Source organism: Notechis scutatus, chromosome 1 (assembly GCF_049901735.1).
Source record: "Notechis scutatus isolate UNSWTSFEM ecotype Mainland chromosome 1, rNotScu1.2, whole genome shotgun sequence".
Taxonomy (NCBI): Eukaryota; Metazoa; Chordata; class Lepidosauria; order Squamata; family Elapidae; genus Notechis; species Notechis scutatus.
In genome coordinates, this window is record NC_142009.1 from 179,079,261 (window position 1) to 179,367,618 (window position 288,358).

At 38.1% G+C, this 288,358-nt stretch overlaps 4 protein-coding genes across 5 annotated transcripts in view; 2 read left to right on the forward strand and 2 right to left on the reverse strand.

The window, feature by feature from the left end:
- Window positions 1-9,326: 9,326 nt before the first annotated feature.
- Window positions 9,327-143,650, reverse strand: MYO1B (myosin IB). Its single transcript, XM_087949548.1, is given in 31 exon segments — window positions 9,327-10,332; window positions 14,761-14,888; window positions 15,035-15,187; window positions 15,655-15,787; window positions 18,478-18,584; window positions 21,680-21,814; window positions 22,906-22,980; window positions 24,947-25,033; window positions 28,289-28,375; window positions 28,658-28,744; window positions 31,344-31,412; window positions 32,069-32,218; window positions 32,922-33,015; window positions 34,559-34,759; window positions 37,054-37,280; window positions 38,456-38,656; window positions 42,145-42,207; window positions 44,147-44,272; window positions 45,601-45,666; window positions 46,183-46,269; window positions 46,492-46,610; window positions 47,743-47,890; window positions 49,704-49,807; window positions 50,007-50,105; window positions 64,502-64,565; window positions 66,250-66,296; window positions 70,644-70,748; window positions 74,748-74,842; window positions 93,915-94,030; window positions 119,346-119,489; window positions 143,395-143,650. Coding segments are annotated over 30 exon segments (3,432 nt in total). The 5' UTR covers window positions 119,481-119,489; window positions 143,395-143,650; the 3' UTR covers window positions 9,327-10,208.
- A 36,584-nt stretch (window positions 143,651-180,234) lies between these two features.
- On the forward strand, window positions 180,235-232,840 carry STAT4 (signal transducer and activator of transcription 4). The gene is made up of 24 exons (XM_087949549.1): window positions 180,235-180,551; window positions 189,215-189,343; window positions 190,841-190,985; window positions 193,489-193,587; window positions 194,695-194,787; window positions 195,941-196,019; window positions 197,356-197,441; window positions 204,320-204,471; window positions 209,645-209,803; window positions 210,033-210,125; window positions 211,182-211,241; window positions 213,209-213,226; window positions 213,324-213,417; window positions 215,929-215,973; window positions 216,848-216,931; window positions 218,593-218,691; window positions 220,415-220,550; window positions 220,776-220,828; window positions 223,169-223,263; window positions 225,426-225,562; window positions 225,861-226,052; window positions 226,187-226,253; window positions 226,523-226,631; window positions 232,172-232,840. The coding sequence occupies exons 2-24, from the start codon at window positions 189,216-189,218 to the stop codon at window positions 232,196-232,198; spliced, it is 2,250 nt and encodes a 749-aa protein (XP_087805675.1). The 5' UTR covers window positions 180,235-180,551; window position 189,215; the 3' UTR covers window positions 232,199-232,840.
- A 13,513-nt stretch (window positions 232,841-246,353) lies between these two features.
- Window positions 246,354-285,610, forward strand: STAT1 (signal transducer and activator of transcription 1). Of its 2 annotated transcripts, XM_026667992.2 has the most exons (24): window positions 246,356-246,465; window positions 249,415-249,543; window positions 250,870-251,014; window positions 251,823-251,921; window positions 252,173-252,262; window positions 252,954-253,032; window positions 256,204-256,295; window positions 258,517-258,668; window positions 259,284-259,442; window positions 260,377-260,469; window positions 261,668-261,727; window positions 266,169-266,198; window positions 266,290-266,380; window positions 269,553-269,591; window positions 270,714-270,797; window positions 273,173-273,271; window positions 274,826-274,961; window positions 275,923-275,972; window positions 277,020-277,114; window positions 278,495-278,634; window positions 280,612-280,797; window positions 281,524-281,596; window positions 283,869-283,965; window positions 284,335-285,610. In XM_026667992.2, the coding sequence occupies exons 2-24, from the start codon at window positions 249,416-249,418 to the stop codon at window positions 284,356-284,358; spliced, it is 2,241 nt and encodes a 746-aa protein (XP_026523777.1). In that variant the 5' UTR covers window positions 246,356-246,465; window position 249,415; the 3' UTR covers window positions 284,359-285,610. The 2 variants fall into 2 exon arrangements, with proteins under 2 accessions (XP_087805676.1, XP_026523777.1); XM_087949550.1 differs by lacking the exon at window positions 249,415-249,543 and having other exon boundaries at window positions 246,354-246,465.
- A 241-nt stretch (window positions 285,611-285,851) lies between these two features.
- Window positions 285,852-288,358, reverse strand: part of GLS (glutaminase) — an 85,084-nt gene continuing 82,577 nt past the window's right edge. The window contains exon 18 of the mRNA XM_026667993.2: window positions 285,852-287,877. Coding sequence (XP_026523778.1) covers window positions 287,721-287,877 — 157 coding nt within the window. The 3' untranslated portion in view covers window positions 285,852-287,720. The remainder of the gene's footprint in view (window positions 287,878-288,358) is intronic.

Below are 288,358 nucleotides of genomic sequence, written 5' to 3' on the forward strand. Positions count from 1 at the left end.
GCACGGAAGGTCTACGTGGAGGTGAGCATCGAGGCGAGCCATGCCAGATGGAGGTAGACTCCGGATCCTACCTCTCCATGGTCGCCTGGAAAGAACTCAAGCGACTGGTGCCAAACATCCAGAAAAGAGGACTGGAGAACCAGAAGCTGATCATCAAGGACTATCAGGGGAACCGCATCCCCGTCATTGGGACCGGACAGTTCGAGGTGACTTTCAAAAACCGCACCGCGAAACTCCCCCTGACTATCGTGGACCGGAACCGACCCAGCCTCTTGGGACTCCAATGGTTCGCGCCACTCGGGATCGAGGTCACGGGAATAAACCACACCACAGAGGCCGACTGGGAGCAGCAACTGGCGAGGGATTTCCAAGAAGTATTCGACGGCACTCTAGGCAAGTACAAAGGGCCCCCTATCTCTTTCAAGCTAGACCCAAATATCGCCCCCATACGCCTAAAACCCAGGCGGGTGCCTTTTGCACTCGAAAGAAAATAGACGAGCAGATTGACAAGCTCGTCAAACAGGGGGTTTTGCAGCCAATCGATCACGCCCGGTGGGAGACCCTATAGTCACCCCAGTCAAGCCAGATGGGTCAGTAAGGATCTGCGGGGACTATAAGGCCACCCTCAATTGCGCACTGCAACAAAGCGCCTACCCCGTCCCAGTAGTGCAACACCTATTACACTCGCTGGGGGGCAAGGTCTTTGCATGGCTCGACCTGGCGCAAGCCTATCAGCAACTGCCGGTCGATGAAGAAACCGCCGAAGCGCAAACTATAGTCACCACCGGGAGCATTTCGCTGTAACCGACTCCAGTTTGGAGTCAGCGTGGCCCCAGGAATTTTCCAGAACCTCATGGAGAGTGCTGCGAGGAATCAAGGGGTGGTCCCTTATTTTGACGATGTATTAGTGTCGGCAGCCAACCAGGAGGAATTAGAGGGTCGCCTAAGGGAGGTGCTAGAAAAATTCAAAGGGGCCGGGCTGAAGGTGAAGAAAGAGAAATGCCAGCTATGCACAGAGCAAGTCGAGTTCCTGGGGTACCTCCTAGACCGACATGGCATCCACCCAACCGGAAGCAAAGTCAAAGCCATAAAGGAAGCCCCCACACCCAAGAACAAAACAGAGCTGCAGGCATTTCTGGGACTGCTAAATTTTTACAATGTGTTCTTGCCCCAAAAGCGCATCGCGCGGAGCCCTTGCATAGGCTCCTGGACAGGACGGCCAAATGGACCTGGGGGAAACGGGAGGACACCGCATTCAAGAATACCAAAGACCTGCTCACCTCGGATGCCGTTCTCATTCAGTATAATGAGACCCTACCCATCGCCGTCACATGCGACGCCTCACCATTTGGCGTCGGCGCCGTCCTCAGCCATACACTTCCAGATGGAAAAGAAGCACCCATCGCTTTCTTTTCAAGAACACTCAGCAAACCCGAAAGAAACTACAGCCAATTAGATAAGGAGGCACTGGCCATCGTCGCAGCGGTAAAGAAGTTCCACGAGTACCTCTACGGCCGCCGATTCACCCTCATCACGGACCACAAGCCACTGCTGGGCATCCTGGCGGGGAACAAGGCCACCCGAACATCCTATCCCCCAGGATGACAAGGTGGTCTGAGTTCCTCGCCGCCTACGACTACCGGCTCACACACAGACCCGGTAAGACGATCTCCCATGCAGACGCGTTGAGCCGCTCGCGCTTCCCGACCTAGACGACGATCCAGCTCCCACGGCACCACCCTCAGCATAGAGACATTGCCCGACCTACCCATAACCGCGTCAGACATTGCCCGAGAAACTAATAAAGACAAGCGTCTGGCGCTGGTATTACATTGGGTAGAAAAGGGATGGCCAGAGAAAGACAACGATGAAGCATTCAGGACATTCCAAACCGGCAAACAGAACTGTCACTACAGAAAGGTTGTTTGCTATGGGGGGACAGGGTGGTCATACCGGAAAAACTGCAAGGGAAAGTATTAAAATTATTACACGAAGGGCACCCGGGATTGTGAGGACTAAAGCTTTGGCCAGAAGCTATGCTTGGTGGCCAGGTATGGACAAGGAGATCGAGGCCTGGGTAGCCAAGTGCTCGCTGCCAAGAAACCAGACCAAATCCCCCGCAGCACCAATATTAGAATGGGAAACGCCAGGGGCCATGGTCGAGACTCCATATAGATTTTGCCGGGCCCACAAAAGGGAACACATTCCTCATCACGGTGGATGCTTACTCCAACTGGCTGGAGGTAAGCAACATGAAGACCACCACAACAGATGCGGTAACCAAGGTCTTAAACAAACTTTTCGCAACCCACGGTCTCCCGGATGTCATCGTGTCAGACAACGGACCCCAGTTCACCTCGCTGAATTCGAAAAATTCCTAGCGGAACGAGGCATACGACACGCACTGACAGCGATGGCGCATCCGGCGGCCAATGGTAGGGCAGAACGGATGGTTCAATTTACAAAAAGAACCCTCCAAAAGATCGAACACGGGACATACAAGAAAAAATAAATAAAATGCTCCTAATACAACATATCACCCCAAACACAACGACAAACAAAAGCCCGGCAGAATTACTAATGGGGAGAAAACTAAGGTCACCACTCGACAGACTACACCCCACATACAACCCGGAAAAACCCCGGACTCATCAAGCAAGCACCGGTTTTTGCACCAGGCGACGCAGTCTATGCAAAAACCTTACCGGAGACCCACTATGGGTACCGCAACTATAACCCAACTGACAGGACCCCACTCCTACCGGCTACAGACAACCGACGGACAAACATGGAAACGCCACATCGATCAAATAAGATCAAGAACAAAAAACACAACCGACACGCAACCAAACACAGACGACCCGTTAACACAAACCAAGAGGGGAGGGAAGATACAGGGGATCAAATAGGAAATAACCAGCAATACTCACCAGTCAACAGCCAGCCCGAAGTCTCACCAGGAAGGAACAGCCAGGCCAGCTCAACCAGCCCGGAAAGACCAGGCAGGAGCGGTAAACTCGCAGTTTCGACCAACCCGGGTAGACCGGGAGGGAGCTGCAACAAGAGGCCCAGCGACACCTTCCAGGGGGTTCCATCGACAGGGCCAAGAGAAACAGAAGTCCCGACCGAACCGGCCGAGAGCCAAACAACAACTGATCTGCGCAGGTCAAGTAGGCAAGTGCGAAGCCCGCCTACCCACGGGACTACGTTACGTAGGACCGAACCAAGAGGGAGGGGTGTTCTGTACAGTCAATTTACATACTCGTAGCCCCGTCGCGATTGGCTAAAGCGCGCGGCGACCGGATTGGTCGAGCGAGCCGCACTGATTGGCCCGTTGCGAATCCCCGCGATTGGTGGAAACTAATCGCGGAGATTCAAGCGGTGCCATTAACCGCGCCGACGCGGCTCGGAAATAAAAGCCGCCGTTTTTCCTCTCCAAGTTTAAGCTGTATCCAGAGCCAATAAAGAGCTGAAACCAAGTCACTGACTCTGAGCTTCCTTCCCGCGACGGACACGACATCATGAAAGCTTCAGGACTGTCACAATCCAACTTCCAGTGGCAAGTTTCCAAGTTGTGGCTATGACGGTTGGGAATGAGTTGGGATCGAGAGAAAACAGGTAACATCTAAAGCAGGGGTGTCAAACTCACAGCATCACAGCTGTGTCCCGTGATGTATCAGGACTTTCCCCCCTTCGCTAAACCAGGCGGGGGCGGGGCCAGCACATGACACATCCGGCCCGCGGGCCAGGCGTTTGACAGCCCTCATGTAAAAGGAGACATCTATGAATCTAATTCTTGGAGGATTTCCTTCCAAAGTGTGTAATTACAATAGAGACTGCTCCTTTGACCCTCTGCTTAAGGGAACAATAATAGCAATGTCCCAGGCTTCCTTTTCAGTTTGAGAAATTCCACTTGAATGTTATCATGGCAATTATCTCCCCCCTCACCCAGTTTTCTTAGAAGAGAGGGTGACTAATTTTATTTCTGACTTAGTTCTTTCTTCCAACAGGATATTCTGTTTAAAAATTGTCTGCTCAGGATAATTATGACTTTTGGGGAGCCCCGGCCTATTTTCTGAGCTCACAAATTTAGACTGCCATGTGGATATATTCAGAATCTGAGCCACGGATGGAGCTGCTGAGCTGCACCACTCAGCATACTTCACTAATGCTTCATCATAAGTCAGCACAATTCCCCAAAACAAAAATAAGACAGACTTTTAGGTCCTACAGGAAACTTTTGGCAGCTGTCATTTCTGCAAAAGCTGGTGTTACAGAAAACATCCAAACATTGGTTGTCTGCCATATTCACTGCACATACAGTAAACCATAAGTCTTCATCCAAATTTGTAGAACAATGCCATTTTGTTTTGTATCATATCAAGGTTGTAGGCTTGTTTCCCTTTATATTTTTTCCCATCCAGAGCAGAAGCAACCTGGCAAATGTGCTGGGTAGCCATGACCTGTGGTGTTGCATTCTTTCACCCATAAATGGGAACTATAGCACTTCAAAACTGTATTATCTGAATGCCTCAACAGAAGCAGTAGGAGTTTATAGATTCTCCATCCCAACATACCCATCAGGCCAGCTCTTAGAAACGGAAATGGAAAATTAAAAAGAGTGAGCCAAATGGCATGTCCTATAATGAAAGTCAGATGGCTAAAGCATAAAGCAGCATTTTAGAATTACATGTCAGAATTTATTGCAGGATTTATAATCCATAGAAAACACACTGGACTTCCCACCACAATTGATGAGGAGCTGTGGGAAAAGAGAGAGGGCCAGTCCTTCCTGCAGGAATGTGCAAAATCTCCCTTCCTCTTTTTCTTTTGGCCAAACCTCACTGGGCTACCCCCAAGCCACCTACTGAAATGGATCAAGCAAATTGTAGCTGATTTGCACTGTTCGCCTTGGCAGCTGCTAGAAACAAACTTACTCACTTCTCCCTCAGAGGCTAGCTGAGGTCAGCAAAAAAAAGAAGAAGATGGAGGTACTAGTCTCTTGCGGCACATTAACTAAGAAGGAGAGGATGTGTGGGTTCCCATGGATCCCCAAAATCCATTCTTTTCCCTTCTTTAAGCATTCCATGGATGGGACAAGCAGAAAGACTGAGCCACCATGGATTATCAGCTTCTCTGCATGAATCCTGTAGAGCAGGGGTCCCCAACCACCGGTCCACGGACCGGTACCGGTCCGTGGAACAAGTCCTACCGGGCCGCTGGCTTGCGGGTGCCGCCATCTTGTTTTGATGAAAAGTGCTTCCGGTGAGCTTTTCCGGGTAGAAAGCTCACCGGAAGCACTTTTTCATCAAAACAAGATGGCGGTGCCCAGTGCTTTGGTGAGCTTTTCCGGGTGAAAGCCATTTCTACCCGGAAAAGCTCACGCAAAGGCGCCATCTTGTTTTGATGAAAAGTGCTTCCGGTGAGCTCACCGGAAAAGCTCACCGGAAGCACTTTTCATCAAAACAAGATGGCGGCGCCCAGCTGATGTCGGTACCGGGCCGCGCCATAGAAAACGTTGGGGATACCGGGCCGCGGCATAAAAAAGGTTGGGGATCACTGCTGTAGAGAGACCCAGTGGAATGTCGCTCGAGTAAACCTACTAGTTATATGGGCCAGGCCCTTTGGCACTCACAGGAATTCCACTAAGGACAGCCAGATTGTTTAGGAGTTGGTCAAGTGGGTGGAACCTGAAGGAAGTATGCTTGCTTTCCCTACTTCAGTAGTTTCTTTATGGCAAATGGTGCTGCTGAGTAAGAAGGATTGAGGCGCAAGACCGTTCTATTATCCTACTTCATCCCATAAGCCAAAGAGCCTTTGCATGTATTGTGAGCAGGTTTGATTTGTGAATACGATTTAAATCTTTTAAACCCTTCCTACATACATGCACACACCAGTTCAGAAATTATTGCTACTTGTACATTCTCACAGTAACACTGATATGTTCGTGTAGTTTGAAAACGCGATTGGAAATTTCATTGAAAAACTAGGATATGGATGTGTCAGTGTGCCTTGCATAATGCAATGTGTTTTTTTTCTAAAAAAATCCTGTATCCTGCTCATATTTTGTCTTTCAAGCCTTGAAAAGATGGCCTTTGCATAGTCCAACCAGGCAAGATAAATTTAGCAGTTTAAGTTGTAGTAATTAATTCACTTCGTATTATTTTTTGTCCTGGCCGTTACAAGGCTGACTTAGGAAAAAGTGCAGCCATAGGGCAGGTGTGTCAAAGTTCACGGCCCATGGGCTGGATGCATCACGTGCTGTCCCTGTCCCTGCCTGGTTTAGTAAAGGGGGAGAAAGTCCCGATTCATCACATGCCACCATGATGACATGAGTTTGACACCCCTGCCATAGGGTGATAAATCCCATGAATCTGGCAATTCATTAACAATATGCTTACAAGATGGTTTCCTTTCCCAACCTTCCTTCTATGGAGCCCAGCAGGGGTGGGATTCTACCGGTTTGCATCTATTCACTAGAACCAGTTGTTAACATTCTCAGCAGTTCGGAGAACCGGTTGTTAGAAGAAATTACTGGTCTAATCCTGTAAGGAAGGCAGGAAGGAAACATTCTGGTGTTGTTTACAGAAACTGCCTCTCCATTAACCCTTATTATCTTCTTGGCAGAACTAGACTTTCTGTCTCAGGAACTTCTCTGCAGTTTTTTCCTCCTCCTTTGCTGGTACTTTGCTTGTGTGGAGTGACCATTCAAAGTTACAATGGCACTGAAAAAAGTGACATGACCATTTTTCACACTTATGACTGTTGCAGCATCCCCAAAGTCATGAGAGGCCAGGCGAGGAGATGCGTGCCTCGATGTGGGTGATTTGAGTTGGCCACACTCAGCCAGTCACATGACCACCAAGCCACGCCCACCAACTAAGCCACACCCACAGAACCAGTTGTTAAAAAATTTGAATCCCATCCCTGGAGCCCAGGCCTTTGCTGCCTTCTCCTCTTGTCCTGAGGAGGAGGACACTGTAGCTCTTCTATAAGCCTTACTAGGATTAACAAGATCTGGAGGACCTATGGCAAGTCTGGGACTTCTGACCACCATCTCACCCTGCGCTGCTCCTGGGAATCCATCCAACCTAGCTAGGAGCTGGTACTGCTACCTGGCATCATGGGTCTTGGTATACTACACCTTCTCTGCACCAGCTGCCAGCACACCCCAGCCAATGTGCTGCTTGCCGCAACTGTACTTGCTATCCCATTAGGCGTTACATACTGTGTCAACTGCTACAGCTTCAGGCACATTAAGCTAATTGTTCTTTCCCCCCCCTTTGGCTTTTCATCTGATTAACTGCCAATGCTGTAGTTAAAGGAAAAAAGCTTTTCCAGCTCCCCTCGCGAAGAACATTTATTTTACTTTCTCACCACAGCAAGCATTGATCTAGGGAGGGGGGTGGATTATCTTACCTCTCTATATCTCTCTCTGCTGGCCTATAAATGTCTTCTTTTATCTTTTTCAAAGCCACCAATAAGTAGATGGGACACGTGGGGAACAGGCAACATATTTCAAGAGATGCAGGCACTATCCTCCCCTCGCCCCAAGCTGAAACTTACAAACTGCCCTTTATCGCATAATTGTATGATTGTGCAACAAAAGCTAAAATTTTCAGATGATATTTTTTGAACTATCTACCTGGTGCATGGAATTTGACAACCAGGGGATGTGCTCTTAATACAGCTAAATGACTGATATTGCAGCATTGGAAAGATAAATGCTTCCTTTATATTATACAAATCTCTTTCTCTCTCTCTCTCCCTCTCTCTTCAGAGAGATAAAATTTGAATAGTACCGTATTGGTGAGCAAACAGATCCCAGAGAAAGTCTGGATAATTATCACAATAGCAATGAAACAAATCATTTTTGCTTCAAAAATCATTTCCATGTGCTTTTGAGTAAATTTGTGTACATTGCATCTGTAAATGTATAAGTTCAGTTCTAACTCTAATTCAGAATATAGGTTTTTATTTTTCAGATGGTGAGCTGTAACACCTATCATTTGGCCATAGTTCACTCTAGAGAGGCCAGGTGGCATTTAGTAACACCTAAACAGAGTAACAGAATAAGAGTTAGAAGAGACGTTGGAGGTCTTCTAGTCCAACCCCCTGCTCAGGCAGGAAATTTATACCATTTCAGGCATATGGTTGTCCAATTTCTTCTTAAAAACTTCCAGGTTTAGAGGATTCACAACTTTTGGAAGCATGTCGTTCCACTGATGGTTCTTGTCAAGAAATTTCTTCTTAGTTCTAGGTTGGTTCTCTCCTTGATTAGTTTCCATCCATTGTTTCTTGTCCTGCCTTCAGGTGATTTTGAGACTAGATTGACTCCCTCTTCTTTCCGGCAACTCCTGAGATATTGGAACACTGCTATCATGTCTCTCCTAGTCCCCTTTTCATTAACCTAGACCAGGGCTGTCAAACTCCCAGCCCACGGGGCGGATGCATCACATGCTGGCCACGCCCACTCCCGGTTTAGCAAAGGGGGAAAAAGTCCCAATATGTCACGTGATGTCATGAATTTGACACCCCTGGCCTAGACATAAGGCCAGCAACCATTCTTTATATGTTTTAGCCTACAGTCCCCTAAACTAAGATCCCTCTCACAGTCTTGTCCAATCTCATTCCATCAGTAAAAGTCATTTTCACATAAGGAGGAACTTACCCCTGTACTGATAGCTATATATCTGATATTTGATAAATATCTTAAGTGAAAGCCACAAATAATATTTGCTTCAAAGCTTCTTTTTATTTAAACTTGGGCTGTTTAGCATCACACTTCTTGGTAGTAATCTCTCCTTGAAGGCAAATTCTTAACCAGACTGAGAATACAACAGATCTAAAATCATTCTTACATGAACAATACAAAACACATTCAGCCATCTCCTTTAGCTAATGTCTACTGAAACACTTGAAAACAACATTCCAAAAACCAATGCTTTTGGCTAATTCTCCTGGCTCATACAATTCTTTTAAGATGCAACCGGTCCTTGGAAAGTTTAGAATGCAGTTCTTTATTGTAAAGTGCTTCTGTGCACACTTTACGCATCAGGCACACCAACTTATATAAAACCAGTTGAGATATAAAAATATGACAAGAGTACCAAATAGCACATTACAATTGTTTATCATTTAACATTAAATGTATATTTGTCCCCCCCAAGGATTATTTTCTTCAAAGTGATAACTGTAGTGTAGATCCAGGGAACAAACTTAGCGTACTGTGAAGCTAATGTCAGCCCTTTATAACAAGGCATACTCAGCATGTCCCAACCATTTTTATTACCTACAGATATTATTATAAATAATTTTCACAAGTTGTATGAATGTTTTATTGCACATGGTACAACATGTATTCGCACCCTTCATTCAACAAGTTTAAATTACTTACCCTCTGTTTTCCCATGCAGACAATGGCATGTTTTGGAATTATAGTTAAAAGTTATATTAAAAGTGGGAATAGGAGGAAGCACACAAAGCAAAAACCCTGTCTTGAGCTACATGGTTATTGTTACTCCTTCCTCTTGTAAAGTCATTAAAAGTTCTCAATTAGAAAATGCAGTACCACTGACTTTTTTCCACTGCAAAAAAAAAGATGTATTGCATATATGATCACACACATGTTCTGCTTTGCAGAATTAGAGTTTCCTGGCCTATGTTCCTTTAAAGATCATTTTACATATGGCTTAATGCTGTTTGCAATTAACAATATAGCTTTCAGTCTCAGAATCTGCCAGTTGCTCCTATGTTTCTTTTTGATTAATGCTTTGGACTGAATTTTACCATGGAAGAAATCCCAAGAAGAAGAAAAACGAGGGATCACCATCCAGCTATTCTGACAACCTAAACAGCTGGTAGGGCAGGGTTCTAATTTAAGATCAAGAATGGCCATAAAAGCCTGAGGGTTTGTAACATGCAGCATTAAGAAATTTAAAAAACAACAAAGGAATTAGAAAAAAAATTGCCTGTTCATATTATACTGTCGGAAACCAAAAAGTGTATATATCAACCAAAAGTTATCATATGAAAATTAAAAACGTGTGCCTTGAAAAGATTAGTTGCACCTTTTAGCAACAGCTTTCCAAAAAGCTCTTTGCCACTGCCAGAATAGAATGCTCTTCGCCATTCCACAAAATTCCCTCCCATGGATAAAATTGCACCATTGTAGGAACTGAGTCCATGTAAGGTATGGATGTGGATCATTATGGTACTGCAACTTCAAGAAGTCTGTTATTTTTTCGCTTGCAAGTGGGGATGCTGCCATTTTTCTGGATGCTTCGTACAAATTTTACACACACTTTGTCCTGCCTGAACTGAACCAGGAACCTGGAGAAAGCAAAAACACAGGGAGTAGTTAAGGAAGGTACCCACCACATTTAGGTGTAACAGCAAAGAAAAAAGGTGTTGTTGGCTCACAAATTCTCTTATATTAGTAATAAAATAGGAACTAATAGCACCTTGTGCCACAAGACAGGTAGCTTTTGACTTTACAACAAAAATTGGGACTGGGATTTTCACCACTAAGTGATTCAGTCATAAAGCAAACCCGAATTGATAAGTAACAGAAATTCCTGCAGGCTGCCATTAATTGAATTCCATGAACATTAGACAAGGCAAGTTCCTGTTGACTTCTTACAACTAAGTCTTCTGGGAGGTCAGTAGGAAGTTGCAAGTCCCTGGCTTTCAGGCAGGTAAGTGATTGTTGCTGGGAAGGGAGCAAAGAGGTGCAAGAGGTATGACTACAGGTGTAGAAGGGAGAGTGTACATGAAAGACACAGCATGAGTCAGAGAGGGTTAGGGAAGATATATGAGAGGCACCATGTGGGTCAGGGACTGTGCACAAGTGGCTGGTGAGAGCACAAAGAGGTTGGAAGTAGAGGAATGGGCAGGGGGAGACTTAGCCCAGTGATTTGCGATCTTCCCTGCTGGTTCCTCATTGACTTTCTAATGAAGCCAGCAGACAGGGTTGCAAATGGCGATTATGTGATTACAATCTGGTGTAAGAATGAATGGGTTGCCAAGCAACCGTGACCACAGGGGTGTTGGGATGGCTGGAACTCGGAGGACCAGCTGTAACCACTATTAATTCAGTGTGATCATAACTTGGGACAGTATCTGGTAGAGAATTACCTGTAGTTTTCTTTTTGCACACTTTGTTTTCAATTATTTTCCATAACCCCAAATTTGCCTGCACTAGAACCAATGCCATTGGGCAAAGTGAGATAGACAGAAGATCAGGATTAAAAGAATGAAAGCCAACATTTCCAAAAGTAGTAGAGAAAGGGAGTCAGGGAACATGTAAATGTTCTAATACACCTATCTAAGAAGCTGTGGAGTATGTAATCCACAAATTCTATGCCTAACCTGAAAAACATAAATCCTTAAGAACAAAAAAGAAATAAGAAGAGACATTTTCTCCTGTGATACTATGTAAGAGTATATATCTTATGTCTCTTCTAAGCTGATGTCTTTAAAAAATAGTTTTTCACTAACTGTAAACTTTCCTTAAAAAGAAATTCATATCCTCATGTAACCAGAGGCTCCTTCTAATGAATATTTGTTTTTACAAAAATTTCCTACATAAGCTCCCTCCATCCTCATTCCATTCAGAATGTTTGTTTTTAACAAAACAAGATAGGGCTGTAGCAAAAATCATAGCACACTCAGAGTGCACATGTTTCCACTTTAGCTCTGTCACGTCAGAGAAGTCCTCCACCCCACCGACTCTGTTCAAGACTGTTGCATTGCCCATATTCCCACTAGCAGAAGAGGAGCAGAGATTTTGAACAGGGTTGCCAGGAGAAAGCCTCATTACTCCCACCCACCCCTCACCAGCGCCCAGTGTATCCTGCTCTGGAGTGCTGCCTCCCATCACCATTAGATCATTGGTTTCCCTTCACCTCAAGTGACCCGCCATAAGATGGCTGGCCACACATAATCTAGCTTCTGATTTCCCACAATGACTAACTAAATGTCTCTTGGGAAGGCTAGCATCTGAGCAAATGATATCCAGAACATGCTGCTTTAGCTCTGGCAATGATACAGAAACATCTGTATTCGTAAGTTAATCATACAATTATGCTCCTTGGACTTGTCTAATCTCCACATCTTGCAATTAGGAATTTCACTGGTTAATTATGCTTATGTGGGAAAATACTTTGTTCTGCCAATCATTTTGCTGCTTTGGGGGAAAGTCCTAGCCATTTATTTTTGGCTTCTTACTGCAAGGGCTAAAAAGGCAACATTTTGTAGTGTTGCGATAAAGGTAAATTATGTTGTGGCGCCACATATGACTGATATTATAGTATTTTTTCTCATGTCCCACCTATCTATGGTAAGAAGAAAGAATGGATATGCACTTGGGGTGATGAACCTATTGAGTTGTTTCACAGGATTTAAGTTAAAACTAAAGCAAGAAAAAAGACAGATGCCATATTCTGTTTTCACTTTTGTGATTGGATCAAAAGCCTGGTGTATAGGAAATTCTACCATTGGTCAAAAACATCAACAAATCTGGTTTTTTTCTACATGCAGCAGAACAGTATTTTTCCTAACTTTGAAATGCAATTTTAAACTACTACTTTGAGATTTTAAATATTATCTCTTCCAAATGCATTATCTCCCCAAAATCTACTGGCTTACATATTCTCCTCTATAGAAAATAATACGAGATAATGTTTACATATCAGAGACAAATGTAAATTGCTGTTCCTCAGTTTCTTTTACTTCCCTCTGCAAAGATGTAGCCTGATGGTTCATAAGATTAGACTTAAATGCATGATCTGAAGGGAATACATAAAAGTGGAGCTATCATTTAACTTAAAAGATTGACTCCTACAGTTATCTATGTTTTTTTTTCTTTGTGAGTGCATTGTATTTATGTATAGCCTTTTCCACTGCACCGCAGCTGAAAACTAAATTCTAGGTCAGGGAACATGTTAATTATTTCTGTTTTGTTGTTTTTTATCTGTATCATGCTAAAAAGTGAAGCATGGGTAAAATTCTGCTGTATTTCATTTTTTGTCCATTATTTGAAGTATAATATTTCAGGTCTTTGAATACATAAGTCATTGGGAAGTTTAATCAATTAATTTCTCCCTTATTATGACATTAAAAACTAGCTGCCCCTCTGAATACCCATTGAGTATTTCAGCTCATGCCAAAGCAAGCTACATTTGTAGATCTCAGTATACTACAGCAATTTCCCCAAGAAAGTAATTATAACAATAAATTAAGGGAAAAGTGACACAATGCATTAGATTTTGTCATGATTACTTGGAGGGTTTGACTTTATCTTCCCTTATTGAAGACAAATTATTCATACAATAGAATCAACTACAAGTAATCCTTGAGTTACGACCACAATTGAGCCCCAAATTTATGTTGTTAAATGAAACATTTGTTAAGTGTGTTTTGCCCTATTTATGACCTTTTTTGCCACAGTTAAGTGAACACCCCAATTGGTTAATTAGTAACCCAGTTGAAGTGAATTTGGCTTCCCCATTGACTTTTCTTGTCAGAAGGTTGCAAAAGGGAATCCCATGACCCTGGGACAGAGCAACGGTCGTAAGCATGAACCAGTTGCCAGGCATTTGATCACATGACCATGGGGATGCTGCAAAGGTCGTAAGTCACATTTTTCAGTGAAAACTGGTGAAAAACGGTCCTAAGTCATATTTTTCAGTGCCACTATAACTTTGAAAGGTCACTAAATGAACTGTTGTAAGTCGGGGACTACCTGTATTTTTTTTTATACAGGTAATGAAGTACTGGGCAAAGCATGCTGGTGTGACTAAAGCATTTCTTAATAAAACATTTAAGCAGCTTTCTGCTTTGGGAAACTCACACAGCAGGCACAGATAGCCAAGGACAGCTTTCAAAGCATCACGAATGGATGCAACAACTTAACACTTCAAGGAGAGGGGCTTTGCTTGCACTAATACAAAAGGACCTCTTTTGAATGTTGGTAAGATGAAATTGGAGTTAAGGATTTCTAAAGGCTGTGTTAGGAAACATAAATGCACAAATAGCATGCATATTCTTATAGTACAAACTGTTAATGCAAATTACACAACTAAACCACAAGAGCACCATGTAGAGTAGGCCACAATATACTTAGTACTGAAGGTGGAGGTTTATTCTCCAAGCTTGTAGGTTGGTTTCTGAACATTTCATTACCTGGCTAGGTAACTTCTTCAGCGGAGTTTAGGGGATTCCCCTAAAGATGTTCGCCTGGTAACAAAACCAACCCACAAGTTTGGGGAACGAAACTTCACCCTCAGTCCTACACCCGAGCTACAGATATTTGCCACTATTGCATACTTAGTATTGCCAGAAAAGGGAATAAAAGGATAAAAAAGTTCCTTTGTTAAAACAATAGCTTTCAGTAAAGGGTAACACAATTGGCTATTGAATTTTCTACAGAGATAGACAACCTTTAACTCCCCTCTAAACTCCCATGCTGACTGGGAGATGCTGATGATGACAAAATCCAAAGTATTTGGAAAGCACAAGATTGCCCATCATGGTTTTCAATGCTAAGGAGACTAAACAGGAGAAATGGATGTATAGAAGAGGCTTTCCTTATATGATATCTATAATACTCCTACTTCTTTAGCTGTGTTTCCCTGACTTTTTAACAGCACTATGTTTTCACATTAAAGATGTTAATTTATTTTCAGATGGAATGCTCTTGTTACATGATTGGCTTTTTTTAAAATAGAAGCTATTTAAATGAGACGAATCCAAACATACTCATCAGATATGTCAATGCTGAGCTTCTGCTTGGTTTGGCTAAGCATTGTGCGGTAGAGCTTTGTGGCCATTTCAATCAGATGATCACTGCTGAACAGGAAATCACCCTTTCCAGCTGCTTCAGATCCCTAGAAAAGGCAATTAATCAAGGTATTAAAAAAAATCTATGGATCAAGTCTCTTGGATGCATAAAAGGTACCCTGTCCTCTTACTCTGTAAGATTAAAATTGCCAGTTCTTTATTACTATTGTCACTGATGTTATTTTATTCCTACCTCTTTGAGATGCACAGCAAAGAAACCATCACTTTGAGAGCTCATGGACACTTTAGTGACATCCCCCAAAGGAACCTCTGTCTTGATTTGGCCTGATTTCTGATCAGCAAGTAGGACATTATTTTTTGTAAGCAAGAAAATCCTAGCTGTGCACTGAAAAAGAATGAGAGTGATTACTTTCATGCAAATTCAAAAATATTAACTACCAATGTAATAATGCCTCTGTGCAAATATTTTAAAGATAACTAAAGAGGAAGATGATATAGTTCAGCAAATAAAGCTGGACTCTTATGTTTCCTGTCAAATAGGAATAAATTAGCTGGGTTATAGATTATTTTAAGGAAATAGCTATCCAGGAACAAGATGAATTATTAGGTGTGATTGCTGTTTACATGTTAACTATAGCACTCATGAAATCACCATACTAAGAAGAAAGAGAATTGCATATAACATTAAAAATATAAACTATTAAATGAAATAATTATTGCTATTCCTTCATTCTGGCAATCAAAACTCAAAGAATACAAGGTAACTATGAAGAACAAACCTCTATTGGATGTCTAAGTTTGGATAAAGTATTTTACATGTACCAATCTTTCCCTATGGAGAAATGATTTTACCTTTCCATTTGCTCTATTGACTTTGTTTACTACTTCAGCAATAATAATTTTTTCTTCAGCGGCATCTTTCAGTTTCTTGTACTTGGGGTTCTTACTGATTTCAAGATAAGCCCCCTGGAAAGGCTGTCCAACGCTTTAAGTAAAAGAAACATAAATATAATCAAAACTCAAATACACATGCAATACTGTAGATCTTCTTAACAAATCTTTGGCCTGCAGATCACAATTGCATGGCTGGATGGTTGGTAAGTTATTTTTGACTGTTTTCAAAAACCTAAACAGGGTTAGATGGCAGGTCACAAAGAAATATGGCTACAGTTAACTAGAGAAGCGGGGTAAATTCAATCAATTCCAAGTATGGAGTCCTTGGTGCTTCCTGAGCTTGGTTGTCTGCTTGTTGATACTTCATTACCCAACTAGATAACATTATCAATGCTGGAAATGTGCTCCCTGTTTATATGCAGTAGCTTGACCTATCATTGTTGATGGGGGTGTGGTTCCCCTCTCCTGGGAACTACTGTACCTCAGAGAAACAATAAAGGAACTACCAAGGAGAAAACCATATTTCCATCAACACTGGCAGGACAAGCTACTGTATATAAACAGAGAGAAAACTCCACACTCACCAGCACCGATGTTGCATAGTTGGATAATGAAACATCTGCAAACAAACAACCAAGCTTAGGACCAACCAAGGACTCCACAGCTCAATCCTGAGATACATATATTCTATTGGAATAAATTCCAAGCTCAACAGACTCTGGTTTTAAATTTTGAACCTGAACTGCAATAAACTGCAATGCTATGTTGTTAGATAAAGAAATTAAATGGTATTTTTTTTAGTAAAGGTAAATAAGTAATGGTATTTATTTTCTTAGCATGTAGTCCTTCTTCTATGGCAACCTTTCCTCAACCTTGACTGAAAATATAAGCTCTTGAGGTCCAGGTACTTTGGCTTAATTTCCATCAGCCTCAGCCAGTATGGCTAACGTCAAGCAATAATGGGAGTTATACTCCAAAACTCTGGAAGAACCTATAGAAAGTACCTATCCTAGAATACTAACAGACACTGGTTCATTTACCATCTCAAGCACTAAATTAACCTTAACTTGCAAAATATCATATTTCACATAACAATCATTTCTTATAAATTGCAAAACTCTTTCTCGTTATCTTTATCAATTAGATAATTTTGTTTCCAAATGAGGTAAAAGAATGTCAACAATGCACCAATTCCTTAAACAAAATCCACTGTCTGAATCAAAGAATGTTATCTTGGATTGATCCAAAAAACTGGAGACACGTTTTTGCCTGTTTTAAGAAACTGATAAGATAAAAACTGCCAGGCACTGTACAAAAACAAGTTTAAGACTGGGAAAGACCTGGTAGGAATGGGGAGGGCAGGCAATATATGGACAAGTCTTGCATTTCATATATATATAAAAAGAGGTTTAATATTTGATTTTCTTCACCATAATGCTGCACTGTTTGTTGCATCCTTATGAAAACTAGTGAAAGTAATGGATAAAGATTGGACAGTGGATGGTATCTGCATTGCTCAGGGCTGAGGTTGGAACTGTGATGGTCCAAGAGTTGAAATGGCTCATCTAGAGTTCCTGAAAGGCAACTGGTGGAAGGCGGGTGGAAGCTACAGACAATAGTCCTAGGAAGATTTGTCAGGCTACAGATCCAATAAAAAGAGATAGACTTTAACATCTTTATTCCCTGATTGAAATGCAATGAATAAAGAAGACGGCTCACCCATTGTGGCATGTTTCTTTGTGGATACAGCTGATCGTATTTGTGTATAACTGGAATCCAAATGGGCAGGGTTGGGGGTGAGGCAGATCGCTGCCTTGCAATGTTAACCTGAGGTTCTTATAGGAGTTGATGACATGGATACATGCTCTGCTACCTGTAGATCAGACTCATGCTCTACGTGCTACCTTTGGGCAGCCAGGTGGGATATGTATTACTAAGAGATGATTAATGCCCCTCTAAAGGAGAGCGAGAGGCTACCTGCCTTGAAAAAAGTGGTTCTGCAACATCTCTCGAAGAGGGTATCCTTCAATCTCACTGCACTGAAAAATTTCTAACCAGTCTCCAATTTTCCCTTTCTGGGGAATATTGTTGAGAAGATGGATACTACAAAGAAATTGTTTTTCTCTTCCCTTTCAGGCCTAGATATGGATGAAAACAACATTGGTCATCCTGGAGAAGGTCCTTAGAACATAAATGGGAAGTCTGTACCCATCTTAGGTCTTTGTGGTAGACCTTTCAGTGAATCCAATATCATCAACCACGGTATTTTTATGGACCTCATGAAAGATCAGGGGATCGGAGGCACTGTTTGGTGGTAGGATTCTGCTCCTACCTGAGTGGGCAGCTTAACATTTTTAAAATGTTAAAATGATAAGGCAGTCTATCAGCATCTTTACTCTCCAAACTGAAACTTGCTATCTTACCCACCGACATGAATTTAACCAAGCAAGAACATTAGATTAATTTTTATAGCATTTTTAACCTACAAAGCACCCACACTTATTAATTTAGTTCGCAGGCTTTTGTGGGCGCCTAACCACGTTAAATAGCAATGTTCCAACTATCAAAACATGGAAGAATTAGGTTATTAGAGTACTAATTAATTAATTTACTGTATATTCTCAAGGAAGGATGAGGATGATCTTTAAACTGGTAATTGCTTGAAAGTGGCAGTCTTTGCCAAAAAAAAAAAGAAGATGGATAGGAATTTCTGGCGAATTTCTTCCCAATGTGGGTGTACTTTGTTGCAACCTCAGCAAAGTTATCAGACTGGTTCATTACCTGGCTGGATATAAAGCTTTTCTGTCCTTGAAAAGTTCACTAGCTTCCAGTTTTTCTTCATAAATGAGCTTCTTCTGATCTGTAAACTGGTCCCTGTACTTTTTACACTGCAAATAAATTGCAAATGAATCACAACATGGAAATTGGCTTGCTTTTTTCCTATGCTTAAGATATATGTACCTCAGATGCTACCTATAAACATAGCATTCAACATAAACATCCGTTCTCAATTTACATTTACTGTTTCTCTTCTGTAATCCTTGTTTAGCGACTGCCCCGTTTAGCAGGCACTCACAAATATGACAGTGATGAAAAAGTCATTTTACAACCAATCCTTGCATTTACAACTTTCATAGGTCTTTAAAGTAAGGAAAAGTTGAGGTAAGATCATAGGCCCAGTCATTGTTTCTCTTAATGACTACTTTGCTTAACAACTGAGTTGCCTGCCCCAACGGTGGTTGCTAAATGAAGGCTACCTATACGTTTATCACAAAATTCACTAAAACATTATTTTTATGAATTTGCTGTTTTAAAACTAATGACTTTAATAACTTTCTTGATGTTGTGATAAGCCGGCAGCAGGTGCAGATGCTTGAGGAGAGCGATGACTCTGATGAGGGGCCAGGACCATCAGGGAGTGGACTGCTGCCTTCAGAGATTGTGTGGGTTGGCAGCAGTGACGAGGATGTTCCCGAGGAGCCTGTGCCAAGTGCACGTGCACGAAGAACTACTTGGAGGAAAGAACAATTACAGCAGCACAGGCGACTTGGGAGTAAGGCTGCAAGGTAATGGCCCCTCCCTGAAGAGGATAAAAGCCAGGTTTGGAAAAGCGTTCTTTGCAGACAGCAAAGAAGCTCTGAAACTCAACTGGTGGACATCTTAGTTCATGTTTGGAAAATTTTGTAAATTATTTCTTATCTCTGGGTTTTTGACAGCCTTGACAAACAACTTGGCAAGGCTCTTTCTTGTCGGAGCTAATTAGTGGAAAGCAGCCTTCAGAACAGAATTCGTTATTAAACCTTAAAAGGTAGGGGCTGCTGCCTTTGTCTGTGTTTGTTCTTTGGGAACCCAGTTGGGTCAGAACACTTGAATGGAATTTGTCTCCTTAAATACATACATGTTTGTGTGCTCACACAATCTCTCTCACTTCTTTCTTATATATAATTTTATTAAGAATATTGATTGCAACAGTAAAGTCTAAACCAGGGCTGTCAAACTTGTGGTGCACAGGCCGGATGTGTCACATGCTGGCCATGCCCCTACCTGGTTTAGCGAAGGGGAAGAAAGTTAAGATACGTCATGTGATGTCGCAATGATAACACAAGTATGACACCCCTGGTCTAAACCAAACTAATCTTCAAGAAAGAGAAGGTAATAGAAAACATAAAAGCTGCAAGGGGAAAGAAAACAATAAAGAGAAGGAATATAACATAAAAGAGAAAAGAAATACATAAAGAAGTAACTTCCAACTTTTACCATTTGTATAAACAAATTTAATAATTCTTCACTTCCCACCCCTGGTTCTGTGATTGAAAACAATTTTATCTTCATCCCATATCCCATCCTTTATCAATAACCAAATCCATAAAGCGTCATCTTTTCAGTCCTGGTGTAAGCAGAAATTCCATAAGGAATTGTCAAAACTAAAAACATATTTTGTTTGAACCTTGATCAAATAAACCAACTTTATATTCATCCCTTTGTCTTCTAATAGTCTTAATCTATATTTCATTCAAATATTCTCATAGAGTTTGATTATTCTTTATTTCATCTTTGCCCTATTGCACAGATAGGATTACATTTTTAATTTTTAGTCCCCTCTAGTGTCTAGTTTTTAAATCCTTAAATTACTTATCTCTGTTATGTCTTCCCCAAACCAAACAGATCTATTTCCCACCAGAAGCTATTTGCTCTGTAAAATTAATTCCAAAATTTGATTGTAAAAGTTTCAATATTCCAAATTTATCTGGAACATTAGTCTATTTATCACTTTCTAAATCAAAATCATATTTAACATTTTGCTGTTATTTCAAATTTTTAAAGCTCTTAGCCTTGTAATTAACTTTTCTTTTGTTCAGAGTTGATGATAAACTTAACCAAATGAAGACTTTTCAATCTTGTCATGCCAAGGATAAAAATAATTTTAAAATGAATTTTCCCAAAGTAATCAGAATGTAAGATTTGCAAACGTACTGTCCTTTAAAAGGTTCTGCTGCAGTTGCTAACAAGTTGGCTAACCACTCAGCATTCCTACCTGCAGAAAACTGTTGCTCTGTGGTGTCCTCACAAGAAGCAGTAGCCATCCAGAGCATATGTGGGTGATCTCTCATACTCTGCTTATCCATAGATTTTTCAAGGAACCGGTCTACTCACCAGTTCCTTGGTCTCTGATGCAATTGACAGATCTGCTTTCACGGAGCTGTTTTCAGTCCATTATAATTCCACTAGAAATCTATATATACACACACTTTTCTTGCCGACAGTATATAAATGTCATATTGCCTTCTGAGATTTATCAGTTTCGATCTTAACCTTTTTGAGGTCAGCCAAGATTGGCTAGGTGTCACCACTTGCTGTGACTTGGTAACATACATTAATATACAAATACATATGAAATATGCTTTGATAAAATGTATCTTAACAGGAAAATATGAGACTTGACAAATGAATTGGTTAATGTTTGATCAGGTACACTTTTCATTTTGGTTCCACTACATGTACCAATTAAACTTTATAATGTGTACCTTCTTCAGTAAAGGTGTGGGGGACAGACACTTCATTTCTAGTTTCAACTGATTTGTCTGGGGAATTCCACTTTTAACACATTGCATATGCCATATCACAGGTTGGACTTTGCTTGAATTATAGCAAGTAGCTCCAGATTTTTGTAAACAGGATTTAACAGTGACTTTGACTTACAACATTGATGGATATTCACATATTAAGATAAATGCCCCTTTCATAGAAACTGAGTAACAACAAGGCTGCATTTAATTATAGAATTGTGCCATTGAAAGAACTTTCTTTGTAGCCATTGAATTTTGTCCAATTTGGTAAAGAATTTTAATAGAAACAGAATACATGAACAAGATGAGAAACGTAACTTCTTGCATATTTTATTAGTGATTTTCGGCTTTTATGCTTAGGTTATTAATAAAAGTACAACCAAAATAAATAATTAATTCCAGAATTATATTATTACCCTCCACAAGTGGAATATCCTCTTCAGTTCCTTATGAGTTAAATCCAAAAACAGGTAAGGCCTTGCTGGCCAGTTTTTGTCTATTGGTGATAAAGAAGGCATCTTATTCTTCATTTCCAAAAAGTATTTTTGAATCTAGGTTAAAAAAAAATAGAAAAAGCATTTTATTTTCTCAAAAAGTCTTCATTGTAATCATTGCAAATTTATTTATTTGTAAGGCACCAAACCTCTCTTAATGGAGTTGTATCTTTAAAGCCCTACATAGCCCGGATCAGATTACCTATGGAAACCATTCTCATCCCATAACTCAACCTATTCTCCCTGGTCAGGTAAGGAAGGTATGTTGCAGATCCTGTTAGCCAAGGAATTCTGATTGGTGGGGTTTGGGGAAGGGAATCCTCGCGCATGGAACATTCCCCCCCCCGCCCAGAGATGAGATGGGCCCCCACTCTCCTGGCCTTCCAGAAAGGCATGAAAGCATGGCTCTGCAATCTTGGCTAGGGCTGACATATGGGGCTGATTAGCTCCCTGAAAGCCCTCCCTCTGCCTTTTGATTAATTTTTAACATTGCCTGCCTCTTAAATTTTATATACTGTTTTTTTATGTCCTGTGAGAAAGATAGGCGGTTTAAAAATTTGATAAAATAAAAAAAAAAAACTTCAAGCGGTTGCAGAAGCTGGAACAAAGATATGGCAGAAAAGTCTTTTGCTAATACAGATGGGAAGTCTAAAACAATCCTAAATTTCCAGTTATATCAGTTTCCTGGTATAAATATTCTGCTCAAAGAATAGAAATAATTATTTATACCGGGGAGAAAAAGTACTCATTTTTGGCAATACTATCTCTCCTTTTCATTTGCAGGCCTTACAGAAAATTAAGTGAATTGGAGACTATTTGCTGGGTTTCAATTAGAAAGCTCCAGGGGATTTGATTTCCTTCTAAACCAAGGGATGTCACTTTAAGCAGCAGATGCAAAAATAAAAGCAGGACAATCGTATTAAAAAAACCCTTAGAGGTAGAGATGTTAAAAATGAAAGTCATGATAATTCTTTGGTTTTACAAAAGAGTACCTTTTTCCTGTGGCAAAAACAATTCTGGTATTTCACTCTGGTTTTTTATGTATTATAAAAACAGTGGCATTTCAAACTTTCTTTCAGCTTTTTGCTCATACTGTAAAGTAAAATCTTGATACAACTGTAATAGTGTTACACAAGCAAAATACTTACAATTTTTTGAAGGATAAATTCATAAATTTTCCTTCCAGCGTTGGCTCGGAAAAATTTCCTGTACTCTCTACGAACCTGGTTAAGTTAAAATCTCAGAATAAACAGATAGCTTTTTTGCAGGGGTAGGGGTGAGGGTGAGACTATTCTAACACATAGACATTACAGGTAGTCTTCAATTTATGACTAGTTGTTTAATGACAACTTTTTCTAGCAGTAGAGCTACAAAACGAAAAAGAAATAATATCATACAACAGTTTCTCCCACAACATGATTCTGAATCAATTTGTGAATTCTTTCATAAGAATTTAGGCAATATACAATTTGATTTTAAATTTATCTGTCTGGAAAACACAACTTTTAGGATATAGTACTGTATAAATATATTAGCTATTCATGTAAATTAGAAACTTTTTTCAAAATTAAGAAAACCGGACTCTAGTGTCACTTTAAATCAGGACTGGTTCTAATTTTGAGAGTCTTGTATTATGGGATACAATTTCTCCCCCAAGTACAGCCACTTAGAGATTCAGCAGCTATGCTCTTATTGATTTGGGAGTGCAACTGCACGTCTGACATTTCCCACAACTACAACTTTGGTTTTTCAGTATGAAAACAACGCATTTACACTATGGACTAATGGTTTTTTTTAAAAGAAAGTATTAAGTGTTCAAAAAAGAGTCCCTTATATTATCTTGACTTTTCTTTTTCTTTAAAAAAGAGCAGAGATGCTAGAAAGGAGAAGGATTTTGTTATTTTCCATACCTTGTAATGGGGAAGTTGCTAGCAACAGAATATTATTATTCTTGACACTTGTCAGTTCAAATTCCCCATTCATTTCAATATGGTATATCAGTTTAATGTAATTGCAAACAAACCCATATTAGAAGGAAATAAAATGCCAAAAGAGAATATGCTGTGTGATTGTTAAGGGTTATGTTATGTATAATTTTCAAAAATTATTTTGAAAAGTTTCTGAATATTTGAAAATTGCTTGGATCTATACTGAATCCACTATGGCTGGGCAGAGTTTATAAATTCAATTATCATAAAGAAAAAAGAAACAGCAATTGAGAGCACCACACAACAACACAATGAAAGGGAGGAACCTGAAGTGAAATAATGGCCAATTCCTGAAGAGGCACAATAGAAGTTAAGTTAAATCATTATTAACCTTTCCAAAAATTCAATGACAGAACACTGGAAAAGTCTTGGAAAGCAATGGTGCTCCTATTATCAAGTACATAAAAGGATTTGTACTACATGTATGTTTCACTGACAAGAAGTGTTGAGTAGGGGTCCACACTTTTCATGGCATCAGAAACTTAACGGAATGGATAGTGCAGCAGCAGTGCTTTTAAATATACAACTGATTTCTAGGAAAGTTTGAATTAGGCTGCAGCAGGAGGTTATTTCGGTTCAATTGGGTTTCGAACAAACAATATCTCATCTGAGTTTCAAAAAGCTTCCATAAAAAGACTGATGCATTTGTAGGTCCTAGTCATCTTTTGACAGGTTGCATATGTGGAGAATCAGACAAATCCAACCAATAAGCATAGAAATGGGTGCTTTAATCTAGTAACCTCTAACTTGGACTAACGTATTTACCTTCTATGTTTTCTTCAAATACACCCCCTTCCCCTCCTTTAAATGCTACTGGTGGAAAGACAGCCTCCTGCAGAAATCACTACTGTTCACCACAGATTAGTTTGAAGTAGATCCATTTGAAGACATCTTTCAGGATTTATGTGATTTAACACAACTAAGAACTCTGAAAGTCATTTCGATATACAATCCAAACTTCTGTAGAGCAAGACTCCACCCCGAATTTGTGGTAATAATGTAGAGACATATACATACAACTTATAAATGTCTGGTTAAAAACATACAAGACTGTTTTTGAAGGTCACAGAAGAAAAACAGTTCCCTTAGAGATCATGCTTGTTACAGCCCATAGCCCCAGAAGTTTATTACGTGTTAGTAGATAGATAGATGCCACGCTTTATTATTATTACTAACGTAAGGGAGTTGTTTAAGAGAGTACCTTTAGTCCAAGCCAGTAAGCCCATATGACTGCCACAGCATGCTTACGCCTAGCCTCCTCCTTCAAGCGTTTCAACTCCCTTCGAGCCTAAAATGTTTAGATAGTGAATCACAGAGACAGCCTGATGCAGAAAGAACCATGATGAGAAAGAGAATGCTCCCCCTGACAGAACAGCTGATTTCGGAAGATGAAAGAGCAATAGGCAACCCATGGAACCCAGCGTGCCAGTGTGAAGATTGGGTGGAAAGCTGCTTCCCCAAGGCATACCTGAAGAATAAGTGGCAGACATTCCCTGTAGTAGCATTCTCATAGGGCATTTGCAAAAGGGTGAATAGTGGAAAACCTTTTCCCAACAGGAAATTAATTCAGACTAAAATATTAGAAACCAGCTTATTTATTCCATGGCAAGTATCTGAAGGAAACCATCTTAGAGCACACACATTAACCTTCTTTCATTTCATTTTATTCGATATCAATGCATTTTTCTCAAAGGAGGAGGTGGTGTAGTCACAAAAGATATTCAGTGAATACCACATCTCAGCTATAATATTTTCGGTGTATAACAGCAATGGAATAAACCTTTAAAAAAAAGTATCTGTTTTCTCTTTAGGGTTTTCTGTTACTCTTGTTATTTTATTTATTTATAAACATTTATTTATTTGTCATATTTATACTTCAGTAAAAATGTGGAGAACAGATGTCTGCCGTTACCAGCAACAACAGACGTAGCCAGGCACCTACAACTTTGAAATGTTGGTTTGTCTATAAGAGATTTGCCTTGCAAATTTTGCTGTTTGAAAGATCTCAGTGTAAAGCATAACCTATTGTTTAAATCTACCGTGTCATTCCAGTGTATTTTGAATAGAAAAAAATACAGCATTTCCAAATTCTATCATCATTCTGTATTTATCTTACAGAGTAACCTTTTAAAAGTTTACTGTTTTCTTTCATGAGCTTTTAAAACAGTCAGATGGTACAATAAAAGAGTGCAGTTGATCATTAATAGGTTTAAGTTAGGGGTTCTTCCTATTCAAGATATTTTATAAAAAGGATAAAAGCATTGCTAATTGTTATGATGTAGGGGATACAATCCCCAAATAATATAATATCTGCATTTTCTCATAATAAAGGATTGGTTGTTACCAACTTCATTTGCTTTAGATAACAAATGCTCAAATATTTCAGTCAAATCATCAAATCAGCACAACCATATGTGTGAAATTCCCATTATCATTAAATGTACCAGCTCCGTCCAAAGAAAAGCTCTCTTATTTCTTAATATCAATGCTAATTATTTTAACAATACTTCAACTATCTGTACGATTTGTAATAAATCTCTGCAATTCTCTAACTCAAATGTGAAAGCTATATATATATTTGCTATATGTCACCACTGAAGCCTCAAATAAAATGAAGTATTACACTAAATAATATCTGCAGCAAATTATCAGAACGCAGATAGCTTTAACTTCCATTAATATTGCTTCTTTAGTTTAATAGAAATAGCATTTTACATCAAACATCACTTTCTATAAGTTCTATGTGAAGAAAGGTGAATATACTTTGATGCAGCCAGTACTTTGGGCTCTGGGAGTAATGTGATTTGTTCACTAAAAAGGAAGCTACTCGCTGTGGTAGCCGAATTTTTCATGGTTGAATGAATAGCACACATTTCTGCTTTCATACCAATCACTAAAAAGTCAACTTGCAAAGGAGGTGCTGCTCACCTTTTTTACAGTACTGGCCAGAGCTTTTGAAGAGTGCAAGGGCCATTGACCCAGAGGAGGCATTAAGCTAGGTGGCTTAGGCATGGACTGCAGCATTGCCTGTGATGCTCAGTGTAGACATCTAACTCAAAGAAACTTTCAGCAGATGCTGAGAGGGCTCCAAGCTAGCCATTCTGATGTACAACATAGGCAACTGAACAGCATTTATTGAGGCCATCCATTCAGCAAGGCTTTCAATACATGCCATAGACAATTCATGCTAGCCACTTCAGTGCACATCATGTGGAATCTCACAGCTTTTGTGGAAGCTGCCTAGCCTGGTAGCCCTTGGTAGTACTGGAGTACTGCAGGAGAAGGCTTCATCAAAGCAAAATATCCCTTTGAAGCTTCATAGAGCCTGTGGTTAATACTAAACCACACCTATATAAGTTGTCCTCAACTTATGGCCACAACTGAGCCTGGAATTTGGGTTGTAATTCATAACATTCATTAAGCAAGGCACCTATGTGATTGCCTCACTTAATGATTACAGTTTGAGCTCTCTCAATTGTGGTTGTTAAGCAACTATGTGAGGTCTAACATGTTGAATGAAATGATAGCATCTAAAGTTCTCCATTCTCCAATACCAACATGTAATATTTCCATGGTATTCTTGCTAAAAGCAACAATTTAGCTCTGCCATCATTTCCTATGTACTTCCCCCAAATATGAGCACAAATCTTGCAAACTCTCCAAAGGTAAGAACACTTTCCATGTTACATTGCTTGACTTCCAGTGGTTATCACATGGAGTGGGGGGTGAGAAACCTTCCTGTGTGGAATATGTGATGTTTACAGGAATATTAACAGACTGCATTTTGTCACTAATTCTACATTTTGGCTGCAACTTGATAAATGGATAATCCTTAAGATACGAGCTGATGTGTATGACATTTGGAAAAAGCTAAATACTGTGGCAATCAGTACCAGAAAATTGTTATCTACACTGGGAATGATTTTAATCATAATATCCCAACCCTTAATATGACACATAGCTTCATATACTAAGTTACAAAGTCCTGAACTGGGTCTTTAATTAGGACTGGTAGATTTCCTGGCTCACATGCCACATAGCTGTTGATCATATTCTCCAATAAAAATATACATGTAATAAAAAATTATACCACAGTATTTTGTGTGGATTGAAAAAAACCCCATTTCTTAGATATTAAGATGCAATTAGAATATAGGGACATTATGAAATTAATTAATGCAGTTACATTTCATCATAGCGCCTTAGTTTTGGAACCTATACAAATATTATTGCATGGGCATTCTGCTAAACATTATTGGAAACATTTCAGTTTAGTAAAATACATTTTAGAGCCACTAGTCTAATCATTTTCTGGCTTAATAAACAAGCAATTAGTGCTATCTATAAATTGGCATGCTTGGAATTTTTTTTTAGTAGGGATGGTTTTCAAGTTAAGCTGGGAGGAGGTTAGAGTAGGGGTTACCAGCAATCAGGTGCTCAAGTGTGATAGCTTAGTAAAAATGATTATGAATCCTTTTTACTAATTAATGGGTAGGCAATTTGGGTAAGGAAGGGAGGGGCACATGACACTTGCATGTAGTACCTTTAATCCAAGCCAGTAAGCCCAAATAACTGCAATAGCAAGTTTATTCCTAGCCTCCTCCTTCAGTCGCCTCAGTTCCCTTCGCGCCTGTGATGCATTTGAAAATGAATTACAGAACATTCTGAGAGAGAAAAGGCTTGCTTCAATTTCCCAATAGAATGAAGAAGTGAAAGAGAAAGACGAAAGACGGTATCAATGTAGAACCTTCATTAGCTAGATTGAAATTTGTTAAAAAGTACAATTCAAAAGAGGTCAAATCCAAATGAGGTAACTTAAGCAGCTGGAAAAAAAAAATTTCTCTGGTCTATCTAGAACAACTTTTGTACCATGAGGTTAATAGGAAACAAACGCCTTTCTGCTTATTCTTACCTGAGCTCCGTGCCAATAGGCTGCAATGGTTGTAACAGCTTCTTCACAGCGTTTCTGGTGCTTCAGTTCACGAAGCAGCTTTCGAGCCTGTGAAGCAAAACCCCATGACCTCAAGTTAGCATTTAAAAATCCAGTTGCACAAACAATATGGAGTAAGGATGTGTTCACACATTCACCCCATATCTCTAAAGCAGGGTTGTCAAACTTGATTTCACTGAGGGCCGCATCAGGGTTGTTTTTTACCTCGGACGCATCAGGGTTGTTTTTTACCTCGGATGGACAGCTGGATGTCACTCATGTTGGAGGGACACTTTTGGTAGCCAAATGCTAAGGCAGCACTTCCCTGAGACCCTCATCACCCTCATTATAATCTCTTTCCTTCCTTCCTTCCTTCCTTCCTTCCTTCCTTCCTTCCTTCCTTCCTTCCTTCCTTCCTTCCTTCCTTCCTTCCTTCCTTCCTTCCTTCCTTCCCTCCCTCTTCTTTTTCCTTCCCTCTTCATTCTCCTTCCTTTTTGTGCCCCCTTTCCTTATTTTTCCTTCCTTGCTCTCTTCCCATCTTCCCTTCTTTTTCTTTGTCTTTCCTCTTTCCCTTTCTCCGTTCCTGTCCCTTCTTGAATGCTCAAATGCAAAAGGGGAAACATTTCTCCTTTTATTTTGTTTTTAGTTTGTTTTGCTAGCCCTCTGCCAGCAAAAATGAAGCTCGGAGGGGCGTGTTTTCAGCCACAACGGCCTCCCGCAGCCCTGTGGCAGTGAAAATGGAGCACACGCCTCCCGAGTTCCATTTTCACTGGCAGAGGGCTGCAGGAGGTTATCACGGCCAAAAATGCAGGACCCAAGCTCCATTTTCACTGGCAGAGGCACTGCAGGCGGATCCTTTGTTGTTTCCAGGCTGGCCTCACGGGCTAGATCTAAGCACCCCATGAGCCTTGAGTCTGACACCCCTGCTCTAAAGAGTTATAAAGGCTTCATCACTATTTTATCTAAACCCAACAATTCTATGCCATTCTGTTTAGTGTCCCAACATGCAAGGTTAAAAAATATTAAAATTGTTCAAAACTTTTAAAACTAGAGCTGGGGGGCGAGGGGAGATATAATTTTTGTTTCCTAAGAGTTATTACCAGTACTTAAGTAGGACTGGTGCCTAAACTAGCTTTTCTAGACTCATCAAATTCTGCTGCTGACATGGAATTTTAACCCACAACCACTCATGTTTTAAAAACAATAAGTAGATGCAAGCAACGCAGATTATACCAAGACTTTAAATGAGAATGAAAAAAAGGGGGGGGAGAAGCAGGTTATTTTAAGCATAATAATTCCAACCACAGTCCATAAACTACATTTTATTTAATTAGTTTTGCACTTAGATTCTTTTGGCACATAAACGTGGACAGGCTATTTAACCACTGAGGCTAGAATTAAAATTGGCATGGCATAGTCGGCATTTCTATAACCCTACCACTGATTGCCTAGTGCCAAATCAGCCATTTAACCCAAGAAGCTGCTTTGACAATTGAGGTGCACTAAGAGGAAATTGTGTCTAGTGGGAAACATTAATTATACTTTTGTGGGGTAGGTGCTGCTGCCTTCAAGTCAGGCTTGACACCTAGCAACTGCCTGGACATGTTCATGGAGTTTTCTTGGCACATTTTCACAGGTGGCTTGTCCGTTCCATCTTCCTAGGGCTGACACAAAGGGACTTGCTTAAAGTTTCCCATTTTGTTTCTGTATCTAAGGCAGGACTAGAACCCAGATTTTTCTGTTCCAAATCCAGCACTTTAACTGCTAGATGAAACTAGCATTCATATTTATTTAACTAAGGATAAGGGAGGTGGTGGCAGAGTATCTTATAGAAAAATAAATATTTCTGTTTCCGATAAAATATAACTGGTTGATATTATGCCTCCATGCTCCCCAGTAACATAATTTTAAGATTTTAAAGAAAAGGGGAAAAACAAGAAAGTCCAGTTGCCTTTTGAAAAAGCACCTCTGGGACCAGCATGATCTGGATGACTGAGAATCTCCTTAGACATGATACTATCAGGATAATCTTTTTGTAGCCAGGAGATGTATTTTTCTCTTTTAAGGACAAAATAGCCATGGAAAACATGGAATACAGTTAGGAAGTGGATCTCCAGGAGGTAGGGGTGCATTCCAGAGGAGCAAGAGGCAAGTCATGTGAGAGAAAGAGGGTGAAGACAGCCCCTTCCTAATAGTTCACAGAGTATAGGGTAAATTCATACAGTAGAATCCTCAGTCTGGCAAGATTTTGTTTATAGGTGTGAAACAATGAATTCAGCTTGGAAGAATCACCACGTTTCATTCTTGGTTTGGGGCCTGATGCATTCACTTAGGAGCAAATAAAAACGATTTGGCAAGTTTTGGGAGTGGCTAGTAGACATTTTAAAACTCAGTTCTACCTGCACTTAACACACTAAGTTTAGCACTTTTTCTTGTAAGCGAAAGTTCATGCTACAAAAAAAAAATTAATCCAGATTTTTTTTTACGCCAAATTTCTCTGGGGTTAATTTGAAGAATGCACTATGGTAAGAAATATGGCCGGGAGCTACCTCAGCCCAAGAATGGTCTACTCCTTGATATTGGGGTATCTCACTCAAATGCCTATATTGAACTCATACAGTGAAAAAAAAGAAAAGAAAAATCTACTGAAGCAAATCTCTAAACTCACTTTCCATCCTCTGATGTAAGACTGTACAATGATGGCAGAGCGCTTGATCTGCTGGTACTTCTTTTGTTGCTGTATTAAAAAAAAAAAGTATGTGCATATAGAAACATGTGTTGAGTTTTAAAATACTGTGTTACTAAATAAACCACACACTTTTTCATTTGGTCTTTATGCTATCTAAGAAAGTATACAGAGCACATTACAACAAACAATGCCTTCAATGGTTTTATTGTGACATATATTTTATGGGACTAGAAACATGAAAATAATTATATGGTCATTAATTAGCATGATTAATAACTAAATAAGAGGCATATAAATCATATTTTAATTAACAATGGTTTTGTTGTAGCTGCAGTGAGAAACAGTTTTTTCCATTACTTCAGACTTTCTATTTACAAGCTTAAAAGCTGCTGCTTCCCAAACATATTTCCTAGCAATAACACATACGCAACTAATTTGTTTACTTTTCAAATTAAAATCAAAGTGTTATTTTTAAGCAAGAGAAAAGATCTACAGTGAGCTATTACTTAAGCAACTGTCTTATAATTATTAAATTATAACAGTGCCTTAATCTATCAAACTCCAAATCAGAGTATCCAAGCTGATGTGCATTTTGACTGTCAATTACTCTTCTATTTTGTTGGACATGTTAGCATTTTTTTAAATTGCTGTGATCCACACTGAAGGTGCAGAAATAAAACCTAACAAATAAAATCCCATCTTACCGCATATTTTCTATACCAGGCGGAAATCACAATCTGACTTTTTTTCATGAGAAGGAAATATGTGCGGCACTTCCAGCCCCTGTAAATTTTTTGGATTAATGTAGCCAAACCTTCAAGACGTTGCTTTCTTAGGTCTTCTAATTTGAAGAGCTACACAGATTTGGGAAAGACAAAAGGAACATAAAAATAAAAATCAATACATATTTACAATAAAAATACTATGTTTTCTAAAGAAAGCTAGATTGGTGTGGTGTCTAAAATATCAGGTCTCAATGTACTAATTCCTTTGGTTCAATAATGGTACTCAGTAGATGACTTTAGAATTTATACGTTTTTTAGTCTGATCTATTTTAGACCTGGTTTATGGAAGGAACAGAGAGAATTTCATAATTTCAGACTGTAGATGGAGTGAATCACATTTAATTTTAATTTTTATTACTGTTGTTGTAGACAATTGTCCTTATAGAACAAGCTAGGATGCAATTCACTTTCTAATATGCTAGTTTTTAATCTGATATGATTTTCAAGGAGTCTGCAGAAAATACTAAAATGGTTGCCTCTCTCTCTCTCTCGGGGTGAGGGAGACAGAGACAGACATAAGCAATATCTGTCTCTTTATGCTGGCCTGAAGTTCAAGTCCTAGCAAATCAAGTTTTGAGGAACATGAAACTATATTTTTATGCTACGATAAAAATAATACTGCTCCATTAACCACCATCTTGTTTTTACCCCAAACTAATTTCCCTTTCATTGCTTAAATCAAATTAAAACTCTAGCCTCCGAAATGAAATAAAAAAGAGGGCAACTTTTATTCAAATAATTTGTCTAAATTGAGAAATTTTGCTTCACGTACGGTTCTTGGATTGCGGATGAATATTTTTGATCTACCCAAGGAGTACTCTTCTTCAGGGACTTCCAGCTCATTAAAAAGGACCTCAACCCCAATTCTAAAAGGCAAACAAACAAAATGCAACATCTTCGTCAAAAAATAGTCTCTCATATGCTAAGCTTGCATATTATCCAGCACTTTATGAAAAGATAGCTTTACAATATAAACACTTTTTAAAAATTAGCCAAGAATGTTTATATGTTAGGTTTTTTAAAAAAATGTCTAACTATGAAAATGGGAACCACTGAATAGACATTATGGTGATAATGATTGAGACTTAGATTTTTTTAGACATATGGTTTTCTTGGCAGTCCAGGATTTTTTTTTATTTCCCAGTTAGTCTCTTACCCAAGCACTAACCAGACCCAACTTTGTGATTAACAAAGGTAGGCTAGGTGCTACCACTTGTGTTTGTTTATATTCTATTGAAATATATATTTTAGAGCAAGCTAATATAGGTATAAAGTACTGTTGAGCATAGGTATAAAGTAACACTGGAAGGATACTTAAAATTACACAAAACATTAGTAAAGGTGAGGAAAACCCTCCCCAAATAATAGAAAACATAATATAAAAATGAAAAAATAATTGTGCTAGAGCATTTTTAGATGTCCTTCTTGCCATACTTTCTACACCCATATGCAAATAAAGGTAAATGTTTCCACTGTCCTGTCATGTCCGGCTCTATAGGGTGGAGTTCATCTCTCTTTCTTAGCCAAGAAATGTTGTCCGAAAATATTTATCTGTTCCTTTGACCAGCATGACTATACATCAAGATGCACATAACACTGTTACCTTCCCACTGAAGTGGTACCTATTTATCTACTCGCTTTTGTATGCTTTTGAACTGCTAGGTTTGCAAATGCAAATAGATTGCCTCAAAAAAATGAGAAGCTAAGTTCAATTTTGCATAACCCTTCAACTTGTATTAGGAACTTGCATGCAATATGCAAAGCTGTCCCCTGAAACAGTGATGTCATAGCCTTTACTCCAGATGAATTTGGCAATCTATGATAGGGAAGAAACATGCATGAGACATGTGGTGCAGTGGTTAGAGTGCAGTACTGCAGACTACTTCTGCTGACTGCCGGCTGCCTGCAATTTGGCAGTTCAAATCTGACCAGGCTCAAGGTTGACTCAGCCTTCCATCATTCCGAGGTGGGTAAAATGAGGATCCGAATTGTTGGGAGCAATAGGCTGACTCTGTAAACCACTTAGAGAGAGCTGTAAAGCACTGTGAAGCGGTATATCAGTCTATTGCTATTGCTATCAATAATGAGTAACACAGAGGCACTCCTTTGTTTTCACTAAGTCAATGGAGAAGGAAAATGCTGCAAGATCCTCAACTACGGTTGTGGATTATAGCTTGAAATGTGTTATTTTGCTTTCTTTGCTTACACAGATTTACTGTCTGCTAAACATCACCTTGATTGAATGGTTTTCTATATCATTAAGCCAGCAGTACTCAAATCAGTTTCAGATATTTTCTGAACACCAGAAGGAATATGCAGTGCTGCAGCTCAATCTGAACTGTTTAACCAGAGCCAAGCAATCAATGTTATGTCTATACCAAGGATGCATATATTTCTAGTAATTCTTACCTCGCAGGGCCTCTCCATTGTGGCCATGTCTGCTTGCAAAGCATTTTGTATCTTTCAAGGCAAGGCTCATAAGTTTGACGGAATGCATATCCTGCCCTTCTAACTCGGACATTTTCCAGCAGTCCCAAATATCGAACTTGATGGCACACAAGAGCATCGCTAAAGATATGTGCTGCTTTTTGGTCATTAGGTTTAATACATCTACAAATCAAAGAATTTGTTTTAAAAAAAGTGCAGTACATAGAACAGAAATCTATTACTCTCATCAATTTTTTTAGACATTTTTATTTATTTTATTTCTTAATTCATTCAAAATATTGAGTTGAATTTGGTTTCCCACCATCCAGATTCTATAGCCTCCAAGCACACAGTCGACGTTGTGATTGTATCAGTTGCCTGACTGGAGTAAAGATGTGTATAACTAGGTAACTTCATCATATTGATGATATTGTACCACATATTGACAAATGATCTAACCCAGCAGTTTTATGTAAATGTTAAAGAGGAGAGGACAGAGACCTGAACCTTGAGGGATCTCACACTGTAGGGGCCCAACTGAAACTAATTACAGAAAAAGGAGGAAAACCACCATAAAACAGTGCCTTCCGCTCCCAGCTCCTGAACCTGACCATGGCAGATGGTATCAAAAGCTGCTAAGAGACCAAGGAGGGACAGGAACTCAGCCCTCATGTGTTCTCCAGAGTTCATCTACAAGTGTAACCAATGCCATCTTGGAAACTGTACCCCAGCCTGAATACTGATCAAAAAGTGTTTAGATGATCTGTTTCATCCAGGGCTGTCTGCAGCTAAGTACCAACCATCTCGCAACAACCTTCCCCAGAAATGGAAAGATTGGGAGACTTGGATAAAAGTTATCTAAAGCTGTTAGATCCAGCCGTCTGGTTTTACAACTAAAGAAACACTATTTACGGTTTATTCTTCTATTTTAGCTTTAGAAGCTTAATAGAGTTTGTCTCTTGATGCAGGGGGCAATGAAAAATGTATGCATTCTACTTCCTCTTTGTCACCTGGAAAGTCTAACCCCCTAAGGAGCCAGAGAGGCCTGAAAGAAAAAAAAAAACCTGACATATACTGTAGATTCTCTCTAAAATGTATTCCATAAGTATAATTTCCTAAATTTATAATATTCTGATTTTTCATATCCAGGGAAAGACTATAGTGGCTGAGGAAGCTTTTTTTTTTTACTGAGCAGATTCACCATTTTAAGTTCAGTACATTTTTCCAAGATTACAATGTTCCATGTTTTTGAAAGAACAGTGGTATTTAGTTGGTGGTTTCCGTTTTTTTCCAAGGAACTACAAGCTCTTTTAACAAGATGATGTTATAAACTCCTAATAAAATTGCTTAATCTGAAGAAATTGAAGTCTATGGACACTCACATTCAGAGCACATAGGCAGTTACAGAATGTTAATTGAGTTTAACCAAACATGAACTCCTAATAGGCAAATCTTCAACATTCATGATGAGTATGTATGTACTTCCATGGTGTAAATATTTTTTTATTTTTATATATACCACACTTAAGACTCAGCAGCAATACTACACAAAAGGTTTTATGTCTCACGCAGGCAATTTTTCTTTGGCAAGGATACACTTCTGTGATAACATAGTTTTCAGCAGCCTTAGAGACATGTTAATGACATGACACTCCAGTTTGGACAGGGCTAACTTTAAAAAAAACCAGTTGCACTTAATTTTTTTGGCAAATTGCTCTTGAATTTCAGCTGCACAGTCCTGAGACATTCAGGAAACTATAATGTAAGTGTTTTTGAAGACACACATATAGCCCTTGGTTGGCCCAGCCTGATTTCTGGTTAAATGTGATGTATGAACTTAGCAAATTTTGGGTTATTCAACAAATCACAATTAGGAAAGCTTGGTTCAATGTGATGGGAGACCCAATCTGATATATTATGTAACAGATATGTTCAATATTCAAAAGTATCCATGGTTGTTCTATTTAGTTCAGGTCAGTGTTAATAAATGTCAGATTTTTAGATGGATAAGTACTATTGTTTTATTAGCTGAATTAGGACTATTGTGGAAATAGTTCCATAATAAAAGATACTGATGCTATAGATGGCCAGAAAGTAAAAACTTCAGCACAATTACAGCACAACAACAAAAAATCTGATTATAGAAAACTATCAGTCATGGTTGCAGTAATTTTGTAAGTATAGAGCAATTAGAACCATTAATCTATGGTGAGTTTTCCCCTTCATCTTTGAGGAAAAAAAGATCAGATAAAATAAACTGCATATTTAGATCATATCCATTCAGTTGAGATACTATGAATATTCACACCAAGTCTTTCAGTAATTTGAAACTTTAAAATTTAAAAAAATACTTTTTTCCCCAAATAAATTGTATTCAACTGATATAAATAATTCACTCTCTTTCATGCTCTCATTTATAGTATGAATTAAAGATTACCATTGTTGTAAATGCAATTTCTTCATTTCCTGAACTTTACCTGATGTAATTGGGATTTTTTGTTTGCAAGTTCCTCATCAATGTTGCCACAGAAACTTTGAACTGGGAACCTGCTGTTGGTGGCCTCTTCAAATTAATCTTGACAGGGTTTCCTTCTGGAAATAGTGCTTTAATGAGGGAGTGGTTGGCCTTCCACATAGCTTGGGACAGATCACGGTAAAGCAGGTCATTATTCTTATCAACAAACCCTTCTACCTGATACATCACCTAAAACAGCAAACCAAGAATCTAAATAAGCAAAGGTGATCAATTCTGGGAGGGGAAAACACACCAAAAACAAATTGATCACATTATTTGAATGACTATCTTTGTATATCCAACATTAACTATATTAAAATTCCATCACTTTGAGGCCTTATTGGAGTTCAGAAGTTTCTAACATAAGCCAAGAGAAAGGATGTTAAATTCTACATCTCTCTTCAGGTCTGAAATTGCTATAATGTTTGGGGAATTATTGGAATGAAAACCACCAAAGGCAACTCATCAATGCATGTTGTTTCTCTCAGGTCTACCCTACCTTTATTTATTAAATTTATATGCCACTCATCTCATGATCAAGTGACTCTGGGAGGCTTACAGTATCATAAAACAGGAATATAAAGCATTCAAATGTTAAAGCATTAAATATAGTAAAAGTTAACAAAAACCAGGAACCCAAACAAAAATGGGATGGAGATGAGATCTTCATCTTATTCCACCAACCACCTTCAGAGTGGAAAGTGGAAATTAGCAGAACCTGGTTTTGTGGCCCCTTCAGAAGTTCAAGTGGATCTCATCTTGAGGTGCAACATGTTCCAGAGGGTAGGAGCCACAGGAGAAAAGGGTGGACCCCACCAGCTATAATTCCTTGACCAATGGAGTCCACAGCATATCCTTCTGCTGAAGCAAATAGTGCAGATTAATCCCATTGGGGTGATATTTCATGGGATTTGAGCCTTTTGTCAACTAAAAAGATACTCCTTTGGTCTTTTTAGCTGCCAGAAAAAGGGAGTGGGGGAAAACAAGGCATTCTTGAAATGCCTAGATGATCACCTCGGCAGCCCAAAGTTGTAGGAATATAAGAAGGTTATTGCAGAGCATGATGGATGACTCTTGGAGACGGATGTGTCCCATTGCAGAAGTCACATCCAGGGGGTTGAGGAAAGACCAGGGTCAAGGGGGAATGTATGATGTAATTTAGTATCAGCTCCATCCAGCCACACGCCAACATGGCAACCTCTAATAAATCAATTTACTTTTCTCTGAGATGTGGCTAGAGACTTTTGATTTGAATTAGGGTGGATTTGTTGAAGCCCTGACACCTTTATCTTTTTGATGGGGAGGAAGGGGAATGTCAAAAGCAAACAGGTTTTCAAATATTCAAGGCTATTGGAAAACCTTACCTTGCCAGCATAATGTTGAATTCTGAAGCAACAGTGTGGGAGGGAAGTATCATTCAAGAAACGTGAACATTTGCTCATCCTGCTTTCAAAGTGTTGGTGAGTAGCACAGACCTGGTTCAATTTGTCTAAGAAGGTTTCATCAGTAACAGCCCCTGGCCGCAGACATTCTTCATCTAGCATAGCTAGGATTCCATTCTGATGCTGTTGGGTAATGTAACAGTTCATTTTATTATTTGGGCATAAATATTCTATCATGCGCTTTAAGAAGTACTTATACTTGACTGTACTACGATGAAAAAAAATGAATCAGATTTCAATAAGCCCAATTTTTTGTCTACTGATTTAGACCATGTAAACAAGCATCAAGCAAACTATGAATAGAATGTAAAAAGCAGAAATAACATTTCTAAATATCATTCACCTGGAAATGAGTTAATAACAGCTGTAAAAAAAACATATAGCATACATGAAACTGAAATATTAAGAGTTGGAGCTTCCTGTTCAAGTCTTCTAAGAGGTTTCTAGTCTACTTTCCCAGGTTGTGAATATCTATATTTCCCCATTCCCCTGAAGATAGATGTACTACCATAAAGATGGGTCATAACTTAATTTTTTAAAAAGCCATACATTCCCATCACATAGAGTTTTAAATAGAGGAAATGCAATGATAACAGCAACACTGATTCCAATATGAATCATTCTATCCAATTGTCAAGACAAAAAACTTTCCATAGATTGAAGCTAACTTTAAGTCTGATTCATACTTAATGGATTGGCTGAGGACCTGTGTTCTGCAAATTCTCAAGAGATTCTCAGGACATGTACAAGAAACAAGCACATGGATAAGACAACTTCAGATTCAGTTGTTTCCTGGGTGGAGAGATGGGGCTCCCTTGCATATCTTTCACGAACAATTACCGACAATAGTTTTAGGAAAACATAGGAACACAATGCAAGTAAGAAATTTAGATGGTATGAAAATGATCACAATTTATCATAGCTCTTGAAAAATGAAGACATGCAAACCACAGAAGACTCACTGAAGAAAATGGCATAGCATGAAACAGACAGCATTTGAATTGCCCCCTTATTCATGCAATCTTAGAGCCTTTTTTTTTTTAAAAAAAGAAAGGATTATTATTATTGGCAAAACCTCCCTTTTTTGGCTATATCTAGTATAGAAAACAGGAACAATATAGTGACCTTATTTGATATAGAATATTATCATCCGAATATTTGTTTCTCCAAAAGACTGGGAAGGATTGGGAAAGATTCCATGGATGAAAATCCTAATGGGGAAAACAACTCAAGAATCTTGGGAAACTGTAAAAAGTATGATCATAGAAGCCCAGACCAGCACAATAGCACTGAGAAAGAAAAACAAGAAATCCAAGAAGAAACCAGCATGGCTGCACAAAGATCTCTCTGGCAAATTGAAAGAAAAAAAAGGACAAGTACAAAAAATGGAAAGAAGGACATACAACTAAGGCAGAATATCAGCAGAGAGCCAGAATCTGCAAAGACGAAGTCAGGATAGCAAAGGCTCAGAACAAACAAAGACTTGGAACAAAAGTCAAAGATAATAAAAAAAGTTTCTTCCAACATATAAATAACAAGAAAAAAATCAAGGAAACAGTCGGTCCACTAAAAAGAGAAGATGGCAAGGAAGTAACAGGCAACAGAGAGAAAGCAGAACTGCTTAACTCATTCTTTGCATCCGTCTTCACGCAAAAAGAAACTATAGCTCAACCCACCAAAAACTATAGCTCAACCCACCAAAAACATAACTGTAAAAGACAGACCAGAAATAAAAGTTAAAATAAGCAAAAAAATAGTAATTGTTTGATGAAAACAAATCACCGATGCCTGATGGATTACATCCCAGAGTTTTAAAGGAGCTGGCAGAGGTCGTCTCAGAACCACTGCACCATATCTTTCAAAAATCCTGGAGCATCAGGAACTACCAGAGGACTCGAAAAGAGTTGATGTGGTTCCCACCTTCAAAAAAGGAAGAAAAAAAAAAACAGACCCAGGAAACTATAGACCAATCAGCCTAACATCAATACCCGGGAAGATACTGGAAAAGATAATAAAAAAATACATCTGCCAACATCTAGAAACAAGTAAAGTAATAACTAGCAGTCAGCACAGGTTTGTTAAAAACAGATCATGCCAAACCAATCTTATTTCATTCTTCAACACAGTGACTAAATTAGTAGACCAGCAAAATACTGTGGACATAATATACTGTATGTAGATTTCAGCAAGGCATTCGACAAAGTAGACCACAACCTACTAGAAAAAAGTGGAATAGATAGCACCACCACTAGATGGACTTACAACTGGCTGGCAAACCGTACTCAATGAGTAGTCCTTAATGAGTCTAAGTCACCATGGAGGGAAGTAAGCAGTGGGGTGCCACAAGGTTCCATCTTAGGACCAGTACTCTTCAATATCTTCATTAACGACTTAGATGAGGGAATATTTACCAAATTTGCAGATGATACTAAGCTGGCAGGAATAGCTAACACCCAAGAAGATAGGCTCAAGATCCAGATGGATCTTGACAGACTAGAACACTGGGCCGTATCTAACAAAATGAAATTCAATGTAGAGAAAAGTAAAGTCCTACACTTATGCAAGAAAAACCAAAAGTACACATATAGACTGGGTGAAACCAGGTTCAATAGTAGTAACTGTGAGAGGGATCTTGGAGTCTTAGTAGACAACCAGCTAAATATGAGCCAGCAGTGTGCAGCAGAAGCCAAAAAACGCTAATGCAAGGCCTATATTAAAACATGCAAAATGGGGGGGAATGGTGGGGGGGGGGCTTGCCATTAGGAAGTACTTTTGTTGCACACCTGGATATGGTGCTGCCTGCGTTGATCCCGATACGAAGTGCCCCACCAACGCCGAGGTCAACATCCAAACCGTCGCCGCCCGCCCACCCAAAGATGCAAGGGGGGGGGAATTAAGTTACCCCCGAAAAGATGGCCTAGCCATTTTTTCAGGGCTCAAAAAAAAATAAGACCCGGCCTTATTATATGAGAAACACGGTGTGTGTGTGTGTGTGTGTGTGTGTACACACACACATATGGTATTCAGCTTTGTTCGGGTATTTTCCCACGTCATTATAGTTGTGCTTTTAAAGTTGTAGCAACGTTTCAGCAGAATCTCATCTGCCATCATCAGGTTTCTGTATTGTGTTCGTCTGTGAGTCAGATTTTGAAGACGAACACAATACAGAACACAGACGAACACAATACAGAAGCCTGATGATGGCAGATGAGATTCTGCCGAAACATTGCTACAACTTTAAAAGCACAACTATAATGACATGGGAAAATACCCGAACAAAGCTGAATACCAACATGTAAGCACCTGCGAAAACTTAAGAAAACACATATACACATATATGTATATATATGTTAAAATACAAAATATATCACTTAATGGATTAAAGTTTAATGCCTTGCTTAAAAACTTTCTATACCTCTGATACAAGTTTTCTTTTTTCCCCTTCCTGCATTTTTTCCTTTCTACTTTTTGTATGTAAAAGTAAATAAAAGTGCAAATGGTAATACATGATCATTTGTTGCCAGCTAAATTTTTGATAAAAAGAAAAAAAATTAAACACAGATACAATAAACAACAAAACAATTCAAAAGAATTTTGTATGGAAGACTTACATTCTCTATCAGATCACAAATTATAGCATTGTTGAAGTATTCAATGTGAGTCCATTCAATACCCTATAAAAATAAGGTCAAAAAACTGAGAAAGAAAATATGGCCAAATAATTTTTAACAATATAAAAATAGAGGTTCCCCAACCATGTAGAACCAATTTAACCAAAAGCTGACACTTAGTCAACATCTACATAACAAAAACTATTGGACATCTGTAACTGAATGGTTTCCCACCATTATGTTTATTTTTTCCTATATAATTCAAGACTCCAAAAAAGCATTAAAATTAGTTTTGTACTATACTCCTTGAATATTCTTAAAGAATATTCTTGAACTAATCTAAAAATAATTGCATTCAATATGCTTCCCTTTCTTATTTTATGCTCTCCAGCCTGGAATATATCACTGCTATGCAACACCAATCAAAGGAGATGGCATGATTGAACTGTATGCTTCATGGTAGCAAGATATTTAAAGCTGGCAATACATAAACCATACTTAAACAGCCATAGAAGACAAACTGTATTTTCTGGATTATAAATCCAGACAGTTTAATTTACTAAAACAAAGAAAACTAAAACTGTGGAGGGATACTATGACTGCCTTACATTCTCTTCTCAACAGTTAATAATGTAGAAGGATTCTTTTAAGTACAGGAAGAAGACCAGAAATATCTGGCTTCTTTCAAAGATCCACTGCTTGCCTTAATTCAAGCATCTTTTAGTAAATTGTCATGTCCTAGAATACCCAGTTTTTCTAAATCCTAAGAAAACTACTGCTGCACGTTAAGATTGTAAGGACATTTCAATGTACTTTTTTCTCATTAGCTTCAGGTGGTCTTGGAACCTGCTCTTTAATTTTAGATTATATGAAATTATACTCTAAATTTTGAATTTAATTTAATTATATGAAATTAAAAGTTTAGCAGCAAGATGACAATATGAAGAAAACAGTTGTTATCAATAGATAAATTTCTATTTTCATATTCTTTCTGAAAAAGAGTGGCAATTAAAATTATTGTAAATCTTCTGATAAAGGTGTATATATATCTCAAAAAGGGAGAGCGAGAGTTTTTCCTGTTGTTTTTGCATCTTCTCTCTTCTAATCACAATTATTCTTTTGGAGCCTCAGATGGGAGCTTTATATTTGTTAGAAACGCAGAAACTGCTAATGCTGCTATACCAAACTGAGTGTTCTTGAAGAACTGCCAGATGTGTTTTCCATTCCATTCCTCAATCTGTGTCAATTTCCCATGCACTTAATTGAAACAGATCCAAATTCCTTCAGTGAAAAGCCTTAGGTCAATAAACACTTTGCACATCTTGAGAGTGTTTCTATGGAAAGGACTGTTTTACCTCACAAACCCCTGAGATTTATCTGCCTTTAATCTTCATCTTCAGGAGGACAGATGCTTAGTTTAAATGACTCCATCAGAATAGAATAGATCAGCCCCCCCTCCCCCACCACCTTGGCAATGTTAAGACCTGTGGACTTCAACTCCAGCAAAGCTAGCTCAGGAATTCTGGGAATTGAAGTCCACAAGTCTTAAAGCTGCCAAGGTTGGAGATCCCTGGAATAAATTACAGTTGGTAGTACTAATCTTTGTACTGTCATCAATCAAGTCCTGTGCCATACCGAGCATCACCAAAACACATTTTATATTTCTGTGCAGTATTCTGGGTGTTCACATCTATGCTTCCAGGATAATCTCATGCTTTGCTACTTCTTGGTTCTCAACAAACCTTTTGCCACAATTTTCATTTGTGCCCTTTGGATTATTAATTTTGTTTCAAAGCTAACCCTTATGATTTATTAAGAGATGCCAGTATAATGGAATAAACTCTTATTTTACAAGAATGGAAAGGAACAACTTTTCCAAAAGTTAATAAAGGCAAATAGAGGAAGCTATTTATGGAAGGAGTGGGAAGTTACACAGGAAACAAATGTATACCTCTCGAGGTATCATGAGAATATGAAGAAAAAAAACACTGGGAGGACGTACCTCTGGGGGGGGGGGGTTTTACATATTTATATATTCTTCTTGCTCCTCCTTTAGAGTAAGCTCAATGAAGATCTGCTGCAGTTTCTCATTGCAGTAGTTAATAATAAACTGTTCAAAGCTGTTATCCTACCCAATAAAAGAAAAAGTGTCATTAATCACACTTAGAAGAACATTGGAAGAACTGTCACAATGAAGAAAACTGAAGCATACATTTATATTCCAAAGAAGATGGATAGATCTGAAAACTATGGATCCCTAGTCCATTCAATTTAGACAAGAGGGAGCTTAATGGACAAAGAAAGAAAGTTAGGAAAGACATCGATCATCAATCTTAATGGATCAGGCAGGCAATGGGAGATTTCAAACTTATAAAATTCTATTCTTACAATAAAGTAGACTTTTTTTTCCTTTTTTCTATCTGATTTACCTGGAAAGGCTGACAACATGGTCATGGGATATATTATTTCTTTGCTTTGTGTCCACATTGGTTAGCAACAGAGTTGCCAGTCCCTGTTATGATCATTAACTAAGGACTTTAAATATTTAAATAATAATAATCAAGCAACTTTATTCAGGAAATTTTAGGAACAGAAGACAATTTTTCTTTTATTAAACTTGTTTTAACCTAAAACCATATTATTCACTCTAAATAAAACCACTGATTTCAAAAATCAATACTCTATATGTCTATAACGGTTATTTTATATTTTATCAATTTTAAGTGCATATCTAATCATGTAAATCATGAATGTAATAACCCTACATTAGATGTAGATATGCTAATTAAAAATCATTGCAGCTCTGTATTTAACATGCTCTCAGTAATTATCTTACAATTCTTTACAATAGTAATCTTAGTAAAACAAGGGTAATCTGATCTGAATACACAGATTTTTTTCAGCCATAAAAGTCACATGCTTCTTATTTGTAAAAAGTTTTATCCAGGAGTGGCTTCTAAGCAAACAGGATGGATACAACAGATATCTAAACCTACCTGAGGAATTATTGAAGAGACTGAGAAATTCTTCAATTAAAAAAATAAAACAATTTTCCAATTAATTATTTGTGTGTTTCAAAATGTCTTTGCGATAATCTCTCTTTGCTCCCCTCCAAAAGGAGTAAATACAACCAAAGAGGCACAACTTATAATGCAAATGAGCTTCAATATATTACTTAAGTTTACAGTATTTATTGCCAGTTCAAAAAATTGTTTCCATACAAACAAAATTACTAGCAGCAACAGTTTTTTGCCATTTTAATTTTTTTATGTATATCTGACCAAAATTTAGCATGTTTCATCCCAGACAGTTTAATCAGTCAGGATTTACTGAGACTTCTCCCCCTATGTTAATTAATTCTTGACCTATTGTATTTTGAGTATTTTTAAAGATAGAGGGTATAAATAAGTAAATTATATATTTTGATAACAAATGAGTTTGAAGTAAAGAAAATACCTCAAAAATTTCAAAGCCATAGATGTCCAAAACCCCCATTACTTTCTTCCTTACTTTGGATTGTGCCTGTAGAAAAAGTTGTTATTTTCATGATTAATAATAGATGGCAGCAAGATAAATAAATAAAGAGTACTGTAAATTAAAAAATATCATATGGCATACATCAGAGTTTCCCAACCTTTTTGGGTTGGCCTGGAGCAGGGGGAGCGGGGGGGAAGAGGAGATTATTTTGTGGGAGGGCAGGTGGATGTGCATGTGTGAAAGCGCTGGCAATGTTCATGGCAACACAAGTGTGAGTGTGGCCATAAGCGCCTGCAACAAGGCTAGTGAGTGAAGCCACAAGCATCCACGAGATTCAAGTTGGGCCGTGAGCAACTGCAGCGACACTTGCACAAGTGGGGCTGTGTACGTGTGCAGATGCATGCACATTGGTTGGCCAACTCACACAGCCCGGTGGCAATTAGGCCACGACCCAGTAGTGGGCCATGGTCCACAGGTATACATATTGCTTATACGCAAAAACAGATGAGCATTTATTTTATGTGCTGTCATTGAAATTTTATTGCATTTGGTGAACTATACCTTAATGCTTTCATTGATTCTGGTAACAAGCCAACAAAACAGTCTACTGTAAAGATTCTTTGCCAGAGCATCCCGAGCATAATAAGCCTAGTTAAAAGGGGGGGAAAAAGAGTCAAAAACATTTTAGATAAGATTAAAATATTTTCTGGTGTTGGCACAGCATAAAGTGGCAAGAATCAATAGCCACCCATGATCTGCAGATGTGCTGTGGGAAAGTCCTTTTAAAAATACTAGCCTCAGCTTTTTTGCAGCACCTGTTACTGAAGGGGGGTGGGGACAGAATTCACTACTGTAATCATCTGGCATTACCTGAGCTACATTTAAAGTTGTAGATACTTTCTCCTGCTTGGCTTCAACAGTGCGGAAGCTAAAAGCTCTTTCCAGAACTGACTGATCAATGCCTGTCAACTCGCATATTTCTTTAAGTTCTGTGGAAAAGAAGAATCATAACTTGAAGAATCATACACAGTTTGAGGTTGAACAGTACTTTCTTCTAGCAACTGGCTAGGCAAAACAGCTTCACCTGCCTTATTCTTTATTTCCTTATTTTGATTCTGCTAACAACTGCATAGAAATAGTAAGCATGCATTCAAATTTGCAGAATGATGTATTTAACGTTCTACCATGTAGAGGGTGTGTTGCCTTTTGTTTACCTACTGATTCACTGAAACATACAATTTGACAAGGGATGCTTGGCTTTGCACACAAGTGTAGCTTTTACTGATTTCCTTTCTAAAATGTATTTTTAAATATCTGCCATGTCATCTACAATTATCCGTAGCTTTTTTAAATTCAAAAACTGCCTACTTTAGCTACTTTCTACCTACTAAGGAAACTACTTTGCTCAAGGATGAAAATAATTTTGAGTGAAAATTGAACGCTATATTTTTAACACAGATGCTAAATTTACTGTTGCTTTATCCCAGCATTTTGAGATAGAGGACAAGATGCAAATTAAAAACCCCAAGAATCTGAAAGAGTCTAATCTGAATGTTTCATTCCATCCCTTATTCCATTTTAAGACATTATTATTAAATTCAAACTCTATGACTACAGTGTTATCCAGCCATTGTTTTTCTGCTGAACCTTTCTTTCATTTTTTCTTTCATTCTTGAGTGCATAAAGTGCAGTATTTCAAGGCTTTTGTATTGCTTCCAATATCGGATACTGCTGAAGTCCACTAAATAGTTAAAATTAAATCAGTAATTTTAAGATTGGATAAAGTGGAAAAAGGTTAATGCGGTAGAAGAAAATGTGGTTTTTGTTTTGTACATGCTTATCTTCTACAGACTAAATACAAGCCAGGAGACCTTCAATGAACTAGAACAGTAGTACATAAGAACTTTTTTTTTTAAAAAAAAGTCTGATGAAGAATTCTGAACAATTTCAAACTGACAGAAAAATACCTAGTATACTAATAAATAAGGATTCTGCAATAAAGATTCTGTCATTGGCCTTGAAATTTAATACATTTAGAAACAAGCCAAAAAAATAAGTAGTACTATAAACCAATGGAGAGAATATCAATGTTACTCAGTTAAACACTGTTATTTGAATTACCATTTTTATCTTTGATTTTACTTTCATCTAATCCATTCACACGAGATTCTGGTTTAAATTCAATGTTTCCCAGTTTTAAAACGGCAGCAACAACTTCAAATACTGACTGGATCTCATGGTCCATAAATCCCACGATCTGCATTGCATTCTGGAAGATGGAAATTGTGTTTTATTTATTACATTGTCACATTTTCCTCCTTCCTGGTAGTTGTTTCCCACTGCACCCAATTTATTGTATTTTCACAGCCAACTAAGTAGTATCTATTCACATTCCTATATCACTTTCATTCACAAAAGCATACAATGAAATATTTTAAAAGAACAGTACAAAATAAAATCAACAAGATAAACATTAAAGCAGAAAGAGAAAGTAAAAGCAATGGTAAGTTAAAAATCACGGCAGTATTAGCACATTACGAAAAAGTCTTAAAGTATTAAAAACACCTTTGCTAGCACTGGAAAAAAACAGTAAGGATGTTGCTTGGTACACCTTACATGGCAGAATGTACCAAAATAAGGGAGCTAATACTGGAAAGTCTTACTTTCCAGGGGGCAGCTTCAGTGTGAGAAGACAAGTGGAACAAAATATAAATTTAGAATATAAATAGGAACAAAAAGAAGGGGGTGTATGATTTTTTAAAATTCACACAAGATTTTATTTAGACAGCTAAGATTCAAATTTATATCTCTCAGCTGGCCCAAATGGCTCTCATATTATAGTCACACTAGAATTTTATTTAACTTATAGGGTTACTAGAAATAACTTTAAATTCACAGTTAGATGTTTTAATTACCGTTTGGTTCCTTTTTAAAAAAATATGAATATATTTATAAGTGTAGAACCCTTCTACATTCATTAAATTAATGGAGAAACACATTTTCAATAGAAAAATCATTAAGAACAGTCAAACATTTTTAATACGAGTACATTCATTACAATCTAACTACTCCTACCTAATATTAATTTTCATTTAAGACCTGAATAAAATATATGAAAGCAGGGAGATTTAAAAATTCAGCATCCACAACTGATTTTCATTCTCATGGTTTTATGTTCCTGATCCATAGCATTTCAACACAGTCAGGCTAGGAAGAGAGAGATTATTTGTTCTGAATGGCTAGAAATCAAAAGAAATGCTTTTAAAATAAATAAAGGAGGTTGATTAAAATCAGAGGTGGAAGAGAACATTGAGGTCAGGTATATTAATCCCTGATCAATGCAAAAGAGTAGGCCACCTCAATTCCGCCTATGATACTTCCATCTGCTTGAATGAATGTCAAACAGATCTCATCATTAGTTGCAAGAATAAACTAGTTTGGTCTAGTAGTTAAGGCACCAGACTAGAAGCTGGGAGATCATGAGTTCTAATCCCACTTTAGGCATGAAAGCCAGCTGGGTGACCTTGGGCCAGTCACTGTCTTTCAGTCCCACTCATCTCACAGGATTGTTGTGGGGAATATGATAGAAGAAAATATGTTGAATATCTTTGCTACCTTGAGTTACAGGTAGTCCTCGACTTACAACAGTTTATTAACAGTTCAAAGTTACAACAGCACTGAAAAAAATGATTTATGACTGTTTTTCACACAACCGTTGTAGCATCCCCATAGTCACATGATCAAAATTCAGATGCTTGGCAACTGACTCACATTTATGACCACTGCTGTAGTCATGTGATCGCTGTTTGCGACCTTCTGACAAGCAAAGACAATGGGGATGCCAGATTCACTTTACAATCATGTTACTAATTTAACACCAGCAGTGATTCACTTAACAACTGTGGCGGGAAAGTCACTTAACAAATATCTCACTTAACAAAAGAAATTGTGGGCTCAATTGTGGTCATAAGTCGAGGACTACCTATATTTGTAAAAACAATAAAAGCGGTATACAAATAAATTTACATTTCAAAATGAGATTGAACCAATACTGAATATAGCAGAAGGGCATCAATTCTTACCTTAAGTGTTCTGAAGTTTGAAGCATCATCTACTCCATTTACTTTTGCAGAGCCCAGACCCAAGTAATTATATCGACTGAAGTCCATCTCCAACTTAAGTTTTTCTGTTAAAATAAAATATATATCTTTTTACTAGCAAATCCACATTACTGCTCTTGTTTAGCAGCAATAACAGTTGTTTTTCTATGTCTGGATTTAAATAAAAAATTGCACACAATACCAAAATTAGTTATGCCAGCTTGAAATAAATTACCTAGTTCCATATGCAGTTATAACTTCAATATTCTCCAAAATTGTACTCACTGAGCAAATCTTCTGATCCTCCAGACAGAATTTGATAGAAAATATGGAAATTTCTTTCACCTCTGGGCTGTTTAACAACACGGGACTTTTCCAAGAGATCTAAAATTATAGTTAAATAATTATTTATCCTTTCTATAGTTTCTTTAAAAAAAAGAAAAAAAAGAATCACTCTTACACTTCTAGTAGAACATTCAGAAAGGCAGGTAATATCTGGAACAGAGACTGAACAGACACACACCAACTTATAATATTTAATTAAGATAATGGATATTTTGATTACATATGTAAAGTTCTGCCTTTTTCTAAATAACACATTAAAAAGCTTCCCATTCCACTGCTACATACTCATATCATTCCTCTGAGCTTGATTAGGCTAATAGTGTCTTAATTTCTTAATTTCTCTAGAGAATTCCATGACACATCAGGGAAATTTAATTTAGGAAAATTTAATTTACATACTAATCTAACATGGCATTCTAAACCAGACTTTCTCACTCAATTGTAGAGGTTAGTCAAATCTAGAAGGTATCAAGATATGAAGACCATTTTAGCGATTATATTGCTTTCACCTTTCTATGCATGCATTCATCTACCTGTTGAATAAAACTTCAATTAAACAGGATACACAGTTAAATAATGCATACTTGGGTACGGAGTAAATCTAAAATCAAAATGAATCGCTACATATCCTACTCCAGTATGAGATAGTTCAAATTCATATTGACAAAAAGAACATTAGAATTACAGAATCACATCACAGATAGAATCACACTATTGTGCCAAAGGACTGCCATTAATGCCTCCAATTCAGAAAGTACAGGCAGTCCTCAATTTATAACTGATTGATTGATGACCATCTGAAGTTTTGAACACTTTTAAAAAGCTATTAATGACCTGTTCTTGAAGTTATACTGCCACCCCCGTCTTGTGGTCACGGGATTGCATTTTACAGACTTGGCAACAAGACTCACATTTACAACCAGTTGCAGCGTCCTATGGTCATGTGACCATATTTGAAATTTTCCCCACTCAGTTTCTCACATTTTTTGCCAGTTTCAAGCAAATAATGTCCATTTGGAAGAATAGAGTTCCTTAAGGATCATGTGATTTGCATCAAGGTTGATTGGTAACTTGCTTATGACCCTTGTAAAAATCTTGAGTACTTTGTCAGGTTGCCAAATGATGTAGTAAGTTCTGCTCTTAAATGTCTTCAAACAGAAACTGGAAGTTCATGCGTCCCAAATGGTCTCATGAATCCTACACTGAGTAAGCATACCTCTATAAATGTTTTTCAACATTGTCTTCTGTAAAATCGATATGTATTAGATCATTGTTGTTATCTGTGGTACGGCTAGGAAATACTGGGCATGATCCGTTGCTGTTTACAAATACTGAGCCGAAGAATGTGTTAAAGAGGTTGGCTTTAATGGTGTCGTCGTTGCAGTCTTTACCATCAGGTCCTATCAAGGTGGGACTTTGTAAAACAGCAATGGATCATGCCCAGTATTTTAACACAACGATCATGCCAGTATTCTAGTAGTATAACAACAATGATCTAATACATATCGATTTTACAGAAGACAATGTTAAAAACACACGCAATCTAAAACCATCTCTATCTATTGGACCGGATGGAATATGTGCCTACTTCTTAAAAAGCTATCCACTGCCATAGCCAAACCTCTAAGCATAATCTTTGAAAAATCTTTCAGGACCAGCTCCTTGCCTAACCTATGGTCACAAGCCACAGTCATCCCCATCTTCAAAAAGGGAGACCCAAGCCTAGTTGAAAATTACAGACCAATCTCCTTATGCTGCGTCACCTGTAAAGTAATGGAATCAATTATTAACCAATCCATCATCCTCCACTTAGAGACAAACAACCTACTCTCCAATAAACAATTTGGTTTCAGAAAAAAACTATCCTGTAATCTGCAACTCTTACACTGCAAAAACATATGGACGACACAACTCAACCAGGGCAAAGCAATAGACGCAATCTACATAGACTTCTGTAAAGCCTTTGATTCAGTGGTACACGACAAACTACTCCTAAAAATAAAATCCTATGGTATCTCTGGACAACTGAATAACTGGATAGAAGCATTCCTGGCAAACAGACAACAAATGGTCAAAATTGGGAGCGTCCTATCAAATTCTGTACCTGTCAATAGTGGTGTCCCCCAAGGCAGTGTTCTAGGACCAACTCTCTTCACACTCTACATAAATGACCTCTGTGATCATATTAAGAGCAATTGCGTTCTTTTCGCTGATGATGTAAAGCTGTTCAATACCACAGACAATACTGCTACCCTACAAAAAGATCTTGACTATGTATCAGAATGGTCAAACAAATGGCAACTTCAAATCTCAACAAATAAATGCTCTGTCTTACATATTGGCAAAAAAAAATCAGAAAATAAAATACAAGCTGAATAGTCAAGATCTTGTTGATGACCCAAGCTCTGTAAAGGACCTTGGAATACTCACCTCTAATGATCTAAGTGCTAGAGCCCACTGCAACTACATAGCCAAAAAGGCATTAAGAGTTGTTAACCTAATCCTATGTAGCTTTTTCTCTGGTAATATCACACTACTAACCAGAGCATACAAAACATTTGCTAGACCAATACTCGAATACAGTTCATCAGTCTGGAACCCACATTACATATCTGATATTAGCACAATTGAGAAAGTCCAGAAATATTTCACAAGAAGAGTTCTCCACTCCTCTACTCGTTGTAGAATACCTTATGCCACCAGACTTGAAATTCTAGAACTAGAAAACCTTGAATTACGCTGTCTTCGGTCTGATTTAAGCATGGTATATAAAATCATACATTGCAATGTCCTACCTGTCAATGAATACTTCAGCTTCAACCATAACAACACAAGAGCACACAATAGATACAAACTCAAAGTTAACCGCACCAAACTTGATTGCAGGAAATACGACTTCAGCAATAGAGTGGTCAATGTCTGGAATACTCTACCCGACTCTGTAGTTTCTTCCCCAAACCCCAAAACTTTAACCTTAGACTGTCTACTATTGACCTCACCCCTTTCCTAAATGGTCTGTAGGGGGCATGCATAAGCGCACCAACGTGCCTACCGTCCCTGTCCTATTGTTTCTCTTATTCTTCTTTTATTTTTCTTATATGTACCCATTTCATGTATTCACAACTATGTATACACTTATACTTATTATCTTGTAAACAATTGGCAAATCAAATAAATAAAATAAATAAATAAATAAATAAATCCTTTCAACTTTCTGTTGATAAGAGGAGATATTTAATCTAGTAATGTCTAAATTCTCTCTAAATACCAGCACTGTGAATAAATATACAGTGATCAAAGCTTGCTACAAGTATTCTCTGGCATTCCTCTATTTCACAATAGAATTTGCCAGAATATGGTTCATTTTCATTCTGCATTTAAAGAATTACTTTATTTGGGAAAGCCTTCAAGTTCAGCACTAATTAAAATGAATTCAGCAATATGTTATCCAAATAAACTTAGGGTCATACAAATCTACTGTGTATACCATTTGTGTCTTTTAAATTTCGATTTATAATGTTTGCCCTCACAACTTACATATCACAAAAGGAGAGTGTCTCCATCAAGCTAGTGCTTTGTGTTATGTTTTACTAACATTCAGAACAAACAAAAGAACAATGAACCATATTAATATTTCAGTAAGTTACCAGCAGCATTTTGTCTCCATGTCACCTGCTCCAATTAGCAAAGCATACACAAGCTTTTCTACAAAGGACACTTGGAATGAAAGCAACTCTTGTTCTACGTAGACAAGGAAGTCATTGAAAAAATGCTATTTGGCAACCTAAAATTAAATGAAGACACATTCAGATGTGCCTTCATGTGTGAAGACAAATCTTAAGAGATTGTATGGATTTTTCAGGGTATTTTCAATCTTAGGGTTCACTGGCCAAACCACCATGCAACAGTATAGTATAGTGTAGAGTATAGTATTTTTATATTGCATTTCCTCTCTCTCTCTCTCTCTCTCTCTCTCTCTCTCTCACACACACACACACACACACACACACACACACACACACACATTCGAAGGAAAATAATAAAAAAGCTTGGAAAATACACAATAAATATAATAGCCCTCTCATAATTGTGACTAGCAGCTTGCTCTTCCATAGAATGTTTCATATAGGTAGAACATGTGAATTCAGTATCACTTATGTTTCAGCTATTCCACATCCTCAGAAATCGAAAAAGTAGCCAGTGTTGCAGTGAAAATAATCAGTAACGGTTCCTATTTCTATGATTTAAGGAAGATTTTTGTGACTTACACACCCTACAAAAAACCAAGCAATGTTTTCCACATATCTTAAAGCATGCCAAAACGCCTGACAGACAGGTAAGCCATAACAGAGAAGATGGAGAAGAGCTATGGGTCTCTTCTTTGTTTGCCTGAGTATTTTATTTAAAATGATCTTGGCCTAGAGGGCTATGATTTAGAAACAATGCTTTTGTTAATCCGGGATCAAAGTGCAGTTAGCTTTTTGGCAGTCATAACACCCGACTGACTAATATTCAGTTGATAATCAACTATTATCGCAAGGCTTATTTTTTCACAGTAATTATTACCGAACACGGTTATTTCCCACTCTGTACCTGTGCAATTTTAAGCTATATTTATTACATGTATAACTTTGCACTTAACCTTTAACTTACTCTCAGCTCATTTCTCTGTTACATCAAGATCATTTTGAATAGTTTTCTAGGCCGACCCCCCTGCTCTGGCAAGATCATTTCAGATAAATGTTTGTCCAATCTTTTCATAAAAACGTCCAGTGTTGAAGCATTTACAATTGCTGGTGGCAAGTCATTCCACTGATTCATTGTTCTCACTGTCGGGAAATTTCTCCTTAGTTCTACGTTGCTTCTCTCCCTGATTAGTTCCCATCTATTGCTTCCTTTTCCTGCCTTCAGGTGCTTTGGAGATCAGGCTGACCCCCCTCTTGTTTGTGGCAACACTGGCCGCATCTTCTAGAAAACTATCTCACCTAATGACATCATCTGCAAATCTTGCTATTCCCATAACCTCTTCATGTGGGACTGCTCAGAAATGCAAAGAACAGGACTTAACTTGCAACAGCATACTTGATATCCCCCTCCAATCTATTGAGGCACTATTAATGAGTGTTCTACATATTTTGAGGCAGTTATATATCTACTCTTCTCATGCCATCCAGCCTATTCTTAAATATCTTTTAGTATTTAGTATTTATTTGATTTGTCAATCACTTACAAGATACAGGTATAAGAATAAACATAGTTTTAAATATATGAGATAGATACTTATAAGAAAAATAAAAAGAAACAATAGGACAAGGACAGTAGGCACGATTGGTGTGCTTATGCACGCCCCCGACAGGCCTCTTAGGAAGGAGATGAGGTCAACAGTAGACAGTCTAAGGTTAAAGTTTTTGGGGTTTGGGGAAGAAACCAGAGTCAGGTAGAGTATTCCAAACATTGACCACTCTGTTGCTGAAGTCGTATTTTCTGCAGTCAAGTTTGGTTCGGTTAACCTTGAGTTTGTATCTATTGTGTGCTCTTGTATTGTTATGGTTGAAGCTGAAGTACTCATTTGCAGGTAGGACATTGCAATGTATTATTTTATATACTATATTTAGATCGGACCAGAGGTGGCGTAGTTCTAGGTTTTCTAGGTCTAGAGTTTCAAGTCTGGTGGCATAAGCATCTTGCCACTCGGAATGCCAGTCTATCAAAAAACTTTGTTAAAATCAACATATATCCTGCCCTCAGCATTTTTCCAAGTTGTCCCATTAAAATAATAATAGATTGACAATCCCCTGCTGAACATCATTTTCAAGATTCTTATGGTTAAATAACTTTAAGATCTGCACTTCCCATAGGTGTCTGGCAGACTGGTCTGCAATTCTTTGAATTTCCCTTTGCTCTCTTTTTAAAGACAGAGACAACATTTGCTTTGCAAATCCAGTGTTTCTCAATCTTAGTTATTTTCAGATGTCTGGACTTCAACTTCCAGAATTCCCCAGCCAGAAAGCTATTTTGGGGGATGCTGGGAGTTGAAGTCCACATATCTGAAAATTCCCAAGCTATAAATATACAGGTAGTCCTCGACTTATAACCCCAATAGGGACTACAATTTCTGTTGTTATGCAAGGTAGTTGTTAAGTGAGTCATATCTAATTTTACAACTTTTTGTGCCTCAGGTGTTAAGCACATGATTGCAGTTATTGACTGAACCTTGTGTTTGCTAAGCAAATTCAGCTTTTTCCATTGACTTTACTTGTCAGAAGCCAGCTGGCAAGGTCATAAATGGTGATCACATGACTCCAGGACACTACAACCATGATAAACAAATGCCAGTTGCCAAGGACCGAAATTTTGACCACATGACCGTGAAGATGCAGTGATGGTTTTAAGTGCAAGGAGAGGGTTTTTTTCAGCGCCCTTGTATCTTCAGTCACTAAACAAAGGTTGTAAGTTGGGGAAAACGTGTAACAAACTAGCAAAATGCTATTTGTGACTTTGGGAAATTTAACAATGAATTATGGGCAAAAAGCATCACTCTGTTAATGTAACATTGTAGACTCAATGTTAGGGATGGAAGAATTCTCCTTTTCTTTGTTAACAAACTCTCCCCGCCCATCACAGGTACACATTAACACTGCTAAATACAGCAGTCTACTTACCATCATAGGAGAGAATTTTAAAAGTATTTATGTGCACAAAGAATTTGCACATAAGAATACCAGAAGGATCAATTTAAAGCTGTCCCTAGCTCAGTGATAAGAACTGAAAAGGAAATGTCCACTCTCAAAATATTAAACAGAAGCTGCAGAACTAAACCACTTTTAGCAACAGACATAGTTCTGTTGTCATGTATCTCATATATATAAAAGTGAACATTCCCAGCACTGCTTTCAGATAAATTTTCCAAGAGGGTATAAAGTAGAAGTAGAAAACTAGACAACTACTAGTTCATGTGACTGCAATGTCCTTGCTTATTTGATCAAAGGTTAGATTAGGCCTATCTGGTAAACACTTAAATATGTCACCCTGATAAAAAAAGAAACAAACAACCCAAAATTTTTACTCAATTTGTAGCAGCAGTAAAGAAACTAAATATGTTCAAATACTATCTAGCTAATATACACCATTTTTTCAGTCATCAACAGTCATTTACGACACCGTCACTATGCTGCTTTAATTCTATAGTTACCTGATGGAAAATACTGGTATTAATTTGATATTAATCTGGTATTAATCTACAAGCAAAATAAGGCACAGAATTAGGATTCTTGATTGGCTTTGATGTGTCCTTAATTACAAGTAGTTTAATTTTAAAAAAAATCTGGGGCATTTATATAGTTACGTATCTATTTTGTCACACAAAAATGTTTAATATTACCTAAAACTGTACTTTATTTACTACCCCATACTATCTACCTCAGGGGCTCCCAACCCCTGGTCCGTGGTCCGATGCTGGGCTGCATCTGTTTGCAACCGGGCCATTGGTGGGTGAGTGTGTGTATGCATGTGCATACATGCAAGTTGCATTTATGAAAGCAGCACACATACGTGTGTGAAACCATCCCCTCTCCCCCCCCCCACGTCCCCCTGTTGGTCCATTGATCTGGAAAGGTTGGGGACAGCTGATCTACATCATGGATATCTAACCTTTTGGTTTGCCTGGGCTATATAGAGTGAAGAGGAATTGTCTTGGGCCACATATAAAATATATAATATAGTTAATATATATAAATCACATGTTAAAAGTTTACAATCTTGTAGGGCACATTACTAGCTGTCCATGGCTGCCTGTGGCCTGTGGGCTGGCCTGTGGGTTGGACATTCCTAATCTACATCTACAAACATTTTTAATTAATTAATTAATTGAATTTATATTACCGCCTATTCGCCCATGGTGACTCAAGGCAGCTTATAGAATACAAAACCACATTTAAAACAATAAAACTAATTAAAAAAATCAAGTAAATTAATATAGTATAATATAATAAAATTATCCCCACCCTTCACCTCAGCAATAGCAGATCACACGAGCCATCACACAAGCCATTTTGCAAATGAGCTGAGCCCTGAGACTTTTTAAAGTCCACTACCCTAGTTTTGATAGTTCAATGATCTTTATTTTCAAAAGCAATACCAATTAAATTAACATTTGGAAAAAATAAAGAATGACATTATATCACAAGCAAAAAATAAACACCAATTGCATGGTATATTCTAATAAACCAGGAAGAGCTATTTTAACTACTTCCTTTTCTTCTATTCTACAGGACAGATGATCCAACCAATTAGCTTTTTTGTGTGAGCAAGCAACTGAGTTGAAAGTTAAATACAAATGTGTAGCCTGTCAAACCACAGACTTATTTTCATGGCATGTCTGTCATCCCAAGGGGCTAGTGGGGGGGGGAAAGAACTTTGAATAAATGAATTCTGTCCATCAAAGAAACTAAATACTTTTTGACATGGGACTTCTTTTATCGATGGCTAGATAATAAAAACAGAAGTTAGAAAGAAAGGGACATAAAAAGAATAAATGTTGAGACTTCCGGTTTGTCGGCTTCGCGAGCGGCAGGGATTTGCGAAGCTGCGCGATCCCTCCCGCGCTAGCCGTTTTGGGGCTCCGACCCAGCCGGGTGCGGAGCTAGGCTGCCCTGCAGGGGCAGCTGAAGGTAGGGGGATCCGGAGAAGGGTTTGGGGTGCTGCAGACCCCTCCCTGGCCGGCAGAACCCCTTTTCCCAGGATGGTGCAGCGGCGGTCCGTAATGGCCGCCACAAAGAAGCTGGCAGCCGGGTAAGAATGCGCAGGAGGAAGTGGAGAAAGTGATTGAGAGGAGAAAGTTTTTCTTGGCTCCTAGGACTCTAAGACATATTTAATAAAATTCCTGAAAAGTATGACTTTCTGAATAATACCTGCCAGAAGAGGAAAAAAGCGGCTGCTTGAAGGTGCTGAAAGGATAGCTTTCCCTCTTTTCCTACGGAATAAATAACTGGATATTAAGAAACCTATTTTTTTAGGTGGAAATTGGTTTTAAGCGATGAGTGGGAAGAGAGAGGATTAAAAAGAAAATATTTGTATGCTAAGATTTGTTGGAGCAGATGCCTTAAGGATTTGAAGACTAGAATATATTGTAACAAGACTTTAAATAGATTTGGACTTTCTTTCTCTTTGATTGATATCACCCCAGAAGGAGAAAGTGAGAACTCTGCCTTGGTTTGGACTGATTGATAACTTTGGGACTGTTTTATCTTTTTTATTTTCTTTTGAATATTCTGGTTGTTGTAAGAAGAAAGAAGGAGAAAAGAAAAGAAAAGATTTATAATGGCTCTTTCTGTTGAGGAACTAAGAAATGGTGTGGAAGAAGCTTTCCTTTTCTTAGAAATGGCGCTTACTAATTATCAACAAAAATTACAACAGATGAAGACAGCAGAGGAACAAGAAAGAAAGGAAGGAGCCATCTTTAATGAATCTCAGAATTTGATCCAGAAAAAAAGAAGAGAGAAAGAAAAGAAAAGAAGAGAAAAGAAGAAAACTAAAGGATTTAAGGACTTAAGATCTAAAAAAACATTTAAGAAAGGGAAAAACAAAGTGCAAAACCAATATGATGATTGTAAACAAAGGGGAAAAGAAATACGACAGAGAAGGGAAGCCGGTAAGGCAGAGGCTAGAAGAAGGGGGGTAGAAAGGTTTGTTGGGAAAAGAAAGAAAGGGAAAAGGTGGAGAAAAGCTACAACGTTTTGAAATTAAATGGAAAAAAGGAATTTTTATGGATAATGGATAAAGTAAAAAAGATTTTGCAAGGTACATAAGATGAGATGGTAGTATTGCAATGGTTTAAGAGTTGATAAGAGATTAAAATGTTAAAATGTTTAAAAATGATTGGTTTTAAAACTTAATAATAGGAGGGTTTAGAATATTGTTTTAATTAAAGAGTTTAATAAAATTATGGTATTGATGTTATTATGAAATTTTTATTATAGTATTTCTTTTTAATATTTGGATTTATTCTCTAATTATGCACTTAATTGTGTTGGATGTATTAGTTAGATAGAATGTACCAAGCAAAATCTGATTGGGTATTAGATATTATTTTAAAGATTAATTTGATTAACTTAGGGGGGAGATAGAAAGGCATCATACTCTGATTAATGATTTCAGGAGAAACTGATTTTCTTTTTTTTCATAAGGGATGAGACAAAGGGATGATAAAAAATGGACAAAAGATACAAATATAATGATTTAAACTAAGATGATTAATTAAGGTAGAATTAAGAAGTGTGAAATATGTGGAGAAGTTAATATAGAAGGCTTAGAATGGTAAATAAAATAAGTAATGATATGTAAGATGAGCATGAATATAATTGAAGTCCATGAAAGAGAGACACCTGGGTCCAAGTTACTTTCCAAAAAGATATTTTTTTATGTTTTGTGTGTTGTGTGTATATGTCTTTTTGGGGGAGAATTGGTAAAAACTTGTAGAAATATAGAATGAGAATAATGGTAACTAAGTCAGAAAGAAACAGATGAAATAATAATAATGATATTGAATAAGAGTAAAGAGAAGTAAAGAGAAATTGAATAAGAGGTTTTGGTATATTATATGGAAATGGTTTAAAACAGAATCATAATTTATCTGACTTGTTAAATTTACAAGGGAAAAAGGTTTAAACATGTAATGAATAATGATAATTTGTGTGTTTTAAAAATTAATAAAACTTGTTTTAAAAAAAAAAAAAAAAGAATAAATGTTAAAATGGATATTTGTTAAAATGGACAAACAAAATATTATTGTTATTACAGTATTAATGTTACTGTGATATGTTATTGTAAACACTTTGATTATGATTGCCTAAAGATAATTGTACCCAGACAACACACTGTTGGATTGAAATGGAATTTTTATATATTATACTAATAAAACAAATAAACATTTAAAAAATTCTACCTTTTCTGCAGAAAATTTGAAAAATTCAGAATTATACTGAAGAGACTTAATTAGCCCTTCTAAATAGTTAATTGACAAGTCTGATCTATTTAAAGCTTTTAAATCCAAACTGTAATAATTACAAAAATATACTATTTTTATAATATTGAATGGTGTATTTTCAAGACCCGATGAAGCTGGGAAAGAACTGTGCTAAAAAAAATCTCTGTGAAAGATACAAACTATCAAAACACCAATTAAAGATAACTTTTAATGTGTGCATCAGAGCATCTTCCCATTAACCCAAGATACAGCACTAATAGGAAAAAGGCTGAAAAATTATTTATTTTACTATTAAAACACCTGGACGTTTTTTGCTATGCTGTTAGATGTAAAGAAGAACAATATTTTTCTTGATTTTTTAACCATGCAGAAAGGGGATAATGGCAAAGCAAAAGAAAAACATCTGTGAGGCATCTGGTCCAACATATCACTAATTCTCATATATTTTACAATGTTTTGAATAGCATGAACCTTTGTGACACAGATGCTGTACAGAGAGGAGGATTAAGAGACATGAACTAGTAAAAACCCTGCAGCACACAGGAACAATGGAATTATAACTTGTTTCTTTTAAAACTGGAATTTAAATTTGGAGATCTTCACTATCATAAATGTGACAGATGTTGGCAGTTTTACTTGGCTATGAGTTTTGATTTGCAGGAAAGACGTACAGACAGCAAGATATATTTTATAAGCTCAAAGTACAATACCAGAAAATCCCACAGAGCATCTTTATTCTTGATATGATACAGCTATAAATGTACTAATGAATTATTTCAGGATTTCCAAAACAACTCATTAAAAAACAATATAATTACATTATATAAGGACCGCAAAATATCAGTCCAACACCACCTTCCATTTTATATATGTTTTTATGTTTTGTATGTATATGTTTGTTTTTAAAAATAAAACTTCTTTTATAAAAAAAATATCAGTCCAACAAAGTATCTCTAAGGATTATAAAACAGAAAATGATGGAGAAAATGATTGTTTCCTCAATAATAAAGATCAGAATTAAAGAAAGGCCATGACGGTGGTAGGAGACAATAGATACTTGACACTCTTATTCTGTTACAGAAGCTGAAAAAAAGTCAAGTTGCTTTAGTGGTCAAATAAATACCATACCAATGAGCAATGTTTGCTTATGTGTTACTGTTTCTAAAAGAGATACAGATGTACTTAATTACAGACTTAAATTGCCTTTTGGATTGTAAATATACCCATATTGGTGAAAAGGTTTCTAAATAACTATTACGTACATCATTCCATAGTTATTTTCTAGCCTATCATTATGGAACAAATTCAGCAATTCTGCTCAGACAGAATTTTGAACTTTCATAACTTCTTCTCTATCTATGTTGATATCCTAGAGAGGTCAGTGCAAACCTTCGTCATATGGCTCAAATGAAGGGCTGGATGGAAGCACTGGAGAGTTAATATAGGCTGCCACAAAGTTTTTCATCTCAGGAAATAAACAGAGCAAGCTTTGGATCGTTTATTTTTATTACATTTACATCTATTTATATTCCATGTTTCCTCAACCACAAAATTAAGATGAATTTTCTGTGGCTTTCCCAACAAATTTCCATTTAAGCAATGATTAGATCCCAGATCTGCTTGGTGAGTTGACAGAGGCTATTTAAACCGTTAAGCCTAATCTCCTGTTTAGATGGTTAATGTATTGTCAGCAAACTAAGTTCAATTCCAGGTGGCATGTGGACAAATGTTTATCATATTCATTTCTCTTTAGTAATAATCCACAGCGCTTTGAGGACAAGTCAGTAATCTTTTTGACCCCATCTATCTTATCTGTTGGCTTCCTTTTCTGTTTCCCTCCTCTCCATTATCCCTTAATATAATCAAATATAATTATTTTTAAATTTCCATTATTCATCCACATGTCCAATATGTGTGCTTGCTGGTGATTGCCTCTAAGGAACAGTCTGTCTTTACCTGGTCTTGGTCTACTTCTTCTTGCAGTCCTTGATACATTTTCAGACCATCTCCAAATCTATGTTCCAAAGACATCTATATTTTTTCTTTTGCTCCTTCTCAATGCTCATCTTTCACAGTTGTGTATTACCACCAGAAGGTCATTTCTTTAACTATTAGCATTAAATGTCCTTACCCTCTATAATCTTGCTTGTCATTGCCTTCTCCTCTTTACTTCTCCAGCACTCTGTCCATATTTATTGATCTAAGCCACCAAACTCATCTGAATCAGAATAAAGCTGGAAGGGACCTTGGAAGTCTTCTAATACAAACCCCTGCTGAAGCAGGAGACCTTACACTATTTCAGACAGGTGGCTGTCCAGTCTTTTTTTAAAAACCTCCAGTGATGAAGCACTTACAACTTCTCTCCTTGATTAATTTCCATCCATTGTTTCTTGTCCTGCCTTCTGGTACTTCTTTGTGGAGGCCCCACTGCTCTCATTTCTATTTACTCATTTCTATTTACCTACTTCAGGTCTTTGCCATCCAGTGTACATATTTCACTTTCTAAATTTACTTTCACAGGCCTTATTGTCATGAAGGAAAGATCTTATAATGTTTTCTGATCTCTTGGTTTTTTTTTGTCTATTTAGTATGTTTCTCTCCATGTATGGTTCTACTTTTTCTAAGCAATTAAGCAAACTCTTAATGTGCAAAATTAACGCAACATTGCTATTCTTTCAGTACATACTAATCTTTTCTAACCTCTGTCCCATCCTGTTGTTCCGTAGTATTGACATAGAGTTGTTAGCACTTGAGCTGGCTCTTCTGCAACTTTTTAAACAGTTCAGTACGGTACAGTATTTCATCTGCATGTGGTACTTGTTAATCTTACAGATGGTCTATTGCATGTCATAATTCATTTTCTAATGGATTCAGTTATCAAATACATTCTCTCTTTACAAATATTCCTCTTCATTTTATAATCCTTTTTGCAAATGATTCAGTACAGTTTTCAATATTCTCTTCATCTTCTCTGTCTCTAGCCAATTTCTCCTGTGATTACTCTCAAGTATTCCTATCTCTATATTTTTCTTGTGTTTGTTTACATATTTTTAAAATATATCAAATTTTTTTCTTCAATATTCCATATTTTTCAATGCTATTTTAAACAAGCTAGAATTGACAATGGAGATTCAGCAGTGGTGGTAGCTTCTTCCTTTAAGGATCAACTATCAGTAGGAAAGGAGTCAGCATTCAAGATATATCCCCAACTAGCACTTGGTAGCAATAGCACTTAGACTTATATACCGCTTTATAGTGCTTTACAGCCCTCTCTAAGCAGTTTACAGAATCACCATATTGCCTCCAACATTCTGGGTCCTCATTGGTAAAGTAGCAATTAAGGTCCTAGAAAAGTATTCAGATGCCTATACCTTTAAGATTTCTGAGAATGTCATGAATAGCTCATAGAACAAACAAACAAAATGTGCTCTATAAATAAAATACAACTTACAGTTGCTAATGACTCCTCCAAGTGGATCACCTTTAAAATCAAATTCAATGTCCATATATTTTCCCTGGAAAGAGAATACAAAAAAAAAAAAAAAAAAAAAAAGATTGAAATGGTTTCTTTGATTTACATGTCAGCATTTTGAGATCATTTAAATGTAAAGAATTTTTAACAATTTTTAACCATTCTAAATTGTTTGACTTTAAATAAATCATATTGTATAAAATACACTTATTTATCTTACGGCATACGATGTCACCAAATTAGGTTTTTTGTTAGGTAACTTCTAAAAATCCATATATTCCTTGGAAAATTCTAGGGGCTTTCCAAGAACAATTCTGTGGTGCAGGTTTCATATAAACAGTTACCCAAACACACATGCAGACCTATTATCCAATATGGGATCATTAAACTGTGCGTGGATTTTCTTTTCTTAACCATCAGATTGTAAAGGTTGTCCTTTCAAAATGCTCCTTATTTTATGGGACTGAAATATGGCATATGGCACAGTCATAATAATAGAGATATACAAGGTTAAGAAATATCTGATGATCCTGGTGTGCTTTTCTGTTTGATTTCTGACATCAGCCCTGAAAAGAAAGCCCTGCATAAAACAGCAAGTAGACATTTTGTGAACATGAGGAGTGGGAGCAGAATGTTTTAGATGCATTTGAAAGGCTGTTCTAAAGTGTGTGAATAGAGTATAAGCATACAGAGAAGTGACAGCCAACAAGTTCACCCTATTTGGTTTTTTTTTTTAATTTCATTGATTTTATAGACTTGTTCACCACTGGTTTTTCCATTAATTCTGCTTTTCAGAAGCTGGTTGTGAAGCACAGGCATAATGATAACATAACTGTGGAATGCTGTGACCATTGGTTGCACTGCTGTAACTTCGAACAGTTGGTAAACAAGCAGTTGTTAAGGAGGACTATATGTATTAATAGCAACATAATGAAGTATCATGTCCATACCTGGCTTTGTAAAAGTGCACATTTTTGCCATATTCTCCCTTTCTCCCCCCACCCCAAACTATTTCTGTCACATGGCTTTTAGAAGACCAACTAAGCCAACAATAATATAAATCTAAATCTAAATTATAATTATGCAGTCATACAGTCCTAAATTTATCCTGCTATTGGCTAAGATGTGAGGTAGCTCTCTGGTGTCTGTGCTGGTATATTTCTCCAAAAGAATGTCCACTTCAAGCACAAAAGTCTCCTATAATGCATTTTTCATTCACAAAGCTCTTTTGTTTCAAATCTACTAGTTATAGGGCTTAAAAAACAGAGAATTTCCCCTTATTATATGTAACTGTTATTGTGCTCAATCCAGTGTCTAACCAAATATATTAACCTGATTTTAACAAATAACATATAAAATTTGAAACTAGTGCATCACATATATTAACTTTCAGTATTTAGGGTATAAAGATATTCCCTGGAATACCATAGCAAGAGAAAACAGTCACCTACATCGCAGTATGACAAAGCTTGCTATGACACAGTATTGGGTTAGATCCAATATTATTTTATAAACCGAAGGAAATTGGCATTTGTAGATGGAGCCCCAGAAGAATCTACTAGGAAAGAACTAGACATATGTAATTTTCTTAACAGAAAGACTAAAGAAAAATAAAACGCTAATCAGTATGGAACATTAATTCTACACTGCACTGTAGTTCTAACATTTCACTAGTAGTGATCAGTCCTCTGGCCAAATCCCTTGTATGTTTTTATTTTGATACTTACAAATCTAGACGAGTTATCATTTCTTACAGTTTTGGCATTTCCAAAAGCTGGTAGGAAGAAAAAATAAAATTAAATATATGCACAATTTAACAGTAAAGCGGGGCAAATATTAAAAATACAGTTAAGATTGTACCAAATAAGTTGGATAATTCAAAATGAAGCAGTCACAATTTAAAAAAAAGTTTAATGTAAGTAGAAATAAAATAAGTAGGAATTTTACAGCTTGTGTAATAGTCCACGTACAGTATTTTATTATAATGAAATAGAATCTATTTAAGATATGGTGGCCAGTTCATTAATATATTGATAGTTAATAGTTTTCCATTAGTGTCTGTTTTTACTTAAGAAAGAACTGGATTTTGAATGCTCGGCTTAAAGGACCAAAGAAAATATGTGTGCAATGCACATGTAAGCAGAGATACAAAGAGAAATAAGGCATTCAGGTAGAAGGAAGAGCATTAACTGGTAGTGCATTATCTAGGTTCACACAGCCATAATGGTTTTGCATACAAATAGCTCAGGTTCAAAGTCCAATAATTCCAAGTGGGAATGGAAAAGGAACCTGTTTGAAAATCTGGAAAGCAGCCATCGATCAATGCAAAAACAATGCTGAAATAGACGGGCAAAACATCTGTACCTTTACATGCTTCATAAATGTCTCTACCTGTAGAATTGAGTTTTTGAGATATACAATTTCATGGATAACTCTTGATAAAGATGAAGGATAAATTCCAAATGGCATGTCGATCAATGTATAAACATTGTATGAACAAACAGTTAACTCCCAAATTATGCTACCACACCCAAACCATCATATTATGGAATTATGGGCTATAGTTTCCCTGCAAACCATAAAATAAGGAGAGGAATCATGAACAGAGTATATGATCATGTTTATTAATGTAACATTAAGGCACAGTTTGGTGTGAGGTCTGAACTCTACTGTTGTCTATTACCCTGACATAATTATAGTTCACAGGGTTTTAAAAAAATGGTCATATTAATCTTCCTTCAAAAGAACTGAGCCCCCAAGTGAACAAATTAGCATTATCATATTACAAACATATTCTAAGGAATTAATGTGTTAGGTTACTTTGTACTAATTACATTAAACATTCTTATATTACAAAGGGTATGCTGATTTTTTTTGGCTTCTGTACATAAGTGAACGTTCAAATCAACTGGATATTTGAAATGTTATTTCTGCTTCACTAAATTTGGGGTTTTGAGACTTCCCTGGATCAAAGCACTGATGCCAGAACGCAAAATGCATGCTGAAATAATCATTCTAAAAATTTAATAGAGTGCAATTCACAAGCAATAAATCATCTTCCAGTCTACAGGCTGCATATCATTAAGCATGAGGCTAAAACACTAGGACCATTTATATATGCATGCAGAATCAAATACAAATGGTCTATTATAAGAGTTTAGAGGCAAATTCTTTATTTTACCATAAGTTCATTGTTTCCCTATGTTCTTCTGCAGTAGCTGGAATGCAAAACTCAATCACTGGTAACTTAGGCAAGCAAATACACTGGACATTTTTGAACAATAATTTCATGCAGTGGCAAAAAAAAAAAAAGAACAATGGCATCTAAATAAAGTTATGACTAAAGCAAAAACTACTCCAACTTGTTCTTTAAAAAGATATATTTGTCAACTTTCACATGACAAATATTTGGAAAGAACGCATACACACACATATATAGTTCACGCACACACAAGATAAAGAACAATAGATATTATGACACCATTTATTTGTCAGACATGAAAATTCATGCAACTGATATGTTTTTTTACCATGAATATTTCAAATATGTTACAGTCTCTGCTTTGAAATAATAGCAAGCACAGAAGCAGTTTCCTACATACACTTTTAATTTCGTCTCTGTACAATTTGATGTGGCATTGGTGGACATGCCTTGGTATACCCGTGTAATACCTCTACTTTGTGAGCTGACCTAGCTTCCAGTCTGCTTCTGGGTGTAATTCAAGTTGTTGGCTGCCACCTATAAAGCCCTACATGCCAAAGGGCTTGTGTCATGCCCCTGGTGCAAACTTACTCTGAGGGAGAGGAGGAACAGCCAACAGGGAGTGGGAGTGTGGCTCTGGAGGTTGTGGAGGAGGCTGGGGAAGGGCAAAGGCTGGTTGAGCAGTCAGAGGAGGACCCAGGCCCATCCCCTATCCATCCTAGGACATGCAGGGAGGAGAGGATAAGGGAGAGACATGGTCTACTCGGGAGGAGAGGGCCTTGATCCTCTTCATGGGTTGCAGGTGTGACAACTGCATAAGAGTTTGGACCTGCGTACTGGCAAACGTTGGAAACAAAGCGTGTTTTATTTTGGTCTGAAGTTATCTTGGTTGGCGTCCTTCCAACAGACTGGCCTTGTTATCTCCTTGAATTTGGTAAATACTTCTCCTGTTCCGTTGTGGAAATTTTGTCATTGTAGTTTGTTTGGTTTTTTATTTTATTTATTTTTATTTTTTATTATTATCTGCTCATTAAATTCAGATTGCATTGCTTTCTTTTGAAGACTATTTTTTAGTACGTTTTATCTCCAACTGAGTATTACTGAACAGTGGGGCCAAGTTTGGAGGCATTAAAGGACATTTATTTACGTTTTGGATTTTGTTACATTTGTGTTACACTCTGGGTCATCATAGCTTGGATAACTGAAGGACTGACATAGCATCTGCCAGGCTAGTTTGAATGGCCAAGGTTGGTGTGTTCTGGGTTCCTTCAATTAATCAATGGCATCTACTGAAACCCTGGAAGTGTTCCTACCCTCTAGAACCCTGGAAGTGTTCCTACCCTCAAGAGCTTCCTCTTGAGATACAAATGCCCCCCCAAAAGCCTGTTATTTCAAAGGAGTTCGAAGATGTGGTGCTTTGCCCAGGCCTCTGACAAGGATGGCTGGTACCCCCTTTCTCCCTTTTTCATGTTCCTATATGGGTTTGTATTTTTTCCCCCTCATTTTTGTTCTTTTGTCTTGTGCTGTTCTTGCATTGTCCTTTGTTTTCAAACATTTTTAACTTGGAAGTCAGGAAGCATATATATTTAATAATTAATTATTACTATGTGTAACTTGGTGCCTTTCTGATTTAAAAATTAAAATTACCTAAACTACAGCTAGACAACAGATAACAGTATTCTATAGCTACCAAACAATTGACTTGCCTGGCCACTTCTTTCCGCTTCTTTCTTCTGCTTTTGGCTACACGCAAGGAAAGCAGCAAAAGTCTTTCTTTCTCTCCCCCCAAACTCCGTCAGAAATGAGTCTTTGGGACCCTGCAAGGCCTCCTATTCCAAGAGGCTGAGCCAGCAAAGACTCATTTCTGGCAGAGTTTGGGGGGAGAGAAAGAAAGACTTCTGCTGCTTCTGCTGCTTTCCTTGCATGAAGCCAAAAAGATCCCAAATAAAGAATGATCGATCAGTAAGAAAACGGGGTGGGGAATTTTCCTGCACACTTTTTTGGGGATTTCCCCCCCCCAAAAAAAAGTCTTCAGGAAAACCCACCACCCCTTTTTCCTACTGATCGCAGAATACCCCCCCCCTCTCTCTTTCCCCCTCCCTCTGAGAACGGAGCTTTCTCCTTGGAGGATATGTGTGTGTGTGAGGGACCTGTGTGTGTGAGAGAGAGGGGGGGGGGAGAACATCACCACCAGCCCTCCGAGGTTAGGTCAGATCTCTCTCTCTCTCTCTCCCTCCCTCTCTCTCTCTTTCTCACAATCAGCAAGCCACCATCAGTCAAAATTCATATTAGTGGTCTGTGGGATTTAAAATTATGTGTTTGGTAGTCCCTGGTGACTGCTGATTTATGGTATTTTTATGTACCATTGTTTGTATTTATTGTAATCAATTTTGGATGAATCTGATCCCAAAAGACAGGACATACATACCTCCATACATACATATAAACATACATACATACATACATACATACATACATGGCAACATGCCTGTTCAGACTTCACTTAAGTTCAAATGTAGCAGTTTAATAAGACATATAATGTGCAAACATGGCATATGTATTACTTTGCAATTTATTGTTTGCAGATGTCTTTCCATTCCTAACAGCATTATATTCTAATGGCATTATATTTCCAAAAGGGTAGCAAAATATTCTTTAAGAATGTTATTTGAATACTGCTTTGCATGTTTAAAAAGAAGAATGCAAAATCACAGCAGAAATTCAGGCTAGGACAAAATATGACCAACTATGAATCAGAGAAGGATAGAATGCAAACAAGAATGTAGGAGTTTAAAATAGTTATAAGGAAATATGTCCCTATTGTGAATGCTTATCGAACCTTAAAATTTTTGTTGTATATTCAAGAATTATTAATAATCGTCAACAAATATCCAACAGTGTTAGATACTAGCCTCTTACCTTCAAGTACTGGATTAGATTGTAAAAGTTGTTCTTTTACTTGATTAACTTCTGTTCCTTTGCCACAAACTGCTGCCACATAAGACATGACAAGCTTGCTGGCTTCTGTAAATTATAAAAGAGAGAGAAAAATAGTTATATTCTACATGAAATAATTTATAGTACAAATGTCTGAATGAATTACTTAGATATATAGTAATGTACTTCTCACATTCATCCTTGTTTTCTGCATTTATCTTTGTTTATTTATTATTTTGGTAATATTCTGTACCTTTATTAGAGTCACCATGAAGCAAGACATCTATGAATTATTTATCTTGTTTAATATATTTACATCCTGACGTTTTAGTCAGGAACTCAAGGTTGCATAAATAGCATATATTTTTCCTGACATTAGGTTGGGCTAACAGAGAATGACTGGCCCAAAGTCCCCCAATGAGCTTTTATGGCTGAAGGTCATAACAGAATTCTAACGGAAGCATTTGATAAAAGAGAAAATAGGGAATATGTCTTCATGCCATCTAGTAAGGATTACCTTAATACTCCATTAATGGAACACTATAGCCTTGAAATCAGTTGGATGCCCATCAGTAAATGTAATATAACAGCAATCTGAAGCATTCAAGAACATCATTAATTTTAAGTTTTGATTCTACATCCACTTTTGCTGTCTTTTAGTGAGTTACTAAACCCATATCAAAATTTAGTTAGACTGCTGGACCATATTGGGAATTATCTATCTTTAAAGAATTAATCTGGTATAATGGTTAAGGCACTGGAATAGAAATCAGGAGACTGTGAGTTCTAGTTCTGTCTTAGGGACAAAGTCAGCTGGGTGCAGTTGGGCCAGACACTCTCTCAGCCCTAGGAAGAAGGTGGCAATCACAAACCATTTCCAACTATCTTTGCCAAGAAACTCTTATGGACTAGTCCAGACAGTCCAGGAATCAAAACTGACTCAAAGGCAGGCAGGGGAAAGCCTTCAAAGAGAATCTTTCTGCTCTGCAATCTTCAACCATTTGAAGAATGTGCTTGGAGAAGCAAAGCCTCCTTAAGGCCACATTCCTCTCCTATCAGGAAGAGCTCACTGTGTCCTTATAGCTGAGAAGGTCATTTAGATGGCATCTGAGGTAACTCCTGTTGTTTCTCCCTTCTTTTTCCTGATTTATTGCTCCCTTAGATTTGGTTTGCTAGATTTTATTGCTATTTAATTATATTGTTATATGTGTGTGTGTGTATGTATATGTATATGTACTGTATATGTACCATATCTCCTCAAGCTTATTTGCCTTATGAATCCTGCTAGTTGAAATGATAGACTGACAGAATTTGAATAAAAATATACTTCTGGGGACAATGGTGGACCGAAGACAGCTTCATGAAAAGAGGAGCTGATACTTGCAATTGTGACCATCATTGGAAGCCCACAAGTAGATGTCTCCTTTAACTCCCTCTGGGTAAAGAGAGGATGTGAGGTCACCCATACTGTTCTTCTTAAGGTTGTTTCTTACAAAGAGATTGCAAGACGTATTTGTAAATTGCAGGCCAGAATTGAGAGATGAAGAAATTTGCCATAATTGTTCCAGCCACAAAAAAGAACCTTTCAAAGGATACTAAACTCATGTACTTCCCTGCTAATCATCTGTAGAAAGTGCCTATAAAGTAAACTACTTCAAAATAATCAGGCAACTTCAAAGTGACGAGTGTTATAATGGATAAGTGTTTTCAATCTTTAAATATAAAAAAATGAAGATCTATCTTTATAATCTTTAAGAATTTAAAATAAACAGCAAAAAAGCAAGGCAAGGTTTGCCTATAGAAAGCTTTAAATGGATTAAGTGCTCATAAATAGGGGAAATATTAGATTTTGAGCATTAAAACTTTGAAATTAATCTTAAAGAATAAATTCATTTTTGTGGGGAGGAAAAACTGTTTTTGATATTGGAGACATAACAAGACAAGTAACTTATAATAGAATTCAAAGGTATCTTTGAGGAACTGCATCAAGAACAGCACTAGGTTTTTTTAACCAATTGTTATGTATGTTGTATGTTCTTGGGAACAGTCTGTTATCAGAAGAAGATATTACAGAAAAAGATATGCAACAAAATCCATCCAAGAACAATCTGAATGAGACTTTCTGAATAAGAATTTGTCATAAGATATTTTTTAAAAATGGATGAACCTTCAGCAATTAAAAAGGAAATGATGATGCCAGAGAACAATTTGAATGACTGCTTTTTGTTTTACAAAATTACAAAAGAGGCTGTTTAAAGTATGGAAGAAATTATTAAGTGGATTAGCAAATTAGAGAAAAAATATTCTGTAAAAGAAAAAGAAAAAAGGAATACAAGATCCAGGGTGAAAATGGGACATGTTGTCATTTTGCCTGATTCTTTTTGGGTGCGAACTGGGAAAATACGAACTGGGAAAAGGCGGCATATTGGATTTGCTTACAATTTAATATGGAGTTTAAACATCCTCCTTACAATTATTTTATTTATCCTAATTGGATAGCATTTAAATAGACTCTGTATCTGTCGTTATATTTATAGTAACAAAGTTTTGAGAATTTGTTTTCTTTAAAAGAGAAATTATCCCTTACATTGTAGTCTTTTGTTTATATTAGGAGAATGGGATTATTTTACATTTGCTAAATGTGAATTTGTTTAGAGTTTCAATATGGAATGTTTATTTGAATGGGACATATTATTTGGGGCCATTTTCTTTGGAATTGTTGGTATTTGGTATGGAAAAATGTTGTATATTGGAGTTTGTCTTTTTTAAGGAAAATATTATTATGTTATATTTTGTTTTTTGTTTACCCTACAATATTAAGACCATGCCTTTTAAATGTGGTTTTGCTTACAGCTAAGAATTAAATGTGGAATGTTGAGTTTAACTTGGTTAACTAAGATTAGTATTTCAGAGTTCTGATTGGACCTTTTGCTGATAATTGGATTGGAGAAGGGATTACAGACATTATTCTACTAACAAACTTTCAAGTTGCAAAGTTTTGCCAATAAGAAGAAACCTGTTTGCACCTGGAAGTTGGGGTCGTGGACAGGTTTATTTGAATTGGCAAAATACATTTACGGAGCACCATACCCCTGGGACATTCTGCACTGGCGCAACACACTCCAGACAACCGGCAGTGTCATAGCAAAACAGGTCCAGTGAGCACACACAAAAACTGGTAGTCCTCGATTTATAACAATTATAGCTTATGACTTACAACCATTTGTTTAGTCACTGTTCGAAGTTACAATGGCACTGGGAAAAAAAATGACTTATGACTATTATTGACTTATGACTTATGCAGTATCCCCCATGGTCACATGATCAAAATTCAGTCTTTTGGCAACTGACTCATATTTATGATGGTTGCAATGTCATATGATCATATTTTGTGACCTTCTGACAAGCAAAGTCAAAGGGGAAGCCAGATTCCCTTAACCACCATGTTACTAACTTAATTGCAGTGATTCACTTAACAACTGTGGCAAGAAAGATTAAACTGTGGCAAAAAGTCATAAAATGGGGCAAAACTCATTTAACAACTGTCTCACTTGGCAACAGAAATTTTGGGCTCAATTGTGGTTGTAAGTCAAAGACTATCTGCGTAGAGTTTAGGTACCCAGTTTATCCTTTTGTACTCATTTTGACCTTAGGACTAGTAAAGCTGGAGACATAGAATTCCAAGAAGAATGTAAGGTTCACTCCACTGTCTCTTTCTCTAGAATCCTTATAGCATACAGCCTTTTTTGTGCTGACTTTCTTTTGCCTGGTCTATTTTTCGTATGCTATCAAATATTTTCACAACTTTGTCAGTTCCAACGTTTTTATGTTTCCTTAACCATGAACCTTGATGTCTCACATTACTGTCAATATTTCATCTTTCTAGTTCCAACCTACGCTGAAAAAAAAATGCTCCACTATCTTTTGCGAAACAGACCTATGAGCTGAGTAATAATGAATTCTCCTATCTGGGACTGTGGAAGATGTCACCGTAATAATATGGCTAGTCACAAGATTGGATTGAAAAAAGAGGATGCATGTTAATATCTTTATCACTGGTAAATGATCTAATAATAGATATATTACCTGTTTTTCCAGCTCCACTCTCTCCAGTTATAAGTATACACTGGTCCTTATCCTGGTCTCTCAATGATCGATATGCTTCATCAGACAGGGCAAAACTATGGAATAAAGTACAACATATTAAGATATCTAGGTCACATCCAGTGTTACTCAAGAAGCACCAAAATGTTTAAACACTCCACTGACAAGTTAATATAAACCTGTACAAATTACAGTGGAACTTTTGGCTGTTACAAAGGAATGCTACCAGCTGCCTGTATTCTTTTCTTACAGATTGCTCATAAACACCTGGAAATGAAACTGTAATTTCTGTACTCTAACTAACTTATTTACTTCATACATGCAATGGAGAAGTTGGCTATTGGCTCATATTAAAATGATTTTAAGAAATGATGGGAGAGTGGTCTAAAAAATCGAAACATATCATATTACCTTTTTACAGAAAATTATAGCTATCAATCTATTCTCCCTGAAATCCATTTCTCTCATTCAACAGGAAAAATTATGATGAGATAGGATATACAAACACCATTCATACCAACCAGATCTAGGATGTGAAATGTCAGCCATTGGTATTTTTCATCATCAGTTCCAAAAATGGAATAGTACAATTCTAGAAACTCAAATTTGGAAGCTAAAATATTGTGCAATAAGACCTAATGTTGTACAGTACAGTATATTATGGTTGCAGCTTTAGCAAGTCATCAATACTATTCCTAGACTTCACTTACCTCATCATTAACATATGCTTCAGTTCTAGAACTCATATGGAATTATACACTAACATTTAAATCTAAAATATTTTAAGTAGCAACATTTATTTATTTAAATTCATTGGTTGCCTAACTTCAATAAGATATTAACTGGTATGTTTCAGTGCTATATTGAGATTACTTGTATTAATTGTCTGAGATATTGTCTAACATGCTTGGGGTGTTGAAACTCTATAGTACTATAGAGTACTATAACATGAAAGTAATTGTATATCTGGAACATCATCTCCCCAAAGATTAGACTGGCCCCCACTCTTTTGGAAGGCCCTGAAGATGTGGTTCTGTCAATGGGCGTGGGGAACCCAGAGCACGATGGAGCCCATTAAATGGCTACCGTGTTTCTCACAAAATAAGGCCGCCCCCCCCTTTTTTTTGAGCCCCGAAAAAATGGCTAGGCTGTCTGTTTGGGGTGACTTAATTTCCTCCCCCACCTAGAGCGGCCCATACGCACATACCTCTCCACGAGGCCATTTCTATCGGCCAACAAAAGCTCCCCAAAGGCAGAGTCCCCAGCCGCTTCGGGGCAAGGCGTGGCTGCCCATGTCCCCTCGCCATTAGGCAGTGTCTTTCGGGTGATGGAAGCACCCCAAGGGCAGTCACCAGCCACTTCGATCGGCCGGTAGAAGCGGCCTTGGGGCGAGCGCACACGCACACTCCCCTTACCGCAAGACCGTTTCTATTGGCCGACGAAAGTTCCCCGAAGGCAGTGTGTGTGTGCACTCGCCCTGAGGCCGCTTCTACCGGCCGATCGAAGTGGCTGGTGACTGCCCTTGGGGAGCTTCCATCGCCTGAAAGACACTGCCTAATGGTGAGGGGACAGGGGCAGCCATGCCTTACCCCGAAGCGGCTGGGGACTCTGCCTTCAAGGGAGCTTTCATCGGCCGATAGAAGCGGCCTCGCGGCGAGGGGGAGTATGTGTGTGCGCTCGCCCCGAGGCTTCTTCTACTGGCCAATCGAAGTGGCTGGTGACTGCCCTTGGGGAGCTTCCATCGCCCGAAAGACACTGCCTAATGGCGAGGGGACACGGGCAGCCATGCCTCACCCTGAAGCAGCTGGGGACTCTGCCTTCGGGGAGCTTCTATCGGCTGATGTTCTATCGGTAGATCGGGGTATTCTAGCCTAGGCTACCTGCAGGGCACTCCTAAAGGCAAGTTTTCTCCTCACCCCCCCACCCTTCCACCCATTTCTCTTCACCTCGTGTAGTTGTAATGAACGATGTGAGAAATGATGGGGAAACACATGGATTAAATAGGCCTAAATTTTGGGGGTGGGGCTTAATTTCACCTCATGCCTAGAAATCATGCTGGCCCTTCCTATTGGTGGAGGCTGTATTGTTGGAGAAACAACAGTAGTATGAATGTGTGTTGTTGCCGGGGGTGAGTGTACTATTTCTTATTTTTCTTTTTATTCTTTTTATTTCTTTTATATGGTATTTTTATATCCCTGTAAGCCACCTTGAGTCACCCTGTATGAGTATGGTGGCAATATAAATTTTCTAAATAAATAAATATGACAGGCATAAGAAGCCAAGTTCCAGAGTAGAGTTAAAGTACTAAGAGTTTATTTTGTGCTACCTATACACAAGAATCTGGTCTACTAATGGTCAAGGCAAATTCACAGGGGACTGGACTTAGATCTCTTGTGGGAACGAAGCGATTCCAAACTGCTGAAACATTTGACCCTGCCCTCGGACTCAGTCTGGTCTCCTACAATATGCATTTTATATCCATAAGCATGAAACCTTCACATTTGAATAACAAATTCTTCAAATAAAGGAATAATTTTAAACATTATACATCACAATAGGGTGAGTAAAATTATAATCTAACAAAGTAAGAGACATAAACTACAGTTGAAAATTAAGCCAAGATAGTAAGAAATGATATTTTAAAATTTCTTCATGTATTTTTCACCCTTTGAAATACCATGAACCCTAATTCATGGCACATAGAACAACCTTTAACATCTCTCATCCTCAACCAGAAGAATTTCCAAAAAATTATATTTACATTAAGGATGTAAATATATGGGATGGGGGAAAGTTCTACCGCCAAAAAAATATTATACAATGTGCAAGTAAGTATAAATGCTGAAGTTCAAACTATTCCATTTTACAAAAAAAATCAAAACCACATTTAAAGGGAGTAAAACAGTTAATGGTTAAAGAAATTATATCTTTCCTTACTGTCAGCAGCCTGTTATAGTATATAGTGATCTGAACAACTAGCAACAAAAACCACCGGTATTTTTGAATGGCATTGTTTATTTGAGAAACTCCTTGGATACAAATTATGCTAAACTTTCTTTACCAATATTCATTTTTAGGCTGACTAGAAGCAACATTTAGTTCATATCTATGAACTGTGCATCAAATTTACTGGTTCTATATGGAGACCTGTGTATTTTCACCTTGACAAGCCTAACTTGACTAACCCTGCAGACCTGCACTGAAATCATTTACAGATTTTGATTTTCATCCTGCAGAGTATGCAACCACTCAAGTTAATTGCACTTACCAACTCCATTAACATAAATTAAGATATTTAATTAGTTCAACACTCTAGTGGAGCAAAAACAAATCTTTGATAAGTTCAAATCTCTCTTTCAGTTTATATCTAACATTTAGAAGCAGTTCTTATCTCTCTTTTTCTCATTTTCTGACATCACTACCACAAGTCTATTATAAGAATAGTATCTTGGGTTCTGTGGAAATGAAGTGCAATAAATTTAATTTACTGCTGTGGTAATTTTACTTCACCATAAATTTTGCCATAATCAAATCAGTTCATTATAGACCTGAGGCTAGATTAAACTTTGCCATAAATTTCAATAGTTTCAAACTGAATTTATTCCAAGAAATAAATTTTATTTAATTTTTAAATCCAAGGTACATGCATTTATTTATTTATTTCCTACCTTTATTATTTTTATAAATAATTTAAGGCAGTGAACATATCCAACACACCTTCCTTCTCCTATTTTCCCCACAACAACATTCTTCTAAGATGAACTGAGTTGGGAAAGAGTGACTTGCCCAAGATCACCCAACTGGCCTTTACAGCCAAGGTGGGACTAGAACAATGGACAACTTCATCAGGCACTGTCCTTAAGAATCCTGGACTAGAATTTGAGCTAATAAAATTTAATTCTACAGGTTTCTTCCCCAATCCCCTACCTGTGGGAAAGGCTATATCAAAGTTGGCCTACGAATGGGAATTATTCCATGGTAGAAAGAGGGATAATGGTTTCTAAAGGGACAACATTCTAAGAATTTCTAATGATCAGCAAATGTGAGTATTCATCTCTAAGTATTAAATGGCTCTATTAGAGTAACCTTATTGTAAAAGAATCGTCTGAGTTTGTCACTAGCTTCAAAACAACACCATTTACCACCACTTTCATCCCTTTACTACCCACATAGTCCAAAGCCACTCTCACTAATACAAGTATCAATAATGAAAAAGTGTCAAATGATATTTTAAATTTCATATGATATATGAAAGACTCAAGTGTCTAAAGAGACGTGACATTTATACAAATAAGTCCCTGAACAATGATCTAAAAACAGTAATGGTGGGGAATCATTTTAGTTTGTTTTTTAATGGAGTTTCTTCATGGAGCCAACTCAGAATGTCAACACTTCTCTTTAAAATTTATAGATGACTTTAACTATGCAAATACATTTCAACAGTATCCAACTGCCTTTTCTGTTGTAATTCACTGGACTCTTAGAAAAAAACTATTCCAGAAGCAAAGGGAAATCTTAGTTTGAAATCTAATGAAGATCAAAAAATTGCAATGAAAAACCCAAAATAATACAATAGACTCCAATGCAAGAAAGTATTTTGCAGGCATGCACAAAGCTTTTAGGGTTCTTTCCCCTAATTTATTGCAACTGTTTGGATTAAATGACAAATCTCAAGAATATTATCTGTACTTTCAACCATTGAGAAGCATATAGAAAGGAGTATATAGTGAATTTTCCAGGCATAATCACCACTACAGGAAAGACTGAAAAGAAATACTTACATTTACTTAAGATGAAACACCAAGAATTTGAGTAGCTCTAGTTCAGGTGTCAAAGTCACATCATCACATTGGAGTCATGTGACATATCGGGACTTTTTTCCCCTTCACTAAACTGGGCGTGGGCGTGGCCAGCATGTGACGCATCTGTCCCGTGGGCTGTGAGTTTGACAGCCTTGCTCTCGTCCATACAAACTTTCCCCCCAAAATTGGAGTCATCTATAGACAGAGCACTAATGCTACCTCAACTGCAAACTACTGGAGGCAGCCACAACCATCTTCTCCAGTCTGGAGTTGATGAAGAGATGTGAGGGGAGAATGTTGGAGCACAAACAGTAGAGAAAGTGTATACTGAACAAGAAAATCCAGAATTGTAAGATTCTAATTTGGATCTAGCAAGAGGTTTTACTTATTTAAATTTCCAAATACTTATTGGACATTGGACAAAACACCCATTGGAAAAAAGTGTCCCTTCCAAAACAGTTATTAAATACTACACTGGTCCAGGTTTTGGGCTGGCACTGCAGCCCACTGTCAACCGCAGAAGCTCACTGGGTCATTTTAGTCTGTTACTTTTCTTAGACCTCTACCCCACAGGATTGTTTTTGTGGGAAAAACAAGAGGAAGGAACACTGTAAATCCTGCTTTGAAGGCAAGGCTGAATATAAGGCTAGGAAGCATACAAATAAAAATAGGCAATTAAGTGCAGAGTAACAAACAAACACAACCACTAAAACCAAACATAAAATTCTAAATCAATCATGCATGAAAATTAAGAACCCACTAACTGTCCTAGGCCATTTGCCTAATGCCAATTACTGAAAATACATGTCTTCAGAGTCCTTCCATAGGAGTTCAAAGATAAGGAATGGCATAGCCTAGTGGTGGCTAACTTTTTTGGGCTTCTGTGCCAAAAATTGCATGTGCACCAGCACGCACACACTCACATGCCGGCACTCAGATTGCAATGCGTGGACCCCCTCCCGACACCCCCTGCACATGTGTGCGCAATCCTCCTCCACCATCACCACCCCCTTACCTGCACTGTGCCTCACATCTGATTTTTTTTCCTCCGGTTGGTTTGAGGCCTTTTTCAGCCTCCCAGAGGCTTGAAAAAAGCCTCTGCAAGGCTTTTCAGGACAAATTATAGGCCCGTTTCATCACTTCCGGTATTACAGGAAGTGACGAAATGGGCCTATAATTTGGCCCAAAAAAGCCTTGCAGAGGTTTTTTCCAAGCCTCTGGGAGGCCGAAAAAGGCCTCAAACCAACCGGGGAAAAAATCACCTGTGAGGCACGTGCATGCGCAATGAGGTAAGTTTGCCTGCGGCTCACATGCAAGCACAAGTGGCTCTGCGTGACACGCATACCATCAGTTCACCATCAAGGGCATAGCCCATCTATAAGTGAATTCCATTCAAATGGTATTGCCAAGCAAAGAAAAAAACTTTGTTTTCCATGGCTGCCAATTTTATTGATTTTAGAAACTGATAAGTAAGAAGCGCCTCAGGGGTCAGATTAACACATTGGATTAATTATAATGGAGTGCAAATAATCCCCCCTTTTACTTCTTATATTTCTTTGGGATTTTTTTATTCATGTGAATTAAGATGACCATGCATAGTGTGGATATGTTAATTTCTGTTCAATTAGCTGCATCCTGCAGCACCATATACCATTAGGCCCAAATAGTCACAGAGTGTGTAAAATTTAGGACAAAGTGGCCAACAATGATGAAAGGCCAAACCTTAATCCATCATTGTTCTACCAGCCAAGATCATGAAATTCTTCAACAATGCTGTCATTTGAAACAGTCTTTGATTCTTACATCTGAATCAGATATGGCAAGTATCCTTCAGACTTCCATGACTGACTTCTTTTGATGTACACAATAAATGAAATTTACATGTCTTTGGCAAATCTTCTGAATTTTACAGAGCCAATTTATACAGAACTTTTCTTTCTGCCATCCTAGCCCAAAAGCATACCTGATTAGCATTCCAAATTCTACAAAAGGAAAGTTCCATGCCAGAGTACAACTACATGCAACACACACACATCAACACTGATTCATATCTATTAACATTAGCAGCTCATAGCCAGAATACATGTATAGACCTTTTATTTATTTCCACATCAAGACCACTGTACCCTAAATACATCTTTGTCCTCCTTTGCTTAATTGAATCCTAGCTTTTCAAAAAAAGATCTTAAATACCTTCATGTAAATGTTTAATTCATATTAACCACTTAGCCATACTCTATCCCGCAGACTCACCATTCCATCCCCTCCAGCTCTGACACTATTATTTTGAATTTGAAAAGTTAAAGAGAATATAACGAAGTATCATTACCATTTAATTTCCTTTATGACAAGCTTCTGCTCTTAGCATGTTTGAAGGGTTAGGGTTAGGGTTAACCTTTGAAGGACAATATATTTAATGAAAACTCTTAATTTATAGATCAATTAGCTTAATGTTATTTGGGATTAAAATGGTAGAAAGTATAGTTAAAGGGGAAAAAAACCAAGCAAATAGAAGAATAAATTTAGCTGAAAAGGAAGCAGTTACATGGCTCTGCAAGGATACACTATTTCAATAACTTTCTAGACTTGAAAGTCCTAACAAGCACATAAATGGGACTTCGCCAAAAGTAGTGTACAGTAGGCTTCCCAAAAACTTATCCTGTGTAAATTCAATAGCTATGGTATAAAAAGAAATATGCTTTATGAACTGGGGAAGACACAAGGGAGAGATATATAATTTTCATTCAGAAAAATATTCATATACTCTAAGTGAGATGCCCTCAGAGACCAGAGCTGCAATCTGTAGAGTGTAAAAAGGAGAATCCAAAAGTGATGTTTAGTAAAGTATGTCAGTATGAATGATGCACCTCTCCTTGAAGCATTAAAGCAACCATGTCTTTTGGAACACCTCTGCTGATTTGAAAGCTAACCCCAATTGCACATATTTATAACACATAAAGCAGCTTGAACACAAACGTAGGCATAAATGGCTAGAGGCAGTGTTCAAAGTAGCTTCATGAGCTTTCTACAGGATGCAATTATTTTAATGCTCCAAAGAGATTGCTTCACTCGTATTAATAGAATCACAGAATAATAGCAATAACACTTAGACTTATATAACTCTTCACAGTGCTTTACAGCCCTCCCCAAGTTGTTTACAAAGTCAGCATATTGCCCCAACAATCTATTCTAGATCCTTATTTACCAACCTCAGAAGGATGGAAGGCTGAATCAACCTTCAGCTGGTCAAGATCGAACTCACTGAATTCTAATCACTGCATCACCATGGCTCTAATAGGGTTGGAAGCAACCTTATCTTTATCTTATATATTTGGTATTTTCTAGCCACTAAACAAATTACAACAGGGGATGAAAAAATATATAGTTTACTGTCTCTGACTTGGAATGGATAATATTTGCATTCAATAGCTTTTCATTTTAGTCATTCCTTCATTCATTTCAAAATACTTTACCCATATTTCCCCAGATCCAACAATATGCAACTCAGGCCATCCCAACGAGAGCCCCCTGCCCACCTGTATATGCCATCTTCCTTCTACTTGTGGTCAGCATTTTTTCTTCCTCAAACCTGGCATACAATTCTCCATTTCAATCCTCCATGCTCACTTTACCATTCAAATGCTAGAGATCTATTTGTTCCTTCCATTTTCTCAGTAAACTGATTATTCCCATCTCTGACTTTGACCTTAATGCTCATTTCTCACTTAACAAAGAAGTGTTCCTTTTCTTTCCAGAGGCATTTCACTTTCTACTGCTATGCAATGCTATTTACCATTGAAGACATATTAACTCATCCTATATACATGAACACTGAATGTGTGAACCAAATCCAAAAGTAATCAAATTCAGAGTAGATCCTGTCACATGTCCAGTGCTAATGACATGTTGGGATAGCCCTATGATCTTATGGCAACTGTATCAATATATAATCTCCTTCATATTGTTAGCATTTATAGCTATAAACCTCAACAGCATGCCAGTCTTGTGAGCAACTATATAATTACAGAACCAACTGAATATTTTGAATTTCTCTTATTTAAGACATTCAAACATGTGTTTCAAATTTTGTTAAGATTTCAGCAAGACTATCCACAGCAATTTTTTCAAAATGAAATAATCAGCTTGTTGCAAAGTTATCACATAAAAGACAAACCTATCAGGTATTTTTTCCATATCAAATCCTACCCCCCTCCAATAATATGAGGTTTTTAAATCACTCAACATTAAACAATCATATTTTCTTTGCAAAATTTTATTTTAAAATTTCAAATATTCAATCAATTTTTACTTGTCATCCCTATTCCTCTTTTCAAAAGCTGTGTGGCTCCTAGAAAATAGATATTCATAATTCCAATTTACCATACTATAGAAAGGAATGAAATTAATATGGCAAAGGTTTGAGCCAATATCATTAAAGCATTAACCCATATTATTCAGTTTTTAAAAATCTAATCTCTTTAACTACTTATCTTCGTTATGATTTCAAATTTTAAATATTTTGAAATCATTTTCCTTCAGCAAAATATGGTTGTCCTGTTTTGCTTAATTCAGATGAAGTTAATTAAAAACCTTTCTTTTAAAATGACCTTCAGAAACAGCATTTTGTCTGTTTTTGAATTTTATTCTACAAAAATGAACGAACTCTAGGAAAGAAAAAAACATTGCCTTTTATCATCTTAATATTTGTTTTTTTAAAGTTAACTATCCAAGGGAGCTAAATACACTGGTTAAGGTATAGTGGATAAGTGGTTACGGTGCCAGGTTAGAAACTGGGAGTCAGAATTCCAGTCCCACCTCAGGGCCAACTGGGTGATTTAGGGCCAGTCATTCTCTCTCAGCCCTAGGAAGATGACAGTGGCAAACCATAGTCAAGAAAACTATAGGAACTACTCCAGGCAGTCACCAGGAGCCAACAATTACGCAAAGGCATAAGACCATTAGTAAATGTCTCAAGATGGTTTAAACTAAATCTTAACATTGTAAAATAGCCATCAATCAAATAGCTACCTTTCCATAGCATAGACTTAATACCACGTGTTAATCTATAATGTGGTTTGTTTTAGCCACAATATAATACACAAATACAGAATGGCTCAAACAATTTCTGGTTTTAGGACAATTATAGTTTGACACCTGCAGTTAGCTTAATGACTGCTACTATAATTGAATGTGATGTGTATGGAGCGGCTTGGCTCATTTTTGCTGTCTTGGTTTATTCATTATTTGTGAATGTATCTGTATTCTGCCCAAACCTCTAACAAGAAAGAATAGTTAAGAAAGGAAGGGAAAATGAGCCCAGGAATTAGCAATGAGTAACAAATCATATGGGAAACTGACTTTAATTTGTTTCTGATCTGAATATGTGAAAACAGCAATTGTTTAAACAGCCCATTAGTTTTAACTGGAGGACGTAAAGATATCAAAATCAAAAGCACTACTTAAAATATATTCCCCCAATATAAATCCAATTGCTAATTCATGAAGTATACCATCTAGCCAGATCAAAGAAAGGAAGCAGATAATTGTCATAATTTTTCACAGACAAGAAGATTATAATCTGAAACTGAAATACGTTGCCACACGTGCTTAAAAGGGTGTGTCACATACACAATTTTCTGTTTAATAAACTAAAATTTACATCAAAGCTCCAGTGCCTCTTTCAATCTAAAGTTTACATTCTGTAGATTAAAAAAATAGGATTGTTGTTTTAGCCTTTCAGAGGACTTTTTTTGCTAGAACTGTCTCCAAATATAACCTTTCCCCCAACTCCCCCCACACCTTATGGAGTCTCTTCATTAAGCAACCAATTGTGTGATCTATTCTGGCTGCTCACCCATAGCATGTGGCACCCTCTTTCGTGTTCAATGCCCTCACCATCTGGAACTGTTAGCGGCTCTAAGCCTAATTGACTCATATCTCTTTACAAATCCCACATTAATTAATGTGCATGCTTATAATACTAAAAGACCAACTTTTATTCCTGAAAATTAGGAGGAACAGAATCAAATATCGTAATTACTTTACTCTTTCTGCCTACCCTATCTCATAAAAGAGATTTACATTTTGTGCATATACCGCAAAAATAAGGTTTCTTTTTGCTTTTGTAGTAATTTAGTAATTTTCAACCACAATCTTCAATATCTGGAAATATGTCCTTATTAATCAACAGTATATTTTTTAAATGAGGAAAAAGAGATTTCTTCCTTTTTAAAAGATGTGGAGACAGGAATAGATTAAAAAAAGAATGGAATTTAAATATTTGAGGCTCCAAAATATAACTATCTGGTTTTTTTAAAAAAATAAAAACCTTAAAAACATATAAATAGAATAGGAGAGTAACACTGACATTTACTGTATTAGCTAACTATTTTACAATTACCAGTATGTATTTCTGGTTGATGAACTAGAAACTGCTCTAAAAATTTAAGATTTTTTAAAAATCCTCAAAACTCAGTTACAAAGTTATAAAATAAAACTGTAACATAACATGTTTTACATGCTGTCTTTTCTCCTAAAATAAGTATTACTGGGTTAAGTATGTCAAGGGTGCCTCTTAAAGATCTATATCCACAAAGTCAAATGTTAAAAACTGAAATGGACTAAGCAGTATAGATAGGGGGAAAAATAAAAAATAAATATCAAATAATTGAAAAGTACAAATCAGCATAGTAATAGAGCACAGGTGTTGCATAAAAGATCCTACATAATTACTTCTAATTTAGAATTGTTATGCAAGGTCATTCTTTTCATAAGCTTCTATTGCCTCTGCGAAAGTGAAGGAGAGGTGCCCATCTCCAGCATAAATGAAGATTAGCTTTCTCCATCACTTTGCTGACTATTTTCTCCCATAATGCTTCTATTCAATTCAATCTGCTCACTATTTCTGTACAGAATAAATCTCAAGTTGTAAAAGCACAAAGGGTAGTAGCAGCCACAAAGTCAGATCACAGGTATTGCCAAAGTACAGCTGCATGGCTGAAATTGTTTATCTGCATTTACTTCTTACATTCCCCTTAGCAGGCTAAAAAAAATTCTCAAACTCCGAAGAACATAATACTTAATTAGATGTATGTAAAAAAAGTTTTTGTGATTATCTTTATTGTGCCTGGAGGTATTTTAATATACGCTGAAAAACACCATGAATCCCATGAGTCAACAATATAAAACTAATAAATACATTTGTTGATTTGTGATGAACTCAAGTACCTGGTATATTTCCTCACACACTGCTTTGCCTCTTGCTTATTCAGATTATTTTTCAACAGCCATTTTTTTTCCACAGAACCTGCTCTTGTGGCCTTTGCAAGCTCATAAACCCTACCTTGTCATACTCTATACTGGATTTACACGGTATAACATGTTATGACTACTGCAGGCTTTCAGCCTTAAGATAACTGGTTGAAGGCAAGACTTATGCAGAGTAACCTCTAACCAGGATTCCATATGAGAATGGAAGCAACTTTAACATCTTGTTAGCAAGAACTTAACCACAAGGAAAGGCAGCCAGAGCATTCACTTCAAGCAGTTTAAAAGTAACATGTTCTACCTTCTACATCAGGGGTGTCAAACGCACGTCATCACGGCTGTGTCACATGATGTATTGGGACTTTTTCCCTCTTTGCTAAACTGGGTGTGGGCATGGCCAGAGCATGATGCATCTGGCCTGTGGGCCGGGAGTTTGACAGCCCTGTTCTACATCAACCATCCCCAACCAGATTTCCTCCAGATATGTGATATCCATACCCATTTTCAGCTGGTCTTATCACTGATTAGTAATAACATGTTTCAAACAGTTGAGTTCCCAAATAAATCAAAGGGTTCATAGAATAAAAGGTTTTTTTTAAAGCATGTGTTTCAAATTCTAAATTACTCAGAGTCATATGACTGGGATGGTAACATAGTAAATAAAAATAAAAAATGGATCAAAGTATCAAACATGAATAGTAAGCCAATTCTGAGGCATCGCCTCACCTGAATATTTGGAGGTGGAAAAATGAGTTACCTGTCTTGGTGAAACTCGCTGTTTCAATTTAAAAAAAAGATTTTTGTATATGCATATACTATAAATGAAAGAATGAAACAACTTTTCTTTGATTCACAAACAAAAAGCAAAAGCAAGTATTGCCTCATTTTAGCGATCTACTTTGCTAAAAAGATTCAATCAAAGTTTTGCTGCCTTCTAAACTGTAGTCATCTGCTTATCCAATGAAGAAATAACCTAACATAATTTATAGCTAAAGAAACATTGTGGGGGGGGCAAGATTTTAAAGTCTGTTTGAAGGTGGGATCCATATGGATCTCCAGAAGATGCTGTTCTAAAGGACAGGTGCAATCACAGAAGGATGGGGGAAGGAGCAGTCTCTAGCCTCAATTTATAAGAAAAAACTGCTCTATGGATTTCTTGTACTCCACTTACTGTTTCTTTAATTTATGGCAAAAGGCACTTATGGCAGCAGATGGATACCATTTGTATGCTTTCCCCTCTGAAAAGGAGGGGGGATTAAGATTTAAGGCAATATAAATGGCACACTTTCAGTGAAAGGAATTGACAGCTGTACTTAATTGCAGCTAGGGACCTCAAAAAATAATAGACATTAGGGTTTATTAGCATAAGGGAAGAAGAATGATCAGCGCTAGCAAAAGATTTCAGTTTGCCTTTACATGATATTTAACTAAGTAGTGTATTGTTTATTTCTATATATTTTAATTCTTTTGGGTTCACTCCTTTTTCATTTTTTAATTCCTACAATGGAGTGAATTCATCTATAAATCCATGGTACAAAAAGTATTAGAAAATGGGTTTTGAAAATCTTCCTCAACTTGATATCCTCCGTAAATGTTAGACTTCTGTTCCCATGTCTCCAACTAGCATGGTTATTATGCCAACTGAGAAATTATGGGAGTTGAAACTCAGTATCTTTGGGGAGAACTAGGTTTGGGAATGTAAATGTAAAAGAGGCTTAACTTGAAAGTAGTCCAGATTTCAAAAAATAATAATAAAGAACTCTTCTTCCTTACAAAATGTAGAACCAACTCATAGTTTTCTTCTTAAGACAACAGGAGCTTCTTCAAGTCTTTATTAACTGCCTGAAACCATACTACACAGAAATTTGTCTGAATGTGCACCAGAGGAAATGTGTGATTATGCCCATCAGAATTATCTGCATATTCTGTGTAAAGTCTGACCAACACTGTAAAAACTCTGTCTATAATGGGGGTTGTCAATTAAACAAACATGATAAAATTGAACTTTTCCTAGAAACATTTGGAACATCCACCTAATGAACAAAATCAATTTTCTGCTGAATTAGTAGACTAATCTTTAATAAAACTTTTTCTTTCAGGATTGAAATTATTAATCTAGTTACTGACGGAAAATCTGAATCTCATATAAATAACTAGATGGAAAAGTTTAACCAACATTGTTTTGGGCATAGATAAATCAACTGTTGGTGACTATGGACTGCTAACCAACCAGAAAAATATTGGGTTTTGCTATGAAGCCAGAAGAGCAACAATACTTTGCTCAGATTTTCCTAAGTTGTGGAACCTTTGAAAAATGGAAAAGTTTTGTACTGAGTCTTTTCTAGAGACTACAGCTACACCTCAACTTTTTATTTTATTTTATTTTTATTTATTTTTGTCAATTGCTTACAAGATAATAGGCATAAGTAGAAACATAGTTATGAATACATGGATACATATAAGAAAAATAAAAACAATAGGACAGGGACGGTAGGCACGTTGGTGCGCTTATGCACACTCCCTTGCGTTTATGCACACCCCCTTATAACCATTCATTCAGCAACCATTCAAACTTACCATTGCATTGAACAAAGGGATTTAGGACCTGAAAGTAGAGCCACTGAAATGTCTTAGAATCACACAATCCAAATGTGGGCATTTGGCAGCTGTACTTTCTGATCTCAGGGGCACTGCAACTTCTCTACCTTCCTATTTCCCGTCCTATCTATGCTCTTTTGGCCCCCTAGTGCCCTCATCTCCTCAAACCCAGCTGACCTTCACTGCCATCTCGCTCTGCTGAGGAGGTATGCCTGGCTTGGCTGCTGGGCCCTATGGGGCTGGCTATGTAAAAAAGACCCTAAAAGGACAACGCTATTTAAAGGGAACAGACTGTCCCAAATACTCCTTTTGCTGTGCTTCTGGGCTGTATGGGCTGGTTTTGTGCTGCAAAAAAGGGGGAAAAGATGGAAAACAGTCTCTTTTTCCTCATTTTTTTCCGGTACAAAGTCAGCTCCACACTTGTTATAACAACTACATTGTTTTCCTCAGAATGTAAGAAAGAACCTTCTTCAGTATAGGTTATGTATACAAAGACCACAGAATAAAACTAAATATGAAAGTTATTTTCAAGTAAAACCTTTCTGATTTCTTTGATTTAAAGTTCTCAATTTTTTCCCCTCTCAAGAGGCTTAATATTCCACAGCCCCATCAAATGGATTCAAATTCTTGTTCTACAATTTATGCCATATACTTAGTAATTTGATTCTGATATGAGCAAATTTACTATTTAAATTAAGTACATTCTAACATCAGTGTCCAGGCTTCCCAAATGTGCTTCTGAGAATTGAAGGATGCAGGAGAGAAGAAAAAAGCTTACTCACACAATGTTAGTTGGAATGCAGACATCCACAATATAAAACAGCTTACACAGAGAAAGCAAACAAAAAGGCATACAATTCTAGTATTGTATTCACTGTACAAAATAAAGTTAGGGAGGAAGAATACAAGGCCCACATACAAAATGAAAGATTCATGACTTGGAAGTGCTATACTGGAGAAGGATGTTGATACCACTTATTGACAACATGTTAACATGGATTAGTAGTGTGAGACAGCTGCTGGAAAGACTAATGCTCTTCTGGACAGCATTAGAAGCAGCCCTGGATCAAAGGGATATAAAGCTATTATTCCTTGGCACTGGCAAGACAACATCTTGAATGTTACATATAATTCTGGGTACCACATTTCCTTAAGAATACCGATACAAAAACTATTCAGACCCCCTACAAAGATAATACAGGGCCTGGACTGAAGGACATGTTCTGGGAGGCTCAAGTAACCTGGGAGCTTCAATCTGGAGAAAAGAAGGCTGAGCTGAGACATTATATCAGTATTTAGGTACAGTATATGAGAGGCTGCCATGGGGAACCATATTCCACTGCCATAGATATGAGGACTAAAGTAATCAGAATACATTGCAGCTATCTAGGTCTGATTTAAACACAAAGAAAAGACCTATATAACAGTGGAAGAGTCAACCTATGAAAGTGGAATGCCAGACCTATAGCAGAGTTTGACTGTTTTCCCTGAATACCGTAGGTAGAGGATTGGATTAACGATCCTTGTGGCCCCCTTCCAATTTCAGAATTCCATATCTGTGTCAACCTTCAATTTAACATTTCTCTAAAAACTATGAAGTAATTTTTTAAGGAAAAGAACTTATTTTTAGACAGGTTCTTTTTCGCTGTCCATCAGCTTCTTGATTTTGCACTGGTCATGAAGGAAGACAAGTTATTCCTCATTTCTTTCCATTGTCTTTCAGTCTACTTATTAAAATGTAGTTATTTTTACCATCCTGTTTCATGGCTAATTTCCTCTTTTTCCATGCTGTTCATGGCAGAAGTCAGTACAAAAATGCAAGTCCTGCATTCTCCAATTCAATATATTTTACACCTCTTATAGCCTATAGCTGAGGACAAATAGGAGCTGAGGAAGATTACAATTAATTTTTAGCTTTACAAAACTTCCATAATCCCCACTTAAAATGAAAATGATAATGATGAGCTTATATTCCTGAAGTCTAACAGGATTTAAGAACATAAATTTCTTGACTCACATCTGTTGCCTTTCATTATCAGTCACAAACACTGGTATACTACTGTATGAAAATTATTTTGAATAAATACTTTTTTCTTATATTACACTCATCCTGAACTCAGAGAGGTGCTTTGGATGAAAGGCTGAGTTACCTAGCATGCAAAGATCACTCCAAGCTTGTGGATTCCCCTTCCTCTGGATGCTTTTGGATCCTCTTCTCTCTTCTGCCAAGCTTTTAATAAAGGTTATGTTAACATTAATTTATATTAAGCCTTTTTAAACCTTTTGTCTTCTGTTTTACTAACTGTTGGCCAACTTGAATAACTTGAATAATTAAGAAAAAAGGTAGGATACAAACTGAATGAAAGAAAAAACAAAGACTTAGATACTAAGTAGTTTAAGAGAAAGGCAGCTTATCTAGAAGACCTTTCCCATGATTATGATTCCTACCTCTCCATCTGTCAAATGTGCCCCTAAAAGGCCTCTCCCTGAAATTCACAATGAGGTAGACAGCTGCTAAAAAAGAAAGGGGAGGGGCTACCCCAAATATGGAGAGACAGCACAGAGGTTTCCTTCCACTCCTGCAACTTAACAACAAAGTTTCCTTATATTATATTAACAATTTCAAGCTACTCACAGCAAACCATCTCTTTTTACAGTAGTTTAAGTGTGTATGTGTGTATACATATTCATATGATATATACATAAGTTGTGTGTGTGCGTGTGTATAATTTGAATTATGATTGAATTATAATTACTGTATTGAGAGTCACATTCGTGGGTAAGACTTCAGTCTAGAAACCAGGAGACTGTGAGTTCTAGTCCTGTCTTTGGCATGAAAGCCAGCTGGGTGACTTCGGACCAGTCACTCTTTTTCAGCTCACGACACCAGGCTTGGCAGACAAGCTGGTCAGTCAATTCCTATCACAACCAATGCAGCAAAACTCAGTTGATTTGAAAAAGTGGACCACATACTTGTGGGGAAAATGCTAGAAAGGAAATAATTGAACTGTAAACCTACTCCAACAAACATCTATTATTATTATTGTTGTTGTTGTCATTGTCATTATTTTAATTTATAATATCTGGGCTTTCTAATAATTTAGAACAGTGACAAGGGGATTATTTAGTAAACAAAAAGAAAAAAGGGAGGTTGGAGAGGAGGTCATTATAATTAGTACTTTTAGAAATTAATGACTCTATTAATCTAAATGTAACTAAATTCTTCTACCTCATATACAAACTGTACAGCTGGCTGGCTGATATGCCTATGAATGTATATAATAGTCTATTTTATACTTCTGAGATTTATTCTCTACTTATCACTTTGATATGGCCCAAGGGCTAATCAATAAAGTCTTATTATTATTATTACTTATCTCTCACCAAAATAAAGATACTGGATTTGATTTCCATGTTGGCTTAAATACATGGATTTCCTTCTGTTACACTTACAGAATAGAACTTTCGTACTACACTCCCACCACTTCCTGGTGTATTTTTTTTTTCCTGCTCCTGGAAATGCTATGATATATTATGCAGACAGCTGCAGCTGAAGAGGAAGTTAACAACAATAATTTCCCCCTCTATATGAATGGAGATGCAAGCTCCTTTCTGGTCCACATCTAGATGGTACAGTTTGCAAGTAATTGATCTCAAAGCAGAAGATTTTTACTTCTCACGGGTCACTGGAAAACTGGCTATAACTGTATATTTACAATGAAATTTAAACGTTTGTGAAGCCTTTTCAATTCTTCTATATAAATATGATATAAGACATGACCTATTCTCCACACAAGTTCTAAAGCTAGATAAAGAGAAAAAAGAGGGTCAAAAACATTATATTTGTTTATTCTTCTACTGAGGAAAATGTAAAGCTACATATTTGTGTCTACCTGCCCAGTTCTACTCTATGCTACTTGCTGTGTATGAAACTATAGCCACTATAAGATTACTGTTTTGTCCAAGAGTTACATAAAATAAAAAAACAGTAATGAGAAAAATATAAAGGAAATAATATAGGATAATAAAATAAATAAATAAATAAATAAATAAATAGATAAATAAATAAATAAAATAAAATAAAATAAAATAAAATAAAATAAAATAAAATAAAAATAAATAGTAAAGGAAAGCAAAATATGCCCAATATTGCTCTTTTTACCAGGGGAAATTAGGTGATAGTATAAGACAAATTTTAGTGGCCTATGAAAGAATCTGCTATGTAATCCAATTTTGGTCTATGATATTACTAGAAAATAACTTTCTTCAACTAAAAAAACACATTCTAAAACTTTAATTGAATAAATGTCCACATTTCCTCCCTTGGGGGAGAAACGAGCTGCAAATACACCATATTCTAAGTGCTAATCAAAGGCACAATAGATCAAAAACATTCTCCTTCTTACAGGAAACAGCTGTTTCTATCTATAACCTATGTTGTTTAAAGAACAGGATGGATGGAAAGTTTCAGCCTTATACTTACATGTGAGGCCTGAGTTCATAGAAGTTTCTGTTTCTGTATTCTTCCACTTTGTCTGCTGAATAAATTGGGAGTGATCTATATGGATTTATCGATATCACCACACTCCCGATGTAAGTCTGTAACAGAGTAAGAAAGTGTTTTTAGTAGGTGATATTGCAAATATTCCTACAAAATATATTAGCAACGGCTCAACTTATGGTATAGAGATATTCAATGCACTGTCAAACATAAAGGTTTCAATAAGTTTAATTCTAGACTTAAATATCTCTCACAATGATTGGATGTTTTAACCATTCCATTAAGGTTATAGATTAAGTTCAGATTAAATTAAACTGACAGCCAATTTTGTCTAATAGTTGGGATGTAGGACTAGAAATCAAGAGACTATCAATGCTACATTCTCTTTAAGCATAAAAGATGGCTGAATATTCTTGAGCCATTCATTTTCTCTCAGCCCAATACTTCTTACAGGATGAGTATTACATAACCTATCTTGAGTTAACACCAATAGTAACAGCCACCTTTAGGCAACATGCGGAGTACCACTTGAAAGCAAATCATCATCAGTTAATTGCAAATTGCAGCTTTACTTGAAATAGCTTGCATCCTGCAACGATACCTTTAACATCATCAAACATTTGCCTATCCTAGGATCTTGAGAATTGCTAATCGCAGGTCCTTGGAAAGAACTCCATAGGTGGCTAAAAATACAAAATACAGAGTCTGAACATTCAGCTGACTGTCTGATGAACCATCATCATCATCGTGAGCCATGGTGGTGCAGTGGTGAGAATGCAGTACTGCAGGCTATTTCTGCTGACTGCTGGCTGCCAGCAGTTTGGCAGTTTGAGTCTCACCAGCTCAAGGTTGACTCAGCCTTCCATCCTTCCGAGGTCGATAAAATTAGGACCCAGATTGTTGTGGTGGAAATGCTGACACTGTAAACCACTTAGAGAGGGCTACTGTGTAAAGCACTGTAAAGCAGTATATAAGTCTAAGTGCTATTGCTATCATCATCATCATCATCATCACCATCTCCCAATGAGGCACCATGATATGGTTGTGGGCTTGTGTGCTCTGAGGAAAATGAAACTATGCCAGTGGTTCAACCATGCTGGTCTCATCTGAGCAGCGAGATGAAGAGTGTCTCTCCCATAAAATAATATGGTGAGATGTAATTTACAGAAACTCATATTGGATTGGTCAAAGCCAGGTTCAATGTGTTGGAGTTCCTGGACATCTGATGACAAATGGGCTCAGGACTGTTGGCTGAACAACTAGGGCCAGCAGAGACAGAACTACTGAAAGAAAAATTGTTCATCTGTCACAAATATACAAATATTGAAAACAAAGAAATAATAATAATTCCTCCCAAGAATATGTTGTTGTACTCAGTTAAACATTCAACAGTGCTGGTGTCAATAGTTTTTTCCAAAAGTGTTTCTGTACCCTCCAAAGGACTTGGTTTGTGATCTGGTCATGAACTGAGAGTCCTTCTAAATTCAGCTGGCCCAGAATGCAGTACAGAGTAAAACTACAACTGAACATCCTGCACTAGTTATTAAATTTTTAAGCTTAATTTGAAGTGTTGGTTATTATCTCTATATGGCAAAGAACCCCACTATCGACTTCTTATACCCAGTCCTGTCCAGCTGCTCTACAAATAAATGTGTTCTTCTTTTAACATGTCTTGTACATGTTGAGGATTTTCCCCCTTATTCAGGTGTGGGGTTCTACCAGTTCGCACCTATTCACTAGAACTGGTTGTTAACATTCTAAGCAGTTCAGAGAACCGGTTGTTAGAAGAAATTACTGGCCTAATCCTGTAAGGAAGGCAGGAAAGAAACATTCTGGTGTTGCTTACAGAAACTGCCTCTCCGTTAACCCTTATTACATTCTTGGCAGGACTAGACTTTCTGTCTCAGGAACTTCTCTGGAGTTTTTTCCCCTCCTTTGCTGGTATTTTGCTTGTGTGGAGTGACCATTCAAAGTTACAATTGCACTGAAAAAAGTGACTTATGACCATTTTTCACTTACGACTGTTGCAGCATCCCCACAGTCATGAGGCCAGGTGAGGAGATGCGTGCCTCGATGTGAGTGATATTGTGTTGGCCACACCCAGCAATAACATGACCACCAAGCCATGTCCCACCAAGCCACACCCACCACCTAAGCCACACCCACAGAACTGGTTGTTAAAAATTTGAATCCCACACTTGCCCTTATTGTACTTGTGTGTGTGTGTGTGTATACACACAGACATACATACATGCATGCATACATGTATGTATATCTATATCTATATATGTATATGTATATATGTAAGTAATACCCAGGAAAAGTATTTGAGAATGCTCAGAAATGTCAGAACATCACCTCTTTAAAACAGTCACACATTTTTTAAGGAATCTGCATGTAAATTGCACAGTAATACTGTTATCTTATAAAAATTATCCAGCGGGATGCCTTCAGATCTATCAAACAACACATACCAAATTGAAATTATGAGAAATGAGTAACACAAGGGGAAGGGAGGGGAGAGTTGATAAGCTTGGCAAGCTAGTAGGATATAAGCTCCTATTCCAAAATGTGTATTTTACCATTAGTAAAGCTAAATGATTTGGCAACGGGTTTTTTTTTCTTATTGCATTGCATGTAAAAGTTAGCATAATTTCATTTTTTATTATTAGAAGGCAAAAGCAAAAGAAACAGCTGGAGGTGAAAATAGTTGAACTGTTATTTATTACCATGTAATAAAGAAAAGTTACAAGAAACAAAAAACGCTGAAGCAGCTAGAGAATAAATCTCATAGCTGAAAAATTCTATGGAGAAAATTTTATCTTTGGAAAACAGAAGGGGGAAAACTTGAAAGGTCACATCTAATGAGGATTGTAAATTAAGCTTCTCTGATATTTTGAAAATTAAAAAAACAGCTGTTCATTGGGGTATAACCCCAATACACCACATTCTAAAATAGCCAGTATATTCAAAGGTCAAAGAACTACAGTACGCTTAGAAAGAAGTACAAATGTAATTGCCATATGTAAACCAAAGAATGTCAAGAAGTTACTATTTCGGGTTGGGCCGTACTCAGGATTACGTTTTCAATGGGGACCTTTACAGTCCCCAACCTGGCAAACTTCAGATGCCAATTGTGTGCTCTGAATTTGCAGTCACACCAGGTTGGAAGAAACTGCCCCCACGTTCTCACTCCACAAATTTTATACTTTGCAATAGGGGAAGGTGGGGGCAGGGAAAAAGAATTTTCCCACACAATTTCCTCCTTCCCACTAGGATTTTAATATAAACAAATAGAGATATAAATGACTTAATTCCTTGAGCATGGAATGAGCGTAATTACATTCCATTGATGAAAACAAAACTCCTGGGGTAGTGGGAAGAAAAATGCCATGACATCTAAGGAATTAGAATATCCTTTACTTGTTCTTCTACTGCTGCTATTTTAGAACTTCATACCCCAAGGATGGGTCTCATGATTAAAGCACAGGAAAACAGCAGAAAATTTGGATTCCATTTCCTGCTTTACCACAGGGCTGGTTATGTGTTTGGACAACTAACTATTCAGGTTTTCTTCATAAAAACATGTTAAAACTTAAAAATAAATAATTCAATTGTTCTCTCAGTTTACCTACATATGGAAAATTTCTAACTGCTGTTTAATTGTAACTGTTTTTAAAACATACACTAATAACAAGTGCCTCTCTTTTTAAATATGCAAAGCCAATGCTGAATTAAACTAGAATGCTTTTCCATATCCTATGATGATTGAAAGATTTTTTAATCTTTTTTGGAGGTGGGGGTGTCAGTGAACACACATGGAGAACTATTAGAAACCCATCAACTGTTCCCATTTATAAAACAGCTGCAATGGCAGAAAGAAATGATTTCACCGTAATGGAAAATGATTGAGGCTACATGACAATATAGGTAGTCCTTGACTTACGACTACAGTTGAGCTCAAACTTTCTGTTGCTAAATGAGGCAGTTGTTTACTGAATTTTGAATTTGGATTCCCTGTTGCATTTGCCTGTCAGAAGGTCGCAAAAGATGATCACATGACTCTGGGACATGGTAACAATCATAAATACAAGTCAGCTGTCAAGCATCTGGATTTTGATCACATGACCATGGAGATGCTGCAACGGTCATAAGTGTGAAAAATGGTCATAAGTCACTTTTTTTCACTGCTGTTGTAACTTTGAATGGTCATTAAACAAACTGTTGTTATGTTGTGGGCCACCTGCAATTTATCCAAGAATCTGAGAAAACAGAGATGACAATTAGACCCCTGCTCCTGAAACTATACTTTTATGAATTTACACACATACATTTAGTCCACACCAAAAACATTTGAGATCCTCCCCATTTCAGTTGCACATATCCTGGTCTTGTGTGTTGGTGAAACACTCCCCACTTCATTCCTACTCTGTCAAAACATTCTTATGCTTTTTCCTGGTTTCCCCACTGCTATCTGCCCACAACAGTCCACCAAGTAAAGCCTTCCTTTCTTCTACTTTGGGGCAGACAGAGGGATTGGTAGCACTAGGATGGAGACTAAAGATCACAAACAACTGGAAGCCAAAGCTGCATTTTTAGTGCTGCTAGCAACCCATTCCTTTCGTAATTAAATCATTTTTTAAAAATGAATTTGAACTTCAATTTCTCAAGTACAGAGGCTATTCAAGAGTCTCTTCAAAAGTGAGATGAGCTGCATTTAAATTTAATAATAAATAAAAATTCAATGGGACAAAAATGCTATTGTTCAATAATAGTTTGAATCTTATAGTATCATGCCAAATAAATATTTTTAAGCTGTATCCCTCATAATTCCTGGCATGGTAACTAAGCCAATTTGACATGTTCCAAAATATCTGGAGAGAAATGGGCTGTCTACTCCTACTTCACATAGAAAGATTCCAACTTCAATTCCAGAGAGGTTTAGCAAAAACAATTAGGAAGTGGACAAGACTGAACTAGACCGACGGTTTAACTGTCATAAGATAGTTTCCATGTTTCTATAATTCTTTATGTTAATTAGTGCTACCCTTTCATGAATCTAGATTTAACGCTGAAAGGATTTCAGACATACAAATTGGATATCTTCAAAGTAAGTATTACAAAACCTGGGAGAAAAAGGAGAAAACAAGTTTGACTTGTTTACAATCATAGGAAATTTGCTTGGTCAAAATTGAGATGAAATGTACAAAGTGAGGAAGTATTCACAACAGATACTTACCAGTGCTGTCACTAGGATTTAAAAAGCAAGTAAAGGTATTTTTTTCTAAATTCTTTCCTGATGAACTGATCTTAACATCTTAAAAGTTTGCATATTTCTGTTCTCTTTGAAATGGACAAATACAGACAGATATTGCAGCAATATTGATTTTATAACTTTTCTTAGGGCCATAATGTAACCTTAGAGAGGGAGGGGTATAATATAATTATAACTGCCATCAAAAATATCAGAAACCACTTTTTAAGAATCTTTTTTTCTCTCTTCCTTTTCTGTTTTCATTCTTACTTGTTTACTATTCTTTTATATTGTGTTTCCTTTTTGGTTTTATATTGTTTTTATCTAGTTAAATTTTTCTTCAATAAAATTGTATTTTTAAAACAATTCTTATAGCCATGATGTAATCTTAGAAAGGATAAAATATGAGCTTATGCACCAAAGACAAATTTCATATGTATCCAATCACACTTGGTCAATAAAGAATTCCATTCCATTCCATTCTGATGTAATTATAACTACCATCAAAAAGATTGGAAACCATTTTTAAACAAACTTTTCTTTCTCTTCTATTTCTTTTTCTATTTCCTTTCTTACATTTTCACTATTCCTTCTTATTTTCTTTGTTTTTCATTTTAAATCAAAGATAGTCTAGTATTCATATCAATAGGTTCCCTAATTAACAGTATTCTCATCTTGCTTGGGTCAATGTGATTCTCCTCATTCAAATCCTGACTGCCTTCAAGTTTCAGGTTAGCTCATCCAATGAACAACCCGTTTGGCCTGGCTGTAGATGTACGACTGGGTAACATCAACATATTGATAATACTTCACCCAAATTGATGGATGCCCTCTCCCAATGGCTTTATGTCAGGGATGTCAAACTCATGTTGTCATGGCAGCATCACATGACATATCAGGACTTTTCCCCCCTTCGCTAAACCGGACATCGTCAGCACTTAATGCATCCGGCCCATGGGCCGGGAGTTTGACAGCCCTGTTTTATGTGGACATTAAAGTGAATACAAGAAAGGATTGACGTAACGAAATACCTTCCAGCCTGGCCCTCCTTCCCTCCCCCAACTCCAGGCAGCCACACCTGGCAAAGAAGGGAGAGGTTTCCTCTGACTTGGGGGAGATATGAAATGACAGGAGACCAGATTGGGGGGGGGGGCTCTGCTTTTCTTCCATTTGAGGGGGAGCTGGTTCCTCCCCATCCAGATCTTCCCAGCCGAATGAGAGAGGCCCCTCCTTTTCCTTCACTCTGCCCAGAGATTTGATTAAGCATTTACGATTTTGTTATAATTAAGCATAGACACACACACACACACACACACACACACACAAATATATAATCAATTTTTAAATATTAAATTTATATTTAATATAAAAAATAAAAAATATATTAAATACATTATCTTTTAAAAAAATTGTATTAGTGGTCCTCGGGATTTAAAAGTATGAGTTTGGTGGTCCCTGAGGTCCAAAAGGTTGGCGACCCCTGCTGTAACTAAATCTTGCCACAAGTCACCAACACAGTTTCTGTCCCATTCCCAGCCTGAATCTGGTCACCATGGATCCAGATAATCTGTTTCCTCCAGAGCCCTCGGTGACTGTAGTATAACCTTTCCCAAGGAGGAATTGGAGAAATAACCAAATATGCATTGCTCAATGATTGCCTAATCTAGTTTTGCAACTCTCTTAACTGGTAATACGTTAATTGTTAATTAATCAGAAATGCTTTCTGATATTTTGATAATCTTATTTTACTGTATAATGTTATTATGAAATTGTCTGAATGATTTTTTTTCAAAAAAGTGGTATTACACATGGTGAATTCTGATGAATTTACATTACCTTAGTAATTCCTGCACTGCTATGAACTAACAATATTTAGAGTTTTCAGAAAAGGGCTATACATGGAGATACAGAAACAGATGTGGATATAACATTCTTTATGGAATTCCTACATGCTCAGGACTTCCTTTCTTTGGAGATTTGTTTGAGTATTTGTTACAGACCAAGTTAGACTACAGAGAAAGAAATCAATTTAAGAAACCAGCTCCCTGGTTTGTTTGTTTGTTGTTGTTGTTGTTTTAGAAAAAGCCACGGATTTATTTTGTTGATTAATATAGCTTCATTCATAAGGCTGAATAAATCTGAACACTAATCCCAAACAAAACAATGCTAATATACAGCCCTGGACTAGGATTCAAGAGACACAGAGTCAAATCTCCATTCAGTATAAAATCCATTGAGTGACTAGTCGTTTCAAAGATAAAATTGGAAGATGGCATACTATCAAAGTTGCTTTGAGTTCTTGATGCAAATGCAAGAAATAAAAATAAAATTTACTTTGAATTCTACCTTGTTCCTGCACACCCACATTTCACAGAGAATCAGTCTCCAATTAGTTTGTGTCAGAGGTGGTATTCAACCAGTTCGAACCTATTCAGGAGAACCAGTAGCAGTGATTTGGCGTGGGTTGCAGAACTGGTGGCGACCCCTGGCTGGCCATGCCCCCGAACCGGGTCGCTCGGTCGCCCGCTTGTCCCAATCACTCCCCTAGCTTTCCCTACCATGTGGTGGCTGTGGCACAGCTTGGGTGGATGTCCCAGGGCTGCAGTACGTATGTGCCACAGCCTCGGAACATCCGCCTGCCTGCCCACCCTCCCGAAGCACGTTTTCTTCCTTCTCCCGGCTGATGCATCTCTTCCAGCCCGGCCCGGCCTGGCCAGCTAGCAGGTGGGTGGGTGGATGTCCCGGGGCTTCTCGCCGCATTTGTCCCGATATGCCTGCAGCAGCCCCTTGGGCCGGCTGAGCGGGGAGCCACTGTTCCCAGGCTTCTACTCTCCCATGCTTGGTCAACGGCTCTTCACCTTGCCTGAAGCGGCCGGTACTCCTGCCCCTCACCCTCCCCTCCCTCACTTGCCTGAGAAGGTAAGAGTGACGGCAGGGGATAGCGAAGCGGCCCTATCTTCCCCTGTCTCTCCCCCACTCTCTGTGTGTGGGTGTCCCTCCCTCAAAGCCGCAGCTGGGCTTTCCTTGGTGCTCTTTGCTACTTTCATTTCTTCTTTTTGGAATCCAGACTGGCTGAACAAGGATAGCCAGCCACACTGGAAGTGTCTCTTCTGGTGACCCGTCTCTCCGTCCCCCTCCTTTTGCGACCAGCAGCTGTGGCGGGGCTGGGAGGATGGTGTGCACACCAGAGGAGGAGAAGGAGAAGAGAAGGGTCACCCGAAGGGACGCTTCCAGCGCGGCTGGCGATCCTTGTTCAGCCAGTCTTGATTCCAAAAAGAAGAAATGAAAGTAGCAAAGAGCGCTTGACCAGCCATGGCTTTGAGAGGGGGGAGAGAAAAAGAGGGAATGAGAGAGGAAGGGAGAAGGACAAGAAAGAAAAGAAAGAGAAAGAAAGAAAGAAAGAAAGAAGAGGTCCGGGGGGGGCATTTGTGCAAAGTGCCGCTGAAGCCGCTTACACGAGGCTCCAGAGTCGGTGGGCGGTAGCAACGACCTTACTGTGCAGGAACTTCCCTTTCTTTCTCAGCTTTTAGATTCCTATTTGCAATGCAATGGGCAGCAAAGCTAGGTTCGTCCCCTGATCTAGTAGCTGGAAAAGGGGGTGAAGAGAAACTCCCATTGCCAAGGTACACGCGGGTTGGAGCGGTGAAGAAATTCAAACTTCAACCTCCTGGTGTGGCAAGGGGCTTTGGGCAAAGGCTGGAGGGAAAGGCCTTGGCTTGCTCACACTCTCTCCCTCCCCAGTCGGGAGGGAAATGGACGGGGGCTTGGGGAGGAAGCCATTCTCTCCCCCACCCCCCAATAGCTGGACAAAGCTATGCAAAAAGCCAGCCCTCACCGACACCCAGCTTCACAGACAGCAGGCTTGGAAAAGGCAATGTGGCTCTGCCTGCAATCAAGACAGACTGGGGAGGGGGAGCACTGAGGAGACCGCAGGAGGGAATCCAAGCAAAGGGGTGAGGGAGGGCATCTGCAGCAAACTGTACTTTCTTTCACCCCCCCTTCTTTTGGAGGGCTCCAATCTGCTCCCCTTCTCCACCTCTCCTTCTCTCCCCATTAGCCAGCCTGCCAGCAGGAGGTGATTGCTTGGGCTTTATTGTGTTCTAGGCATTTCCCACCCGAATGGCATGCCGCATTTGCAATTCCCCCTGTGGGGAAGGCAGCGGGGGAATTGGGTGGGGGGTAGCAGAGGAGCTGTTTTCAAGCCATTGGCTTTTGCGGGATGGAGAGCCTCTCTCTAGTTATGCAGGCAGAGGCACCGCTTCCCATTTTGGTAGCTTCCTGTAGGGAAAATTATTAAAAAAAACAAAAACCCTGTGGCTCGAGCCGGACTGCCGGGCTAAGCAGCAGAACTTCTGTGCCCTGAGTGGACCCGCCCACGCCACCCATAAATGTGTATCTGCCGGCAGCAGATAGTTTGTACAAAATGAGAGGCTTTGCCTACCCTGGCCAGTAGAGCCGCATCTCTCATTAGTGCTGAGAGGCTGAGGAGAAGGCATTGCGTGTCTGCCAAAAAGTCTTTCTGACAGCCTCACCTGTAGCAGAGATGAGAATGTCAACTGTCTCTAGCCCCTAATTCTCCTTAAGCATTGCCAAATGAGGAGCAGCTCTGGCAAACTTTCTAAGCCTAAAGCAGAGAGGGAGGGAGAGATATCCAATCCAACCTCTGGTGTGTGTGGGGGTGGGTGGGGAGAGAGATGTGGCTTTTTGGTGCATTTTGGAGAAGTGTCAAGAGAAATGCTAAAAGGGCAATCAGTTTGGGATTAAATTCCAAATGAAATTGGGTCTTCAGGGTAAGGAGACATAGAGAACTTTCAGCTGCAGGTTTCTAAAAATCTTATTAACCATTAGACCAGAGGGAGCAAAAGAGAGAGGGTCCCAATGAGGGTCTTAGCTATTTAACTTAGGAATAATGGAATAACAGAGTGGAAAGGGACTTTGGAGGTCTTCTAGTCCAACCCTCTGCTCAGGCAGGAAAACTGAGGATGCCAAGTCTGAGTGGAGGGCCAGGCAAAGGTATCAGAATGATATTTGGAGGGGACCCTATACCAGGGGTCTCCAACCTTAGTAACTTTAAGACTTCTGGACTTCAACTCCCGGAATTCCTCCCAGAATTTTGGGAGTTGAAGTCCACAAGTCTTAAACTTGCCAAGGTTGCCTGACAGAGAAATAGCTGTCCAGTCTCTTCTTGAAAACCTCCAGTGTTGGAGAATCCAGAACTTCTGGAGACAAGCAGTTCCACTGGTTAATTGTTCTCACTGTCAGGAAATTTCTCCTTAGTTTTAGGTTGCTTCTTCTTTGTTCAGTTTCGATCCATTGCTTCTTGTTTTGCCTTCTGCTGCTTTGGAAAATACATTGCCCCCCCCCTTCTTTGTGGCAACCTCTCAAAACCCTGTTTTGTGACCTGCCTATCACACTCTTGGGCAAAGCATATGAGCCATTTCCTCCTTTCAGTGGTCCATAAAAGTACATCTATAGTATGTAGATGCAGATAATAAAGTCGAAAAAAGGTGAATTTTTTTACAGAACTATAGATACGTTGAGGCTGGGGGTAACAAGGAGTGGCTGGGAGGGGAGGGACTGGGCTCAAACGCCCCTTGACATGAGTGATGTTGAGTTGGCCATGCCCACCCTATCATATGGCCACAAAGCCACGCCCACCCAGTCACATGACCACCAAGCCGCACCCACCCAGTCACATGACCACCAAGCTACACCCACCAAATAAGCCACACCCACAGGAGCAGTAATAAAAAAAATTGAATCCCACCACTGGTTTGAGTGCTGTAATATTTTGAGTAACAATATTTAAAAGAAATAATGGATAAAGTATACACTGTTTAATGAATATCAGGCTCAAGGCAAGTTAGCAGTTTTATGTTTATAAGCATTTACCAACTTTGTAATTCTGGAAGGTAATCAACCTAGTTTTAGTAAAGTAGCTCCAAAAATTATACGAATAAAATGCAACTAGTTTCACAACTTGGTTCTATAATTATTTAGTGACATTTCCTTCCTTTATTCCAAAACAGCACACTATTAGTAACATTCAACTTTGTCCTATACTGTTTTTGGTATATTTTAATATACGTATGAGTGTAATGTAGAAGTTGCAAAAGCACTATGTGTAAAGTTCTTGCATACCCACCCTAAATATCTGTGACATAATTATATAATTAAAACTCCAAAGAAAACACTGAAATGTCAGACCTTCAATTTATACTTTTTTCTCCGTACCACAAGCTATTTAACTGTAATTTTAAATCCACACCTAGCGATCACCTCAGAGGCAACTGCACATTATATGCAAATATGGGCAATGACTTCTTCTTCATATGAAAAACATTCCCAGGAATAGTGGATGATGGAAGGGAGAACAAAGCTACTCTGCACCATTCTAAAAACCTGAAGCCACTAAAAGAGGGTGACAGGCAAAGTTGGGGGTGATCCTGAGATTTAAAAGAGTATCCCCTGATGTATTACACATTTCAATGGTTCATGATGCGAAAATAAGAGCTCTACCATGATGGACTCAGGTCTGTCACAACACAATGTATGTCAACCCCACTGTTTTAAACCTTGAGGACACAAATCTGAAAGAATCACCTCAATGTGTGAACTTTTATAAAGGGGTCTATCGTCAGACATCCATGCCAATGCAAATTCCAAAGCTGTTTTACTTACATTTATCATATACAACATAACATTTGCTCCTTCTGGATTGAAAGTACATATCGAAGTAGGACTGCCAAGTTTGGGGTCTTTGTTTTTCAATAATCTGCATATTCTTTCTCTAACCTGGAATTAAGAGCTGCAAAAAGAGGGAGCAAGAGCCTCAAGTAAATGGGAAAACCAAAACAGAAAGGACAGAACCAGCTGTTCATTTACTGTAGGTAGGTCTTCCCATACTGACTGACTGTTGTTCAGCTATCATTCCTATCCCTCCACCATCCAGTCACAACTGATGAAGCTTCTTGAATGGGAAGCAGAACATCTTCTTCTTCCTCAAAAAACAGTCAAGTCAGTTTTTTCGGGGAAGCACCTTTGAGATTGCTATTTACGACCTTCAGAGTCAGCTTCTGACAAGCAAAGTCAATGGAGAAGCTGTCAAGAAGTCACAAGTTGCAGTTACGTGACATCATACTTAACAACCATGGGTAATACGACTGCAGATAGAACTTATGTCACATGATGCTTCACTTTATGACATCATTTAGCATGGAGTTGCTGTCCCAACTGCACTCAGTAAGTGAAGACTACTTGTAGTTAGAACTCAAGGGCTAGACTCAAATTACATTTATAAAACTACTGGAGCCTACAAGAAGTAGTTGTATGTAAACTAATTTTTCATATTTACTTTGGCCATTTATTTGCCTTCATAGTGTTGACTTCTTGTGACCACAGGACTAGTCCTACCAGTTTTCTTAAGCTCTAGCCTCGATTGTGTCATTTTTAAGATTACTATTAATTGCATCTATTTTGTTTGATTTTATATTAGTTTTAATCTTGTTAGACACCCAGAGTTGCAGTTTGAGTTGGGCAGCTGTATAAGTTGATTAACCAAGCAAAATTATTACTAGATCACCAACCTTTCAGCCAGTTAATGATTGACATGTAATTAAATTTGTACATGACATTTGTTTTATATCTGATATTTCCCACAGAGGAAAAGCCACAGTGATACACAGAAACAATAAAAAATATGTGTTAAAATGATATAAAGTAGTTCTCAACTTATGACTATTCACTTAATGATGGTTCAAAATGGCCTTGGGAAAAGTGACTTACAACCTGTACTTGCACTTACAACCATCATACCGACCCCAATGCAACCTGGGCATTTGGCAACTGACTCACATTTACAAACAATTGCAGCTTCTGAGACAGAAACTTTTTTGCAGCTTTTTTTTTTTTTGCCACTCTATTGGCACAAACCAGCCATTGGGAAAGTTCCATTCTAATAATCGCATGATTTAGAATAGAATAGAATAGAATAGAATAGAATAGAATAGAATAGAATAGAATAGAATAGAATAGAATAACAGTGTTGGAATGGATCTTGGAGGTTTTCTAGTCCAACCTGCTGCCAAAGCAGGAAATCCTACACCACTTCAGACAAATGGTTATCCAACATCTTTTTTAAAACTTATAGTGTTGGAACATTCACAACTTCTGGAGGCTAGTTGTTCCACTGATTAATTTGCTTAACAACTGCAGTGGTTGGCTTTACACCCACCGTAAAAATTGTCATAAAATCAGATCCAACTTGATTTACAATTGTGGTCATGAGTTAAGGACTACCTGTATCATAAAGCAAGATGATAAGGCAGCAACATTACAGTGTTTAGCTGTACAAAATTTATATCAAATGTAGTCTTGCAACCTGAATAATGTCTAAATGAAAAAGTATATCTCAAATTGTTCTTTGATAGCATTAGGCTCATTATCCTAGTCGTCACACTTCAATCTGTAGTTGGGATTACAAAACTGATTTGTTTTTGGGAGATTTAAAATTTTGTTACTTGATCAAAATATAAAATACAGAAATGCAAAGAAAAAAAATTAAAATAATGGGAAAATAGGGGAGGGAAAGGAAAAGAAGAGTGTGTGTTAAAGGGGAAAAGAAAAAGAAAAACATTGACTTCTGACTCTTTTTGGTGCAGTAAGATGAGATAATAACATACAAGCTTAACTTTTTATTTTTGTATAATAATATATACATTAGTCATTGCTATAACAACCTATCTAATCAGCAAAACCCAAAATCAAAATTTCATTACAAAATTGAGTTGTGACTTCCAATTGGGCTGAACTATAGTTCCCATTACAACCAAGCTGGAGTACATGGTTTCAGACAGCATTTTCTTTGCCTACAACAAGTAAAATTGTCCAAGTGCTGCTTTATTATTGTCCTAGTTGTGAGCCTTCAAATAAATATGCCAGAGTTCTCATTTAAATGGACAGATGATGAGTGTGGTTAAGGGACAAGCCTTGTCTTTCTGCAAACCTATTCACCCTATTTCCAGAAGAACATCTGAAAAAATCTTAGGCCTCTGCATTTATGAGAATCCTGACTTCTCTGCCAAACAGTGGTGGGATTCAAAATTTTTTTACTACCAGTTCTGTGGGCGTGGCTTGGTGGGTGTGGCAGGGGACGGATACTGTAAAATCTCCAGTCAGAGGTGGTATTTACTGGTTCTCCAAACTACTTAAAATTTCCTACCAGTTCTCAGAATCTTCAAAGTAAGCCTGGTATATGTGGATCTGACAACCTAGCTTATGTCATGCTGCTGTTGGATACCTGATAATTTCAGACAGCTGTTGTCAGAGTCCAAAAGTACAAATCTTATCATCCTTATCTACAGCTGAAATAGTTTTCAATTTTTTGTTCTATCACTGAAAACTTAATGGAATAGTTTTTATCAGTAATAAATGGCTAAAAAGATTATTTATTCATTCATCAGATTTTTCCCATCTCCCCCACAGATAATACCCTCTTAAATCAGTTGGTCTCTACTTTACTTTACAGGATTGTTGTACATTGGTTAGGATTAGGCTGATTCAGCCTGAAAACTAAGTCATATTATTCCTCTTCCACCCACCTCAAGTACACATTACTCAATCTTGTACTATGGAATGGGCAATTTGTTAATGTTTGTTAAATTCTCTTTCTTATTTTTCTAATGTTAAGCTGTTTTAGTCCATTTCCACATTGAAATAGTTCTCTGCTCATTTCTTTTCAGAAATATATTTTTACTAATATCTTCCAATAGATAGATCGATATAGATATAGATATAAAGAGAGAGAGAGAGAGATTTGAAAGTACTACTTCTGCATGTAAATACTGTTCTGCAATTTTTTAAAACCATAGCATACTATTTCCATCAATACCTGTGATTTCCTTTATTTAATATACACATTTATGTCTCCCCATTTAATTCAAGAACTGTACAGCAAAATGTATAGGATAGGTGATTTATATTTGTTTATAATACTTGCATACTGATTTGCATACTCATTTCTCTCCAAGCATGTCTATATCATTTTTACTGAAATAAACTGATTATAGAATAAAGTTGACCAATGGAAAAGGAAGGTGTATTTTGACTGAGTCAAACCAAACCCCCCCCCCGGAAAAAAATTATAAATTAGGTTACACCAAAAAGTTTAGACTGTAAACAAATTAAACTACAATTCCTTCATTTGTTTAAACTGCAATTCCTAAACTATCATATTAATTAACAATCTATATCTTGATTTATGAATGTATTAATAGTATGCAGGTATTTGTATTCTATTTCTAAAGAACTTTAAATTGGCAATTCAGAAACACCAGGTTTTCCTAAATGGGAGTCTCCAGATATAGGGGACTTCAATTCCATGATATCTCACCAAGACCTTTGAGTCAAACATATCTGAAATTGGATGGAGCTACCTTATAGCATTAACAAACAGGAGGGGAAAGAAGACTAAGGGAAGCAAAGAAAAGTACCGTGTTTCTCACATAATAAGGCCGGGCCTTATTTTTGAGCCCGAAAAAACGGCTAGGCCGTCTTTTCGGGGTAACTTAATTTCCCCCTTTCATCCTCATCTAGAGCGCCCGCGTCAGCTCGCCACCAGCCGCTCCTAACGGGCGATCATGGCGAAGCGCAGAGAGCTCCCTACTCCCACCAAACACCTTTGCTGCAGACCCAAGACCTTTGGCACCTGCCTCTGTTGCTTTCCTTCTGCCCATTCCGCTGCCGTTTGGAGTGCCGTTGGAGCTGCTGCCGCCGTTGGAGCTGCCTCTGCCGTTTGGAGCCGCCGCTGTTTGGAGTGCCGTTGGAGCTGCCTCTGCCGTTTGGAGCTGCCTCTGCCGTTTGGAGCCGCCGCCGTTTGAAGCTGCCGCTTCCGCGTTTGGAGCACTACCGCTGTTTGAAGCACCACCGCCACTCCAAACACGGCGGCAGCTCCAAACACGGAAGCGGCAGCTCCAAAGCGTGACGGCGGCACTCCAAACGGCGACGGCGCTCCAAACGGCAGAGGCAGCTCCAAACACGGAAGGAGCCACCGCCGCCGTTTGGAGCTGCCGCCGCTGTTTGGAGTGCCGCCGTCACGTTTGGAGCTGCGCGCCGCATTTGGAGCACTACCGCTGTTTGAGCACCACCGCCACTCAAACACGGCGGCAGCTCCAACGCGGGCGGCAGCACTCAAACGGCGGCAGCTCCAAATGGCGGGTGGCTCGCTTCCGTGTTTGGAGCTGCCTCTGCCGTTTGGAGCCGCCGCCGCCATTTGAGTGCCGCCGTCACGTTTGGAGCTGCCGCTTCCGTGTTTGGAGCTGCCGCCTGTTTGGAGTGGCGGTGGTGCTCCCAAACAGCGGTAGTGCTCCAAACACGGAAGCGGCAGCTTCAAACGGCGGCGCGGCTCCAAACGGCGGCAGCAGCTCCAAACGGCAGAGGCAGCTCCAAATGGCGGCGGCTCCAAACGGCAGAGGCAGCTCCAAACGGCAGAGGCAGCTCCAAAGCGGCGGCGGCGGCTCCAAACGGCAGAGGCAGCTCCAAACGGCGGCAGCAGCTCCAACGGCACTCCAAACGGCAGTGGTAGCTCCAACGGCACTCCAAATGGCAAGTCCCCCCACCCTTCCCTATTTTGCATGTTTTAAACTAGGCCTAAATTTGGGGGAGGGGCTTAATTTGATTTTATGCCTAGAAACATGCTGGGTCTTCCTATTGGTGGAGGCCGTATTGTTGGAGAAACACGGTAAATCAATCCTAGGATAAACATTTCATGATTAGGAACATTAATCATGTAAGGCCTACTGTTCAATTTGGGCTTGCTTCCAGGTAAGTGAATGCAGTAGTTATACAAAATATTTGACAGATGTTATAAAAATTAAATACGATTTACAGATGCTCATCCAGTGCTTCAATTAACAGAATCCATCTTAATGCTAGAAATACAAGACCATCTCTACCAGTGTCAAGCATCCAGACAGTATCCATGATATCAATCACTCAGAGACATTATCTGTCCAATTGATTTATTAGGAACAGATCTGGCATGTTCAAAAGCAATTTCCCAAGTGAAAGCTTTTTCGCCGTTACACAGAATCCACCTTCTCTCCTCCCTTCTCTCCTCCCACTTCTACACTTCATAAATCACGAGAACCAATTAACTGCAAATTCTTAATGCTACACACAGAATAACCTTGAACTTTTCAACTCCTCTAACTCTCTAAAAAAAATATGTGGCAGCTGAATTTCAAAGCTGACAGGCTTCCCCCTTGAAAACTCCTCCTCCTAAAAGAAAAGAAAAAAATACACATATTGTCCTTAACCCCCTCCCTCCCCCCGAGGACCCTTTGGTTTGTGGGGAAAATCCTCATGGAATTGGTTAACCAATTGATCAGCATGAACATCCCAACTCTTTACCCAACTAGCATTTGAGAGGGGGTATCCTTTCCGTAAGACCAAATATTGCAATCGGCCACCGTGTAATCTAGAATTGAGAATTTTTTGAATCTCATAATGTGTTTCCCCATGTACTGTCAACGGTTTAGGGGGAGCGAGTGGTAGTGGTCTTATCATCGATGTAGTAGCTGGTTTTACTAAACTCCAATGGAACACTGGATGAATTTTCCCCAATAGTTGAGGAAGACGTAACTGGACAGTGACCGGATTGATTATCTTTGAAATTGGGAATGGACCCAAGAATTTTGGACCCAGCTTCTTACTGGGCAGTTTCAACCTAAGATACTTGGTTGACAAATATACTTTGTCCCCTACTTTAAAAGGCGGTTGAAGGGATCTATGTTTATCCGCCTGTTTTTTATAAATTTTTGCAGCTTCATTCAAAGCTTTTTTTTGTATCTTCCCACTCTTTCTTTAATGAGTTCATCCATTCTGTCAGGGAGGTTGTCTAGGTAACTCTGGCATTGGGACAAAATCCATTCCAGTGTTGATTTGGAATGGAGTCAATCCCATGCTGCTATGTACTGCATTATTGTAAGCAACCTCTGCAAAAGGTAATAACTCAACCCAATTTTTTTGTTGATAATTTACATAGCATCTAATGTATTGTTCAATCATGGTGTTAGCCCTCTCCACTGCTCCGTTACAAGCAGGACGGAAAGCTGAGGATAACCCTTGAGAGGAGCCAATGGATTTCAGAAATTCCCTCCAAAATTTTGCGGTAAATTGTACCCCTCTGTCTGATATTACTCTGCAAGGTACATAGTCATATATATATATATATATATATATATATATATATATATATATATATATATATATATATATATATATATATAGTCTATATATATATGTTTCATGAACAGCTTTGCAAGTTTTTTTACAGATAGAAGCCCTTTGCAGGTTATAAAATGGGCCTGTTTAGAGAATAAGTCAATTATAGTCCAAATGACCATATTCCCTTCACTCTTAGGTAATTCAACACTAAAGTCCATTGCGATTTCTTCCCAAGGTTGGGTTGGTTCAGCAACTTGTTGCAGGAGGCCAGGGGGCTTTCCAGTTCTGTGTTTCATTGTGGCACAAATTGAACAAATTTTACATAGTCCTCGACATCAGGTTTCATTTTTGGCCACCAGAACTGTCTTCTTAGTAAATGTAGGGTTTTTAGGAATCCGAAATGGCCTCCCAGCCATGAGTCGTGGCTACGCTTTAGTACCAGTAGTCTTAGGGTTGTGGGTATGTCCCTTTACAAGCTAGTCCATCATTCATTGTCAACTCGGTTTGATGGTCCAGGAACCAAGGATTGGTTAATAGGGCTGTTTTCAATTCCGCAGTCAGCTTATCATCCAGGCATTTAGTATTGCAGTTAGCTTGGGTTCTAGTGGTTACTTGGCTGGCCAATTGAGCATCTGAAAATAAGGCTTGTACTATTTCCTTTTGGTGGCTGTCAAACTGAGGTTTTCTGGACAGAGCATCCGCCAATACGTTTTTCCCTCCGGGGATATATTTAACGTTAAAGTTGAATCGCTTGAAATATTGGGCCCAGCGGACTTGTTTGGGCGGGTGGAGGAGGTGTGGTTGCTGTCTGCTGTCTGGGCAACCCCACTTCAGACCAGGGCTGTGTTGGTGCTGGCTGCCATTGGCATTGAATCCACCCCTGGCCTGGGTAAAATCCCCATCCTGGAGGGATACTCTCTGCAGTGGGCAAAATTCCTTCTGGGAAATGAGGTGATTGCCTCTGAGGCTGCACATACCTCTGTTAGTTGATGCTTCTTTCTGGCTTCCTCCAACTGGCATCTGTATAGTCTCCTCGTTCCTCACGATATTTGGGTAAGTGAATATGGGTGATCTCAAGCTTCCACCCGTCCAAACAGACTGTGAGACCAAATCTGTCATCTTTAAATTCTGGAACTGTTGATATAAATCTGCCCTTGATGGACTTCCAGGAATAATCTGGGGGTTGTCTTCTTGAGAGAAATCTGGCCCCAATTGTCTCTCTTCCCTCCAATCCGACAGAATAGCCATATGCCTGGGGCTAGAGAAAGATTTCTCTTCAGACAGCTGGGTTATCTCTGGGTTATAACAACTTCTTGAGTTGAAATGCTTCTCTCCTACTGCCATCCTGAAAGCATCTATCATCTCCTCCAAACAAGGGCTGGCAGGTTCCATTAATGCTCCGGAGGGAGGGCCCTCACATGTTCCCCCCTGCACTTTGGCTGATTGCTGCTCTTTGCCCATTTCTGGGAAAAGAACTCCAGGGCATCAGCCAAGCCCATTCAAAAAATAAAAGTTAGACTTGGGAAATAAATGTCAAGCATCCAGACAGTATCCATGATATCAATCACTCCAAGACATTATCTTTCCAATTGATTTATTAGGAACAGATCTGGCGCATTCGAAAACAATTTCCCAAGTGAAAGCTTTTTCGCCGTTACACAGAATCCACCTTCTCTCCTCCCACTTCTACACTTCATAAATCACGAGAACCAATTAACTGCAACTGCAAATTCTTAATACAACACACAGAATAACCTTGAACTTTTCAACTCCTCTAACTCTCTAAAAAAAAATATGTGGCAGCTGAATTTCAAAGCTGACAACCAGTTTTAAAAACACTATGAAACTTTGAAAGGAGAGGTGATAAAAGGGAGCACTCTAACATTGCAAGAACACTGCAATCACTTTCTTTTTCATTGGCTCATGCACCATTCCTTCCCCAAATTAGACTTTAACATTTAAATGAGACTGAAAAGCAGTTTGATTATTTACATAGTTGGTGGTGGATGGGAGAAAATTGGCTAGAACCAATCATGTTCACTGAAAACTATGGCACTTAGCCATAACACACATGCACAGAAGGTTCCTGTTCTAATCTTTTTTTTTTTAAAGGAAACTTTGGAGTAAGTGATAGTGAGAAAAAAAATTCACATAGTAAAGTTCTGTTTTCATGAAGCAGAGCAGAATAGCTATGAATTCATAGAGCCTTGCTGAAGCGTCTAAACAAGATGTATGTACAATTTGTATTTCATCACATCTTGTTATATCAACCAAAGTTTTAATTTCCAAAATTTGAAACTTTTTAATTAAACCAATTACCAATATTTTCATGAACTATAACTTACAGTAGGGCAGTAGGGAAGGAGACAAAACAAATATATTCATTGAAAAAGGAAGACAAGAAAGCAGTAATAAAATTTACATTGCAAAGATGCCCTTGAGCTGAGCTCAACTCTTGGTGAATAAATGCATGCAGTTTTCTTTACATTTCCTGCTGCTTATCTTCCAGGGTTTATTGTCAATTTCCAGTCAAATGTCTTTTACATTTATAGCAGTAATTATAAAATAAAAGTTGTAAATTAGGAAGGGAACATGTAGTGTGGCACCTCACTGAAAAAAACCATTATGTTCATTTGGCAATCAAACATCATTTCTTAACATCACCGAGGATTTTGTTTTAATCTTATTAATCCTATCCTGAGCACATGAGTTGACATTATTCTTAAAGTCAATCAGATACAGGTAATCCTCAACTGAAGACATCAATTGAGGCCAAAATTTGTGTTGTTAAGTGAGACATTCATTAATGTCTCATTTAGTTAATGCCCCATTTTGCAACCTTCTTTGCCACAGTTGTTAAGTGAATCACTGCAGTTGTTACGTTAGTAACACAGATGTTAAGTGAATCTGATTTCCCCATTGACTTTGCTTGTTAGGATTACAAAAGGTGACCACATCATCCCAGGATACTGTGACCGTCATAAATATGGAGTCAGCATCTGAATTTTGATCACATGACCATGGGGATGCTGTAGTGGTTGTAAGTGTGAAAAACAGTCATAAGTCACTTTTTATAGTGCCGCTGTGACTTTGAACAGTAACTAAATGAACTGTTGTAAGTTGTGGACTATCTGTAGTTTGCTTCATCATTTACTTTTTTATTCAAGAGCTGAAGAAAGGAATTTAAATACTTATTTAAAAGCCTGGAAAAATGAAAAACCATGCAGTTGAACAAAACTTTTCATAAGATTCATTGCTAGCTGGAAGGCAAATGATCCTAAAATAATAATGAAAATCATACTACAACAGGCATGTAGTTAATTTCCCTGCCCATTGCCACCTCCCCAAACATGAAGCTGTTCCACAAGCTGGTCCTAAGATCTAAGAGATAATGTTTGTGGAGTTTGGGTTCACTCAGTTTCTCCACCATAAAGAGTATTTATTTTTAAATGAGACACGTTGGAAGGTATCAGAGATTCACATAGAAAGAATTAGAGAGGGGGAGATTTTAAGTGAAAAATGCTGTATACAATACTCTTTAACTTTTCCTTCATATGGACTTTTGTGAAAGAGAATTTTCTCCACTCACTGCAGTCATGACCAAATTTTGAAATAAGCTAAAAGTTCTACTTATAAGATTTTCTGTAACAACTGCACTCCAGATATTGAAGGATTATGCCACCTTATATAAGCTCATACATCCTGTTAAGATTTGTAAGTGATGCGTCGAATGTAATACCATAAGCAGTGCCCTGCTGGATCGGACCCCTCACTTAACTAGTAGAATTGTGCTAGCTAACCCTAACCCCTCACACTGATTGGGTAATGAAACATCTGCAAGAAAATAACCAAGCTCAGAGAACACCAAGGACCCCTCAAGAGCACAAGGAAACTCACTAGTCTCTCAGTGGATGACCTTCAGAGGCAGTCACACTGCTATCAAGGCTAATAGACATTGATCCTTAGGACTTGGCCCAACCCTTTTATGAAGCCAGCCAAGCTGATAGCCAATACCACATCTTGGTATCAAGTTCCAAAACTAAATTAAACATTTTATATATTTAAAAAGTCATTTTTCTGTCCCCATTCTTTCATCGTCATTGGATGACATTTGGTTTTAGTATTTTGAGAAGAAAATAGCTTTTCTTTGCCCATTTTACCCACATCATGCATAATTTTGTATACTACAAATTATGTCCTCTCTCATTCTCTCCTTTCTAGACTAAACAGCCCCAAATATTGCAAACCTTTCCTGACAGAGGAAAGTTTTGGACAAAGTTGCTCCACCCTCTTGATTATTTTAGTTGCCCTCCTAGGAACCCTCTCTAGCTCAATTATAACTTTTTGAGATACGGTGACCAGAAATGCACAGAATATTTCAGATACAATCACATAATTGATTCATATAAGGATCTTATGATACGGTCATCCCCACTTTCAATATCTTTTATTATTATCCTTAATATGCTCTTGTCGTTTTTAAAGCATGTGTACACTATATTGACACCTTCATTGATCTATGTACCATCACTCCAAGATCTCTTTCCTCATCAGTCACTGCTAACTGAGGACATTAGTTTGCAAGAGCAATACGTTGTATAGGAACACAAAGAGTGTCCTTTGTTTGAATAATTTTCTTTCTTTAAAGGAACATTCATATATTCTTCTCAGATAATCTATTTTTTATTGCATTTCACACATTGGCAAGCCACAATCAAAGCCACTTGCTTAGTATCTCTTATAATACATTTCTTTATTTTAATACATTCATACATGTGTACCTAAGACTTTTACAGATGAAAACACTTCAGTCAATATACTCCATTTTATGATATCTTAATATCATAACAATAATTACCAATTAATTATATTTTTAAGGTTTTTAAAAAATGTTTTCTTGAATCCATTTTATTTTATGAAAAAATGTAAATTATGTTTAGGTCCTCATTTTACCAACCTCAGAAGGTTGGAAGGCTGAGTCAACCTTGAGCTGGTCCTGACCAGCTCAAACTACTGGCAGTTGGCAGAGATAACAATGCAATATTGCATCTATTTGATTTGCAGACGACTGCAGCTAAAATTGTATTTGGGCAACAATGGAAATGTGAAGAGATCCCAACAGATGAAAATGTAATTAAATAAATATTAGAATGTGCAGAAATGGATAGCTAACACTTATAATCAAGGAAAAGAAGGAAACTGAATACCTTTTGACTTGGGACTTATTTTATCAATTGCTAGCTGAAAAAATACAGGAGCTATATACAGGGAAATAGATGGATAGGATCAGTGCTATAAGAAAGGTGTGTTGAATTGGTTAAGTAAATAATATTGTTGTTATTATTATTATTGATACTACTATAATTAACATAAATGGAATGAATATTGTTGTAAACATTTTGATTATTATATCATAAAAGTATTTGTACCCAGACAATACACTGTTTGATTGAAATTGAAATTTTTATATGCTATAAAATATTTAAAAAATGGAACAAGAATACAATACTGCATCCTAACCACTGTGCCACCACAGCTCAATTGCATGTTTGGCCATATTAAGCTGTGGCCAAACATGAATTTAATTTAATCAGTTTATATATCAGTTTTGACAGAGTAATCTGCCTTGGCTATGATAGTCTTATTGTAAATTTCAAAATCAACAGTAGAAAACATAAACTGGGCAATTATAAAATGCTGAGTTGGTTTTAGAAAATAATGCTGACTTTCCCAAGTCTTTAATATATATGTAGAAGTGTAACATTTCTTACAATCCTCCTTTATTACTAAGCAATCCTTTCAACCACAGGAATGAAGTTTTGAAAACCAAGTGAAGTACAGCATATAATGCTATAAATCTCATATAAGCAGGAACGATCAGGAGAACGTCAAGCAATTTTGAGAATGTAATCAAGGTTAATGTTAATGCTCTTTTCAGTGGATGACTTTAAACTCCAAATCAAAGTGGAAGAGATGATGGTATTTAATTGTAGAGAGGTGAAGAGTAGAGAGAGGCACACTATTTCTAAACCAAGAAAAAATATGATATTGAGACCTAGACATTTTTCTTTTAACAAAAGAAAGGATCACATTTAAAGAGGATTTTATGTTGCAACCTCTCTTCAGCAAGTCTAAGCAACTTTTTTTTTAAAAAAGAGTTAAGCGTAATTCTGGAGAGGGAAGCCACTCGGTCATTTGCATTAAGGCAGCAGATGAAGTTCCAAAGAACTTCAAAAGAAAAGAAAAAATGCTGGATTCACACATCATGTTGAACCACAGCTGACAATGTGATTTGCTCAGTAAAACATAATTGGCTGAGCATGCATAACATGCTAAGTAAAACCATGATTAAGAAACACACTGCACTGAATAAAGGAACCTCTCAAACAACATTGTGGCTTCCTGTGATGTACTAATCCCAAATGAGAATTGCTCAGTGGGCTTTCAAGAAACAACAGTGTCTTTTTATCTGTATACAAATTAAGTAGTAAAGAAAAAATATGAAACTGCATAGATGATATTTATTTTTAAATGGAATCCTAAAACATCCTTTTTCTCCTCCAATTATGCCCACTTAGATCTTCCTTTTATTCTGTATTTAGGTTTCCTAATCTCATCTTTACCCATTCTGTTCTACAGTCTCACAAGCCATATGTCACTATTAATACTTTTTACTAAGACACACACAGCAAGTGGAATTATAGTAGTTATGCATCAATTTATAATTAGATTATTAAATTACTCAATCTATTACAATTAAAATAGATCTACTGTTGAGGATATAATTATATATCACACATTTAATAATCTTATTTTTGTAATATTGGCCAAAAAAATTACGTTTCATAAATCAGTCTAGAATTTTCAATCTATGCCTTCGTGTGAAATGAATCCCATATCAACTGATATATGGAAATTATTTATAGCATACTTACATATATTTCATTGTGATCAAAGCGTTGTTTGAGATTGCTGATAAAGGTTTCCTCAGTAAGGGGCTCCAGAAGAACCATATCTCCAACCCCAATCATATTGTCGAGAAGAGATGTCTTCACCTCCATTTTTGCCATTTTTTTTTACTGTAGGAAAAAAATGAGAGATTAACATTTAATATAACATTCAAATTATCACAATGGAGGAATGAAGACCTGTAATAGTTATTTCTAGTATACAGCAAAACAGGAAAAAAAATATTTGGAAAAAGATTGCTTATGGTAAGATGGATGGATAAATAAATAAAACAGAAACACTCAAGTGGATGAAGAAAATAACTATTTCCACTGTCTGCTTTTACTATATAGAAGTTGGGGAAAAACTGTTCACGAAAGTTCAAAGAGCTATTAAAATTTTGATTTCCTTATTTCTATAAATTATCGTTTGCAAAAATTAATGTATGTCTCATAAGGAAAGTCAGCATAATAACAACTAGCTTTGAAGAACTGACCCAGGATCTCTGAAAAAGAACCATCATGAAATAACACTTACACAATTTGTTCACAAAGTTTAGACCGTACATAACATCTTAGTAATTACAGATCTATACCCATGGCAATTATTTTCTTGAAGACTATATATGCCTAAACCCCAAGCACTGATTGGTAAATTCAGAACTACCTCTAAAATTCTGACTTGGCGCATATGCTGCTTTCTTGATCTTTCATTTTAGTACAACTCAATAAGAGCGTGAGAAAGTAAAGGCAATAATTATAACAATTCAATCCAGGATTGTAAATGAATTCCTAGATATTCCTTGCTTCTCTGACTGTATCTGACTAGGGTCTTCATTTGTAACTCCAACTTATGTTAAGTTATGTTAAGGTCATGCATATTAAGTGGTTTTCTATTGTTGTGGCAAAACTACTCATGAGCACATGGCACAGATAGACCTACTGAGATCTGAATCAGAGCAGGTAGTATGAAGTGCAAGAAGAAAAGCCAGCAAGAAATATCCAGGGAATTCCAAAGAAAAGGGTCTTGTATGTGGGGACAGAACTCCCCAAAAGTGTAAACTGACCCCAGTGATAAATAATGGAAAGGAGACTATGGATTGGGAGAAGGGAAGATTTAAGAGGCAACTCCAAGGGTGAACAGAAGAAAAAAGGCAAATTGCAAATGCATGATCTAACTCAAGCTCCAGCTAAATACAAATGAAATACAAATTAAATACAAAAGATCCCATATTTCTTTTGTTTGCCTTCCCTTTTTCTTTTCATTTGCATTTATTTATTTATTTATTTACTTGTTTATTTATTTATTTTTGTCAATTGCTTACAAGATAATAGGAATAAGTAAAAACATAGTTATGAATACATGGATACATATAAGAAAAATAAAAAAAGAAAAGAAACAATAGGACAGGGACGGTAGGCATGTTGGTGCGCTTATGCACGCCCCCTACAGACCTCTTTGGAAAGGGGTGAGGTCAATAGTAGACAGTCTAAGGTTAAAGTTTTTGGGGTTTGGGGAAGAAACCACAGAGTCAGATAGAGTATTCCAGACTGACCACTCTGTTGCTGAAGTCGTATTTCCTGCAATCAAGTTTGGTGCGATTAACCTTGAGTTTGTGTCTATTGTTTGCTCTTGTGTTATTATGGTTGAAGCTGAAGTATTCATTGACAGGTAGAACACTGCAATGTATAATTTTATATACTATACTTAGATCGGACCAAAGGCGGCGTAGTTCTAGGTTTTCTAGGTCTAGAATTTCGAGTCTGGTGGCTAAGGTGTTCTGCAACGAGTAGAGGAGTGGAGAATTCTTCTTGTGAAATATTTCTGGACTTTCTCAACTGTGTTAATATCAGATACGTAATGTGGGTTCCAGACTGATGAGCTGTATTTGAGTATTGGTCTAACAAATGTTTTGTATGCTCTAGTTATTAGTGTAATATTACCAGAGAAAAAGCTACGTAAGATTAGGTTAACAACTCTTAATGCCTATTTGGCTATGTAGTTACAGTGGGCTCTAGCACTTAGATCATTAGAAATGAGTACTCCAAGATCCTTGACAGAGTTTGGATCATCAACAAGGTCTTGACTATTTAGCCTGTATTTTATTTTCTGGATTATTATTTTTTTTGCCAATATGTAGGACAGAGCATTTATTTGTTGAGATTTGAAGTTGCCATTTGTTTGACCATTCTGATACATAGTCAAGGTCTTTTTGAAGGGTAGCAGTATTGTCTGTGGTGTTGAATAGCTTTATCATCAGCGAAGAGAACGCAGTTGCTCTTAATATGATCACAGAGGTCATTTATGTAGAGTATGAAAAGAGTTGGTCCTAGAACACTGCCTTGGGGGACACCACTGTTAACAGGTACAGAATTTGATAGGAAGCTCCCAATTTTGACCATTTGTTGTCTGTTTAACAGGAATGCTTCTATCCAGTTATGTAGGTGTCCAGAGATACCATAAGATTTTAGTTTCAGGAGTAGTTTGTCGTGTACCGCTGAATCAAAGGCTTTACAGAAGTCTATGTAGATTTGTCTATTGCTTTGCCCTGATCGAGTTGTGTGGTCCATATGTTTTTGCAGTGTAAGAGTTGCAGATTACATGATAGTTTTTTCCTGAAACCAAATTGTTTATTAGAGAGTAGGTTGTTTTGTTTCTAAGTGGAGGATGATGGATTGGTTGATTCTTTTGATTGATTCCATGACTTTGCAGGTGACGCAGCATAAAGAGATTGGTCTGTAATTTTCAACTAGGCTGGGGTCTTCCCTTTTTGAAGATGGGGATGAACATGGCTTGTGACCATAGTTTTGGCAAGGAGCTGGTCCTGAAAGATTTTTCAAAGATTATGCTTAGAGGTTCGGCTATGGCAGTGGATAGCTTTTTTAAGAAGTAGGCACATATTCCGTCCAGTCCAATAGATAGAGATGGTTTTAGATTGCGTAGTGCTTTTTCAACATTGTCTTCTGTAGAATCAATATGCATTAGATCATTGTAGTTATCTGTGGTTCGACTAGGAAATACTGGGCATGATCCATTGCTGTTTACAAATAGATTGTGTTAAAGAGGTTGGCTTTAATAGCGTTGTCGTTGCAGTCTTTGCCATTAGGTCCTTTCAGGGGTGGGATGGACCTTGAGTCTTTTAGTTTGTTGTTTACAAAATTGTAGAAAGTGTAGGTGGAATTGGTGCATAGAAGGTTTTCTTCTTGTTTAATGTGATAATTAGTGCATTCAGTTTTTATCTGATGGCATAAATTTTTGTATCGGCTTTTGAAGTTGGCAACATGACCAGATTTGTTTTTCTGCCAAAGTGATTTCTTTTTGGATTGAAGCTTCCTTATTGTTATGGGTAATTTGTTTTTTCTGGTTTTGGGAGTTGTTAATGGTACATATAGTTTGATGGCTCTTTTGACTTCAAGTAAAAATATGTTGTAATGGTCTTCTACAGTATTGCATCCAGTGAATAGAAATTGCCAATCAAGGGATGAGAGATCGTTGTTTATAAGATCATAGTTGCCTTTTTTGAAGTTATGATTGGGGATTCCGTCATTGTGATGATTTTTGTGTGGATGTATGTTGAGACAAAAGTCAATCATGCTGTGGTCACTGTTGGAAAAGGGTTCTTTAATTTGTATTCCATAAATTGAATTCAAACTATTGCAGAAGATGAGATCGAGGCAGTTGTTAAGTCTAGTGTTGTTGGTTACTAGTTGTTCTAGTCCCAGATTTGTTACTGCATTGTAGAAGGTTGCATGTGTGGGTTCAGTTGTACATTCGTTAAGGGTCCAGTTAATATGAAGTAGATTGAAGTCACCAAGAAAGATAAAAGCGTGTGGGCAGGATGCTGCCCATGTTAGTAGTGTATTTAGCTTGTTTGCATGTTCGATGTCATAATCAGGGGCTCTGTAACATAGTAAGAACCGAAATGTTATATTTAAAGACAGTTCACAGACGATGGTCTCAGGAATAGCAAGCTCCTGGGTCACTTGGATGTTTTTTAGATGTAGGGACTTTTTATAGAAGATAGCAACACCACCTCCTCTACGGATTTCACAATCTGATCAGTAAACATGATAGTCTATTACTGTGGTAATGGAGTCAGGGAGATGCGTTGAGCCATGTTTCACAGACAAATATAATGTCGAATTTAGCCGTATTTAGTAAAAAGAGAAATTCAGGTATTTTATTTACAAGGCTTCTTGCATTGAGTAGCTTGCATTTAAGGCCAGTTGTGGTTGGAATAAAGGTAGTTAGGGGCATGCGTGGCTAGTTTTGAGTGATGTTGAATTGGATGGGGCGGGGTTGGATGTGGAGTTGTGGGTTGTGTGACTTTCTTTTGATGCAATCAGCTCGGTAGTCAATGTATGGGTCCTTTTCTCCATTGTCTAGATGGTTTTTGAGTTCTGCGTGGAGTTCACGGGAGTGGATTCTTTGCAATATGGATAAGTCTGGTCTTGAGTGAAGTTTTTTGTGGTTGGGATTTGTTTTTGCAATGGCGTTTATTGTATGAATAAATATGCATTTGCTAGACTCATTTTTGCATACAACTCTAAAAAATCTTGGGGCCAAGTGCCGTCATTGGATTTGTACCCAGGGCCATCTCTGGTTATTTCGATGATATCTTCAGGAGAGATGTTTGTTGTATTTGAGTTGCTTATGATATAGTGAACTTTGGTGATGTCATCTGATTCATTGGTGTCTTTGACACCAAATAAGATGGCATTTGGACATTTCTGTTCACATTTCATGATGTCTTTGATGAGTAAGGGGATATTATTTGTGGAATTATTTGATGGTATAGTAATTGTTTGTGGCTGTGGTTTGGTGGTTATTTTTGGTTGCAGTTGTGATTGTAGTTGAGATAGTGGTTGTGGTTGTTATGGGATTTGATTTTGAGCTGATAGGTAACAATTCTATTGAGTTTCAATCCATTGTTGATATCAATACCACCTAGTACAAACTAGTAGGCAAAGAGGCAGGATGCTGAGTGTCAGCCTGGACAGCCACCACTGATGCAGCTATCAAGGCAAAGAAGTCCTTCTTTACCCAGATCAAGCACCAAAACGTCAAGAAAAAAAGGATGTTCCCTCAGAGTCAGGAACTTAGTGCACCAGATAAACCATTTTCAGCAAACAGCAACTGCATATGTAGTATTCTAAAGTCCTGGTGGCTCTTACATAACTGCTAACATTTTGTTGTATTATCAAAAAGTAAAAAATTAACCATCTTTCCAAACAAAACCCCCAAGAAAGCATTAATTTCTACATGATGCTGATATAGTTATATTTTTAGCTGTTCCTTCAATTCAGCTTCAGAAAAAACAGCAAATTATTAGACCACATATATATAATTTAGAGTAAGTATTCATACTGGAATATTCAATATTCCATTACTATATGAATATTCAAACATGTGAATCAGAGTCTTAATGCATCTTAAGTATGTTTATTATTGTTTACATTTGCAATACATTTATAGTTCTTCATCAGGTACCTGAATTATTCTGACACAAAGAGATGAAATGCACCTGTATAAATCATTCAACAAGGAAAGCATCCCTTTGGTTTCTATTCAGTAATAATCATGTGTGTGCATGCCCTAAAATCACTTCACAGTTTTGAGTAGGGACCCTGAGGGCACTTCAAAGTGCTTCAATTTATGCTCTGCATAGGGTCTAGTGTTTATTCAAACACATTGTAGTGCAGGAAAAGAACAATGAAATGGACACAAAAGGGAAGTACAGGAGTAATTGGATTCATATATTTTACTTTGTTGGTGTGACACAGATTTTTGGCCATTGGTTAGACAATTAATATTTCTTATTAATTCTTCAATGACTCACAGATATCCTTCTCAATGAAAAATACAGTTTGTACAGCAAAGTAAAACATACAGCATTGACATATTATGGAATAGCGCAGATACCAATTCACAGTTTTGATCCATGCACTCAGTAAGAGTAAAACTTACTTTAAATTCAACCTATAATTAACAAAAGTAAAATTAGAGAAATGTGTTCCCCCGAGACACATTAGCTTGGACTAGGATAACGTATTTTGTACTATATATCTTGTTTGTTTCTGTTAATGATGCACTAAGTAGATTTGCATTCAGTACTGCAAAGCCATATGCAAAGAATATGCAAGCCAGCTAAATATGTTTCATGTTTTTTTCCTAAATATGTATTTTTACAAACTCTGCTTCCTGCTAGTGGAACATTACATGTTTTTTGGGACGCGGTTTTCTTCAATAAAATCCTATCTTACAATACATTAGAATCACAGCAAATAAGATGAGCCAAATGTTGTACCCCTTCCCACACTCATCCTTGAATGCCAAGCCATGTGCATGTTGTAGAGCAGGGGTGTCAAGCTCGATTTCATCAGAGTTGTGTTTGACCTTGGGGGGCTGGGGTGGACATGGCCAGTTCAATGTCACTCGTGTTGGGGGAGCCTGTGGTGATCTAAGTACTCTGCCAGCAGGCTCCTAAGCTCTGTTTTTGGCCGTGACAGCCTCCTGCAACCCTCTGCCAATGAAAATGGAGCTCCATTTTCACTGGCAGAGGCACCAAGGGCCAATCCTTTGCTGTTTCCAGAGTGGCCCTGCAGGCTAGATCTAAGCACCCTGTAGGCTGAATGCAGCCCACAGGCCTTGAGTTTGACACCCCTGTTGTAGGGTATGGGCTTTGCAAAGTATCTGAAAAGTGTGCATGAGCACATATGAAGCCTCTCTCTTTTAACTATTAAAGGTTCTAGGTCCTTTGCAAGGCTTAGATGGATCCTTCAGTAGTTGTCCCTGCCAAAATAACAGTGGAATAGTGGAGGCCCGCTTACACTGAAGTAAAGCTCCAGGAAATACAAATCTGAACAAAGGGCTGATCTTAAATTGGATTCTTCTTGCCTACAAGAGATAATTAAAACAGCGAAAAGTTGAATGTCCATTATAAACTTATTTACTAACGCCTTAGAAAATAAGATTATAATGGACATTAAACTTTTCACTGTTTTAATTATCAAACCCCAAATATGGTGCAAAGTTGAACATACAACAATTGAAAGAAGCTGTGCTTGACAGGGTAACATGGCGAATATTTGCCTATAAAGTCACCAAAAAATTACTTATTTCCAACCACAATATGGTTATAGGTTGTATCAATATTTTTCAGCAATGTGAGTCAATGTGGGCTCTAAGTTCCATAAAAGGGAGGCTGTAGTGATGACAAAGCTACAAACTATAACAAAAATGTGATCCACTGCATTAAAACCCACTGCATTATGCTCCAGTAAACTGTGGTTTCATTACGATATAGTTCCATTTTATTCTACTTTAGTCAGACACCATTTAAAGTAACATGATCAGTATAAGACACCATACTTTTAAAAAGATTCGGAGAAATTGAAAAAAATCAGAAAAGGGGAATATAGATGATCAAAAAATTAAATTAAATCCCATGAAGAAACACTAAAGGATGTATTTACATAAATTATACCTGAAAGGACATCATATGGAATTACCAATTGTGTTCTCTGTTGTTTGAGTGCAGGACACTCAAAGAACAGAATGATGGATTCCAATTGCACATTAGGAAAAAAAAAACACCTTCCTAACATTAGATATGTTCAAGTATAGGCAAAACAGCTATGTCTCTGGAACTGTTTAGCCGAGATTTCTGCAATGATAAAACTTCAATGGCTTTATGGATGCCTACTAATTCTAAGGCTTTACAAATCTATGTGCATGTTTTTTATATTAACACTGCAGTAGGTAATCATTTTTTGGCTATTGAACTTTTCAAGTTCTGGTAGGTCAAAGGGTCTCCCTTCCCCTCTTTCCAAAAAATATTTCATGTCACTGGATGAGCCCAGGCAAATCACATGGCCAGATGGCTTCACTCTTCATAGAATAATATTTTGAACTGTTAAGAAAAATGTTGCAGGCAAAGGTGTTTTAGCATTATTAAAAGTATTCACCATTCAATGGTGTTTGTGGATTTCTTTGACCTTGCCTTAAAAAAAAAAAATCAACAATTATCACAGCATCTCTATGGCAATGTTCAGACCAGAGAACAAAGGGCTACAAAAGTTTCCTTGAGCTGGCGGAGGAAAAACTAACCTAAAATAAGAAGATCAATCAGATCAATACACATGAGCTGCTTTTCTTTAAACCCCATTAAACTAATTCAGTGTCATAGTGGAACAGTTCTTTATTCCGATACGTACAAAAGCAAAAATAGAGGCATAGCCATCAACATTCAGGAATGTTGAGTAAAGGTGTTTAGGAACATCTTCAGAATGCTAATTTAAAGCAGATTCAGCCTTTTAGTGGCTACAAATCATCAGATAAAAATCATTCCCCCAGCGTTATCTTCTACTGAGTGAGTGCAAAAGCCATTTTTATCAGATATAATATTAATGCATGCAGATATTAAAAGTACAAATGTTAATTCTCCTCCCTTGATGGTTTCTACAGGTTTTTTTTGGTCTTATCACCAAATGATGGTTATATTCAAATGATATGTATGAAAAGAATCATCACAAGGCTTGAGCTCTTCAGCTCTTTTCTATCGTCTTATGATACCGTGATAGTAAACTTTAAGTTACACCATTTTAAGATTAAAGCTAAATGGCAATCTAGCTTTTGATCTATGCTTCAAAGGTTACATTTGCATTCCTCTTGCAGAAAAGAAATACATATGGTCTCTGGAATGATATTTCCCCTCCCTGCCTGCTTCCCTGCTCCCCCCCCAGATCTATCTGATTCCTTGAAAGCCTCGAAAATAAAGCTGCTCATCCAACCCACAAGGTAAGATAGATATGCTCTACTACTTACATGTAGTTTATCCAGCATCCACAGAGCATTGCATATTTTATCTTGTACTTTGTAGATTTTACACTTACATATATATATATATATATATATATATATATATATATATATATATATATATATATATATATATACATACATAAACATACACACATATATACATATGTGTACACACACACACACACACACACACATGGTGGCAAAATTTAACATGACTACCAGTAGTAAGACAAAGATTGTAGGAGAAAGGAGTTGTATACCAGTTATGACATTTCAGCCAATCTGTACCATTAAGTTACAGTATTTTTTAGGTTAGATCTCATTCCTACAAGATAATACAATATTCAATACTGAGATTTTTCTTTCAATAGATTTGAAAAATTAATAAAGCTCTTTCTGCCTTCCCTGTATTATTTCAGATGAAAATTACACCCAGCAAACATCACCGTGTACAATCTATCTATAATGGTCACAGACCAAGGTATTCTATTTTATTCCTTCAGCTTGATGCTTATTAAAACATCTTAGAAATCAGTATTTCCTATCAATATATCCCAGAATTCTGGGAACTGAGTTCCACATATCTTAAAGTTGCCAACATTGAAAAACACTGGAAATGTATAAAAATTATCTAGCAATTATCAAATTGCTCAAGTACACCAACACTTGAGCAATTTTGTTAATAAACACCTGCCTGCATATGCATGACAGACTGAATTACAAACAAAATGTTAGTGAAAACATAATCCCAAAATTAAACCAGGTCAGAGTAACAGCAATTTTTGGTTTGCAAAATTCAGCCATGAAATATGTAATGTAAAGGTTGCTTTTTCATTACTTACCAATCCATGGTTAACTGAACTAAAATGATCACACAATATACTAAATTCACAGGGATGGTTTGTATTTATAATTAAGCCATGTGATTACTATTTAAAATTCAGTATCAGTTGACGCATGTTCCCTGAGTATTTAACTACCCTACCCAAATAAGCAAACAAAAAATGGTGCACTATTCAAATCAAACAAGTCTTTATTACGGTCAAAGATCAGCACAATGATGCACTATGAAAAGTGATGCTAGTTCCACTATGTTTATAAGAAAAAGAAAGAAAGGACATCCATTTAATATTACTTTTTAATTTTATCATTACAATATCAAACATTGTTCTACGGGCGAGCATCGGTCTGGTCTGGAGTTCCCGCCACGACATGTACCCCTTGTAAGGACCTGTCTGCCGCAGGCTGCTTCCACTGAGGCAAAGGTGTCCAGTCTATAGTGTCAGATGAACAGCGACAATGATGACCATGTCGCCACCTGACAAATCTCCTCCACAGAGGCCTGTGTCGCCCAAGCTGGCATCGTGGCCTTGCTCCTGGTAGAGTGTGCCGTAATCCTTCTGGGCATCGGGAGGGCCTGGAGCTCGTATGTCAATACAAGCCCTCAGCCAGTGTCCAACAGTGGAAGGCGTAACCTTATATCTCAGAGTCGACGGTTGAAAAGATACTAACAGGGACTCAGTCTTCCTGATAAAAGCGGTTCATTTGATGTGAATGTGGAGGGTCCTCCTCACGTCCAAGGTATGCCATCTCATCTCCAGAGCATGCTTAGGCTCTGGACAGAAATCAGGCAAGATCAACTCCTGCGAATGATGGAACAAGGAGTTCACTTTAGGTAGAAAGGCAGGGTCCAGCCGCAGAAACATCCTGTTCTGATGGAAAACACACAGGTCCTTCCTCACCAATAAGGCCACCAACTCCGAAATCCTTCTGGCTGATGTAATGGCCACCAGGAACACCATCTTTTACCTCAGAAGGCGCAGGCTGGCCTCTCGAAGTTCAAATGGTGCCACAGTCAGAGCCTGTAATACTTTTGGTAGGTCCCAGGTGGGATACCGGTGCACCACTGGTGACTTCAGGTTTGTGGCACCCCTAAGAAAGTCTCTCACTCTAGGGTGCTGGGCGAGAGAGGTCAGGTTCTCGAATGACACCACTGAAGCCAAGGCTGCCACTTCCGTCTCAAAGCATTCGGTGATAGACCGCTGTCTAGACCGTCTTGCAGAAATTCCAGAATATCTGCCACCAACACTGAAGTGGGTTCAATCTATCATCTTGAACACCAACCACAGAAATTCTTCCACATTGCATCATAAATCCTAGCCGTGGAAGGCCATCTGGCTGCTGGAATCATCCGTATGACCTTTGTGGAGAACTTCTCCAATCTCAGAAAGTTTCTGCTCAAGTGCCAGATAGTCAACTGTAGCTACAGGGGCCCTGGATGTTTGATGGGACCCTGAGGGAGAGATTCTATCCAGGGGAATGCTCCAAGGCCTGGAAATTGACAGGCTTACCAGATCAGCAAACCACGGTCATCTGGGCCAGTGTGGAGCTAGTAGCAAGACCTCCACCCTCTCCAACAGCACCTTCCTGATTGTACCTGAAATCAGGGGAAGTGGGGGAAAGGCATACAACAGGCCACGGGGCCACGGACAGCGCAGTACGTCGACCCCTTCCACCCCTAGTGCTGGGAACTTTGCAAGTAATCTTGGAAGTTGAGTGTTCGACGGACAGGCAAAGAGGTCCAGAATTAGATGGCCGAAATGCTCCGAAGGCTCCTTGAAAAGACTGGGATGCAGGCACCACTCCGACTGGTCAACTGTGGCCCTGCTTAGCCAGTCTGCCTGCACATACTCACAAGATGTGCTCTGCCCACATCAATAGTAGATGTCTCTCTGCCCAAAGGCACAGTAGGGTCACTTCCTGCATTAGGGACCTGAACCTGGTGTCCCCTTGCTGATTGATGTGGGCCTTGGTGGCCACATTGTCTGTGAGGAGGAGAATAGGCTATCCCAAAACCTCCTGCTGGAATCCTTTGAGGACCAATCGAGCTGTCCTGAGCTCCAGCCAGTTGATATTGTGACACAGCTCCTCTTGCGTCCACCGCCCCTGAATCACCTGTGATCCCAGATGGCCCCCCCAACCAAACAGGCTGGCATCAGTTGTGATGGCCACTCTTCAAGATTCCTTGAAGCAACAACCCCAAGTGATAGCCTGGGACTGCCATCAACAGAGTGAGTGAAGTACCCTTGGTGGCACTTGAATCCTCGCTGTTGAATTGCCCCAGCCCGCCTTTTGATAGGGAAGCAGAAACCACTGCAGGGACCATGTGTGAAATCGCGCCCAGGGAACTATGGCAATACAGGAGATCATTTTGCCCAGGATATGAGACAGCAATGCATGAGGAGCCCCTCTGGCTCTGACCAGTCAAAGCCTTGATGCTGCCGCATCACTCCTGAAAGAGGTGTCTGGTTGAGGTGTCTATAAGCGACCCCAAATGTACTAGCCAGGTCGAGGGAACCAAATGACACTTGTCCATGTTTATTGAGAAGCCATCAGGATATCGTCCAAGTAGCACTGGATCCTGATGGGAAGGGTTCTGAGGTATGCTGCCACCGCTGCCAGGATCTTGGTAAACGTTCGAGGAGCCAATGACAAGCCAAACAGGAGGGCCATGTACTGAACATGGTGGCTGGCATAGCAAAAGCACAGGAATTTTCGGTGATTTAGATGAACAGGCAAGTGGAGGTAAGCCTCTGTCAGATCCATAGAAGTCAAGAAGTTTCCCTCCTGAATCCCTTCCAGAATGGAATGGAGGGAATGCATCTTGAATCTTCTGTAGACCAGATGCCTGTTGAGTCCCCTGACATTTAGAATCATTCTCCACTCCTCTGGAGGCCTTTGAGATAATGAATAACATCGAACAGAACCCCTGCCCCCTCTGCTGCACAGGCACTGGTTGGATGGCCCGAATATCCAGTAAATGCTGAATTACTGATTCCATGAGGTCCCTCTTTGCCGGATCTCTGGAAACAGGGCAGCGGATGAAACATTTTGGGGGTGAAGAGACACAAATGTGGTCTCCGAACTACTGGGTAGGGAGTAAACCCCCAGTGTGACCCACTGTCTCCTGATCACATCTAGAAACATCTTGGGCACAGGTATGGCTTCAGCCTCTGTGGTCTCTGTAAAAATGAAGTCCTCAGGATCTGAGTCATCTTGAGAGGTATCCTGGACTACTGGCTGCTTTCTGAGGTGAGCCGTGCTCTTAGCCTTGAGTAGAGGTTTAAATAGGCTGGGATGGAATAAGCCTTTGGTGGCCAGGATGCTAGATGATTCACAGTGAAGGTAGCCTCTGGGACAGACCTTGCAGCAAGTTATTCTCCTTCTCTAGTAGCTACCGCCATATCTGCCATAGCACTTGTAGAAGGTGGGAAGTAAGAATGCAAAGGAAGGCCCTGCTTAATATATTTCTCACTAGAGCCCCATGGAGACCAGGCTTGTACGTATAGGTTACTGGGCCCTGCAATCTCCTCCGGCTGAGGCCTGTCCTCAGAAAAATGGTGAGAAAGGGTGTCAGCAGCCACTTTGGCCTCTGCTGACTGCTTCTGACACTCTAAGTCCTTTCTAGCTTTCTCAAACTCTTTCTCTGACCCAGCTGACCTGGATCCAGTTGGCATCTTCCTATCTTTAGCCTGAGGCAAAGGTGATAAAGGAGCTTTCAGTTGTGAGGAAGTTCCCTCACGGTCAGCTCCTCCAGCCTCCATTCTGACCCTAAATTTCCTGTAACTCAGTTTATTCCAAGACCGGTTCAGCAACAAGGCAGGCACTTGCAAATTGCTTTCATTTTCTGTTCTGGAAAGTCCTTTCCGCAGCTGCAGTATCGATCTGGGGCTTCTTCCAGCAAGCCAGAGGTTGCAAACAAATTGCTGAAAAGACAGTTTTACAGCTCCAAAGGCAGTCTTACAGCTCCAAAGGCAGTCTTAAGCGACACACAGCTGCCACAGCTCTCCTCTAGCCTTCAGAACTGCCAACTGGAAATAATTGTAACAAGCGCCAGAGCATTCAACAGCTGATTTGGGAGCTCGCTGCTAGCCGCAAGGCAGTCTTAAGCGGAAGCACTGCTGCCGCGGCTATTTTAGAGTATGATCAAATGATCGATCAGGGACTCCAGCCCCCTTCTGCAGCCGCAGAAAGCTTCCAGGGGGCTTCTGTTGCTTGTTCCGATGCTGTTTGGTCCTCCTCTTGTAAAGAAATTGAATGGAAGAATCCAGGGAGTAAGAAAAGTCTCTACAGTTCAGAGCCTCTGAACAGACATCTGAACGAGCTGAGACTGAGTTGAAGACTGGGGACCATTACCAGGGAGGTGTGACCTCAGAATTCAACTCAGTCTGAAGAGCACATGAGATGAGACTACCCACTCTGGATTCTCCTGTTGACTCAGTGGAGAATATAATCTTTTTCAAAGACAAACAGCAGTCTCATTTAAACAGCTCACCTGTTAATCATAGATACAGTAATCAGGAATTGTGTGCAATGAATGAGCAGATTGGTGGATTAAATTCCTCTTGTTCTTGTTGTTGTTTTTCACTTCTGTTCATTGGTATCTGATTTTTGGAGACTACCTGGATAAGTCCATGGAGTTTTCTTGGCAAGGTTTCTCAGAAGTGATTTGCCTTCGCCTCCTTCTTCCTGGGGCTGAGAGAGAGGGATCACCCCAAATTCACTCAACTAACCTTGTGCCCAAGGCAGGACTAGAACTTTAGTTGTCTGGTTTGTAGTCTTAACCACTACACCAACCTGGCTCTCCTTTATTAATAAGATAAAATCACTCACTGCAAGTGCCAAAAAAATCTGAGAATGGAAAACTGAGATAGTTGGGAAGTTCAGTTAAAATATCACCAGAAATTAACCATAAATTAATCTGTACAAGGATAAACTCTCAGTGACTACCACAAATGTAGCATCTCATATCCCTTGTTTAATATTCTATTTGTGACTCAACAGCATTCTTTCCTATTCAATTTTATGTACATCATAGATAGCATTTCAATTTTAGAAGTTTCTTGAATGCTTGAAAATGGGATAAATTCAAGTATCTGCAGCTAATACGAGATGTTTGAACTAATGAGTCAATCCCACATGGCATAAGAGTCAAATTGATGTCACTCAACTGTCATATCATCATTAGGCTATGCATAAAGTAGTCAAAGGAAATATTTATAGGAGTGTGGATAGACATGAAATAAACACTTCAGCATGATAAACTGAATATAGTAAGATCACAGTGGTATTTCTTATCTCACTTTCCTTCCAGAGATTGGATTGATATCTAGAACTTTAAAAATGCAGGCTTAACACTCCACAAATTCCTTTAGCATTTTTGCATGTTCTGATTAGCAAACAAAGGTGTAAGATCCTATTGATCTTAGAAATAGGTAGCTATCTGCTACTTTCTTCTGCTATCTGAAGCTCATTACTGAATTATCTAGTCATGTATCACCACATCCCAAGTCAGTAACTATGTTTTGTTACTGTTATTCATGTTATGTTATATCACATATTAACTATGTCATTGTTATTCCTAGCCCTGCAGCCAGTATTTTTACATAGCTACCATGGGTGACTTTTAAAACTATGTAAAAGAACCTGCCGAAGTTGACTCCTAAACCCTCTACTACTACTGCATAAGACTTGTTGAGATTGCAGCAAAATTGCTACTCCAGTTAGTAGATTTAGAAGGGTACAGAATACCCCATCTCTTGTTATTTTTACGTGAACAGCTGCACTGTGTGCAAGATGAAAAATGAGGAACCCTTAATTGCAAAGAGCAATCTAGTCCTAGGGCTGTGTCATGCTTCAGATCTGATTCCCAAAAGGGATACATGAACTCGCAGGGACATGTACGAAGCATCTGTTTGCAACTCTAAAGAGCAGCTGGGTTTTTTTAAGACTTGCAGAGAGAAGTTATGTGTGAAACACCGTGCACTCCAAAGCAGCTTTTTAAAATTTAAAGTGCTACACATCCCTGATTATGTGCCGTCAAGTCAGCGTCAACTCTTAGTGGCAACATACAGTATTGTCCATTTTTTTCATGATGATCTATCCCTAATTGGCCCTTTAGGTCTTCCAATGATCATCCCTACTTAATCCCAAAAGGAGAAGTGGGATATTTCTACATGGACTGGAACAAAATATTTTGGATTAGTTCACTTCCGCTTTTATCTGAACATCTGAGGGGCTTCAATCTGTGCAAATAATGTTCTTCTTTATTCTACTCCCAACCTCCACCTGTTGAACTGAATGATCTGACAGAGAAGTGTACTCACCTTGCATTGAATGAAAGTATGGTTCTCCATACAATCCAATACTTTGCTCAAATTATATGGAGGAGTGTATTTAGATCTCAGATTACATAGAAGAACGTGTACTTACCTAATTCTGTGTGAGTACACAAAGTTTAATATAGCAAAGCTGCATGCAGGCAAGAGAAGAACAGTGAACAGAGCTGCTGTTGCCTACCTACTGTGAAGCCCTCCAAAAATTCAGATGAGCACTTGAAGAGTGTTTAAAAGAATCATGAAACATGCCATCAAAATATTTAGGTGCTTTTTCTCTACAAGTGATTCAAAGCAAAAGTATGAAAATGGCACTGCCATTGTTAAAAATTAATACAGCATCTTTAATAATTTCTAATATATCTGGATTCGTCTGTTTTGAAAAAAAACTAAAACACAATTAACTTTAAGCAATAATAGAGAAGTTAGATATAAAAAAGACTGCATAGAAGATGCATGTATCATAATAAAATTATGACTATCTTAGGCACAGCAGACAAAAATAGATCATTTTAACTCTCAGACAGTAGGATAAAATACCATGTACAAAAAAATTACTTGAAACATAAAACTGATTGACTATGCATTTGTCTTAAAATCACCATAACTGTACGCTTTCCCGGGGAAATCTTTCTAAAATGTGCTGGAAATAAACTTGAGGCTGCTACAAATCATGATTTCCAGGATTTCATCCTTCCCTCCAAATTAATTATTTCATTCTGATTGTAATTATAAAAACAGAAAAGCTGGAACATTACAGTAGCCCATGACAGAAATGCTTGCAGAATAAAGATTAAAATTGACACAGAATACGGTTATTCCTTGATTTGTGACCAGAAATGAGCCCAAAATTTCCATTGCTAAGCACGGCAGTTAAGTGAGTTTTACCCCATTTTACAAACTTTTTTTTGCTACAGCTAAGCAAATCACTGCAATTGTTAAGTGAATCACACGGTTGTTAAGTAAATCCAGCTTCTCCCATTGACTTTTGTTGTCAGAAGCTGGCTGGGAAGGTTAGAAATGGTGATCATATGACCCCAGATCAGTACAACTGTCATAAATACATATCAGTTGCCAAGTGCCCAAATTTTGATCATGTGGCCATAGGGATGCTGCAACGGTCGCAAGTGTGACAACTAGTAAAAAAAAGTGACATAAATCACTTTTTTCCAGTTTTCACACTTTTGACTTTTGCAGCATCCCCATGGCCACATGATCAAAATTCAGGCACTACTACATCAATCACTTAGTTCAGTGCAATGGAACTTTGAAGAGCCGTTAACTGAATGGTTGTACATCGAAGATGATTTTATGTGTATGGAATACTCTTCTGAATGTTTTGAAATATTCAAGTAAATGCCAGGCTTATTGTTTTAAAAGAGTGGATAGGGGAATGTGGCATATTCTAGCTTCACCTTTATTTATCTATTTTTAATGCCCCTGGGTTCCCATAAAAATGGACGGAGATTGCAGCTGGGTACTTTACTTAGAAATGTGCTCACATGCCCAGAATTGTTTTTATATAAATCTTACATAACAGCTGTTCCTATCTATTCTGAAAGAGTTTTCACCACATGCTTTCAAAAGTCAAAAGGTAAATTGGATGTTCTGTAATATTTTACTAACAATTTGATGGAAGAGTTTGAAGGACTTTTTAAATTTGCAGATGATACATAACTGAATGGGACAATAACCACACTGCAAGACAGAAATAAAATTCAAAATGAACATATTAGGTCCCAAAAATAGATTAAAAGCAACAGGATGAAGTTCACTAAGACAAATACAAAGTTCTTAACTTCGGAACAAAAGTCAAATGTAGGATACCTGGCTTATGAAAAAAAATATCTTAGAACAGTAATTAACCACAAATCAAATTTGAGTCATTAAGTGTGACATTTCTGCTAGATAAGGCAAATGCAATTTTGGCCTGGATCAACAGAAGTATTGTTCTGAAATTGCGTGGAATAATTATTCCTCTGTTGCATTCTTCCATAGTTCAGATCAAACATCAAATATCTCTAAGAAGGATTCAGAGAAACTTGAGTGAAAGTAGAATTAGAAAGAAAGTCCTATGAGGAGAGATTGAAGATGTTTAGCCTTGAGAAAAGATGATAGAATAGAATAGAATTCTTTATTGGCCAAGTGTGGTTGGACATACAAGGAATTTGTCTTGGTGCAAATATTCTCAGTATACATAAAAGAAAAGATACATTCGTCAAGAATCATCAGGTACAACACTTAACAGTAGTAATAGGGTACAATAAGCAATCAAATCATACTAGGAAAGTCAATATAAATCGTAAGGATACAAGCAACAGAGTTACAGTCATACAATCATATGTGGGAGGGGATGGGTGATAAGGAGTGATGAGAAGATTAACAGTAATAGTAGTGCAGACTTTGTATTAGTTGTACAGTGTTGAGGGAATTATTTGTTTAGCAGAGTGATGGCTTTTGGGGAAAAAATGTTCTTGTGTCTAGTTGTTCTGATGTGCAGTGCTCTATAGCGTCGTTTTGAGGGAAAGAGTTGAAACAGTTTATGTCCAGGATGTGAGGGGTCTGTAAATATTTTCACAGCCCTCTTTTTGACTCGTGCAGTATACAGGTCTTCAATTGAAGGCAGGTGGGTAGCAATTGTTTTTTCTGCAGTCCTAATTATCCTCTGAAGTCTGTGTCTGTCCTGTTGGGTTGCAGAACCAAACCAGACAATTATAGAGATGCAGATGATAAAAGTGGAATAAATAATAACAGTGTTGCTGCTGCCATAGTGGGGAAGGATATGGGTATTCATGTTGTGGGTTTTTAATGTTATAAGCTGTTCAGAGTCACCTCTGAGTGAGTTTGATGGCCACATAAATTTGTCAAATATATAAGATAGCAGTCTTCCAGTATTTAAAAGGGTATCGCACAGAAGATAGACAAGATTTCCCCCACCTCCCCTTCCAGTGTATAACATGGCATAATGGATTTATGTGACAGAAAGATAAGATTTTGATCTATTGTTGTTTTTTTAAATTCCTGAAAATGAGCCACTGGATAATATTCCAATCACTGGGGACAGATAGGTTCCCTTCTTGGATGTTTTAGGGGAGGTAGACAGTAATGCTTAAATTTAGATTTCTACACTGAGCAAAGTATTGGCCTTGATAATCTAAAAGTCTCATTACAATCTATGATACTATTAAGAGGGCACTACCTTCTTTACTGTATACTACATTGCAGGAGAAACAGCTTTTTACAGAACACAATAACAATCACTGTCTCAGAACAAAAGTTAATCCATAATATTTAGAGTAAAACTATAGCAGAAAGCTAACCTAGAAGATCTTCATGAGCTGAGGCTAAAAGGATATTAACTGCTCTTTCCTATAAAATAAATAAGCAGTGAAGGCTTATTTATCCTTCCCATTATACTGTAACTGAAATGAATTGCTGACAAGGATCACTCTTTGCAACCATCTTTTTATTTCTTGCCTATAGAAGGATAATTGCAAACAATGTAGAGAAGGCAGGCAACTAATGATTAGAAGAAGCAAGACATGAGTGAAAAGGAGTAAGAATGATCTTACAGCTGAGTGAATGAAATTAAAAACAAAGAGGTGAGATATTTGGGTAAAAGTAAAGTGAAAGAATACTGAGAAGGTGTCCATCGGGGATTTGAATAGAAATGATAGTGACAAATCCAAAATTAGAATTGAGATAAATATCTAAATGTTTGTGAAAAGAAAATCATATATTCTATAAGGATGAACAATTGAAAGACTCAAAGTATAGACAGTGTAATTGGAGAAATGTTAACATGTGGATGTTTTGTTCACAAGGTGGTTGTGCAACTTGTTTAACAAGCATGTGAAGACTATACTTTGCCTGGTGATTGGAAGAATGGTGCTATTATTCTCCTATACAAAGGTAGCAGAACTAAATGCAGAACACTAAGAAGGAATAGTTTGTCAATGGAGCCTGGGAAAGTGTTGGGAAAAATTCTGACTGCAAGGTTTTAAAAAATGCCAAGAAGCAAAATTTGCACACTAAGTAAAGTAAGAGTTTCTGCTAGGTAGGGAATGTGTAGACCCGATTTTTGCTATTTAGCAGCTAAATAAGAAATGGATAAATGTGAGAAAGTAAATCTACTTTTGTTGATGATTGTTGATTTAGAGAAAGCATCTGATAAAGTGAATGGCTTCAATATTTTTTTTGTGTGGGTAAGCATGGAATTGAAGATTGTGCTGAATATGACAAGAGTGGTATAATAGTGGATGTAAAGCAAGGGTAAGAATAAATGGTATTCCTAGCAAATATTTCAATATCAATCATTGTGTACAGGAAGAATATGTTTTTTTTTCTTTTTATGACCGTGTAATCCCTTGATTTGGGATAGAGTTGGGGCGACTGAATGGAGCTGAACATTTACTGGCCAGATCATCTGTATTCAAATGATACTGTGCTTTTAATACAGCCAACCAGTTTTATGAAAATGAGACTTAATTTATAACAGGAAAAACATAAAACTGAATGCAATTAGAATGGGTCACTTGAGAAATATGCATTGCAAAACAAAGAGATAACATCAGGAATGAATGACTTCTAAATTAATCTAAATTGAATTAAACAATAAGTAGCCAGTACAAAAAAAAGATGTTGAGGTGAGAATGAATGAGAATCAAATCAGAGAGCTAAGAAAATGAAGGCAAATTGAATGAATAAAAAGAAGACAGAAATTGTGGCTGGATGGTATTTATGAGTTCTTCAAAAAGAAAAAGGTAATTTATTTATTTAGTATATGACACGTGATAGCTAGGGATCACGAGGTGGCTGGCTACCTCTGTGAAAGGAATATTTTCAGGTGGTGTTATTTTTACCTGCCAGTAGGCATTCTGGGGAGGCTCCTTTCTTGTCCCTGCACAGTTTATTCGCTCACAGGAATTAAACCACCAAGCAGCCAACCTCAGCGGTGCTCAAGTCCAGCGTCTTACCATGTGAGCCACTGCGCCCCTCAGAAAGGTAATGATTTTAAGGAACCAGAAACAATGTATGAATTGATGAATGAGAACTGCAGAAGCAGGAATGGTTTTCAGAAATAAAAATAATAATAATGAGTATTTAGTATGAACTAAATTTCCCTTCCTTCCTTCCTTCCTTCCTTCCTTTTATATGACTGCCCAACTTGTGTGACTCTGGGCAGCTGATATGTGTTTACATATACACACATGCACAGAAACACAGACATATTTATGCATACACACATCCATACATCCATACACACATAAGGTACAAATAATTTTAAAACCTACAATGGTCACTAAGCATAAACCCAAACAAAACAATTAAGAGAGACAGCTCAATAGGCCATCCGACCTCCTGACCCTTAGGACCTGAAGTACATCCAATGCTTTACAAAAGGCTAGCAGGCTCAGGCTCATCTGATCTGATCTGATATTTTATGCTTCAATCTTCTGAGTTACTATACTCTTTTTCTCTGCTTTGTCTAAAGTTGCTTACCTCAAAAATGAATAATATGATGGTTATATATATTAATGCATATGTAACTATAAGTTAATATGTTTTGGCAACTCTTCTTTATAAATGTAACTGATTACTCAAATTGCATTAGGTAATCAAATAATATAAACCAAATATTTCACACATAAATTCACAATGCGTTTTCCCTTAAAATTATGGTAGGTTTGTAGCTCTCAAGCACATTTTTGTAGCCTCATGAACCCTCTTCCAATATCACAGTAGTGATAAACAGAAGATTTATTTGTCAATGAAGAATGGTGGGAAAGCAAATAAAATGAGACCCATTTCATAGATGTTAAGGTACTGGACTTGGATCAAGGAGATGCTGGTTCAAATTGGTGCAGCTTGCTGATTTAGCATTGGACAGCCTCTCTTTCTAAGCCCAACTCATCTTACAGTTGTGATGAAATAAATAGCAAAGACCCATCTACAAATCCTCTTTACAAGTGATAAATTGATTGCTTTACTTTCCCTGATCTACAACTTCTCCCCTTTACTAATTTGTCACAAATATAGTTGAAATGTTTCATTACTGCCTTATTCATTTCCCAGGGATGTCTGCAACATCCCTAGCTTGAGACACTAATGCAAGAAATTTCAATCCATGAATTTCCACTAAGTTAAGACAAGATACCAACTGAATGAAAGAGAAAACAAGCAGAGCCCCAAGCAGAAACAATTTAAAGGAGGTTAACACAGATCATGATTAGATGTTTTTGATAAACAAATTGCTTATAAATCATCTGGCAGTCTTCTTAAAACAATAATAGTCTTTAGGGAAATCTTCTTAAAATGAAGAGTAGTTGATTCTCTTATAGGAAGGCACAATGGACTAAATGATGACACAAGTGTGAACAGATGGGCATGTAAGTTTTACTGACTTAATTGCAAGCCTGTCTTAATCTTTTAAATTCTTCTGTGGATGGAACAGAATGAGAGAGCGCTTGGAAAATTTTCTCACAATAGTGTTACTACACAACTAAGGAACAATGACACCTCAATTCCTTTTGACAGACATCCCCTCACATGTGGGGTAACCATCCTTTCTCAGATAATGAATAGAACTAGACCCAGTGGGCTATGTAAAAAAGCTGCACTTTAGAGGTGTGTGCATATCTGGATACAATGAGAAAGGCAATAGGAAGAAATTATATATTTGCTTTCTTAAGGAAAAGGCTTGAACTTCTGGAAGAAACACAAAAAACAGGTAAGCGTTTTGTCACAATTGCACCCCCATTCAAGGATAGGCTTGCAGAAGTCATTGTGAACAACTATTTACTGAATGGAGTTTCTGTTTGCAAAGAACTTGATAATAGCAGTTCAAAACAGAGGCAAAATACAGAGTCCGCCAGCAGCAGCAACTTTATTCACTGCCATGTTGCAGCTCAGCCAACAGAGAACTTGTTGCAACTAAATTGTTACCTCTGGATTTTACTAAAACAAATCCCCAACCAAGCACAGACATCCTGAACAAAGCGACTGTAAGGATCAAAAATTGGAAGCACACCCTAAATCGCTTCAGGGCTTAACAGACTGAAATCTAAAATCCTAGAATCTGGTTTCAATCCCTCTGCAGGCACCACACACAACACACACACACACAGTGTCCTTGAGACTAAACAAAGACCAGGCAGGCAAGAAAAGGACACCTGAGAACTAACTACTGTAATCCAAATCCAACTTTCCCTGGAGAAAATCACAAACAGCTTGCAACCTTCCTCTCAGAAAAGTGTAGATCCTTGCACCATGTTTCTTCTCCAGCTTCACTTAAACGTTCAGGAAATGCACTCTAAATTGTCCCTCCAGATCTCACCTGCTCTTCTAACATCCAAACCACCTACCTACGTCTTCCCTACCACCCCATATACTCAGCCCCTGTCCCTCCTCTTTCACCCCCAATTCTCTATTCCCATCCTCTCTCCCTGGATCCCATCTTGCATTCCTGAAACCCATTCGTCAGCCCTGCAAGGTTTTTATGCCATTCCATCTCCTGTTTCCTGCCCACCAGTTTAATTGTCGCCCATGTACCGCAGAATAAAGACGGTCCTCAGTCTAGGCGGTCCCCTGCTCTTCCTCCCCTCAAACCCCCTTCTCTCCCCTCTTCTGCAAAGTCGTCCCCTTCGTTATTCCAAAAGTCCCTGCCTAAATCACTGCAGCTTTCTGCTTCCTTTGCCAGCGCTGCCTCTTAGCAAGACCTTTAACCCAGAAGGCTCCGAGACATCGTCCCTGCTCCTCCTCCTCCCCCGCTTTCTGGCGCCAAATCTTCGTTCTGTGGCCACTAGTTTCCTGAAATCCCCCCGTTCCCACCCCAAAGCCCCCTCTGTGCCCACCACCATGCATCTCTCACCGCCTCCCCCCACCAGCCCCTCTTTTGGCAACCAGGAGAGCAAGCCGCAGGCAGCCCCGCAATCGGAGCACCTGAAGAGCGCAGAAAAGCAGGACACCCGCGGGACCATCCACACCACAAAAGCCAAATCTGGCCAAGGAGCCCAAGCGGGACGGCGCCTCTCCGCACCTTTTTCGTTCTAGGCAATCCCCGCCTCCGTCCAGATGCGCCTCTCGATCCTCGCAAGCGGCGAGGAAAAAAAGAGAGAGAGAGAGAGAAAAAGCGGGACAGCTCCCTGGGGCTGCCCAACTCCCAGCTAGCGCTCTCGCTCTCAGTCGCGCTGCGAGGCTCCCGCTCAGGCTGGAATCCGTCCGGCTTTTTCCTCCGAAAAGCAGCCTGTTCCCGAGGAACTCAGCCTGCAGCAAGGACGGCCACGCCCCTCCCCGCCTCACAGAAGCAGGGGGCGTGGCAATGACCTCGCGGTCGGGAGTCGCCCGGTTCGGGGAGGGGCCGCGCCGCAGCCGCCGCCTCAGCTCCACACCTCCGCTGCGGCAGGCGAGGTTCGCGCGAAGGGGAGGCGAGCGACCCCCAGCGGCGCCCTCAAGCAGCCGCTGCCTTTCAAGGGCGCGAAAGTTTTAATGTGGGACCGGGGGCGAGACGCCAGTGACATCCGGCTGGACGGGCGAACGGCTTAGCTCTGGAAAGCAGCTCTGGAAGCCAGCCCACCTTCCATGCTCTTTTGTAGTGGCAGTCTTGCAAGGCCTTGCCTGGGGGTCATGGGTGAGGAGGTCCAACGTTCGTGTAGGGCTTCCGAAAGGCTGCGTTCTCTATTCAGTGGGGCTTAATAACTAGATGAATGGGATTAGAACATCGGTTTTACGGCTTTTACGGACCTCTTTTCCATTTTTTGTAATTGACCGTTTTGAATAAGTAGGTTTCTTCTGACAGTTTCAGTGTGGTTCCTTTCAAACTGCCTTAGGTTCCACTGGAAGGAAGACTGTCATTTCTGTAGTACTGTATTGAAATAACTGCATTATTTAATAGTGTAAATGACATGTTTGTGTGTGTGTGTGCGCGCCTTAGACTTAGTCCCTGCAGTTTTCTTGGCAGGTTGTTTTTTTTTTGCAAGTGGTTTGCCATTGCCTGCTTCCTGGGGCTGAGAGAGAACAGCTGGCCCAAGTCCTGCTGGCTTTAGGAAGGAGTAAAACTCACTTGACTCCCATCTGGTTTCTAACCTGATGCCTTAACCACTACACCACTACACCAAAGAACTCTACTGTATTGTGATTAAATAGTAAGAGAATTATACTAACATTTTAATTTCTGTATATAGTGTGCTATGGTAATTTAAGAAGAGCGATGCTGGATCAGAGCAAAAGTTTGCATTCTGTTTTCCTGGTGGCCAATCTGATGCTTATGGCGTTAGGAATTATATTACATGCTGTAAAGATGGAACCTAATAAATAAGGCTTCCAATAAGAAAAGAGTACAACAGGACCCACCCATACCTTTTCTAACATGCTGTTTCTAAAAATAATACAGAACTGTTGAATGCTTTGCATGCGATGACTTTATACTTATTTGGTCATATAGAAAAGGTATTAATGAAGAAGTGCCGCTATTAGAAATCATGATCCATTCTAACTTTCCTGCATATAGGAATGAGCTCTTGTATTGGCTATGGATATAATCTAAGTCTTGGGGGGAGAAAAAAAAGGGGGGGGGAATTCTGGAAACTACCAAAGTACGCTAATTAGGTTTTACCTGTACTTAAATGTTGGCTGGCATCAGGGAGACCTCATAGGGTTTTTGGAAGTTTACAACCGCTTCTATTCTGTATAGACACTAAGCCATCCAATCAAACAAACCAATGTTGTTTAGTCAAGAAAACCCAGGAAAGCAAATTGTAGCAAAACATGATGTTGAAATCCAAGATTTTAATTACAAATCCTTTTTTATTTTAATATCTCTCTTGTTATAGCAGTTCTATTAAAATAATCTTATTTGGGTTGCAAGATTTTCTATAAAGTTATTTTTAAATAAGATTTTTACAATATAAAGCAAATCTTCTAGCTCTAATTATTCATTATAGACAGGGATCTAGAAGTATTATAACATATATGTAATTTTACTAGAAGCAACTTAAAAAACAGCAAGTTTTTAAAGCTTGGAAACTATTTAAGAAGTGTCAATTTTAAAATTGATCAATGGGCCAATTCTGTGTTCTGTTCTGATTTCCCATAGGCTATTCAAATATTTCAAGAAATCTATAAGAAATGCATTCCGGCCACAGTTCTCCCAAATTATTGTTATCAGCAAGTGATATCTAAATAAGTCATGGATGGATAATCAAGAAATGAAATCCTTTTGGACCATGATGGGAAATATCCTATCTATACTTTGCAAAAATCTCAAGACTGAATAAAAAAAATCTAGACAAATTATTTGACTTGAACAAGTGACTTAAAATCAGAATTCAAAGTTGTGCATGACTCTTCTCCATTTGACATACAAAACACAAGTGACCTTTTTATGGTTCCCTTTGCAAAATATGTAACAGTAAGCTGGCATTTTATAATCTACTACTGCACATAATTAACTTTTTTTATGTGATTCCAGGTCTGTCTGGACTAGCTCTATAATTTTCTTAGCAATATTTCACAAGTGGTTTATCACTGTCTGCTTCTTAGGCTGAAAGAGAGTGACTGGCTGAAGGCCACTTAGTTGGCTTTGTGCCTAAGGTAGGACTAGAATTCACAGTCTTCTGCTTTGCAGCCTGGTGCCTTAACCACTACTCCAAATTGTCATACAATAATTAATCATGGTAATCTATTAAACTTTGAACCTTTGTGCTAAATCTGATGCACTGACAACTTAATGTTAGAATTTTTTTTCTTAACTTGGAAGCAGGTCCTATTAGCTTTACTTTAATATGCTTTAGTCCCTCATATGTGACTGAACTTCCTAGAGTTCAATCACATTTCCTTAGAAATCAGGATTGAGTTAGGCTCTGTATATGTTACTTGTTTTAGGCTTAAGAGGATCCACCCCGTGGATTAGTTTGTGACTCTTCAATTTAATTAGAGCACTGATCACCAGCTCTTTGAAATGCTGATTTGTGCTGTAAAACCCTTGATGACTTGGCACCTAGGTATCTATAGGATGGTCTGTTCCAATCTGCACTGGCCTGCCCTATTGGGTCATCTAGGGAAAATATTCCTGGTGCCTCACCATAAGGAAATAAAAGAGCTGAAGCAAGGAAGCTATGGGTTTTGGGTTTTTTGGTGGCAAGACCATGGAACAACAACCTCAAGCTGATATCCTCCTTGGTGCTTTCAGGAAGCTGTTGAACATGGAATTTCATGAAAGTTTTTTAAACCTGTTCAGTGCAGCTTTTATTTTTGTTTGTTCTTATTTCATTGTGAAACTTTGCTTTATGTTTTAAACCTTAGCATGGGAATAACCACTTAGAGCTGAGTTTGGTGTGGTGGGATACAAATGTAATAAAATAAGTAAAAATTAACATGCTAATTCTAGTTCTGTCATGTTCAACCTAAAGGGCCTTTTCCACAGGGTTATAAAGATTCATGCAATCAGATTGCACAAGGAAAGCCTTTTTAAAAATTCAGAATTCTGGTTTTTTTTAAAACATTTTCTTTTTTTTCTGAAAGCAACTTTAGAGGCAAAGAGCAAATATGTATTTCAAAAAACTTTTAAACTTGGCTCTATTTTCACAAATGGAAAACCTTAACCAGAGCTGCTGTTGGAGAAGGTAGATGAACGCTGCCATATTATACAATGGAGAGAAAGTTTACTTGATTCTGAATAATGTACCTAATTGAGCTGTAGGGAAAATAAAAAGCTGTATACACAAAATTTTATTTGTTTTCACTTTTTTGTATATTGCACTGATTGTAGTATAATTCCTTTGTTTTTTATTTTGTGCATTTCCCAGCATCATATAACTGAGGCAAATTATTGTAAATAAGCAAAGCTGGTACTAGAAATTAACATGGCTTTGTCAAAAAGAAATCATGCGAGACAAACCTTATTGCATTCTTTGACAAAGTAACTAAATTAGTCAACTAGTGAAATGCTGTAGATAGTAATTTGACAAAGTATATAACAATCTACTTCAGAAAAATGCAAGATAGACAGCATCGCTACCAGATGAATTTGTAACTAGCTGACCAACCACACTCAACATGTAGATGGAACTATATCTACATGGAGGGAAGCATGGAGTAGGGTATCCCAAGGTTCTGTCAGGCCCAGTACTCTTCTACATCTTCATAAATGACTTAGAGGAGAGGATAGAAGAGGAAATAATCAGATTTGCAGACAACACCAAGGTGGGGAATAGCCAACATGCCAGAAGATAAACTGAAGATCCAGAAGGATCTTGACAAACATGAACACTTAAATATAAACCAGCAGTATGCTGCACCTGCCAAAAAAGCCAGCTAGGATGTATCAACAGAAGGATATTATCAAGTCATGTGACATGTTACTACAGCTTATTCCACTTTGCTAAGGCCACACTTGGAATACTGTGTCCAGTTTTGGTTGAGACTTTAGAAAGAGTGCCAAGAGCAACGAAGATTATTACAGGGATAAAGACTAAAACATGAATGGTTGCAGGAACTGGTATGTCTAATCTAACAAAGAGAAAGACTGGGCTGATTGTACTCTTCCAGTACTTGGAGGGATGTCATGGAGAAGAAGGAGTCAATCTATTCTTCAAAGCACCTGAGGACAAGACAATAAGGATGAAAACTTATTGAGGAGAGATCCAACTTCGAATTAAGGAGAAATTTCTTGACAATTAAAACAACCAATTAAATGGCTGGCCTCCAGAAGTTGTGGGATCTGGGGAAGGGGGAATGCTTGTAGGTAAAAAGATATTGGACAATCATTTGTCTAGTATGTTATAGGGTCTCCTGCTTGAGCAGGGGGTTGGACTAGAAGACCTCCAAGATCCCTTCCAATTCTGTTATTCTATATTCCATATGATAGGCAGGTATCTAGATACATAGAGCTTTTTGTCCTCTGAATTATAGATTTATATATGATACAAAATACAACAGGGCAACAGAAATATTAAAAGAATACTACAATCCATTTAAAATCCATAGTACTGTATACTGTGGGTGTGCTTGCCAGACAGGGAGTTAAATGACTGAAGGAGAAGCTCACTAACAACTAAGAAATATTTGATGTGTTAACTTATATGGTCTACGAAATGTAGAAAATTGAATGCATATATACCTGAATAAAATAGAAAGTCTATTTATTTACTATGAAATATGGACATTTTAATCTATTATACCTGTTTTTTCATACGCTCCCTTTTATCTTTGTAATTTTCATTTTTTTAATAATACCTTGCATTGGTTTAAATGCCTCATTCACCATGAGTGGTGCAGAAGTACCTAGAAAAGTAGGATAGAAATAATGCATGTAATTTATTTTAAAAAAATTGCACCATCTTCCTTATAAGGCAACTCTGGGCAGTATTATTTTTTATTTTCAGCACGGCTCATTTAATTCCTTTTGAATCCTTTTCTGTGGAAAGGAAATGCTGCTCCTTCGTTTGCCATTAGTCAAAACCTGAAAGTGATAAATAATCAGATGTCTGTTGGGTGAGTCAAATGTAACTCCCCACAGTTGCAGAAATTCTGGGAAGGTAGAAAGGTAAAGTTATTGTTTCCTGTTTATAACCTGCCAAAACAGCATGAGTTGAACAAACAGCTAGCAAGTAGACTGACAGATTATTTTCTGTCCAATTCATGCTGGTGATGAAAAATTTCTCAGCTACTTCTGTAACTGACGAACATGGAACAGTTTAGTGGTGGGATTCAATTTTTTTTACTATCGGTTCTGTGGGCGTGGCAGGGAAAGGATACTGTAAAATCTCCAGTCAGAGGTGGTATTTGCCAATTTTCTGAACTACTCAAAATTTCCACTACCGGTTCTCCAGAACTGGTCAGAACCTGCTGAATGCCACCTCTGAAACAGTTAATTGATTGTATCCGAATTACTATAAATTACTACTGATAACTATAAAACTTGAGGGGGGGGAGGGGCATTACAATTTTGCATCCATGCATAGGATTGAGTTTACATTACATGAAAACATACCATAATTTAATCAGTGTCATCAGGGTGAATTGAAATCATACATTAAAGTAGTGTTTCTCAACCTTGGTAGTTTGAAGATGTGTGAGAAGGCTGGGGAATTCTGAACTCCACACATCTTCAAACTGACAAGGTTGTGAAACACTGCAAAGAGTATAGATTTAATCCTGGATTTCCTCACTCATTACCATATCCCTTAATCACTTGGTCCATTTTTTTCCCATTCCAAAAAGCTTCCTTTTTTTGTCTGTGTTGGTATTACATGTCAGAGACTTCAGTGAGAAAGCTTTTTAATATTAACCAACCTGCATTTATTTGGTTTCTCATGCTTCATAATAACTTGTTTTCTTTTTTGACAGTTCAATAAAATAAGGGATTAAAGGCTCGTAGATTTGGTTTTATAATATAAAACTTTGGGAATCTCTTGACCCATATCAAAGATAGCAGCACCCCAATGAGTCTACATTTTAAAAGACACATGAATGTATACAAATGGGATAAGTGTACAAATTCACATAGGTTGTAAAATGGACATAGAAATACAGGACTAAAAATGCTGAGTAAACAGTGAGCTACAGCTGGAGCCACCTGCTTTCTTAACTATTCTTCATACTAACTGGCCATGACTTATTATTATAGTCTTCATTAGTTCTAACATCAAGCTACCAGTTTAATAACACCTATACCCAGGGCTTCTACCTCCCTTATTGGCCAAATTCAAAATATATATCCAACGGTTATGCAGATTCAGTCTTGTCATGCCGTCCAATTGTTCACAAGAATCAGAAGGATTCATGACCCAGACATTATTATAAAGGAGAAAGTCAAGTTGTTGCTATCTTTAAAAATTATCAAGTGTATCTGAAAATCACCTTTTGAAATGCAGCAAAGAATGGTTTAAAAAGTTATCTTTAAGATGATGTATATAATTAAAATACAGTTATATATTTTTTATCTTTGTTATTTCCTCTATTTTTTTATTTTTCCTTATTACTGATAGACTTTAGCTTCATTAATAATAAAATAAAAACATTAGTATAAAAATATATAGTATGAAATCTGAAATGACTTGGGAAATATAAATGCTTTAGCTTGGTTTCAGGAAAGCAGCTACTATCTTTATAAGGGTCAAGCACACACTGCTATGGGGCCATTCCATTATCTACTCTCCTGATAAACCATTCAGATTTTTTTTTTAAAAAAAAATAAGCACTGATATTTTGCACTAGATTGATAAAAGACTGACAGCCAGTGCAATTGATGATACCTAAAAATCTTATCGACTAGTTACTGTTAACAAGTGAATAATCACTTGCAAACAAAGCATTCATCATTAGTTTGTGTTTTTTTCTAATGCAGTGGTATACAAAGTAATTAGATAACAAATGACTATAAGATTTATTTCCACTGCAGTTTTAAGACTAAACTAATCCACAATAGAGGGTTACACCATGTTCTCTATCAGAAAAATGATGTTTCTTCTTCTTTAGACTTAGAATAATTTTATTGTCACTTCGAATGTACACTAATTGGCATACATTAAAAAAATTTCATTGCATACAGCTCTCAAAGGGTCACCACCTCCAATTTACACTGCATAAATATGACAAAATAAATATAAAATTATGCATATACCCAGAGGTGGGATTCAAATTTCTTAACAACTGTGTTCTGTGGGTGTGGCCTAATTTGTGGGCGTGGCTTGTTAGTCATGTGACTGGGTGGACGTGGCCTACTGACTGGATGTGACTTGGTGGTCACATGACTGGCTGGGCATGGCTTATATGTAAATATTGTAAATATTTATGTAAATATTGAATTTTTTATAAAGAAAGAGCAACTTTTACCCAAAAGCAGGCAAAGGAGGCAAAGCAGGCAGGCAGATTGAGTTGCTTGCAGAATCACAGATTCATTCACAGATCTACCATTCTGCAATCTGCGGCATGAGTCTGCACTGAAAAATAGAAGCTTCAGTTCTAAGGAAGGTTCAGCTCTGCTCTCAGGCCATTTCTTACCCTCCCAACCCCCTGAATACCATCTCAGGGAAGCCTCCTGGACAAAGGCTAAGCAGTACAACAGCAATTTAGATTAGCTAGAAAGCAAGAAATCCAATGATTTCCTACTTTCTAGCTAATCTAAATCACCAGGCACAGCTGATAGTTAGAATAGCTGGTCGTTAGGAGGGGAAAGGAAAAATAGCAACTTACCAAAAATAAGGCGAAGGCACAATGCAGGCAAGTTGAATTGCGCGTATGTCAGGTAAGGAGTGACTGGGCGGGCGTGGAAGGGAGGGGAGGGTGGGGAGAGGAAGGGAGAGGCCAGCCAGTGATGTGATTTGCTAGTTCTCTGAACTGCGCAGAATTGTAACAACTGGTTCTAGAGAACCGGTCCGTAATGGTAGAATCCCACCCCTGCATATACCTACATAGAGAATGTAGGCATAGAGAATTTAGAGAATGTTTTACATACTACAAATATTTTTTTGGTTCTGTAAAGTTGTTTGCTTTATTGATCCAATAGATTTTGCTCTTCAAATTTTATCAGGAAACACACTTGAAAGACCAATGGTTATTAGAAGATTAAATGGTGGGGAAATAGAATAATCTTTCTTAGTGAATGAATAACTTCAGAACAATACCTTCCTTTGCTCCCACAAGGTATTTTTAGTTTGTGATAGGTCAATCTCCTTCTTTCTGACATAGTTGATATATTTGCCAACATCAGAACTTTAGTGGTTACATGATAAAACCGTTTAGAGATTTCTATTTTTCTGCCAAATTGATTTGAACTTTCAGTTCAAACAGATTGCTCTAAAAATTGCCCAGTGATCATTGAAAAGCTATTAAACCATTTGGAATTATTTTAAAAGGTCTTTTACCTGAATTATCAGAATTCAATGATATTTTTAATAAACTTTACAAAAGATGACCAGATTGATTCTGGGATCCTCAAGTTTTTACAGTGGTCCATTTTGGTTATAATTCTGCCAAATGTCCCATTTGAACTACATAGCTTGTTTTCCATAGCAACTTAATGCTATTATATACTACATGAAGCAGTACAGAGCAGTTACAGTGCAAGCTGCTGGATGCTGTAAATCACGTCCAAGCTTCCTGTCACACATGATTAACTCCCTGAGTCTAATCTTTAAAATGATCTAAGAATATTTGCATTGTGCTACGCTAGCAAGTTCAGTGTTGTTTGGTTGTCAGCAGCATGAGAGAATAGCTGTGTTTTCAGGTTTCACTGGACAAGAACTTACAGGATATACTCATCACATTTAGCTCACAGTTGAATGGCAGTGTGCTTTCCTAAGATGGCTTGGATTCCACTTTCTTGTACAAAAAAAAAAACCCCATGCATGATCTTCTGAGGAAAAGAAAAGGTACTAGTTACCTGTCATTCACAGCAATGTCTTTTCATTAAAGATTTCTTAATGGGAAAATGCTGTAATAATTAAACAGAAAATGAAAAAGTATTTTATGTAGGAAAGGCATCTCCTGCTTCTTTTCTTATCTAACTTTATTTATTTACTCTATCTATATTCTGGTTTTCATTCCCCCACCCAGCTTCCATTTTCCCCTCACAACAACCCTGTGAGAAAGATTCAGCTTTTATGCCGAAGGATGAACTTGATGCTGGACCTCCCTAGTTGGAGTCAGCACTTAACCATCTACCTGTATGTTGTATGTAGCTGATGTTTTAAAAAAGTAATAACAATAGCAAGAGAGTTGAACTGCGTAGACTGAGATCTGCTTGAAATACATGACAGGAACATTATATGTTCCATTACATTGTCTGAAGCAAAAAGAGGCTTCAGCTATGCACTGTGGAACATGGAGCAAAAGTCCTTCCCCAACTACTATTAGGCCCCAACTACTATTACTTTGCCTTCGATTATCAATCCACTTGTACTAAAACCTGTAGTAGTACTGCAGGAGAATTGTTTGCACAGTTTAACATCAAAGCAGCTCAAGACTAGCAGAGCTCATTAATTATTGGAAGCCTGCCCAGGTCAAAATGTTAAAGAAAAAAATTGTTTAAAAATTTAAATGTGTGGTTTATCCATATTTTTTTATCACATACATGACAGGTCCTCCAGGGACAGCTGGGAGAGACCCACTCCTGTCCTCTGAGTGGCTGCCCATAAGCCATTTTTTCTGGAACAAAATTAAGATTAGTAAATGGCAAGTCTCAACTACAGCTGGAATATCTTCAGGAAATGTATTCTTTAACCTGTATGTTAAAGAACAGGGTTGTTGGTTTTTTAGTTTTAGACAGATACAAAGAAAAGTTCCATTATTCATAAGCATTCATTTCCCACAAGTAACAAAGTGGATTTTCTAAAAGTAGGACCAATGTTAGCATTCATTTACAGGGGTGGGAATGCTAGAAAGTCTGAAGTCTTCATCTACTTTTAAAGTGGTTTTTTTTAAAATGTAGTGCTGTGAAGAAAAGTGCTGGCCCAGTGAGTCACAGCCACTGTCATTGCATTGATCTACCTGCCCCTCCTACATTACACAGCACTTATGTCATTCAAACCACACTCTATGTGAGAAGTGCTTTTCTGCCCTGGATCAAGCTTGCCAAATTGTGCTTGTTCTTTCTTGCTTGTAATGTTTGCTAATATCACTTCAAAGTAAGCCCCTGTTCTGATTTTATCTAGAATGCATGACATCAAATTACATGTTCATTAAAAAAAAACTTTAAAGTTAATTGGGAGATGTCTGTTTTTGTAGTTGCTATCCAAGAAAACACTGCACCATGAACCCCATCTCTATTAGCAGAATGCCTTTGACCCAAAGGAGAATGGGAATCTGGAAAAAGAAAAAAGTGAAGCAAAAACATTCTTAATGAAACATACAAAGGCGGAAAGCACTGCTTCTATATATGGTCAAGTGGTTGCTTACCACTATATTATCTAAACAAGATGCAGCAAAATCAACGTGTTAATAAGCACAATTTGTTCGGTATTACAACTTTAAACAAATTTGGACAGTAATCAATCTAAGCTTTCTGGAGGCAGCTTGATTTAATATGCAGATTTTATACATGGCATATAAATTTAAGAATGTACCTGTTAGAATAAGCAAACCCCCAAATTTAAATCTAATAGCATTCACAGGATTGTTACATTCACAACAGTTCAGGTTCCTATGGTTCTATGTTTTGTGAATGTAATATTGCTTTATATACTATCAAGTATTGTATTCGTGTGCTTGATAACAACCAGCAATTCCTGCTAGGTTTAGGGCTAATCAAATGAGATTTGGCCAAAATTGAGCAGTTTAATCATTGTACTTGAGGCTTGAGCCACATATTTCTAATTACTATACTTTTATTTTGGGCAATGGAAACATATATCTGTTGAATGTTATTGTTTTATGAAGTTTTATTTGTTTTAAAATCACTAATTCTTGACATCAATCTTATATTTGTATTGTCTGGTGATTTGAATAGTATTAATCAGTAATGTCATGTATTTTATCAAATACATGTGATTGCAATTTTAGAGTCTATACCTTGAGTGTGAGTTTTTTGCATATAAAACTACACACAGAAAAAAGTATGTTGTTATGATATATGCTTGTAACTCAGCCTTTCATCATTCTGAGGTCAATAAAATGAGGACCCAGATTGTTGGGAGCAATATGCTGCTATTGAACACTGCCCAGAGAGTGCTGTAAAACACTTTGGGTTGATGTATAAGTCTGCTATTGCTAATGTTATTTGAGGGACTGCCTCTCCCCAATTATATTTACCCATCCTGTCAGATCCAACAGAAGTAGCATATTGCTGGTACAATCTGCTAGGGACTTACATTTATTTTTTTATTTTTTTTAAAAAAATTTTTTTATTAAGTTTCTTTTGTTACATCATAAAACATCATGTTATCAACAACGTTCTTGACATCTATACAGGTTTTTGGTTTAAATATCATAATACATTATATTACATTTGTCTACTACTAAATAATAGCTTTAACTATAATTACTATTCTTATTTTTATATAATTTACAAAATTTTGTTTTACTTTCTTAAGGATTATTTCAATTAAAATTTTGGTCTCACTTCTTAGTTCTGTTTGTTAGCCATTTATACCAATTATTCCAAATTGAAAAGAATTCAGAGTCGTCTTTTTCTTTCAATTTCATTGTTAGCATATTCATCTCAGCACTTTCTGTTACTTTGTGTATTATTAGTTCTTCATTAGGGGTATTTGGTGTTTTCCATATCCGTGCAAAGGCTATTCTGGCGGCTGTTGTAATATATAACAGTAAGTATTTTACTTCTTTCGGTAATCTTTCTTTGATTATTCCCAAAAGGAAGGTTTCCGGTCTGAGCTCAATCTGGTATCCAGTGATCTCTTGTAGCCAATTTTTAATTTGAATCCCGTAAGTCCTGGTCTCGGGGCATAACCACCACATGTGATAAAATGTACCATCAACTTTTTTACATTTCCAACATTTGGGAGTCATGTTGGGATATATTTTTGCCAATCTCGTTGGAGCTAAATAAAACATTTTATACATATTTTCTTTGTATGCTGCAGATACCGTTAACTTATAATTTATGTTCCACATTTTCTCCCATTCCTCTAATTCTATAGCGTATCCAAAATTCTGTGCCCATGCAATCATTGTGCTTTTGACTATTTCCTCTTCCATTTTGAAATCTAATAAATATTTGTATAGTTTAGTTATAAGTTTTTGTTCCAGTCCCATTAATATTTTATCTAATCGGTTCTGCTCTTTGTCAAATCAAAAATCTTTTAAATCTTTTTTTATATTTATTTTGAATTTGCAAATATGGCCACCAGTCGATTATGATTCCATTTTCCTTCAGTTCTTGGTTTGATTTTAATTTCCCTTGACTATCTAATAATTCTTCATAGCTTACCATTTTCTGTAGGTCTAATCTATTTGGATGGATTATGGCTTCCATGATTGACAGCCATCGTGGGATTTCTGTATAGTGTTTGCCTTTGATTTTTTTCCAAGTTGTAATCAATGAATCTCTTATTAAATGTTGATTGAAATAAGTATGTACATTACTTTTGTTATCCCACAAAAATGCATGCCAACCTATCAGGAGGTCATGTCCTTCTAATGTTAAGATTCTCTTGTCTCTTAATTTAATGCAATCCTTAATCCAACTCAACACCACTACCTGGTAATAAAGCTCATATTCTGGTAGTCCAAGACCACCTCTGCTCCTATCATCTTGTAATAATTTCATTTTGATATGTGGCTGCTTCCCCAACCAGACAAACTTGGATGTCATTTTATTTAATTCTATAAAGAAAGATTTCTCTAATTTAATTGGGATCATTTGGAATAGATATATTAGTCTTGGTAGAGTATTCATTTTCAGCATTGCTATTCTTCCTAATATAGACAGTTTCGATTTGGCCCATAATTCCAATTCTTTTCTGAATTGCTTAATCAGATTAACTTAATTGTCCTCTTTTAGTGATAAGCATCTGGGTGATATCCAAATTCCCAGGTATTTCACCTTTTTTACTATTTGCAGTCCCATTATATTTTCTAATTCTACTTTCTGTTTTGTTGTACAGTTTTTGACTATCATTTTAGTTTTAGTTTTATATATTTTAAGTCCTGCCACTTCCCCAAATTTTTCTATTTGTTGCAACAATGTTGGTCCCGAATTCATTGGATCTTCCACTATAAATACCAAATCATCGGCAAATGCCTGAACTTTATATTCCTCATTTCTAATTTTAATTCCATGAATCTCTGGATTTTGTCTGGTTGCAGCTAGCAACATTTCTAAAGACAAGATAAATAACAGAGGTGATAATGGACACCCTTGTCTCACTCCTTTTGCAATTTCAAAATCTTTAGTGCGATCTCCATTTAATAATATACTTGCTTTTTTATTTGAGTATATTTCTTGTAATGTTTTTTCTATATTAGTACCAAAATTCAACTTTTTAATTTGATATAACATGAGTTTCCAATTAAGATTATCGAATGCTTTTTGCGCATCTAAGAAAATTAAGGCTGCCTGTTTTTCTGGGTGAGCTTCGTAGTATTCAATTGAATTTAGTACCGTCCTAATATTGTTTTTGATTTGTCTGTTTGGCAGGAAACCATTCTGGTCTGTATGTATAAGTTCACTCAAAATTGGTTTCATTCTTTCTGCCAATATTGTCATAAATATCTTATAATCCGTATTTAGCAACGAGATTGGCCTATAGTTCGTAATTAGTTGTTGATCGGTGCCATCTTTTGCAATTAAGGAGATGTATGCCTCAGACCAGGACCTCAGTAGTCTAGCTTGCATTAATGCCTCATTATATAGTTCCAGTAATATTGTTTCAAATATTTCAGATAAATTTTTATATATTTTGCCTGGTACACCATCCGGACCTGGTGTTTTATTATTTTTTTGTTTTTGTATTGCCTTTTGTAACTCTATTAGTGTAATTTCTTTATTAAGTATTTCTCTGTTTTCTTCTGAGATTGGGCTCAGACCGTTTCCCTCCAAGTAATATCTGATGTTTTCTTCCATAACTTCTTTTTGGTTATAAAGCTCACCAAAATACCTTTGCGCAATTCTCTTTTTCTCCTCCATCCGATAATACATTGTCCCTTCCTCATCCTTAAATTGCTGAATTAATCTTTTCTCTTTCTCTATTTCTAATTTATAGGACAACCACCTTCCTGGTTTATTTGCTGATTCAAAGAAATTATGTTTAAGAGTTTTTAAGTTACGTGCATTTTCCTCAATATCTATCAAATTTAGTTCATGTCTAATCATCCCTATTTCTTTCTTAGCTTCCATATTTTTGGGGTCTTTTTGGAGCTCATATTCAATTTTTTAAATTCTTTCTTGTAATACATTCTGTTTCTTCCATTTTTCTTTATTTTTCTTAGCTATATAGGCTATTGATATGCCTCTCATGAAGGTCTTTGTAGTGTCCCATAAATTTTGTAAACTAGTATGTTGTTTTAAATTAATCTTAAAGAATATTTCTAACTCATTTTTAATTATTGAAATATTTTTCTTTTGTTATTTGTGAATTTAATATCCATCTCCTTTTCCTTTTATTATGTCCTTCCCATGTAATTTTATGATTGGCCCATATATTGGGCAATATCTCTACTTCACTAATATCTTTCTCGATTGCCCCATTGCCCCATACCATATCGATTCTGGACCATGACTGTAGAGTTGTAATTGCAGGAATGTTCCAGTCTCGGATGGCAAACCTCAGATAAAGAATGTTTCCAAGCAAATACAACTCAGGTAAACAAAGTCACTAAACTAAAGGAGGATTAGAGAGAAGAAGTAAACATATGTTAGACTTTAACTAAAGATAATTAATTGTATGGATTACTGTGCTAAACAGTAACAAAAGTTAAGCAGTAACAAAAGTTAACCAGTGATGGAGGATAACTAAAAATGTGTATAAATGAAAGACTAGACTCCAATAAAGATCATCATGATTCAGTTGTTCATGATCAAACAACTTGACTGCCTCGTCATTACAACACATGACTGTTGTGGACTAGAGTAAAACGTAAATTTCTTCTCATGTGGATTCCTCTTCCTCCATATGTCTTCCAAATTGGTCTCTTGTGCTAAATCAAAAATTTTTTTGGGTAGAATTCTCTTTTTTTTTCTTCCTAATCCCTTCTGTACTAATATAATCTTTTTTAACATCAACAATGGCATTAAAGTCCCCTATCAAGCAAATATTTTCTTCAACTACACTAATTATTTTATCATATAGTCCCTTATAAGAAGAGTCATTGAGTCAAGAGTCCCTTATGGTTATCATTAGGGGCATATATCCCCACCAATAGTAATTGTTTTTGATGTAAATTAATTTGTATCATTAAAATTCTGCCTTGTTCATCTGCATATTTTTTTTTGCATTTATCCCTTTTTTTTACATAGATTACTAGGCCCCTTTTCTTTTGATCTGCAAATGCTGTAAATAATACAACCAATTTAGGATATTCTAGATAATTTTTATGTTTTTTTTTTGGATATGTACCTCCTGCAGGCATATAATGTCGACGTTTTGTTTAGTTAATTTAGTTAATATTTGTTTCCTCTTGATCTGGGAGTTTAATCCATTGATATTTATTGAGAGTAATTTAATCTCTTCTTCCATTGTTAATTCTGAATCTACCTAAATCTTCTGTTGGTTCTTGCTTCTCTTTGGGGTCTTACTCTTAGGCCTTCTCTCCTTGGATATTCTCTCTTTTCTTTGCCTCTCTCTTCTTGGTCCATTTCCTGTATTCCCTGTTGTTGATCTTCTTGTTGGTCCTCTTGACTCTTGCTTTCTGACTCTTCTTTGCTACTCCCTTCTTCCTCTGTTTCTATCAATTGATCGTAAAGTTCTTGCGCCTTTTCAATACTATCAATTTTTACTCTTCTTTCTTGCCATGTCATCAGCATTCCTTCAGGGACCAGCCATCGGAACCAGATGTTTCATTTATTCAGGAGTATCGTCAGAGATCTATAGTCCTTCCTCAACTCTCTTACCCACCTCGGGATTCTTTTTCTTTGTATACCATCGGCTCGTCCTTTGTGATTCTATATACAATATCTCTTACATTTTTTCTGGCGAACCTGATGTGGACCTCTCTAGGCAGCTTGTTTCATCTGGTGTAGTTTGTGTGGATTCGGTAAACCTCATCCAATTTTTTCACTATTTCCTGTTGGTCCCTTTGCAATGCCTCTGCTATTAAGTGGGACATTATAGCTCTCAGATCTTCATCTTTGGATTCCAATACATTTTGGAACCTCAAATAGAATGCTGCATGTTCCATTTCGAGATGGATAATCAAATCTTCTAAATCTCTGTTCATCTCTATTACTTTCCTATCCATCCCTTCCAGTCTCTTATCTGTTTATTCAGCTTTAGTTTCTATATTCTTTATTCTTTGTTTATTCTTCCCCAATGTATGTTGGATCGTTCCCATATTCTCCTCTAGATTTTGAATCTTACCCTTCATTTCTCCCATTTCTGTCTTCATATCTGTATGGTTATTTACCATTGTCTCCTGCATTTTAAGCATTGTTTCTTAAATAGCTCTTAATGTTGCTTGCACCATCTGCATGTTGGCTGCGTTGTTTTTTTTCTGTGTTCAGCATTCCTTCTATTGTTTTTTGGCCCGCTGGAGATGCAATAGACACTGATGAAGCAGACATCAGTTTTTTTCCCTTTCAAGGCCGTTGTTGTAGTACTGGTCATATTCCTAACTTTGTTGTCGATGTCTTCCCACTTTACCATTCACTATTTAATTTTCCTTTTATTATTAATTCTATTCAGTAGTTTCCCTTAGAATATAAACATCTTTTCACCTCTACAACTTATGATGTTCTAAATCAGTGGTCCCCAACCTTTTTTGTACCAGGGACCAGTTTCAAGCACAAACACTTTTCAAGGACCGGGGAGGAGAATCGAGTTTGGTGGTTTGCTTGCAGACGTTTCATTACCTGACTAGGTAACATCTGATGTTGTTACCTAGTCGGGTAATAAACGTCTGCCAGCAAACCACCAAGTTCAGGGAGCGCCTCGGCCCTGCCTCCCTCAGCCCCATCCCTCAGGTGTCTCCTCCCTCCCTCAGGTGTCTGCCTCGTTCCTCTCTCAGTCGCTCTCGCTGCTCCACCAGCCCAGGAAGAAACTGATTCAAAGAAGTGGCTTTTCCTGTCGCCGCAGCCTCCGAGCGCCGTTTACCCCCCATTTCACCCCGCCCGTGCGTGGTTCAATCCACAGTGCTCCGTTCTGCCTGTCTGCCTTCTTCGTTTTGGAGCAGCTTCGGCTGATAAAAAGAGGCGAATAGTTATTATTCTCAGCGAAGCTGCTCCCAAACAACCAAACAGGCAGGCAGGCAGAACGGGCACTGAATTGAACTGCAGCATGGGCGGGTGGTGTGGGGTGAGAACGGAGCGCTTGAGGCGTGGCGACAGGAAAGCCACACACGGCTTCTTTGAAGCAGTTTCTTTCTGGGCTGGTGGAGCAGCAAGAGAGCGACTGAGAGAGGAACGAGGCGGGAGGAAACCGAAGCCGCTGAGCCAGAGAGCAGGACAGGCTTTCGGTTGCTTCCTCCCTCCCCTTCTCTCATTTGTGTCCTTGATCCTCGATCCCAGCAGCATTCACCGAAGGCGAAGAAAGCTGCCATTTTTTTATTTTTTTTCTTTGCGGCCCGGTACAGAGTGCTCCACGGACCGGTACCGGTCCGCGGACCGGTGGTTGAGGACCCCTGTTCTAAATTATTCAAATTTGATTCAATCTTTTATAAGGTCTGAAATTAACTGAATCACCAAAATTAAAAAAGATAAAGAGGAAAGAGAGCAAAAGAGATGACAGAAAAGATAGTATCAAAATGAGAAAGAAAAAAGAGAAAGGGTGTGATATAATAGCATATGATATGCTTACTATAAATTGCTCTTATACAGCTATTTTATATTACTATATTATGGTATATCAACTATATTCTTTATCTTTAACTGTAAAGTTCAATTTCCTTTAAACAGTTCTATATTCCACTTCTTGTATAGCCTTACTTATTTCATTAGTTGTTAATAATCAATCAATCAATAATCATCAAAATAGTATTTCACCAGTCTTCACAGTTTCATGTCATTTAAACTTTTAAATTCTTAATAAATTCAATCAAACTTTAATCAAAATGTTATTTCATTAATTATATTCTGTAAAAAGAAGTCCAATAATGTTCAATCACTTTCCTTTCCCTGTCCGTTCACGTTTTGTTTAGTCACAGTCTGTTACATCAGCTTCTCTTCTCTCTGTATAATCTCAAAACGTCACTTCCGTTCTTGGGTTCAGTCCTGTCTCTCACTTTTTTCCACTGTTCTTCTTTTGCAAGTCACAGATCCGTCATATTAAACTCCAAATTCCTAAATAATCCGTCTAAATTAACTCCAAATTTATCAGAACAAGTCCAAAACACCAATCAAACTTTAACCAACTAAATCGGCTTCAATCTCTGTCTTAAAAGTTCCTTGCTTTCACTGCCGGATTGCCATTTCCATTCGGACTTCCGTCCTTTATTTAAGACTCATAGTTCTGCCATCTCTCTCTGCCATTTCTCTCCTTGACTCCTCACTTTCTGCCTCCTTCACTCTTCAATCCATCAATTGATGCCAAAAATGCTGTTCATGCTCTGGTGTCTTCCTCATTGGGTTAAAGCCCCATGGCTTCGGACTGCCATCGAGATGGCCGATCACTCACACGTCGGAGCAAATGAGGTCTCCCTCGAAGCTGTCAACCGCCGCCGCCATCAAACTTCTCCTCGGGCTTCCTGCACCTTTGTCTTCCCCTCCAGGGTCTACGTGCCCCTCACCGGGGCCTCCAAACGCACAGATTGGGTACGAGAGAGCAGAGCTTGCTCTTCTCTCCCCACTCTGCCACAGCTCTGCAACCAGAAGTTCTGCTAGGGACTTACATTTAGTGGGTCCCAGAAGAAGTTCCTTCTCTGCCCTGATGCCCACCTTATGAAATATTGTCCCTTCCAAAAAGATGTTAGCTCTATACTTGTTGATCTTCCCTCAAGACTATGTCTATGTCATCAGTCCTGATCATCAGATGGTCCCAGAGGACTGGTGAGATTTTCAGGTGGCTCCATTAATAGAGTTAACTTCTATTTTCCCTTAAACTCTGTGAGTTTTAAAATTTTATATGTTTATTGTTTTATCATTTTGCTGACCAGAGTCACTTTTCATGGGATGCTCGGCCATATAAATTCAATAACTAAACAATTTTGTGAGGAAGTTGTCATTTACCAGAAGTCTAATGGCAAATAAGGGTATATTCCTAACAATATGTTAAGTACTTTTTTATTTTAGGTCAGAGTTAGGTCCAAGCTAATTTTAATAAACATGGTGAATTAATCTATTGTATCATTGCTTCTTCATAAATGATCAGCCACCCATTATGCAATGTTGCATTAGGGTGCAGGATATTTTAAAATTACAAGTGACATAATTTTTGAATAAGCTCAAAATCTTATGACATTTTGAAGATCTCACCATCATGGTCTCAGGCAAGAGCACCAAGGTTTCACAAGATTTGATACTCTCATAAAGTGTTTTCTTTTAAAAGGAAAACACATACAATTTTTATCCTGAGGTTCTGAGAATGCACACATTTTGGCATCTGTCATCAAGAGACATGCTGCTGGTTTCCGCTATCAGTTTTTGCACCAAATATCTTTTTTTTTAAAAAAAAAAAACAAGTTTTATTGATTTTTTAAAGACAAACAAAACATAGGACATAAAAGTATAAAACCTCCTTTCTAAAAATTACTTATAAGTCTTAACAAGGCAAATAAAACATTATTTTTAAGGCATAATTCCACATTATCACATTTCCATTTAAGCACATATATATCTTTTCCAAATTTCTCATTGTTTCTCCCTTCACTTTTATTCAATTATATTTCTTTCTATCAAGGTTTTATTAATTCTCAATAAAGCATAAACACACAAAAATACAAAACATAAAACAAGACATAAAAAGATAAAACCTCCTTAATTATCATTTCCAAATTTCTCTCCCTTTAGTTTTATTCCTCCAAGGTTTTATTAATTCACAATCAAAACATAGCTAACCAAAACACAAAACATAAAACTTATTTTGAAAAGTGGCTTAGCCCCAGGTTACATCTTTTTTTACAGACCTAAATCAAATTCATGCTCACTTTATATACCATTCATATCTTATTAACCATTCTATATTTTCTATATAACTTCTCCCTTCTTTTCACTCTCTTAATTATATTTTGTTTATTTCATCTTATTTCAAAATCATTATGTTTGTATCTTTGTCCGTTCTTTTCCAATCATCTATTTATCTCTTCTCTTTAGCAAAGAATTTCCCCTGTAATCACTTTTAGAGTGTGACGCCTTTCTATCTTTCCCCTAAAGTAACACTTAAAATAATATATAATTTCCATCCTGATTCTGCTTAGTACATTCTACATGTTGAATTTTAAAATAAAAGAATAATAAACTTATAATATAGTTAAGTATATAATTTCCATTCTAGTTCTAATTCTAATTAATACATTATTTTAAAATAAGAAAATGAAATAGTAAATTTATAATAACATTAAGACAATAACGAATTAAACTATAACTAAGCATTAATGCACATTCTCTTTAATATTTTATTAAATATTGAAATCTATCATTATTAAACATTTTAATATTTTAATATTTTGTTAAATCTTATAATATTCCAATAGACTATTTCAAATACAAATACTACAATACTATCTTATGTACTCTTGCAGAATCTTTCTTTAATTATACACTATCCTTTATCCTTTATCTCTAAAAAAAATCTGCTTTTGGCATCTTGTTTCAAACCGTGGCTTTTTTCCTTTTTCCTCCCTTTCTTCTCCAGTCTGGTCTTTTGCCCCCTCCTAACCTCCACCTTTTAACTTCCCTCTCTGTTGTAATTCTCTTTTCAATTGCTTTCTAACATTGTACCTTTTTTTCACCTTATTTTTCTTTTTCTTGGTTGTTTTATTGAATCTTAAATTCTCATTTTTCCTTCCTCTCTTCCTATTTTCTTTTCTTAATCGAACTTTTTTGTCCATTAAAAATGGCTTCTTCCTTTTCTTCTTCTTCTTCTTCAGGGTGTTTTAAAAGTAACTTAATGTCCCGGTTCAGCCAAGAAAACTTCTTCTGGTTCTTCCTCCTGCACAGTCTTATCCGGTTGAAGATTCCTTTGTGGCTGCCATTTCTGACAGCCGCTCCACCGCCTCAGGAAAAGGAGTCTAGCCAGCTGGGGAAAGGGATCCCTGCCTGGATCTCCTCTATCTTCCGCTGCCCCTTTGGGGTAGCGACAACCCCAAATCCAGTTGGATTGGGGTACCTCAGGCGAGTGCAGCAGGGACCCGCAGAGAAGCGGATTCCTGCCGCCGCCGAAGCCTTGCCCGCTGCCGAAGCCTTGCCAGTTTTTGCACCAAATATCTTGAATTGGCAAGAGACCTCTATAGTATACATAAATTAATCTAGGATTGCCAGCTCTGACTGCATAATCCTAGATGGCACTAGATGGCAGCAGGAAGTTATAAATGTCTTTGTAGTCTTGTTGCCATCTAGTGGATGTCTGCTACATGTGCTGAAAAAACTTTGTTTAGTCCCAAATACTCTGATTGCTTAATAGGTAGAATAGAAACTATTTGTTCATAGTTTGCCTTGACCTTTTGTAGGAAGTTAGCACCCACCTGTCTCCTAGGAAAATGAAATACTTTAGGATATATTTAAAAAGGCAGAATATTTCCCCTAAAAGAGACGTAGAAACTCAGAAGCAGAAATTCCCCTCAGAAGCAGAAGCTCATCCCCACCTTTGTTAATAGGTGGGTCATTAAGGCCTACGCCAGAGTATTCTACATAATAAAGGCCTCTGCCCATCTCACCACCTGGCCTGGGAAAATTGCATCAGCCAGCACTCAGGTGAAGCCATGTGGTCCAGACAAAGCCTACAAAGTTAGCAAAGTCCTTCACTCCTGGGAGTCTGACAGCCAATGGGATACATTTCTTGCACCGGAACAGGAAACACTAAGGCGGGGCCCAACAGAGGATATATAACTAAGGGACTCTCAGCATCTCAGCCCTTTCCCTTCTTTTCCTTCATCCAACATCTTGAAGCATGTGATCATCCTTTTCATTTTGGAGCTCCAAGCCATATGCTCCTGTCCACCATTAAACCATCTTTCCAAACAGCCTCCATCCAGTCTTTTTCCCCACTTGGAACTGAACCCAGAAGGATAATTCTTCCAATACCTTCAACTTGATATTTTACTGAACAGGGATGGATCCATGCAGACATGGGTTAGGGGCGTGCATAAGCGCACCAACGTGCCTACCGTCCCTGTCTTAATGTTCCCTTTTATTTGTATCTATTTCATGTATTAATAATCATATTTATACTTATATATATTATCAAATGCATGCTTGACAAAATAAATAAATAAAATAAACATTCAATAGATGCAGTTTCATAAGTCACCTAACAGAGAGGTACCTGGTGTATTTTATGCTGGACAGATCTCTACACAAGATAGTATTGTTTATTTATTAGATTTTTATTCCAGCTTTATTACCTTATAAAATAAAGTTTTGCTAGCTCAGAGTAGCGAACATGCCTAATACTCCTTCTTCCTCCTATATTTCCCATAACAACTCTGTGAGATAGAGTGGGCTGAGAGACAGTGATTAGCCCAAAGTCACAAAATTCCACAGGCACAAGGTAACGCAGTTATTTGGTCAAGCATCATTCTGATTCCTTCTTTAAAATTGAAGGGAATCTAAAGTGCACACTGCTAATGTAAACAAATCTTAGTTGTTTTAATTGGCAGCTTCCTTTTCAGGTCAAAAGGATCCCAAAAGTTAAATTTAACTTTTGTTCTGGTGAAGGATGAGACACCAGGAGATATCTATTCATCTTCATTAGGCAAATGCAGCTTAATCTTTTTTTTCCAAATTTGTAGAAGAGTAACTGACAAGCAATTTAACATTCAGAAACATATTTGATATTTCTTTCCACTGAAGCTCATACGAATCACAACTGAGTGATACATAGCAGGCTGAGGCATGTGTTTCTGAATATGATACCATCTGGCATAGATGATGGATACATCATACACATGCTTTTGTATAATACTATTATTTTAGAACACTATTTAGTAGCATTAAAATTTCCATTAACAAATGAGAGAATGTATTCTAAATCCTGCTGCTTTACCAATTCCCTCCCTCTCAAAAGATATAATAAAAAACAATCACAACAGAGAGGCAATTACAATTGTTAAAACTGCAAATTAAACTCAATATTATGAGCAATTCCTACTCAGAATTCCAAGTGCCAGGGCATACTGTATATGAAGAAACTGAGCACAGCCCTTAGAGAAGGAACAAATAGGGGGGAAAACATTTTTGAAACCTGGCGTCCTCCAGAATTCCTTTTTTAAAATAAAATTTTGTTGAAGAATTTTTAACAAGATTAAAAAAAAACAAATATTTAAAAGGAAATAAGGAAAATAGTGAATAAGTGATCCTAAAGATGCTTTTTGGTTTTTTTGCAGGAGGCAATTGGACTTTCTTGTTTTTCTTTGAAGACATTTCACTTCTCATCCAAGAAGCTTCTTCAGCTCTGACTGGATGGTGAGAAACGGGATTTATACTCCTTACAAACAGCTGGTTATCTGCATCCTTTTAGAGGGTTGTTGAAGTACCTGGAGGTTTACCCTGTGTTCTCAGGGTCACCTGAATGCTAATGGTTCCTGCAGTCTGCAATCCCACTGGAAATCCATTCATGCTCACACACAATTCAAAGGGTGAAGCAAAATGTCTTCAAAGAAAACAAGAAAGTCCAGTTGTCTCCTGAAAAAAAAGTACCTTTGAGACAACCATGACCTGGATGACTGAGAATCTCGAGTGAATAAGTAAGGCAGAAAAACACTTAGAAAAGACAAAGAAAAGAAAAATGGAGAAAGAAAAGATTATAAAGAAGCGGCTTCCAATCATTTTAACAAAGGTTATAAATGCATATATATTTTACCCTTTCTCTCTAAAGTTACATCATAACTTCCTTCTTGCCATAAACTACTCTTTCTAATCTCCATATCCACAAATTACAAGTTCATTTTTCTGTTTTTCAGAAAAAGTTCCTAAGGGGTTTCCTGTCCCTGATAAATGTTGTTCTTTCTCTTGTCAATTTTGCTATCTCTGCTAGTTTCTGTCATCTTCACTAACTGGATATGTCAGAACCTTTCCATTTTTGTGCATATATTAGATTTGCAGCATCCTCTGGAATTCATACCTAGCTGATCCTACGTTCCTTTATGACTAATTTACATCCTTCCGGTTATGGCCTCATCATGTAAATTATCTTCAGTGACTTCTCTATAATACCAAAGTACATTACCTTTCCTTCCTTCTTTTTCTCCTTCTGCTCATTTCTAGCTTTCCTTCACTGAATTTTTAACATTTCTCCAGTTCTCACAACAGTGCTGAACAATTGCAATTACAGAAACCCAGTTCTATTGATATTTTTTCATTATCCTCCCCTGGAAGAAAGCATGCAGAAATCTGACAAAAAGAAAAGTAGTACAGACTTACCAAAGGAAAAAAACGGTATGTGTTGGTTATTGGTGACTCACTTCTCAGAGGAACAGAATCATCAGTTGGTAGACCAGACAATATATTGAGGGGAGTATGCTGTCTCCTAGATGCAAAGATCAAAGATGTGACAGAGAAAGACTTATAAAAATAGGCCCATCAATTATTATCTCTTTCTTCTGTTTCATGTTGGGACAAATGATAACAAAGAGCCTGAAAGTATCAGGAGCAACAAGGCTCATAGGAGTGTTTTTTTCATCTGTACTTCTGATGGAAGGTCAACAACCAGTGAAGGAATGGAGGGTTTTAGAAGTAAACAGCTGGCTCAAGGGATGGTGCTGTTGAGATAACTTTGGATTTCTTCTGTTTATATTACCTACAAGAAGAGCTTTGGGCAAGTGATGGGATAGTAATACAATGACTCTTCTTAATTCTCCCACTTTTTTGTGACTGAAAGTTGTAAATGAAATGGGTTTAATTCAAGTTCTGGCTTTGAAGTTCATCTTTTTGTCTGGACTTTAGTTTTTTCTGATAACATAAAATCATCAGCTATGTCTTACATTGTATGCTTCAATTAGACGAATCAATGGTCAATTTGATTATGTCTCTAAATTGATGATACTGTTACATTATTGATAATTGGTTTAAAATATGTTGTGGGTGTTAATTGTTTTGCTTGCACTGGCCCTTAAGGTCTAAGTGCATAGCATATAAAATACTGGTATTACTGCTACTATAATAGGCAATACTTTGCCTATCATTAGTGATGCACAGACATGTAGGCAGGACATGACTGTCTTCCCCAAATCACAAAAATACCTACATGAGAAAAGGAGAAGAGTAGAACACATAAGTAGAACTGCTTAATGAAGCAAAATAACTGAGCACTTCAATAGAATGAGATGCTCAGTCTAACAATTTAGGCCTTAAGAATGTTTGTCTCTCTATGAGTACCTTTGTCAGGTTTTTACTCCTGGTGACCACCTGGAGAACACCCTGAAGTTCCCTTAGCAAGATTATCAGAAGTGGCCTAAAGCAGGATTAGAATTCAGTCTCCTAGCTTCTAGCTTGATGCCCTAAATCAGGGGTCCCCAACCACCGGTCCCCGGACCGGGACCGGTCCGTGGATCATTTTTTACCAGGCCGCAAAGCTTGGGCATCGCGAGGGGGAGAGAGGGAGAAAAGAGCGCTACGGTATGCCCAGCGCTAGTCTCCCTTTTCCTCTCCTTCTCCTTCTCCCCCGTCAACCACGCACACGCACGCACGCAGATAAAGCTGTTGCTGTTGCTGCTGCTGCTGCACCACGACCCGGAGGAACAGATTGAGCACAGGTGCTGAAGGAGCGCCACGGCGTCTGTCGCCAGAGCTCAAGGAAGCAGCAGCTGCGGCGGCGGCGGCTGCACCTCCGACTTTCCCGGGAAGGTCATTCCCTGACCAGTCGCGCTTCCCGGCCCACGCTTGCACCCCCTCGCCCCCCCTGCTGCCCACTTCCTCGCAGTCAGAGGCGGGAAGCTGCGAGGAATTCGGGCGTGCTTTCTAGCCAGCTGTGCCAAGTCTTTTTTTTTTTTTTTTTGCCTGAGGCTGGAAAGAAGAAGGGCGACGGGTCACTGAGGAAGGTGAGAGAGACTGAGAAGGGAGAGAGAAGCCCGGCTAAAGCAGCTCTGCGCTGCTTTAGGGACTAGTAGTAGAAGGCGGCGGTTGGCAGCACTTGCCACCAGGCGATGCTTCCGGGTTTTCGGTTGGAAAGCGGCGTTTGGGTGCTCGCGGCTTAGTTTTGTCGAAGGAGGGGGCGGCTTCGAACGAAGAGCTGTCCCGATGGCGGTGGAGTCTCGTGTTACTCAGGTACCGGTCCATGGAAGAATAAATAATCGTGAAACCAGTCCCTAACTCAAAAAAGGTTGGGGGCCACTGCCCTAAATCACTACACACCAAACTGATTTGCTAGGTCTTAAGAACCAGCATCAAGTAAAAAAGAGTAACATTTTGTAGTAATAAGTTCTCTTCTGCTAACTGAGGAGGGATATTCTTCAAGAGGACTAAGAGAAAAGCTGCTCCTTCAGTGTCAAGCACTGACTGACTACCCATTATTGGGATATATCTCTTGATTTGGGCTAAGGAAAAATCTGTATTTGAACTGTATCAAACACTTCCAGCCTCAGTTAACTTTCAGTCATTATTTTATAGTTATAGCAGTGTTGTCAACAGTATTTCTACAATCTTTATTCTGATCATAATTTATTATAACTCATAAATATAAAATAATTATACCTGTAAACATATACAGCCTTAGAAAGGGGGGGGAAGGAGGTTCGGGCTCCAGGTTCTTTGTCAGAGTGATTGGGGGAAATTAATATAGAAACTACTGTATGGTATTAGAGTAGTGTAATGGTGCTGTGAGCCCTCTGCTGGTAATTTATGTTCATATAAAGCACAACAAGTTTATATAGATAGATGGTGGGGGGAGAGAGAATTGTGTGTATGCGTGTGGATATAAAATGATAATGTGCAGCTTTCATTCTAACTTACTCTATTTCTTATCAACTCAGTTCCCTGTCTCACATCTTCACATAAACATGTAAAATGCTTGTGCTCATTCTATTCATAAAATGCATCATTATATTATTTATGAACTTTTTAAACAATTACCATACATATCTCTAACAAAAAAAAGGATAAAAATAGTACAATTTGGTATGAGAACTAAAATATACATATTTCTTCTAATGCATTTGATTATCAGCAACTTTGTTCACAGCAATATTAAACCAGGGCTTCAAATCTTTGCTACCATTCTCCTTTACTGTTGCTAATTCCTTCTAATTAACTAGGGATTAAGAGGAGACTCTGCTTTCTAACCCAAATTTTAACTTTCTAGAAATGGTAGTAGACTTTAGGAGAAACCCTCCCATACTATCACCTCTTATAATACTAGACAACACAATATCAACAGTAGAGACCTTCAAATTTCTAGGTTCTATCGTATCGCAAGACCTAAAATGGACACCTAACATCAAAAACGTCATCAAAAAAGCACAGGAATATTCTTTCTGCGCCAACTCAGAAAGCTCAAACTGTCCATGAAGCTGCTGATACAATTCTACAGGGGTATTGTCAGAGGTCTGTCATCTGCACCTCTATAACTGTCTGGTTTGGTTCTGTAACCCAACAAGACAGACACAGACTTCAGAGAGTAATTAGGCATGGAAGAGAAGTTGTACTGCATTGAGGCACTCCATCTCATTTCATCACACACAGTTCTTCAACAGTGCAACTTGATAGGGGTTTAACTCACCATTCGATGTAGCTGTAGACTGGCTGGAGAATTCTGGGAGTTGAAGTCCACAAGTCTTACACTTGCCAAGTTTGGAGACCTCTGCTGTAGACCATCATTCTAGAACACAAGATCCATGATCATAAATGGCAAATTGGTCAAAAGCACAGATGAAGGATGGGCTCTGAGAATAACCTTGGGAGACAAGAAGAGCCACAGTCAGAGCAATGGTCTGATGAGAGAAATCTCAGCTCACAAAAGGACTGGGGGTGGAAAAAATGTCCCAGAAGGGACCTTCCCTAGTTCTGTAGAAAATAATGGCAAAGGAGTGGGGAAATACTTTCAGACTTGCAATATACTGTAACCTTACAATAAAGGTAATGTCATTATTCATGATTTTAATTTCCTGTCTGGACTATATCAAAAGGCTGACAAAATTGCACCATAGGGTATGCTTCACTCATGCCGCCTTCTGTAACTGCAATCTGTTAATTGGACAGTTTGATAGAGTGGCTAAACCTGCCATTTTAAACAACCTGTTAGGTATAACATTGATACCAAATATGGTTTGGGTGAATAAATATATAAAACTTAGATATCATGGTTTAAGTGCTTATCACTTTAAGCACAATGCTGCAGGCAATTAGCCGATTAAGGGTGCGGTTAGAAGTTACAATATAAGGAAGCATTAGAAGCTGGAAAGCTTACTGCGACTAACTGTGTCTTACTGCGACTGCCTCTGTGTTACTGTGACTATGCCTGTGACTGAGATGTTCCTGTCTGCTACTGTTTGCTGATTTACTGCGTAATTCTACTGTTCTACTGTTTGAACTTCTTGCTGAATATCCAGCGTTTGTTCCTCTGGAGAGAGGCACCGGAGGAGGAGAAGATATCTTTATCGGCTGATAAAGATATTGCAACGACTCTTAACTTGGACTATACTAGTGAGTCTTACTGGATGGAAATACTGTGAATGACTTAATGGACTGAATGACAATGCTTTAAACTCTAAATGGATTAAAAACTATTTAAACTACAAACAGTGTTTGTGTTCAGTGTGTGTATACTCTGGGGCCCTTCCACTCTCGTTTGGCTGCCTGGTTTGACTACTACTGCAATACTCTGCTAGGGGTTAATCCCCAAACACTAACACAACCACCTACATTTCTCCATCCCACATCATTCTACATTCGGAAAATTATTTTTTTTCTATTACCAGATAGGAGGAGAAACAAAGTCAGGGAATCAGCAGGCCCATAATTTGGCAATAAGTACATAAGAATTTAATAACAAAATGGAGGCAAACCTCAAAAAAGTAATTACTGTGGAACAATGGGAAAAATTATGGGGGAAAAATCAATAAAATTTTCTCCAAGCTATAATTTGAGGGAAAATTGGTTCAAAATATTGTACAGATGATATATACAGTAATTCCATCAATGATTACCAAGATGGACATATTATATAATAATAAATGTTGGAAATTGCAAATTAACAAGGAACATTTACTCACATCTAATAATAATGTAAAAAAAAACCTCAAAAGAATTACTATTGGAAGGAACTACACTGAAGCATTCAGAATTTTTAAACTAAAACCTGAATTCAAACCACAAATATTTTTATTAGGAATAATTCTAGGCAGCATAAACCAAAAGTATTACAATGTACTAAGGGTACATGCTGACAGAAGCACGAACAAATCTGATGCATATTGGAAAACTTTGCGAACAATACAAGAGGGGGAGACCACAATTTGAGAATATGCAGCAAAACTGACTGCATACAATCATAACAGAAGTTTAAGGAAGAATTGCTCCATTATATTTGATACATTACACAACAAGGCAAATTTAGATATTGGGAATATGTTTTTTAGGGAAATAGTTAAGAGACTGATTAAAAACAACAGAAGAAGCAACTTAAATAGATATAAGCAATAATCTTCAGTGTTTAATGTTAAAACTAGTGTTTAAGTAACAATAGTTGGGGGAAATGGAAGGGATGAAAAAGAATCATGTATTGTTTCTCTTTACAATATTTTGTTCTTAAACTTTACTTTTTTATCCTGCTTTTTGTATCTTTATTCTTGTGTGACTTCTGGTTAAACAACATTTAGGGGAAAAAATTAACAAAAATTAACAAAATTAACAAAAATTAACATTTTTGTGTTCCTACATTGCATCATAAAACTTCTAAATTATTTTTAAAAGAACATATTGCCACAAAATGTCAAAATGGTTGAACTGTGTTATCATAGATCAAAGCAAAATATAGAAGGAAAATGGCCAACTCTGTTATAGTGGTATGTGCTGCATATTATGCAATGTCGCTTGATGCCTCTGGGCTACAGCATGGTGTACCAAATTTGAACTCTACAAGATCAATTTGAGTAAAAGATTAAGAGTTATAGTCAAGAGTGGGCTTGAAAAATTTTAGCAATGGGTTCTCTGCTCGGTTGCTGAGTAGGCATGGCCATGGTGGGCGTGGCCTAGTCGGCCTCCTGCACCACAGCGGTGTGTGTGTTTTTGCCCTCCCTGGGCTCCGGAAGCTTTCCTCGAGCCTCCAGGAGGGTGAAAACGACCTCCCTGGGCTCCAGAGGCTCCCTGGAAGCTGGAAACAGACCAGTTTCTGGCCTTCCCAAACTTCTGGGAGGACCGTTTTTTGCCTTCCCCAAGCCTCTGCGTGTGCCCTGCACTTACCTGCATCCAAAACGAGCTGCATGGGGACTCCTGGGAGGGGCAGGGTGGGCAGGGCCAGTCAGGATTGGGATTTGGGGGTTCTCTGAACTGTGGAGAATCTTAGCTGCTAGAGGATCTCCCTGCGAACCCCCAGCAACCCACCCCTGGTTATAGTTATTTCATTTTTTCTCTCAAAATTGCCCAGAGCAACACAGTTATAAAGTAAGTAGTCCTTGATTTACAAATATTCATTTAGTGACTGTTCAAAATTACAGCGGCAAAATGTGACATGACCATTTTTCATATGACCATCCTCATGGCCACATGATCAAAATTTGGGGGCTTGGCAACTGGCATCTATTTATGACAGCTGCAGTGTCACAAGGTCATGCGATCACCTTTTGCAACTTTTTGACAAGCAAAGATAACAGGGAAGCCAGTTTCCCTTGGGTATATTACTAACTTCACAACTGCAGTGATTCACTTAACAACGGTGGCAAGAAAGTTCATAAAAGGAGCAAAACTCACTCAACAACTGTCTTGCCTAGCACTGCAAATTTTGGGCTCAGTTGTGGTTGTAAGTTGAGGACTACCTGTGTGGAAGAAACATTCTGCTTTTTTTTAAATAAAGTTTTATTGAGTTTTAACAAAACAAATAAAACATCTTATTTGAGTACAGCATGGTTCCGGGTTATCACATTTCCATAAAGACACAATTTCATATCCATATTCATCTTATGTATTCAACTTCATATCTTATTACTCTTTTTCCAACTTCTCACTCTTTCTCCCTTCTCTTAATTTTCTTTTATGGTTATCTCATTTTCTTCTTATTCAATTGTATTTCTTTTACCTAAATTTCTATATCTTTTTATTCATTATACTTTCATCTGTCTTGTTTACAATTTCATATGTTCTCTTCCAACATTCTTAAAAAGCAAAATTCCCCCTATGATTCCCCCTATGATCAGAGTGCAACATCTTTAAGTCTTATTGTTATTATCATATGAAATTTCATTAAACATTAAATTTATGCATTCTAAAATTATAACGTTCAAATTTCTAATATCTATTTTATATCATGTAAATCTCATCATTCAGACTCTGCTAGGTACTTCCCCTTAAAAATATAAAAAGAACAATTCTAAAAACATAGAAATATATATATATATATATATATATATATATATATATATATATATATATATATATATATATATATATATATATATATATATATATATATATATATATATATATTCTGAGGTTCTCGCGGGTATTTGTATGTGGATCTTTGGTTATTCGGGTTTTCTCCGCGTAAGATTGGAAGTATCTAGGCAACATTTCGATGAAGTCTCATTCATCATCTTCAGGCTTCTGTCTTCTGCTCTGTGCTTCTCAGAGTGATCTGAGCTTGCAGCTGCTTCTTCCTTTTAACTGCTAGTGGGGTGTGACTTGATTGGGTGGGGGCTTGGCTGTGTTCTGATTGGGTGGGGGTGTGTTCTCATTGGTTGGGGTTTGGCTGTGTTCTGATTGGTTGGGGGTTGGCCGTGTTCTGATTGGCTGGAGGTGTGTTCTGTTCAGGTGGGGGCTTGGTTGTGCTCAGGTTAGTCTTAGTTGCTGGGGATTTAAGCTGGTGAGCTGTGATCTTGCTGTTTGGCTTCGAGTTCGTGGTCGTGCTGCATCTTCATGGTGGGGGTCAGTTTGCTTCATGTATGGCTCAGAGGGGTTAGAAGTGGGTAGTGATGCAGCTGCAGTGCGGCTTCTGGTCCGTGGTCGTGTCTCATCTTCTGTGTGGGTGTGAGTCTGCTTTTACGTGGAAGTGTGGTGGTGGCATCTTGTGTGGCCCTCGTGGGTGTGGGTCTGGTGTCATTCTTCATGTTAGGTACTGCCTGTTCATGAGGGCGGGTTTCCAAATGGCTGGTAGGCGGGAGGTGTCATCTCTTTTATTCATGCTGTGGGCGTTTTTCTATCTCTATGGCTTCTCTGATTATTCTGTTGTTGAAGTGTTCGGTTTTGGCGATAGTTCTAGTATTTTTAAAGTCAATCTCATGTCCTGTGGCTTTGAGGTGTTGGACCAGGGAGGAGGTTGGTTCTTCTTTTTGATTGAGTTCTTATGTTCTTCAATGCTTGCACTTATTCTTCTGTTAGTTTGTCCAATGTATGTGGTGGGGCAGGCGGTGCAAGGGATCACCACCCAATCAGAACACAGCCAAGCCCCCACCCAATCAAGTCACACCCCCACTAGCAGTTAAAAGGAAGAAGCAGCTGCAAGCTCAGATCACTCTGAGAAGCACAGAGCAGAAGACAGAAGCCTGAAGATGATGAATGAGACTTCATCGAAATGTTGCCTAGATACTTCCAATCTTATGCGGAGAAAACCCGAATAACCAAAGATCCATATAAATAAATAAATAAATATATATATATATATATATATATATATATATATATATATATATATATATATATATATATATATATATATATATATGGTTTCAGCTTGTTGGTATTTTCCACGCCATGGTAGTGGTGCTTTTAAAGCTACAACTTTAAAAGCACCACTACCATGACGTGGAAAATACCCGAACAAAGCTGAAGGCCATACATGTAAGTACCACGAAAACTTAAGAAAACAAACAAATATATATATAAACATTATATATATATATATATATATATATATATATATATATATATATATATATATATATATATATATATATATATATATATATATATATAAACATTAGTGAACAAAATAGTTATTCAAATTCATTCTAGTACTGGTATGAGCCTTGTAAATCTTTCACGTTTCTTTTCAATATTTATCAATCTTTGAGAATAGTTGAAATGCTTCCCTCCCTTCTTCATTATTACATTAATTGTTAATAAGCAAACCATTGGATAGTCATACAGTTTTATCTTATAAATTATTTACTATTAATAAGCAAAATAATTATTCAAATTCATTCTAGTGACTGGTACAGATTTCCTTATAAATCTTTCACATTTTTTTCAATATTTTATCAATCTTTAGAAACAATTACAATGTTTCCCTCCCTTCTTTATTATTGCATTAATTATAAATAAACATACCATTACATAGCAATACAGTTTTATCTCATAGATTATTTACTTATTTCATTTCTAACTCATTACAGTATTCTATTGTCACAACACTATCTTTTGTACCTTTGCAGAATCCTCACTTTTAACTTAATTTAGCCATTGTCTCTGTGTTTTCTAGCTGAGCAAATACCTTTAATCCTAGTACGTTTCCCCTTTTTCTTTATTTCTTGCTTTTGTCCCTCATGAGTTCTTTCCCTTTCTATCTTCCCCCCTTTTTCTCATCCCTTTTTTTAATACCCTTCTCTAATTTTCCCTCCTGTGGTTTTCTTTTCTGCTTCTCCTTGCTGTTATACTTCCTTTTCAGACTATTTTTCTTTTTGGCTGTTCCCTTTAATCTCAAACTTTTAACTCCTTTCCCCCCTTTTCCCCTTATTACCACACTTTTCATTATTTGATCATTGAAAATGGCTTCTTCTTTGTCCCGCCCTTCTTCTTGTTCTTGAAGCTTTTCCTTTTGCTTTTCATAGTTCAGGATCTCCATTTCAAGAAATTCAAATACAAAGGATCTTCCTCCCCTTTCTGCATCTTCTTTCTGTTTTTTAAGACTCATCTTCAATTCTTCCATGAGTGATGCCATTTTAAACACTTTTGAACAACCACCCGATTGACTTTAGGTAAAAACAGAAGAAGAAAAGACCAATGCCAAGAAACACCTTTTTTTTATATCACCGGATGATCCCAGACTGTTCCTTCTTGTTTCTTTCCTTTACTATTCCTTTCCATGGGTTACTGTATCCTTTAATAAGGTTTCAGTTACAATGTATCCTCAGGAGTCTTTTCAAAGTTTCACTGTTAATCCTCTTTATTTTTCCAGGTGGCACTCCATTTTTTCATTATTCCAAGTTCCACCCTTTTGCCTCCAGTCTTCTCCTTTTTAGGGTTTTAAAATGACCAAAGAAAAAAAATATTTATTCTGCTTTTGACATTTAAGTTTCAGCTTAAAGTTGCCTATTAGTGTCAAGGTAAGTTAGTACAGATTTCTTTCCATATCATCTGTAATTGTCAATATAAAGGTAAAAAAGGGAGGGGGTTAACCTCCTTTTCTCTCTCCTTTGCCGCTTAAAAGTCTTCTTTACGAAGTATCCCTCTAAGTACTTTTAGATTCAGGGTACCTTGCTTAGATGTTCTCTGTTGTTTAGCCCAGTCTGTCTGCTTTCCTCTTTGTCTTCCTCCTGCACAACCTTATCCAGTCGGGTTCTTCTTTGAGGTGGCCTTTTCTGAACACCGCTGCAACCGCCTTCGGGAAAGGGAGTTTAGACCAGCCAAGGATGAGAGATGCGGCTCCCCTCCACTCGGCTAGCAATCTCCCCCCTCTTCACCACCTCTACGGGGTGGCTTCAGCCCCGAATCCAAAGGATCAGGGTGCTCCAGCGGCGAGCATAGATCGAAACCGCGCACGATCGCAGATTTCGGTCAGTCACTGAAGAAACCCAAACCGGAAGCCAAAACAACGGTGGCAAGAAAGTTCATAAAAGGAGCAAAACTTGCTCAACAACTGTCTTGCCTAGCACTGCAAATTTTGGGCTCAGTTGTGGTTGTAAGTTGAGGACTACCTGTATGTAAGAAACATTCTCATTTTGAACCCTAGGAATATGGAAAAAATAGGGAAGGAAAACTTTAAGGACTGTTCTTCCAGAGTTGGTCCTACCATGCAGTGCAGGGAGTTAATCCTAGGCTGCAGAGATGCTGTGACATCTGAGTTTTCTGATGAAGCCTTGACATACCAACATCTTGTGCAGATAGTCCTCGACTTACAACAGTTCGTTTAGTGACCATTCAAAGTTACAATGACACTGAAAAATGTGACTCATGACCGTTTTTCACAGTTACAACATTTGCAGCACCCCCAAAATTCAGATGCTTGGCAACTGGTTCGTATTTATGACAGTTGCAGTGTCCCTGGGTCATGTGTATTTATTTATTTGTATTTATTTATTTATTTTTTTATTCTGTCATGGTTGTGTAGTATATATTGTAGGCGGTGACTCTTTGAGAACTGTATGCAGCGAAATTTCATTTTAATTCAAAGTGACAATAAAGCTGTTCTATTCTATTCTGTTCTGTTCTGACCTTTTGCGGCTTTCTGATGACCAAAGTCAATGGAGAAGCCAGATTCACTTAACAACCTGGTTACTAAGCTATCAGCTGCAGTGATTCACTTAACAACTGTGGCAAGAAAAATGGGGCAAAAGTTATTTGACCAATGTCTCACGTAACAACAGAAATTCTGGGCTCAACTTTGGTTGTAAGTCGAGGACTAGCTATATTTTACATCTTGTCCAGAAAGTTCAGTCCATTGAGCTACTCTGGCTAGACAGGGAAAGGGCTGTCATTTGGTTTCTTGCTTGTCTTGACAGTTCCCCCCCCCCCTCAAAAAAAAAAAAAAAAAAAGCCTCAGAGAGGGAAGGTCCTTCAGGTTACCAGCCGAATATTTTCCCCTCACCGCTAACCACAACAGGTCTCTAGCCACCCCGGGGAGGGGAGGACTTCTCACTGCGGTGAGCTACAATTTTCACAGCAGACTTGAACCCAAAGTAGCACTTCGCACCTCTTTTAGCAATCTCATGAGGGTGCAACTTGGGGAAGGGAGGAACAAGCTTGGGACGGCAGTGGCCTTGAAGAAACCCAGGCGCCGAGCGTGCGAGCGCGCGAAAAAAGCGAGGGGGGGAAGAGCCTCAGAAACTCCGGAGGAAGTAACGCTGCAAGGCAGCAGAGACTTCGGCAAAGGCCTGAGGAGGGGAGGGGGGAACTCCCCTCTTTTCTCCCGCCTCGCGCGCTCTCCTCCGCCCCCCTCCCTCCCGCTTCCTCCCCGGGTGACGTTACCTGAAGGAAAGTTCGCCGAATCGAGAGAGGAGGACCGAAGCTTCTGCGGGTGGCGTCGCTTCGCACCCGGGAGCCGCAAAGGAGCCAAGGGAGGGGGGCGAGGACCGGAGGCTTTCGACCATCCCTTTGGGAGCGCGCAACCTGGCGCAGTCGCGAATTCCCAGGTAAAGCGGGGGGCGGTAATCGGGCATTAGCAGAGGCGGCATCTCGGGATGGAAGACAAACCAAGCACCACGGCTTGGAAGGAATCGGCGCACAAGCCTTGGTTGGATTTTTTTCCCCCCTTGTCGGAGCACGACAAAACCCACGCAGTAAATCAGCCTTCCGCCAAGGCTGGGCTTTAATATTCCGCAAGGTAATTTGTTCTGCCCTGGACCGTTTTTTTAATCTCCCGTGTTCTACCGTAAAACCACCGGCAGGGAGTTCGTGGTGCAGACGCGATTATTCAGAAATAATTATACCACGTTTCCTTTTCTAGTTAAGCTTGGGGTGCTTCATGGGAATAAACTCCATAAGAACAGTTGGTGGGACTTCTGGAGATTTTTTTTATCTCCCATCATCTACAGTTATTTTACCGGCTTTTATCTCTTTAGGGCTAAGAGATGCCAGATCTAGGGTGATACCAAATTAGAGGGTAGAAAGGCAGTGGGCCTGAATTGGAAAAATTCTTATGGCTTCTCTTTTAAGACCTCTTAAGTTAAGGGGATGATTTAAATCAGGGGTGTCCAACCTTGGCAACTTTAAGACTTGTGGACTTCAACTCCCAGAATTCCTCAGCCAGCTTTGCTGGCTGAGGAATTCTGGGAGTTGAAGTCCACAAGTCTTAAAGTTGCCAAGGTTGGACACCCCTGATTTAAAGGATTCCTGCATTTAGCGGAAGTCCGCTAAATGCAAGAACCCATTAAATCATCCCCTTAACAGGTGATTATCTACTGTAATCATCTTTTTCTAAATCTTTCAGGAAGATATTCCAAAGGTGCTTTTTCAAGAGGCAACTGGACTTTCTGGTTTTTCTTTGAAGACGTTTCGCTTCTCATCCAGAACTGAAGAAGCTTCTTGGATGAGAAGCGAAACGTCTTCAAAGAGATACCAGAAAGTCCAGTTGCCTCTGGAAAAAGCACCTTTGGGACAACCATGACCTGGAGGACTGAGAATCCCCATAGACTTTCAGTAAGAGTGTAGCAACTCTATTCTGGATAGACTGATCCATTGCTGAACAGCTCTTCTCATCAAGAAGTTTCTCCTAATCTTCAGCCTTCTTTTCGTTTATTTCATTTAATTAATATTTAATAATGTAATTAATGTTGAATGGATAAATGAAATCATTATTTCATTTAATTTCAACTCATTGGACTCTGTCTTGGTTACAAAAAAGAACAGATCTACCCTGCTTTTCATGGTGCTAACAGCCCTTTAAATACTTATAGATATCTACTTATCATATCTCCTCTCATTTTTTCCCCTTTTACAAGCTAAACCTGTAGCTCTCTGTGCTGCATAGAACTTTGTTTTCAAGCCTGTTACTTCTTGGTATGTCTCATTTGAATCCACTCCTGTTTCTTTAAGTTCCTTTTAATCTGTGGACCCAGTACTGGAAGCAACATTTTAAGTGTGGTTTAAGTAGTGTAGAGTACACGAAATTGCTACACCGTAATGATTTTGATGCTCTGAGAACCAAGTTGGTGTAATGATTAAGGTACCAACCAGGAAATGGTGAGTGCTAGTCTTGTCTTCCTTCGGCATAAAGCCAGCTCTGTGAACTTGGTCCAGTTCCTTTCTCGGCCATAGAAGGAGGCAGTGACAAGTCACTTTTGCAAATCTTGCCAAAAGAACTGTAGGGATAAGTCCAGGCAGTCACCAAGAGTCAAAATATGACTTGGAATTAAAAAAGAATGACTAGAAACTTTAAAACTAAAGTTGCAAAATTATCTCCTAATCTAAGCAAAAACCATTTGAGTGCATAGTTTAATAGAGTTTCACATCCTCATAGAATTATAATCACAAATGTTTTTGCGAATGGCTTGGTTCACTATAGGTTATGCCATAATCAAAATGATTCATGTAGAAAATAACATCAAGTTTTTCCTTGCAATACAATTGTACTGTGCAAAGTAAAACAAACAAACATATTAACTATATAATAAGCAAAAATAAGACTCTTAATTCTCTGTGGTCCTCTGGAATTAAATCCCACTGACTTTTGTGGAGTTTACTTCTGTATAGTATGATTTACTTTTGCACTGGACATATCAAATATTTTATGTGATTTTATGCATAGTAATATATGTAGTTTTTAGTGGGTCACAAAAATGTGTTCATAATTGCGTTTTTACTGTTTGGCCAGTGCTTTGTACATATAACATGTTTTTAATCTGAAAGCATCCTAGTAAGGTTTAGGCTTTGTGGCGTTTTCAGAGGGAAGATGGTTTACTCTGGGAGGCTAATTGATCCAAAATGCCTTTCTAATGATTTTTGGAAATGTCTTCTGTGCCATTTGTTCTATTGAACTCTTAGTTAAAGTTGGAGCTAAGATGGCTAGAGTCATAGAGTTGGAAAAAGTTGGGATGAATATAAACAAGTACATATTAGAGTCTGTTCAGTGAACTGATAAAAAGCTTATTTCTTTACCACAGGGATTATTCCTTGCAAGCTAGCAGTACAGGTCTGTGCTTAGCCTCTTGTTATGACCAGTTTCTAAAATCTGCATTTTCTTTTTGACTTGGATGCTATTGTTAGAACAATATTAGGAGGTATCTGTTTAGCTCCTGCTTGTCCAGTTAAGTTGGATGAATTTTAGCTTGTGCAGCTTGAGGGCTTTTGGAGATAAGATGTCAGCTAGATGTGCATTTGACTCTTACTTATCCTATTTAATGAGAGTAGTTGGTTACAAACTGAGTGGAATCTCATTGCAGGAAGAGGTGATGCCTGCATGGTAGAATCTGGGATAAAACTGTTGTTTGAACAAATACTTTATTGTAGTATTCCGTTCACTCTCAAATATTCCACTTATAATCTGTGGAGGTTCTCAGTCATCCAGGTCATGGTTGTCCCAAAGGTGCTTTTTTCAAGAGCAACTGGACTTTCTGGTTTTTCTTTGAAGACGTTTCTCATCCAAGAAGCTTCTTTAGCTCTGAGCTGAAGAAGCTTCTTGGGTGAGAAGTGAAACATCTTCCAAGAAAAACCAGAAAGTCCAGTTGCCTCTTGAAAAAGCACCTTTGGGATTCCACTTATAGATACAGTTCTTACATACTTCATGGCTTCTCAGCTCAAATTATGTTTTAATTACAGCACACCTGGATTCGTTCGATGCTCTGCACATAAAGCTGACTTTGAAGAATATTTGAAATTCAGTTTATCCCAAATCCAGGGCACAAAGAGCATATCAATCTTCTGTTTGAAAAAGCTGCATTGGCATCCAAATTATTAACAGAAAAATCTCAAATTGTGGGTTATTACATTATAGACCATGAACGTTTTAGACCCAGGGCATTTGAACAGCTGTTATTTGCTGTATCAACCTGCCATTTAAATCATTATCGTGCTATTTTAAGTCATCTTGGGAAAACCGGGCTCAGTCATCCTTAGCATCCATTTAGTTAGGACCAAAAAAAAAGTGGGTTTTTCCTCAGCTGCATCTAATCACAGCACAAATAATCTCTTTTTTTTCATGTCATGTCCTCATGAGGTTGCCTTCATGTCACCCCTAGCCAATACCAGAGGAAGCTTAAAACCATCCTTGGCTGTTCCAGTTTTAAAGTAGCATTTTCCCTCTTTTCCCAACACAGTTTTGACTATGGATATAGTCTGACAGACCACATCAGTGATCTGGTTGCTGGTTTGTTGAGGGTTATGATCTGTCCAGCTGTTCCAGTGTTAATGTAGTGGTTTTACCTTGAAACAGGGAACAAGTCACCATAGTTTTCCTGAGCATCAAATCTGATATACTTCACTGATCATCCAGTCAGTGCCACAATCTGGTGATCCCTAGACGCCAGATCATCCTGATACCTGCCAGCTACTTTACTGCCCCTCCTGTTCCTAAGTTGGCCAGTGGGTACCAGAATGATCTGACACCCAGGGCTCATTGTGGCAGGAGAAAAAGTGGGGACAGAACCACTTTTTCACTGCCAGGTCGCTGTATCACCAAATTTCATTGAGTGCCCCATGGAAATCTCCCTCCTCCCACTTTAAACTCAAATCCTATTTTATGCTTGTCATCTGTTCAACCAGTCTGTATTTACATATGGATGTTTTTTGTATAAAAGAAGCCCAAGAGCAGGTGACAGACAGGGAGGAGGCATACACTATAATGGAAATCCATTCATATAGAAAATGTACAAGGCTGCCCGTCATAAATAAATGTGTGACAGGGTTGATTTGTTTGTTAGGATCTTATTCCCTTACAAATTTATTCACCTTTATTTTTTGTCGCACCCAGGCAGTGTGCATACCTAGTGTTCTTGCCTCCTATTTTTGCCCACTATGACAATCCTGTGACATGAATTGTGTTGAGAGAGAGAGAGTGATGGATTAAAGCCACCTAGCTGGCGTTTATGCTTAAGGGAGAACTAGAATTCATGTAGTGAGTTCTCCTCTGTTAGAGGTATTCAGTTAAGGTTGTCTGTCAGAAACGCCCCGGGGCATCATGCACTGCACTTTCAACTCTTAAGATTCTGTGATCCTAAGTTTCTTTTCTGTATTTATTGAGAACTGAATTTAAAAGGGTTAAAATCAATATTAAAAGAGCCAGTTTGGTAAATGGTTATGGCATCAGGCTGGATATCAAGAGACCGTGAATTCTAGGCCAATGTGAGGCACAAAGCCAGAACTTGGGCCAGTCCCTTTTTAAGCTTTAGGAAGGAGGCAATGGTAAACTATTTCTGAAATTTTGCAAAGTCCCAGCAGTTGCCTGGAGTCAGCACTGACTCAAAGGCACATCTACCCCAACCCCAGAATTAATTGACTGAAGTTTGTTCCTTTATTTCATTGCTTTTTGAAATCTGTCTTTTGAATAGTATTTTAAGTGTGAGTCATGTCAACATTTTAGGCAGATAGTTTAAATAAATAAATGTTCTACATTACCAGAATTCTAGAGGTACAGATGGTCCTCGACTTATGACCACAATTGAGCCCAAAATATCTGTTGTTAAGTGAGACATTTGTTAAGTGAGTTTTGCCCCATTTTACGATCATCTTGCCACAGTTGTTGAGTGAATCACTGAAATTGATAAGTTAGTAACCGGGTTGTTAAGTGAATCTGGCTTCCCCATTGACTTTGCTTGTCAGACTTTGCAAAAAGTGATCACATGACCTTGGGACACAGCAATGGTCATAAGTATGGACCAGTTGCCAAGCATCTGAATTTTCATCACATGATCATGGGGATGGTACAAAAGTCGTAAGTGTGAAAAACGGTCATAAGTCACTTTTTCGGTCCCATTGTAACTTTGAACAGTCATTAAATGAACTGTTGTAAGTCGAAGACTACCTGCATTATCATAAGAAATAAAAGCACTTTTTTTTTTTAAACAAGTTTTATTAATTTCAAAAACAAACAAATCATCATCAACCATTACACATTTGAACCTTTTTCCATTATGGATTTAACAAGTCAGATAAAACCTTATCTTATACAATACATTTCTATATTATTTCATCTATTTCTTTCTGACTTGATTATCGTCACTCTCTTTCTATGTTTCTGCACAAGGTTTCACCAATACTCTCAAAGACATAAACAGACACAAACATACATATAAAAATCTTTTAGTAAAGTAACTTGGCCCCAGGTACTCTCTTTATATGGGCTTTAATTATATTCATGCTCATCTTACAGATCATTACCTTTTTTATTTACCATTCTGTATCTTCTACATAAACTTCTCCACACATTTCACTCTTCATAATTCTATCTTATTCAATCCATCTTAATTTAAATCATTATATTTGTATCTTTTGCCCATCCTTTATTATCCCTCTATCTCATTTCTTATAATGAAAAAAAAAGAATTTCTCCTGAAATCACTAATCAGAGCATGATGCCTTTCTATCCTCTCCTAAATTAATTAGATTAACATTTATAAACACCTAATACCCAATTTGATTCTGCTTGGTACATTCTATCTACTAATTTTTACTTTTAGTAACAATAAAAACAGAGTAAAAATCAAAAATGTTTAAATACATAATATCCTCCTAAATACGTAGTTAAATAATAAATCTAAATAATAAATCTTATAGCCTTCTCATTGCCTTTCCCTTCAATATTTTATTACATTTTAAAAATCAATCATTATTAAACATTTCAACATTTTAATTTCTTATTAACTCTTAAGCCATTCTAATTTTCTATTTCTAATACAAATGTTACAATACCATCTTGTGTACCTTGCAGAATCTTTTTAAGAAAATTTATACTTTACCCATTATCCCTAAAAAAGATTCCTCTTTTCCCATCTAATTTTAAAACTTTGTGGCTTTTTCTCCGCCTTTCCCTTTCTTTCTTCCCCACCAAATCTTCCTACCCCCTTCTTCTAACCTCTGTCTTGCCGGCATCCCTTCTCTGTTGTATTCCCTTTTCTCTTGTTTGCTATCATTGTATTTATTTTGCATCATATTTTTCTCTTTTTTAAATGTTTTTTAGATCTTAAGTCCTTCATTTTCCTCGCTTTCTTCCTTCCTTCTTTCTTAAATGAATTTTGGGATTCATTAAAGATGGCGTCTTCATCTTGTTGTTCTTCTACTTCCATCTGTATTGTCTGTTCGTAGTTAACCAACGCCATTTCTAAAAAAAGAAAAGCTTTTTCCATACCATCTTTACAGGCTGCTTTTGTTTGCTCATATTCATCTCTCAGTTCCTCAAAGGAAAAAGCCATTGTAGATCTTTTCTTTCTTTTTTTCCCTCTTTCTTCTCACACCAACCAAAATATTCCAAAAGAAAAACAAGACAATCCCAAAGTCCAGAATCCTCAATCAATCCAAGCCAAGCCAAAATTCCCCCTTTCTCTTCCAGGGGTAGTATCAGACAAAGAAAAAAAGAAAATTCAAATCTGTGTTCTGAAGCCTTATTAAGATTTTATTTCTGTTTTCAAATCCTTAAGGCATCTCCTCCAACAAAGTCCAACCAGATAAATATATTTTTGTCCTCTCCTTCCAACTTATCCCAAAAAGCTAGTTTTACCTGAAAAAAAACAGGTTTCTCAATATCCATTTATTAATTCCGTCGGGGGAGAGTAAACTTTCCTTTCAGCACCTCAGAATTGCCGCTTATTTTCTCTTGTGGAAAGAATCACCCAAAAAGCCATCATTTTCAGGAATTAAATTAAATATATCTTAGAGTCCTGGGTCAACCAAGAAGACTTTCACTTTTAAAAACTTTCTCCTCTTCCTCCAGCGCATACTTGCCCAGCTGCCAGCTTCTTTGTGGCGGCCATTACGGACCGCCGCTGCACCGTCTTGGTAAAAGGAGGTTCTGCCGGCTAGGGAGGGGGTCTGCAGCACCCCCAAACCCTTTCCCGGATCCCCCTACCTTCAGCTGCCCCTGCAGGGCAGCCTTGCTCCGCACCCTTCGGATCGGAGCCCCAAAACCCGCTAGCGCGGCAGGATCGCGCAGCTTTGCGAATCCCTACCGCCGCAAAGCCGACAAACCGGAAATCCCTCCAGAAATAAAAGCACTTTTTAATGAAATTGAAAGAATACAATTGCACCATGCAAAGTCCAAATCCCCTCTGTCAAAATGAATACTTGTACCCATTTCTTTACAATGTGCCCTTCTTTGCTCTCACCTTCATCAGCCAGGTGGTGTTGGAGGTATAATGCAAATATTCCCTGAAGGTAGAATAAAAATTATAGCCCTCACTGTAGACAAGGCGGGGAGTGGGGAAAATTAACTGACAGCTACTGTACACAGAATACGGTTGATGAACCAAAATATAGGGATAATAAACAATGTCAGCTGGATTTCGTTAACATTCTGACTAGTAACAAGTATTGTTTTCCAATACTAAATATGGGATTTCAGCAACAGAACTCCAGTGTGTGCTTCAGAAACATTTTATGCAATCATCTCTATTTTTCTACTGTTGATGCTTCTGGAATTTTGTACTACTGTTTTTGTCTTCAAGACAAAGAGGGGAAAAAGAAAGCATAAGTCCCAGCCTGCACCAAGTTTTGAAGTATTTGAATAATATACACAGATATCAAACAAAGTTTACAGAATGATAAAGTAGCAACAGCAATAGCACTTAGACTTATATACCACTCCATAGTGCTTTACTCTCTAAGTGGTTTACAGAGTCAGCATACTTGCCCCCAACAGTCTAGGTCCTCATTTTACCGGTCAGGATTGAACTGCTGACAGTTTGCAGAATTAGCCTGCAATACTGCTTTCTAACAATCGTGCCACCACAATAAAGTAATTAAAAGTAGAGATTTTAAGTAGGATCAATGGACTGTTATTGTCTGTCAATTGACTGTTATTGTTTGGCATTTACAGTGCCAAAATTGCACAACGTATGAAATTATTTTGGCAATTAATACATTTCTTAAAGTGGTAAACTTATGTTAATTCAACAATATAACTTCCTTAATACAAAGCAAACTGGGACAAAGTATGAAAAAGCTACATCCCTTCAAGCTTTCCATATATTGTTTACCTCTAACCAGCAAGTTTCATTTGTCTGGAAAAGGCTTTTAAGTCCTCTCTGAGTTTTTGTTAGCTGGCAATTTTGCAAATCATACTGGCCAGCCATTTTGGAAATTGCAATCCATCATATTTGAAAGATCTCATCTTTCTTGTCTCAAAAAACAAGGCTTTTTTTTTTTTTAGCATGTCTCAGTGGAATCAAGTGCAGCAGTTGGAACCCTGTTTTTTAGAGCAGATAGACCAGATTTACGATGACATCTTTCCCATGGAAATTCGACATCTTTTAGCACAGTGGATCGAAAGCCAGGACTGGTAAGTTTGGATGATTTTTCTTTTTCTTCTGCCTTGAATATTAGGGGACTGCTGAATAAGCAGATATAGATTGCATTATACTTACTGTTGTGCACCAGTGATTATTTGGCAACTTGAAGATGTGTGGACTTCAACTCCCAGAATTCCTTAGTCAGAATTCTACAAATTGCTGTTTGGGAATTCTGGGAGTTCAAGTCCACACACCTTCAAGTTGCCAAAGTTGAGAACAATGTTGTATACAGATATAGCTTCCTGGATAGGAAAAAAAAACCCTCTTCTTGGGAATATGGTTATTTTATTATCCAAGTAAAAATAAAATATTGTTGTTTTGTATCACGATCTGTTGCTTAATGTTTAATGGCATTAAACCAGTAAACATTCAATAGACATAACAAATAATTCAAAAGTACAGAATTAATAATACTATAATTTTACACAATTTCATATTCAATAAGCCTACTCCATCAAGAATCATTTGGAAAGTATATAGTAAAATATGAATTATTTATGAATTAATGTTCCTTCTCTTTCTATGTTTTTGTTATTGTTATAGCCATTTTGTTACCTACAAACAAAGTTCAGGGAATATATTAACCCATTTAATCATTGGAATAATGCCATTCTTTTATGCGTATTGTCTTTGATACTGAAAGATACATGGAAATAAACATGCCAAACTATAAAATATTTTGTTTTATAAAATGCACCATGAGGATTCTTTTTAGAGGATTCTATGTATGGTAATTATTTTTGTAAACACATTTGTATCCAGATTCAAAACTCTAGATCAGGGGTATCGAACTTGCGGCCTGCAGGCTGGATGCATCATGTGCAGGTCATGCCTGCAGCTCTGTGAAGGGAAAAAAACATCTCGAAACGTCACGTGACAGCAACATGACAGCATCAGTTTGACACCCGTGTTCTAGACAGTACATATCAGCAATTGTTAATTAATTCCAATGATTAATTTGAAATGGATTCTCTGTCCATTCTTCACTCCTACACGGACAGAAGACAGTATATTGATAATATTCTTACATTTATGGTCAGATGTTAATTTACATAAGATGTTTATCAGTTTTCCATTTTAATTTTAGGACTACAAACAATAATATTTAATTAAAAAGGTAAAAGGGGCTTACTTATATAAATATATGTACAAATATGTAAATATTACATCTTTAAATACATATGTGCTGTTTTAAAGTTGAAGAGAGCTTTTTAAAAACTAAACTGATAATTTTATTAGCTCTTTCGATCCTATATTTGCCTATATAATTTTATTTTAATTTAACTTTATAATATTGTTATAATAATAATATTCTGTATATAATTTATATTATATACAGAATATTTTCTTGAGATAAAAACAGAATCTGTATAACCAATTTATAGGCCTCCCATTTAGAGCCTAATATTTCTCTTGAACAAATGATTTTGAAAACATTACTATTTTTGATATATGTACTTTGTTCTTATCTATTTCCTGTTGCAAAGGGAGTCTGCATATAGCAATGAGTCTACAGCAGCTATGCTGTTGCATAACTTATTCATAAAACTGGATGAACATTTAGGGCGTGTTTCTCAGGAGAAGAATCTCCTTTTGATACATAACCTAAAGAAAGTCAGGAAAATTCTTCAGGTGAGTTTAAGAAAGAATTGCAAAGAAATCTCCTGCACCAACTATGGTGTCAGTTCTGTTATATAAGATTTTGTGTAAGGATATTTATACCAACCAGAGCACGGGAATTATTGGATGCATTAATTTTAAACATTTGATCAACCAACACACTGAATTTAAGCTGTTTTTTTTCCAGCATGATGTTTATAATCAAACATGGGTAGAAAAAGAAAGCAGATAAATGGCAAAAAATTACTCCAAAATATAGAAAAGATAGCAAGACAAGACATGTAGAAAAGCTATAATAAAGTAATTTTGGGGGAGTGTGGGGGTGTGCGTGTGAGGGAGAAAGTGAGATTAACTTCTTGTAATGCAAATTATGCAAATTGTTTGAATTGCATTATTATGCAATAAAGTCATCATGTGTGTGACATAATCATAGCATCTACTGAATGCTATGGGGGCAAAGCAATATTTAATAATAAGGCAACCTGTGTGTTTCAGTTTCAAACTAAGATTTACATTTTGAAATCTAAAGGAAGCTGCAAACATACATACTTTCAGAAACAAATTATGTAGTCTTCATTATTAATAGAGTATATATTGTACATATCCATTATATAAACATTATAATGTGGTGTGTTGCAGTGTGAAATTGGAATGAATGCTAGGCTATAAGTGTCAGTGACCAAGTCAAACCCTGATAAAAAGGAAGTAATAAATGATGATGATAGAATATTGAAAAAAGGGTGAGTTGTAGTATAGCCACAGAAATGTTACAATATGGATGTGGTTTGTTTATGGAGTGGATATGAAACTTTTTTGTAATGTATGTGAAGATTAACTTTGCCTGACAATTGGGAAAAGGCCATTATTGTTCCCCTATACAAAAGTTGCAGAAGATTTCAGAAAGATTGCAAAAACAAACGAGAACATTACAGCAGGAATTTGTTCATTAACAGAGAAGGTGTTGGTTAGAACTCTGATTAAAAGGGTATGAAGTGACGAGCAAAATTTTGGAACAGCAGCAGGGCTTTGTTACAGACAAAGGGTTGCAGAGATAAGATTTTTACTCAAATTATATATTCAGTTATGTGTGTATTTACCATGATGTGCAAAATCAATTTATCTCTGGTATGCCTGAATCTTTGTCAGCATTATACTTCTCCTCCATAAGTTAGAGACGTAACTAAACTAAAAGCCATAAACCTTAATCTTAAATATATGAGGATAATTCATTCTGTTCTGCTAAGGATCAATAGCTGTTAGCCTTGATGGCACTAGGTGTCAAGCTCAAAACCAAGAATGATACATGGTAAATCTTCCAAGCTGAGTTCTTTATTGTTTAACACTTATAGACAAAATTTTGCTTGACAGATTTCATATACTATCTCGTCTACAGTATATGAACTATTAGAAAGGGGCTTCTTCATTTTCTCACACCTGCTTTGCTTCTTACTCCTCTGGAAGGTAACACCCACCCACCCCGAATCAGCCTCCTTACTACATTCCATTGGAGCTGGACTGCAATTGGACGCCATCTGCTGGGGAATTAGAGGGCTTCCTTGTATGATTGGTTGGCCACTATGAGAACAAACTGATTGACTAGATGGATCAAGGGTCCGATCCAACAGGGCACCATCTATGTTCTTATATTAAGATACTAAGAGCTGTGGTGGCACAGTGGTTAGAATGCAGTACTGCAGGCTACTTCTGCTGATTGCTGGCTGCCAGCAGTTTGGCAATTCGATTCTCACCAGCTCAGGGTTGTCTCAGCCTTCCATCCTTTCAAGGTCGATAAAATGAGGACCCAGATTGTGGGTGGCAATATGCTGACTCATAAAACACTTAGAGGGTGCTGTAAAGCACTGTGAAGCGGTATGTAAGTCTAAGTGCTATTGCTATATTTTGTGCCTGTCAAAGACCTTTCTATTAGTCTGATTCTGATATGGGAGAAATGGTAGAGTGGAAGGTTAGGAAAAAAAGAGGATAAAAGAAAACATATGTAAAGATTTAAAGGAAAGCCAGAAATTCAAATCTCAATGATGCACACAACAATTACTCAAGTTCATTGGTTAAATGTCCCAGCTGTACTCCCTTAAAGGATTTAGTATCTTGTCAGCATCATGTAAGCATTTTTTAATGAAAGACTAAGTGGGTAAGAAACTTATTGCAGCATGCAGATGCAATGATGGTGAAAACTTCAGATATTGAATTTCTATCTTCCTTTTGTTAGAGAACCAAATACAAGTTTGAGAGAAACAACACAGATGAAATGGGGAAAATAAAGAAATTACAGAAAAGAGTCTGATATGCAGAGAGATGTTATGATTCATATAACTGATAGATTACATAGTTCTATCACATAGATTACATACATATTAAGAATGGACATGAATTTTCTGCAACGAGTCCATGGCTGTTCTACCGACTGTGGCTGACTTTTGCTATTAGGATAGATCTTTCTTATGTTTCTTTGTTTGCTATTAGGATTAGATCTTTCTTATGTTTCTTTGTTTTTCAGGCAAAATATCAAAGTAATCCTCTACATATAGCACTAGTTATTTCAAACTGTTTAAGAGAAGAAAGAAGAATATTGGCTTCAGCAAGTATGCCAGTTCAGGTAATTTTATGATGATGATGAGGAGATAGAAGGAATGTCCATCAAATATGCAAAGCTTCAATATACTAGTACTTTAGAACAGGGGTCCCCAACCACCGGTCCATGGACCGGCACCGGTCCGTGGAACAAGTCCTACCGGGCGCTGGCGTTGGCGCCGCCATCTTGTTTGATGAAAAAGTGCTTCCAGTGAGCTTTTCCGGGTAGAAAGCTCACCGGAAGCACTTTTTCATCAAAACAAGATGGCGGCCTCAGCTGATGTCGGTACTGGGCCGCGCCATAAAAAGGGTTGGGGATACCGGCCGTGGCGTAAAAAAGGTTGGGGATCACTGCTTTAGAAGACCGGTACAAGGTTAAGAGGAACATTGGTCCTAAATTCATTAAAATACTGTTCAGTAGTGAGAAATATAAGATTTCAGCTCAGCGATAGTACTTATGATAAAGATCTACAAGAATCTCTGATTGAACCTGAGACAGCAGTGTGTTACAGTTGCCAAAAAAAAGTCATTGCAATCTCACCTGCAGCCTTGTGAGGTTTTGATAGAGTACTGATCAAGCTGCACCTGAAAAGTTGTGTCCAATTTTGGTTACCACAATAAAGCAGGGATGCTGAGGAGCTAAAAATAAAAAACCTGGGCAAATAATGAGAGGTATAGATAGATCATAGATCAATTGAAGTTTCATGGAGTATTTGTATTTCCCCCCCTGTCCTTTTTTTAAAGTTGAAAGGTGAGAAAATACACTGCTGTTCTTCATTTTAAGTTTTTCCTTTGAAGTAAATTCTGTACCATGCAGAGGTCTTAGGTTCCTAAACATATCTTGATTTGCCATTGAACATTCATCATTTTTAAAACTTTCTTTGGGCTGTTTTTAGATAAACAATTAATGTACCTATGGCAGTCCAATTATCTCCAGTTATTAGGAATACTTTTTGTGAGTCCCACATCTGTGTTTTGCCTTTGAAAAAGCTGAACAAATGGGAACCATTACCAAAAGTCAATTGTCCTTATTGAATTTAGTCTGTTCTCTCTCACAAAAAACTTGCCATTAAATAATCTGTGCTAAGTGGGATAGTATTAATGAACTGACCTATCAATATTCTTTTTCTAGGGACCTCTAGAAAAGTCACTACAAAACTACTTGGGTTCAGAAAGGCAAAGAAAAATCGAGCTCAAGGGTTCTGAAATTAAGAACAGTACACAGGCAAGTTGTTACAGTTTGTACATCTAATATCTGATTGAAGATCTAACATATCAGTAATCCTCCCTTAACAACTGTTCAATGTTACAATGGACACCCACCTCAAAAGGTACTTATAGCCCAATTCTGGAGTTCTGACAGTGGAACACACACCCTGCGGTCACCCAGTTTCCAGCAAAAAAGAACCATGGGAATGCATTGACTCAACAAAGGAACACTTCATTTGCTTAACAACCATCGCAAAAAAGGTTGTAAAATCAGGTTGGCCATATGGGTGCCTCAATGTATGACCATCATGACTTGGGACTGAAATTTGGGGTCCATTACAGTTGTAAGTTGAGGATTAACTATAGCGGTACCAAAAAATTTTATATGGATTAAATATGATGATAACTTGAAACTAGATCCACAAGTACAGAAGAATGAGATGATAATATAATGGAAAGTGGACTGTTGCCCTTTTTAAGATACAGTACAAGTGACACATACCCCATTTGAATGTCCCCATTCAAAGCTTTGAGCTGAAAATATTGTTATTAATTTATCAGGGATAGGTTTCTCCACAACTAAATCGCAGTATCTGAGAATGCTGTCCCACTAATTCTGTTTCCCCGATACTCTTGGGAGCTGGCAAATTAATCCAAGGCTGGGAAAGCTGCTTTGGAATTATGAACACCTACAAAATTCTTTTAATTCCTCTTGGATTCAGCTGGTCTCCTCTTATTGAAGCTAGATTTTTCCCGTGAGCTGTACTTTTTGATTAAAAGCAAAAGAGAAATTTAAGATTGCAGTTCTGTGCATGCTTATCTAAGCATAAGCACCAATGAACAAATTGGGGCTTCTGAATAAACATGCATAGAAACACTATATATCTACAGATGCAATACAGCATGATACACAGTGTAATAGGGTACCATTAGAATGTTTTGCTGAATACACTAAAATTGGTTGGCTGGGTAAAAATCAATCCACTTTTTGGTTTAGTATGATTTGTAATCCCAGCTACTTTTCCCACTAAGGAAGCAGATAGCAATTGTACCATTTCCATTTCATTTCAGAGAAACTAAAGCTTCCTAGGGAATGTCATTATTGTTTGCTATATGCTATGAATTATGTTAGATCTACTTACTACTCAATGCATTTAATCTGAAAACAGCTGACAGAACAAGACGTCAAATATTTAGAAGATTTGCAAGAGGAGTTTGACTTCAGATTTAAAACTATATGCAACATAGGTAAGCTTTCCCACACAATGCATATGAAGAAAAAATGGTGGATCTTGCATATTTGTAAAAATTGGCTGTTAGTTCTATAGGCTATAGGTTTTCATTGAACATCCAGAGTCTTCTTTTTGGAGTGAAGGGCAGGATTTCATTAAGACTCAGACTGCTATTGACACATATTCCATGCAAAATAAATTCCAAATAAAATAGGCCTAACATTTTAGCCTAATGTATTCTTTAGGGCGCATGGCTAAATCCAGCAAAATATTAGTCCAGCTAAGATTGTGCCCCTCTGCATTTTAACATGGAGATAAGTATCCCTGAATTTAATGGTATGTATTTATGTATGAACATATACCTTCATGTTCTATCAGTTTAATCTTTAAGTCACACTGTGGCTGTAATATTTTGTATGAGTAATTCCTTTTTTTTTAAAGAATTTTTTTTAAGGATGCAGTCAGACCAATAGGGGAAAGGAGATTAATTAATTAGTTTTTAATGGAATTCTTTATTTATGTATTTAACAGTAGTTATCTACTGCCCAAATATAAAAGATTCCAGGTTGTGGCTAGACTAGAAAATGTGAATTTGCAGCTATAATAATCCTAAGCTTTTTTAAAAAATTAAATAAAACGGCAAGAAAATACAGGGTTATTTAAGGTTATTTATGTAGTTTGTCTTTTACAATGGATGGTTCAATCCAAGTAATGTTAATGAATTGTTAATGATAAAACAGTAATGGGTTCATTTCTCTAAACCACCCCATTTAGAAGTAGAGATAAACTTTCCATACATGCATACTCCAAAATGCATACAGCTTAGGAGAACCATAATATATTTTGTTCCTTCAGAAATTCAGCTATGAGCGAAAAAGGACTTTGGGCAAGAAGAAGGCCTTAACAATTTTCTTTTCTTTTCTTTTTTGTTCAGAAATGTCCTCTCCAACCTGGGTTTATTCATCACTGAGATAAAAAGGCAGAGCTTTCAGACCAAATAACAGTTATTGGCTAGTTTTTATTGGGGGGGGAAGGCATATTGCTTTAAAATCCAAAAAACTAGACTAAATATTCAGAATACTGACAGGGTACTGATTTTGGTTAATGCTCACTCCTTTTGTAAAACAAACCTGGACAAAGTGAGACATAATACATTAGATAGCACACCAGAATGTATTTATAAACTTACTGAGAGATACATGTTTATATTTATCTAACATTGGTTGCAAGCAAAGTAAAAGTGTGATAGGAAAAAAAATGAAAACACGCTGCCTTAAAACTACTTACACATGCTATTTTGATGGGTTTCCCCTCTCTTATGCTTTGTACATATTTTACATATCTCCTTTTAGAACAGAATGACAAAAACAGTCCTGTCATGAAGCAAGAGATGCTGATGTTACAGGAAATGCTCAATGCTATAGACTACAAGAGAAAGGTTGGTTCATTTGTTTGTCATTTATATACTTTGCTGACTTAAAGGCATCATGGAAAGTCATTTTTCTACTTGCAAATTAAGGACTAATTCCAAATTAAGAACTAATTCCAAATTAACAACAACAACAAAAAGCCAATACAACTAGTTCTTAAAACTGGTCATGGTTTTAAGAACTTCTTGTTGGTTTTTTATTCATTTATCTCTGGGCAACTCCCAGTAAGAACTGAGAATGCTCAAATTCTCTCATGGAGAAACAGGGAGGGAGGGAGGACATGGCAGAAGTCTCCACACAACACTGAAGCAAGGCTTAATTTCTTTCCATCTAATAGCCCCTATGGTCATGTCAATATTTAGACCAGTGTTTCTCCATCTTGGCAAGTTTAAGGTAGATAGAGTTAAGATGGGTGGGCTTTCCCAGAATTTCCCAGTCAATCTTGGGAGTTGAAGTCTGCCTGTCTTAAACTTGCCAAAATTGAGAAACACGCATTTGGATATATACGTACTGCAATATACTGTATTGCTATTTGATAGCTATAATAGAGCAAATCTTAGACAAGGACACATACATTAAATGTACAATTGCTACACAGAGAAATTGTACGATTTAAAAGATATAGAATTACTAGACACTTCAGAAGCAACAAGTCAAACTTGTTTTGGTTGGAACTGTCCTTTCCCAAAATTGTTTTTGATCTTCAAAAGCATCAGAAGGATATAGTGATGATCAGGTCATGTTGCTACAGTGGGCGAAACTGCATCATTATTATTTTTTCCTTGGTTGGAAACATTTTCAAGGATGGGAGCAGGGACCTTTTATTTTTATTTTTTTGCAGAAAATAGATAAGGCAATCCCTTCAGAGCCTAACCTACCTCTTCCACTGCTTAAACTCAAAAAAAAAAAAAAAAAGAACAATATTTACTGTTGAATTTCAGCAGCCTAAGACTGGAGTGCGACTTACTTTCAACACAAGATTTCCCAAACATTATATTTTTCCAAATGTTTTGATTAGCAATGCCAATATAATTGTTTTGAAATCTTCAATATATATTTGCTTTGAAAGCTTGGGTTGAGATTTTGTCCAAGCTAAAGATTTTTCAAAATATATGTGCATTTTAAAATGTATGTGTAGTGTATTCATGTATATACTTCTAATACCGCATTTCTATTGGTTAGTTAACATAGCTTAACGATTGGTTAATAAGAACAGTTTCCGATTGGCCGCCTAAGCGGCGGGAAGTTTAAATACACACCATTGGTTGCGAGCCGCGAGCAGCCGCTATAAAAAGGGCTGCCGCGGCTCGACTTGAGTTGAAGTTACTGGTTGCTAATAAAGAGCTGAATTCAACTCTGGTCTTCGAGTCTGCTTGGTCCTGTCGATAGAACACTGGTGACGAAGGTGGGATCAGAGGAACAAAGACCGTAAGCACGTGGTGACGACAGCCGAAAGATCAATGAGATGGCTGGCAACAATTCACCACCCGCACCGTTCAACCCAGCCGAAGAAGACTGGGAGTCATACATTGACAGGTTCCTGATGTTTTTAGAAAGCAACGAGCTGCAAGGAATCACTGACCAGAGGAAGAGAGCTGTATTCCTGACGCATTGCGGTCCAACTATTTTTAAAATGGCCAAGGCACTAGCAAGACCCAATGATGTTAAACAGATGGCATGGCCAGACCTAAATCGAATGCTGAGAAACCATTACGCACCAGTCGTGTCCAACCTCATTAGAAGACACGAATTCTACAAGCGCAGCCAACTAGAAGGTGAAAGTATTGGAGACTTCGTAGCAGCGTTAAGGGACATTGGGGGAGCATGCGAGTTCCTCAACATGGATGAAGCCATGAGGGATCACATAGTCCTTGGATTGAGAGATGCTACCCTACAGAGCAAGCTGCTAAACTGACCCAACATCACCGCAAATGAAGCCATTGCTGAAGCAACTGCCGCCAAAGCAGTAAAGAAGTCGCAGCAAAAATGAAGCAGATGAATACAACAAACAGTCCGAGCCTGAATAAAGAAAAGAAAACAGAGGGGGCCCAAAAGTATGCTACCACAACCTCCCACCATGAAGATATTTAATCATCAACCAATTCTGAAGATGAAGACGAGGTAAACAGACTCCATTCAGAAAGGAACCGAAGAGAGAGACGAGGGAGAAAACCTGAATTTCAGTGTGCGGGATGCAGGGGGAACCACCTGCAGTCTGAGTGTCGGTTCTTGGATGCCATATACCGGCATTGTGAAAAACGGGGGCACATTGCAAGGGTCTGCCGAAACAAAAAGAGCTATAGTCCAAAAAGACGAGGCAGTACCCCCCCCCCAGAAATAAGGAAAAGCCAACCGGAAGTCGCTGGAGCCGGGAACATAGGAATCAATGGCTCAACGAGAAGGAAGAGACACATCAGACAATCACTATTGGGACGGCCAGAACAACAAACACTAAGAAGGTTCAAATCAACGTCCTGATAGAAGGTGAGCCATGTGAGATGGAAGTAGACTCCGGTTCGTATTTATCAATGGTATCATGGAACACAATAAAAAATTTGATACCAGATATAAAACGTAAAGAATTTGAAGAGCAAAGTCTGATCATCAAAGACTACCAGGGTAACAAGATACCAGTTGTAGGATTGGGACATTTCAAAGTAAAGTTTAAAAAACACACCAAGATTCTTCCATTAGCCATCGTTGACTGAGATCGCCCCAGCCTGCTCGGTTTAGAATGGTTCCAACCGCTTGGAATCGAGGTGACAGGAATCAACAGCGTCGCCATGACGGACTGGGAGAAAGACCTGATGGAAGAGTTCCATGACGTGTTCGACGGAACTCTAGGCAAGTACCGTGGGACCCCTATATCGTTTAGCTTAAACCCGAACATAGCCCCCATCAGGCTTAAAGCCAGACGGGTACCATTTGTGCTAAGACCAAAAATTGATGAGCAACTGAACAAGCTCATTGCTCAGGGGGTGTTAGAGCCAACCGACCATGCCAGATGGGAAACCCCGATTGTGACCCCTATAAAACCAGACGGATCCGTGCGCATCTGTGGTGACTATAAGGCCACCCTGAACCATGCATTGCAACAGAGCACATATCCCGTTCTGTTAGTCCAACACCTGCTGCACTGGGGAGAGGAAAGATCTTTGCGAAGCTCGATCTCGCACAGGCATATCAACAGTTACCAGTTGATCCTGAGACGGCAGAGGCACAAACTATCGTAACACATAGAGGAGCCTTTAAATGCAACAGATTACAATTCGGTGTCAGCGTGGCCCCCGGCGTTTTCCAGAGCCTGATGGAACGCCTCCTCCAAGGATTAAAAGGGTTGGTTCCCTACTTCGATGATGTACTAATATCAGCCGAAAATAAAAAACAACTGAAAGACCGATTAAGGGCAGTCTTGTTAAAATTTAGAGAAGCAGGACTCAAAGTTAAAAAAGAAAAATGCCAACTTGCCACAAATCAGGTCGAGTTCCTAGGATACCTTATTGATGAAGCAGGAATCCACCCCACACACAAAAAAATACGAGCAATAAAAGAAGCTCCCAGACCCAAAAACAAAACAGACTTACAGGCATTTTTGGGACTCATTAATTTTTATCATGTCTTTCTGCCGCAGAAGGCAACGGTAGCGGAACCACTGCATAGACTCTCGATAAAAAAGCCACTTGGAAATGGGGCCACCAAGAAGAAGCTGCATTCCAAAAAATCAAAGACTTAATCACATCTAAATCTGTATTGATCCAATACAGTGACACTACCCCTGACTGTCACCTGCGACGCTTCACCTTTTGGTGTAGGCGCAATACTTAGCCACACACTACCAGACGGCAGAGAAGCACCGATCGCCTTTTATTCCAAAACGCTGTCCAAGACCGAAAGGAACTACAGCCAACTGGACAGGGAAGCCTTGGCAGCCATCTCTGGGGTGAAACGCTTCCACGAATACCTATACGGTAGGACATTTTCCTTAATCACCGACCACAAACCACTGTTAGGAATTCTGGCCGGAGACAGGGCCACCCCCAACATCCTGTCTCCAAGAATGACAAGATGGTCAGAATTTCTCGCAGCCTACAATTACAAGCTCATTTATCGACCAGGAAAAGCCATACCCCACGCAGACGCTTTAAGCCGTTCACCACTACCAGGTCACGACGATGACCCAGCTCCCACCACGCATACCCTGCAAATTGAAACACTTCCTAATTGGCCCATCACCACATCGGACATTGCAAGAGAAACAGCTAAAGATGCACTGATGGCCTGAATACTGAACTGGGTAGGACGGGGCTGGCCAGAAAACGAAAAAACCGAGACTTTTAAACCTTTTAAAAACTGGCAAACTGAATTGTCAATTGAAAAAGGTTGCATATTGTGGGGAGATTGGGTGGTTGTTCCAAAAAAATTACAAGAAGACGTACTAAACATGTTACATGAAGGACACCCAGGCATGGTAAAGATGAAGTCCCTGGCCAGAAGCTACGTTTGGTGGCCAGGAATAGATAAGGACATTGAAACCTGGGTCAAAACATGTAACAAATGTCAGTCATCCAGACCCACTCCCCCTTCGGCACCGGTCCTTGACTGGGAGACACCCAGAGGCCCCTGGTCAAGGATCCATATGGACTTTGCCGGCCCCACAAAGGGATATACTTATCTAATCATTGTGGATGCCTACTCCAACTGGTTAGAAGTCCTCATCATGAATTCAACGACAACGGAAGCTGTCACCAAACAACTGAAGAAACTCTTCGCCACCCACGGTCTACCAGATGTAGTAGTATCAGACAATGGACCACAGTTTACAGCTTTGGCTTTTGAACAATTCCTCGCAGAACAAGGAATAAGACATGCTTTGACAGCGCCAGCTCATCCGGCGGCGAACGGAAGGGCGGAACGCATGGTTCGTTACACAAAAGAAGCATTAGAAAAGCTTGAAGGTAATGACATGCAAGAAAAAATCAATACCATGCTCACCATCCAACATATAACACCATGCACGGCAACTAACAAATGCCCAGCCGAACTGTTAATAGGAAGGAAGTTATGCTCCTACTTGAACAGACTACACCCTACTTACAACCCCGAAAAGCCACCAGACTCGTCCAGTAAGTACCGCTCTTTCTTGCCAGGCGACTTAGTATATGCCAAAAACCTTACTGGAGAACCGTTGTGGTTACCGGCAACAATTACACAAATCACAGGTCCCCGATCATACCGACCAGAAACAACTGATGGCAGATCGTGGAAAAGACACATCGATCAACTACGGTCACGACACGTCGAACGCAACACCGACAATTCCCGAAACATGGAACAAACATTTCCACAAGCACCACCAGAAAGTAATAAAAAAGCCTCCAGTTACAAACCACCAACCAGAAGCTGAAAACCCAGAAAAAAATAAAAATGACTTACGATTAGACAATTCCGGAAAAAGAGAGCTGAAGGAGCACCAGGAAAGAAGCAGCCAAGCCAACTCTACCTGCCCGCACACAATGCTGAGGAACAACAGAGACAATCCAATCAACCCAACAAGGCACGGCGGGAGCGGCATGGCTGAGGCACCCTTCCAGGAGGTTCCAAGGAGAAGAGCGGGAAGGACAGCAGGCCTGTCCGAACCGGTGGAGACCAACACAGAGACTGAACTGCACAGGTCAACTAGGACTCACAAAAGACCCGCCTACTTGCACGACTATGTCACGTAACGTTGGAACAAACCAAGAGTGGAGGGGTGTAGTGTATTCATGTATATACTTCTAATACCGCATTTCTATTGGTTAGTTAACATAGCTTAACGATTGGTTAATAACAACAGTTTCCGATTGGCCGCCTAAGCGGCAGGATGTTTAAATACACACCATTGGTTGCGAGCCGCGAGCAGCCGCTATAAAAAGGGCTGCTGCGGCTCGACTTGAGTTGAAGTTACTGGTTGCTAATAAAGAGCTGAATTCAACTCCGGTCTTCGAGTCTGCTTGGTCCTGGCAATAGAACAGTATGTACATGTTTATTTCAAACATTCAATATAGACAGCAGTCAATTTTAGATATTACAAGCAAAATGTTACCTGATCTTTCTTACTTCCAATGTTGCTGAACAGAATACTTGGTAAATGAGAGTATCAGTTACAGTTGGCAGTCATTGTTTCAAAAGGTTAGGTCATGAGAATCAAGATACTCAAGAAATAAGTTGTATGCAATGCAATTTGGCAAGTTAAAGCCTCAAAATAAAACTTGAGAAGATGGTGTTATCTGGAGAGAGAGAGAAAACAGCCAACTCTGTTCTTCCTCACCCAAAGGAGCAAAACACACAAGACCCCCCCCCCATCACCCTAAACCAAGGTTGGAGTTTTTGAAGGCCAGTAAGGTGAGAGCCAATGCAGATCTCTGGATTCAGTTAGTCTCTTGGCAAAGTTTGTGGTGAATGGTCTGACTGGGCAGCACTTTCTGACTGGTTTTTTTTAAAATGTAATAATAAAAAGGCCCTCCATGGTCCTACTTGGGATGGGGGCCTCACATACACATTTGTGGAAGGCTGAATGGCTTGTCTTTCCCCGTATGTGTCTCCTTTCAAAGCATTAGTAGTTAAAGTTTAAAATAAAGTTAAAGAAGCAGAAGCAATACTTATACAAGCAGCTTTGGTTTGTAGCTGCTCCTGTACTCAGGTTGCTTTCTTGGAAGACAAATGGTTTCTTAAACTAACCACTGCTTTGATGTTGGATGGTGATAAATTAAGCAACAGCAAGCCATGGATATAAATTAAGCTAAAGAATATCACAGCTTAGGTTGTTATACAAATCGGATTGTTGTTTCTCCATTTATGAATTCTTACTTACTGCTTCTAACTACATTATCTATTCTGTTCTTTATAGGAAGTTCTCAGTAAAATGGCACAAATAGTAAGGGAGGTTGATGCCTTGGTGAATAATGTATTAATAGAAGAGTTATTGGACTGGAAGAGACGGCAACAAATTGCTTGCATTGGAGGCCCTCTACACAGTGGGCTTGATCAGCTGCAAAACTGGTAAAGTGTTATCACTAGTTTCTCTGTAGAGCACAACAGGAAGTGTGATGCTGTGTGGTTTTTCCATCTCAGTTTAGTCAGTAAAGAAAATTCTTCTGAGAGATTAACAGAAATTATCGTTAAGTAATTTCTAAGAATCCAAAGAGTCAGAAACAGAGATCATTTAAAGAGGCATTCGTTGGCAACAAATAAAGCTTCTTTAAATGATCTCTGTTTCTGACTCTTCCAACTCTTAGAAATTGTTTAGCATAAAATAAAAGTAAAGGCCCGAAGATGAATCATATAGAAAATGTTTTCATTCCAAATTGTGAAGCCATCGTGAGGCTATTAGCCAACTGTGAAATCTCTCTGCTATGATGATTTGGTAGCCCATCAAGCAGCATATTTTCTAATGGGAAGCGGGGAGGGAACTGAATTTATAACTCATGTTTGTATGGAAGGTTCTCCAAACATATGACAAAATGACTTTTCGGTGGCAAACAGCAATTATATAAAATTGTGGTGATACAAAATAATAATCTAGTTGACTCTGCAAATAATAATAATAACAACAACAACAATATTGCCATACCTAGTGACAGCAGAATCGATGAGAAACAATTTGAAAAAATCACCAGATATCAAGACTTGAAAATTGAACTGCAGAGACTCTGGCATAAACCAATACAGGTGGTTCCAGTGGTACTCGGCACACTGGGTGCTGTGCCTAAAGACTTAGGCAAGCACTTAAAAGCAATTGGCGTTGACAAAATCACTATTGGTCAGCTGCAGAAGGCCACCTTACTGGGATCTGCTCACATAATCTGCCGATACATCACGCAGTCCTAAACACTTGGGAAATGTTCAACTAGAGATTTGTGATACGAAATCCAGCATAGTTAACTTGTTTGCTGTGTACACTGTTGTTTTTTGTGTATAATAATAATAATAATAATAATAATAATAATAATTAATAATAATAATAATAATAATAATCGATTACATACCGAGCTGTTGCAAGACAATCGCTCAGATTGACTACAAACAACATCACAACACAGTCGCTTAGATGGTCCACTGGAACTTGTGTCACAACTACCATCTGCCTGTAGCAAAGAAGTGGTGGGATCATAAGCCTGAAAAAGTGGTCGAAAATGAGCATGCAAAACTACTGTGGGACTTCTGAATACAGACTGACAAAATTTTGGAACACAATACTCCGGATATCACGATTGTGGAGAAGAAAAAAGTGTGGATCGTCGACATTGCCATACCTGGTGACAGCAGAATCGACGAGAAACAACTTGAAAAAGTCACCAGATATCAGGACTTGAGAATCGAACTGCAGAAACTCTGGCATAAACCAGTGCAGGTGGTTCCAGTGGTACTCGGCACACTGGGTGCTGTGCCTAAAGACCTAGGCAAGCACTTAAAAATAATTGGCGCTGTCAAGATCACCATTGGTCAGCTGCAGAAGGCCACTTTACTGGGATCTGCTTGCATAATCTGCCAATACATCACACAGTCCTAAACACTTGGGTAGTGTTCAACTAGTGATTTGTGATACGGAACCCAGCATAGTTATCTCATTTGCTGTGTATACTGTCATTTTTGTGAATAATAATAATAATAATAATAATAATAATAATAATAATAATAATAATAATAATAATAATAATTGGAATACCAAAGCTTTGCATGGACAGCACTTGAAAAATATTGAAGGAAAATGTGATGACAACTTGACATGGACTTGGCTTAAGATGGGAACCATCAAAAAATAAATGGAAGGTTTAATACGTGCTGCTGAAGAACAAGCACTACAAACTAATGCCATGAAAGCAAAGATACAAAAATCCATTGACAATCCTAACAATGACAAAGTTGAAACTGTTTCACACTTAATATTTGAATGCAGCAAACTGTACAAACTGACTACGAAGCTAGACATGATCGAGTTGCTAAATTACTCCACTGGTCATTATGTAAAAATTACACCCTACCTGTATCCGAAAAGTCATGGGAACATAAAGTGGAAAAAGTTATCAAAAATGAGACGGTGAAGATCTTGTGGGACTTTTGAATACAGATTGCCATTTGGAACACAACACATCAGATATTATGGTTGTCAAGGGCCGAAGCATACAATTTATTAATATTGTTGTACCAGGAGACACCAGAGTCAAAAAGAACTGGAAAAAATAATGAAATATCATGACCTGGCCATCAAAACTACACGATTATGGATGAAACATGTAACAGTGATACTCATTGTCATCGGGCACTTGGTACCATGTCCAATAATTTTATAAAATACATCAAGAAATTGTAGCTTCCTGCAATAACACCAGCGGAACTGCAAAAAACTGCGCTACTCAGAACATTGTATATTTTAAGAAGATACTTAGTTGATACCTAGGACGCTGGCAGCAACCCGTATCAACCAGTGTTGACTGGTGTTAAACCAGTCACTGGTATTTGTGATACATTTTTAAATGTTCAGTTGACTGAGTTTCATGTTTAATGAGTAAAAGAGATAATAATAATAATAAATCCCATCTAATCATCTGGCTGATTGTGCTATTAACTATAATAATAATTTTGCATAGGCAAGTGAGGCTTAATGACTCCACTATCCAAGGCCTGGGAGAAAAATTCAGACGCTCCAGAATGCAGGAACAGCAATAGAAAAAGCATGTTTTCTGGGTCCCATCGGATGACATGTTTTAACCATGAACCCAGAGAGTACTGTTTAAGGAACAATTATGCTCTTTGTCACTTGTTCTCTTTGGAACTATATTGCAGAACAAATGCAATTCAGCTTTTTATTTCTAGGCTACATTTATAGTTCCGACAGAAGAGAGTAGTTGTAGCTGCAAATTTAATGTGGGCTAAAGAATGGATAACGTTAAGAAAGACTAGATTGTTGGCATTAGAAGGACATGATTTACTATTGGGTTGGCATGCTTTTCTATGGTATAAGGGAACTAAATCACAGGGTTATCTTAGAAGGCATTATATACGGGAATCGTTATGGTTGAATTGGGAGAAAATTAAGAAACAATGTTATTTGAAAATTCCAGTTTGGTTATCAACTATTGAAGCCTTTTCTTATCCTATAATTTATAAGAAGGAACAAACAGTTAGATATGGGGAATTACTAGATGAAAAGGGTGAACTTAAAACGATGCAAAATTTAGAAGAACAAGGTATAAAGATGAATTGGTTTTCATATGCGCAAATACATTCAAGGTATCTTAAAGATTCCAAAATGGAAGGATTTTATGATAAATTGACTGATTTAGATAGGATTTTGACAGGTACTGATGAAAAAGTGATTAAAAAATTATATAATTATTTGTTGGAAATTAAATTGGAGGAAGAACAAGTTAAAGAAACAATGATTGCTTGGGGGAAGAATTTTGGATATGGGATTGACTTAGAGAAATGGCAAAAGTTGTGGTCTCAAAATTATAAAATGACAATGTCAACAGCATATAAAGAAAATTTGTATAAGATGTTTTACAGGTGGCATTTTCCCCGACAAGAATAGCAAGAATGTTCAAGAACAAATCTGAAAAGTGCTGGAAATGTCATCAGATTCCTGGTTCATATTACCATATGTGGTGGACTTGTGAGGAGGCCAGGAAATACTGGACTAGAATTCGCATATGGTTGGAAAAAATGACAAAGAAACATATAGATTTGAAGCCAGAGATTTTTTTATTGGGAATCTTACCTGATACATATAATAAAAACTTAAAGTATTTGATTGTAAATGTATTGACAGCGGCTAGGATTGTATTTGCTAGAAATTGGAAGAGTGAGAAAATACCATTAGAGGAAGAAATTATTAAGAAAATATTGGAATGTGCTGAAATGAGTAGATTGACATTTGAAATTAGAGAACAAGAAGATAAACAATTTTATGAAGTTTGGGATCTTTTTTTATCAATGGTTAGATAATACAATATAATAATAGAATAGTTAGAAATTTAGGAAATAACGAATATACATTTTTTCTTGGTCTTGATAACACTTTTAGAATATTTTATTAAGATAGACTTGGTATGATTTTATGTTTTGTTATAAAATAAAGTAACTAAATTACAGTTATCTCGCTTAAGTATGAATTAGTAAAATTATAGTCAAATGATTGTTTAATAATGATATTAGGATATATGATTGTTGATCGATAATATGAGTTATTATGTAACATAATTATTATGATGATTATGAAATGGATGCGCAAAAAGGAGTGGTAAACCAACCGATACACTGTCTGTAAATATATGAAGAATGATGATGTTTTTTATGTTATGTTTTATGTTTTATGTGTTTTTGTTTGTCGTTAAAATCAATAAAAACTTTTATTAAAAAAAAAGAAGAAGAGAGTAGTTGTAGTTTATATTTCCACACTGCAGTTTCAGTGCAAGCTAAATAGACAACACTTTTGTGATGGACTCTTCCAACTAAATTATATAGCATTGGCATTGCCTTGGGAAATACATCTGGCTGGCAGAAATAGACATTTCTGGATTTTTAACAATGCACTAAGAAAGAATGCCTACCTTTTGCATTTTCGTTATCATCTTAAACATTAAATGTTTCAAAAGGTTAATGCTATACAATTAAAGCACATACACACATATAAATTAATAGCTTCCTAGAACACTGTAAATTGGCATTCATAATTTCAGTAGGTCTTCAGAATAAAAGCAGATCGCTCATTGAAGGGTCTGTTAAGGAAAGACTGTTGTAGAAGAACTTGAGTTAGAAATTGAGCAAATTTGACTTGCTTTCAGAATTGTGCCTATGATAAAACAGAATTAGGGCTGTTTTCATCTGAAGCAGAGAATTGCTGGACATAAGTTGCTGTGGATATTTTTCTAAGCATAAATGGGACAGCAAGTCTGGTTTTATCATTTGCCATAAGAAGAGTTCTAATTCAGAAGCTGATTTTTTATGACACCTGCTAAAAAGCGTTTTTTTGTTTTGTTTTTTGTTTTGTCCATACCAGGAAGGAAAACGGTACTTGTGGTATTCTCTGTGGCAGGTGTCAAAATAACATTATTGATCTTGAACATCATGTAGCTTTTCATTAGGGGAGGGGAGGCACCGTTAAAGTAAAAAATGTTCTGGGTTAGCCCCAGTCAAAGTTTAATGACTTGAAACTTTTCTTGTGTTTATTTAGTTTTACAATGTTGGCTGAGAGTCTTTTTCAAATAAGAAGGCAGCTGGAGAAGCTGAATGAACTTTTGATAAAACTCACTTACGAAGGAGACCCTATTCCATTACAAAGACCTCATTTGTTGGAAAGAATAAATGCTTTACTTTACAGTCTTTTCCAAAGGTATATAAGTTAATTTTCATTTTCAACTGAAGCTGTACTGGAAACTATTATTTAACACTTTTTCATCTCAGCATATGGAGATATTTAATTGTACAAGAAATTTTCTGAAAACTGGGTTGGATAAAGTAAACAATTTTTCATACTATCTTGAAGAAATGAAGCTGCTAGTCTTGCAATGTTTCACCAAGATTGTTTGTGGACTGCTGACACTTATCTCTTTTCTCCTTAGTTCATTTATAGTGGAAAGACAGCCTTCCATGCCAACTCATCCTCAGAGGCCTTTGGTTCTTAAAACGATGATACAGTTTACCGCAAAACTTCGGTGAGTAAAGGTTGTTGCTTGCCACTTATTGGATTGGTTTAACGTTTTGGCATATTTTTAAAAACATGTCATGTGCCCTAGACCAAATTCCTAAACAGGTACACGATCCTTCCATTGGCTTTTGTACAACAGTTTGCTCTTGGGAGGAAAAGGTTTTTTGATAACTCTTAAGCCTCCAAAAGACTTGGGAAGTTAAAGTTACAACTTGAGCTTTTCAAGCAAGTCAAATCATTTCACCTCTTGCTTTAACTAATATCATTGTCTCTGTTATATTCCATTTCCATTTCTGTACTTTTCTACTTGTTGGCATGCGTTTGTATTTTCATCAGCATCTACCCAATGGCATCGAATGTTAAGATTAGTAATATTTATATTATTTCTGTTGAAAACCAGAGTGGAATGGGGAGAGAAGGAAGAAAATTTTCAGGTGGCATTTTTGACTATAATAATTAGCTACTGCCTCCATGGATGCCTATCTCCTACTTTAATTCAGCAATTGTTCTGGATTTAGAGGAACTAGCAGGATCCCTTCTAGCTCCTATATAATGTACTTTAAACAAGCCTACTAACTCAGAGGCTTATTTATTTCCTCTCTATTCCCTGGGAGCATCTACAGACCCCCAATAATTATTTCCTTACTGATTTCACATTGTCAACCAGCAGCCACCACATGTTTTCCCTCATCTCTATCTATTTATCTTAGTCCCTCTGAGGATTCTGTTTCCTTTGCTTTGATGTCTTTTACTTACAGATCTACGCAACTAGAATCCTAGCATCCAAATTCATTTCCTTATTTTCTTGACAACCTCAACATTAACATTAACACCAACATCAACTTCTTTCTTTCTTCTCCAATTCTTCCATTAGCTGCTAGGTTGCATATACTTGGTGGTAAATCCACCAGTAATATTGTGAATCTGGTTGGCATTATCTACAAAGACAGCCTAATTTGCTTTCAGTGTTAGAAGATTGCCATGTTGTCTGAGCAATGCCTGAGACGTTATTTATGGAGAGCTGTATTTTCTCATATTAAATTTCACACTTTTAACTTTCTAGGCTACTTATTAAACTGCCAGAGCTGAACTACCAGATTAAAGTGAAAGCTACTATTGACAAGTATGTACATTTTTTAAAATTAAATCATTGTAATATTTAGTAAAAATTCTCAAGATATTTTTGAAAATGTTTGACATTAATTGAATCCAACTAAATTTGCTTCAGATTTTTAAATGATCAGAATAACACTTTTATTTCAATTTACATTAGCAAAACATATTTGAAACAAATGCTGGTTTAACTTTGTATGCAAATCCCAATATTATTGTATTTCTCTTCTAAGTATTGTTCAGGCTTCTAATGTTGCTTTGTGCCTGAAATATTTTCTTCAGAGCCCATTGGAGTCTTTTCTTGCCAAAATGAAAGATGAATGTAACTTATTTATTAACTTAATCAAATTTGGAAACCACCCATCTCCCTCCTTATCATGCATCTACAAATATTTAGATATTTTCTGCTGAGATACAAAAATGGATTTGTAGAGACTTAAGAAAATAAGACAAGGGAGTGATAGAAATATAATAGGATGGCATTGTTTATTTATTTGTTTATCATTACAATCCAACATTTCTTGGGGGGTTAACACAATAGAAAAAGAAGTTTAAAACATTCATAGTAAGAATAAAATCAGCATAAAATCAGAACATGATAAAGAACATGATTAATAAAAGAACAAGTCAACACATAAGGGTAGTTGGCAACTGAATCATCAGACTCAGACTCATTAAAGTCTTTCCACTGCTTTGAACCATTGTTGTTGCTCCACAACAAAACTAGACAGTTTTGATTGAAGTTCTCTTTATGTTGTTTGCGGTGTAAACCTGAAACTCCGAGACATCAGCATTCTAAAGCATAAAGTTGAAAAGCCAAAGAATGCTCTTGAAGTTCATCCCAATGAGTTGTTAGATTTCAAACAAGAAGCTGATGACAGGTTTTAGTCAGACTTATGATAACCAAAATAACTATAGTATGGTGCAATAAAATGGTGTTTTTAGAAGACATAAAGATGCAATGTTTGAATAAACTTCCACAGCTTATTTTTGATATTGGATCTCAGACAACTAGCTAAGAATTCAACAGTGGTGATGGCATGGGTATCGCTAGACAAATGTGACCTTTTCAGATAGATTCTGCCTTCACTATTTTTGAATATTTGAACTGAAAAGGAAAGATCATTCTGGGAAATGGGAAAGATTATTATATGATTCAGAGCTCTGTGCTGACAAAATGCTGACGACCCATTAACATGTTGAACTTGGACAGCAGATGCTCTTTATGAGGGGACACAGTTCCAAGGTTTTATTTTGAATAGAACAGGTGTCCAACATTGTCAACTTTAAGACTTGTGGACCAAATCCCAGAATTCTCCAGCCATCATGGGTTGAAGTCCACAGGTCTTAAAGTTGCCAAGATTAGATAGCCCTAGCATAGAGTTACATTCTCCCAGAAGGAACTGGGAACTCGTGAAGGCTTCTAGACTGAGATTTCTCTCTTTGGTTCCCTACATTGAGGAATTGACCCAGAGTATCTTTTATCCATGTCAGTTTATGTCTCAGGATTTTCCCTTCTAGAAATACAGAGTTCTGGTATTATCTTTAAAACCTTAAATACTCAGGAGAATGTCTTTTTCTATCACAGTCTGGCCCACCTCCAGTGATCCCCTAAAGAGGCATATCTTAATACTTGCCGTAGGCTCATCTTTTAGTAACTCAGGTCTTTTCTGAAGCCATCCCAACCATACATTCCATTGAAATGACTGACACCTCTATTGGCCTTTCTGTAATGGGGTTGATTTGATTATTTTAAAAGGCTTTAACGCATGATTTTTTTCAATTGGTGAAGATTTATTTTCTTAATCTATTTGTTTTAACTTACATTGTATGTTTTTATTGTAACCCCCCCATGAGTTTTCAGTAGCTGGCATACAGCAAGTTTAGGAAATCATTAAGTTGATTAAGAAAAGACATTTTGTATATTTGAAGACTTGCCCAAGATTAATTTGCTTTGTTTGTTTCTTTAAAACCCAGGAATGCCTCTACTATAAGGTAAGAAAATATAAATGATGGAGTTTTAAGTATAAACACACTTTGCTTTTTATTATTTTACCTGCGGTTCTCAACCTTACCGGGATATGTTTTCTAGCAACCGCAGATTTGTTCTGTGTGGGACTCATGTAAAAGCAATGAACATGGATGAGTCTGCAAACGGGAACCTTTCAGTGGAATTTCGACATTTGGTAAATCACTTTTTTTCCTTTTGGCACAGGAGTTGGAAATCCTTGCTTGCTTCTCAGCATTTATGGATATGGCATTTTGTTAATTGTGTACTGAGACTTCCCTTTGAACTTGGTATAACTTAATTAAAAGCTATGTACTGATCCTAATCCCTTCCACTGCCAGCTAGGTTCAAACTATACCTGACAACTAGATGTATGTTTGCACCTAACTTTTATAGGCCTCTAGCATTAACTGGGGGATGGGTGTGAATAATTCGTAAGATCAGAGCAAATATGGCAATGGACCTGCATTCTTTTCTCACTATCAGCACAATTGGAAATATCCCTTCAGAAGAAAACCTCTCTTTAGGAAGAGAAAAAACGGCAGCATAGATTCCTTTAATTATCACCTCCTGCTATTTGGATAGTCTTATTAATATTATTATTAAAGTATATTAAATAGAAATATGAATTTAATTGTCAAGTGTAGCTTGGGCCTTACTAAACAGAGAGGAACAAATATTTCTCTAAAAACGCATTTCTCTGTGAATGAGGAAAAATTTATTGTTTTGGGGGAAAAATACAAAAATTGGAAGTAAAATATTTTTTACTGATACTTTAATAGCCTTTGTAGATATAAATGCATAAATAGATGTTGCTGCTAATGTCTACCTCTGAGAGCTCAGAGACAGGAGCAAATCCACCTACTTTTAAATTAAAAGTAAACAAGAAAAAAAATTTATGAACAGGGACCATATCCTTCTTTCCTGCCCCTCAAAGGGGGGCAGACAAAATTACATTTCCTCCTTTGAAGGGTAAACATTTATTCTCTCAAATACAGAGATATTCACTGAGTTGCATAGAACATATACTGTGTATGCAGGAATTGTTACCTTCTGTGATTATAATTAGCGTTCTGTAGAAATCATAATCCATAGCTTTTAGTTTTGGGGATAAAAAATTCACAGCAATATAGAAACATTTATTATTATTTAAAAAAGAAATATCTCTGAATCACTGTAACAAAACCAAAACTGTATGTAACAGAAATATAATTTGTTTCAAATTTATGTACAGAGTACAGATTTTTTTTAAAAAAAATATTTTGTTGTCACCAGCTGAACATGCTTTATGTAGACCGCATATGTTGAACTATGAACTCACCTCTCATCATTTCATAGTAATGTAGTTTGTTGGAATATAATAAATCTACTATATATACACTCTTATATAACGTTCACTCAAAGGATTAGTTGATATGAACAAATAAAATATTATTTAGCAATAATGTTATATGATGGGAAAGTCCAGGATATGATGAGTTGGGTTTTTTTAAAAAGAAAAGTAGGTTAACAAAACTCCTGCTCTGTACTTAATAACAGAATTACTATTTAGCTTGTCACAAGCAGTTTCAAGACTTTCTCTTCAGTTTTATTTTAGCTGTATGTCCGATATACTTTCTCTCTCTTTCTCCTTTTATTCTCTCCAAGTGTTAACTTGCCTCTCCCTCTCTCCACCCCCACGCTACCCTTATCTTTTTAGTTACCTTCTTCATAAGGAAGTGGTCAGTTTATTCTTTGCTTATGTTATATAGAAAAAGCAATAACCTTTTCACCTCGCCACTTTTCCATTTATTTCCTGTACTCTCAAAGTATGAGGCATGTTCCTTTAAACGGCTGCTTTTCTTGCTATGAATTTTTATTAAGTTGTTCCAAATATTGAGCAAAGATAATATCTATGGATAATTATTTATGCCCTTAAAAAGCACAGCTATGAACTATAAAATTACTGGTAGTCCTCAGCTTAAAACAATTCACTTAGTGACCATTTGAAAAAGTGACTTATGACTGTTTTTCACACTTATGACTGTTGTGGCATCCCCATGGTCAATGTGATCAAAATTCAGATGCTTGGGAAGTGGTTCACATTTATGACGGTTGCCGTGTCCTGGAGTCAAGTGATCCCCTTTTGCAACCTTCTGATAAGCAAACTCAATGGGGAAGCCGGATTCACTTAATAACTGTGTTACTAACTTAACTGTTACTAACTTAACAACATTGACAAGAAAAATCATAAAACGGGGCAAAATTCACTTGACAACTGTCTTGCTTAGCAACAGAAATTTGGGGCTCCATTTTGGATTGTAAGCCAAGGACTACCTGTAGATACAGAATACTTCAGCACAGAGATTCCTGGTATTATCTTGTTAGTAATAGGTTTTTATTTGTTATTAAGAACAAAATATTATACATGGGAAGGAAGTGTATGTAAACATTATAAAGCAGCTGAATAAAAGCAGACAGATTAATAATCATAGCAAAATATAGTATGGGAGTTGCTGATTGAATTAAGCTGAATTAAGTCACTTGAAAACAATGAAATAAATCCATGTCAGAAAAGTCAAACAACCGTCATCAATAGCCCATATCATGTTACTTTAATTTTTATTGATAAATATTGAATCTCATCATTAAACATTTCTGTGGATAAACGTTTTGTGTATTGATGTTGGTCATATTTTAATTCTTTTAGCAGCCAAAAGAAATGAAAGCAAGTGGTGCAAACAAAGGAAACGAGGTAGGAAGAAATAATGGTCTGAGCTCTGGCTGTAGCATAATTCCATTAACTTTTGTTAGATCAATGAAAAGAATACTATATAGCATTTGAGACATAAATGTTAATCTTCCCTAAGGCCTACTATCTAAGGAACAAAATAATAACTGCAATTTTGAAACATAAATGCTAATCTTTCCTAATGCCTATTATCTAAGAGGGAACTATCTAAAATGGATAAATTGATTCCAGATACATATAATGGTAAAATGTTTTATTATTTCTTATAATTTATTACTTGTTGAAAGACAGGTAAATCTGTTTTAATGATGAACACTCTAAATCATAAACTCAGACAAAATACTATTTTGAAGAGAAAAATTGTACAAATGAAAAATCTGAAGAATCTGAATAACCAGTTTTTAAATAACAAAGTCATACTAAAATGTTATTGCTAAAATGTTTATGCTGAATTCATTTTTTCCAATTTAAGTTTAATTACAGAAAATAGCCTTGTGGCTCCCTCTTCTGGTCATTTTTGTCACCTGAGATTTACCAAATGAAAATACAAAATAATATATGTAATATGCAAATTTGAGTTTGAAATTAATCTATAACAATATGCAATGACATATACAGTCCCTTTGTCGAGTGAGGTGGGTGGCATATCAATTTAATAAATATACAAATAAATAAATGTACTGTTGTGCTCCGCTTCAGTTCCACTTCTGTTAAATTGAGGATATGAACAAGATTTTTGTAATGGTGCATCCTTTGAATTTCCAGATTATGCTTTAGCAAAATATTTAACTATTTGTAAATGTTATGAGGCAGGGCATACTCTCAATCTTAACATTTCTAATCCATGTCATTTTAAAACTATTATTCCTCTTTTCAGATTCCTCAAGTGGTAACTGAAGAACTACATTCAATCACTTTTGAAACACAGATCCGCTTATATGGCCTAACTATAGATTTGGAAGTAAGTGTTTTTGAACCAAGCTGAATGAACCGAAAAACATTTGAATTAGAATTAATGCATGTCACTCACTAGCAGTTTGTGCTAATGGATTATATTCAGTCGATCAAATAAGACTATTATGCTCCATCTCTCTGGAACATCATTCCCCCAGAGATTAGAATGGTCCCCTCGTTAATACTATTCCGAAAGGCACTGAAGACCTGGGTTTTGCCAGCGGGCCTGGGGAACCCAGAGAGGGATGGAACCCATCAGGTGGCTAGTGCGACCCACAGTCGTCGGGGTGGGGGGGTGGGGAGTTGGTTTTTGTTTTTGTTTGTTTTCCCAAATTTTGTTCTATTGTACTTTACTAATTTATTTGATTCTTGTTGTTAGTTCTTATTGTTTTTGTTTTTATTTTTTGTTTTAAATATGATTTTACATTGTGTAAGCCACCTTGAGTCACCATGGGCGAATAGGCGGCAATATAAATCAAATAAATAAATAAAATAAATTTTGAAGACATCCATGCCTCTCTCGGGTAACTAAAAATGTAATCTGAACCTTCAGTTAAATAGGTAGAAAGAGAGGCTTCAAATTGCAAATAATTGCTGTTTTTTTTAAAAAAAAAATTCTACATAATTATTTGCTGAAGCCTGATTCTTAATTGTTGCTCAATAGACCAATGTGCTTAATTTTGTCCTATCAAAGGGCAACTCTGCCTGCCTGAGCTAAGTCAGCCAAGCAAAAATGGATTCATAATTAGTTATACTCTTGGCAGGTAAGCAATACCTGTGACACTTTCTTTTTTCTGATTGGAGATGAAACATGCAAACCATTATTTGGAAAACTTTACCTGTTATCACTGTCAAGAAAGAATAAGATTAGATAAGTCATTGAATTGATTCAATGAAGTCCTTTATAGTGCAGATAAGGTGCTATAATACTGTCATAATAGTTAATATTTCATTACAATAAAATCCCTGACTCTGTCTGTTACAATTTTATTACAAAATAATGAATCGTATTTGGCAACAGTGTGGCGCTCGAACAAGTAAGTACCTGTTTTAGGTCCCGGAAAGTACATGTAATAAAAATATTTCTTTTTTTTTTTTGGAGCCAATATAGGAGGGATTATAAAACAGCATGAATAGATCTTAGACATGGATGGTTCTCATGTCTTGTTTTTTGTTTTGCAAGTGTAACTTCTAATACAAAGCGACCTAGATTCTCTGCTAGGAATGTTTACTTGAAAACCAACTACTGATGGGTTGAAAAGTTCAGTAAGAACTCTTATGCTCTGTGAAGCCTTGCTCCTTCAGCTAAATTTGCCCTTTACTTCTTCTTTCTCATCATTTAAAACAAAAACTGAAAATTAAATAGCTGACAAAATTAACCACATTAGCTGTAACTTTAACAGTTATCTAATTTTTTTAGAATGTAAAATTTGCTTACAAGGTAAATTTGGTTACATTATGCATAACCTCTTAAGTATAACCCAGTAGGAAAAAAAAACTGGGTTCCAAGAATATTCAATCCTTGCAAAAATTTGAGCCTGACTCCTTTCTAACATTATAATACTTCTTGCAATGCATTTGTTGTAGAACTGCAACCTATTCCCCGGGCTATTAGATTTTGCTCTATTCTGTACCTACATTGATTTCTTCATCTGTCTTTCTCATCAGACGAGCTGTTTACCAGTGGTGATGATTTCTAATGTCAGCCAATTGCCTAATGCTTGGGCTTCCGTCATATGGTACAACTTGTCCACAAGTGAACTCCAGGTACATTTTGCATAGCCAATTATCTTTTTCACAAGCTGAGTATAAAAGCAAGTAAGCCTCCTTAGGCCTCTTTCCTGACTAATACAACCATTGCTGTGTCTCAAGGTCATGTGATCACCTTTTGCAACCTTTTGACAAGCAAAATCAATGGGGAAGCCAGATTCACTTAACAAGTGTGTTACTAATTTATCAACTGTGGTGATTCAGTTAACAATTGTGGAAAGAAAGGTCAGAAAAGGGGGCAAAACTCACTTAACAGATCTCTCTCTTAACAACAGAAAATTTGGGTTCAATTGTGGTCATAAGTCGAGGACTACCTGTAGTTCATTGATCAGCAGAAAAGATTAATAGATATATATGTTCCATTGCTAATTTTTTCCTGAGGAGATTTTCCTCGGTCAAAGTCTTTTTTGCAAATGAAAATAACTATTGCATTTACAAAATCTGTATGCATGTTTATGCTCATTTTTAAAATAGGTGTGTTTTAATGGATAGTTTCCTTCATATCTTTTTATGTTCGTGTTCATCTATCCTCATGTTACTGCATGCCTTTTCCCTAATATAGGTATTTTTCTAGGCTATTTTTCAACCCTTTGGAGAAGTGCAAATGTTCTAATGGACTTTTGATTTTTCTTGTTTGTAAAATGAAAATATTAATTTAAAGGTCTTTATAAAAGTGCATGTTCTTTTTTAGGGCTGCAAAATAGCCAGTAAAGCAATTGGCTTACTATTGTATACTGTATAGCTGAAATTAGTAAAGCAAAATAAAAATTAGTACACCCAGTACAAAAAGAATTATGGACTTAAAAGCATCATAGAGCTACAGCCAGAGCCATTTGAAGACCCCTCACATCCCAGACATAAACTGTTTCAACTCCTTTCCTCAAAACACGCTATAGAGCACTGCACACCAGAACAACTAGACACAAGAACAATTTTTTTCCAAAAGCCATCACTCTGCTAAACAAATAATTCCCTCAACACTGTTCAACTATTTACAAAGTGTACACTACTATTACTGTTAATCTTCTCATCACTCCTTATCACCCATCCCCTCCCACTTGTAATTGTAGGACTGTAACTTTGTTGCTTGTATCCTTACTATTTATATTGGCTGTTTCCTAGTATGATTTGATTGTTGATTGTACCCTATGACTATCATTAAGTGTTGTACGTTATGATTCTTGATACTTAACAAATGTACCTTTTCTTTATGTATACTGAGAGTATTTACACCAAGACAAATTCTTTGTATGTCCAATCACACTTGGCCAATAAAGCTATTCTATTCTATTCTATTCTATTCTATTCTATTCTATTCTATTCTATTCTATTCTATTCTATTCTATTCTATTCTATTCTATTCTAGCATACAGACAAAAATGTTTAGCATTTTACAGGAAAACTGAATTATAATGGCATGTTTTGCCTCTAAAAAGACTCATTTTTTATGTCTGAAGTGCAAAACATCACCATATTCTTTAGGACCTACTAATATCCTTATTTTAATGATGCTACTATATATGTTCGTCAGTCTCTAAAAATGAACTACTTAGGGCTTTTGACTTTATTTAAAAGCCTTGAATTTTCACAATATTTAAATAAAATTATTATTATTTCCATTTCTACCCCTATCTTTGGGCCCTCAGAGTCACTAGCAGTTTATAGTAATACATGAAAACTGGAAGTGGAGCTAATCAAATTAATTTTCATTTGGCTGCAGAACTTGGCTTTCTTTAATAATCCAATCCCTGTCACTTTGAGTCAACTCTTAGAGGTCCTGAGCTGGCAGTTTTCATCATATGTTGGTCGTGGACTGAATTCGGATCAGCTTGGCATGCTGGCAGAAAAGCTAACAGGTAAGAACCGAGAATGTGCTTTGCCATATCAAACTAAAGAAGTATGTATACAATTTCCCATCCATTGTTTGACATTGACATGAGAGTTTCAGTTAGGGTAGTAGAAAAGAGTCTTTGCTTTGAAGTTCCAGTTAAGAAAACAGGTTTGTCTTTTTAAACTATCATGACTTCATTTGAAAACAAGTGATTTTTTTGGGCAACAGATATTTTATATTTATATTTTAGGGCAACAGATTACTTCCGGTGATTATCAGCTTTCATGGTCAAAGTTTTGTAAGGTACTGTATGTCATTAATATATCTCATTTTCAAAATGTTACTTGTTTATTACATAAGCTTGATCCTTCAGTGTCACAGAATCTTTCCATAAGGGTTTTTTTTTTTCTTTAGAACTTTCTGTAAGATTGTGTCCTTTTCTTTCCATAAGGTTCTTTCTTGTTTCAGGTAAAGGTATCCTTCATGTGAAATTTCTACCTTACTGTTAAAATGCACTCTCCCTATTGCAAATACAATGGTTAGTGGGTCTATCTTGCTTCATTAATGAATGGGTGGCTGTACTATTTTGAAAAAAACCCACTTGTTATATGGTACTAAGCAAGGGAAAAATTTTAAATGCATTGACAATGTTTTAAAAAAGGAACAGTGGAAAAGTTAAATCTGACACTGTTTACATCTTTTCTCTTAAAAAATATTGGAAATGCCCATAGAAGACACATTCATAAATTCTTGAGCAAAGCCAACAAAACTAGTTTCTGTTTAGGTTGTTTTTTTTTTTTACTCAAAAGACAATTATGAGATAATAGTAGAAATGATTTGGATATTTTGGAATACTTGATACAACATAATGAAAAACAATACTGTAATCAGCAATTTGAATTGGACTTTTTTGTTTGGAGTTCTGGAATATATGAACCTTGAAGATAATTTTATTAAATGGGTAACATTAATTTCAGTTCTCAGAAAGCACAAATAATCGTTAATCAAGAACTATCAAAATCTTATGAGATTCAAAAGGGACAAGACAAGGACTGGTAAAAATACGTTTTGCTAAAGCGTGAATTGGTTCTGTCTAAGGGGAAAGGAAACTGAAATTCTGAAGAAAGAGTCTAAGATAAATTATGCCTTGCAAAAAACTCAAAGTATTGCTTAAACTACTCAGTGAAATACTGGAAAAAATATTGACTTGTAAAGTTCATTGCCCTCATTGACTATATACTAATACTTAGAGTATTCAACCAGGTGAGTTTGATTTCTTACTAGTAAAAGGTGTTTGTATTTTAAAAGGCTTAATGGAGACCTCTTAGAATGATATCCAAGACTGGAATACAGCTATTAAAGATTACAATTATTAAAGAATACTTAAGGGACGCTTGAACAGAGCTAATGACACTGTTTTTAAAAGGGGGGAAATTCTGATCATTTTGTCTGACTCAGTTACTGAAGGTGCTAGTCTAGGATAGACAAAACTGATCTGTAAGCACCTTGAAGACAATACGTTAAGTACCAGGATTAAGTTTGAGAACCCTGCCAGATCAGCTTATCTCATTTTTTAATAAATCCCTTAATAGATTTAGAATTACAAGTAGTCCTTGTAATTCAACCTTACAACAACTGAGCCCAACATTTCTGTTACTAAGCAAGACAATTGTTAAGTGAATTTTGCTCCATTTTATGGCCTTTCTTGCCACAGAAGTTAATGGAATCACTGCAGTCATTAAGTTAATAACACAGTTGTTAAATGAATCTAGCTTCCCATTTGACTTTGTTTGTCAGAAGGTTGCAAAAGGTGATCACATGACTCCAAGACACTACGACCGTCATAAATACATGCCAGTTGCCAAGCAATTGAATTTTGATCACATGACCGTTAGAATGCTGCAATGGTCATATGTGTAAAAAACAGTCATAAGTCATTTTTTTCCAGTGCCATTGTAACTTTGAATGATCACTAAATGAATTGTTGTAAGTCAAGGACTACCTGTACGTAGATATATCTTAAATTCAGGAAGGCTTCTTTCATAGTAATAAATGAATATATAGCTCCCACAAAAATCATTCTGAAAGAATACAGTTTTTGCTTACTGGCAGCTTGCTTAGCAACTGTTCAAAGTTATAAATGGTTATAAAAGGAGTCTTACAACAGATCTTCAAAGTTGTGGCTTTGCAGCATCCGTGCAGTCAATGTGATTTCAATGCAAGTGCTTTGCAACTGGTGACCATTTATGATTCATTGCTGACTTCTAAGAAGCAAAATCAATAGGAAAGCTGGCAGGAAGTCGCAAGTGGCAGTCCTGTGATGTCACACTTAATAACCGACAATGATTTGGTTAACAAGTTCAGGCAGAACTAATGTCATAAATCAGCACGGTCACATGACGTTTCACTTTATGGCTGGGTCACTTAGCAATCGACTTGTCAGTCCCAATTGTGGCTGGTAAGTGAGGACTACTTTTATTCAGCAAAAGTTCCTCTTTAGATGGAAAATGGCAGTAGAGTACCAGTGCTGGGTGCTTTATTCTTCAATGTTTTTATAAACGACTTGAATGATGTGCGCTTATTGATATGTTAATTAAAATATATTGCTTCATTTATACTATACCCAATTCATTTTATAAACAGGAACACTTGCCTGGTAAATCATTTACATTTTGGGCGTGGCTTGAAGCAATCTTGGATCTGATTAAAAAACACATTCTTCCGCTTTGGATTGACGGGTAAGCCACATTTTTGCAAAAGTAAAGCCCTGGGGAAAGCTTTGCTTGTTAAAAAAAAAAGGTAAGTATAATCGATATTCAACAAATCTATAGGGAGAAATTAGTTGACCAAGTTCTGGTTCTCTTACCTTTATCCAGTTTGCATTTAGCATTCTTGGTACTGTGATCAGAATCCGAAATATAATATTCTTGCAGAAATAATTCAGTGATACATGCACTCTGTTCCATTACACCAGGATTCTCAAACTTGATTTCACTGATTGTTAAACTCAATTTCATTCACATCAGTGTTGTGTTTTACCTCGGGGGCTGGAGTGAGCATGGCCAGGGTGGGTGTGGCCACTTTAACATCATTCGTGTTGGGGGTGCCTGCGGTGGCTCAAGTGCTCTGCCAACGAAAATGGGCTGCCGAGCTCCGTTTTCAGCTGCAACGGCCTCCTGCAGCCCTCTGCCAGTGAAAGCAGAGCTGGGATGGGCTGGCCCCCTGGGCCCTGTTTTCAGCTGCGACAGCCATCTACAGCCCTCTGAGAGCTCCATTTTCACTGGCAGAGGGCTGGAGGCTGTCACGGCTGAAAATGGAGCCTGGGAGGGCCATGTGCAGCCCACCCAAGCTCTGTTTTCGCTGGCAGAGGCACTGCAAGCCCATCTTTCGCTGTTTCCAGGGCAGCCCTGTGGGCCAGATCTAAACACCCCATGGGCCGGATTCAGGGTGTCAAACTGGCCTTGGGTTTGACACCCCTGCATTACACGTAGCTTGCAGTCAAAGTAGACAATGAAGCAGGGGTGGGATTCTACCAGTTCGCACCTATTCGCTAGAACCGGTTGTTAACATTCTAAGCAGTTCGGAGAACCGGTTGTTAGAAGAAATTACTGGCCTAATCCTGTAAGGAAGACAGGAAGGAAACATTCTGGTGTTGCTTACAGAAACTGCCTCTCTGTTAACCCTTATTATATTCTTGGCAGGACTAGACTTTCTGTCTCAGGAACTTCTCTGAAGTTTTTTCCCCCTCCTTTGCTTGTGTGGAGTGACCATTCAAAGTTACAATGGCACTGAAAAAAGTGACTTATGACCATTTTTCACACTTACGACTGTTGCAGCATCCCCACAGTCTTGAGAGGCCAGGCGAGGAGATGCGTGCCTCGATGTGAGTGATATTGAGTTGGCCACGCCCAGCCAATAACATGACCACCAAGCCACGTCCACCAACTAAGGCACGCCCACAGAACAGGTTGTTAAAAAATTTGAATCCCACCCCTGCAATGAAGATTGAAATCATTCTAAAGATTGAAATCATTCTATCTAAATCATTAGATGCATATATGTTATTTTCAAATGTTTTTTAACTGATGCATTGTGGAAGGTGTGAGCAAAATGCTTAACTGAATAATTGAATTCAGTTAATTATATAACTGAATAATTAATCAATCCTTAATCATCGTTATAATAATAACAATGACTCAAATTAGCATATGACTTGAAATAATTGTTACTATTAATCCTCCAATAGTATTTATTTTTTAAAGAGGTTCGGGAGATATTAATGATGGTGGGAAATACAATGACAGAAGAAGGGATATTGGGCAAGAGGTTTGTAACTTCCTGACTATATATTGCTTCTTTGAAGCTTTTATTCTAACTGCAGAAAGCAGCAGATTCTCATTCAAGTTCAAACACAAGTTGAATCTTGTGGCTGCCCATATCAATGCAGTTTCCTTGGTAGCAGTATAGAAATGGTTTCTTGCTGCTTCTTCCAGGATGTGTTGTTAACTTCCCAATGTAGCCTGCAAACTGAGAAATTCTAGATGGTTTCTCATCTCAGTAATAATCCAATTCAACCCTGTTTAGGTGGGGTTTTTTTTTTCAGATCAACCAAAAATAGTTAAATGTTGTCACCTGCTCGGCCACCAGGCGAAATACCATTCCTGTATTTGTGTCAGACTGGCAATTGAAAAACAAATTCCTTCCTCCAGTGCCACTTCTCTAATCATGTGTGGTCTTTTGTTAGACTACAAGGCTGATTAATCCTGTAAAAACTTCCATTTTGGTCTGCCAACCAGAAATTATCTGGGATTATCATATAACATTTTCCCAGGTGAATTCCACAGTCCTTTTTTACAGGTATGCATCCACATAAAGTTGTACTTTCTCATCCTGTTTGCAGGTGTATAATGGGTTTTGTGAACAAAGAGAAGGAGCGAGCTTTGCTGAAAGACAAGAAACCCGGGACGTTTTTGCTGAGGTTTAGTGAAAGCAATTTAGGAGGGATTACGTTTACCTGGGCATCCCAGTCTGAAAATGGTAAGTACTGTACTGCTAAAATACATAACACTTCACTTTATTTTCACCTTTCCTTTATGATCCCTTAAACCCTTTGTGGATAGGTACAAAAGAACTCTGCTCCTTTGATCTGACATGCTGAACTACTGATGCAAATCCATTTGTGGATTAGGCACTTTATTTTCCAAGTTGTGCCTTGTCCTTTTTGTTTGTTTGTTTACAAAATCTGCAAACCTATCCTCTTATTAATTTGATTACCATATATTATAGTACTCCTTATAACTCTGTCCTTTTATTAACAACTCTGTTATCTTCGCAGGGGAAGTGAAGTTTCACTCTGTTGAACCATATAACAAAGGCCGCTTAACTGCCCTGCCATTTGCAGACATATTACGAGATTACAAAGTTATTTCAACAGATAACATTCCTGAAAACCCATTGCAGTATCTTTATCCCAATATCCCCAAAGACAAAGCTTTTGGAAAGCACTACAGCTCTCAGCCTAATGAAGGTCAGAAATTGTTTTGAATGTTTTCCCGTCCCTTAACTCAGCTAAATGTGTGAAGTGACATCCTCCTACATACCCAGAATCTCCTACATTTTAGTCTTGAATGAAAATTAATGGGCATCATATTTTACATTTAGTATCAAGACCTACAGAAGGAGGAACCAAAGGTTATGTCCCTTCTGTCTTCATTCCAGTCTCCAAAATGTGAGTAATCATTCTATTTTTTTCAGTTGTTATTTCCTAAAGTAATTAATATAGGAAACTTAGCAAACTCTGCTGCAGGATGTTGTTCTTTAACTGAGATGTTAAAACATAATGATAAACCTAAACTTTTTTTGAAAAAATAATTTGATTGAGAGAAAGGGGGTGATGGGATGAAAGGAAAGGCATTGCAAACACGTGAGAATAAAAGTAAGGTGTTACAAAATATATCATGTTTCACTTACTAAACGTAATTGTCTTTTTTTTTTTAGTCTGAATAATTCCACAGATCCACCTTCTCCATCAGATCTTCTTCCCATGTCACCAAGTGTTTATGCTGTTTTGAGAGAACACTTGAGCCCTTCTGTAATGGAAACTGCTGTACGTTACACAGGTTTTGTTTATTTTTATTTTATTTTTAGAATAGGATAGGGTAGGATAGACTAGAATATAAAAGAATAGAATTCTTTATTGGACACACAAGGAATGTGTCTTTGGTGCATATGCTCTCAATGTACATAAAAATACATTCATCATAAGATACAACATGTAGTGATAATTAGGATACTAAATGAGTAATCAAATCATACTAGGAAACTAAATAAAACAATATAAATTGTAAAGATACAAGCAACTAGGTTATAGTCATAAGTGGGAGGAGATAGGTAATAAGGATGAGAAGAATAATAGTAATACAGTCTTAGTAAATATTTTGACAGTGTTGTGGAAAATAGTTGTTTAGCAGAGTGATGGCATTCGGGGAAAAACTGTCCTTGTATCTAGTTGTTCTGGTGTGCAGTGCCTTATAGTGTCGTTTTGAGGGTAGAAGTTGAAACAATTTATGTCAATTTATTTAGGATGTGAGGGGTCTGTAGATATTTTCACAGCCTTTTTTTTTTTTTTTACTCGTGCAGTATACAGGTCCTCAATGGAAGGCAGGTTGGTAGTAATTGTTTTTTCTGCAGTCCTAATTACTCTCTGGAATCTGTGTCTGTCTTGTTGGGTTGCAGAGCCAAACCAGACAGTTATAAAGGTGCAGATGACAGACTCAATCATTCCTCTGTAGAACCGTATCAGCAGCTCCTTGGACAGTTTCAGCTTTCTGAGTTGGCGCAGAAACAACATTTTTTGTTGTGCTTTTTTGATGATGTTTTTGATGTTAGGTGTCCATTTTAAGTCTTGAGATATGATAGAACCTAGAAATATGAATATCTCTACTGTTGATACTGTGTGTTGTCTGGTATTGTAAGAGGTGGTAGTATAGGAGGGTTTCCCCTAAAATTTACCATTTCTGCAGTTTTACAAGCAGGTACTGAAAAAATGACTCTTTGATTCATTTTTGATTCATGAGAAATAATAAGCTATCTGAATAATCAGACCTTATTGTTATAACTATGTAATAGCAATAGCTTAGACTTATATACTGTGCTTTACAATCCTCTCTAAGAGGTTTACAGAGTCAGCAGATTGCCCCAACAATCTGGGTCCTCATTTTACCCACCTCAAAAGGGCAGAAGGTTGAGTCACCTAATAAAAGAGTGTCGATTTACAAATGCTGCTATTTCTTTAGTTTGATTCTTCATACATCATTAAGCTTTTGCTGCTGAGAATATCTTTATTGGGGAAGTGATAGCAACTTGAATATACAGAACTTAAAAACAGTTCAGGAAGTTGAAAACCATTTTATAAACAAGTAAATGCAATTGAAAGTGGAAATATAGCAGAAGGTACATTTGCAAAGGCAAACACTCAGATTATATCACAGTCATTTTGCGCTGTCGCAACTTAAATTATTTTAGACCAATTTAAGGAGATTAGTGGTTCAGTACAATTATTGAAACTTTCCCCAGATTAACAGTGCTAGATTAAAATATTTCATTTTCCTTTAAAATGAACAATATAATTCTGAATGCAGTAATAGCAACTTGAAATGTTTATGGAAGTTGTTTATTCAAAGCATATTTTAGCCCAAATGCTTAGCTACCTATCTTTTAAGACAACCTGTCTGCCAGAGCTACTTTATTTTGCACATCTGGTTCCATCCTTTACATCCTTCTTTGTTTTCTGCTTACCTTAAGTTCTACAGATGCAGATAACAAATACCGTTTGGTACCTTTCCACTTTTTTCACAAAAAAATCCCAATTTGCTATGAAATAAATTTAAACTGATATAAGTAAATGGCATTCACAAATGTTATTTTATAGCCCATGGAGTAGACACTTCAGTTTTGATGTGCAAGTTAACATATTCTTGCAAATGTTGGTAGTCCTATGGTCACAGCCATTCATTTTAATAACTATTTGAAGTTATGAAGGGTCTGAACTAGGGACACTTACTCTTTTCCTTAAAGTCTGGTTATTGTAGCATCACTACAGTCACCTGACCATGATTCGGACACTTGGCCACCAGCTCTCAATTATGATTGCAGCTTCCTGCAGTCGTGTGACCACCCTTTATAACCTTTCCTGCCAGCTTTCCATAAAGTCAATGGGGAAGTTGGCAGGAAGTTGCAAGTCATTCCTGCTCCTGCCACTTTTTCTCCCAAGGAGCTCCTATGGCACTTGCTCACCCTCCATAGCATCCACCCATAGCAACTACTGGCCCACTCACACACTGTAGTACCCATTTGGCCGTAGTTCTTGCCTATCAGCCTACTTATCTGAGACTCCTAGGTCTTCCCACATTTGCGGTCACACGAGGTTCTCATTTAATGACTTATGTGGTCTTTGGGTTATGATAGCAACAAAAACTGTGGGATTGCTATTACTAAGTGATGCATTCATGTGATATCGAGTTTTATAACTGCAATGCTTAGCAATGGAAATTCCAGTCCGATTTCTCATCACAACCCAAAGTTATTTAATAAAACAAATGAGAATAGCATGGACATAATTACTGGTACCCTAATCTATTCCGTAGACATTTTGCAGTACACTGTTTTGGGGCAATAACTTCAATCAAGTACTTTCTGTAACTCTGAATAAAATTTCCATACTTCTCAAATGGCAATTTGTCCCATTCTTGAACAAACTGTTCCAGTTAGGTTTTAGATTCTTTCTCCCAAATGTGAGTGTCAGCACTTTCTATGGATGCTCTGTTGGATTGTTCTGACCGAGGCTTCCCCAACAGTATGAAACCGACTCCTTGTCCCAACAAACCCCTTATTTAGTTTACAGTGAATTCCTCTCCAGCAATGTCCCAGTCAACAGTCTTTCAAGGTATTTCACAATTACAGACCTTTATCAGGCTTGGAGAGTTGCCATGCTGATATCTTTCAGATGCTACACTGTAGCAGACACACTTGGCAAGAATGCAGGAACAGATCTTCACCCAAATGAACTAATTGTCTCCTGCAAAATCCCACTCCCCTTTTGCTCCTCTTTTACTCCCTATTGGAGGGGCCATTCACCGTCCACCTACTCTCAAGTCAACCCTTGTTCTTTAGCTGTTCCCTTCTTCTGGCAGCTATGCGCATGTGCACATTGGAAACAGGCTCCAGCTGTTCCTCTGCCTCAATAATGTCCAATTCCAAAGGCAGCTGATACCTGTCAGACGGCCCTGGCCCCATTTCTGCTTCCAACGCAGAATACTTGTCAGAGCCTTCCCCAGACTCTAGGACTGGCCCATGTTCCTCCCCAACCTCCTCACTGTCCAAATCTGCTGCCAGCTCCCCTGGACACTGGCAGGCCACGACATGGATTCAGATCCAAATTCATAGCAGGCCACTTCAGAACAGACAAATGTTTGCTTTTTAACCATTTTTGATTTTCTTGGATATATGGTTTAGATCATTATCCTGCCTAAGGACCTATGACCTGCAACTGACACAGAGCCTTTTAACACTGGGAGCATTATATTTTTCTCCAGAATGCCTTGATAATCTTCTGGTTTTCTTGTGCCCTGCTCAGATTCAAGGCACTCAGTGCTGGAGTCAGTAAAGCAACTCCATAACATGAGGGAGCCTCCTCCATTTTGCCCTTAAAGGCATTATTTTTTCTTCTGTAAACATAGAGCTGCTGTGACCTGCCTAAAAGCTCCACCTTTGTTTCATCTGTCCAAAGTCTGTGGAAGGACTGTGGCTTGTCAACATGCATTTTATCAAACTCCAGTCTGGGCTTTTTGTGTCTTGTCTTTCAGAAGTGAGGTTTTTCTGGATCTTCTACCATGAAGGCCATTTTCACTCAGACACTGTTGGATGGTACAACTCAATATTTATTTATTTATTTATTTGATTTATATTGCCGTCTATTCGTCCATGGCAACTCAAGGCGGCTTACACAATGTAAAATCATATTTAAAACAAAAAATAAAAATAAAAACAATAAGAACTAACAAAAAGAATGAAATAAATTAGTAAAGTACAATAGAACAAAATTTGGGAAAACAAACAAAAACAAAAACCAACTCCCCATCCCCCATCCCGACGACTGTGGGTCGCACTAGCCACCTGATGGGTTCCATCCCTCTCTGGGTTCCCCAGGCCCGCTGGCAAAACCAGGTCTTCAGTGCCTTTCAGAATAGTATTAATGAGGGGGCCATTCTAATCTCTGGGGGAATGATGTTCCAGAGAGATGGAGCCACCACAGAGAAGGCCCTTCTTCTAGGTCCCACCAGGTGTATCTCCCTCGGGGTGGGACCCGCAGCATTCCCTGCCTCCTCGCTCTAATGAGTCGGGTAGATGTCACTGGCAAGAGAAGTTTCCTCAGATAACCTGGACCCAAGCCATGAAGGGCTTTAAAGGTGACAACCAGCACCTTGAATTGCACCCTGAAGCAAATTGGCAGCCAATGCAGCTCCTGCAGGAGAGATGATACATGTGCACACCGGGGTCTGCATAAAACCATGCGGGCCGCTGCATTTTGCACCAACTGGAGCTTCTGGATGCTCTTCAAGGACAGCCCCATGTAGGGCACATTGCAATATATTGTTGTGCAGGTAGTCCTCAACTTACAACAGTTCATTTAATGACCATTCAAAGTTACTACAGCACTGAAAAAATTGACTTGCGACTGTTTTTCATAGTTACAACCTTTGCAGCATCTTCGTGATCATACGATCAGAATTCAGATGCTTGGCAACTGGTTCATACGTATGATGGTTGCAGTGTCCCAGGAACATATGATCCCCTTTTTCAATCTCTTGACAAAGTCAATGGGGAAGCCAGATTCACTTAACAACAGAGTTACTAATTTATGAGCTGCAGTGATTCACTTTTACAGCTGAGGCAAGAAAGGTCATAAAATGGGGCAAAACTCATTTAACAAATGTCTCATTTAACAACTGAAATTTTGGACTCAGTTGAGGTCATCAACTTTGAACTTGGTGGCCAGGCAGGATCTGTTCTGAAGTTTTCCTTGGTTCTTTCACCCACTATTCAAACGATCTTTCTGTTCATATCAAGGTCAATTTTCCTCTTGCAGCCACATCCAGGGAGGCTAACTATCGTCCCATAGATCTTAAACTTATTGATAATATTCACATCCAAGATCACAGGAATATAAAACTGTTTGGAGATTGTTTTGTAGCCTTTCCCTTTACTGTGTTTGGCTATTATCTTCCTCCTCGGATATCTCCCTACTTTTATTTTCCTGTCCATGTTCACTATGCTGTACACAATGACACAAAATGCCTAGTATTTTTCTCCATTCCGATAAGTTGAATGATCGATATGAGATTGAAGACATCTGTGATACTAATTAAAATAGCTTGCTTGTAAAATCACTAAAACCCAATGTCTTTTAACTTCTAAGGAGTACCAATCATTATGCCCATGGCATTTTCATTTTTCTTAATTACTTACGAGAATAAGTTGAGTCGTATTGGCATTTTAATTATTTTCAAGAAGGTGCGGTTCATATTGCATTTAAGCAAAAAAAAATCTATTAATTCTGACAAACTTACATATTTTTTTCTCTTGCAGTTGAATTCTCCGTATGCAGCTGAGTGACATTAAGATACTGAAGATTTTACAACGCAGATGAACAAGTTTGTGTGCATTAATATGTGTTTATAAGAGAATGTTCTTAATTTCCCTGTACTATAAATATATTTTTCCAAGTCTGTAGAGATTCTCAGTCACAGCTGTCCCAAAGGTGCTTTTTCAGCAGGCAACTGGACTTTGTTTTATGAAGACGTTTTGCTTCTCATCCAAGACATTTCTTCAGCTCTGACAGGATAGTGGGGAATGGAAGGATTTATATTCCTTGCAGACAGCTGGTATTTTTCCAAGAAATATACAGAATTCTCATCTTGACTGTAACTCTTAATTTGCTTAAACAAATATTTGATCTGGTTCAGATAATGGTTTGACGTGGCTAGAATAAACTTCATATGCTGCATTATTCAAACACATTATATTGTAGATTTTTATTTAAAGCCAGGTTACTGTAATAACAAAATTCAATTAACAGTCAGCTGAAATCCAGAGTGGCCCCTGGATTATTTAGTTTCCAAAGAAAGTGATGTTCCCAATCAGGAAATGAAATACTTTCCAGTATTCTAAATTTGTATTGCATGCTACATGATTATGCTATATTTTTCCAATGCTGTTGCGCAAAACTCTGATTTTTATAAACACTTTCTAACTTTATTTATTGAGTTGTTAGCTTGCTTATGGTGTTTATAAGGTCTCTCCAATCCACCCATTCTTAAAATTCCCCAATATCTAAAAATGTATTAAATTGTATGAAAACCATAGTCATTGTAAAAAAATTACAATCACATAATGCTTTTGTAGAACCAGGAATGGCAGAAATAACTGAGATCATAGTACACTTCCTATAGTATTCTTCAACACGTGATCCCTGAACTACTTACCTGTAGCGCCAAGAACACCCTCTAATTATGGGTGAACTTGGGTTTCTTAACATTTTAAGAAACAATCAAACCTAGTGCAAACTTATCTGTCTTTAATTTTTACAAAAGAAGAAAATCCCAACTATCTCACTTCCCCCCCACACCCCAGCAGCTTATCCTTTGGCGCCTTTCTCCTTCTCACTGTGCTACCCTAACTCTCAAAGTTAGCTACCATCTTTAAGAGAAAAACTACTCTAACGAAGAAACTTGATTTCATCACAGGCCACTTTACTAGTCTTTGCAGAGGCTACCTTTATGAGATAGCAGAGATGAAGGGATGAAGTAGAGAAGGGAGGCAACCATCTAATTTATGACACTGCCAAGCTCTTTGCCATGGGAATCTTCATCTAAATTTTACCACTGCTAGGATGATAGCCATCAACTTTCACACAAGGGGTTTCTACATCAGAACATTCAGTTTAGTGCAATTCTGTGTTAGCAGTTATGACTTCCTTATAAAAGCAGCAGCAATACCGTAGTAAGATAAATTTGCTATGAAAAGTCTTTATGGAATCTAAAGTGAAGAAGGATTCATAAAGGGGAAGGTAGTTGGTCTTTTTGGCATAATTATGACTTTATGAAAACCCCTAAAGTTTAGAGCTGTGAAAGATTCAAGTTTACAGTTTACACCTAAACGCAAAGTGAAGCTGGGTTTATTGTGATTTTCAAACAGGCCGGAAACTAGCACATTGCAATGTATCTAGTACTGAGCCCTTCAGGCAGGGAGAAAAAGGATCTGACATCTCTTTATCATCAATTTGCCTCCTGGAAAATGTTGAGATGAACTATGTTTTAAGGTGGAAATGCTACAGTAATGTATTGTTTTGGCTCTCAACTTTATTATAAAAACAGCTAGGTATGGTGCAGCAAAACCAACAGCATTCTAAGACCTCATTCTAAGACAATTATTAGCCATAGAAATAAAAATGTCCTCTTTCATGATGCCCACAAAGCTTTAAATGATAAGAAAGCAAAGTTGGCTGACTTTAGCATGACTGTTTTGTGTCAAGTAGGTCAGATTCTTATGCTGTCCCGATTTTTTTCATTACTGTAAACTCTTTTGTGCTTCTGGAAAATCCCTCTCCTTTTGCTATGTTCAGCCAGATGGGAGGAGCCCTTCACAGATGTTATCAAGACCAACTGACTATAAGAAGCAACTGTCTGCAGGAAAGTGCTGTCTCCTTTGCTTTGGTTGCCAAGGTTATCACCATTAAAGGGATCCCCACTTGCAGAGGTTCCCATAAAGGCTATCTTCATAGACTGCAATTGCAAAGAAAAGTATTTCAATGTTTGCCACCAATTTGTTTTTAGAAATATTGGTCTGCTACGTTCAGAACACTGAGGCAGCACAATGGGTAATAATGAAAGTGAACTAGGAAAGTCCCAAATGCTAATTGCTTCTCAGCCATAAATTTAAACTTTTATGCCAGGTAAGCCATTTTCTCACAGGCTGTGCCGGGTGAGGTTGCAAACCTGCTTGCATAAGTGTGCTTTCTCTCCGTGAAATAACCAAGGGCGAGTCCACCCTTTTCCTACTGCCCATTCCAACTTCTGCTCCAAGTAACAACTACATAGCTGAAATCTATTACTCTGCATAGCTGTACATTATGCTATCTGAAGAATGCATGGTTCACCTGGTCTCTCAGCTCCGGAAGATACAGATACAGATTAAGAGTTGGAAGGGACCAATTTAAATTGGCAATTTTTTATTGAACAATTATCTAGGATGAAATTTGGTGAAAAATTTATATGATTAATTAAAACAATATACACCACACAAAATGCAAAAGTAGTGATTAATGGAGAAACCACAGACAATTTAAAAGTAAACAAAGGAGTGAGACAGGGATGTCCTCTTGCCCCACTACGATATTATCAGCAGAAGTGTTGTTGATTCAAATAGGGAAAAATCAAGACATTCAAGGTCTAGCCATTAAAAAAGAAACATACAAACTACAAGCTTTCACCGACTATATGGTTTGCATAATGGAAGACCCAAAAGAGTCAAGTAAAAATTTAATACAGGAGATAGAGGCATTTGGAAAGGTGGCGGGGCTCAAAATTAACAAAGAAAAGACTAAACTAATAACCAAAAATTGTACTAAAAGGCAAAATGAGGAATTGACGAATGAATTGGATTCAGATAACAAAAAGAGTAAAATATTTGGGGATCTGGCTTATGGCGAAATGTTCCACAATCAAGACAGACAACTATGATAAATTGATTGCTCAGTGTTGTAATGATGAGGCAGTCGAGTTGTTTGATCATGATCAACTGAATCATGATGAACTTTATTGGAGTCTAGTCCTGCATTTATACACATTTTTAATTATCCCCCATCATTGGTTAACTTTGGTTACTGCTTAACTTTCGTTACTGTTTAGCATAGTAATTAACACAATTAATTATCTCTAGTTAAAGTCTAACATATGTTTACTTCCTCTCTCTAATCCTCCTTTAGATTAGTGACTTTGTTTACCTGAGTTGTATTTGCTTGGAAACATTCTTTATCTGAGGTTTGCCATCCAAGATTGGAACATTCCTGCAATTACAACTCTACATATCCTCGTTTTTTTATTTTAAATGGAGGATTCAAAGATTTATGAATGTATCACAATGGTAGAGGATTAAGAGAGGGGGAAGCAGGACGAAAAAATGCGAATAAATTTGGAATACATTGAATAAAACAACAGGTTGCCATTAGTACAATAATAATAATTATAGCATAAAAGAAAAACTGTCTGAGCCAAGACCAATCAGGGAGCCAATTGGTTAGCCACTCAAAAGGTGAGTAATGAGCATGGATATTATTTTGAATGTATGATTGTAAATTGGCAAGCTCATCCTCAATAGTTTTATTCAAAGAATGAAAAATTCTGAGGATGAACATTAGTGGCATATTTATCAAAAAAGAACCACATATTAGGAACCTTAAGCTGCCAACCAGCGCATATCGATCCTGTATTAGATTGATTAGAGGCATTAAAAATAGGAAAATTGTCAGGATACATATCAGGAGCTATATTAATTCCATACAAAGAAGAATTAAAGGTACCTGACAACCAATAGTAGTTAGAACAATAACTATAATTCCCTAGCTTTTTTAATATGTGCTGAGCAGCATCATAATCAGACCAATTATGAAGCCAAGTGTGTTTAGCGTGACAACAGAAACACAGACCCCTTGTAAATTGACTAACTTTCAAGTAATGCCAACGGACAGAATTCAATTGCATAGGGGGTGTAGAAAATAGCCAGGAGTGCGAAATAGATTGCAGTTGTGAGACAATAAATGTAGAAGACATGATCAAGTTAGGGGTAAAAGAAATTTGACCAAATGCCATTGGGGGCTCATAGTATAAAGTAATATTTATGCCATGGGTCATAAACATGTATTGGGCATGACGAACCCACAAATTAGGGTTAAGACGAACCACAGAAGTGTCATTTTGAGCAGAAACACCATTAACCATAAACAAGAAAATACAAAGTAAAATGGTAACAGAATTAGCAGTAATAATAGCAAAAACAGCAGCAACAAGATTTTCAGGAGTCTGAGGTAATGAGACCTGTTGCAGTTGTTGTTGAGCTTGATATGTAGTAGATTTAACCTGGCCCCAAGTGATGGGTTGCCGGCGCATTGACCTTGGAAGACGGACTTCCGTGTTCAGATAAAGATTGAAATCTGGAATCGGGTTGTGAAGGCTCTGATGCCATGCCATGATACGGACGAACACAGCGCGCTGGAACCCACACTGCTTGTCGAGTAGAAGGATCTTCCATGGCGGTGTAACCACGACCCCAGGTGATCAGCAGTGTAGGGCCTTTCCAGGTTGGATCTGGAGCTTGGCGATACTTTACCAAAGGCCTTGCTAAAGATTCAGTAGTTCGAAAATGCAAATTAACAGGTGAGTCTGCAAGAGAATCTAAAAAGGTTAAATAATTCCAAGTATGAGATTTTGAATCTTTCGCAGATGGTAAGGGCCAGACTCAATTTGTAATTGTTTCTGAAGCAATGCCTTAAAAGTACGATGAGCTCGCTCAACTATAGCTTGACCCTGAGAGTTGTAAGGAATTCCATGCACTAAAGTAATATTCCATTTCTGACAAAAGGTTTGAAATTCCTTACTAATATAAGCGGGACCATTGTCAGTTTTAATCTGAGAAGGCCGACCCATTACAGCAAAGGAGGATAGGCAATGAGAAATAACATCTGAAGAATGTTCATGTTTTGAAATAGTAACCCAAAGGAAATGTGAATGAGTGTCAATAGACGTATGAAGATAACAGTATGGCTTAAAGGTTGAAAATTGAGTTACATCCATTTGCCAAATTTGATTAGCTTGGGTTTCTTGTGGGTTGACACCTACTGGAAAGGGAACTGCCAGTTGCTGACAAGCTGGACAAGCATGGACAATATCCCGGGCTTGAGATAATGAAATTTTAAATTGCTTTGCAAGCAATTTGGCATTTTGATGAAAATAAGAATGACTGGCAACAGGATCAGCAAACAAAGACGCAACATCCTTTAAGGATTCATCTGCCTTCCGATTTCCTTCAGTCAAGGCATTAGTAAAGGGAGTATGACTTCGAATGTGTTCTACATACAAAGAATACAAGCGAGTTTCCAAACTATTCTTTAAAGATAAAAACAAGGATAACAAATTCTTATCCAAAGAGAGAGCACAATAAGAAAAAGGAAGAGATTGCATAGCTAAATACACATATTGAGTATCAACAATCAAGTTAATAGGTTGGTCATTGAACAATTGTAAAGCCAAAATCACAGCAGCCAGCTCAGCACGTTGAGCTGAAGTCTGCGTGGCAGTAAATTTAGAATACCATTGTTGTTGAATCTGCCAGACAACCACACCCCTTGAGGTGATCCATCAGTAAAGACTGTAAGAGCTTTAGAAATAGGATTTCACACAAAAATGGAAGAAAAGTCCGGATTTAAAGTAGTAGTAACCACTATTCTAGGATCCTTGGGTAAAGAATACAACAAGTTTCCCACATATTGAGAAAAGGCTATCTGATATGATTCTGAAATCATCATCAAATGCTCATGTTCAACTTTTTGTACGAGTGAAAGCTATGCTAATGAGATCCTGTCCTGTAAGATGTAAGGCTCGTTTACGACCTTTAATAATCAAATCCTCTAATGCTGATTGATAAGGATAAATGTTTCTAGGTGGAGTAGCTGACAAATTAATACATTCATGAATGTTGACTGCTTGCGGGGATGCATTAGAATAAAGACATCCCGTGGGTAAGGGTGTAGTGGGAAGAATAGCTAAGCAAAGTCCTATTGTTAAGGATGTTATCCTATCCACATATCGATGCTTAAACTTATTCAATATTTCTTGAAGGCATGTTCTTTGAGGATCAGTTAATACAACTAGATCTCCTGGTGATTGTGCTCCCTTCAAAGACTGAAATAAGGGCAACATATCACCAGTTGTAATGTAGAAGAATGGGCATGCCCAATTAATAATGCCAAGTAATTTTTGCCATTGTACTAATGTATATGATTTCTGTACTTGTAAATCAGGAAGAATTGGAATGGAGAAATTGTGCAACATTCTATGTCCTAAGTAGGTATAAGGTTCTACCTTTTGAATTTTGTCTAAAGCTATATACAATCCCTGTTGTGCCACAATATCCGTTAATTCTTTTAACAACTTAGATTCATCAAAATCCGGGGCTGCTATCAATATATCATCCATATAATGATAGACTAAATAGGAAGGAAATTTATTCCCAAAGGGTTGAAGGGCATTATCCACAAAATATTGACAAAGTGTAGGGGAATTAAGCATTCCCTGAGGCAACACTCGCCAATGATATCGTTTTGTGGGCATGCTATTATTAAAAACTGGGACAGTAAATGCAAATTTTTCTTTGTCTTGAGGCTGCAAAGGTATAGTAAAAAAGCAGTCTTTAAGATCAACTACCAATAATTTATAAAAATTAGGAATTAAGTTAGGATTTGGTAGACCACATTGTAAAGGACCCATGGGTTGGATACATTTATTAATTTCTCTTAAATCCTGCAGGAGGCACCATTTCCCATTTTTCTTTTTTATAACAAAAACAGGAGTATTCCAAGGACTAGTAGAAGGTTCTATATGACCAGCAGCCAATTGTTCTTGAACCAATTGTTGTAAAGCAGCAAGTTTTTCCCTTGATAATGGCCATTGTTCCACCCAAACTGACGTAGAACAGAGCCATTTAAGAGGAAGAGCCATCATCAAGAATCAAATGGGCATTAAGAAGAGAAAGGATATCATGGCTCCAAATATTAGTATGAATACCTAGAATGTATGGTTGTAGGACAAAGGACTTACCAGCAGATGTTGTAATATTAATTTCTTGAACACTCTGCCAAGCAGCTGTAGAGCCTCCTATTCCCCACAATGAAGAAACTGTCGTTTTTGGCCACTGTACTGGCCACTGTAAAGAGGAGATGACAGTAACATCGGCTCCAGTATCCAATAACCCTTGAAATGGTTGTTTATTAAGGAAGAGCGTTAACAAAGGACGAGAGGAGTTCAGCTGATGAAGTAAGCCTACAGATAAAGAAGTTGATCCAAATCCTGCATCCCCACGATTACCTATACCAGGAGATGGATTTTCATATAGAAGAAACAATTGAACAACAGAAGAATTACAAGGAAGAACTTGAGGAAGATTCACCCAAATCTGAATCATGAGGATACCAGTGTAATCTGAATCTATTACCCCAGGCACCACAAAACAGCCCTTTTTGTGTGCAAAAGAATGAGGCAAAATTAAGCCAACTGATCCCAAAGGAAGAGGACCTTTAAATTGAGATGGAACTATTTTAACTTCCATGGGAAATTTAAACTCAATTTCCTATTGAGTGATTAAATCGATCCCAGTGCTACCAGCTGTGGCTGGGGAGGAGTGAGAGAGACTGCTGGAGGAGTCAAGTGATATTTGCTTCCAATCTTCAGGGATCATTGTATAACCATTTTTTTATTCCTTCTACAAGTCCTCTTGTAAAATTACCATTAATCCCATAGTCTGTAACTGCCTTTTTTAACTCTCTTAAGATCTGATAAGGCAGACCCTCCCATTCTGCTACTTGCAGTCCAAGCTGTGGTCCCTGACCAGGACGATATTGTACTGGACAAACAGACAGTAATTCTGCAAGTTCTGTTCTTGAGACAGAGGCATCCTTTTTACAAGTCTCAACCATTTTCTGAAAAGAAGACTGAACAATAGAGTCAGGAGGCTTTTGCCCTGTATCTGCAGGAGCTGAGGGAATTGAAGACATATATTCAGGTGAAGAAGGGGGACAAATGACAGCATTAGTATAATGTGAAGGTGGAGGTGGAGGTGTTAAAAGAGAAAGTTCATTGTGACCAAATTTTTCAATTGCATGCCTACATAAATGCCACACCTGCAAAACTTCTATTTTTGCTCGAGGTTCAGTATGCAATGTTTTCCCTATACGTTCCCAATCAGTTAATTTTAAAGACCCCTTTTCTGGGTACCATAGGCACTGAGCTGCAATCTCCTGGACCAGCCTTAAGAGATTTCTCCGTGGTACCTCAGTATTATTATTTTTTCAACAAATAGCCTAATTCATCTACATGCTTCCTTTGTTCCTCAGAAAGCGAAGACCCCATACTTACAGAAACCAAAAGGTTGAAGAAACCACAAAGGGTTCAAGGTGCACCAAATCCTTGCCGAAGTAAGAGGGTCCCTGTTCAGGTGCCACTTGTTGTAATGACGAGGCAGTCAAGTTGTTTGATCATGATCAACTGAATCATGATGAACTTTCTGAGGTTTGCCATCCGATCATGATGAACTATCTGAGGTTTGCCATCCGAGATTGGAACATTTCTGCAATTACAACTCTACAGCTCAGATACAGAAAGACCTTGATAGATGGGTAAATATACAATTATCATTGATGGGAAGGATAGCGACTATTAAAACAAATGTGCTACCAAAGCTATTATACCTATTCCAAACCGTGCCAGTCAAACTAGGAAAGAAATTCTTCAAAGACCTTAACAAAAGAATTGCCAAATTTATCTGGCAAAAAAAAAAAGCCAGAATAAAATAGAAGTAAGGGGGGCTTTGCCCTCTCTGACTTTGAGTTATACTACCAGGTTGTAGTCAGTACCTGGATTAAGGATTGGGTCAATTCGGCAGACAAGAGAATTCTGATGATAGAACATCTACAGCTTGGCTGGCACGCATTCCTTTGGGATGGGAAAAACAGATGTCATAACTATTTTCAAAGACACTGGGTAAGAAATGCCTAGTTATATGTATGGGGAAAAAATCAAAAGGAACCACTATGTGAAAATACCTCTCTGGCAATCTCCAATGGAGGCGCTAATATATCCCAATGCTATGGATTTGAACAAAACAATAAAATATAAAGAACTTATAACTGATGAAGGTGAACTTAAAACAGACCCAATTTAAAATATAAGGAATTGAAATAGGATCGTGGCCCTACATTCAAATTCAAACAAGATACAAAAAGACAAGGAACAATTTGGATTTTATATCACACTTCAGGAATTAGACAAAATATTACAAGGAGGTGAAAAAAAGATGATCACTAAAATACATAATTATCTATTGGAATTCAAAATTGAAGAGGAGACGGTCAAAGAGAATATGATAACGTGGGCCAAAAACTTTGGCCACAGTATTGATTTGGACCAATGGGAATGAATATGGCAAATAAATTACAAACTAATGCTATTGATCTCCTATAAAGAGAATATTTATAAAATGTTTTATCGGTGGCACCTCCCACCAGTGAGGTTAGCCAAATGCTGGAAATGCAATCATAGCCAGGGAACATATTTTCACATGTGGACGTGTCCCCAAGTACGAAAGTTCTGGCTCAAAATTCAAGCATGGCTAGAGGAGTTAACAAAACAAAAGATCAAGTTTAAACCAGAGATCTTTCTGCTAGGTATGTTAGAACCGACATGGGATAAGAAACACCAACACTTAATATTACATATTATAACTGCTGCAAGAATTTCTCTTGCTCAAAGCTGGAAACTGATGACGACACCCTCAGATCTAGCAATAATTAACAAGATACATCAATGTGCAGAAATGATTAGACTGTCATTAAAAAAATAGGAAAGAAGAATATTTTACGATATGGAACATATGGTATAAATGGTTAAAAAAAGGGAGTAAAGATGCTTTGTGAAAATTACTAAAGAAATTTCAAAGAATATGAAACATGACTTATGTGTATATATATAAAGTAATGTAGATAAATAAGCATTGCCCTTTAACAGTAGTATAGTAAGTAAGGAATTTGCACATAAGCTATAGATATACTTATGGTAAATGAACTCAATTGTTATTAAAGGACATGTACATTACTATTAAAAAAAGAGTTGGAAGGGACCTCGTAGGTCATCTGCCCAAGAGGAGACCTTGCACCATTTCTGACAAATGCCAGTTCAGTCTCTTCTTGAAAGCTTCCAGTGATGACGCTCCCACAACTTCCGAATGCAACCTATTCCATTGGTTGATTGCTCTCAATGTCAGAACATTTCTCCTTATTTCTAGGTTGAATCTCTCCTTGTTCAGTTCCCATCCATTATTTCCTTCAGGTGCTTTGGAAAACAGCTCCCATTATTTGGATGCAATGGTTGAATTGGTCCATAGTCCCCACATATGTCTCCACCATACAGGCCAGAATAGCAGCGGTGCTATGTTCTTACAGAGAAGAAATAAATCTCCCCTTCCCCATGTGAAATGAGGGGGTATGTTGAGACACATATTAGACAAGCACTGATATGTCCACTCTTCTGTAGCTAGGAAGGGTGTGTACTAAGGGGTTGATTATGAGCACTGTGGCATCCTGGCATCTCTCCTGTCCTGGAAAGTCAAAACACTTCAGCATGAATCCAAAAGCTTGGAAGACTAAACCTCTGGTCCCAGTGACTGACCCAGATCGGATTCTGCAACATTGTCCTGGGACACATATTTGCCTTCATTTGTGAGTCAAAGCAGCCCAGTCAATTCCAGTTTAATTGTGAAAATTGGAAGTGTTGGATACATAAAAGCTGGCCCTCTTAGCTTCATCCTTCCACCATTTGGTATAACAGCTTTGGGTTGACATAGCTATGTGCTCCCAGGCTGTAGGGCCAGTGGCCACACTGAGAATTATGAGAACTACAATACAACATAGCTGGAATGGCTAGTTGGAGGAAACACTGCAGGATAGGATGCAGTGCCCCATTTCCCTTTACTGTAAATTGAAGATCAGCAAATGGAACCTATTTGAGTTCCTGGGACTACAAGTAAAGGAAGAAGGCTAATAGCTAGAAAGGAAATAGTTGGGCTTTGGGTATTTTGCAGAACTCTTCCCATTCCCACAGGCATTCTCTTCCAGCAGATACATAGTTTCTCACCAGGAGTTTCGAGACTGGAGCCTTGTATCTATAAATTAGGTTTTTTTCATCCAAAGGTCTTACTGTACCATACATTTGGTATTAACTTGATTATATAGTTATTGTACTTTATTATATTCACTTGAGCAAGGAGATAGAAAAGCTGGGTAAAAGTGTGTGTGTGTTATTATATATATAATTAGCCTTGCACACCTTTCAAATCTGCTGGTATGGAAAACCTAATCAAGCACCAAAAAGAATATGATAATTTACATACAACACCCCTTTCAGGGCCTTCACGCAGGTGTATTTTACTTTAGAACACTTATTGGCAAAAAGTACACAGAATGCCGAACAGTAGGATTGGAAGGGAACTGGAGGTCTTCTAGTCCAGGGGTCTCCAACCTCGGCAGCTTTAAGACTTGTGGACTTCAACTCCCAGAATTCCTCAGCCAGCTTTGCTGGGAGTTGAAGTTCACATGTCTTAAAGTTGCCAAGGTTGGAGACCCCTGTTTTAGTCCAACCCCTGCCCAAGCAGGAGATCCTATATCATTCCGGACAAATGGCTGACCAATCTCTTCTTTAAAATCTCCAGTGATGGAGCACCTGCTTCATCAGCTACTGGAGGCAAGCCATTTTGCTGGTTAATTGTTCTCACTATCAGGAAAAATTTCCTTAGTTCTAGATTGAATGTTTTTTTTTATATGTAAGAGGAAATATAAAGTGCCCATTATATACACTCCTAAGCAAATGATCTGTGGAATACATGATGCTGATACTTTAAAAGGTGCAGAACGTTTTAGGTGCCCAAATTGGTGAGCAAAAAACACCCACATGCTCAGGCTCTCACGCAGACAAGGCAAATGAAAATGCACCATCTCGTTTACCAATTTCCTGATTCGCCGTCTTAACAAAGGCTCTTACATGGGACTCGCCGAATATTAACGCGCCCATGTAGAGAAAAGAGCTGTGGTAAACATTTGCAAAGCAGCACATATTTTTTTCCTGCCCTCCACCCCCCTCAAGAAAAAAGCAAATCCCAACCCCCAGCCCTTCCCTCCAGATCCTTTTTAACTTTCAGTTTCGTTGCATCAGATGGCTTTCCGAGACCCGGCGCTCTTTCCTAGAAAACACGTGCCTCGGCTGTTCTAGGTATAGCTCTCCCCTCCCGCCAGCGCGACGAAAAAAATCTTGTGAAACCCGACCGCGGATCCGCCTTCTTCATTGGGGAAAGAATGAAAGTTGAAAAAAACCAAACAAAAGATGAACAAAAAATGTTTATCTTGGCATGAATATATGGGGGAGCAAATCTTCCCGGCATCGCTATATTGTGCTTATTTTCCCTGGAGAAAGTAGGTGCAGGGAAGAAATGAAACTGACCGCACTACAGTAGATGTCTATGAAGATTCTCAGTCATCCAGGTCCTGGTGGTGCTTTATTTCAAGAGGCAACTGGCCTTTGTGGCTTTTTTTTTTTTTTTGAAGACGTTTCGCTCCTCATCTAAGCAGCTTCTTGGATGAGAAGCGAAAGTCTTCAAAGAAAACCCAAAAAGTCCAGTTGCCTCCAGTTGCCTCTTGAGAAAAAAAACACCATCTACAGTAGATGCTGATAACCTTCCTCCAGCAGGCAAGGAGACTAGGACAACCTTCCATCAGCCTGGCCATGGGAGTTGCGATTGCAGCCGATAAGTCTTTCATTGATCAGCCTAGTAAATTACACACACACACACAAAACCTACAGGGATCCGTGGAAAGTTAGCACCCACCCCTCAGATGGACATTTCTTCCATCCAACAGATCATCTTTCCTCTCCTGTTTCTGCACTGCAATTAGATTCAAAGTTCCAGTTGGATTCAATGCACGCTTTCTATAAGGATGTGTGGGAGAATTTAAGCCACTTGCTAGTCAAAGTGTGAATTAGGATTTTCTGCAAGGGCTTTGGCTTGGTTTAGTATGAGGCCGATTTCGGTTGGTTAAAGAAGCCACAGGGTAACACGACTGGCTTGAAGATGTTTTTCTTCTGTGACCTAGATGACACCTTCTCCCTCAAATGAGTACTGTATCAGGCTTAAAAATTTTCTTACAGCTATGTATTCTCCAAAGGTTGAAACTAAGGTGAACCACTAGATTCAGTTGTTTGAAAACAAGACTTTTTAAATTAATTTTATTACATTTTTGAACTAGACAGATAAAAAACAAGCATAAGAGAAATGAAAAGAGTAAAGAGAAAGTTTTTCATCTGTTTACTTTAAAATGTAATGGAAGTATTTGTTTAAAATGCAAAAGGCTTCCGAGCATAACGTAAATATCCCGCCTCAGACCCCAAAGTCGGAGAGGCAGCTCCATTCTGTTCAGAATTGAAACCAAAGTATTTGAAGACCTGATCAATTATAACTCCTTAGAGGCACCACTGTGTTGATAAAGTGGGCATTCATGTCGGAAGCCTTAGTGCCTCTGAAAATATTCCAGATACTATTTTACCATCCAAGTTCGTGCCTGCTTGGAATTGGTCTTGTACCTGTGCCCGTTTCCTGCGAGCATCTTTCATTCATGAAGTCAGTCGTAGGAGGCAATGCCACAGAATTCAATAGGATTTACGCCCAGCTAATGGTGTGTATATAACAATGCAGGCCGATGACCTTTTCCAATCGAATGAACAGAGTTTACTTCTCTAAGGAAAACGACCGCCACGTTCAAAAGTTACAATCGCACATTCTTCTTTTTCTTCTGCCTATTTATAGAGACGGGGAGAAGGCCCTCTCCCCGTAACAGCCATTTTTTCCTTCTGATTGGCTACTCCCTCAAGTAGCTTGTCGCGGATTGGTCTGCGCCTTCCTGTTTGAGCTTTGCTACTTCCTTTTTAAAGATATTTTCGCTTTAGCAGAAAGCAATCAGGCTGGGGAGAGCGCGGCATCTCTGGTTCTTTTGAAGGTTCTGGGCGCGCCAGGTAGGTCTGCGTTAAGTCGGGGTTCTTCCCGCAAGGGAGCTTTGCACGCCTCCCTCCAAGATCTTTCACGGGTTGCATCTTATAAGACCTGGAATCTCAAGACCTCGAAATCCCGCTAATCGATCGCCGGGCGATCGTTTCTTTTCCTGCCAGGATCGCTAAGCTCGTTATTTGTCAGATGGGCTGTTGCAAGTGAGGGGCCGGGGTGCAGACGGTTGTGCGGTGGTCGACACTGTGCGGGTGTTTTGCCCTGGATTTGTAGCCTGGGCTGAAAAAAAAAATGCTGGCTGTGGAGAAGAAGTCTCTTTTCCACGCTCGAGTTGAGACGCCTCCCTGTGCCAAGCAGGACAGAAGGGGATCCCTTTTCCTTTTTGTCCGCCGGGATTTTCCCGCTCTTGGTTGAGAAGTCGCCAGGTTGTGTCAGATTCTTCTTGCGTGGATCATACCCCGCCCTCCTCCACTGTCGCCTGGAGTTTGCCCAAATGTATGTCCATTGCTTTGATGAGATCTGACACATTCTTTACCAGTCCCTTCTCCTGTTGCCTTCAATCTTTCCCAACCTCAGAGTCTTTTCCAGTGAGCCTCTCCTGTCATTTAAGTGGCCAAAGTATTTGAGCTTCAGCTTCAGTATTTAATTCTTCCAAAGGATAGCGAAGATTGATTTCCTTTAGGATTGACTTCATCTTCTTTCATCTTCTTGGAGTCCAAAGGAAACTCAAGACTCTTCTCCAACCCCGTAATTTAGTTCTTTGGCGTTCATCCTTTTCCGTACAAATCTCATAGCGGTACATTACTACTGGGAAAAACCATAGCCTAGATTATAGGCACCTTTGTCAACAAAGTGATATCTGTTTTTTAAAAGGCTGTTTGACATAGCTTTTCTCCCAAGGAGCAAGCTATTTTTTTAAATTTGTAGTCGCAGTCAGAATGATCTTGGAGCCCAAGAAAATAAAACAATTTTTACTTGCCTATTTGAAATAACTGGGTCGCTCCTGGTGAACTGTTAAATCCCAAGCTTAGTGGAGACATTTTCATCAGGCCATCCTGCAGCTGAATTTTGCAGTTTATTTTTGAAAGTGGCATTTTGGAAAAAATAATGACCATTTAGTATAATTTGGGAGAAAGCATGGTAATATTTGTGCTCTTTAGGAGTAGCTACTAAGGGGAATCCAAAACCTGATATTTGACTACAGCCTTTGCACGTAATGACTGTTGGACCAACCCTTTGGTAGCTGTAATGATGGCTTGCAGCTTGTGGAGTAGATGGGTTTCTTGATTGTAGGAGGAAAAATCAGTACTTGAACCCTGATAAACTATTGTAGTTTACGTTGACTTACATATCTGTAATTTCTGAATATAGGTTCTCCTCAACTAGCAAACATTCTATGCTACAACTGAAAAAAGTGACTTATGACTGACCCTCACACTTTTAAACTATTGCAGCATCCCCAGGGTCACATAATCAAAATTTGGGTGGTGATTATGGTTGCAGCATCTTGGGGTCATGTGATCGTTTGTGACCTTTCTGGCCAGCAGTGTCGGATTTGCTTAAAGAATGCATGGTTCACTTAACAACCATGACAGAAAAATTCATAAAATTAAGCTGGACTCACTGCCACTGCCTTGCTTGGCAATTGTCCCACTTACTGTCATAAGAGGAAAGTCTGTAACTTGGTCCTTATGGCAGAGACTAATATCATATGGTATTCATTGCAGGAACAAGCCTTACGTCAACATCTGAGACAACGCGCAGTTCAAAGTGGCCACACCGTTTCGGAGTTGCTGCACATGTGCAGGGGGAGGCGGGTGCATGGGGTCACAGATGGGTGTTGGGTGATGGGACTCATGCTGGGAGAGGAGCCAGGAGGGCAAGCCAGCTGTGGTCAGTTCAGAAGCCATCCAGGCCTGAAGAGTACTTGCTGGAGCCAGCCAGGAGCAACCAGGCGCAGGAGGGGTGTGTGTGCTGAGTCTGTGTAGCCAGCTGGCTAGCAGAAGCCAGTATTGCTGGCTAGAAACCATTTAACTTGTTCACCACGGGCCAAGTTGAGACCAGTACAGACACTCATTCTGCTCACAGTGTGGCCTCTTTTGCTGGCTTGATTTGGAACCGTGACATCTGTATACAAGCAACAGTGCATTCCACTGTTTAAATGTGTAGTATATTAAATTAAATTAAATTAAAAATTGAAAAGGTTTGTATAGTACATGAAGCAAACTTCCTGGCTGGATCAATATAACATAAGTATAACACAGTTTTGCTTCTGTATGATTGTTGAGAAGTCAGCCTTCTTGAATCCTTTCCTCTAGTACTGATGTGTAAAACCAAACATTTTGATGAACTACAGTTTATATAAACCCTGAATCAAGCATAGTCTGGGCTACAGTATGTGTTCTTGGGATATATTCGAAGTTGCATATAAACCTGAAACTCACAGAGCATGCTTTATTTTATTCGACTTTCATTAACACGGCATGTAGCTTACAACCATGTTCTTATAACTTTGATTTGGATACATCTTTACCTCATGTTAAGTAAGGTTGGCCCTTGGTCAGCTGAGAATAACATTACATTGATTGGATTTTTAATAGTTATTTTTCCTGTATCTTATACTTCTCTTATATTAATAAGAATTTTCAGGGTTGATTTGCTACCCTGAGTCCTTCGTCTTATTTCCAAATAGGCCAATTCTGGGAACAAATGGTGAGTAGTGGTAACATATGCGGATACACACACAACAGTGGTTAACAATGAAAGAGAAAGAGGATTTTTATAAGGATTTGTATTAGTGTGATGTGGCATTATAGGAAAGGAGGAAATGTGCTTTCAGATAATCCGAGTAATTTGCATTTAGATAATGCAGTTTCTTAACTAATTGAAAATTTTACTGATTGCATAGAAGAATAAATAAGACCTGCAGTTAATACATAATTGGGCATTTGATTCCACAGGATGAGTCAGTGGTGCAAACTTCAACAGCTGGATTCTAAATTCTTGGAACATGTGCATCAGCTCTATGATGATAACTTTCCTATGGAGATCAGGCAATACTTGGCACAGTGGCTAGAAAACCAAGACTGGTAAGGGGCTTAATTTGTGTGAGCTATCAAAAAAAAAAAAGACTTTGATTCTAAGCAGGAGTAGGATGCAGTCAGCAGTCATGAGAAGTTAAATTATTTCTCTGAAAACTAATGGAACTTTGCTGAGGAAGTAAATTCCATTGGATTAGGTAGCCTCATATTGTATTTTGTATTCTTAAACCAAATATTGTGAATGAAGAAATAGGAAGCTACGTCCTCAGTCTCATAACAGCACATAACAAAAATTCTGAACCATGTGCATGTTGAGGAAAGTGCTTAGCATAAGCAACTGATATAAAATATAAACCTGCATTTTGTTTCACTCTAGAACTCTGATGTATAGAGCAGCATATTTAAAATAAATCATATGTAATCACATTGCAATTCCACCTCAACCCTTGGACTCTTTTGTGGCGTGTCAGGTACTTTAGAGTTTGTCTTGAGTTACAGTTTGTGCATGTAATTCCTATTCAGAGGCAAATCTCCAAATTCATAACTTGACAATGCATATACAATACAATATGCAATATAGCCAGGGGTGGGATTCAAATTTTTTAACAACTGGTTGTGTTGGTGTGGCTAAGTTGGTGGACGTGGCTTGGTGGGCATGTTATTGGCTGTGCATGGCCAACTCAGTATCATTCACATCGAGGCACGCATCTCCTCGCCTGACCTCTCATGACTGTGGGGATGCTGCAACAGTTATAAGTGTGAAAAATGGTAATAAGTCACTTTTTTCAGTGCCATTGTAACTTTGAATGGTCACTCCACACAAGCAAAGTACCAGCACAGAAGGGGAAAAAAACTCCAGAGACGTTCCTGAGACAGGAATTCTAGTCCTGCCAAGAATGTAATAAGGGTTAACGGAGAGGCAGTTTCTGTAACCAACACCAGAATGTTTCCTTCCTGCCTTCCTTACAGGATTAGGCCAGTAATTTCTTCTAACAACCGGTTCTCCCAACTGCTTAGAATGTTAACCAGTTCTAGGGAATAGGTGCGAACTGGTAGAATCCCACTCCTGAATATAGCCATAATAATAGCAAAAAAGGCCATGCAACTGAATTAGAAATACTGCCCTTGTCCATCATGCTACTCTATTGCTGTTCAATCAGCTGGGTTCTATTATTAGCACAGCAGTCTGTATTGTTTATGTGTATTCGCTATAGGTTCCCCTGCCAGATGTAGGGTACTTTAGGGACTATTGGAAAGTTGGGTCGGTTTTTGACTGCTAACCTAAGCAGAAGGGCAAAGAAAAATAAATTGGGGTTTGTGCAATATAAAGAGATGGAAGATATGTTAATGCTATTTGCATGCTTCATCTTCTAGGGACCATGCTGCTGAAGATTTTTCAATGGCTACGTTGCTCTTCCAGAATCTTCTGTCACAGCTGGATGATCAATATAGCCGTTTTACCCAGGAGAACAATTTTTTATTGCAACACAACATCAGAAGGAGTAAACGAAACCTCCATGTCAGTGTACAACAGCATTTTCTAATTTGCCTTTGTGAAAACATCTTAGAATAATTCTGTTGATAATGTGTGGATTATTTCTATAGTGTAATGAAAGGAACCTTTAAAAAATAATTGCTGTGCCATCCTAAGCAGAATATAACAATGAGTCCTTTCCTTCCCTTCCCACACTCAGTTCTTGTTAGCTTTGTTCCCATTGTAGCTACTATCTTTTATCTTCTATCATTTTTTTCCTAGAAGAAGAAAGGGAACATGTGTAGCTTATAACTTTCATTGTAGTTGTAAGCTTCTGAGTCTTCAGTGTTTTATTTTTTTTATGTCATTTTTGCTTGACATCTTTTGCAGTGTAGCTTCTAATAACCATACCTCCATATGTTATACATGCATATCTTATTATTATGAAGAAGAAAATTCCACCTGGATTGTCTGGACGGTGGCTTTTGTGTCTATTTTTTTTCCTGGTGTGATGGACACATTCCTTTTTCAGCCTTAAATTTGAGGAGCTCCTTTTTAATCAATGCAGTAACAGAAAGCATTTCTTAGTATACAGCAGTTGTATATCAATTGTTGTATATCATTTCTGAGATTGAAGGATGTCTTATCTTAGAAGTGAAAAAATGAGGATATTACCGTAGGATTTACAAATACAGTATATGATTTGTAATTGAATTCTGACTCCTATTTCTTTAATGGAAATAAATAATGGAGAGTGTAGAATAGAGACCTGCTTTCACAGTAGTCTATGGTAGTGACCATATTGAAAAAAATGCTGGAAGTCCCTCACTGTATATTTCATGCTATAATCCAGAATACTTTTGTGGAAGAACCCATGTATATGGCCGTGATGATCTCCAAATGTCTCCAAGAAGAAAGGAACATCCTGAAAATTGCAGAGTCCACAAATCAGGTAAGTTGTCCTTTGTGTGCTTGGAAAACAGCATCCTGTTTGATCATTGTGCAGCCTCATGTACTTCAGTTTTAAATTTTAACATGTCTACTAAACTTAGCATTTTATCAGAATGGAAAGCAACGAACTAACCCAAGAAATATTCATGAAATATTCCTGCTGTGGAGAATGATTTTCCTTACTAGGGAGGGGGGAATACTACATCATGATACATTTAATTCTTGATTTTTTTTTCCCATTTCAAATTCCAGATGCAAACGGACAGTGTGCAAAATACGGCGACGCTGGGCAAAGTGAAAGAGTTGGATGCAAAAGTCACAAATGTGAAGAATCGTGTCATAGTACGTTAAAAGAGTTGCCACTTCTTTTTTTTTTTTGCCATATCATAACCCAAAGGGGAACGCATTGTTGTTTCAAATGCACAGATTAGGGAATGTGCAAAGAGAAGCTACATTCGAGAAGGATTGAATGGCTATCTGGGAACAATGGACAGTGTTTAATCTCCCAACGCTATTATCAAAATCTTGCTATTGTCACATGACAAAACTTGTTGAATAGTCATATTTTTAGCACCAGTTGATTGTGAGACACGCATAGAGGTAGGACAGGGACACATGTAACATAGCCTTCTCCAGCCTGATGAACTTAGTTGATATCTATTACAAGGTAGCATTTCCCAGAGATCTTGAATTTAAATCTATTCAAATCTCAGTGTGATCAGTGGTTGATATTTAGACAGCAGCAGGTTTCTATTCCTGACTATTCCAGTGAATATTCTGGTTTAACAGGAACAAAGGACCCTTTGGTTCATATTATTACTCTGCTAAGCCTGAAGATTCACTGGTCCCTTGCTTTGGTCATATTTTTTGACTGAACCTATTTTAAGACTTTGTCATAAAGATAAAACGTGAGCAAAGGCCTATTTTGATAACTAGTGAAATGAATCATTGAAGTCATTACATTTCTTTTCATGAATACCACCATTTTCCATTAAGTGATTCTAAATGTCTGATGAGCTTATTTGTTTTGTAGGAAATCGAGCAAATGATAAAAAATCTCGAGGATGTTCAAGATGAATATGATTTCAAATTTAAAACCTTTCAGGTCAGAGGTGAGGAGTCAATTTCTAGCCTTTTTAATGAAATCTGTTGTTTCCTATGTTAGACATTGTTCCCTGACAATGAAATCATGTCCAGTTGAAGCTCAGTTGAAGTCTTAATCTGTTAAACATTTGTTACAGACTTGATTTCCATTTTGTGAATGTCCAGATCTGACATCAAGATCTGCTGCTTGTGCTCATATTACTCCAAATCATCCAACCCTCACTTGGTTTCCCTCCACATCCACTTGTGCTGGATTGCAACTCCCATCCTCTCCCAGCTGTATGTTACCTGGGGATAGATTGACCAAAGTAGACTTGAAATGAACTCCCAACATTGAGCTTAGAACAAAACCACTCAAAACAATCCAGTTTTGAGTGTTCTACCTTCAACTTGAATGAAACTTGAATTGTTCTTAATATTCTTTCATAGAGAATTCCAAGCAAGCTTTTCATTTATTTTCCATCCTGCAAAATCTCGGCTCACATCGTAACCAGGATGGGAGACATTCTATCTAATCCTTGTTCTAGCTTGTCAGAATCCATTGGACCTTGCCTTTTGCTGCTAATTTTAGGCCTTGGTTCTTTATTGTTTGGAATACCATATTCTAGATCAGTGGTTGCCAACTGGTGGTCCACGGCCCATGAGAAAATGTTGGTGGTCCGCAGAGAAATGTCACCCCCAAAGCAATTAATCCAGGCTGTGCGGGAACATAAGGCTTGTGTCGCTTGCATTGCAAACAACACAAGGTACTGATGGGAGGGTGGAAAGGGCAGAGGGGGGAGCTTGCCCCACGCATCTTGCCTGACCACCGGGCTGCTTCTTTCTGCTTCTTTCTTCTGCTTTTGGCTGCACGCAAGGAAAGCAGCAAAAGTCTTTCTTTCTCTCCCCCAAACTCCCCCAGAAATGAGTCTTTGGGACCTTGCAAGGCATCCTGCTCCAAGAGGCTGTGCCAGCAAAGACTCATTTCTGGGGGAGTTTGGGGGAACTGGAAGCTGCAGGCAGAGACCCTGGGAAAAATTCCAAAAAAAGTCTGCAGGAAAATCTGTCACCCCATTTTCCTACCGATCAATTGTTCTTTATTTGGGATCGCAGGATACCATCTCCCTCCCTCTCTCTCCTCCCCTGAGAATGGAGCTGAAAAGCAGGTTAGTGAGGGAATGTGGCTCCCTTGGAGGGTGTGTGTGTGTGTGTGTGTGTGTGTGTGTGTGACCTCTGTGAGAGAGAGAGGGAGAGAGAGAGAGAGAGAACATCACCGCCAGCCCTCCGAGGTTAGATCGGATCTGTCTCCCTCTCCCACCAACATCAGCAAGCCACCATCAGTCAAAATTCATATTAGTGGTCCGCGGGATTTAAAATTATGGATTTGGTGGTCCCTGAAGTCCAAAAGGTTGGCGACCCCTGTTCTAGATCATGGGTGTCAAACACAAGGATGTGGTCAGATCCAGCCTGCCTGGCCATCCTGGAAACAATAAGAGGCTGGCCTGCGTCGCTTTAGCCCACCCCATTCCAGTGAGCAGCAGCGGAGTTGCTACCCAGGAGCTGCCAGGAGTAGACACCCCTGATGTTGCACATCCTTCACTGGGGCTGCTCGGCGGGGAGAGCTGAGACCCCACCCTCTGAGGCATCAGCTCCAGAGCACTTTTGGGGTGCCTGACCAACACAGCTCCTTCAGACAGAGCCCCCAAGGCTGCGGTCCCTTCACTGGACTGAAGGCAGCCTTCTGTCTTGCAGTCCCCCACCAGACTTATGTTCCGAGCTGAGGATTGCAGCCAAATTCCCCGCTTGGCCGGTGTTCCCAGAAGCTTGGGGGTAGTGGGGCTTCCCTCTGCAAGACTGGGCGAGTTGTTGGTGCTGCCCGAACTGGTGCCCGGGGCTCAAAGGCCCTCTTCCTCCAGCCTAGGGATAGGTGCCACTTCCTACCCCGCCACCTGCCACGCTTTGGGGATGCCCAGCCTGGTGCACGTGTTGGGCCTGGTAGTGGGCGGGGAAGCACTGTGCCCTCTCCTGCTTTTTTCTTTTGGGGGTCTGCTGTAGGCCGCTGCCGTTGGGTACAGGAGTGGAACATGCTCCACATGCAGGACAAGGGCATGACCCGTGGAGACCGAGGTGATGACCAGTGACGACCTACTCTCCAACCAGAGAGCAAAACATACAGTGGGTTGGAGTAAGCGCCTCCAGCGGTCCTCATCGTGTTCCTCCCCCCTGCCTCTGCTTGTTGCTTGGACAGCCAGCCCGGTGGTGGTAGCAGGCTCCGGAGCTGAGGGGTTGGCAGGTTGCATCTACAGCCGGAAACCATCACCTTGCACACAAAGGGCAGCGAGCGCATGGTGCCCAATAGATATCTGGCTATAGCTTCCCCGCCCCCTGCCTTGCCTCATCTCATCCTGTGGGATGAGCCTTCCACCCCCACCCACCGGAGACCCCTGGATTCCCTCCCCAATCCTGCCCAGGCACCACAGGCACCAGCCACATGAGTGACGTCAAGCGGGTCATGCCCCTTTCCCCAGCCCCCATTGGACAACCACAATACTGATCTGGCCCTCAGTGAAGTTGAGTTTGACACCCGTGTTCTAGATCCTCTTGTGAAGAAGATCACATGTCTGGGAATTGCAAATCATCAGTATCTGAAGTGCTGCAAATTGCCTATCCTTGGGCTAGATTTAAGTATATTTCTCCCCTTATGCTTTGCTTTTGTACATTCCTAGTGTCTTGTCCTTTGGCTTGGTAGCCTTATAAGTAGTCCTTGACTTTCGACCATTTATTTAGTGACTGTTAAAAGTTACAATGATGCCAAAAAAGTGACTTACAGCCAGTCCTTGCAATTAATTACCCATCACAGCATCCCTGCAGTCATCCCTTGGCAACCAGCTGACATGACAATTGTAGCATCCTGTGATCACATGGTCATCATTTGCGATCTTGCCCCGCCAGCTTCCAACAAGCAAAGGCGAACAACAGGCGAAGCTGGCAAGGAAGGTTACAAGTTGTGATTACACCTTGTCTTGCCTAAAGATGGTGGCAAAAAAAGGTAAAAATGTGTGCGGTCATGTGACACCTCACTCCCTTTATACCAGAGAGGATATTGTTTGATATTGTTTATTGTTTATCCTTTTTACTTTTACTTTCTGCAATTTTAAATATGAAAGACATATAAAGTTCTGGCATGATCTCTTTTGCAGAATGTGAACCCAACAACATGACCCAGGATGACTATAAAAAAGAAAAAGTACAGCTCCACACCATGTATTTGCAGCTTCACAGTAAAAGACAGGTGATGCAGCTGGTTGTTTCTTTGGAGAGCTGTGGTTGTTCATTGGTGTAAATAGCAGGCACTTTTTTTTTGTTTCCCCTCCCTTTAAAGGCTTTGAAGAACCGATGGTTGGAGTCCAAAGTGTTTGTGAGACAGAGCTGTATAATAGTTGGAGGATAAGACCAGGGAAATTCTAATTCATCATGAGCTTTGGACGTTACTGAGTGCCTTTAAACAGTCACTGCCTCTCAGTTCAACCTAAGCATTATTGGGAAAGTATGATCTTAGAGGATGTAGTACCATGATTGTCACCTTCAACTCAAGGGAAAAGAAAACATACACACAACAAAATTCACTTAGAGGTGGATGCCACAGTGTAACAGGGTTCTTTTTGAATGGAAGAGCTTTACAAGGCTGGCAATTGGCACTGATAAACAAGCCGGTGGAGTCCTTTCTTATTATTACAGTGAGGGCTTTTATCACAAGTTTTTACAATATAGTTTAGTGTTCACCTGATACCAGCTTTTCTCCTAGGTTTCACTCCTAGAGACTCCCTGTAGCTCTCCTGCTAGCTATTTGGTTTCCGTCCCCTTTCATCCCAACTCTCTCCCCCTCTTCTGTGTTTTAACAAGAGAGCAGGTAAAAAGGATGGGCTGGAATTTTACTGTCATGCATTGGTTTGATCTTCTGCTCAGTAGAACATCTGGTTCTCCATGGAGGGAAAAAAATCTGAGTCTTCTGCCCAATCCTTCCCTAGGGACAGCCACGTCTCCTCCCCTTCTTGGGTGGAGTTTTTACCCCTCTGGGTCTTCACTTTCCTTTTTGAAGCCACCTGTGAATCTTTTTTTTCTCCTTTCCCAACCAGGAACCAAAAACTGCTCCTCACACTTAATTTCTCTCTCCATCTTAATTCTGTAGCCATTTGATTCACTCCATGCAATCCTCTTGTCTCATTCCAGTTTTTAGTCAGGCCAACAAACAGCATGCCCCTCCAGCAACTGAGGAGGTAGGTGTCCCCCTAGGGATCTGGTCCCCAAGACTTATAGAGCAGGCTTGACTACTGGAACTGCTGTCTTCGCATCTCACCACAGCAGCCCTGGCTAGCTGCAAAGTTGGTTCATCAGCCCTTGTGATAGCACAGCTGCCATTCAAAGCCAGCATTGAGCAGCTTCTCCCCTTGTACTCACTCACATCAGCAAAACAACACCTACATCAGGCCACTAAAATCCATATGCCACAGTAGTGCAATATGCCATCATTGCTGTTCTCCAGTTTAGTGTAGGGCAGTGGTTGTCAACCTTTTCTTCACCATGGACCCCCTGTAAATATCTTTTGTGGCCATGGACCGCAGCCAAGGACCCCCAAGCCTTAACTCAAGATTTAAATCATAACATTTCTTCAAACCTTCACAGACATCCCCTGTGATAACAATGCGCATGCACACACACAGGGTTAGCAGACCAGAGGTTGAGAACTACTGGTATAGAGGGTAAGTTGTCCTTGACTGAGATAAGCCAGATCAAAGCAACACATGAAAAAACAGGGCTTAAGTCCAAAACAAGCAGAAGGTAATGTGAAAGCAGTTCAAGCTTTTCAGCTCCCTAATTCATTTGCACATAGGGACAGGGGCAATAAAGTTCAATCAGATTTACAATATTCTATTAGCTACAGCTAGTATTTTAAAAAGTAGTTTAGCATTCTTGTGGCATTGATTTCTTGCTTTGCTCTCCATGGTAGGGTTGACAAATAGAAGTTTAACAGTCATTCATTTAGGTTTCCCTCCGACTTCCATTCCTGCCTTGTTTATTGATGTCACTGTACTATCCACTGATGCTTTTGGCTGCCATAGCTTTTTAAAAAATTGAAAGGTTCCTTACTTTGTATGTTGACCACTAGTTCCTCTTATTTATTTGTTAGCTATGTATTCCACAATTCAGTCGAGAACTTAGAAGATATATTGTACATGGTGCTTCTTCCTTGTGTTATTTCTACCCAACAGTCCTATCAAGTAGGGTGTGGAGTGTTGAATCTGCATCCTGCCCTTTGGATGCAGTTATTGCAACGTAAGTATGTCCCTTGGCTAAAGACTAGAACATCTTCCTGTATTCCAGAAAATTCCCACTGTGCATCACGTGAATGTTAGAGCTCTTTTTTAAAATTGAATTTTCAAATGGATCTTGCCAAGATTGAACTTAATAGTAGAGTAATAACTTGAATGTGTTTCTTACTGGATTCTCTCTAGGATGTGCTACACTCGATATCCTCTTCGTTGCCTGTGATTGAAAATACCCAAAATGCTCTGATAACAGAAGAGCTGGTTGAATGGAAGCATCGACAACAGATGGCTTGTATTGGCGGCCCACCCAACGCCTGTCTAGATCAGCTTGAAAACTGGTAGGTCTCTGAAGCATGGCAAGTACAATCAGGAATTTTCTGAATTAATTCATCCAGAAAGGAAACGTACCTGAAAATTTTCACAGAAAACTATCTGTTCTGAAAGCTAATACCTTCCTGAAGGGTTGGAATTCTGCTATTCCTCTCGTCATGTTTGTGAGTTTTCCACATTTTTAAAATATTTAAAATGTTTTTAAAATATGTGGGTTACATTCTTCTGTTGATAAAATGCACTGTGTTGATTGTGCCATTTGAGAATTATGACACTTGGATTCCAACAGACCTCCAATGCTACCAGGTCTAATAACTTTTCAGCAAATGTTCCAACAGTTGCATTTCTGCAGGTGGGCAAATTTCTTAAGTGACTCATGTCCCTAAAAAGTGGACATTAGTAATGGTTGGAAGACTTGGGAAATACTGCTGATTTAGAAGTGGAATCCAGGGTCCAAACAGTTGTATATGGATTCAAGCATGCCAAGAATGCTCTGAGACACATGTCTTAAGAGTCTTGTAAAGTTACATGTTGGCCCTAAACAGTTAAAGACTGCTGGTTCCTGCGCTTGTTACCCTAAGGAGAAATGTAGCAATCTTCACATACAATCATTGTAATTATAGGTTTACCTCAGTGGCTGAGAGCCTTCAGCAGATTCTTCAACAGATTAAAAAATTGGAGGAGCTGGAACAGAAATTCACCTATGAAACTGATCCCATTACCCAACAGAAGAAAGGGCTGTGTGAGCGGACATGGAGTCTCTTCAAGCAGCTCATTCAAAGGTATTTTTTTTCTTGTGTTAGGTGGGTCAGAATGGGCATTTCCTTGTTTAGAAAAGCATATTTCATCTTCCCATCCAAGCTGAAGAATCTGTCCCTTTCTCTTATCTAGCTGATTAAATTATTTGGTTGAAATGTGAGCAGTCACATTATTCCCAAAAGATCTGAACTCTCCAGTGAAATAATTTTTGTTTGAAGTTGTACAGTTTTTAAATTAGATTAGTTTGTATTTGGATCAAATTTAAAAGAAATTGAAAGGTGTCTCCTACTGACTGATTTCCTTGAAAATTGCAGAGAGTCTTCAAAATCTCAGAAGGCTAGAAGAAAAATGCCAAAGAGTTGTGATGGGATGGATCAGGCTTCCCCAACCTAGACAAAAATGTGTGGATTGGGAAGATTTGTTTATAGGAGGGGTACTCAATAGGCCGTGGCCTATTCGCAAATGGGCCTCAGGCCTGCACACATGCCCAGCCCAACTCATGCGAGCGGTGGGCTGGCACACATGCGCACGCAGCTCAACTTGGCAGTTGAGCTGCTTGTGCAAGTGTGCCAATACCATTCATGAGAGTCAAGCTGTGTGCACCTGCAGGCTAGCCCCTGCTTGTGTGGCCCAGTTCCCCTCTCCCCACTCCCAAAGCTAGGTCATCAGGCTGCAAAGGTTGAGGTCAGCTGGTTTAGAGAACCATGGAAATGTATTAAAAGAACAATTTTAAATTATATTTTTATTTTTAACTATTTAGAGATTGTTCTTTATAAATTTTGTTCCTAGCATGCTAGATGTTTGTTCCATATAAATAACTTGAAAAGAAAACTTAAAGCCTCTTTTTTAATGTTCACATTTACATTATAGAAGATTGAGGATCTGTTCATTTTTGGCATAATATTCGATTCCCCTTTTGAAACAATTCAAAGTTACTTTTTTTTTTTCTCTATCCAGCTCCTTTGTTGTAGAAAGACAGCCTTGCATGCCTACGCATCCTCAGAGACCATTGGTTCTGAAGACTGGAGTACAATTTACAGTAAAGTTGAGGTAATTCATTTTATACCTGATGTGATTCATGTATGGTGTTTTTTTTAAAATAACTTTAAAGGAAGTGATTAATTCCAAACTAAAGTAAAAGGGAAGACTCCCTCAAGTCAAGTCTGATCCGTGCAAGTTTACCAAAATGGTTTGTTACTGCTTTCTTTCAGAATATTTTATGATTTCCTAGTTTAGCCAATTAGGAAGAAAAAATATGCTGCATCTTAACATTCTGAAGAAAAAATGTTTCTCAGTAGAATATCATTTTAAATAAAATTGCCAATATTTTAGGGCTTGTTAACATTTACTTAGATGTAGACTTTGCTGCAGACCTGATTCTGCATTCTGCTGTTTCTTCTATTGAAGATAGTGAAGTACTCAAGTTCTGGTTCTTAGACTCATTTCATGATTGGCTCCACTCCTCAAGCAGAGATGGGTAATAGATCTTAACTTGGAATCACAAAGGCTGGATTTTGCAAAACACATGAGTAAAATGAAGCATATTGTGACTTAGTACGATATGTGAACCTTATCCATGTCACAGGATACAATTCTTTAACTATATAGGAATTGTCTTCCATATGTTTTTAGTTAGATGCATGTAGGATTGTGTTGAGTGAATTTGCATGCAGAGCTCTTACCCAGCTCAAACTAGGATTGGCTCCTGCAATGATCTCATAAGTAAAATATTAGGCTGGTGTGCACATTATGGTTTTTCAACTCAGTGGTGCCTCCTCTGATGACAGGTGTTTCTTTTAATGTTGAGGGGTTCTGGGTGCTCTATGAGTTTTCTTGTTATCTTGCAGATGTATCAGTGCTAGTTGATGTTACCTAGTTTGGGTAATGAAATATCTGCAAGAAAACAAGCAAGCTCAGAGAATCCCTCGTGTCAACAAATATTCTCCTTTATTAAGTTTTTTAGTCTTGTAAAAATTTGAGCAGCAGAGGAGGGGCAGCCCTCCTCATAATCTTCACCACCTGTTAACAAACAAACAAACAAAAAAGAATAATTTTACTTGCTCCCATTTCTGTTTACTGTGATCTTCCAAGAATCAAAGAATCTTCTGTTACAAAGATACAAATTAGATCTTGGGCTGATACGTAAGGAAAATGATTTTCTTGAAGGGCTTAAGGAAGATCATCAAGACCAAAAAAAAATAAATCATTTTTTTCTTTATTCTTACCTTTGTGTTGCTTGAACTTCCAGATTGCTGGTGAAGCTCCAAGAGCTGAATTACAAATTGAAAGTGCAAGTTCAGTTTGATAAGTAAGTGACCTGTTACCACTATTCAGATGAATGATCCCTGATCTTTTTTTTTTTTTTTTTGAAAATTTTATTGAGTTTTAAAAACAAACATAAACAAACAAAACATAGAACATAAAAACATAAAACATCTTTTTTGAAAGCACCCTGATCCCGGGTTACATCTCTTCGTGCAGACACAAATTCAAGTTCATGCTCATTTTTATATTCCATTCCATATCTTATTATCATTCTACGTTTTCTATATAACTTCTCCCCTCTTTCATCTTTCTTAATTTTATTTTATTTATTTCATCTCAGTTCAAATCACCATGCTTATATTCTTTGTCTGTCCTGTTTCAGCTGTCTATTATCTTTTCTCATTAAGCAAAATTTCTCCTGTGATCACTAATTGGAGTATGACGCTTTTATATCTTTCACCTAAAATTATAACACTTAATGTAATACATAATTTCCGTTCGGATTCTGCTTGGTACATTCTAAAACTACACAATGTATTTTAAAAAAAGAAAAAATTGTAAATATATAACATAATTAAAACAACAATCCATACCAATTCAATTCTATCATTAATATTAATATTCATTTAAATCTTGAACATTTTACACATTACTTTTCAAATAAGTATCATACTTCTATGGGAACACTTATGAACTTTCCATAATTACTTCCCTCCCACTTCACTTATATTTTATAAAACATTGAGTAATTAAAATGTTCCCATTCCTTCCTAATTCAATTCTCTCATTTATTTCATTTCATTTATTTTGTTCACAAGAGTTTCACTAAATTACACAGACTATTTTATTCCACTTTTTAATCATATGTTGTTTCCAATTTTCTAACATTATTTCTATTACAAATATAACAATACAATCTTATGTACCTTTACAGAATCCCTTTTTCAGTTAAATTTTCACCCATTATCTCTGAATAAATCCTGTTTCTTTACATCTTGCTCCAGACCTTTGTAACTTCTCTTCCCTTTCTTCTTCTTCTCTCTCCCCTTTTTACCCCCCTGTCTCTCCACCTCCATTTCCCTCTTCTGTATTCCCCTTTTCTGTTGTTTTCCAACATTATATCCCCTTTTCACATTATTTTTCCCTTTTTTGGCTGTTTTTTAGGTCTTAAATTCTCCATTCTCTTTCCCCCCTTTCCCCTTTCTTCCCCAGATAGAATTACTTGTTCATTAAAAATGGCTTCTTCTTTATCCCAATCTTGTTGCGCAGTCCTTTCTTGCTGTTTCTTGTAAACACCGATTGCCATTTCTAAGAATTGAAAAATAGAGCCAAAAGAGCCCTTCCCTTCTTGTTCCTCTTCTTTATATTTTTTAAATTCAATTTTCAGTTCATCCAGTTCATTCAGTCCATCCAGAAGTGATGCCATTGTAGAATGTTTTTTTTTTTAAGCAACCAGCCAATTACTTTTAGTCATTCAAATATGATTTCCAAAAATCCCAAAGTCACCAAACAATCCAAATACACACAAGCTGTTTCTTTTAACACTTTCTTCTTTTTTCACTTTCTCTTCTTGGGGTTACTATTTAGTTACAAAATTCCAGTTAAAATGTATCCTTTAGAAGTCTTGTTAAGATTTAACTTTAAATTCTTTTAAATTCCAAGCAGTCTCCTTCCAAGTCCTGCTCTTATTCTTTTCCTCTCCCTTCCCACTTATAACAAAAAAAGGATTTTTTAATATTCAGAAATCTTTATTGTCCCTTTGGCATTTAATTAAATTTCCAGTTTAATTACCTGTTAGTGCCAAAGTGGATTTTTCTGATTTCTTTATTCAGATCTTCTCGTTATCAGCGTGAGGAAGGAAAAAAAAAACTTTCCCTTTTCACTTTCGTTCGCTGCTTCCGACTCTTCTTTGGGAGTGATGTATCTTTTGCAAAATTTAAATTCCAGGGTACCTTAGTTGTTACTTTTTGTCCCGGTCAGCCAAAAACTTTCACTTCTTAACTTCCTCCTGCACTTTCTTTTCCGGCCGAGTGCTTCTTTGAGGCGGCCATTTCTGACCGCCGCTCTTACCGCCTTCGGAAAAGGGAGCTTAGCCAGCTGAGGAGGAGAGGTGCGGCTCCCCTCGACCCTGCCAGGTCTCCCCTGTCTTCACCACCTCTATGGGGTGGCTTAGCCCCGAAGCCGGCTGGCTTGGGGCACTCCAGCGGCAAGCGCAGGCAGAAACCACGCACGATCGCGGATTCCTGCTTGCCGTCGAAGCCCTGTAAACCGGAACTCCGAATGATCCCTGATCTTGATTTCCACACTTTCCAAACTTAGACAACTTTTACTTTTGCCCTATTCTACACTCTTCTTGCAACCTTTGTCTGGCATGATTTCCATTTCTTACAGTTGTACAGTTTTTATGTATTTTGCTATAGTATCTAAAATTTCTGATTAGCTGCTTTCGTTGGTTACTCATCAAAGTTAATTACTATTAATTTATTTTTAAACAAGAGAATCTGAGAAAAAAAATCGTGAATATAAGGATTTGTAATGCGCTTTGAGTTCATCTAGTAGAGTTCTCCAATCTTTCTGGGTTGGTGACCTGGAAGGGGGAAAGAGGGGAGGCGCATGTGTGGGCAGGGGCATGTGCGGACGTGCAAGTGTCTACAACATTCGTAATGAGGCTCGTGCAAGTGGAGCCACAGGTGCCCGTGACAAGGTTTGTGCAAATGGGGCTGTGAACACCAGCAATGAGGCTCGTGTGAGTGGGGCCGCAAATACCTGCAACGCTCATAGTGACGCTTGAACAAGTGGGGCCCTGCACGCACACCGCCATGCGTGCATTGGCCGGCTGTTACATGGCCCCAGTGGCCATTAGGCCGCTGCCCACAGGTTGGTGACCCTTGATCTAGTACTTTCCCTGCTCAGTTAAAAAATTCAGTACTATAGCATTCTTAACAGATGGCCCTCCAGCCTGTTTAAACACATCCATTTAGGAAAGATCTATTTATCTATTAACAGCTCTTAACCTTTTTCCTGATGTCCCATAAAAATGTTATTTCCTATTGTTTAAATGAAAATAAAATACTTTGCTGCTGACAGCTACGGTGCCATGATGACTCCATTACTTTGAAGAAAAATGCCTTTATATATGCTATGTGACTTGGAAACTACAACAGGAATAGCATTTCATCCATCAATGTAACAATTATAGCTACAGACCCTGTGACTCTCATTCTGATTGTAGTGAGCTAAGGAACAAAAAATGCAACCCAGAATAAGTAGAAGGTTCAGTCAAATGTCAGTCAAATAGCCTTTACCTTTACTTCATCTGTCAAAGTATATCTGTTCACAGACTACAAATAATTCTCGTTAACAGCTACTTGTTCAGCAATTGTTCAAAGTTATATGAAGGAGGGGTACTTAATGACCAGTCCTCATAGTTGCATCCGTTGTAGCGTCTTGCAATCACACAATGACCATTTGCAACCTCCTCGGTCAACTTTTTATAAGCAAAGTCAATGCAGAAGGAGGCAGGAGGTCACAAATGGCAGGAGGCCATCTCATGACGAGATGCTGCTACTGGGCAGGATTTGCCTCATTGCACAACTGCACAGCAACTGGGACTGCTATTACAAATTGGTCAGGTTATGTAACGCTGCAGCTTACAAATGCTTTGCTTAACAATCCTGGCCATAATTAGCATTGGTAAGTGGGACTACTTGTGCTCCATGTGTAAGTTTTATTTTGAAAATAAATAATAAGATAATTCATTTTGGGTGCTTAACAGAGATGCAGTCTCCAAATGGAAACTCCACCCGCTCAAACCAGCATATCATGATGAAAAATGGCTACCCTGTCATTCATCTCAAATTTAAAACCGTCTTGAAAAAGAGAGTCTGCGGATTTTCTGGGTCATTAAGAACTATACTTGGGGCAACAAGTGCCGTAATGTTGGGAAACTCACAGAAAACCCAATTCTCTGTCCCATTTCCATTCCACCTTGCAATGCTAGGGTCTTAAGGAAGCTCTTGACCTTCTTTAGAACGGGCAAAATCCTTTGGCGTAACTCCATTCTAGGTTGGAGAATATATAAATACTTGGGCCATAAATACCAGGCCAGTTTATTATTTGCATTAATAGCAATTCATGAATTTATTTAAAAGTAACCACACTCAGTACTGGATGCCAAATGTTTCAGAAATGAGCCTTGTAGAAGTGAAAGAGGCTCCAGCTTCACAATAGGCTTTTAAGTGAAAATGATGTGAGAATAGGCTTACAGAAAACACTTACCAATTGAAGATTTCTCAGTGTCCTTAATCTGAGCAGTTGATTGTGAAAGGAAAAGGGGGGAGATTTTTCCAAGTTACATAGAGATAACTTGATAAAAAGCTTAATGGAACGATTTTTGGAGAATGCTGAATTATAATTGTGAAATCCTATAGAACAATGGCTGCCTTGTCACTTCATAAGCTGACCTTTTTAAATTTATTTTGCAGAGACGTCAGTGAGAAAGTCACAGTGAAAGGGTACGTTCAATCAAGTTTGTGCCTGTTCTTGCATTTTTTGTAAAATAACAAATAAGGTTATATCATTTGTTTTCACTTGTCTCGTTTATAGATTTAGAAAATTCAACATCTTGGGGACAAATACCAAAGTATTGAACCTGGAAGAGTCAAACGGGAGCCTATCAGCAGAATTTAGACACTTGGTGAGGTGTTTGTGGTATCTCTGTGATTTGATATGCTGAAGTTGCTTTGGCTCCTTGTTAGTTATCTTTTTGCACTTGATGTTGATTTTTTTATAGAGCTTTTTATACCTTTTGAAGCTTATCCCAATCTTGTAGACTCCAGATAGCACTGAGCAGAGTAATAATACAAATATAGAAACCGCAACAAGAAATAAAAACCGTAATAAAAAAAGCATACCCTACCATGAACTCAACTAAATAGTCAATTCCAGTTGAAAGCACTTTATCCTAGTGATCTCTGACTGAGACAAGGATGTCAGTTTATGCTACAAATGGTTCTCTGGCTATGTTTCCCATTCATGAGGACATGGGGGAGAAGTTCATGATTTAAGATTTTGGCTCTCCAGTAAGAACTATTTCATGCAGTCTCATATAACTTTGAATAGGGTTGACAGTTCTTCTTTCTTTGAATAGACTCCAAGATTCTTTCAAGTTCTTTCTGCACTTTTGTCATTCTTCCTTTTGTCTTGCTTTAGTTTTAGTACTTTTTACCACTTTGTAGAATTGGACCCAGAGTGTGGTGACCCAGAATGTAACACAAACATAACAAAACATCAATAAATGTTCTTTAATGCCTCCAACTTGGCCCCATTGTTCAATAATACTCAGTTGGAGATAAAACATACTCAAAAATAGTCTTCAAAAGAAAGCAATATAGTCTGAATTTAATGAGCAGATAGAGGTGAAAATAAAACCAAACAAACTACAATGATGAAATTTCCACAGCAGAACAGGAGAAGTATTTACCAAATTCAAGCAGATAACAAAGCACAGTCTGTTGGAAGGATGCCAACCAAGATAACTTCAGACCAAAATAAAACACGTTTGTTTCTGGCAACACTGTGTTTTAACAGTCTCTTTTATATACTCGTCTCCCCAGCTGTAACCAATGAGGATCATTGCCACTTCCTCTCTCGCAAACCAAGTTGTTGCCTTCTCCATTCCTCCCTGCGTGTTCTAGGATGCAGAGGGGATGGGCCTGGTTCTTCCTCTGACTGCCCAGCCGGCCTCAGCCCTTCCCCAGCCTCCTCCACAACCTCCCGGAGCCACACCTCCACTCCCTGTGAGCTGTTCCTCCTCTACCTCAGAGTCCGATTCTACCAAGGGAATGACACAAAGTGACCATTTTACAATGGAGCCCAGCTTCCTTGAACCGAGATCTAATAATGGGAATTAATTTGGTTCATAAGTCATTGTTGTGGAATCGTATCCACTTCTGTATTATAATGAGGAGGAGTAATATGGGAAATGTTTTACTTTTTAAAGTAATCATGTATATTATATTCAAAAATTTTACAATATGATTCTCTTAGCAATTTATCAGTTATTGGACATTTGCAGTTTTTTTTTAAGTACTCTGTCAAACCTTTAGGAAACAGGTATTGCCTGGTGTCTGAAATGCATAGTATTTATCTTTAAATCATTCTCTAAATGAAAGTTTCTTTCATTTTTTTTTTGATAACTTAAAATTTGTTATAGTTTAGAAATAGGCTAAAATAAAACCAAAAGTCTGTAAGGGTAGATTATTGCGGTGTAGGCACAGATAATCAAATTGCTCACATTTTCTATATTGTGACTTTAAAAATATATATGTTTTCTTAAGTTTTGCATGGTACTTACATGTATGGTGTTCGGCTTGGTTCGGGTATTTTCCCACGTCATTATAGTTCTTTTAAAGTTGTAGCAACGTTTCAGCAGAATCTCATCTGCCATCATCAGGCTTCTGTATTGTGTCCGTCTGTGGGTCAGACTTTTACAGTGGTTTCAGATTTAAATTTGGGGCAGCCTATTGCTGTGCCAGAATGGTTTTTCTTCATCCTGATTGGTTGGGAGTCTTGGTCTGTGTTTATTGGTCTCGGAGTTTGCTGTGTTCTGCTTGATGGGTGTCTCTGGTATCTTCTGTCTGTTTTTGGCTCTTTTTGTATTTTGATTGGCTGGCAGCATTGTGTTACTTTAATGGAGGCCTTTAGTGCAGCTTGGCCGGGTAAATGGACGGCTATCATTAGTTAGGAAGCTGGGTTTCATCTGGGTGCCTGGTTGGGGTGTGTTTGAGCTGGAGGTATCAGGGGATCTGTTTGTGCCCAGGTGTTTGCCTGGCTTGTGGTGTGGAGATTTTTGTTTGTGAGTGCAGGCTTCCAAATGATTGACAGCCTGGTGGAATCATCTCTTCTGTTCATGCTTTCTGGTCTTTTTCAATCTCTATGGCTTCTCTGATGACTCTGTGGCTAGGGTTTTCCATAGTGGCCAGGGTTTTGGTGCCATTGAAGTTGATGCTATGACCTGTAGCTTCCATGTGTTGGACTAGTGAGGAAGTGTGTTCCAGCTTTTTGACTGCATTTTGTGTTCATCCAGGTGGGTACTTATTCTTCTATTGGTCTGTCCAATGTATGTGGCCGGGCATGATGCACAGGGGACTTTGTATATGCCTTGGTTTTCCAGGTCAATTTTATCTTTGGGGTTGCTAAGGATGGCTGCTATTTTTCTGTCTGTTTTGAAGGCAGTCCTGATGTGATGTCTGTGTAGTACCTTACTAATTTTTATTAGTAAAATATATATATCCATCTCACTTTTATGTGGCTTGAGGCAGTTTACAATAAAACACAATATACATAATAGAAAACAAAGATAAAAACACATAGCCAAGCATGATCTAATCTTTCAGGAGACGGGGTTTAATCCATACCCAGGGCTGAACACACTGATTCCTTGAGATGAAGTGCAATCTTTTTGAAAAGAATCTGATTTATTAATATTATCTGCCAGTTCAAATAGTGAGAGTGTGAGTTACTGTCAAGATACACTTCACACTCTTCTTTCTGCAGTTTAAAAGGTTTGAAAATCAAAATCTCCACAATACACTTCTATAATACTAATAATCAATAGGATCATCTCCAGTTCAATTTTCTGCTAGAAGCTTCTTGGTGAATCTCAGTCTGGCAGGTTTATAGGGGAATTGTTAAAAGTTGCCTATATAGTTGGGGAATGGTTTTGTGTGAGATACTCCTATAAGAAGAAATGGAGCCATAACATATGGAAAATAGTGAAAGGGGCTACATTGAGCAAGAAGCTTTTAAACCATACATCAAAAAATGTTGACAGGCATGTGGTTTAACCCAGTTTTCTTCTTTTGTAGCAATTAAAAGAGCAAAAGAATGTTTCAAGATCTAATGAGGTAAGGAAAATATGCCTTAGCACTTTAGTTTTATTTATTTTATTTTGTCAAGCAATTATTAGACAACAGGTATATAAGTACAATAAGGTATAAGTATAATACATAAGTATAATAAGTGAATCTGTATAGGCTTATTTGAAAACTCCTAAATCAGAACGCTGTAAAGCTGCCAAGTTTAGGCTTCCACGCTGCAGAAACAAACACTAATAACTTCATCACTAATTGTGTAATAGCAACAGATTCACCGGTTCTTGCCTTTCAACTTTTCACATAGAACAGGGGTCTCCAAATCGGCAAGGCTTAAGACTTGTGGACATCAACTCCCAATTTCTCAGCCAGCCATACTGGCTGGAGAATTCTGAGAGATTTGGAGTGCGGAATAAGGATTTAACTCTTACCTGTTTTGAACCTGCAACTAGGTTAGAACAGGAGCAATCAGCGATGAGGTTTGCAGGAATTCTGAGGTCCATCTCAGGAAGGAAACACAAAATTTTAGTACTCCAGGTGGCAGAGGGTGAAACTGATAGGTGGAATTCTCATCTGAATTAGGGCCACCCAAAATTTAATGTAGATAAAAATTCTTAGCCAATTTGGAATTGGGATTCCTTTTTATCCCATTTTAAAAGTCATTCAAATTTCTTTAAGGGCACCTTGCATTAGTATCAAACTCACGCTTTTAGGATCAATTTGGTTCTTTCTCACTTTCTTTGGTACCAAATACATCAAATGAAAGGGATTTCCCTGTAATAACCCCACATGCAATAAATTTTAACAAAGTAACAAATTAATGACTCCTTCATAGGTGATAGAATGTCTTGTTATTTGAAATTGATTTGGTGCTATCAGAGCTAGCACTTAAAGAAAGCCCTAAAAGTCTATTTATTGGCCCATGTTCCCTCTTAATAAGTCTCATCCTTCTTTCTAAGTTCCATATTATAACTGCTGCTTTAATAGTTTAGAAGAGGTTTCTGTAATTAATTTCAATTGGGATTGCATTTTTTCTCTTTTTATAGATATTTGTAGAAGATGTGCTGCAATATTTGAAAGAATAAAATATGAGGCTGTCAGATAGCTAAAGTTAGTTAAGTACGATAAACTAAAGTTCCTCTCTTATTTTTTAAGGGTCCTCTCATTGTAACTGAAGAACTCCATTCCCTCTGTTTTGAGACAAAATTGGAACAGAACGGCCTTGTAATTGAACTGGAAGTAAGTAGATTAAAAAAATAAAGGCATAGGGTAGCATATCATTAACTTCATTTCAGAAGAAGTCGATAATCTTTTGGTGGCTAAGGGCCACACTTAACATTTGAAGGAAGATCGAAGATCACAAAGTAAGGATGGCCATTTCACTTGTAGGTGACACATCTTTAATAGAATTGTTTTAGGATTATTACAACTTTTATTAGTTTCTAAGCTCAAAATACCCGGAAAAACATGCTACCAATTTTCAACAGTCTTAGTCAAAGAGTTTCCAAGGGCTGACAAATGCAATGTGCAGGCTTTAGGGCCACAGGTTTGTTCATTTGTTCAATTTGTATAAGTTGCCCATCTCACATTTTTGCCTGTGGGTGGCTCATACAGTAAAAATGAAAATGAACACAATTAAAACAATTTTTAATTTAAAAATATTATTAAAACTGTCATCTTTCTCACCTCTCATCTTTCCTACTACCTTCTCCTATTGGTATATTATGATTAATCAATTGTTGTTTTGTATCTTATGATTGGATCTTATGATTTATGATCCATGACTTATCACTTGGTTGTTTGTATGCACCAGAAACAAAGTCCTTGTGTGTCCAATCACACCAGGCCAATAATTCTATTCTAAAAATCACTAAAGCATAATATAATCTCCAGGAGAGGGCAATCAATCTTTAAAAACAGTGTTGTAACCATTTCATGGGCTGCATTCCACTATCAGATCCCCAGGCACCGTAGCAAACCCATCATCAGACCCTTCCAAAAACCAATAGGATGTAGCCAGTCTAACCTCAGAGGCCGAGTGCCACAGCAGGAAAAGCTGCCCTCCTGGATCTGCAGTGCCTCAATAACATTCCTTGTCAGGCAGCACCCCAATAACATGTCTCTTCTGTTGGACTCGATGGGAGAGGTAAATGTAACTGAGGAGATGTGATCCTCATCTGACCTGGCCCCATGCTGGGTAGGGCTTTATAGGTCATTTCCAAACCATCCTTTCCACAAAGGTAGTCTAAAAAAATTTATTCCTTTAATGTTGCCCGCAAACATTGGGAATTACCCAGTGAATATTCATGGGTAAAAAGCACCAAAATGTTTGCTGCAGTGTACCATTGGATGCAATATTTTGGAGGCTGTTTTATTACTGGAAGTGATGGTGTGCATGTCAGTGTCACCATACAAATGACAGGAGAAGTTATTTTGTCAAATGTCCTAATGTAAAATGGTGCCAATTAACGGTCATGTTTGTGAGATGGTGTCGTCATACCTCAAAAGCAATTCGATGGTTACTCTTTGTTCACTTGGCTGCTTGCATTCATTGTCCGTTTCTCTGAATTGATAAATGGAAACTGAAGTGATAGTGGCTATAATCACTGCTTCTCCAGTGCAGTTGGTGTAGTCTATGATGCTGATACAAGTCTTAAGTAAAATTAAGAAAAGTTTGACGTTGTGATTTAGGAAAAACGATCCTCAGTGATTAAAGCAGCCTTACACCTAAAATCAGACTGTCCTTGCTTGGCTTACTGTATCGATTGGTGTAGGATATTTTGGAGCTAAAGCCCAAAGCTCTGTTTCTTCTTTGGGGCTAGACCACAGGTGTTTAATGTGACCTTCTAATTAGTTTTCATTATTTCATTACCCTATTCTTTGTAGCTGTTGCTTTGTAGCTGTTGCTGTTGCTGTGTTTTGCTTAAATCCTGAATCACTCTAATGATTAAATGACACCGCTGTATATTGTGAAGTTAATAGTCTGATGTCAAACTTATGCCATTCAGTTCTGTTGGTTTAGGGCAGGGGTGCTTAGATCTGGCCCACAGGGCCACCCTGGAAACGGAAGGATTGGCTCGTGGTACCTCTGCCAGGGAAAACAGAATTTGGGTGAGCCACCTGTGGTTCCCCCAGGCTCTGCTTTTAGCTGCAATGGCCTCCTGCAGCCTTCTGCCAGCAAAAACGGAGCTCAGGGCCACCCCTGAGCTCCATTTTCACTGGCAGAGGATTTCAGGAGGCCATTGAACCAAAAAACGAGGCTGGCCACCACCACCCCCGCCACCCCCCAGTCAAACACAACCCTGATGTAGCCCTCAATGAAATTGAGTTTCACACCACTGATTTAGACCCATAACTCTCATCTTCTCTGCGTGACAGAGGAGGATGGAATTAAAAGCCTAATACTTGGAGAAGGCTGGATTGAAGCTTTGGGTGGATTCACAATTTACATACACGGATTATAAAATGGTCTTGCATTCCTAGCTTATTTAAAACTATTTAAAAAGCCATGACCATGTGATATGTGAACCTAGCTTCATTTTTTTCTGCCTTTAGGTAAAATTCACCATTGATGAATATTTGCTTAGCTTGTCTCTGTACTTTTCCCTTTCTAGACCACTTCCCTTCCAATTGTTGTGATCTCAAACGTCAGCCAATTACCAAGTGGATGGGCTTCCATTTTATGGTACAATATGCTGATGGATGAACCTAAGGTAACTTAAGAAGCACCTTTTCTAAGATTGAAATTGCTAAGAATCACTGCATTCAGACTGGCTGATTTTAAAGTCTCCGTCATAAACGCTTTTACAAAGAATTTAGTCTTGTTGAACATAACGGAATTTATGACATTGTACTAGAAGCATTTTATGTCATAAAAATGCTTTAATCTTTGGTAGAAAAAGATACATTCTCTAATCAGATCAAATAGATGCACTGTTGCTGTGATTGCTTTTTTCTGTTCACTCAAAAAAATCCAGCTTATTACATTCATCTGTTTATTACAAAATTGATGTTTATATGGCTTTTGGAGGAGATATTGAAAAATGTCTTGATTTATAATGATATAGGTAAAAATGGTTGTTTTCTGGAAGAGGGGAGATAGCATACCTATTCCTATCAAATCATTTATATTTCCAAAATTTGGAATATTCCAAAATATTCCAGTTTTTTAAAAAAGCCAACAAAAATATTCTGGTTTTCTGTTTGAGGAAAAAAAATGAAAATTAATACAATAACCTTCAAATCTTTGATACTGTTTAATAAGAGTGGAGTTTTCTGATTTTGTGATTGAGTACAAGGAATTACAGACATTTCTACTGATTTCTCCCCCAAGTAAAATACAACTGCCTGATTACTGAGTGTTAGTATCTGGTTTTAGGCTTGTTAATACTGCTTGCTTTGGCATCATGGATTGGTTTAGAAGGGGATGGTTCTGCACAAGTGGCATGCATGCTCACAGCTTTCACAAATTGAGTTTGGTGCACTTGCCACCTTGCCCGTCGATTACATGGCCCAGTTCCGGGCCATGACTCAGGGGTTGGGGACCCCTGGTTTAAACTTGAATGGCCAACATACTCCTTAGTTTTTTTATGCAATCTTAGATTGGTTTTTTGCCAAGTTAACAGTGCTTCTTGTAGCATCTGAGTGCCAGCATTTTGGGTGGCAAAACTTCCTACTTAAACATCAAATCTCAGGCAGTTGCAAGCACCACTGTGTGGTAGTTAGTGTGCCCTTTGTCTATCTGTTGTTGTTTTTTCAAATGATGGAAGTTAAAAACCAGAGATATTGGAGATTGTCAGTTGGGAGCAGGATGGTGCTGATGTAGATTCAGATCCCATCTCATTCCTGAAGCTCATTGAGTGACTTTCAAGTGTCCCCATTTATTTGTTATTCTTTTAAAGTCTTGTATATCTAGCTTACTCTTCATTCCTATCTGGTCAGTTCAAAGCATTTGGCTTCAAACATTACAAACATAAAACTTATCGGCATCTATTAAAGGCGCCACATTTAAGCGAGTAACTGTCTTTCCAAAAGACATTCCTAAAAAGTAGCTTCTGGAGGGTTATGGGTAAACAGGTGGGATAGGTCTTTCTTGGGCCCAGACACAGCTACCAAAATGGGCCTTCTCCTTGCCCTGCTATGAAGCATAAGCTCAGTAGACAATCTGTCAACTGTGCCTCACAGAAATGCAGGAGAAGTCATCTGAGCTACTTGAAAGAAAGGTGGGGGATATTTGCTTTATATATCCTAATCTGCTTCCATTTTAGAATTTGTCCTTCTTCCTTAATCCACCATGTGCAAGATGGTCACAACTTTCTGAAGTGCTGAGCTGGCAGTTTTCTTCTGTCACAAAAAGGGGACTCAGTTCAGATCAGCTGGACATGATCGGGGAGAAGTTGCTTCGTAAGTGGCATAATAAATCCTCTGTAGGGTGAAAACTGGAAGGTCTCAAATCATCATTTCCGGAAGCCCTCTGAATCTTCACACTGCCTCTGGTTTTAGCGTTAGTGCTTGATTGTTCCTGCTGCCACCACCTATCTTTCAGTTAGCCTCTCATCTTTTGTCCATTTTTGAGTGATTAAAAGAGCAAAATGCGAAAGACAAAAATAATTTCAGTAGTGGAACCTCTTGGCTATATAGCATAGAGCAGGGGTGTCACACTCAAGACCCATGGGCCGAATCCAGCCCATGGGGTGTTTAGGCCCACGGGGCTGCCCTGGAAACAGCGAAGGGCCAGCCCATGGTGTATCTGCCAGCAAAAACTGAGCTTGGGAGGGTGACGTGCGGCCCATGAGTGACATTGAGCTGGCCACGCCTACCCTGACACCCCACCCCCTGAAATCAAACAACCCTGATGTAACCCTCAGTGAAATTGAGTTTGACACCCCTGAATAGAGGCATGGTAATGAGAGATTTTAGCCCTGCCTGATTTCTAAAAATGTGGTTTTAATTTTATTTAATTTTTTTGGATGGAGAATGTGTAGATCTCCTTTTAGGATAATAACAAAACAAAACACATAAACCAGGGGAATGCTGAAGTGAAGATTCCAAATTTATGAAACATATATTTTAAAATCCAATTCCGTACATCCTTCAAAATCAATCATGAACTAATAATTGTGCACTAATAATTGAACAGATGTGTTACGGCTTTTGGGTATTGGATAGTCCAACACATTTGGATGGGAACAAGTTAAGGAAAGCAGTCTTTAAGCTGCATGTTCCTCAGACTTTTTCTAGGTGGTGATACTTAAAATTCAAAATACAATTTTTGCATGTGATTTAATCATAGCATTGTGTTCTATGTTGGTACAATATATAGTAACCTGATAGAAATGTCTTGGTTTTTTTCTTTTTCTTTTAGCAAATGGGTGTACTCCAGATGGCCTTATTTCATGGGCAAGATTCTGCAAGGTACGAGTCGCTGTTCCTCAGCTAATGCTATGGAGATCAATGTAACTTAATATAGAGCATTGCTCGTTGGATTTTCTTCCTACTATAAAAGAGTTCATCTGAATTATTCTTGGTTCTGGCTGAATCATGACTGGGATAAGACCAAAAAATGTTCTGAAATAGTTTGGAGCGGTTACGTTCATCAATGTAGACATGATCATAGGCTGCTCCAGTTCATGTACAGTGCAGTAGTTTCTCTGATGAACTTTCCTTTAGGCGTCATGTGATGTATAGATCCACCCATTATGGTTTAGTTCAACAGTAAGAAATGGGACCCTGACTCTGGAACAACTTAATGAACAGAGCTGAAATTGGGAGGAACACCTACCATAATCCACAGTCCTTACAAGCATCCATACCACCTTGAGCTGATCGGAGATGGGAATCTAATACTATCTGGAGGAGCCCTGGTTTTCCAGCTCTTCCATTGGGACTACTAAACTGTCTTCCATGCTAGTGGTTTCTTGCCATGGAAGACGATACGTAGAACAGAAGTTGACCTCCAATGTGGCAAATAGAGGTTTCCCATGCTATGTTAATAAAGCCTTTACTGTTTGAGGATTTATCAGGAGAAAGAAACCTTGCACAGGAGGTATCTCTTGCAAACAGTAAACAAAGAATAGGAAAGCTTTTAGCTCCTAGATGCACTGTTTTTTTTGTGGGGCGAAGGGCAGTTTAATTCAATGAAGATGTTATCTGAGTAACAAAAAGTCTACAGAAAAACAACCAAATTCAGAGAGCACCAAGGACTCCACAGCCTAATTCTAGGAAGCAGAGTTTGAAAAAGGGAAGGTCAGGAACTATGGAATAATGGAGGCCTTGAAGCTGCAACTTATCCACTCTAATCATTTAGACACCCCTATTTTAAATATTCAGAAAAATGAGTGCAGCAAACACCAAGCAAGTGACAAGAAGTGAAACTTAAATTAAAACCTAAACACCCGTGAGATGATGCTAGATCAGTTTGCAGTTATTACCACCTCAGCTTTTTGTCTGTCTTGATTTCAGGAAAACCTGAATGATAAAAATTTCACCTTTTGGCTGTGGATTGAAGGGATCCTTGAATTGATTAGGAAACACTTGCTCTTCCTCTGGAACGATGGGTAAGCATCTTTTGCTCAGGGCCCAAATAGAAAAATCAGACAAGTCTGGAATGACTTCAGTTGGACTTCTCACAACATATTGAAGTCTAATAATATTTACAGTCAGTAATAAAAAAGAAAATGACTCCTTTGGACTCCATTAACTTTAGAACCCTAAAAGGAAGAATCCTGTAGTGTGTGAAGGGAACCTGTTTTTCTTTTCTTCTGCACAATGAGATTTCTTTCTCTTTCCCAGCATCTTCCCCACCCACCCACCCCCCGGCTTAGCTTTGAAAATCTGTTCTTTAGACTTGAGGCTCCACAGCAGATTTAGAGAGCATTTGCAGTACTGTGGCAGGAAAGGGAAAATTTCTTCTGCTTTCTTTCCCTTAATAGAAACTGCATCGCTAATGGCAACTTACCAGGTTGTTCCATACTTTGAATCTGTACAGTTTCAATGTGTGATGCTATGATAGTACTAAAGAAAGGGCATTGTTCCCATGCCTGCTGCGTGTAAAAAGGCTTAAGAAGAAATGGAGAAGCAATATGGGAGTTTCACGCTAATCTGGGAGGGATTATAAAGTTAACGTCACCATGAAAGAACCGTTATAGTGTTTTTCCACTGTTCTTTTAAAGTGCTTCTAGATTTCTGCAGTGACTAAAAAGACCATTTTCTAAGGAGGTTAACAGCACTTTTTCTCTATTATGAAACCCACAAGTGCAGCCAAATGCTTTTTTAATGGCGCAGCATAAAATCGATCGACAGAATGTAGGCAGCTGCCTGAAGGAAAAGTAAATTATTTTACTCAGCCTTAATTTTGCAGTTTCCAGTAGCAAGGTTAGTTAGAATGAAATAGCATTGTTACAGGTAAGTCCTCAAGTTACGATCACAATTCAAACAGTCACTAAATGAACTGTTGTAAGTGGAGGACTACCTGAACATGAACCCAGGACATTGCAACTGTCATAAATGTGAGTCAGTTGTCAAGCGTATGAATGCCAGTCATGGGGGTGGCAACGATCACGTGTGGAAAATGGTCATAAGTCACTTTTTTCTGTGCCGTTGTGACTTTGAACAGTCACCAAGCGAATTATTGTAAGTCGAGGACTATCTGGAGTCCCTTTGCTGGAATTCTTCTGATTTCCTTTTAAGAACCAAAATTCTTTTGTGTACGTGGGGAGAGGGACTTTCTCACAGCCTTCTAGTGAGGGGGCTGTTTTTTTCCCCTCAGGGACAAGGGCTGTGGGGCCTGCCACTGGGGATCATGCAGATAACAGTCCTTGAATATTTAAGCTCCCGCTTCCTCCTTTTGGCAGAAAGACTCTGGAAGATGCTAGTTCTGCGCTTAAAAAGCAGTGCCCCTCCTTTGATACGTATGTGCTTCTTTCCCCGTGTTGCAGGCACATCATGGGCTTTGTCAGCAAGGAGCAAGAGCGCATCCTGCTTAAGGAAATGGAGACAGGGACGTTTCTTTTGAGGTTCAGTGAAAGTAGTCGAGAAGGAGCGATCACGTTCACCTGGGTGGAAGGGCCAGCAAACGGTAAGCAAAACTTGGAAGAAAGGCTTTGTGTTGTGACGAGCCTACTGATCCTCTTTATGCTGGGAGCTCTGGTGCTTTTAAGAAAGGAGATTCTGTACCTCTGATTTGGAAAAATTCATAGTTTTAACAAGCCCAGGCCTGGTTTCTCCCAGTAAGTTAAATCCTTATTAATTTCCACAATTCCATGGAATAAGAACCCAGTTGCCTTCGTTTAATAAAATCTCATATTATACAGTATATAGGGGAACAATGCAATAGCATTCTCTTTATCTACTCAAGGTTGATGAGTGGATTTTCTTTCTATAATATTAAGAGATAATTAAATTTGGTGTCTTTCTTCTTTCTCTCTCCCCTGATCTCCCTCTTATATATAATTTATTTTACTCATACATACAAATCAATCAAATAAGCATTGAGTCAGGCCAGGGCCCGTGAGCTCTCTAGAGTGACTGGCAGAGGCCATGACAGGAGCTCAACTTTCGTCCAACAGTGCAGGCAGGGATGCTGTCCTGGCCTACTTTGTGTCAACAAGAAGAGCAGGAGCACTAAGGAGAGCCCAGCCTTGCTTTTCTAGCAAGAGTTAGATGGAGATTCAAACACATTCAGACCAGCAAACTGTTTTACACGTCACTATGACCATTTGAGTTCCAGAAGCCCCTCAACAGAAGATAGCGGATTAGGTTTAAAAACAAAAAAGTAGCAAGGACCACCTCACAGTTTTTACTGAAGGAAAAATAGAAGTAAAGCGACCAAAGGAAAAGCAGCAGATTAAAATCCACAGAGCTACCTAATTAAATCTTGTCATTTGAATGAAAATACTACTAGGTCCAGAATATTGTATAGGAGGGAAATCTGTAACAATCCCAAATGCAGTCCTCAATGTATGCTTGTGCATGTAAGCAGCATACATTCAAAATTATTTTCAATTCATGGTTGCCTGAATTGCATAAATATATGTTTAAGCAATGTTTGAGATTGCAATGAAACGCTTAGGCCCACAGGGTGAAGTGTTGGAGATCTCAGAGCTTCCTTGTCAGAAGTCCTCTTGGTCTTCACACTGGCCTCACCTCCTGCATTGAAGTACCAATTTTGTTGTTCCTCCTCCTGCCACTTCTGGATGCACTTACTAGGAGATTGAGAACCCTAGTTATAGGAAAAGAGTTTAGACCGATACCCGTGGTATCTTTCTGGCCATTAAAAAGTGAAAGTGCAGAAGTTTAAGTATAATGTACATAGAGTTATTCCCTGGTTCTATAGCAGTGAGGTTTGGTGAGTAAGTTTCAGCATTTCTTCTACCTTTTTGACCACATCTCTCAGAACATAAAATAAATACAACTTTTTCTTAAAAAAAAATAAATCCTTAAATATTAACATGCAAACAATTCAGTGCGTAAGGGTATAAATATACTGGTATTCTGCTCAGATCTCATTAATACAACAAATGGCAAATTAAAAAGAAAATACAATTTATGTGGACAGGCCACAAGATGGCAGTGGTCTGCTACAGATGAATTGCTCTCTGAAAGAATTTCAAAAAAGTTGCTGGAGAGGATTTATATTATTACTAAAGAGATTATAAAGTGTAAATCAGGAACTAGAGGGAACCATGGTAATTCTATAATTTTCCCTGCTTCCATCCATAGACCTTTTAGCAACTTCTATACAATAAGGGGGAAATAGAGTATGGAGAGGAAAAAAAACTTCCATTGCTCCAATTCTGGCAAAGTTTTTGATAAATTTCTACATTATTAAGCTTCTGCTAAAGGTAGCCTCAAAAAAATCAATGAAAAATATTGAACTGAAGAAGCTTCTTGGATGAGAAGTGAAACAACTGAAAAGAAAAAACAAGGAAGTCCAGTTGCCTCTTCAAAGAAGCACCTTTGGGACAATTGAAAAATACGTTTGCTGTATATTGAAAAACTTGTAACATTTATCTTCTCCTGTTTCCTTCCCCCACCCCATCCCACTTTGCCCCAGATCCATCCTTCCACTCTGTGGAGCCCTATACAAAAAAGGAACTCTCTGCCGTCAGCCTGCCGGATATCATTCGCAATTACAAAGTGATGGCGGCTGAGAATTTTCCCGAGAACCCACTGAAGTACCTGTATCCATGCACTCTCAAAGACAACGCATTCGGAAAATACTACTCCAGACCCAAGGATTGTGAGTAGTTTTCTCTCTACAACTTGCCTTTTTCACAAGGATAACATTCTCGTGTCCAGATGTGCAGGCTTGTGTGCCTCAATTTTTGCATGCCCTCGGAAACGACGTTAGGGATCTCAGCTTTCCCTGCTTCTACCCCTGAATCCGACAATAGTTCTTTGGAATTTAGACCTGGGGATGGGCAAAGGAGTAACATTGGTGCCATATGAAACATGCCACTGACCTTCATTTGAAAGCATTGCTTGCACGCAAGCTGCTTCCAGTTTTGTTTTTCACAAGTTGGCTTGGCTCATGTCTACATTGATAACAATTCAAAAGATGTTTACCTCATGACCAGAATTCTTTCTATTAAGCTTCCCCCCCCTTTTTGCACTCATCTAAATTGATACAAATGGAAGTTGGGAGAGATGTCTAGACCAGTGTTTCTCAATCATTTTGCATTGGTGCCACCTCCACAGATATGGGACAGTAAGAGGTGCATTTTCTGGTGTCAACAAGACACTATTTTCAGTATAATACACATTGCCTATCTGCTGGTCCCTTGGCACTTGATGTACACACACACACACACACACATGGACGTTACATGTTTTTCACAGTGGCCCCTTGAAATATCAAATGGTCATATGGCCCCCAGTTGAGAACTTCTGGTCTAGACATTAGCTTGGTCTGGATGTTTTCTGTTTTCCAGATGCAAAAATAAACTTTTTATGTGCTTCTTTCTAGCTTCGGAACCCATGGATGTGGTTGCTGGAGGCAAAGGATACATCAGAACTGAACTAATCTCTGTATCTGAAGTGTGAGTTGCCAAGAAGAGAACAGAGTACACTTTGAAAATACTGGGGTGTCACCTTTAGCACTGGCCAATATCACACTGTGACAAAATAGAAACATTCTTCCCAAGATTGCTCAGGTGCTATGGTCGTGCACCTTCAGCGTGGCCTCTGGAAACCAGCATAGCTGAACGGTGGTCTTGGTTTTATGCTTGTACTGAATCTGGAAGCTAAGATTGGATCACTTTCCCTTCCCCCCTACCACCAGCATCAATAAACAAGTTTGCAGGGCAGGACACGACTTCTGCTTGCCCACACTTTGTTCTTGCATCACATGTCAAAATAAAGTTGTGGATTTTGGTTAATGATATAATGTGCCTCTTTGGTTTTTAATAGAGTGTTTATGGGGGGGTACAGACTTCCTCAGTTTATTGGGGATGTCTGAGTGTGTGATAAAGTTGGCAGCAGTATTATAAACTTTTGGCTGGATTGGGGGGGAGGATGAAGAGAAGGAATTGAAATGGCAAAGAGTTGTCCCAGGTCAGGGTTTTTTTTAAGGGGGGAGGAGGATGGTAAGCAGAGCATTCACCATGAAAAGGCTGGCTGGTTGCTTTCACAGTCTTCCTTTCTACTTTCCACTCCTGCTTGACTGCTGCATGCTATTCTCCCATGTCAAGTCTCTATTCTGCTTCACCCCCCAATTCAATTGTTGGCTTTATGTTTCTTATGTGCTGCATCATCCCTGGCTCTTTGCAATGTCCTCTTTACAGCAACCAAACAAAACACTTCCCTTCCTGCAAGTATTTTTAAATCCTTCCTTAGATTTTAAATGTATTGACAGGGCTGATGTACAATGCTTACGTATTTGTACCTTGTCCAGTTTGTATGTAATGATCATAACATTGTTGTAAGTTGGTTTTCTATTCATAAAGATCCTTAAAACAATTGGCCCGCAAATAAATCTGACTAGTATATAAGTAGTCCTCAACTTAAGACCACAATTGAGCTGAAAATTTACGTTACTGAGAAATATGTTGTGAGTTTTGCCCCATTTTATGCCTTTTCTTGCCACATTTGTTAAGTGAATCACTGCAAGTTGTTAAAGTTAGTAACACACTTGTTAAGTGAACCTGGCTTCCTCATTGACTTTGCAAAAGGGGATCCCCAGGACAGAAACCGTTGGAAATATGAACCAGTTGCCAAGCATCCAAATGTAAATCTCACGATCATGTGGATGCTGAGACATGTTCATAAGTGTGGGAAATGGTCTGAAGTCACGCTTTTCCTGTGCCATTGTAACTTTGAACAGCCACTAAATGAACTGTTAAGTCGAGGACTACCTATACAGGAAATTGTTCCTCTTAGTGTCATGTGGATTTTGGGGAGTGGAAGAAAAGATACAGCTCTTTACAGGTCATGGATGATCTTGTGGCTGTAGGTGGGCAGAGATTTCAATTAAGAATGTTCCTTAAATTCCACCTCCCCTAAATCTGCCAGGAAACCAAAAGGAAATGTAATCTATCAAATTTGCATATGATTTTAACTGGTTTAGAGAGAAAAGGTTAGTTTTCCAATTTGGGAAGGGGTTGTATGAATAATCTACAGTAGGCAATGTTTTAGAAAAAAGGAACCTTTTGCTATGTGACAGTGAAGAAAAACTCTAAACAGGTGCATTGAATCATACGTTTAATATGTTTTATTTTTCAGCTCTAATGCAATCCCATGTCTTGTGCAGGTTTAGTAGTGCAGGGTCTTTAAGCTAGCAGGGAGAAGTTCTATCCCAAATGTAGCAACCTAAATCCAGCTGTCTTCACCTGCATGTTTTGTCCATGATGGGCTTTGGGGAGAAAATATTCACGAATATAACATTTCTCTTTTTTTTAAAATTAAATTGGCCAAAATAGTAGTGATACCCCTGAAATAAAGGTACTTTTCCTTGCTGCCTCCTTGCTGAATTTATTTGAGAATCCTAAAGCACAAGTTCTGTGTTGCCTCAAGCAGGAAATGCGTGTGTGCCTGCCCTGCTCCCTAATCGAAGTTTAATAGATTTCAATATAAACTTGGGCTGATGTCGACTAACAAGCTGTACAGGCTGCTGGCTCAAAGCAAGCCATTTGTGTTTCAGTGTGGCAAGAAGGCTCTGTGATTGAATTAAGAACGGTTTGTAGGCGATAGTGAAGCTTATCTGCAGGCTAAGCCTAGAAATAGTGATGTGGAGACAATTGTTGTGCCAGGACTAATGGATCAGGTACCCAATTCATGAGAAACTGATCGTTTTTGTCCTTTGCTATCCTTCAGCCACCCTTCCAGACTGCCTGGCCCCGAGGCCCTTCTGCCTATGTCCCCGGAAGAATTTGATCAGGTAGTGCAAGAGGTAACTTCTGCAGAAATTATGGTGAGTAAATGACAATTGCTTTGTGGTCTAATAATGCATTCAGCTGCTTTTGTAACAAGTCTGTCATCTCCAACCAAGAGATGTATAAGCACTATAGCTATCCTTGATAAATAGCACAGTCTATGATAAAGGCATGTCCTCCTTGCTACCAGGCAATTGATGAATTCTGCAGGAAGTTTCAAACCATCTCTTCCTGCCAATTTGGGCCTTCCAGCTGAAGTCAAAATTACAACAGCCCTGCTTGCATGTTAAATGCACTTGTAACCTAGGTTATCCTGAAAGGGTTTTTTTTAATCTTGCTTGCATGCTTATTTGCACGGGGTGGTGAGATTTTAACCTAGTAGCTCATCTTTGTTTTCTCTCTTACAGATGTGTACAGAATGTACACCGTGAACCCTGGCTAGGCCTGCTGGCATAAAGTCTTGAGTGTGTCCTCTTTACCTGCAGTTCCTAGAACCCACAGGAGTCTCATCATTTTTAGTCTCTTAGGCTCTATATCTTGTAGTGTTGAGTACTCTGGTTTTTACTGCAAGAGCGGCTTGAACCTTCCGAAATGCTTACTTGCTACTAAAAATATTTATCTAGTAATCCTGTACGTAGCTGTTTTCATGGTGTCGTGTTCAATAATATTTCCAGCTTTTATAAATGAGGTTGCTTAGGTTGAGTTTGACCCATGTGTGAAAAGCTACAGGTCTCAGACTCCTCTGGAGAGCCCCTGGATCTAAACAATCTTAGGATTATCTTTTTATCTTGGGGTAGATGCTTTGAAGTTAATGCTGCCACACCACTCAATTTTCAGGGGTTGATGGGCCCTCCTAACACTAGTTGGTCAGTACGTTCCAACGACAACTGCTGCCCTTCTGATGAATAAAAGGTAAATAGGAATTAATTTCTATAACATAGTTTCCTTGTGAGACTGCAATAATTTCAACCTTCTGCCCCCATTCCTCTCAAGCATTAAAGTCTAAGGTAACATTCCTTTTTACAGTAACTCAGATACTGCAAATAATTCCAGTTTACAAAAATGCATGTGCTTCTTTTGGCAGATCATAAGATAGTCAGTGATCAGTGATCTCAGGAGAAAGACTGGTCAAGTTACTAGCTCCCAAGAAATATTAAAAGAGAAAAGCAAAACTTGAAATCTCTGAAATTGCACAGAAAGTCCTACGTGTGCAAAGAATAGAGTTAAGAGAATAAGGGTTCCCACATACACAAAAATAGTTATGATTTTAAAGGCAAAGTCTAATCAGAGCAATTACCTGTTCCTTGGAGGTACCCTGAATTATGAAGCAAAGTGCATGAAGCAAAGTGTCCCTGAATCTTTTTGGCCTCGTCAGATACTTTTAACCACATATTGAATTTGTCAGATGGTAGGCTTAACTGACTTTTCGGAGTCTAGGCACCCCAACAACTGCTTCCCATCTTCCTGTTGTTCCAGAAATTGGCAAAAGCAATCCAAGTAAACACCACTGGTGTTTGTTATCATATTAAATTGCATGTAATGTGATCTTTGTTATTGAGGGAAAGAAGGTTCTTCACACAAATGTCATCAGAGTGCTAGGAAATTCAAGACAGGGTACATTGTGTGTCATATTGCCTGTAATGATCATAGCTATTAAGTAATTAATAAAGTGAATTTATTGCAGTCTTCTATGGACTTTTTTCATCCTGGTCCCACTTAACAGCAACTAGGTGCGTATTACTCCCTTCAATATTTACCAAATGCTTCTTTAGACAAACAAACATTGCCCCCTTATATATTGAGAACAAAAGGGTAGACTTAACTAGGTTTTAGGGCAATGGCACCACAATGGACAACCTTACAACATAGTACGCTTCCACAGAATGCAGACTGGATGTGAGAGAGAAAAAATATCCAAGCTTACTACCTTTATTTATTTAACTTTATTTTATTTGGCCTGTTTATTATTCTTAAAATGCAATGCATTTGGATTTGTAATCCTGAAAATAAATCTTACCTTCAGAATGGTTACACTGAAATTTAAGTCATAGGAAAATGGTGACAAGCAAAGAATACATTCATCATGGTTTATTCCCTATATTAAAGCCAAATGTCAAGCCAAATCAGTCAGTTGCTCATCAGGTCAGTAAAGTCACTGATAATCCTGCCCTAAAGCTAAAAACGGTGCCAGTGCACTGCAACACAAACATACACACACTCGCACACACAAATGAGATAGTAGAATAAGATGGCTGTAGTACTAATAAAGCTCACTTTTAGATGGAATAAATAAAAATGTTTAAAATTCACTGTTGCATTATTTTTGAATGAAACCATGGGAGGCAACAGCAAAACTGAACTGAAGATAATGTAAATCCACATATAAATAAAAACTCAGGAGCTACAAAGACTTATGAAATACAACTCATAAGAAAGAAAAGCTATACTATAGTTGCAAGAGATTGGTAGGTACTAAATAAGGTTTGGGGTTTTTTTTTGTAATGGCTAAGGGAAAAATATAAACTGTTGGGTAATATGGCCATTTTTTTATGTGTTGGTTATTTTCTTCAGCATTTTTATTTGGTTTTAAAGCAAAAATAAAACAAAGTAAAACACAACGTTGACTGGTGAACATATATTCTAGCACTTTTAAGATGGGGTTGTGTGTCTGGAGCAACATTCCCTACTTTGCACAATATATACAACATTTTTTTTAAAATAACTAGTATGTGCTATAGGAGATATGAATTAATGAGTTTTCCATAATGGCATCTGGGATATGAGGGCTGGCTAATGTTCTGCTCTAGAGAAAAACTGGTCAGCTGCAAGTGAACTTTCTAGAGGTTAATCCAACAGGGTCAATACGGCCAAACTTTTAACTGAAAGGACAAATGTGAGGGAATGGTGACGCTGTGAGTGTAATGGTAGGGCAAAGGGGGCAAAAACAATGACCTTGTGATGCCTTCTTCTTAAAAAATCGTCTTAGCATAAATGAGTTTTAGCATATTCGCAATATCCAGTTTAGCATGTATACATACAGTTTATGACCAAATCAAATGCGGTGTGATCGCATTGTTTTGCCATAGGTCACAGTTCACAATGGGGAAAACTTTCAACCAGTTGAAAGAGGGACGGGGCGGGGGGGAGCAGGACAAAGAGTCTACAGGTGCAGTATTCTCTACTTACATTCTCCTACGTTTGGTCAAATAAACCTTGGAAGAGATTCCCTGATAAAAACACTTGGAACAAGAGTTAAGCCTAGGCAGCATCCATCAGTCCATATGTAAGAAATTACATGATGTAAGCGAGTATGGTGGGAAAACATTTTGAGTGCTTTATGTTCCAAGATGCCAGGTTGGATCCACAAGAGCCACAAATCTCAAAATCTAGCAAGACAACAACTATGTTGGCTCAGGTATACTCACAGACAGCTTTCTTAAAAGTATCCATGTTTTCACAGCAAGCAGGACAAAAAAGCTTCATGAGTATGACCATGGAGTAAAGCTTCATGGAGATATCCCTCCCGCCCCACAAAAAAACCCTATGCGTATAGTCAACAATAATTTCTATCACTTGCACATAGCACAAGATAATATTGCTCACATGAATAGTTGGGGTTTTTTTTCTGAAAAAGAAACTTGTCTTTTGTGTGCAACAAAGAAAGCTGCTGTAACATTGGAGCAAAGCAGTACTCTGAAAAATATACATCGCTATCCAACAGAAACATTCACTCTTCATAATCATTTTCCACAATTAAATAGATCATTAACTTTGAATCTCAGTCAGAAGAATGTTATAGTAAGCCATCCAGGTTTTTCTGTACAGTTTGGTTTTCTTTTCCATTATTAGAGTTGTCTGGAGGGGTGTACTGAACTTGATATTCTTGAAGAATCTTGAATACATCATGATGTCCAAAGTGCAAAGCTTCATCCATAGGTGTATTGTTCCATCTGGAAGAAAATTGAATAAGAAGTGGTAGGAGTGTTAAAGGCATCTCAATCTCTAACAGGCTCTAAATTAACATGATGATGTATTTATACAAAGATTTCCATCCTCCACTTCTAATGAACACACAGCTCTCTGTTTAGCTTCTAAAATGAATGCTGCCTATATAGAAAACCCCTTCCTGAAAAGTGGGCTCCCAAAACAGCATTTCAGCTGAGCCTGTCCCCTTGCATAGTAGAAACTGACTGAAGTTAATGCTGTTTGATGGGTTTCTTTACAATAGACCTCTTAAAATCTGATGATTCAGCTCCTTCCTTCAATGAAGCACTATGTACTCACTTGGCCAGGCCAGTCTTGGATAGCTTAATCAGGATAAATCATACTTAACTTGTTTTGTGTTACTACCAAGTATCCTGTCTTCATCTTCAGTCTGAATGCATGTCAAGTCCTATTTTAATGTGATGGAAGGAGAAGCAAACATCCTAG

Bases quoted from the DNA above. Each gene is read 5' to 3' on its own strand.
- STAT1 (XM_026667992.2), top strand. From the start codon at position 249,416: ATGAGTCAGTGGTGCAAACTTCAACAGCTGGATTCTAAATTCTTGGAA. The intron at 251,922-252,172 runs GTAAGTTGTCCT...TTCAAATTCCAG, and splicing joins TTGCAGAGTCCACAAATCAG to ATGCAAACGGACAGTGTGCA. The intron at 252,263-252,953 runs GTACGTTAAAAG...TTTGTTTTGTAG, and splicing joins ATGTGAAGAATCGTGTCATA to GAAATCGAGCAAATGATAAA.
- STAT4 (XM_087949549.1), top strand. From the start codon at position 189,216: ATGTCTCAGTGGAATCAAGTGCAGCAGTTGGAACCCTGTTTTTTAGAG. The intron at 190,986-193,488 runs GTGAGTTTAAGA...TTTGTTTTTCAG, and splicing joins AAGTCAGGAAAATTCTTCAG to GCAAAATATCAAAGTAATCC. The intron at 226,632-232,171 runs GTACGTTACACA...TTTCTCTTGCAG, and splicing joins CTTCTGTAATGGAAACTGCT to TTGAATTCTCCGTATGCAGC.